Here is a 280,142-nt window from a genome sequence, read left to right on the forward strand (position 1 = left end):
ACATTTCCTCTAAAACAATCCACCTTAAAGGATTTGCATAGCCTGCAGTCTGAAGTGCCATTCCACCAACATCTCTTTGTTTCATCCTCTTTTTCCTTAAAATAAAAAAGATTTCATCAAATGGAGGCCGGCTTTGTGCTCCAATTTAGCAGGAGAGATGAGAGAGGGAGAAAAAAAAAAAAAAAAGGAATTATCATATTGTTTTTGGTAATGCTTGCTCTCATTCGAGGGGTCAGATTTGATTTGAGTCCCAGTCCATTAGCACAAGTAAAACGCCAGTGTTTTGGATAAACAGTAGCAGCGGGGGACTGCTTTATGCAGACAGGAACTGTCTCTCTTCTGCAGGTCTTTTTGGCTTTAATAGGATAAAATGTGACAGGTACACACAAACCAGCGGCAATCAGGGAGGCTGGGATGTAAAGCTAATTCACAGTGTAAACCCTGCACTTCTGCTCAGGCTGGAAGTGATGATTATTCTGGACTGAAGGCAGATCTGGGACCGATCCGATCCAGTATTGATAACGGGGGTGCCGGTACTGACGCAGCTGACTGATTGATCGTCAGTGAAATTCTGTTATTTATTTTAAACTATAAGCACTAATCGAGTGTTGTGCTCTGACGTGATTTGGTCGATTGTGGAGTTCGCGCAGCGGTTTGCACCCCTACACCTTAATATACGTGACACCTACTTAGTTCAAATAAATGACTTCAGAACAGTAAATAATTATCAGATATATCACAAAATGTCATGTTTTTTAATATATATTTGTGTCTTGTAACAAATAAGAATTGTGGTGTGGTTTACTCCAGCCTCGTGTTACCTTAATAAACAATAATAAAGATGATTACAACGTTAAGAATATCATTAAAGAAAACCACACATTAGTATTATTGCAATATACAGACACACTTTGTGACCAGTCTGGTTTGACAGTGTGTGTGGCTGCTTTTATGCAACATAAAGTTTTAAATGAATTTATTTGGCATTAATAGATCAAAATAATGATGTGTTTTATATAAATGATATAGAAAACCACTGCTTTAATAGAGCTGATCTATATACAATGTTATATAAGGTGTTTGGATTTAGAAAAATGCTAATGTTGGTTGTTATACTCACATTAAAATGAATTATATCAATTGTGTTTTATTTTATCTTAAGGATTTTAGATTTTTGAAAAATATGGACTCCAGTTTTGTTTACTTTGAGGTGAAAGATCTCTCGTAGCCTCGAGTTCAACATATTAATGCTAATTTAAGGTAAAATATTTATACAGAGATGGTAAGACTATTACTAAAACTAAATTTTAGGAGCAAAATATTGTACTTTTTTACTTAATCTCCTATATTTTCCATATGTTTTTATAAATTATATGCATCATGTATAGGTTCTTCAATATGATGCACGTTAGGAGGCATTTCCTTTTGTCATTCAGTCATGCAGATCCTACTTTTTTGTACTTCATTGTGTATTTTTTAGTTTAGCTTGTCTGAATGTGAAGGAATCAATTACAATATAAACACACTGTCAAGCCTCGTTTACATACCGCTAAGTAAGCTATGTAATGCTTACCATTGTTGTACTCATACTCTTGCTCTGAGCACTTGTATGTATTAAAGACTTAACCAGAAGTGTTACAAAGTCTCGAATATAACAGGAAATTATACAAAACCTCTTAAATAACTTCCCAAATAGCTACATTACTGAGAATAAAATCATCTGTACCTGAAAAACACATTTTCTTGCAGAGTTATTCGTATATCATTGACTGGATTCTGCCGGCCCCTCAGTAACATAACAAACGTTAACTTTTAAAATAGTCGATATGACGGCTCAAACCATCAACCCGTTTGGAGCCATCAGCCCCATTAATCCTCAGCATTAGATGAATCGCGATCCAAAAAAAAATAATAAAATAAGGACATCCGTCAGCAGAGAGGGGCTTCCCCCTCAAGGGTCTTATCCTAAGTCAGCCCAACACGAGAGGCGTGGAATTAAAGAGCACTGATTACCATTGTGAATTATCTTTGTCATAGCAGGGATGCACGAGCTGCTTTTGAATCGACACAGTGAGGAAAAAAAATCCCCAGTAAAAGAAACGGGCTCCAAACATGGATAATACCATTTAAGGAATCGTCTCATTGGTGTTGGAGAAGTCCGAGCTTTATCTTAGCACATAACAAGCCCAGCGTTCGTAAATTGCAGCTTCAATTGGATAATTGGATCACTTGCTGGAAGATTAATTGCGGCTGCGTGTTATTACACTTTACACTTCATGTGCACCGGACTGCAGCACAAAGCGTCAGTGGAAGAGCGTCCGGCAACTCTTATTTTTCTCAACGACTTCTGTAAAAATTACTACGGTAATTCTACAGTAAATTACTGGCTAATAACTGCAGCATTCGCAGTAGTATGCGGTAATTATTTCACAGGAATATGGGTAAAAAAAACCACAGAAATATATTGTGTTTCTACAATAACCTGACAATTTTACTGCGAAAATACATATTTTTTACGTAAAACGACGGTATGATGCTGTAAAAAGCAACTGTAGTTATTGTAAAAACACAAATTTACGGTAATGTACTGTGTTTTTATCTTAACCCTACTATGTTGCATTGCGTTGTTAGCATGTTAGCCTGCCAACTTTTTAGCCTGTGTATCTTGTTGGACCACTTGTAGGCCTGTTAGCCTGTTTTAGCATGTTAGCCTCTTAGCATAGTGCATTCATGTGGTGTCAGATCAAATCGGAAAAACGTATTTCCAACTGGGAAAATTCTCGTGAACAACTCGGAAAGTCGGAGAACATTTTGGTGAGCATCTTAGCCTGTTAGCATGTGTACCTTGTAGCACTACTGTTAGCATGTTGTTGGCCTTTAGGCATGTTAGCATGTAATATTTTATTGCTCAGTTACTGTACAGTGCTGTACTCTAATTACAGTATTTCTTTGTAATGTACCATTTTTACTTTTTTTACAGTAATAATTACCCATCATGCATCACAAAAGCATAATAGCAGTGGTTTCCTGTCAGTGTGTTTAAGACAGATGTATAAAGTTGCATGTTTTTGCAACAACTTCTTGTCAAAAGATATAAATGTTTGTTTTAGTGTTCAGTTTTGTGCTTTTACAGGAATCCACGTCTGAGAGGTTAAATTGGCCACAGCATAACAAACTCCATTATGTCAATGTCCTTGAGAAGATGAAGACACGTTACTGCAAGGGAAAGAGAGAGAAAATAGGATTTAGGATGTCTGGGCCAGAATTTATACTTCCTTGTTCTGCGATAAAGTGCTCTATAATCTGGAAATAGAGTTTTCTTTAAAATATTACGTTTGAAGGCAGCGGATAGAGGAGGAGGAGGGGGGGAGAAAAAGCAGAGCTCAAAGCAGGCCTCATAATCTAATAAATTGATTTGCAATATCCTCTGAAACTGATAAATGTAGCTTCTCATGTCGCCCCGCCTCGTCTCCAGCTCTCTGCTTAATGTGCTCCAGCGCATTGAAAAGACAAAAGGACGGCCCCGGTAGTTTAGAAAACTATTCCAGTCGCCTTAATGTAAGCGCTCATCTGGGCCTCGCCAGTGGTCACCCAAGGATTAGGGGGCTGCTCGCTTTCTCTCTCTGTAACCCTCCCTCTTTTTCCACCACTTTCTATTCTTTGACCAAAAAGCTAGCATACACCCGAGACGAGGCATTAAACATGGGAGGAAAAAAAAAAACAGATTATCCTTGGATATGAACTCCCATGTTCTTGGGATTGCTGGACAGCTGTAGCCAAAATGAACAATAAGCGGCTGACTCGGGGTCTGTAGCCAGTATCATCTGCACTGGCAGATTGCGGCAGAACAGAAAAATAAGATCCGGTGACTTCACAGGGGCCCGTCACAACACCACCCGGCCCCTGACGTGTTAGAAAATAGAACTAATCTGACGCCTCGGAGGAGACCGCGACTTCGTTTTAAAAACAAGCCGGGGGAAGATTTACCACCCATGATTCCACTGGGCGGGTATGAAAGATGCCACCCTACTCTACCCCCTCGCCAGAAACATTACAGCACACAAAAGAGGAGTGGAAAAATAACAAAAATGTGATTTGCACCCAAATCCTCTCAAGTCCCTCAGAGTGTGGCATGAAACGTCTCTTTGGAAGAGGCGGACGGATCTCCCTGGAGGTATCGCGTCTTCTAATGGCTTATTTATCATCTCCGTCAGCCACGTTTGTCTTATCAGACGTTTCGAGGTGTACCTGAGACTCACGCACGCCAGCGAGGGGATTACCCGAGGAATCTGGACCGGCGTCAGAAGAAGCGACTAAGACGGAGGAGAAAGACAGCAGCTCGGGGTTTGGCACTCGCTGCTTGGACCACACAGATCACCGGGGACACTCGCATGAAAACATTCTCCTCTCCGTGTATTTAATAAATGCCACTTGACATTGGGAGAGGCTTTAGCGGTGTCCCCCCCGCTTTGGAGGAATGAGGACTTGCTCTGGATTTGGGCAGTTGGCGGGGCCTATCTCCACACTGGCAGGAAGCATCAGGGATTTCATGGCTGTTTGCCCGCCCTGGTGCTTTTCCTCTGCCTCACGCCCCACTTGGGCAGACAGTATTTTTTTTTTTTTTCTTCTCTAGTCTGAGTTGCCGTCGCTCACAAAGACATTTACATATTTCCCTGCCTGCATACATGTGACCTCTGCAGAATATAACAGATGATTTTTTAATTTCATTAACTTTAGAGCTGCAGTTCGAAAGCTTTATTATCATAAAATATCAGAGAATAAACAGAAGTTAGCCTCGGTGACATTCAGTGCGTTCTCGGGTCTTAGCTGATTATTTTATGCTGTTCTGTTGCTTTTCTTTATCGTGTATGATAGTGAGCTGAAATATGTTTCAGTTTTTGTCTGCTTGTCTGAGAAAACAAGCAATTTTTATGACCTCTGAGAAGCTCTGATGGGCATTTTTCAAAGGATATTTGATATTTCACAACTCATTTTTGCCAGATGCAGAAGCCAACACCACTACAGAGCTGGGCAATATATCGATTATCAGGATATCTCCTGGTTTTAAAGGCTGCATTACAGTAAAGTGCTGTCATTTTCTGAACTTATCAGACTGTACTACTTCTTCCAATACTTGTCTTTACTCACTTAGTCATTATATCCACATTACTGATGAAAAAAATCCCACTGTGTTGATACTGTTGCTAATAGTCAACCCTACAATATTGTCTTTATATCGATAGAGGAGATTCTGAGTTATTGCCGATGTTGTGTATCCTCTAACAGGCATATTTCTCGCAGTGTGCATTGTCCTGTCGAACTACACAATGACTTCATGGTGGCAGAAATGCACTTCATAAATGACAAATGGAATAATAAAAGACTTCCTCAACAACTTCCTTCAATTTGAGGAAAATGGGCCCCTCCCGTAACTGCTGCTATACTTCTGAGATTTATTCATTTGTTGTATTGTTAAGTTACAAATTACATCTGTAATCCCTCACAGCTGCAAGAGGTCTCCTATAATGTGAGCTTACAAACCCAGATATTGGTCAGCAAACTGCAAACAGCAGGGTCATTTTTAATCAGTGCAACCTAGAGGACATAAGTGCCCTCTACGGTGGCCTTTCAGTGGAGAAAACGTGATCAAACCTGATAAAGTGCCCTCTGCGGTGCCCTTGCAGTGGGGAAAACCTGAGAAAGTGCCCTTCCATTGGAGAAAATATGATAAAGTACCTCTACGGTGCCCTTCCAGTGGAGAAAATGTGATAAAGTACCCTCTACGGTGCCCTTCCAGAGGAGAAAACATGATTAAATATCCTCTACAGTGCCCTTCTAGTGGAGAAAACATGATAAAGTACCTCTACGGTGCCCTTCTAGCGGAGAAAACATGATAAAGTACCTCTACGGTGCCCTTCTAGCGGAGAAAACATGATAAAGTACCTCTACGGTGCCCTTCCAGTGGAGAAAACATGACAAAGTACCTCTACAGTGCCCTTCTAGTGGAGAAAACATGATTAAATATCCTCTACAGTGCCCTTCTAGTGGAGAAAACATGATTAAATATCCTCTACAGTGCCCTTCTAGTGGAGAAAACATGATAAAGTACCTCTACGATGCCCTTCCAGTGGAGAAAACATGATAAAGCACCTCTACGGTGCCCTTCCAGTGGAGAAAATGTGATAAAGTACCTCTACAGTGCCCTTCCAGTGGAGAAAACATGATAAATGACTATAAATATCTGGGGTAATTTGCCCCTGCCCCTCAAACATCCCGAGTCCACCCCTGCATCCACAAGCTGTTGTGGGAATGGGATGCTCTGGAGCTGCAGCATCACGGAGGACAAAGACGAAAGCAAAATACATTTCATATCAGACATTTTAGCAAACAAACGCCCAGGCAGGCATTTATCTGCATTTTTTCCACTGTTGTGGTCTGTTTAAGCTACTCTGGGATCGGCGCTGTAACCTTTTTTAGCCATTCAGCCCTTCCCTCCCTCTCTCCTGCCTCCTGATTTCCCCAAAGTGCCGTGTTTTATGTGTGCTTTTCTTTGGAATCGGGGAGCTGGCAGGGTCGAGAGGAGCAGAGACGAGCGTCCGAGACGTGGGAGAATGAAATGAGGTGGCTGTTTATTCTCCCCGCCAAAGCCACATACCTTTTTAGAGTGGCTTTGGAGCGCGGCCTAAAACAACACCAGAGGCCATGTACACAAATTACATGTCTCGCAACTGAACCGAGCGCTTGGATGGAAGGATGGGAGGATGGAAGAGTGGAGTTCCCAGTATAAAAAATAATAGCAGTCAGATCCAAAACTACTTCGAAAGATTATGAGACGAATGTGCCAAATTAGCTTTTTTTTTTTTTTTTCTTCTTCCCTTTCTCACATCCATTTTTTACTATCTCGGGGCAGGGTTCATCCGGAGGCCGCACAAGATTATACAACACAGAGTCAAGAGCTCGTGTTTCATCTTCCAGAGGAAACGGACGGTGACTATGATAGATTACAGCGAGGAGGAATTGTCCTAATTGAAATGAATATCATAATTTTTCTCTGTGCCGGTATTTTTCTTGTCTGCCCCTCAAAAACCAGACAAATAAGAGGAGACCCGCATAGTTGTTCGCGCTGCAGTAATAACAGGGGTATAAGTAATAAATGCCACACCGGTGTTGTGGTTTTGAGCTCTCGGGGGGGAAATAACAGCTAGTATGAAATAAAAGGGATAACCGATCCAAGAGAAATATTTAAAAACCCTTCAAATTACATTTAAATCTTCTAACACGTGCGTTTCTATAATGTGATCAAGGTGTTATCTGCAGTAACACCGCGCTGGTTTCTGGCTGTACCTTTTCCTGAGTTCATTTCATGAATATTCAGCTCCAGTCGCAGACACCTTGTGGGCTTTTTGCTCCTTCATAAATGTTTTAAACGCTGGCTTTGTGTTAAGGAAATGCAAAGACATCCTGTAGTGTTTACCTACCCTGAGCCGCGTCCTTTTTCTCTCCTGTTATTAATTTGCGTCGGGCTTATTTATTATTAGGCTTGTCTAAGCACTTTATCTGTGCTGTGAAAAATGCTGCACCAATAAAAACCTGTTATTATTGCGACTGTTCTTATTTACTTTACAGGAAAAGTGACAATTCCTGGAGTGTTTACCCACATTAATCTGCTCCGACCTCCCCCCCCGCCTTCCCTCCATGTGACTGAAGGCCTGGACCCGTCCCGGGGCTGATGGGGGCAGGAAGGGGTCAGTGTGAAGCAGGAAATGGGGGTTCCTCAGCGCCAAGCTGATGATGACCAGCGGCCTGGAAAAGCGCACGCCCATCCATCATGACAGTCCCTATCTTCCACGCCGTGGCGACCCAGGCTTCGGGAGCGTGAATCGATGTCCGCGGTGTGTGTGAGCAGTTTGTGTCGGGGTGTTGTGAAGTCAACGCTGCTGATTGCTGTAATTATAGACTTTACTATGAAAGAGGAAGAGAGTGTAGTCTGTGTGTGTGTGAAAAGGTGGAAAAGCAGAGTGGGTGATATCATTCTTCCTCGGAGAGATGAGACTCAATATTCCCTGTGTGTGTGAGAGTGTGTGAGTGTGTGTGTGTGTGTGTGTAGGCTCGGTATTGTTTGGCAGTCAAACATCACATTAGTGGTGCTGTGGGCTTTGACACACCCCAGCTGCACTTCGTGTGAGAACGCAGGTTTGTGACTATTTTGGATTTTCCATCCAGTCTGCGGTGCGCTGAGACGTAATCACACAGCCATAAGCAGCAGCAGCAGCAGCAGCAGAGTCCTGGTTATTTATTTTCACCGACACAAACACGCACACACACAGGAATCACATCCAAAAGTTAAAAGAAACATGGAGGAACAACAAGGATAAAAAAAAAATTTAAAAAACAGCCATGCACAAGTGCCCAAAGGCCGTGCAGAGGCGGCCACAGCTGCTGGCTGGTCGAGCAGGCTGGACGCTCCGAGGCGATGCAGATGTTGGGACCCTGCAGCAACGTACCTCTTAACCCCGCCCCCAGCCTGCTCAGCCACACACACACATACATGCACACACACACACACACACACACAGGAAAACATCGCTGCTGTTGGATAAGAGTCTCTGGAAAACACACTGTTTTGGATTTGAGCTCGATTATGCAACTCTGTGAGACAGGAAGTGAACTGTTGGACCCGCCCAGCACGTGTGAGTCATCTCGATGAGCCGTCAGCAGCTCCTCTGTGTGTCCCTGTGAGAAAACCTGACACTGATGTATGTTTATGTTCGTCAACAGTAAGCTTCTGTGCTTCCTGCTTGTTGCCGGGACCAATCGCTGGCGTCCATTTTGCAGTAATTATTTTCTTAATTGATAGTTTAATCGTGGTACGCACTACGGATGTCACGACATACAGACACTGACAATAGATGTGATATCGTTATGCACCTTAAGGCTGGCTGCCACCACAATAAAACAGAAAAATGATCTTTTTATTATTATTTACACATTAGTTACCATGAATGCATGATGCACGGTAATATTGGCCCGTTATCAGAACGTCCGATAAAGACTTTAATATAAAATATGTATAATTACACTCTAGGAGATTAAAGTTACAGCTGTTGTGTAGATATATGGCCATTAAGAGACTACAGATGTAAAATTAGCTTATAGCTAACTGTGATACAGCTAAGAGGCTGTGCACTGTCCCTGTCAAATCAATAAAACAAACAAACAAAAAGAAATCCTGATCTGGCATCATGTTGGCTCAAATGTGACATTATCATGTACAAAATACACAACGAAAATATGACAGAGGTCATGTCCGTACATCGAAGAGTCAGTAAGATACACGTGTGATAAGTTGATAATTATCTGTGGCAAAAAAGGACTGAGAGGAAAACTAAACTACCCCCCTGAAAGAGACGGCATCTCCAGAGCCGTCACGTCTACGGCTGCAACTAAAGATTATTTGTAAGGATGCACAATATCAGAATATTACCCTCAGCTGTGCATTAACAACAGGTAGGAACTGCTTTTAAAAATACAAAAATGTGTAATTAACGGTCATGAGAAGCATGTAAATATCGATTATTGGCATCGGTTGGGAAAAAGCCATATCATGCATCCCTAATTAATTTTGTCATTGATTGATCTGCTGATTATTATTAATCATTCAGCCTATAAAATGTCAGGCAGAGCACAAAGTCAAGACTCATTTACTGTCATAAATGACAAAACAAAGCAGCAAATCCTCAGATTTAAGAAGCTGGAACGAGACAGTGTTTGACTTCTGCTTGAAAATGAGTGACGACCATCAAAACACTTTAATTTTCCTTCAATCGACAAAACAATGCAGCTCTACACTTCAACACCGGTGCAGCTAAAATGAGCCCACTTCCTGTATCGCTCCTCCTTTGCTGCATCCCGTCTGAAGGTGATCCACCTAGACAGCGTAAATTAACTCTTGAACAGACCGTCTCTTGTTTGGACAGCACCGAGGAGACAAATGGCCGTCTGACTAAGTGCAGACTGCAACGAAAACTGCAGCTATACCTCTGTTGGCGCCTGAGAGGCGATGAGTGAAGGCCCGACAAATCAGCGCTGACAGGTCCACCTCTACCTGGCCCCTTCCCGCTCCCATCAACGTCCGCCGCGTCTCAGACCTGACGGGTAGCGGCCCGCGGCGCTGCGGCAAGGTCCGAGATTTCACAGCGAAAATGCCAAACACGATCGAAACGCACAACACACAAAGCCCTTCCGCTGTCATGAAGAGGATGTGGAGGTCGCGAGGGGAGGTCGTCCGTGTCTCACCTGGTTAAGAGACGCTTAAGACGGTTGGCAGGCTCGTTGGAGAGACGTTTGTAGGCACGATGGCGAGCGGAGGGGGTGATACGGCCTCGAGGCGAGAGGCGAGGATGGGCCTTTTTTACTTCAAATCGAGCAAACTGGGGCCAAACACTGACGGATTATAGCTCTTAAATTTAAAATCAGACATCTCAGACGAATCAGGAAAGAAATGTCATGATATTTATTTGATTTCTTCCCTTAAAGAAGCGATTCTTCATTTTAAAAGCCTTTAAGAGCAGCTGAATCTAAAAAAAAACTTATTTTGTTGCCACATAACATTAAACCACACCTATAAATTTCTCACACAGGCTTATAAAAGCCAACTGCTCCTCTTAGTCGACAGCCATTTTTCCCTGTTTTTCTCTCTCCGCTCCCTGATGTATCGTTGACTATACATCATGTGACAGTGAGTCTATTTGTGTCACAGCAGGTTGGGGAAAATGTCAGAAGCGAACACGTCTTCAGCTCCTCCACACATCTGCTCAACAAGAGGCAGGAAGCTCCCGGTGCAAAAGAAGAAGTCGTGTTTTCTCATCAAAGACTGTGAGCTTAAAGTTGGGGTTTGTCGTCAAGCGGTGGAAAGGCTTTTCTCACCGAGAAGAAGCTGTGAAACGTAGATGCAAAAAGGGCCCAGGTGTATGTTCCTGAAGCACGGGAAGCATTAGCACCTATTTGTAACTCTAAGTATAATAAATACTGAGGAATTTGTCTTGATAGTAGATGTGAGAAGCACTTAATTCCCGTCTCGTGAGTCGCGCGTCCTCTCTCGAAGCTGCCAGCCACACCGTAAATCAAGCACGCCTCGCGCCGTTCAAACATCACAAACCGCACTCCAACGCGTGCTCCCCGACGTTCGTTATCCAGCCGCGGCAGGAGGAGAAGCAAGGTGTGCAGCCTAATATGAAGATGCAAAGCAATCACGCAACGGCATATGGAAGGAGACGGAGAACACTAAAAGCCTTTTATAAAGCCCTAACAGATCCAACTCATTGTTCTCCAGATGCCAGTTAACGGAGCCAATTGAGATTTTAAGCATTTCTGAACAACACGAGGTATTTAACACCAGCTTTCCACACACACACACACACACACCGCTTCACTTATTGTTTTCCCTTTGATGGAATTTTCTTCAAAGCACGCCTCTTAACGTTGCCGGATCATCCGGCTCGGCCCCCTCGTTTGCAAGATCCCTCGTTTTTTTTTTTTCTTCTTCCCAAGCTTCAACTCCTCATTTGCGTGCCGAGGTGCTTTACCTTTAGGAAAAGAAATATCAGGGTTTATTAACGGCAGAGAGAAAAAAACCTCGCACTCCTCTCCCCGGGAGACTAAACAGAACAAGAAATAACATGAGCGGTATGTATTAATGTATGCCCTTTGATGTCTGGCTTGCACAGTCCTGTAGCACCATTAACAATTTAAACTGAAACATCACATTTGTCAAAACTAAATTGTGCATCGAGGACTCGGAGGTTTTGGAGAGGAGACGTACGTGTCTTTCTCAGAGTTGGTGGAGAGCAAAAAAGGCCCAATTAGGATTGTTTTTTTGAACTGGAGCAGAAAAACCAAAAGTGTGTGTGTGTTGACGTATGTGTGAAAGAGAGAGAGGAGAGGGGAAGAGGAAGAAGGCCTGCTGCAAACGGCCACATCACACATTAGCTTAGCTCCCTCTAGTGTTTATTTAGAGCACTGATGCATCTACAGGATCCGACCCTACAACCAGAGAAGCTACATGGAAATATGTGTGTTAATGCACAATTTCTCTGCAGCACATCCTGTTTTATTTTCATTACTGAGTAAAACAAATGTGGACACGTCGTACGGAGGATTCAGGACGACTTTAAACCATTTATTGTTTGTCATTTGCTGCTTATTCAATTATTAGATCTCATGTATTTAAGTGAAAGCCTGAAAAAACAGTGATTTTTGACCAGATTTGTCCATTTTCATGTCTTTTCTTTCACAGTTCAGCCCCACAGCCGCAACAATTAATCGTTAACGAAGTGGTTGGCAACTTCTGAATGAATCGGCAACTATTCTGATAATCGATTAATCAATCAGAGTCATTTTTAAAGAAACTCTGAATATTTTCTGGCTTTTTTAAAGAAAGTTGAGAGGATCAGAACATGTTTATGTGCTATACATGTCTTAAATGTACTCCCATGGTCGATTAATAGATTAGTTCTCAGGTCTTAAATTAATTACCACCTATTTTGTCAATCGTTTGGCGTCATTTTTTGAGTAAAAACGTCCAAAATGTTCTGATTTCAGCTCCTCGGATGTGAATATTTTCTGGTTTCTTTCCTCCTCTGTGACAATAAACTGAATATGTTTGTGTTGAGGACAAAAACAAGACATTTGAGGACGTCATCTTGGACATTTATCACCATTTTATTGACCAAACTAATCGATTAATCAAGGAGATAATCAACTGATGAATCAACAATGGAAAAACACCATTATAGTGTCTTAAAATAAGCAAAGCAACAGGGCATTTTTGACTCAATTTTTCTATTTTTCATGTCTTTTTTATAGCTTAGCACGACAGCTGCAACAACTAATCAATTAGTCATCAACTGTTACTATTTTGGTAATCAATTGATCAGTTTGAGTCATTTTTAAAGTATCAAAAGTCTAAATTTTCTGATTCCAGCTCCTCAAATGTGAATATTTTCTGGTTTCTTTCCTCCTCTGTGACAATAAAGTGAACATCTTTGTGTTGATGACGTCATGTTGGGCATTTATCACCGTTTTCTGACATTGTATAGAGCGCACACCTAATCGATTATTAAAGAAAGTAATCAACATTAATTGAATATGAAAATAATGATTAGTTGCAGAAGGAGCTTGATTTACTGTGACAATAAGGTTTTTATAGCACACTATTAAAGAAATGGGAGATTTGTTGACTTGATTTGTTCATATTTCATGTCTTATTTTTATAATTTAGCATTAAAGCTGCTATGATTCATTGATTAGTTGTCAACTATTACTATCCTGGTAATTGATTGATCAGTCCAACTTCTCTGGTTCCAGCTTCTTAAACGTGAATATTTTCTGCTTTCTTTCAGTAAACTGAACATCAAAACAAGACATCTGAGGACCAAACAACTAATCGATTAATCGAGACAACAGTCAAGTTAATCAACGACAGAACTGATAGTTAGCTGCAGCGCTTCAATTAACAGGACTAAAGCGTCACATTGTCTGAATTTTGACTTGATGTGTCCATTTTTTATTATTTTTAAATAATTCATCACCGGGCATATTTGACACGACTCCACCGACATGTTCTGTGATTTATTTCCTTTAAATGTAAAGTTTAGCTACTTTTGCATCGGTGTGCAACTTCACTAAATAGCTGGTGTTTGAAAAAAATCTGGTTTTGTGATTCAATTTTGAACATGAAATGAACAATGCCTGTGTTACTTAGCTATTTTTAAAGATGATGCCCTGAAGGAGTGTTTTCACTGTTACATGAGATCAAATATCATCAAACTAAGAGGAGAAACTGTGACTGACAATCAGAAAACTATCTTCTACTCAACTCAGACAACTAGAACAGAAATTAAAGCAACAATATCTGAATCTTTGCTCTTATCTCAGGATGTGGATCTACCTAAATGAAGACAGAAATCCTGTCAGTGCTCGACGCCGCTCACAGTTTTTCAGTCCAGGAAATGAAAATATCCTCCGGTCTTCATCTTTAATATCAAAACGTGTCAAAAAACGTACGTGGAGCTGCCTTCAGACACGCCGGCAAACATTAAACAAATCTATTCAGCCCTCCGCAAACAAAAACCCAAAACGCAATCATTAACCAATCACGCTCAAAGGCAAAGTAGCACTTGAATGGGAACACAGGCCGTGTTCAGCGGGTAATATCTGGCAATTAATCACTTGATTAATATGCCCTTAAACACACAAAGTGACAGTGACAAATTCTGTTCGCACGTTTGCGATCCCGAAAACGATAATTGTCCAATGAAAGTCTCATTTGTCAAACGGAGGGAGAGGCAAGCGCTTCCAGTTCAGTCCATAATGTAACACAGTTGTTTTTATTTGTCCGACTGTTTCTCTTAGAGCTGACGAGCAGGTTTGTACCGACAGAATCAAGGCGAGACGCCGAAAACTCCCTGATTTTGCTTTAAAACGTTGTCATGCTTTCTATCAGCGACAACAAAGATGAGCTGCATCCCAAAATCCACTTCCATAACTGAAAACCTACGTTGCAGAGCTTCCAGTTCAGTCCATAACAAACACAGTTGTCCTTTTATAGCAGCTTAACTTCCAGAGACTGAACGATGCATCAGTCGGCCGATATGATCACAGATATATCGGTGTCGGCGTCAACAAGAGGGGGTGAAAAAAAACAATGTGTCGTGTATTTTTACACTTGTAGCTGTAAACGTGTTGCCGTCCGATACGCACCAAATCTTTTCTTTTTAATGACAATGATAATTCAGAAAAAGATGCAGTGAAGTTCACCGTCTAATCATTTTAGTCCGTAAAGTTTGTCGTTAAACTGTAAAATATCCTTTCCTCTTTACATTTCTGTGTCTCGATAACCGATGCCGATCTTTGAGAGACTTTAGTTCTGTAGAATCGAGTCTGGGCCGAGATGTTTTTAAGTAATAACGGGGTCATTGTTTCATCGAGTAATTGGAAACCTTGCATCAGACAAACAGCTCTTGAGTTTGAGTCTGATGATCTACAGCTGTTATTTAAGTAGATTTATATTAAATACAACCGGTGAGGATGGTTTTAACCCCACATGTCTACTGAGAGCTCAGAACTGGGTGACACAGAAATGTAAAACGGGAAAAAAACAACTACATTTGTCTTTGCTGAGCTCATTAATATCCAAATATGACACAGTTTCATCACGCCTGTCACAGCCAATGGCATCGCATGACGTCACAGAACAAACATGACGATCTGTATCAGGCACTGGCTGATATCCAGGGATAATATACTGATTTCATTCTGCGCTGCAATGCTCCTTTAAAGTATTTTCACGATGGCACTTTGCAGCCCACCCCCCCACAACGCTTGTGGTGGTGACCCGATTCTCTCACATCCCTCTGTCGTCAAAACATTTAAAATTAAACGATAAAGAGAAACACTTGTGTCTCCATCAACAAACATCAGCTGCGTCCATGAATCAAGAGTCCATTTTCCATAATGAAAGACTGACGCAGCTGCGACCGAACACCTGCTTCTGACCTGAGCAGCGATGGTGACGCAACGATAACATTAAATTCTTCAACAGCCTGTTTTCATTTTAATTTCCTGGAAGGATATTTTGGTTCAGGTCAGAAAACTCAGCTTCTCTTGAAATGAACTGCAAACTACTTCCTGTTTTAGTTGTGCAATGACCCAATAAATGGATTTCTGATGATTATTGATCACTTATTTCTTTCTTATTTACCGACAGGAATTAAAGCCGTTTCTTTCACTCTCTCCAAAGTCACCAGACTCCATTAACAAAACGAGACATTTTACCTCACAGATAACAGGAGCCTCGATCACTTATACACTAGTGAGACTGTACGCTATATTTATAATATGTTCACCACTTCACCAACGAGGAATTTAAGCCATTATATCACTCTATCAAAGCCACCAGACTCCATTCACAAAAACACACGTTTAACCTCGCAGACCACAAGACTTTCTGGTCCAACGCTGCCTCGATCAGTTCGTTTGTGTTAACAAACACTTTAAAACACCAGCGTCACATAATAACACAAGCACTGGAGGACCCCCTCTTATAAAATCTGAACTATCCCTTTAATATGGGATGATATGAGCCAATGAAGGTAGATGTTTATTACCCAAATGCTTCTAGTTTTATGGAGAAAAGTTAAGCTTTCTTGTCATCAGGGTATCATGAGACACTTGCAGTAAAAATGTGAGGATGTTCTGCTCATTATCATTGTAAATGTACCATTTTTGGATTGTTTGAAGAGGTCACTTTGAAACTGAAAGACATTTCTCAGTTTTCTTTCATTTCTTTTCACAAAACAAACAAACGGTTACTTCAAAATAATTGCCAGATTGATAGAAAAATACAAATATTTAATTGCTTGTTGCTAAAAAGAAGAAAAAAAAACACCCTTCTCTAAGATTAGATTTTTTCGTTGCAGCCAGAATCTGCACTACAAAACAAGCCTGACGCTGGTGTGAAGTGCACCCGTCACCCAGCATATGACAGCATATTGCCACTGCGCTGTGCACAAGCCTTCAGTGTGATGTGTGCAGATGAAGGGCTGCGGCTGAGGGCTCGGCCAGGCGGCGCAGCGGCCCGGAGAGGAGCGCTGGGAGCTGGGGGTTGCGGCAGCCGAAGCTCCCCTGGTACTCCCCTAATGAGCTCCACTACTGCTTCCAACATGAGCCCTCGCTCCTCCACAACATCACACACACTCGCAGACAGAGCGAGGCGCACACACACACACACACACACACATGGCACAGCTGCAGCACCGAGCTACAACGTTACACACTCAGAGAATGGCAATATGCATGTTCAAACATACAGACACAGTCCGAGACTAACAAGGATGCACACAGTCGAATGTACCGGGATGCAAAAATAGTCCACACACACTCACACACACACACACACACACACCTCACAGCTGTTGCATAGCCCACTCTACTAAGGAGAGAGAGAGTATTTATTAGAGCAAGAGAGAGAGCATGCATAAATACACTTAAAAGTGCCACACACACACACACACACACACACACACACCATCTTGCTACAGCTGTGGCATCGACTGTAACTTAAAGAACATTACACACTGCTGGATGTGTAGATACCACCACGTTGTGATTATTTTGACAGATAACGGTGGTGATGCGAGTCAGGATTAGTGGAAATTGTCATTTTTGCATCAAGATTTTGATTTTCACTTAAAAAAAAAACTATTACAATCGTGATGATGTGACATTTGTTGGGGTTTTCTTACATCTGGAGAACAAGATTTGTAGGCCAGGACATCTCTGCAGCACTACAGAGCTTCATTATAATGCTGTTTTGTCACATTTTACCTTTATTTAATAAATTGTAGCTTTGGAAATTGTGATTTCGATAATATTTGGATTCCTGCAGCAGGCAACACTAAGCATACAGTGTTATTAGGGTTAGGTATTCAGGACCAACTCTGAATTAATAATATATATAAATGACCTGAGAATTTCTTACCAGATTTTTTTAGGAATTCATCTCATCGATTATTTATATTAACGACTTTTAAGTGGCCAGTTTTGGAGTCTTAATGGGGTCGGATCCAAAAACCTGCCCCAAACCTCATGTGCATGAATTTATCTTCAAATTAAGAGAGACGTCACCCAAAAGGGGACCTGAGGACGGTCAAATCAGGTCCACACAGACCCAAGGACGATCAGAAGCGGTCCAAAATGGAGTCGAAGCAAACAGAACATGAACTCAACCTGGACTAACATGGATACGACCAAACATGAGACCCAGTTGTGACCTCTGGTACTAGGAACAAAGAGGACTTTTGAAAAACTCCAAGGTAGGGAGGTAGAGCAGGTCATCCACTGGTCGGAAAGTTGGTAGTTTGATCCCGGCTCTTGACGAACTGGACTCGGCCAAGACGCTAAACCTCAAAATGAAATGTCACTTATAAGAACTGAAACAATTACCTAACCCAAAGCCCGGCTTCAGAGTGCAGCACTGCTGATGCCCTCAGTTATAATCACCCAGAATCGATGAGCTAACACGACCAGAAAAACATCTTGGCAACCAAAATCTGCTGAAAATAAAAGGCGTTTTTTTTATTTATAGCATCGTCCCATACTTGGATTATACGACATCAATGAGCGGATGTGATGATAAGAGCTGGAATCAATTATAAGAACGGGATAAAGAAAACATCTGAATCACACCCACAACTATCTCGTGTTTGCGGCTCACCCCGCACAGGCCATCTTCTCTAACCATCTCGACTGGCGGTGAATAAGACTTCCAACAATTACTAACACTTACAACAGAGATGCCCGATAATGTCTTTTCCCCGAGAAGCCAACAAATTGAATTCGTTTTTATTCCAGTCAAAGAAATCAACTTCCAGTAATTACCCCACATGGCAACAACAACAACAACAAAAAAAAAACAGAAAGAAAGAAAGAAGAGAAAGAAATTTGCAAACTATATCATTTTTTTTTTGCCGACCATTTCAACTAATGATATTGTAATAAGATGCCTCGCAATGGAGAGGGAATGGAAAACGTAATTACATGCATTAGTTTATCTAAGCGCTTGTACCGTCGCAGATCCATCAGTTTTTCAGAGCTCATCTGGAAGCCCATGCATCACTGTCAGGGGCCGTTTGATGGGGGGAAAACGTGTTCATTTGTTAGCCTCGTTTAAAAGATGGCGCCTCAGATTCACTTAGGCCCAGACGGAGCAGAGCGGTTATGACAGCGCCATTACAAAAAAAACACACACACACACACACAAAAAAAAAGAGAAAAGGTCTGAGACGGAGCACTCCAGCGCCGTGGCAACTTCATCAGCCTTTTGCATTAAGGTGATTACAGTCGATGAGAAGAGCCTGAGCGGTGTTGTGTATGTTAATGACGAGATGATGATGCGGTAACAGCTGCTCTACCTGGACTGGTTGTTCGCTGCCGAGGTTGTGGTGCAGATTAGCGGCGAGAGCGAGAGCTTGAAATGTATTTTATCGGCTTCTTCCACTTATTTTAAACAGAGTAGAGGAGTTGGCTTGAGCTGCTGCTGGTTTTTTTATTCTTAAAAAAGGTTATTTATCATTTTATATAATTATTTATTTCTTATAAATACACTCCATAGTGCTTTTATGTTGACTTTAGGTTGTTGGCGCTCATTATCATTTGTTTATTCCTGTGTTTAACGTTCGCCCTTAAACCAATTTTCTTTCTCCAAACGCACCAGACTCCATTGACAAAAACAAGAATTTTACCTTGTAGACACTGGGAGTTTCTGTTCTGCCCCTGCCTCAATCACTTATACGCTAGTGGGATTATAAACTATACTTATAATATTTTCATCACTTTCCCAACTAGGAATTATTCAGCAGTTTTAAGCAGTTATATCGCTGTCTCCAAACGCACCAAACTCCATTGACAAAAACGCAAATTTTACCTTATAGACCATCTGAATTTCTCTTCTACCCCTGCCTTGATCAGTTATACACTTGTAGGATTATAAACTATATTTATAATACTTTCCCTGCTTTACAAAGCGGGAATTGAAGCCGTTGTATTGCCCTCTGCAAAGCAACCAGACTCCATTGACAAAAACATTAATTTTACCTTGTAGACAACAGGAGTTTCTGTTCTACCGCTGCCTCAATCAATTATACGCTAGTGGGATGATATTCTATATTTATAATACTTTCCCTGCTTTACAAAGAGGGAATTGAAGCCATTGTATTGCCTTCTGCAAAGCAGCCAAACTCCATTTACAAAAACACTAATTTTACCTCCCAGGACACAAGAGTTTCGTATCTTACTGCTGCCTCGATCGGTGAGTTTTGTTCATGTTATTGTGTCACTTTGGTCTCACAATAACGCAAAGAAACTAACCGATCAAGGAACCCCACTTCCGAAAAACAGACGTACGCCTTTAATTTGGGATGGTTTAATAGCCATTTACTACCCAAACTCTTCTAGTTTTATGTAGAAAAATCCCTCTTTTCTTGTCAGAGTGGTCGTGAATCACCACTGAAACCAGGATGAATGAAAAAAAATTTAAAAAATCAATCCCAAAATCCCCATAACACAGTTTAAACGAGCCACCTGAGAAGTTTTTTATGTAAGGTGATGCACCAAAGCTGAAGACTAGAACAAATTCTTTGATACATTTTTGCCTTTTAAGATCCATAAAATGTGATTTTTTTTACAATTACATTAATAATTCAGTCGAACGTCCCGTCAGGATTTCTTTATAAATGCATTCTGGGATGATCTAGGATCAGATCAGAGGGCAGGGGAAATTATTTGGTTGTATAAGATATTCAATAAAAGGTTGATATCAGCTTCACTTTATTAGTCTAAGTACAGTGGTTGAATTCTCTGTGGAGCGCTCTGAACAGAGAGAAGGACTAACACTGTCAGGGTTATGGGCTGGATTCCCAAAGGGGACTCTAATACCATTAAAAAAAGTACTCTTTGTACTGTATTCATCATACGCTGAAAGCCTTGTACTGTATGTATTAAAGCCACAGCCTGCAGTTGGTTTTGAGAGGTCTTTATCATCCAAAGATAGATCCTCTTTAACAACCTATGACTTTCCATTTAACCCTCAAATTGGCTGCAAGATTTTTCACCCAACAATGACAATAAATCTGTATTGTATCTGCGCTGTTTGAGAAGTTTAGCAAGACGACAACAGCATTTACAACAACAGGCTCCCTCTTCTCCAGGTCTCCAGAGTTTGGAGACTTGGAGAGCTTCAGCCTTGGTTTGATTGATTTCCAGCAGTTTTTGTGGCGACCACCGGAAGTCAAACCATCTCCATCCGTGATCGTGGCGACCAGAGGAGGTCTTTTGAGCCAAACCACCACAAATTTGACCTAAACGTTGAAGTTGCAACACAAAGAAACGTTCAGTCTTAACTTATCTGTTGTTTTGCAGAGCTGACATTTATTCTGGCGCATGATTGGACCGTTACTTCGCAAGTAAGACGAGCCCCCTTGAGACGACTGAGCAGAACAAGGGGGCCAATATTGATCAAGCGCTGCAGAGTTTTTTTAATAGTTTGGGAACACCGGAGTTTGATATCTGATCTGAAGTCAGCCTACCCCTCCAGTGTTCGATGCAGATCACTTCCAAACATTCAGTTTCAAGTTATCAATCCCACCTACACAATCAGCTCAGTCTTTGTGAGCAAAAAAAAAACACGCCTTAATTATTAAATGAATAACCCTGACAGAAGCAAAGCGGATGTTGTGTAACTGATGATACAATTAACAAGTCAAGGTTTTTTTTTTCAGTAACTTTCAGTAACTCGTGCCACAACAGGACACCATTACATTCCTCAGTCACCGTCTCTCAACTCTTAATGGACATTAAACACCGAGCTGAAGAAATACACGAGCGCAATCGAGTTAGCGGGCACTTACGGGGGAGAAGCCTTGCCCCATACATTTGCGTAAGAACACATAACTGTCACAAAATTACATGTCATTATTGAGCCGATCGTATGGATTCCTCTCATTGTAGCTTAATGGGCTCTTTTTAAAAGAGTGCGGTTAGCCCGGTGTTTAAAGATAATGCCAAGGAGGATGCCCGGGTGTCGTCTCGCCCTCCCCTCCCGTCCCTCCCTCCGCTCCCTCCTTTCACTGGAAGCGAAGAATCTGCTTATTCAGTTACATTTCAAACCTCAATTTCCGTTTGCAATCAGCTCGTTAGGCCTGACAGCTTGAAAGGCGGCCATTAATGACACACACACATACACTCACACTCACTGCGGCTCCATGTCCAAGAAAAAAGGCCCGTTTCTACTGCAGCCAGGACAGGATGTGAGTGGAGAGACGGCTCAGAAGTGGAGGGAAGACGCCCCCTGCTGGCCTCCAGGAGGGAAGCACCAAAAACAGGAGTGGAGCTCGATCACCAGAAGCTTCTTCTCTTCACTGTAACTGAGTATTTGTCTCAGTAATTTAGACATCGGTGATGCATTTTTATAAAAGTCATGTCCTTTAGATGGAAGTGAATTTGTATCAGAGGAAGTGGAGCCATTAGCGGTGAGCAGTCAGTCACTGGAGAAGAAAACATGTCAGTTTCCAGGATTTCTCATGAATAACATCTACTGTTTTGTGCTGTTATTCTCTTAATAATCAGATAAATTTACTTTTTAAAAGCAGAAACAGCCAGGTGCATTGGAGACGGACAACAAGACTAAAAGTTTCAAGTAAACTCCCGAACACTGTCTAACTTGCAAACACACATTTGCTACTAGAAGGACTGAGTCAGTGCAAATAAATGTATTTTTTGTGAGCACAGTCTAACGTTTCAGTCGAGATGCAATCCTTGCAATCAAGTAAAATGTATCATCACTTCTTCTGCTACAGATAATGCACACATTTAGCACATTTACACACATTACTCCGTTTTTATTAAAGTGGCTACGAGGAACTTTCAGTGTTTGTTGATTCTAGCGGCACCTTTGGACAAAAGCGGTACGACGCCTTACTCTCGGATTTGTCAACACGTTCAATACCACAGGGGAAATATGAGACAACACTGAAGGCAAAAAAAGTTATAAATATTCAGAATCAATATGTCTCGATATCTGGAAAAAGCTGCAAATTTATGGTGGGAAAATGAACATTTTGGCAACCTTTTTTCTGCATGATTTGCAGAGAATTTTTACAAAAGTGTCCTAAAATAATACATTCTTACATTAAACATTTTGTGTAAGGTGATCAGTAAACTGTAGAGGAAATTATTTACTAAAATCTTACCGAACATTGGTGTTTACTCTCAATAAAAGTCATGTTCTGGTCGTGTTCAGTTTATTTTGTATGATCCAAGTTGTGCTAATTCATAGTCACAATGTAAAGCTTTTGTTCAACCCCAGGAAGAATATCTGCTGTGATCCTGATAAACTAAACTTTATTAACCTTTGATTTAAGGTGATAAAAGCTGATATTTGAGTGTCTTTATACAAAAACAACTATAACACTCAAAAATCTGCTTTCTGTCTTTGGTGAAAAATCCCCTAAAGCAGCATTAAGACCACTGTGGGAAAGTAAAACACAGACTAATGAAGATCCTTTAAGGTTACAGCTATTTTAATTAGTGTAATGGAAACTCTGGGATACATCGTTCCCCGCTTCTAATTATTTTTTATGGTATTTATCTGCTTCGGTATGTGTGAAGCACCTGGTAGTAAACCCGACCACAGAAAGTCAAAGTCAGCGTATCACACAGGTGATTTTAAAAAGCACATCAATCTCAGTGTGTATTAACTCAAGTTCATCATTTCATTTAAATTCACTGGAGTCACCAGGTGTAACATTTTATTTTATTCCTTCATTTTAAAACGTGAGCTATCTAATCCTGAAATGGAAAATCTCTGAGTGTTAATTTTTTGGCAGCTCCTCTCGCGTGATTCATGAAAGGCCGGTAGAGGGCTAATTGTTCAAATTAATTTGCGTAAACGACTAAGCAAGAGATAACAGAATTACATCTGCACTTCTCTGGCACGGGTTCAACAGTGACGGGCCTCGACAGGCAGCTGCATCAAGACGGCATCCTTTGCCAGAAATTAAAAGCCACAAAACATTAATTAATAGACTTTTTGTTACGTTAATCTGCACCAAAAGGTTTAAGGAGAGCGGGGAGAAGCGGGGGGAGGGGAGGGGACGCAGCACAGAAGTAGGCGGTGTGCATAATTAGAATAAATTAGTTCGATGAAACATTTTGGGAGGTTTTTTTTAAAAAAAAGTGGCTGAGGGTTAAATAAAAATAAAAACCAGGCAGAGAGAGGTGTCGGAGTTAAGTTTTGACAACTTCATTAATCAGCGCGCTAATGAAGCCGTTACAGTCGGAGCACACTTTGGACCTTCTGTCTGAGCCGGACTGTGGCGGTCCGAGTGAACGTAGGACCATCAATCTCCCGTGGCCTCAGCTCCTCCTCCTCCTGTTCTCCCCCTAAATTGAAGGAGCAGCCCATACTTTGCACTTGTCAATTTGGAGCTTTATCTACATGCTAGAGGCTAATGAGCCATCTCAAAGTCTTGATGGCCGGGATGTAAATGATCTTAACTAGCTCTCTGTCTGCCGTCACGACTTATAGGGCCACGATGAGGAGGAGAAGGGAGGAGCTCGATGGATCCTCCAACGCTCTCATGAGTCATTTCTTCTGCTGTAACGGGTTTTTTTTTTTTTGGGTCACAGGAGGAGCTGGTTCTGTAATGGTTAGAGCAAGACCACTATCCTTCCCCGGTCACAGGTTTTTATTGCTTTGTTTATATTAAGTCTTATTATTTTACTTCCATTCGTGATATCTAGAATCTTCTATATCTTTTTATTCAACAATATTGTAAGTGAGGTCTCTACCTTGATGTATTTCGGAGTTAAAATAAACAATGAATAAATGGATATGAAATAATCAGTTCAATGAGCCGTTTTTCCACAGTAATGCATTAAAATCAAACTAAACTCTTGTTTAAATACATGTTTTTTTAAAAACATTAACATTTTCTGGGAATCATGAATTTGGAAAATGCAACAAAGAATATTTAAAAGAGCAATTAACTTTTAAATCTTGAGAATTTTCAGACAAAAATATTAAAATATCCTAAATCCACTATTCTTAAACCGTGGTAAGAGTACCACTGGTGATATATGATCTTCCTAATTAAATGTTAATTTAAAAACCTATAACACTTTTAAAATACCCAGTCTGTGGCCGGCACGGTTGTGTAGGCTTTGGTTTGCTTCCCATTTGTGACTGTCAAGAGTGACTTGTTTTGAATTCATGTAACATAAGTAAGTTAACATGTACATTATTACATAACCTAAGTTACGACACTGAATGTAGTTATTTTAACCTAATGTGTGATCTTCTCCTAAACCTAACCAGGTACTTTAACCAAACCAAACCGTGACAGTTTGACAACGTATAACAATCCAAAAAGTCAGCAAAAATACCTTATGAGATGGGAGTGAGAACATGAAATACTAAAGAACTTCATATGGCAGTTTCCAGTCGTCATTTTGTGTCAGCCTGCTACGTAGTCACGTTCAAGCAGATCGCGTGTTCATACGTCATCCATGATTAGTCCGACTGTGGTGTCAAGATAGTAAACAGAAGTACAACACTAAAAACGTGGCTCCACACGAAGAGAAGTGCCAGTGGCTACTTGAGCGGCGCCGCTGAGGCATTTACAGCACCTTCAGTACCTAAAGTAAGAAGATATGACCTCGACTTCAATCAAAATGGTGCAGAGTAATATTTTCTGAAGCGGTACACTGTAAATAAAGTTTATGAAACACTGTCCTAATTAAAACGTAAATAAAACGGACTCCAGGGCTCTGTTAGTAAAAACTTTAGACATACGCTGACAACACGTCACTTTATATATGAGACTTTGGTGTAAAGTGCAATAGGCTAATTAAGGAGAGAATAAAATAAATCCTCAGGAAACGACAGGCAGCGTTAAGAGCAGGATCTATTGTTACAGAACATTTATTTATAGTTAAAGACGGGAGAGGTGTGTGCGTTCAGGTGACTGTGTGGGCCGATGAACCCACATGTTGTATCACCTCACGGCTTCTACGAGAGTTTGGATCAACTGGAAAACAGATGAAGATGTGAGTCATCATCTGCTGCACTTTTAACACCTTTTTCTTTAGAAAAAAACGCCTGCAGTCACCAGCAGGAGAGGAGGTAATGTGCTATTTTAAAACGCACAAAACAGGGAAAGAGAAAGTGACCACTTTACAGCATACGAGTCAGGAGCCAGACAGCAGCAACGCGGTGTACAAGAGTTTGAATTTATCTGCCTGTAATGACGGCTGAAGCTCACTGAAACTGAACAACCATCGGATGAATCACCTTTTCCAATCAGCCCGAGGAGACGCTTTCTCCCCTGCAGCGCTTTAAAAACCCCTGTTTTCCCCCGCCATCATATAGGCAATGTAAACATGCTGCGAGCAGGCCCATTTCTCATCTGCTTCTTTTCCCCCCCTCCATTTCAAGGGATATTATTACCATAAATTATGGCTGTAACGCGAGGTGGGAGGCAGATAAAAAGTGCAGTCTGGGCATCCATTTAGCTCTGGTAAACTTCCCCCCGTTGCTGCCAGTTCATGATCACCCATCCAAACGGACTATTTTATGCCCGACTTGGCTGATGCATGAGAAGGAGAGCGCGGCGCCATTTTTTATCCCTTTTTCTTCCCTCCTCTCCCGTGAAAGAGAAAATCGATGGCGGGACACGAAGAGGCCATCGGTTATGTTTGCTTTAGCTGGGAAACAAGCTTGCGTCTGCACGCAGCACAACTCACCTGGGCCCCGTTCATCCCCGCTCTGCGGAGCCCCCCCCCCGAGGGCCCCTGAACGCACCGCCCACACTGGTAGTATCGACTCCACTCCTACACATCGCTTCAGACAGAGCTGGGATCTCACTGTCGCAGCAGGTGTGTGTTGTGTAGTATTCTTGCATGAAATCTTTGCTGCTGAAATGAGTCACATATCTTACAGGCTCATCAGCCGACCATGCCAGAACATTTCACTGCCAAAACTTTCAGAAGACCTGTTTCTATGTTCAAAAATGATCGAAAGGGCACACTGCTGATCAAGATTAACCTGTTACTTTTCCTTCAAATGACATATTTCCCCTCTTCCACTGGTCAAAAATCCCACTTAAACCTGCCAAGATCTGGGTTTTGTCTGCAATGGGAATGTGTAAACTCAGCCCGGCTAACTTGAATGGGGATACAATCGTCGAATCATGCAGCTCTTGTAGACTTTCCAGATGTTATTGGACCGATGGCTCAAATTATGATTGTGAAACGGTGGATCAATTCTTTTGAGCGTCACAACCCTGTGAAATGACTCGTTTCACTGACATTTCTTTCACAATGGGTCTATTGTCGTCTTCTCTTCTGTTACAGCTGTTTCTGGCGCATTTGTGACGTGAAAGGGGATGTCAGTGATGTGCAACATAACAGACAGGCTGCCTTGCCTGCGGGAAGTGGGAAAGGGGTTGACCCGCGTTTAAAAAACAGTGTAGACGAGCTAATTTTGGTGGAAAAGCGGCAACATAAATCTTTTTGGCCCCGAGTTTAAAACATCTGAAACAGCAGTTTGCAGACACAAACATTTGAAGTTGCACAAACATTTTTTTCTCTTTAAACGTCTCAGAACATTAAGAAAAAAGATATAAATCATTTTACCACCTATTTATAGGTGAAGGGCGACAAAATCTGGGACTGAATTTCATGAACCGTTCACAAAACACTGACACCCGACAACTTTTAGTGTTTTTCCAGCCGTTATGGTTAAAAAGTGTCGTCGTCGAGTGAGAAAGTAAGTAGAAGATCACAAAATCACTGAAATTAATGACGCTTTACGACTTTGAACGCAGCCTCGGCAGTTTGTTTATGAATGTAGAAAACACAAAATGTATATGATACTCCGAACTCTGATCAACTCCTCAGAAACGATTAGCTTTGCTCTCTTTGATTTCTTAATCATTTCTTCCTCCGCCCGCCCCCATCACCATTTCTCCACCAGTGACATGGAGACAGTTGGCGCTGCCATGTTGCTCGCAGCCTCATTTTTCTTCTTCTTCTCTTATTCTGCTAATATATTCAGGCTTCTTCTTCTTCTCCTGATACATATTCGCTCTTGATTGTGGCTGCCAATTAGCCGGCGAGGCTGTGGCAGTTCATCCATCTGACTTAAAGGTTCCTTGCCACTAATTCTGACGGTCGGGTCAAGTAGCGGAGGGGGCCCATTAATTGGAATAATGAAGTCTTCAGTGAGTGATCATCAGTGACTTCAGAGTGCTATTAATCCTTTAAAAGAAATCATCTCTTTATTTTTAATGTTTAGCTTTATCGTGCAGCCAGCTGCTGCAACATCTCATTTATCCAACAAGTAATAAACATCATGCATGTATGATTTCTCTTTCTCTCGCTGCTTTTTTACTCCCATGTCATTTACTTTAATTTCTCTCCATACCATTTAATTTGTTCTTACCGCTCTCCCTCCTCTTCATGCCTCTTTGCTCTTCTGCATTTGGTTTCATGATTTCTTCTTCTTCTTCTCTTTCCACCTCAAACATCTTTTCCTCCTCATCTCTTCTACCTCCTACTTCAACCTTAAACTTTCTTCATCACCCTCCTTTTTCCTTCATCTTTCAATCCCTACTCTCAACTTTATCCCGCTCATCTCCAGCCTGATCACAGCACTATCAGGGTCTCTGCACCGAATTAAAGTTCTGCTGCTTGTCTTAATATCGCTTCATATCTTTCAGTCACCAGGACAAAAACACCGGCAGTTAACATTTCTGCAAACCACAGATACATTCACACTTGCACGTGTCAAAGGCGACATAACATACTGACATTTCTTCGTATCATGTTCGTGTTAATAACCTGACTTTCATATCGGGACGTGGAGGGGAAGATGGTGGTGAGGCTGCCGTTTGAGTCTGCGTTTCAACATTTTTAACGAGATCTCAGGGCGATTTCCGTGGACAAATAACGGATATTTGTGACATAAGTCGGGACATTTTCGTCCATGATTGCGGCAACAAGAATCCGATATTTATAACTGGAAGTTGGGAAATCTCTGGTTGTGTTTGTGGCGACCAAAACAGTTATTTTAAGCCGAAACATGTTGTTTTCGTAACCCTGGCGAAGTGTTTTTTGTTCCTAAACCTAACCAGAGAATAAGCACAGTATTGTGTATTTGTACATGTTGTGTTTTAGGTTTTATATTCTGTGTTTTAACACTTTATATAAAACCCACTGACGTGCCGTTGTGTATGAAATGTGCTTCCCCGAATCCCATTTTTCTCATTTTCTTCTTCCTCTCTGTCTCCAAAAACTCTCTGTTCACCTTCTTCCTTCATCCCTCTCTCTCCCTCTTTTCCTCCCTCATCCTCTTCTTCTTTTCATTCTCCCGTTCTCGTCCTTTTCCTTCTCTTCTCATCTCCCGTTCCCTGCCATCCTCCCACCTTCCCTCCATATCTCACTCCACTCATGCTGTGCCACTTCAGGTCTATATTTGCTGCTTCACTGGACAAATAGAGGATCTATCTGTGCACAATTTTCCTCCCATTCATTCCGTTGCCAGGCGGCAGACAGCTTTAATAACCGATGTAACAAATAAACTGTGGGGGGAATGTGAGCAGGTCTTTCACATAGCTGGCAACCAAAGCCACGGACGCAACCATAGACAGCGAGGCGAGGAGGACAGGAACATGTGAGGAGTTGTGTGTGATGTACTACCTGCTGTAACATTTATGACACCAATTTCTCTTTTTAGAGCGACTGGCCAGTGATAAAAGTGATGGGGGAAAAAAATCTGAAGGATCTGAAAGAGACACGGGATAAAAGCAGACTTAAAATATTAAAGCGTCAATGTCACCAAGACAAATTCCTTCATTCAACTGATTTCACTATTTACACTGAATTTACAACATTTTAGACCATAAACATGCCAGATTTTACAAATATGGTAAACAGTAACCAATATATGCCGCTTCTTTGAAGGAAGTACCCAGACTCCCTTTGAAAATCGCTCAATTTTGTGAGCTGTCGAGTCAGGAGAAACTTTATAAACTTGTTGAAACACCATCTGTGATAATTCTAAATCATTCGTGCTTTCTTGTAAATTCGGCATTAAATTCAATATGATAAGTTGTTTCTTTCTTCGTAAAAACTGTCAGTTTGTCACAGGATCTCTGCTCCAGTCTGTATACTTCTGTGTGTAGTGAGTCTTACCTGCCAACACTTAGCAGCTGTTTGAACACAATGTTTCAACTGAATTCACCTTGAAGAAAGACATTTTAAACCGCAAACCTGTCAAGTTTTATAAATACAGTATACGGTAACCAATATAGGCCGCTTCTTTGAAGGAAGTACCCAGACTCCCTTATAAAATCGCTCAATTTTGTGAGTTGTGGAGCCAGGAGAAACTTTATAAACCTTGTAAAAAGCTGTCTTTGACAAACTCTTAATTATTTGAGCCGTCCTATGAATTCGGCCAATGTTTCAATATTTATTTCTTTATATAAAAAACATCGTGTCCATTTGTTCCAAGCGTTCATTTGCACATAGAACGGTGGAAGTGAGATCGTATTAAGTGCTCAGTTGAAACGGCACGTGTGGACTGACCAGACTGATCAGATCACTCAGGGCGGATGTGAATACCAGGTCTGAATTCTCTCTGTGTAATTATTAATCAATGAGGCATGAAGAGCCAGGTTTGACCCTTGACCCCCTGTTTTTCACAGCTGTGGCCTCGAAGCAGTAGCTTTTCTTAATCCTTCCTCAGCGTAGGTATATTAAAAATATTTTACATGCACCATATTTTTATACCACACTCCGTCTAATGAACGTCATGAGTAATTTTAACACATTCATCTGAAAGACTGACATTTTTAAACTTCAACCGAGGGTTGCTTTCTGTCTTCTGTCAGGATGACGCACGGTCTGAAACACTAATCAGTGGGTTTGTTTGACTGTGCAGCTCCCGAAGCATTCATCTATTTCAAACATGATATTACTTAATGTGTTTGAAATATCTATTCATTCACCTACAGTATCTGTGTATGTACCCATCAGTCTTTCCATCTATTCATACATCAAATCTATGCATGCAGTTATAAGCTGCAGTACAGTACGCAGCCATTACTCACCGTGACAGTGAAGGAGTGACTGCCAATAACGCCAACAGTGAATACATGTCAAAGACAACTTGCACAGAGCTCACTCTGACACTGCTGGATTTCAGACATGAAAGATGGACTTGATTCTCCCCTCTGACAGCCAGTGTAAAGCCTGTGTGCTTTCGTGGCGTGGCCCGAGTCAAATTGTTCATTTTACCTCTAATCGCGCCATTCATCAAAATGCTGCTCAGCCGCGTCAGTAAGTGCAGTTATGCTAACTAGATGTGAGCGAGGCCACGGAGAGGACGAGCCATCATTCAGCTACGGGGGGCTCCAAAACAGATGTTAGCTACAGTAGGTACCAATCACATGTTTACAGTGCCAGTGCCACTTTTTAATATGTCACTTTATGCATTTATAGGAGTAAATTGTGTGTTTTAAGGTTCAAGCAAGGTGGCAAGTACCAATTACAATTGTCTGCCTGACCTCTGGCCTTTGTAAGATCGCTGGAAGACGGTAGTGAAAAGAGAAACATCAGAAAACATATGGATATGTACTATATTAGTATTTTTTGCACATTTAATACGTTTACAGGCCTCAAAAAGATGTATTTTCTGTCTGAAGTATCTTTTAAACAGTTAATTATTATCTGAAATAATATTTGTTTTATAAAAAAGACTTAATATCTAAAAATGTATTATTTATGTGTTTCTGAAGCACAGATTATTAGGTACTGGTTTTATTACGCAATGTTTAACATCTGAAATAAAAATACATTTCAAGCATGGCTACATTTTGTTTTTATAAGTCTATGCTGACAAAATAGGGAACTGGATATTTTGAGCTGACTAGAGACAGCTCAAAATATCTACGGTGCAGCATATCGACAACTGCTGCTCTTTGTAAGCTGCCATTAGCTAATTAGCTCAGTTAGCTAGTGGAGCTAGTGGTCCTACTCACTGCCTGGACCACGACCTCGAAACACGGCCTCCCAGTAAACACAGCTGGAAACCAAACTTGGTCTCTGAGACCGACAGATGTCAGTTTGAAGACAGGCGTTCAGGTATGGAGGCGATTTACAGCGTGAAATGGTAGAGGAGCGTGAGAGAGCCCGGCATCACCAGCGAGTGAAAACACTCAAGGATTTATTTGGTGATTGTGGGAACAAGTCAAGACTGTGTTGATGAGTTTTATTTAGTTTATGTCGAGTTCGAATGATGAGCTAACGAGTCTTGGAGAGAAACTTGAATTCGGACAGTGTGCGGTTGTATTTTTCTTTTAAGTTAAGGAAAACTTCTTGACATTTTGTTAGTTTATCTAGACCATCACCTCTTGAGATATAAAGTGTTTTTAGGAGAAAGGACGGGCCAAGGCTAGTTGGTTAGCATGCTAACTTCAGTAGACATCTCTGCAACACAGTACATAGGCGTCTTTGACATAACGTCCGTCATAACACTGTTGTTTATCACACTTTGATGATGTCAGTTCATGTTTTGAATGTTTGAAACTAAATTCTGGTCATGTTGGGCTTGCATGCTCTTTGAGGGACCTACTTAACCCAATCCTAATTGCAGTCGGGGGTTGAAGTGAACGAATCTATCAAAATGATGGACGATATGTGTTCATGTGTTTATAGAAATGTATGTTATCACTGTCTTTAACTTTTCTGACACACGGAGCTAAAGAAAACCAGAGCTGGAATTACAACAAAACATCTGCAGACCTACAAAAGCTTCTGCTCCAAGGAGTCATTCACTACAATTAAAAAGATATGAAGCTTTTTTTTTTAAAAGCACTCACGCAGCTGGATCATGAGACTGTATCCTCCAATTTAGCTTTCGTGAGACAGTATCGAGCCACAGCAGAGCGCCACAACACAAACACCAGTCAATTCACCCAATTTTGCATCCAATTCTGTCGGATGATTATGAGCCGCGTTGCCTCCTTTTGATGGAGAGATTAATCTTGCTTTGATAGAAATATGTCAGATTCGTCAGGCGGTGATGGATGCGATTTATCATTCTGGACAAATCTGTGCCTGAACGTCCCTCCTCCTGACAGCTCTATCGTGGCAAGAATGTCCCAAAATGTCACCTGTTGTACGCCGAGTGACCTTCTAATTTTCTAATTCAATTTCGAGAACTCCCCTTCCCCGCGACTCGGCCCCATATCATGAACCAGTAATAACAATTACACACCGTGACTGGCTCCAAAACCTGCAATTCCCCCACTTTAAATCAAACCCCAAGTAGTCTTTTATTAGGCTGCCTGGTTAAATCAATCTAAATCTAAGCATAATAACTCTCTAATCAGGTGCTGGGGAGAATAATAGGTTGTCACGCTCGAGGAAAAATAGGCAATCATGGAATGTTTTCTTTAATTAGGCCGGCTAAAGTAGAAGGGCACGGCGTGAGCGCGGGACACATTCATCATAGCCAAGGTGGGAAATTACTTCAATTACTCAGGAAGGGGAGAGTGAACAGAATTACAGAAGTCAGAGAAGCAGAAGAGAGGAGACCGTGATCTGCAAGGAAGTCCAAATGACACCGGGGGGCAGAGGAGGCAAGGACACAGGAGGGACGGAGGGAGGAAAGGTGGGAAGGAGGCAAAGAAATCTGTCCCTTAAGCATTCAGGAAGGAAAAGTCATGACTTTATGGCTCAAAATTTATGATTATAATGTCTTTTTGTGTGCTTAATCCTGGAGGGAGGTCCGACGATGAGAGTACTGCTGCTCCTTAACGATTATTTTCATCGTCGATTAATCCGTCAGTTATATTCTTGATCATTCGATTGGTCGTTTGGTCTATAAAATGTCAAACATGTCAATCACTGTCATCTTCAAATGTCTTGTCCACAACACAAAGATATTCAGTTTGCTGTCATAGAGGAGGAAAGAAACCAGAAAATAGTCAAGTTTAAAGAAAGGAAGGAAAATATAACGACGTTAAAAAGACAGAAGGAGGACAGACGAAAGGTCAAAAGGTCAGGGAGAGGGTGAAATAAGGCAGAAAGAAAGGCTGGTTTGACTTCATCCTGGAGAGAAAGAAAGCTAACAAAAGACAGAAGGAAAGGAAATTGAGAAGATGAATCAATGAAGAAGAGGAGTAGATGTAGAAAAGGTGAAGATGAAGATTCAAAGTACAGGGAGGATGAAGCACAGCGCTGTGAAGTGGATGAACGAGGTGAAACGGGGGCAAAAAGAAAATCAAGTGCAGCCTCTCAGATTTCACGATTTGTCCAGCGCCTGTAAAACAATCCTCCACCACTCATCCTCAGAACTGGCCCCCTACCGACACGACCAAACAACCGTCCAACAGAGAGCTCCCGGCGTCTGTCAGCTTTCCCAGAATGCAACGAGAGAGAGCGACAGAGCGAGGCCCTGGCTGTAATTCCTCCCCGAGATGACGAGATAAACGGCCTCTTACTGTAACTGGATCTATTGATTTTTCGGACGATGCTTTGGCAGGTCGTGGATCCAGTTTGTTCGCCGACTGAAGACGTGCCAGCTCGGCCGGCCGCCAGATAAACACAGAGATTATGACTTCTGATAACTGGCCGGCTGAGCGCTCGGCTCGGATGAAGTGGCTGCCGTGACGGTGACGAGAAAAAGCTCTGAGATGGACTTTCAGTCTGCTGCCGTCCGTTTATTAAGTGCTTTGACAAATTAACAGCCAAAAGAAACGTCTCCTGACTTTAGACGGAGGGAAGCAGCTCCTGTAACATTCAGGAACAGAGAGGAAGGAGGGTTTTTTACTTTTTACAAATAAAAGCACCCGACAGGGAAAAAGACTATGGAGGACTGAAACTGCCAAAATCCAAAAAAGACAAACTACTCAATAAATAATAAATAAATAAATAAATAAATAAATAAATGCCATTTAAGGCACCAAAAGTAATATTTAAAATCATTTTAGGCATTTATTAATATCCAAAAATGTGACATAAATTGATTTAGGTCACATTTCTTTAATTTAGTTTGACTATGTGGAAAAATATCTACAGTTTTTTTTTCATTTAACTTTATTTTTCAATTGATAAAAAAGGAGAGTTGAACGGGAAAATGTTTTGAAACATCTCTCGCAAACTATTCACCAAGAATTTCTTTTCCAGGACTTTTCCAGGACTTTCTCAGTGACCATCAAACTGGTACGACAGACAGGCAGCGCGCCGATACACCAATATGTTCCTTAATTAATTAATTTATAACCCTGATGCCTTTTTCTCTTGTGAATTGTGAAATTACAGTGCATTATCCATGGCTGTCCAATAACTGAAAACCAATAACTGAATAGCATGAACACCAGTAACCAAGTAATTTAGTCCTTTTCCATCCTGAACCAGCCACAGTAACACATTCAGGCTGCTGTTAGTGAAGACGGGACTGTTATGTGACTTACATATAACTCATAAGATCGATCCTCATGCCAGGAAGACTCCACTCATCACCTCCGTACATTAACAGCCACGCAGCCCAAATCCTGAGGATGAAAACATCAATTTAAATAACAATAAAAGTTAGTTTGTCTGAAACCGAACACACGTCTCAGTGATCATCTGTCAAACTATCTAAAATAAAGTAAAATAAAATAAATACTGTCAACTGTTGGGATGTTTCCCTGCTGTTTTACCACCTTTCAGAAAGTCTTTTCCACCGTGAGTCCCCATCATTTCTTCCCGTGGACACTCTGACAGGACTAACATGGGTGAAATTAAGCCACCGACTGTCGACGCCCTCACATATTCAGTTTATCGCCCGGCTTTAACCCTAAACCTCCACCGGAACGGTGCCGGAGGACGAGCTGCGATAGCGGGAGATGGAGAGGCCCTCTGTCGGGATCACAGCGAGGTGGTAATCAGGCGGGGATCTGTGTTTCACTGAAGCGATCAATACGAGGATTGCGGCGCGTTCACATCTTGCAACTGTGCAGGATTATCAGGTCGGGGCGATCCATCACCACTTGAAAGTTGGTCAATGGCGGAGCAGCCGGAACTAAAGAAGTGGAAGAGGCGTGATGTAGCTCGTGGCCGGCCGCCTTTCGAAGGATCTGGCTGTCCGACAAGTTTGTGTGATGCGTGTCTCCGACTGGAAAAACACGTCCGCAGCAGAGCCGTCCTCAAAATCAATTTTAATCGTCCACATTGTAAATGTTTCTTTACTTTGGTATGTTGTTAGCTGAAAGTCCACCACCTCCAAAATGTACATGAATTTACTGTAAACTGCAGTCCACTTCATTACGCTTCATGCTCCCCTGAACAGACGCTCTCAGTCCTGCTGTGTGTTTAGCTTCATTAGCTGTTAGCTCCCGGAGCAAAACACAACTTTTAACACAGGTTTGTTGTTCTCAAAGTGGCATCATCAGGGAAAAACACACACAGCATCCTTCAGATTTCAACATCTATTTTTCACAGGTCTCGCGCCGAGTAGTTAGCCAGTGGTAGCAGCTCGGTTCGGTTATCATCATGCCACGCTTTGCAGATTTGTTCTTCTACTGTGTTTATAATATAATGTCAAACCAAGTCAAAGAAAATAAAACCGTCGACTTAAAAGTGAAATGCAAAAAGTCCTAATCAAGTCATTCTGTTGAATTTCTAACAAATTCCTGGAACATGAGTGTTTCTTTGTGGAAAAATGCTCAGTTTTAAGAAAACAAAGACTCTAGACGGACGCGACATGTTAATATTTGGGATTATTTGGGAGAATGAAGGTTGATTCAAATTGAAAAGGTTATTTTTCTTTGAGTCATCTTCTCTTTTCTGCCTCCTCCCCTTCTCCTTCCTTTTCTTTTTCCATCCTTTCTCTCTTTCCTCATCTTCCCTCTTGCTCCACCTTTCCTCCCTCCTTCTCCTTCCTTCCTTCCTCTTTCCCGCCTCTCTTTTTTTTTTTTATCTACCTCCCTCCTCTCCTCTCCTCTCCTCTCTGCCTCACTGACCACAGAGCTCCATCATCATTGCAGGGCCGGCCCAATTTTTGTTGTAAAGGCAATAAATCATTTCAGCTTTCATCTATTGCTATTGATGAATGACCAATTATTTGTCATCTAATGCGCTGAAAAACGATGACCCGGGGAGACGGATCAACTTCTTTCTTTTTCCTTTTTTTCCCCCTTCCTCCGCCGGCTGATGTGACACAGGACAGCAGTGATGGATTGTATCCTTAAACTGTTATTACATGTATAATGTGGCGCTCAAATCCAACGTCTCACTTAGTCTGAGTCCCCCCTGAAACAAATACATATTGTAGCAGTTACATTATAGAAGAACGAGGAGGAGATGATGATAATTTACAGCCTTGAGATCAAGAAATCATTGTAAATAATAAATACATAATGTATTTGTTAATTATAATAATTGATTAATTGATTTGAGTGATTTTTTTAATAAAAAAAAGTCAAAATTCTCTGATTCCAGCTTCTTAAATGTGAATATTTTCTAGTTTATTTCCTCCTCTGTGACAGTAAACTGAATATCTTTGGGTTGAGGACAAAACAAGATGAAAATGATGGCTTCAGGAAACACTGATTGACATTTTATAGGCCGAACAACTAATCGTTTAATCTAGAAAACATCTACAGTCTGGGACAGTCTTACAGTACGTGACCAACATGGCGGCTCGTCTGGAAACTTTCTCTTATAATGCAAAAGAAAATGTGTTTCTGAAGGTCTCTCAGGAGAGACTTCAGCCATGCAGCTGCCGAATCCGTCCTCTTAACTGCATAAAGAAGCCTTGACCTCAACTTCATGCAGATGAGGACTACGTAACATTACAGTGTTTAGATGTACAGTGTATACAGTGTACGTATTCTGTGGCGAGGTTGGGGGACTTTCCCCAAGGAAAATGTATATATTTTTCAATAAAAAATACCAATAAGACCAATATTTGAGTTATTTGGCGGGTTTTGATGCTCTCCGTGGTGATTTTACATTCATTTTGCTCGGTTGTTGCACTTAAACTCACACAATCCCATAAAATACTGCAGTTAATGTGAGCATAAAGGACTTTTTCTCTTGATTTGACGTGTTAAGTTCATCTTGGTCATTTCCCGTTATTGACTGCAGGGATTTTCTTGTAGAAAACACCACACATCAGTCAAATAATAGCTCACGTTGCCAAACCTTTAAAGATTTTAAGTAGCATCTATGATCACAGTCTGACTTGCCTGAACATCTGCTGGCCCAGATGTTTTAAAGCGGGTCTAGTTGTGAGGTTGTCTAAGCAGTTAAATTAATGTAGATATGCGCTAAGATATAAAACACTGCATCGTCGATATATAATCTAATACGATTAATATTCAAGAAATGACATTTAATTTGTGATTTTTCTTCATCCTTCTTTGCAGCAGCTTTACTTTCACTTCAACACAACACACTTGTGTATTTGTATTGCACGTATAAATGTCAGCAGGTGTGTGTGGGTTCACCTGTTCTGTCTTCTGCTGCTGAGTCAGCTTGAGCTCGGCTGCAACACATCAGCAGAGAGAGAGAGAGAGAGAGAGAGGGAGAGAGGGAGAGAGGCGGAGACGGATCAACTTCCATTCGAGACGCTCAATCAATTTCCTCCACATCTCCATCAATCACCGGCCTCGTCATGAGTTTATAGATACGAGACATTTCTACTCAGTCTGCAGTTACCAAGGAGCTCAAATATCCACCCACTGAAAATCGCTGCGGAGACGGCTGTGCTGGAGAACAAAGCTTTATTCCCACGTGGATGACATTGTTGGCGACAACATTGTGTTTGTATTATAACTTTTATCAAGTTTGTTGGTAAGAATTCGATGTAAAAAGGCACAAATCTGTTTTATATGATACATTTTCACATTTCTTCGGTTAAAACTCCAACGTATTTAACAGATTTACACATCTGTAGTACACATCGTCCTTCTTAAGGTAATCCATCAGCTGATATGTAAACACATTAGGATAAATTAAGCCTTTCCCTAAAAACATTCATTTTCCCATGTCACAATTAGGAAAATAAATGAATTAAAGTATTTGTTTCTTTTAAAATGCAACAATAACTCAGGTTTTAGACAACATTTTATATTTATCTTGGCTGCAGTTAAGAGTACTTTACTTGCATTTCAGAGAAAAATATTGTATTCATCACTCCACTGGACTCACTGACAATAATATTTAATTTGCAAATGCAGATTTTACTCACAAAACATAACTATCTCATAAAATAAGGATGTTTTATCCATTAAACCAGCAGAAGTAGCTAGAAAAGGTCCAACTAATGCTGAAACTTTGATAAACTTCTTAAAGCAGCACAAAACAAGAGCAACATGTATAAACCTATATTTAAACATGACCAGGAGCCATTTTACTGCATGAGGAGTACTTTTACTTCTGATATTTGACTTTAATTGTTGTATTTTGCTCATTAAACTGATATTAACTCGCTGTTTTATTCACTAAACTGGCTAGAGTTATAATAAGTGCTGAATCATGTGTGGGGGAACATTTTGTTAACTTTAATTTTAAAGTTAAATCAGCTAATAATCAACATTTTTAACAGGAAACAGTCATATAACATCAAAAATCAACTCACCTCACTCCAGGTCGGTAAAGAGGCTCCTGAATGACGACTGAACTTATTAAATCTCAGCATGTTACTGAAGATAATCAATAGTTCCTGTTGTGTTAGTTGACAGGAGGTGTGTTCACTGTCAGTCTGCACACCTGTGTTTCAATTAGCATGAGTGGGGCATGTGACCAGGAAGAAGAAGAAGAAGAAGAAGAAGAAGAAGAAGAAGAAGAAGAAGAATATGAGAACCACTCAACTGCTGGTAATATATAATTTGGCCACTAGGTGTCAGTATTTCATTATACACAATCTTTCCTCCACTTGAGAGCGACGCATTGTTTTGAAATATAGTGTATTTACTTACTGCTGCACATTAGAAAACATGTTCTCCAGCTGTTATGTTATCACTTTTGAGTTTATTATTTATGATATATGTTGATGTTAAACTCTCTGAACTGAAGTTTTATTCATGTTTTCAGCATGTGTTGCTGTTTTTGCTGTAGTTGACGTATTCAGCCACCAGAGGTCAGTGTTTAACAAAATATGGTGCCTCAAACGCAGCACTTCCACTCAGATGCTGATGATCACTGAGTTATATTAGCTTGGACTTTTTATTAGCAAAACGGTGTTTGGTGCAAATTAAAAGCTGAAAAAGCAGCGCTGTGTTAATTAGATTCCTTTGTGTAATTTGAATAAACGATTTAAGAGAAAAACATTGATAAATTCAACGTTCAGTTCCCTGTGAAATGTCAAGGTCAACAGGCTGTTAGAGAGTTTATAAATGAGCAAAAATAATATCCGAACAGTTTCCAGTTCATTCAGCTTTCTAGTTTTATTTTGCATGAACGAAAGAGCTGTCAAAACACAGATAAGTCCTCGTATTCACGTTGATTCAGGGTGATTCAAGCAATGAATGTCATTTTCATAAAACCTGACAAACTACGGTGACAAAGTGGGACTATGTGCCACTATTTCCTATCTGTATAAGGTAAATTAGGTATTTTATTAGTTAGGGATTGAGTAATTGACTGAAATAATGTGTGACGAATTTAAATATAAGATATCCTAAGTCATGTAGGTATTGCCGAAGGATCGCTGACTCAAATGTGAGATCTGATGATGAGTATAACAGGTTGTTTTTTGCTTCATGCTGCAGGAATCGCAGCTTCGTTCCCGCTGCTGCACTTGATAAGAGCCTCACTAAACACGGAGATGTAAATGCAGCCTTACAGAGCTCTGCTCTTATTCTCCGAAGTGTTATGAAAAAAAAAAAGTGGCTCAGTCCCATTTCATTTGTCAAGAGGCTACTTAAGAATGAAAGATGCCCCCACCTCCCCGCCCTTTTTTTTCCCAAGGACGTATGAGCTCATGCTGCCTGGCCGGCTGCCTGGACGAGGAGGAGGAAGAGGAGGAGGAGGAGGAGGAGGAGGAGGAGGAGCCGGATGCATTCATCAGGTACATTACATCACCGCGGGCCAATCCCCTTCTCCGTGACACGAGCTTTCACAGCAGCGTCTGTCGCAGGGTTTAACGTGTGGGAATTGGCTCAGAGTGACACGGGCTGAATCTCACAGGGGTCAGGAGGTCGAATCGTGTTTGGTTCAAACGTCCAAACCCTCCGCTGTGATGCGTGTAACAAGGAGAGAGGCTTTCCATGACTAAACCTGACCTCGGCCCTGGTGACTCAGGGAAGATTCGAACACTGTGAGTCAGAAAAGTGGTCAGATATGGTTCCTATACGCTGAACACCGTCAGCACAATCAGCAGTAATCCAGAGAGGATATTCAGACCGTCTCTCCACTTGTTGACATTTGGAGCCTCGGTGCAGAAAAACTTACTCTGCTTTTATTCTGCATTGAATCAGAAAAATACTTTTCTCAGCTGAGATCCTTGAAAAAGAAAAAGTGCATCTGTAAACGAATGACTGATGGTTTTTATGAGTCCAAGGTTTTTTTATTTCATTGGTATGTTGTTTCTGAGAAGTCACTCTTGTTCTCTTTGCAGTTAAACTTTCAGATCAGTCCACAAAGAGCTTCAAGAGGTTTTCAACAAATGGGCAAACAAACTACTCCAGGAGCAGAAATGAAGTTTGATATTCGTTATTATATTTTTATTAGTGTTTAATCGCCTGAAACTGAGAATCGCTTTGTTTCTTTGTTGCGTTTCACCAGCCACCGAGGGCGAGAGCGAGACGAGGGGTATTTCATTTGTTTCAATCTGCAACCTCACCTCTAGATGTCACTGAATCCAACTCACTGGACTTTAAAAGCACATTTGTCAGATTATGTCAGATTAGATTATATTTAAACTACCCTGAGAAAAGTTCTCGTACCAAATAAATCTAACGTCCACATCCTGACTCGTCTCGTCTATCTCTAGTCCGACTGTCAAACAAATAAAGTTGAGTTTATTTAGAGATCTAGCTTCCAAAACCAAAAGTGAATCAAACCATCAGTTTAATTACTTTAATCAAAATTATTAAATATATTCCAACAAAGATGGTTCCTCATGCTCAGATCTTTCACTTAAGAAGCACAAGCATCAAAATATACTTGAAATACCGAAGTTACCAACATACGAACTACCTGTTGTGCAGAAATATAACTTGTTTTTTTTTAATTTGGCCAATCAATAAAGTCTTATTTATTACTGAAAACATCTAACGCATTTTCAAATATGCAGGTTCACATGTACGTGCAGCTGTGTCCATGTATAGATAAATATGTAGATACAATTTGTGATTTTGCTTTCATTGAAAATGAATGTAAACGCAAAAGATACCGTATGGATGTACTGAAATAAAAAGTTAATGCAATACAAGTATTTGAAAATTATGTATTTTTTTCATTAATCTGAATCTGCACAGTAACCAAACGCTCAAGTAAAGTACAAGTACCTCAAAACTGCATGTAAGTACATATACTCTGTTACTGTGTACATATCATAGAAGCAGAGCAGACAAAAAGTGTTAAGAGTAAGTACTGTGAGACAGAAAACATCTTCCTCGCTAACATTTAAATGACTTGTGAAAGTTTTTAATGCACCCCCACATTGCGACTGTTGGAAAGCTGATCCAAAAATTATAGAAAATATCACTTTTAAATGTGTTTTTGTCCTTCGGGGCGGCAGAGAAAAGAATGAACGGCGTCTTTATTTGACGAAACGCTAACAATGATGACAATATTAAAGCATTTATTAAAAAAAATGCACCGGTGACCAAATCTTCGAGGCCATCGGAGCTCGGGGACGTTGTGTCTGTTTGTACACAAGCTGTCAGCCTCGTTCTGCTTCAACCACACACAGTTTGTGTATCAGAGTGTGTGTGAGTGTGTGTGTGTGTGTGAACTCAATATGAACCCAGTGTTCAGTCCCTGAAAGATAAGCTGATGGGAATCGACAGAACAGAGAGATTTTTAAGAGCACGAACGATAGATAGATAGATAGATAGATAGATAGATAGATAGATAGATAGATAGATAGATAGATAGATAGATAGGTGACCTTTGACCTTCCATGTTGTGTCCTCGTTTCACTTTGAGTAGGTGAGTCGGTCATCGCACACACACACACACACACTGATATGATTAGCATCACTCGCCCTTTAAGAGAGTACATTGTGTTCACGAGAGAGAGCGAGAGAGTCGGAGGCTGGAATTAGCCTCAACCAAATTACCGTCCGTGTGCGTGCAGTCAAACTGAACATGTGGCAGCGAAACATCTGCATCTACTCCCCCTCCACGTTCAAACGTTCGGTAGTGTGCACACATCGACGACATGAAACTTTAATGACGCCGGGGGGAAGTTGCAGCGGGAGAATCGAAGGAGGAGGAGCAGCAGAAAGTACCCAGGTTACATGCAGATCATAAATCTGATGAATTAGAGGAAAGACGATGAGAGTTTTGCAGTCCGGTCGAGACATCGGGAGCTTCGGTTGATGTGTTTTCTTGGTGAGACGTGTTGATTGATTTGAGCGATTTATTTTAAATCCTGTCAGGCTGCATTTTAAAGACTCACACCAGGGATGAGCTGTCATTCAGACACTGGGACTGGGACATTTTTTGGGAGTTTGACAGCTATCATTGCCCAAGTTCTTCTTCTTTTAATGTAAAAAAAAAAACTTGGGAACATAAAGCTTACATAAAGCTGAACAACAAGGGCTATTTTAAGGTCTCACAACTACACAATATAATCCTTTTCTTAAAGTTGAAATGAAGATAAATCGAGAACACACAGCAGTTTATCAATAAACGTCACAAGAATGTATTTTTATGTTGATGGTGTCGAAGCAACTTTTACTTTCCGCACTAAAAAACTTCAAAAATAAGTGAAATATTTATCATATTTATTCAAAATATATCAGATATCTGGCATTTTTATACCAGAACTAAAAGCTTGCAACATCAGTAAGGGCTATAAAATGTATTGATGGTGAAAATATGATTATACTGAATGAATTAAATTATGCACAAAGAAAAGTCACAAACTTTTGGGTGTTTTAATCAACATAGTAGAGATAGATATTCAGATATTCTGTGTTTTTACATCTGAACTACACACTTGTGGTGAAGATAAGGCTTTAAAATGTATTAAAGGTGACAAAACACAAAGAAAATATGATTATAGTGAATAAATTAAAGAAAAATCACAAACTTCTGGGTGTTTTAATCAATGTATATCAGATATTCTGTGTTTTTACACCAGAATTACACTCTCACAGTGTGAATAAGGCTTTAAATATGCGTTAAGGGTGGAAAAACATTAATAAAATATATTCATACTGAATTCATTAAAAGAAAACAATCTTTTGGGTTTTCTTTATGAAAATATATCAGATAAATGGTATTTTTACAACAGATCGACTTGTTAGCAATGTAGATAAGGTATTAAATATGTATTGAGGGTGATAAACATACAGAAAATGTATTTATACTGAAGCCTACAGAGAACTTATTCAGGACTTTGTGGACCGGTGCCAGCAGAACCACCTCCAGCAATTGTAAATATTCTGTCCTTTGGCTGCTGTGGCAAACAAATTTCCCCCGTTGTGGGACAATAAAGAAACTCTGATTCTGATAATTAAACTACACACAAAGAAAAAATAGTAATCTTTTGTGGGTTTTAATTAAAATATATCAGATATTTGGTATTTCTACACCAGAGCTACACACTTGCAACGTACATAAGGCTTCAAAATGTACTAAGGCTGATAAAACATAAAGAAAAAATACAATACTGGATTAATTAAAGTATATACAAAGACTTAAGACTAAAATCATGTCCAAGCACAGATTGTTTTAACACCAGCCATCAAATCAAACTGCTTTTTTCTTTCTAACATGCAAAAGTTGTATGTGTTTTCATGTTTCCCTCCTTATGAGTCTCTGAAAGGCTCGTTTGGTTGAACTTTGTCATTAAACGCTTCCTTAATTAAACAAATTAAGCATTAAAGGTCATCTCATATGTTCCTTAGCAGCAAATCCCTACATTTTCTTGCGTCAAGGTGTCACAGATTGTCAGGTGAAATAATAAAAATCACTGCTGAGCCTTCTGGAGGTGGTGCGGGACTAAATCAATGAAGCATCTGTGGTGGGCGGGGCCTGATGGAATAACCCAATGACTTACACGCCCTCCCCCACCTCTCCTCTGACAGCCGTGCCAGGTCCCTGCATAAGACGATCACTGTGGTTTAATAGCATGAAGCGATACTTAGATCAGATACCGCGTTGGCAGCCGCTCTCCGTGTCTCTCTCTGGCGTTATCAAGCAGCGTGTTTGGAGCGGCGATGACAGCGCTGGCACGAACAGGGAGTGCTGGAAACTGGCCTCGGACCAGCGGTGCTCAGTGAGAGTGTGTGCGTGTTGGTGTGTGGCGCCTGTCTGGCTTTTGGCTGGAGCTGGAGCTGGAGGTTGAAGTCAGGGAAATACAAATGCAGATGCCAAACGTGGACATCTATATGTCCATTTGTGGAGGAACAAAACATGACTGTGCCTAAAGGCTGCAATGTGTATATTTAATGACAACCAGGCGCGCTGCAGTTTGCATTTGCAGCCCCTGCGTCCTCTCACTCCGGCCCTGCAGTCGTACTCTGATGTTTAGGGGCATATTTCACCTCCTGTGGGCGTTTAATGAAAGCCTGCCAATAACAACCTGCAGGGAGAGGAAGGACAAAGGAGCTGAATGTTCAGGAACACACTGATCAACGGTCTTGGATTAAATTCAGGGGCTTTAAGGACATCGGTTACCTCAGAGGCACGATAGATGACAGCTCGTCAATGTGACTGACAGCCGGGGGGCGGGACCTGAGGAGGAAGAGGGCGGAGCAAACACTTCCCGTCTCAAAAGGACATTTAACAGAGAGCAACCCATAAACAACAAGTATTTATTGACATATTCTGAAAAATATAATGTAACATATGAAAAATACATTTCAATATATGGAAGGAGTCCACATATATTTGACAAAACATGCCAGTATATTGTCATTTTGCCTCAAGAATATATTGCAAAATGTATAGAATAGTACATTGGTTTTATATAGTGATATGTATGTAAAAATCTATTACTAAAATCCAGAAAACCATTAATTTATTATTGTCACAACACTGTTCAAATGACACAACTAATGAACAGAAACCCTAGAATATGAATAGATTTAATATATAATAACATTTTAATATATGACCAAACATGGCAATGTTATGTCATTTTGCTTCAATTATATATATTACAAAATATAATTAATTACATTTTGATGATACATTGGTCATATATGATGATATATATTTAAAAATAAAAAACATGAATTATGTATACTTAAATATATATAATGCAAAACATACAAATATATATATATTGTATAAAACATTATAATATATTATACAATATATTTGGCATATATATCTTTATATATAAATGTGTTTGTTTTTACAATATATGAAAAAGGGCAATAATTGATATATTTGTTAATATAGATAAGAATACATCAATAATGTACTGTAAGTATACTATAAAATATATATATCCAATAAATTAGATGACACTAATTTCAAACAGGCCTTCATCAACACTTCATACCAGTGTGCTAAAACATATAATGTAATACTGTATATTAAATATATTTTCATATATTTGACAATACATGTCTGTATATTGTCATTTTACCTCAATAATGTATCACAGGATATATCACACATCCCAAACTTCACCCGAATTTGATTATAAATCCCAAAAACGAAGGCCTTTGGTGCAACGTCCTCACTTTCCAAAATGTCCTCACTTTACGGGTCCAAAAACTCGGGACCTCACAAAGATAGGAGTAAAACATCACACACACACACACACACACACACACACACACACACACACCCTTATACCTTTCCCCTGCTGAAATGTTTTGATCTCAGTAATCAGGTTGGCCGGAGGGAAGGAATCCCACAGCTATATTTATGACCGACAAACACACACACACACACACTGGGAGAGAGCAGCCAACAGTGTGTGTCTGTGTGTGTGTGTGTGTGTGTGTGTGTGTGTGTGTGTGTGTGTGTTTCTAAGCAGTTTTCCTCTCACCTTATTTCAACCGGACACGCCGTATCACCGCACTGCTGCGGCGACCTCTGACCTTTCTGATGAGATTCTCCGTGACAGTGTTGTGTGACGCTAGAAGAAACACTTGAAGGCAAAATAAAGAAGGCAAAATAATGTGTGGAGAGGACAGAAAGACAGCAAAGGACCTCTCTGTGGAAGAATTATATTAAAATTATAAATTCACCCCGGAGGAGACACGTCCATCCTGCGGTCTGACACGAGTGTGTGTTTGTCTGCAGCTGCTGACTGACATGCAGAGATTATCTGCTGGTGTTGTTGTCTTGTGGTCTGCGGGGTGTAATCAGCCCGACCCACCGGCTCGCTGTGAATGCCCCGTGCTTATCGCCATATTTTGCAGTGTATTAAGTCGACCACAGGCCTTTTCACACTGCGGCTTTCTCACGTTTACATGCCCTCACCTGCAGCGTCGGTCTGTCAGCGTCTCCTCTGACAGCTGACACACTCGTTTCGCTCTCAGCTGCTGGTGGAAATTGAGTTTGACTTCTTCCGTCGACGAGGACAACAGGACTGAAGAAGAAAAAGAGCGTTTGGTTTATTTTAGTCCCAAGGACCAACTCCGGTCTGAAGTCCTTACTTGGTCTCAGCTACCTTGGGACTGTTTTTATCTTGGTTCCTGATGTTCAACATGCCCTGATGTACAAGGTGACACAACTATTCTGTATTATCTGTACTATATCATGCAACACGTCCACCTTAACGACTGAATTGGTACATTTTCAATCACTGAGTTTGGTTTCAACACTCAAACTTCTTGATCAGGTTGAGGAAACTCTTACGGTTCGGTATAAATTGCGGAAGTTATGTAATTTTTTGTTAAATTAGTCAACATTGACTTCTGCTTTCACACGGGACATCAACAGCAGTCTTCTGGTTCTGGCTCCTCCTACGTTTGCTGTCTTTATACTTCGTCCCCTGACTTCCTCCTTTGCTCCCGATTTTTCTCAAGCCCTCATTCAAGGCTAAACAAACCTGGCAGGGTTTAAAGCAAAGATGGTGGACGTTTGAACTTAAATATTCTGAATTCCTGCTCAGAAAGTCTTTAGATCTCACATTATAGTTTGAATGTGAGGAATTAGTTCAACTTCCTGTCGCTTACCAACTCTTTGATCGCTCATTTTATTCATCAGTGCATCCGCTCGCACAACACAGGTGACCGTGAACGTCCTCAGGGCAACGCAGAGCTAGTTAACAATGTCTCGTCTTCTTTTAAACATCCTGAAGACTCGTAATAATTGCTTCAATTACACCTGCCCGTGAACCTTTATATCTATTATACTGGTTAAGTGGCAGAACAGTGTTTCTTTGTTAACCCTGGAGCTTGATAAGTGCAAACATGCAAGTTTACTCCTCACAATCTTTATAGGAGTTTTAAACTTTGTCAAACAGTCTTAAGTAAATATTGAACGACAGACGGATGTGATCATGTGCATTAGAGTTTATTGTACTGTTCCTAACAGCTCTTAAAGTAAATGCGAGCAACTGTATAAAAGCAGCAGATGGTTTAAAAGAGTACACATTATTAAGGCAACCCTCCCCGGAGAGATCCAGTTTTTTTAAGAAGTATTTAATATTCAAATCTATTTCTTCTTGAAGACAGATTGAGGCCAGCCTGGAGTCTCTGTCATCCTCCGCTCCAAACAAATCATCAGCAGGGGAATAACGACGAGCGCTGTTTCATCTTTGTTATTCTGTTGCCTCTTGCATAATTGACGGATATTAACTTCCCATCAAGCAAGTCTAATTATAATCAATCCTCCAATAAGGCTCACAATTAAGGTAGCAGTTTGATTGGATAAAGTTTAACCCCAGAGCCTAATGAAGATGTGCACGCAAACAAATTCATCAAGATGACAGCATGCCAGAGTAAACATCTGGAGACGGAGGCTCTGATTCGCTGACGGAGCAACATGTTTGTTCATAATGACCTTCATGCACTCTCCATATTCTACACATTACGTTGAGGCTCTCAGCTGGAGTTTATCGTATGTTTTAACAATGAACCTCGTCTTTCGCTGCTCTCAGTTTTAATGGGAAGATTGATGAAGTGGCCTTTCATGACGGTGCATTAAGAGAGATAAAAGAGTTGCGATATATTCAGTTAGCTGCATTGAAACTTACGTCTTTGAGACATTTATTCTCAGTCGCATCAAGAAATGAACTGTGGCGGCTGGTTTGTTCAGCTGGCAGGCCTCTGGTTGGGATGAATATCGAGGCGGCTACATCTGTAACCTCCCTACCACATACAGATATTGGATCTATTTCCAACTTGTCCCCCCTTAACATTTTCTTTTCGTTTTATTTGTTGTCAAATATTGATGCTGTGGGATTGTAGGTCGGGTCGGTGGCCGTCCCAAACTGTCGGTATTTGACAAGTCTCAGAAAAATCAACTCTCCGACAAAAAGTGGACCGTTAAGCAACTACACATCTAATAGATGACATTTTGTATGTGACAAAATGCCAAGTCCGTGGCATTGACTTTCCATTTCAACCCCAACCTGACAGTATAAACATCTACGTCAGTGGTCTTTACAGGTCTTTACTCACGGTGGCTCTATATGAAAAGTTAGTATGTTAGTAAGCAAAGTTCACTGCAGTCTTTCCTACATGTAAGAAAAAAACATGATATCCAAAAGATGGACATTGTCATCCCTAAATCGATAATTATGACACAAACATAAATAATATGTGAAATTTCTGCATTTAAATGTCGAGAAACCACTAAACCTTCATTTTATACTAAACATCGCTTTACTTTAGATCATCTATGAGAATTTACTGTACATACTGTGCGTTCAATCCTCCTTTACTTATGCAGGAAAAGACTTCATAAGTATGTCTCTCCTCTAACACCTGGGTACACCCACAGTGTGTTACTGCTTGATACCAAAGGGTTAGATGCCTTGCTCAAAAGTACCATGAAGGTGCTGCGTTAATAGTTTCCCCAGTAAGATCTCTTCTCCTCTGACAGGACCATTTGCTTGCTGAATTTTCATTCTTAAAGATTGCCCTTTGATGTTTGTATCTGCAAATCCTCCCTTCACGTTTGCTGAAGGACATTTTCTCTCTGACATATATGATAAATAATCCCGCCTTTTGAAGTAAATCCTGCATTGTAGCTTGGCAACCCAACGACTGGAGTACCTGTAAATCCTCGCCTCATTGAAACCAGAGGGGAATAAAAGACAGTGGCTAGGTTTGATGTCAATGGCTCCCCGCTCACTCAATCAATGCCCCGAGCCCAAATGAAAGATGAAAGGCAGGGAGAGAGCGAGGAGCTTTTTTAGCCAACAAAAGGATCCCTGTGCTCTCAGACACTCGAGCAAACATCGATCTGTACCACTGAGCTAAAAACCCCCCGACCTCCACAAATGGATCTGATCGAACACACAAACTCAGCTTCAAGTCACATGTTTTATTCATCGTTTCGTGCTGATACTCCTGTTTGTCAAGTCTTGGTTAATGCTTTTATCAGCGGTGATAAGAAGTTGACTCATATTTATGTTGATCGAGGTATGTAAAGAAAAAAAAATCCTTCAGTACTTAAACAGGGTGTTCAGTGGGGCATTTTTCATTTTTGGGTTCATTAATGCAACGAAATTGACAATAATGACACAAAAGCCAAATTCTACACATAGAGAAACATGTTTACACACTTGATTTGAAATGCCACATGATATGCTGCATTCAGGATGAATAAAGTTACATCTTATCTTATCTTAAACTGCCAGTACGCCTGATCAGAAGTGCTTATCAGATGGTTCCCACACACATTTCTGATGCCAGAATTAGAGGACGGCTGCTCGAGTACTTCAGCAACTTTCCAAAACCGACAATTCGGCATCTATATCCATTTCAGGCCAGTCAAATTGTAAAAACATAGCTACAGACTGGTTCTTTTCAAGTTTAACACGCTAATGTCAGTGTTACCTTTTCCAACAAGCAAACATTGGTGTTTCCAACAGGCCAGTGTCGATGTTAGTGGCAGGTAACAGACTAACATTATTCTCAGTGTTAGCTTCTCCAAAGGGCTAATGTCAGTGTTAGCTTCTCCAAAAGGCTAACACAGATGTTAGCTTTGCCAGCAGACCAATATCAATGTTAGTTTATCCAAAAGACTAACATCAGTTTTAGCTTCTCCAACAACATCAGTGTTAGCTTCTCCAACAACATCAGTGTTAGCTTCTCCAACAACATAAGTGTTAGCTTCTCCAACATCATCAGTGTTAGCTTCTCCAACAACATCAGTGTTAGCTTCTCCAACATAATCAGTGTTAGCTTCTCCAACATCAGTGTTAGCTTCTCCAACATAATCAGTGTTAGCTTCTCCAACATCAGTGTTAGCTTCTCCAACAACATCAGTGTTAGCTTCTCCAACAACATCAGTGTTAGCTTCTCCAACAACATCTGTGTTAACTTCTCCAACTGTTTGAGTAGCCTTTCAATCGTAATAGGCCTATTTCCCCATCTTTATTTGTTATTGCCATGCAGACCTGCCATTTGTTTAGTGTTTTCACCTGAGTGCGGCTCAGAAACATGGTCTCTGTAATACCAAAAACCCCAAATGTCATCCTAAACTTAAATGAGACAGGAATTCAGACTTTAGGAAGAGGAATTTCGGATGTTTCTGTAATGAGGCCCCTGATCCACATACTATTTGTATCATGCGTTACACCATCACACGCACGATTACAGACACGACATAGAGACGAGCACGGGAGTGGTGAGATTGTGTGCATGGCAGATACAGACAGCAGCAACAGTTGTTGGTGGAGCCATAAAAGAGAAATAAAATAGATTTCCCAAATGTGTAATGAGGCAGAAAATGCATAATAAAGAAACACAAGATGCATTCTGGTGCAAACGGCCAAATGTCAACAAAATGTGGTTGACAAGCCTGAAAAGCCGGTAATTGGACCAACATTTCTCAAGAAAATAGTTTCTCAGTAGATACAGAATAGTTTCTCAGGCTGACATACTTTGAAGGATGGATTCTTCCTTTAACCTTTTTCCGCTGCTGCACGGCATTGTTATCCTCGTACTGTGTGACACTTCTTTTTTATTAATATATAATGAACCACGGATCTTAGAGCAACATTGATTCCATAGCAGATACAGTCATTTTGAATAAAACCTTTAATTTGTTGCACCGTTAAAGACAGGCATGAGGTACTAACAACACTTAACTTGTGTTTGACAGGGAAAAAATGACATTTAAACACTATCATACTTATTTTCTAACAGTTTTTACATTTTGAAAATGCATATACTCCAACTTGGACCTAAAAAAAAACTACTTTAATTCCTTAAGAGATTCATTAACTCACCAGTAACTAACACAATCACACCGTAACCTTATCTGACCCGTATAAATGTTTAAAAATTGCCATAGATTTGAATTAGGTCACAAGTTCAAGAGTTTAGCTCTATTCTGAGAATCTAAATGCAAATGTGTGACCAGTCTGAAAAATTAAAGGATGAAATGGAAATCAAGAGGGGAAACAGAACTGTAATAAAACTGGTGAAAGCGGTGAGAGAGCCTCGCGGGCCCTCCTGTGTCTTCACCGTCGACTACATGGCTGTCGTCCTCCACGCCGGCTCGTCAGATAACAAGGTCCCTCCCAGAGGGCAGCGGGACGCGTGGAAATGGAAATGAAAAGTCTGAGGCCGCGAGCTGCGAGGACACGAGATACGTTTCTCAGCAATGATGCATAACATCCACAGCAGGAGCTACCGAGGAGGGGGGGGGGATTTAATATGGTGCGCAAAGAAGACCTGGACTTATTTATACCCTCTGCAAAGTGAGTGATGTCTGTTCAATATGTGGCTTCTTGTTACAGCTGTTACCACTCGTGAATATCACCGCATCAGAGGGGAGTAACATGAAAAGTAAAGCGGCTCCTGCAGAAAGAGAAAAAGGACAAAGAAGTTGTGGAGAAATCAGGCTGCTCACCAGGTGTATCGAAGCTCTTGCCCCAATTACCAAAACTGGATTTCTTGTCTCGGTGACATTTAAGAAATCAGGTTACAGCAGAAAAAATGACAGCAGGGCCGTTAATTAAGGGCATGTGAGGAATGAATGACGGTAGTAAATTAATCAGCCGTCCTCCCCAGATAAACAGCCGTTAATGTCGCCTGCGCAGGCGGCTTATTACCACCCGTATTTACGTTATTGTGAGGTGGCGACCTCTAGTGGCCGAAGTAATTACGACATGAGCGAAGGAGGAGGTCAGGTGGTCAGGTTTAGGCCACAAGCGTAACGTAAATTAGTCGAGATAACGATTCCAAGACCTGAACTTTGCATTTTAAACAATATTTATATATAATTATTATTATTTTAACAGCTTTATACTTCTAGTTTGATTATAGATCTGCCTGAAGTCACACAAGTCGCTCTCTCGTGATGGGTATTGGCTTTTTTTCAGGCAATATCGGCAGCATTTACAACGCTGGTATCGTATCGGAACAACACTCACCTGCCTTTTTTATCCCACACCATGATCTTCTCCCAAACCTGACTACAACTACAACAATTGCACAACAATAACCACGTTTAAACCTGCAACAGCTTCCTAACGTTAAAGAGATGTTACTAGATATAACTCCAGTTCTATGAGTCATTTAGAGATCATGTTGAAGTTAATACCGATCACGCTGTCACCCTGAGATATGTTTCATATAGACACTCTCTGTGATATGATAAGATGATATATACATTGTGAGCATTACAACACCGGACTCGATGCTCCTCCTGTACGGCTGCCAGTCCTCCTTCTTCTTCTTCTGTCTCTGCTGCTTTTTCCAGACATGACGCACGGCATTTTTCGGAGTGAAATACATTTATTTTTCATTGCACCATGTGTTGATTGTAAAATCCGTTCACATGGAGGTCATCAGATTTTCACAGCAGCTGTTCGCCCATGAAACCGAATCCAGGCAGTCTGCGTGGAAATGTGTAAAAATCCTTTTTCTGGTATTTATTTCTGCTCTGCCTTTCTCTTGTTTTTCTTTTATAGTGTGATTTATTGTTCTTGAATTACTGAATTTTCACACAGTCCTCCTCTTCAGATACATTTTGCCCAGTTCTCACAAGTTGTAGACTCGAGAATTTGTGTATTTTCGGAGCATTTTAAGAACATCTTGTGCACGTTGGCCTTCGTTGAGGGAGATCTGCTGTTATTGAAGGCTGTTTTAGATTTAGATGAAAATCCTTCATAGTTTAAGTCAACGAAAAGTCATACATTATCAACTTTTAATCAAAATACTCCTTCAGGTAGACTAACAAGCCTCTGCATAATCAACTGCTTCATGTTTTTGGCGTTGATGTTTTGGTTTCCAACATCAAAAACAAGTTTTCAATCACAGGAAGTGATTCATGTTTGTTGAAGGTTTGTTTTTAAGGATTTGCAAGAAAAGTAATTTTCTTACTGGAGAATGAACCTTTCAACTTTTTACTCTTTAGTTACCTGAAGGTCGACAATTTGCCGTATCTTCTGTGACCGTCATGAAGTGTACTCTCAGACAGAGGACTGTGGACCCATTGATTTCACAACAAATGCTCTTGATTCTCTAAATCCCTCATCTTTGTGCCACGAGGCCACTAGTTTGAATCATGGCACTGTCTGAGGAAACCAAAATCTATAAAAACTGATGAGTTATTTTACAATCAAACCTGAATTGTGGACGTCGCAAGGACATTTTTTCCAGTTCATGTCAAGAAATTTGTAAGTGGGATGGATGTTTTCATCTTTTTCTTAGCATTTTAAGGAAATCTTGTCCATGTTGGCTCAAAATATTTATGTAGGGAGATCTTGTCTGAACTTTTGGTGAGATTATTATCCAAACTGCTGTTTCTAACATCAAGAATGAATTTTCAGTCATAAGAAGACATTCATTTTCTTAAGGACTTCTTTACATTGCAAGAAAGGCTATTTATGATTGGTGTTGCTCTCTTTTGAGAACCTGAGAATGAAACTGTGCAGACGTGTTGAGTTCACGCTGCATCCTCTTGATTCTCTGTGAAAACCAGAAGCTATAAACACTTTTTTTTTTATTATCCAACCTGATTTGCCTGGAAATGCATAAAACCAGGATGCTGTAGAAATGCAAATTTGGCGAGTTTTCCCAGCGACGGATTAACTGGAGGACGTCGTGAGGACGGTCGTTTCCCAACTCGGGACACAAACAAATGTCCCAGCGGGATGGATGTTCGATCGATTGCAAAGGAGCAAATTGGCATCGAAATGCAGTTTGTGAAGAAATGTCATTCCCACATTATTCATGTCCACCAACACATTTCTTAAATCCAACAAGTTAGTGCTGGTTGCACTTTTTATGAGCCCTTGTTGCTTCACTTACTCCAACAAACGGCTCTCGAGCACTTCCAGTAAAAACCAGTTGCGTCATCGCTTCAGGCGGACTGAATCTGGATCTGAGACCATGTAACTACCATGAAGGAGCTTGTTTTCTCTTTGTTTGGCCTCACTGAAGTCTTACATGCCCTTTAAAACCTCCCAGTGTGATGTCAAACACTCCATAGATGTCAGCGAGTAAAAAAAGGACGCCTTCGAACATCTGCATATGAGGTGTTTTGGCCTCGACAATGCCGCATTTCATGTGTTAATCCTATTCTCTGCAGCTCTTTCTCCACAGGCAGCTTATGTACGTTTCCTCGATTAACACCTCCTTCCTATTTTGGGAGCTCGGGGAGTCATTTCATGGTAACCACATTTGCTTAATTACATAAGAGAGACAAGAAGAAACAGAAAGAGAGAGAGCGAGAGGAGTCTGGGCGCAGCGAGGCAGACTGCTGCGCTGCTCTTTAGCTCGGAGACGATGCTCAGACTCGAATCCAAACGCAATTAAAGCTGGCCGAGCGCCGAGGGCACTCCAGGCTGATGAGGAGGATTGTTGTGGAGGAGAAGCCGGTATTCTGGCGCCTGATGGTACAACCTGGAAACCTCCGCTATCAAGACTTTAACGTGAAAAATAGGCTCTGACACTGCTGCATCTCATCAGCATATTCAACCCTCAACTACTTCTGTCAGGTAGTGATTTCCTGCATCTCCTGGGATGACCTGATCCCCTTTCTCTGAACCAAACATGCATTGGTTTTTAGTCTATGTCCTGCTCCTGTGCATAAAGAAATTTATCACATTACTGCCTCTTTGATGGATTGCCCTCTGTTGGATTGCTGATCTTAGGTTGTGTATCGAGCATCGCTCCTAAAACCTTTTACAGGTGTTGGTCAAAAAATCTCAAAGTGAAGGCGGAAATTGGGGGAAAGATCCGTAAATGTACTGATAACTTTTAATAAAACTTTATGGGGAGACACGGCAGGTGAATAGGGTAAATGTTACACTAATACATGTCACCATGAACGACGATTATTTTCTGTATTCAACGTTTTCTGATATGTTATGTTTAAATATGGAAATGCAGCATTATCTCAGTAGAAATGCACTAATTTGCATGCATTTCAAGCTACAAATGATATATCAACAAATCCCTCCTACAGAATATAGGTACTGGATTAGGTACACTGGAAAGTCCGATGTATGTAAGTGGCTCAGAGTCAGTGGATGATGAAAACATGGTGAGTGATTAAGCTGATAAATGCAGTAGCTCTCCAGGTAAAGTTCACGCCTCATGCAGGCTGCTGAGGTTGAGGCTCGGGGTTCAAATCCCCCCTGTAGCTTCTGCAGCATGAATTAAAGCTTGGCCGTCATTAAAACTTTAATTTTGAACCACAAGGCGGTCTTTAGTTGAACAATGTCTAAAATCACATGGTAAACACTCACCAGTAAGGACGTCACGGGCTCTCCACTGGACGTCTTTAATGTTTTTGCCGGGTTTTTGACAAACACAGAGTTTGACCCAGGTTAACTTGTTCTAGATGGACTCGTCTCCAACATTAAAAATGATCCTGACTCTGCTCTTTAAACAAATTAAAATTTGAAGACTCAATAACAGACTGAATGTTGCTCATGATTGCTTTTTTTTTTCTTTTTTTTTTACAGTAGGATGGAGGTAGAAGACCAAAATCTAATCTTTTTATAACAGGATCAATAGAGAAGTAATCAAACCATCGTCTGTTGAAGCATCACTCAGATTAAAATACAGAAAGGGACAAGACGTTCAATTAAAATATCGCAGATGTTTAAAAAGTACAAGATGCCGTCTAAGAGGAGTGAAAGCACAGAGTGACTTGTACTTCTTCCTCCATCAGTCGGCTCCTCGCTGAGAGCTGCAGCCAGTCAGAAAGACGACTGGACTTCTGAAATACATTATCCTGTCTGCAGGAACACACACACACACACACTCACACACACACACACACTCACACACACACACAAAATACATTCTGCATTCAATCTGTCCTTTCCTGGAAGGATTTGCACACACATTACACTTAAGAATAATGCATTCAGCCTCCCCTTTGATTTGACTGCTCTGTCTCTCAAACACACACTTTCTTTTAGAAATAGTAGATTCGTTCATTTCCATCTTTGTTTTCTTATATTTTTATTGTATCCCCTTTTTCGTGACATGGGTTTTCAGGGGTTTTAAACCTGCGTCACGGATGGATCAGCAGACAGGGAGGTTTCGGAGACTTTGACATGTCAACCTCAAAATTTAAGAACGAACATAATACCGTTGATTCAAAGCTGCGAGCCGAACATTCACTCACATTTGCTGAAGTACTTTCACATTTCGTGAACTTTTGCAAAACATCTTGACAGTTCGTGACCTCATTAGAGTTGAGTTGCACCATCACAACACAAATGAAAAAACACCACCTTACATACCGCTGCCGTACAACTCATAGCAACAGCAGGTGCGTTTTGCAGGGACGATAACGTCCGTCAGATTACATTTTGCATTAGCGAACAATAAATGTGGAAATGTTGATTAAAGTATCTGGAAAGTCACAAAAATTGATACTGAACATGTTAATAAGATGTTCGCCGACATCGTATTTAATTTGTTTTTCTGCCAAAATATCCAATCACGCAACACAATATCTGCTAGAAGTTACTGCTGCCTTTAAAACGTCCTGATGGTTGTGGTTAGGGACTAGAAGTGCTTGGTTAAAGGGTCTCTATGTTGCAATTTTGAGTAATTTACATGTATTAATCACTTTTTTTATCGGCCATATGTGAGTGGATTGTAACACCGAGTCTCTCTCGGTTGCCTGTACGAGCCTGTGGACGATTTCTTTAAGTTGTTTATTGCTGCTGACCTGGGACCTGTACAGATTCAGATCAAGGTTTTTTAGAGTCAGTTGGTTCTGGGTTGGGTGCTGTTCTGTTGCCGCAAGTCCCAGGTCAGTGACTGGCGTGATCGGACAGCACCGACCTTTACAGTTCAAAAGGACAAACAGTGGAAGTTATCTCTCTTCAACAAAGCTGATTCTAAACGAGTCTTGTTTGTCTTCCAGTACCGTGATGGCAAATGGACCTTTAAACCGAAACAACGAGCAGATAAACCACGCTGTTTCAGTCCACAACAGAGGAGTACCAGAAAGACTGGATGTATTTTAACAACTTTCTTGGCAAGGTGGATGGACTGGATGGTTCACGACCAGGTACAGGGAGAAGGCTAGGCCAGCTTTAAAGAAATTAAGAGGTACAGTTCAGTTCTGGGAAGTAAATTTCTCGTTCCCTCTGAGTTTAAGGACCCATGAAGACCTTTACTTGGTCACTCAGTAACTTCTAGCCCACAGAAAAACTCCAAAATATGTTGCATTTGAGCATAACACTCACAGAAATTAAAGTGTCACCACGGTGTAATTGGAAAACAATTTAGTAATATATAAACGTAATTATTTAGAGGCAGTCCCCGAGGCTTCAGTAAAGAAGCGTACCCAAACCTTTGTGTTCTTGAGGTTCTGTTGTGGCGAGTCGAGCTCTGCATTTCGCCTCGAGGCGCCTGATAGAAAGTGACAGGAAGAAAATGAAATTAGCTGCTCATGCACCAAAAAATTGAATATATTTAACCTGGACTCCTGTTTCCTGTTTGCTTATTTTAAATCGAATTTCCCCCCTCGCTTTTAATATTCATGATGAATACACAGACACATTCCTGAATTATTTAGAGTAAAAAAAATAAACTGTGTGCACACGTTATAGACTTTCCTCCCTCTCCTTTAAACACACTCACACTTCCCCCAGATGGCTTCCTCTTGTCTCAGCGGCCATGTTCATCACTCCTCTCCGCTTGGCTCCGACACTCTCTCCACTTCATCACTGTCAGAGCACCAGGCTTCGGTGTGTGTGTGTGCATGATTTCATTTCTTCAAATGAGCGTGTACACTTCTGTATGTTATTCGACCCGAACCGCCACAACACACCCTCCCAGACACGCCGACACACCCCTGCCCGTTTGATGCAAACACTGACATTAATTTCAATTACCGCTGCCTTCTTCTCGAGGTGCCAAGCGAGGAACAAATGAAAACAACAACAAAAACCGAAACACAGCCGGCGCTTCACCTCCAAAGGCCGCTGAGGAAAGCAAATCCCTCTGTGCTCGTCCGACGCCCGACTCTTTCTATTTTAGGTCGACTTTAAGTTTTTAATTTGGATTGATTACGGCGGCGTAGGTGTTGCAGCCGCCGAGATAATGAACGCTCTGGGAGAGGGAGAGCTGAAACATTATTAATGAGACACTTAAAGGTGAAAGAAGGAGAGGATGATGAGAGAGTGAGCGGAAAAAGAGGCAGATAAACGATGAGAGAGGAGGACGAGGGAGAGGAGGTTTCATATTTGGGGAAGGAAGAGGGGAAAGCTGTTGAAAGAAAAAAGAGAAAGATTGAGGAAATTAAGCGGCAAAAGAACGGAAGTTGAAGAGTTGAGGGAGGAAATTAAGAAGGTAAGATATCTTGAGTAAGGAAATATAACAGAAAAGATGAGTGAAGATGTAAATAATCAGTTGTACCCAAAAACCAAAGGACAGAAAAAGTCTAACGCAACATCCTGAGGAAGACGGTGGTCTGAACGCATCTCTCCAAAACCAGTTTCTTTTTGGACAGAAAAACCCAGTAACACCCACTAACATCTGGCTTTTGTCTTTAATGGAGAAGGGTAGAGTGACTCTGCAGTAGTCACAGGTATTTAATCAGCTCCGGCTCCGATTGGCAGTAATGGAAACATGACAACGCAAATTTTTCGGACCCTTTTCCGGCGCCATGCGTACTGACATTCAAGACATTGCCTACTCATCTACAGGCAATGGGATGGCAGTCATCTTAAGCAGGATTTACCTACGTTAACAAAAAACCCTGCACATTTGTATGGATGCTTGCTCACATGATTCACATGATTATCACACTCTCGCCTCTATAAGCTCCACAAGGGTTTTCTAGAAATCAGCTCGCAGGCTGCAGGGTCTGATGAAGAAAGTCTGATGAAGAGCAGGTTCGTTTGAAGCATCACTACAGCGCCTGCCCTCAGATTTTCCACTTTTCCGCACAGTCTCGAATGTTGTATCACACAGACTAATCCATACCCTGCCATCTATTTTAAAATCGAACAATGAATCACCTTTAATGAGCTCGATGTATGATTTTTGACTAGACAGACCTGAGAGGGAGTCATAGTTAATGCGTCCTTATATGCACTAATGTCCTCTTTGCATCTACTGCTTTCCATAAAGAAAAGAGACCAAAATAGTACATGGCTCAAAGGGTTTATGGCAGCGTGATGAAGAAAGATGCAAAAAGTAAGTACGGGTGAGTAATGAGAGAGGGGGGAAATTAGACACAGAAGATGCAACTACTTATCTTTTTGCTTATTTAATACTTTTGCAAAGATTTAATTAATGTTTTTGCAACCGAAAGCTGAAATTCTTCTTCTTCTTTTTGTCTTTTCTTGCCTTTTTTGTCATAAAAACACAAAATCAGTGCATTAATACCAATCTAAAAACAAGGCTTACCTCCTCCAAAAAGTCAATATTTTTTAGATTAAGGTTCTCACCTGACAGCAGCACTGCAGCTCTATGAAACAGAGAGCTAGAAAACAAAAGGAAAGACAGGGAGTCGAATGATTTCTGTTGCTGTTTCGAAACAACCTCACCTGAGTAAGCGCTGATGCACGGCCAAGCTGTGTGTTGTGGAGAGGCTGCAGACGCGATAGTATTAATAAAAGCGATCCCCACGGTGCTGCAGATGTGTTCCTCATTAGTCTCTGCTCCACTATAGCAAAACCCAAATTGATTATCACTGCAACACCTCCCAAACTCTTGTAGCGTTTTTTTTGTTTTTGCTGCAGCACAAAAAAAGAAAAAGCCTCCAGACGAATGAGGATCGATTTTCCCTTCGAGGAGGTCGCACTCGTGGAATCGTTCCCCTTCTCGAGCCAAAAGTCTTTCCTCGAGGATGTGAATGAAGATAGCTGCTTAAGACTTCAGGGTTTTGTTCAAAGGTTCTGTGTCGAGCCCGGAGGTTCGTGGAAGAGCGTGAGGGAGTTCCCCACGGAGCCGTCTCGGGATCCCCGACAAGTTCTGAAGGTTCTTTGAAGAACAGCTTCGAGTTTTGAGATGAAGTTCCTGGTAGGGAAAATTTATGATTCTGAGAAAAATCCTTGCTTAGATTGGTTCCCTGTAAACCTATAAACCTCTCTTTCACTGTGATTACTCGGCCTGCCACCCGGCTCGATTTGTCCTGCGAAAAACAAATTACAGCACAAATGAAGAGGCACCGTTTTCCCCGGTAACAACTGGAATAACTGTGGAAAAGAAAAAGAGCCCAGCTGAAGAAACCGGGGTGAAACAAGAGTGAACGGAGGGCATTCACTCAATGGAGAGCACCAACCTTCATATGTTTCCTCTGACCACTGAGACTGCTTATTAAAACAACCAGCTGTTTGAGGGGTTCTGGTCAAATTGGGATTCTTGTGGTTGTTTCTTTGCTTCGGACCATGTTGCTGACGCTGTCTTTGCAACAGTGGCGACAACAGTAATACCAGAGGGAAACACTACGAGGGGAGGAAAGTTGAAAAGTTACGTAATAAGTCTACGGCATATTAAGCTAGCTATTGGTACCATGGTAGCTGTGTAACATACAACAGATCAGGGTTTCAAGGTTGAACTGGGTTGTTTTTCTGCTTCGGACAGTATCCAGGCTGCTAACACTGTGTTTGTTTGTTCAAAAGTGGTGTACTTCTGCTTTAAACTTTACTTTAAGTACAAAAAAAAAATGGAAAAACCTCCATTGGCTGACATTTTAACACCAAACAACACTTTCTAAAAATGTAAGCGAGCCTTTCTTTGAGCCTGTCGCATCAGAGTTTCGAAGTTAAACAAGTTTACGGTTATAATTAACACTACTTGTCAATTATCATCCTTCGGTATCTCTACCTAAATAGTATTCGGACACAACTAAACAATGTGTTTAAATGTACTTTTTGACAAAATGAGCACCACATATGTACTAAAATATGTGATATTTTATGATAAAAATATTACTTGGGTGAAGTGATCCTTTAAAAACTTATATTTAGTTTGCTCAACTAAAACAAGGACCTAAACTTAAAAATGTAGAAGTTGTAAATTCTATATTTAAAGTTTGTCAGTGATATTTTCAGGGTAACCCAGTTGTATTAAAGTAGATTTATTGCAGTCCGCTGTGAAGCTACAGTTAACATACAAGACGACAGCTGGAATTACCATCGCCAGAGACAGCGACTGGGTGGCTGTTTCAGTGTGTGTTAGTGTGTGAGTCCCAAAAAAAAAAACATACACACCTGTCAGTGCTTCACCTGATCCTGCAAGGAAAACAGCATCTCGAGGGAGCGGCAGCCGCATCCTGAACACCAGCAGCTATATATAAGACACTTCATTTGCATCAAGTGCACAACAACTTCATTGTGGTTGTTTCAGTGCTGCGGACGACATCGAGGGATGTACTCTCGTTAATATTTTACTTACTTTCACCTGTTTCATCACGCCGCTGGTCCTTGAAGCCTTCTTTCGTTCCTTTACGTCACGTTTCACGCTGCTCCGCCACATGCACTAACTCTCTCCTGACACCTGAAAATGAAAAGATTTTTTTTAAAAGCAGCCTCTCTTTACATCCCTCTGAGTTTTTCCAGCACCATCCATGACTAGCATTTCATTCTAACCTGACACCCCAAAGGTCTGCGGTCCCTTCGGTTTGCTCAGCAGGGGTCCCTGACACCTCACCGAGTGATTGCTGGTGGTCTGTAGTCAGCCGAGGGAGGGTGTCTTATTTCAAAGGCAGAGAAGAGACAGATTTGTGGAAGCCTTAAAGCCCTGAAGGCAGGCTGGCGCCTCTTATCCTCTATCCCAGTCAGAGGAAGCAAAAGCCTCCTGCCGAACCACCCTGTGCAGCAATTACTGCAGGGAAGCAGCCGAGGATGGATGGATGGATGGATGGATGGATGACATGACAGTGGAGATTTAGTTTCCACCAATGCAAAATATCTCTGAAAGTTTGTTACTTAGCTGAAATCTGGAACACTGCTTCATGTTTTGTTCATAATTCTGCTGTCTACTACCCACAATTACTATTCTGTGTTGCAAGTGGTATTTCTGTCTAACTATCAGGCGAATGGGGGCAAACTTTGCCTAAAAAGAAGACTAGAACGGCACTCAGTAGAGAGCATACCTCTGCCAAGGCCCAACAGTTCCCCTTTTGCACTCATTCATAGACACCAGTCACCTAAATCTGCATGATTCTTCATCAAGATCCATCATTAATTCCCTGTGAAATTGAAAAAAATGTTGAAAAACAAAAAAAAATCCTGGATCCGTTCATTTATCCAGATCCACACCAAAAGTTAAGGGGGTCTATTCTGGGTGTAAACCCGTCCTCCATCTAAGTTGTGTGGAAATCTGTCCAGTAGTTTTCAACAAATAGACCAAAAAAACAAATAAACAAACCAAAAAAACTTACCTGTCAACCAACAAACCAACCAACTTACCTGTCAACCAAAAAACCAACCCAAAAAAAAACAAATTAACCAACCAACCAACCAAAAACCCAAACTAATCACCAAAGTAACCAAAGAAAACTAACCGACCAACCAAAAAAACAACAAACTATGAAAACAAACCAACCAACCAGCCAACTAATAAACAAGGTTCCACATCCTGCAGCATAGAAGAAGAAGAAGAAGAAGAAGAAGAAGAAGAAGAGGTTGCAAACCAGAAAACCTCAGAAAAGGAAGAATGTGGGAAAATATCTGGGAAGATGCTGAGAGATAGTTAAAGTTTTGCAACATCAAAATTAAAGCCTCTGACAGAAACCTCCTCAAGCATGCGTACAATCTTTTATGTGTAATTCATGAGGTTTCTATTAAATGTGCCATCTTCATCAACTTCATCACGAGCTTCAACAAAAAGTTGAGTACAGTTGAGTAATAGGGAACAGGTAATCAGAAGTGTTTCTTCATCACAAGATTAAATGTACAGATGTAGAGTTCGGTCGGACTGCCTCTACACTAGTGTGGATCATCACGCCCAGAGCTACGGTTGAGACGGTTGAACTCGTGACGATGTTATGTTGCAGATGGTTGAGTTCCTGTCGTGTGAAAGCCTAACAGGCAAACAAATCCTGAGACAGGCAGCAGGTCAAAAAACACAAGTAACGAGCAACAGTCAGGCAGGAAGGAACAAGTTCAGGAAACAACAGCGCAGTGAAAGGCAGGAATGGCAGGCAAGCTGTGGCAACAAAGGCAATCTGGTGAGTGACTGGGTGAATCAGGCTGGTATAAGTGCTGTTAGGCTAATGGAGTGATGAAGGACATGTGAGCATGGAGGAGCAGAGTCAGGCAGCTCGTAAAGTAGGAAGAATTATGGGGTTTTTTAATAGTTTTTGCATAAAATGGTAAACCTTTGTTGCGTCTTGGACGTTCATTCACATGGATTTTATTCCTTACCCTCATCTCGTAAACTGGCAACATGCAATTCCTGTGAAAACTTGACAAAGACGTCAGCGTATTGCGTTGTGAAGACATCTCCTTAAGTTGGCACGCTAAACAGCTAGCCACGGCCCGTCCTTGTCTTGTAATACCACCCTGTACCTCAAGAGGTGATGGTGAGTCACTGTGGCGTCCAGTGTACCCTCAGTCCAGCAAAGAAAAGACGTGAAGTAGAAGAAAAACAAGAGTTATCGTAACAGAGTAACATGTCTTCCCGACTGGTAAGTAAACAGCTTTTGATGCTAACATTAGCTTTTTAGCAATACCTTACAAAAGTCGCTAATTGTTTACCGTTACCAGCGCTAATATGTTTGCTAAGTTAGCTGTTTGTTGAAAGAAAGAAAGACCTACGGTAGCGACGGTACATTTCCTTGTTTCTTACGAGATTAGTGGACTTTTTGGCGATGACCCCATTTTGTTTGTTGCATGAATTCAACCGCCATTTTATACATAAATGCAACTTTAAATGCTCTTTTCTCTGCAAAGTCCAGCCTCGACTAAACCTTTTTTTTTTATATGCCTTACATTTAAAAGCTTTACACAATTATCCTCTAATTATTGTTCATTTCAGTTCATTATGGCTCTATTGTGATTTAATTCCAGCACCCTCAGCTCTCTCTCTCCATCACTTTTAAGCTGCTGGCCACATTGTGGTGGTTTTTTTTAATGAATACATCATCTCAATGTTGGAGTATTATAAAACACAAACTGTCACGGTAACTGAGATTGGACGCGCTTGCTGGGAAATGTCGATCAGCATGTGTGCTGGCACCTGTCCCGGTAAAATCTGCTCAGAACCGAGAGCCAGCGCTCCAAGTTTAGTCACTGTTCGTAGCATAAGTCCTGTAGTATCACACTTGTGCAGGTTTTAGCGAGTCGAAGAGACGGGAAGCCTTCCTCTTGGTTATGTCAGCTGGACTGTAAGTGTAAGCAGAGTTAAGTAGGTCTAATTAGCAAAAAAATGTATGTGCACCACAAAGAAAGTTTTGAATTACACAAGCTGAATTTCTTTGGCAGTCTCTGCTTCCTAAGAGAGTCACACATTCTGGGCTCGCCGAGAGCTCGGAGAGACGTTAAGAAGTTTATTGTTTGGTGATCATTTCTCAGATTATATAACTCCTGAGTTGTTAAAGGCACAATTGTTGGATTTCTCTCTGCACCCAGACTTTTTTTTTATCACCAACTCGACAGCATCTTCTAGAGTCTGTGGGGCAACTGTGGGAGGAGAAACCGATGCAAACACTTACACAACACAAGCTCACACACACACATGCTTTTAACGCTAACGGGGGTGATGGCGAATGTGCTGTTCGGTGGTGGGTCAGGCCGGGACAGAGTGTTCGAACTGAGGCGAGATATTATACAAGTGATTCAGGCACACAACGTCAGCCTCAGCAGTCCTGAAAGAAAGACGGGAAAGGACAGGGTTAGCTGTATTCTGCATTTTTCTCATGAAAAGACCAAAGCCAAACAATGCATGTCCTACTAAAAAGTATTGTCCGTGTGTTTTTTCCTCCGTGCTGCAGCGCTCTATTGTTGTCCAAAATCCATTAAAAACACATCAGTGAGCCACAGATTTGCACTGGCTGACATGTTCCCTTCATTACCAACACACACTGCAGATTATTTGACACATACACCATCCTGCTGCCTTAAATCCTGGATGTGTGTTCATCCACCACAGAAAATAGTCCCCTGAAAATGTACCATTTACTTCTGTTTGAGTTACAGTTGTTAAAAACGATGGTGACCAGATGTTTTAGGTAATTATTGAGCATTTCTTGAGAAAAGAAAGTGTAATTTATGACATATATACATTTTTTTTATGTATCCGAGCCGCCTCTGATTGTCCATTTATATATTTTTATTATGATGATTAATCATTAACATCCCTAAATAATGAACCTTCACGCTTTGCAATAAATGGACTTGAGATCCCAAGATTTGAGTCCCTACAATTTAATGTTTGCTAATAGATAGGATAGTTTGCAAAACAATTTTGGAAGTTGCACCAACTCCCATAGTCTGTTATAAGATAAGATAAGATGTTCCTTTATTGATCCCCTTTGGGAGAAATTCACAGGTAACACAGCAGTACAGAGGGAAATAGTAGCAGTACAAGAGTAAGTCTCAAAAAATAGAGACAATAATAAAGAGATATTGGAAGAATAAAATAACTATTAGAATAAAGATAAACATACTATATACAGTAACTGTCCTCGTATGTACATGACGTGTGCAATATATGTGGTAAGTGGTAGTTGGAGTGGTAAAAAGATAGACCCAGATCTATATCTTGAAAGAAAAAGAAGAAGATGGGGGGAAAAAAGACCAAATTAAAGGTGAAACAACATCCAGAAGCAAACAGAAGTCAATAGGATTTCAAAAGAGAAAAATAAACAATATATTTCCGTACATTTAAAGAGATAGAGTGAAGATGAGGGATAGAAGTGCACGTCAGTGAGGACAGAGAGAAAATGAGCCTGAAAGAGGGAAAAATGAGGCAGGTTTTGCTCGGAAAAAAAGAAATGAGACGGACGCCTGCATCCGTCGACAAAGGAGAAAAATGAGGCAGACAAAAAGCAGCAGAAACGTGAGCGAGAGGCACGTCGGTGAAGAAAGGGCGATAATTAACTCGGAAGAAGAAGAGAGCGGGAAAAGGGCAGAAAGGTCTGCATTTATTAAAAGAAGAAAAGACGAACATAAGATCGAAAGAGGACGAGAGAGACAGAGAGGTCCGCGTTTATAAATTATTCACGGAGATGGATCAGTGCGGCTGATAGATGGCTTTAAGACACAGGTAAATACTTAAAGAGAGGAGGGGAGAGGAGAAGTTTGCATCCAAAGAAAATGAAAATGGAAGAGAGAAAAATAGATTGAAAAGGGTGCTGATGGAGAAACAAACAACTGTGTGAAGAAAAATGAGGTTAGAAAAGAGACGCGCAGAATACAGAAGAAACAAAGTCGTCAGCGTACAGGATGAAAAAACTGTAAAAGTGAGATTTCTGTTCTGTAAATCCATGTTTGCATGAGAGCTGTATTATGTTGGGATTTCACATGAATCATGATTTATCCCCTAATCTCTGAGGAAGGTCAGGACTCCTGACTCCTGTGAATCATCTTGATGAAAAACAGTCTTAAAACCTTGATGCTAAATGTCAGATTTGGTCCCTCTGAATCACAGAGCGAAGCTGCCTTTGTGTTTTTAAATTAGCATTCATGAAATTAAACATATCAGCAACACTTTCCAGCTCCGGAGAAAGTGTTTGGAAGTTGGCAGGAGCGCAGTGCTGGAAAATAACAGAAGACTGTAGAGACAACAAGTGCTTCCAAAGATCTTTGTAAATGCCGAAACATTTTCAGCATTTAAAAAGCATCTCGCTTTACTCTAACGTCACCGAGAGATGTTCTGTCGAGTCTTTTTAATGACTGCTGTGAAGTACATTTAGTCTGCATTGTTGATTATGTACCAGCAGCAAATAAAGAAAAAGCGAAGTTGCAGACTTCAACCATTCATCATCGGTTCATCAGTCGCACAAAGCTCAAGACTTTTTAAATTAAAAACATGACTGACTGAGCTGCAGCGTCTGCTTTGTGGTACAATTTAACAGTGAAAAAGACGTTTTAACAGGTAAATGCGTTGATAATTTAAGCTGTCATCGGCAAACATCGACCGTTTGACACGCCTCTGAATGCAAAACAGTTCAGTGTGACTTCCTGCGTCCACCACGAGGCGCTGGAGAACAGTCGCGAACGAAACATTTGCTCTGATCTATCAAGGGCTGCAACCCTGGACCCTAAAAAAGAAGAGTCATTACTGGTGCCAGCTGTATTGAAGTCTATGGGAGATGTATAGAGAAAACCCAACATTCTCCTGAATCTCCTGAAATTCTGCACACTGGACCTTGTAACGTGGGAACAACATGGACCCTGAGGAAGCGGGCAAAAGTCAAGTCCGACTGAAACGCTGGTGATATTATCTCGATGTTGGATGTTTTGTGGCTCGCAGACAACTTGTAAACAAGTAAAGCAAAGCTGATTTATTGCAAGACAATGAAAAAAATCCCTCCAGGCTGCCCGTTCTGGTCCTCACCAGCTGGGACAAGGACCGAGAGTCCAGGTCAGAGCCAGGACCTGTTGGAGGGATTACAACTCCCAGCTGGCCGGGGAGCGACTGGTCATCCCCGAGCAGGAGGTGGAGGAAGTCGTTGGGGAGGAAAAGGACATTTGGACAGGAAAACTGACCGATGGCCTAAATGTTAAAACGGGTTCAAATCTTGCAGAGGTTTGGTGCGAGGCAGTTAAATAAATCAGTGCAGGCGTTCGTTTTTAAAGTCTCACACTGATGATGCATAACAAAAGAGATTGTCCTTGACATTTGTGTTGAATGTGCTTCAAAACAGCTTCATTTTTCAGTGCAGGAAGACAGAAATCAAGCATTTAAAAAAGAGTAGACGAAGAATGAAAACAAATGAGTTGTCTCGCTGCTGACAGGTGAGTTTTTATTGTCACTTTTCCACAACAAAACATGACGTTTCATTTAAGAAAAATAAAGAAAGACACCTTCAAAACTGGAAAACAATTACCTCTGCGAATGACTGAAGCGATCGAGCAGCGCCAATGCTTCCCTACGTCAGCGAAGCCGTGTGAGAATGAGAAAAGGGGAACTGCTAGAGTACATTGTGTAATATCACCACATATGATTCATGTCGTCTTTCTGTCAGCTCTTGGCGTGATGCATCACGTCCTCTGCTTTATATTCCTCACAAGGCGTCCATCTCATTTCTCAAATCCTCAACCTTGAAGGCAGCAGAGGGGATGGATGCCGGCCGAGGCCTTTCCGCCGCCTGCGTGTAGCTGCTGCATCCGAACAGCAAATAAATAATAAATACGTCTGTTTATTTAGATTCACAGGACAGCGTGTGCATCATCTGCGTATGCATCGTTCTTTCAATCTTTAAATGCCGCTTTTGTTAAGAGGCGACAGGTGAGTATCGACAGTGTGGAGGCTATTCTTAACATTCCTGCAAGAGGAATAACACTGATAAAGTCATCATTTCCTGGAAATTAATGGCAAATGTTATCGACATTAATGCGCTATTACCTGCACATATCTATTATGTTAATGGTGCTTTGTTTCTAGTGTCTTGTCTTTATTGTTTTATTGATCATGCGAGTCGTCTGCTTGTCGTTTAAATGGCATGACATTAAGAGCTACGACTGAATACGTGCAGCGAGATTGAAAAAGACTTTTTCCAAATCAAAAAATGGATCTTAAACTCAAAAGTTTAATCATGCAAACACACTGTAATCACTAATATTTCCAGGGGTATCGTGTCCCAGAGCTTTCACACCTCCACACAAGATGGCCAGCCTCACAGGGAGGAGGAGGAAGAGGAAGCTGCACTCTTCCTCCTTTCGGTAGCGCCGAGGCGAGGAGCAGATGGTGCGAGAGATTGGAAACATCGTCTGGAGTCGGACAACCCTGGGCTAATGGCAAGCTGTGCTGGCAGCGCCGCGTGAGTGTGTGAGGGGTTGGAATTGTCTTACTGTGCAGAGCTGGCTGGCTAAAGTTCATTACTCGCTGTGTGTGCGTGCACATGTGTGAGGCTGTGTGTGACTCAGATTTCGCCATGATGTGTGTAAAGCTTTTAGAAGTTCACTAATGAAGAGATAAACGGAGATGCGAGGCGGAGAGTTCGAAAGCATTAATCCGTGATTTGTTGGATTCAAAATAAGCATTTAAAGTGTCAGCGTGCACGACGGTAAACAAGCCAAAGGAAGTAAACAAGAGTAAACGAGAGACGAACAGAGGTAGTTTATGCGTCACTATTAAATTCTCCTCCTGTGATGAATCCTCTCAACGAAGCAAGCGACTTCAATAGAGCCAATTTGTTGCACGCATTCATCCCTCCTCCTCCTCCTCCTCCTCGCCTGCGCCGCCTCAGGAATATGGATCCCAGCGCTGCACCATGAAACACACGAGTTCAGCCGAGGTTGCGCTAACATCCAAACAGAGCCGGTAAACCTCTGAAGGGTCCTGACCTGGAAGAGTAAACCTTCACTTTCCCCTACCAGCTGTTGACTATTTGATCCAGACGATCAGAGGATTTTCCTTATTATTGTCAGAAGCTGTTTCATCAGCGTCAGACCACACGATATCAGCTCGATGAACAGAAATTCAGTCATCATCTCCTCCCCTCATGCTGATGGAAAGTCAGGTGAAGTTTCGAAGTCCACAAAACATTTCTGAAGCTTCACAGCAAAACAGCGGTGCAGAAGTCTCCTGAATAAATGAAGAAGCTGGAGATTTGTCTTAAAAAACAACCAAAAAAATATGAAATGTTATTAACACCCTTTTTTAAGCCGAAATCTTCACTGTAGCTGCTCAGCTAAAAGCGTTAGCGCACCGAGATCGCAAGATTGTTCCACTTTGTTCATTCCCTCTTCACCGACACTCAGTTCAGTTGATTTCCTGTTTTATGTTTAAAGTTCCTCATGTGTTCACTTCCTGTCTTTGTCTGTTTCCCCGCCCTTTTTCTGTGTACAACTTTCCTTCATATGTTCATTAGCCCTGAGGTTTTAGCTCAGCTGAATGACCTGGACCACGACCTTGGAGTCACGGCGCTTCACGAGGGCTCAGGTCAGAAGTTCAGCTTTATTATTCACTCATGAAAGCAGTGGAAAAAAACAAGTAAGTTGACCTCGAGTTCAGATTGTTTCGTCAAACTAGTTTGATAACATCAACAAAGCGTTTCTTCACGCAACTGGTGTTGACATTCCTGATCAAGGGATATCTGTTTTTGGCCACTAGGTCCAAAAAAAACTTGCGCAATAAGCACGTTGTGATAAGAAAGCTTTGATAGGCCAAGGGTCAAATCACTGGAAAGTCATGAAATTCGAGTTTGTTTACATTCAAGTGACAAAGACATATTGTTTGTGATTGTATACACAATGACAAAGGCTGAAAACACTTTCATGTGCTGTTCTTGCAGGCATGTACAAAACTGTATTTTTCTTTTATTTTGAAGGACTTGTGGGGAATGTAAAGCACCATGACGACCTGATCTCGCATTGTGAACATCTCAAAGAAATATGAGTGTCATGTTTTCTGATCCCAGCGTTAAGATTACATTTTCCTCCTTTGACGCTCCTCAGAAAAGACACATTTTCAATATTTCTGAAAGACGTTTGGTTGCATTTTTCACGATTAATGACCTGTTGACATCACACTGCTGCAAAGCATCTTCGATGAGATGTCAAGGTTTGTGTTTGTGCTTTCATTTCTTCTCATTTCCATGACGATCTTTTACCGTGAACAAAGAAGTAACAGGTGCCAAACTTTACAGACAGACCGGGCACGATAACAAACAGCACATATAAATCATTGTTGATAAAATTGTAGAGATGAGCTGATGAGAACGAGTTGTTCCTTCTCCGATTGAAGCCCTCAGAGGCAGCAACTGTTCTGCTAATGCGGACGCAAAGTGAATCGTCAACAGCTGCTAACGTAATACATTATTCCTTTTGAAAGCAATAACATCTGAACATGAAAATACATTTCAGAGACAAACAGATGTGACAGACAGGTCCAGCATCACCATCCAACATTTACCAAGCTGTATTTCAGCTTAATTCTCCCCATTAAACCTTTTCTCCTTCGTCTGACATACCTGGGAACAAACACATTAAAGCACATAAACTACATCATCGTGTTCTGTCTCAGGATTGTCACCTAGAAAATACGATGAAGGATCATGAACAGGTGCGCTTTTCTTTTAAAGGGAAGCACATCTCTGTCATTGCTGCATCTTTCATAGACAGAAACATGAAGACAGTGATAGAAATGGCAATCAGAGATGAGCTTTGGAGATATCATCCCTGTTTTATGTGCAAGTTCGAGTTCATTCGTCAAATTGTCCAGTATATTTGCCAAAGAACGAAACCCTGGCACTTTCGAAGAAGGAAAAAATCTACGTTTATGTGGACTTACCTTCTCATCGGAGGGGGAAGAGGAGATGGTGGTGGCGCTTCTGTTTCAACCGGTAACTTTAGAGACCATGTGATTACTTTTGCAGCCGTGTTTGTGGCACCGAAACTGGATATTTCCAACAAGATTTTGGGGAATTTTTAAGTTTGTTTTGTGGCAACAACAAAAGGCATTTTAAGCCAAACAGAGATCTTTTCCTAACCCTAACCCAGTGGATTTGTGCCTTAACCTAACCGAAAGAAACTTAAAAGTGCCAACAGACAACCTTTCCACTCCAGCGTTAACTTATGTTACGTTATAGTTATAGTCCTGCCAGTAATCCCTTTTTTACTGAATGTATCTGTAATCTAATCACATTTTCTGTAACTTAAACAGAATACAGTTACGTTCTCTGTCCGTGGTTTACAGAAACGTACAGCGCCAACATTTATTCTGGTGTGTGGGTTGAACTGTCAGACAAATATACAGTAAACATACACTTGTATTGTTTAAACGTTAGTACAAAGACTTGTTTTTCTTGCAGTTGTTGATGAATTTCATTTGCTCTTTGGGTTTATTGAACCTTTTATTGAACCTTTTTTTTTTTCAAAAACCTGCAAAACTGGCTGAACACAAAAATCCAAAGTGGCTCCAACAAACAGAAAGAACAGTTGGTGTTTGAGATAACACGTTTTCACCCGACCACAACAACACGCAGCACATGTACGAGTGGAAATGTGGGAATAAATGAATCAATGCGGGCAACACTCAGAAAATTCTGGATCTATTTTTAATCCGAAACAAGCTGACGTACCCACCGTATGGTCCTCTGCTAAAAACAGAAACATTCCTGGGCAGAAAACATGCGTGCCTGAATCATTTATGATCATTATTATCAGATTTTTTATATCTTGACACCCAGAAACGAGTTTTGTAAGGTAGGAAAGCACAAAAATCTCCTCAAAGGTTCCCTGAATCTTTTTAGCTTGATAGTGTGTGGCCCGTTTCAGGAAATGCCAGGGCAGCTGCGAGATCCTGTGGAGATAAGTGGCGCCAAAGGCACCGCTGATGTCACCGTCTCTAGACCGAGAACGCTCCCTCTCTCCCTTCACCTCTGCTCGGACACAAAAAAATGCCAAGTGAGGAGTTCGGTTCCCAAAAACAAGGTGAAGCTGCTCCTTCGAACACAACGCAATCCTTATGGAGGTGCAGTCGAGTGTGAAGCTGCACACTTAAAATGTTGCCCAGTGAGGATTATGATGCCTCACAAGACACAGGGAAGTGGCTGAACACACCGAAATGATCGTTGTCAGTTAATCCTGTGATTGTTTTTCACATAAATCAATAATCCTGTAGTCGTTAAACCATAAAAAAATGTGACACAAGCTCCTGAATCCAGAGAATATTTGTCATTTTTGCTTGATTAACCACCTAAAAGATCGTTCCTTAATTTATTTTCTGTCATGAGGCATCAGAAGAAAAAATATCAGGGGTCACAAGATATTTCTCCAATGCAGAATTATCTTTTTAAAGCCTTTTTTCGACAACATTACTGAATACGTAACCTTGCAATAAATACAATTAATAAAAATATTCAAATCAAACTATTTGGGAAGGACAGATTTGATAAATTAAAGCCCCTCTTTCACTCTAAAAAGCTATTTTGCCTTTCATTACTTCACTGTTGTGTTTGACCTTTGCTGTGCAGACTGATGTACTGTGGGAGCTCAACGGACTGCCTTCACATCCATCAGCTGAAGGAGGGAAGTTTACATCTGTGGTCTCTAACTAACTAGCTTGTGACTAGTTCTGATAGGGAATCTTGCAGCATTCGGAGTAGATACGTAACGCGGCAGAGCCAGTGGAAGTAAACACATCAACGAGAGTGAAACCTATGAGCTCTGCTGCCGTGGGGGATCGGATACGGGCCGAACACGGATCTGCTGGAATATAGGGGGTTACTGCCCGCTTTCTCAAGACCGGGTACGTCAGTCACTTACATTTTTGGCTGCTCCTCCGAGCCCGGAGCATAACAGAGCCATGGCGACCTTACGTTAGCTAAGCTGAGTGACTAGCTAACATTGCTAATGGTTATCTTCGGCACTAAGGCACAAAAAAAATGGTAAACACTATTAACAAAATGTACAACGCTAAAAGTGAAGTAACTAACTACTACTACTTCATTCTATAGCAATGTTACCCTCAGCCTATGTTAGCATGCTAACAAGCTAAGCAAAGATCATAGCGTCATAATTTTTGAGTTATTCTATTGCTCAGTTTGTCAATTAACTGAATTTGCGAGTTAAAAAAGTTTTAAAAAGTATATTTATGACTTAAAAGACTGCTGAGAATCCAGCAGGCTTTAAGATGCAACAAGATGACATGACATTTAAAGTTCAAGAGTTCAAAACAAGTTGTCACTAACATACTCGTCCTGAAAACTTCTTATATATCTGGACGCTGATGACAGAAAGACTGAACTTTTCCTCTTGGACTCAAAAGCAAACGTAGTTCAGTGTGGAGTCGATGTGTTTCTTCTGATAAAAAAAAAACCTGCCGCACCGAGGATGGTTATGTAAATGTCACCGTATATAGTAGTACATGTGAGGTGTATGTGTATGCAGAGGCCATGTTGTTGCTTGTGTTTAACTCCTACGTGGGGGCCCAGTGCATTGTGGGAGTGGGGGTGGCAGAGCGCAGCCATCTGCTGCAGGGTAACAGCTATGTTTTATCTCGGGAGAGAAAGAGTGAGGGAGACGGAAGATGGAGGAGAAAGTGAGCAAAAAAAACAAAAAAAAAGTGCATTATTCATTTGGAGGAGTATTTGTTGATGAGAAAATTATGCAGTAAATAGACCTGAAACTTTGAAAACAAACATTGAAATTTCAGGAACAATATAATAATTCAGCTCATCGTCATCAGGGTTAAAAAACAACTTTGGAGGACTGGAATTATTGTCTGTAAATCTATGTTTAGCCTTTGCTTTGCACTGTGTGAAAGACCTCAGCTCCATTGTTCATTTGTATAATGAGGAACAAAGTATCTACCGCTATGAAATGTGCAAAGGTACATGTTTGAATTGCTGGAAATGTATGTGAAATTATCCTGAAACGCCTCCCAGTCTAGCCCAAAGCAAATTCAAAGCTGTTGTTGAATATTTTTGGAGTATATCTGTGTTTTTAGACTCTTCTTAAGGTTGTGAGTTGATTGAAGCTCTGTTAAGTGCTTCTGGCTTTAACCTACAGGAGTTTGAGTGGTTCACTTGTCTACACGATCAGTCATTGGCTGTTGTAGGCTATAGGGCGGGCATATAAGCTCATATCTACTCAAATGAGCTGTCGATCAAATGGCTGCCATCTTAGGATCTCTGGTGTCAGGTTATAAATGCCCCTAGTAGCTGGAAAACACAATAGATCCACATCATAGAGTCTTACATGGTCCAAGTTCAAAGTAGACAACAATATCAGTGAAAACGAACATTTAACACGTGTTTTTCTGAGGACGTAGGACCTCAAAATACCCCTGCCTGAGAGTTACAGTGGCTAAAAGTCATCATAGTTAATTATTTCCTTATTTAAACTAACTTTGTGCACATGAAATAGTCAAAAACAAGTGCTTAGATAGATTCAAAGACAAGAAAACTACACAAAGTTGCATAATTTTCAAGTTTATGGCCTTTTCAAGATGTATATAAACTATATATAACTGGATTTGAAATTTCATTGGCTACATGATGTATCAGTCATATAGAAACTGGCATGTAAGTGGCTCAGGAGAGAGGGGGAAGAAGAGAGAGAGGGTCACTTGTCTACACGATCAGTCATTGGCCGTTGCAGGCTCTAGGGCGGGCATAGACGACAGACGTTTCGCATTGATATCGGACTTGTACAACACTGGATGGTACAAGATTCACCCCTTTTCTTTTTTAAAATGCTTAGATTTCATGATCATAAAAGAAAGATGGAGGAAAAAAATAAAAATAAAAACAAAGAGTAGGACCTGGAGACGGACAGGCAGAAACAGAGCGAGAGGCATAAGAACAAAACAGTGAGCGAGAGAGACAGAGGAGGTCCTTGGCAGAGCCTCGTACAGCTGTTGAGTGCTGTCACACTGTTGAGAAAGGCCAGGACTATTATCTATGACTGCACACACACACACACACACACACACACACACTGTAAGGATTAAGCCAGCGACGACACTTTGAATAGGCCTCCGTGCCGTCTGATTGGACACAAACAGGAGGCTGTAATTCATCCCCTTTTAGTCGTGTAAACATGTGTTCTCATGACAAGAGGCTGTGAAGTCCAGGCTGACGACCAACTCCCTGCAACACAACAACCACACACACACACTGAGCGTCTGTACACAAATATACGCTACATGGCCAAAAGTATGTGGACACCATACGCGTTCAGACACCATCGGCGCTAATCTGTATTTATATTGCTCAGTATAAAGCTCCTTGTACAAAGTGTTAGTTGATAGGTAAGAAGATTAGATTTTATAAGATGATTATTAACATTTTAATGTGTTAATTATAGCATTATCGACAAGATATTAACACTACATGAGGTCATCAGCGAATGTAAATTATTAGATCAGACTTTAATTATTAGAGAACTGGAATAAAAAGTTCCTTCATATTTTTTTTTATCTGTGAAAATGTGGAAAAGAAGGAGAAAAAACTTTTTTATCATGTGTGAAACCAAGTGAAAAATTATCATCTTTCTAAGTGTCTTTAACAAAATGTACGTCTGTGGAAAAAAAGATTTTCAGAAAAAAAATATGATTTCTTGTGTGCGTGGAGCTGGGTGAAAAAAAATATTTTTTTCCAGAAGAAATGTTTTTTCTTCCATGTCCTCAATTATTTCAAAAAGTAAAAGTTTTTAGGTCAGACTTAAAATATGGATCACGAGAAGAAAACAAAAATCTCACTTTCCCCTCAGGGTTTCTGTAAATGACACAGAAGTTAATATCACATTATTAATTATGCTGAAATATTGTGATTATTTAATGATAATCTGGGTAAAATTCAAATAAAGTTGCAAAATTATAGTCTGCAGCTCTCTGGACCCCTCTTCTCTGTTTTGCCTGCCCACTTGCCTTCCTGAACGTTGGCAACAACTCGTCTATAAAGGTGTCGGTGTATTGAGTTACATTCCTGAAATATCGCGCTCTCATTGTGCGATTGCATAAGAGTCACGTCATGCTCGGAGCATTGGCCGCCTCAGCTTTACCGCGGTGTTATTTTCAAACTAGCCTGGTCATGCCGACGCGTATTTCGGGGCCACTGCGTATTAAATTTAGAGCTGTCAGCGCCTCCGGAGAGGAAAATAAAGAGGAGGACGAGCCGTATGTTTGACTGCTTGGTGACCGATGCTAATCTCATCCTTGTAGCTACAAACTGCTTGTCGGTGTCTTAATCCAGAAGGAAATTCTGCAAATCTGACTCCAAACAAGTGTTTAGCTCATAAAAATTGCAGGAAAAACAAGGAGATGTACAGTATTCATCTAACAGCTTGGCAAAGGTCAAGATTTGCATATAAATGCAGCGACGGCAGGCCTTGATATGAGTGCATTCGGCATTGAGCTCTGAACAGAATTAATGAAAAGCGCTGGATGCCGGCGCTTTAAGACTCACAATATGGCTGTGCTTTCTTTAGTCGGAGCTATACAATGTGTATCTCTGCAGCGTGCGTCATCGTCAGGTTCAATGCGTCCATCAAGGACAGAAATATTTGCTCCGACATAGGATATATTGTTTATTTGACCTTTATTCAAGCAGCGAAGGTTGCCTGCTCATTTTTCAACTCCCACGTGCCTCACATATACTGGTAACCAGTTGAACCGCTTCCCTCTCCCTCTCCCGTGTGCGCTGATTTTCTGTTTTGAGCTTGAACCCGTCAACCTCCGCTCGGCCTTTGCTGGCTCTGACAGCTCTCGCATGTCTGTGTGTAAAAACAGTAGCCGGGGATCAAGAAGACAGTGATACCTGCCTCTATGACATAAGCGTGAGCTGTCGTCGACGACTGCCGCTGTAACCAAAGATTTAGTGTGCTCTTTCCTTCTCCGGCTCGTCCCATGCATCTTCCTGACCTTGAAAAGCCTTTTCTCCTCCGCTTCTTCTTCTTAGAGATACGTGGTTTTCCCACAGCAGCGGCGGCGATGAAGGCTCATTTTTAACTCGCTAATGCCTCCTCTTCTGTGGCTTGCTGTACGGGTTCGTGCGAGGACAAGGAAGGCAGCTGGGTGCCAGATGAGAACGGTAATTAGGCCGGTATCCACCGGGCTTTGGTTACAGGTGCAGATCTGCCTGCAGGGATGAACAAAGCTGTCAATGGAAAAGATCATTCATGCTGAAACAACAGAAAGGAGGGAGGGGGAGGTTGGCTGGCTCGGGCAACAGAGAACCAGAGCCAAGACAAGATAAATCGCTCTGAGTGGCATCGCGACAAGCCGAAAGCAGGCGTATAAATCATTTTCCTGGGCGCTTTAAGAGCAAGAGGAGAGGCTTTGATTTGAGCTCCTCTGTATAGATAGAGGCGACACCTGCCACGCCGCCCGGCCACTGAACTACCTGCTGATACTATTGTTTTTAATCACACGGGTTAAATGAGACAAGAAATGATGTAGAACTGCTCCCGTGCTGGGTTTTAAAGTGATGCTGAAGAATCTCAAAAAAGGGTTTTTGGCTGTGAAGGAGGCTGCTGGTTCGGTGTTGGACCGCTGCCTGGTGGAGTGCACGCTGTAGGAAACGTTACCTCACTGTCTCTTTAATGTGACTTCGATTCTATTTTTGCTCGTGTGCTCGGCTGCATATTTTCTCCGCTTGCAAAACGCCGTCTTATTAGTATCAGAACAAAAAACCGGAGGAACACGACGCAGTGCAAAGTGACATCTTAAAAATATACAGACGCTGTAAGCTCAGAAGTATGTGCAGACTTGTGTCTACATACTTTTCCTGATCTGTTTTTCTATTCTGCGTTTAGACAACAGTTTCCTTCCAACTGTGTGTCAGCAGTTTGTAAGAGGATCTTCCTGTTTCAACACGTCAATCACCAGGTCCATAAAGAAAAGGTTTCCCCAGCTTGATGTGGAAGAACTCGACTGACCTGCGCTGACTTCGATCCAACACCTAACGCCGACTGTGACCCAGACCTGAACGAGCGCCAGTGTTGGCTGCAGATCTCTACAGACGGGCTCCAAATAACTGGTGGAAAGCCTTAAACCAAGAGTGAAAGCTGTTGTAGCTGCAGATTGATGCTCATTGTTGTGGAATGAAATGTTAAAGAGTAACTCGGCTGAAAGGCAGTGATGTCACAGTGTGTTTTAAAAGAGTGTTTCAACAAATCACATGTAGTTAAGTGGAAATTAAATGTTACCTTTACGTTAAAGGTCCCATATAATGCTAATTTTAAGGCTCTCTCTTTATTTTGAACATCAACTAGAAAATGTTTACATGCTTTAATGATCAAAAAACACATTTTCTTACCTGAATTCAGCTTCTGTCTTAACTGTGTTTTAGCTCCTGTCTATTTAAGGCGCCCCTCCAAAAAAAAACCCCCAAGTCTGCTCTGATTGGTCAGCTCTCACAGGCCTGAGAAGGCCCCGCCCACCATGTTTCCACATCAGCTTGATTCTCCATGGATGTACTGTTTTGATACTTTCACATTATTTATATCACACTTACACCTGCGTTATTATGAAAAGTCTAAATCTAACTTTCTACATATACTATCTTAGATCCTTTGCTCAAGTTAGAGTCCCAATACCACATTGTCAAAAATATGATTAATAATAATAAACTTTCTTATTATAGCATCTTTCAAAACACAGTTACAAAGTACTTTACAAAACTGAATAACACAAAAAGCGAATAAAACAACACAAAGCAATAAAAACAAGTGTCCCCTGTTACTGATATATGATTCTGTGTGATTATTAATATTATAAATCATATTTTTAAATACTTTTATATCGTAGGGTCACAAGATCAGTCTGAGGAGTCCTGAGATATTTGTATGTCCCTCAAAATTATACTTAAACTTCCTGCAAGGAGATTTTAATTTGTTATGAAACAGTCTCAGTTTAATAACGTGGCCTTTATATAACCTTCATAAGAACACAAGCCACACACAGATGCATTACCTCATCACTATGAATCCTGCAAACGGCTATTTTTATAAATGATAAACAGTATTAAAAATACTCGTCCAAAACACACACACGCTCCAGCCAGACTGTCTTTGTGAGACGAGGCGGTGGTGCTGTTACCGCTTTTAACCACAGGGGGCGGCAGAATCATCAAAACAAGACATTCCTTGTAGCCGCTTTAAGCGCAGTACTCGACAGTACAGTACTTTAAATCCAGACTGGAAATGTTATTTTTCACAAGAACAAACTAATGAAATGACAACACAGTTTCATATTGTTTGACTTTGTTTATATGTGGCGGACCCTGCCACCTTTTATAGCTTCAAACAGTGTTCTGGGACCTTATTTGTTTATTCACTTATAGAAAAGATAAATAATTTTAATTTATAGTTTGTGTTATTACCTCATTAATGTTGTAAATATTACAATTCTGAGTCTGAATTTCTTCTCCAAAACTACATAATGCCCCTTTAACTATATGGTTTTTACTTATTTATTTCTATGCTTTCATCATATTTTTTTAAATATTATTTCCATATGATTCATTTCTTTTATTCTGCTCTTTTTGTGCTACTTTTTTACTTTTAATTGACTCGTTGAACTTTGTTTTTGTGTTGTTTTAACCTTGAATCGACCCTTTTTTTATGGAATTTGCTTTACAAATGAAAAAACCTGCAGAAATATTCTTACTTTCCACATCTGTTTGCACTCTACTTGAGTATTTCTTCATGCTGATGCACCTGCAGAATCAAAGACAACACCACCTGCAAATATATGTAAATTTCTTACGACTAAAGTGGACGTATCACCTTTACAAACTGACCTCTGCGCTCACAGAGAGGACGCGGCGGCATCGGCCTGATTTGAGGTTTGTATGAGAAACTCCATCCTTCCATTCATCACTCATGCTCGCGTCTTAAAGCGCCCGCTCGCCCTTCATCGTGTCCTCTTTGTCGCACGCACGCACACATCACAAACACACACATTTCCACGCTCGCAGGTTTTTAGATGTATTTGCATCCTTTGTTGCCCGGCGATGCACTTTGCGAGGCAACCTGCTTTTTGTTAAAAGCACTTTGTCGATAAATTTGACTTCCCTCGACACTCAATACTGAGTCCATTAAGCCGCAGAGCCATGGGGCTACTCTGAGCGTGAGGGCCACTGGTTCCAGTAAGGTATATCTGCTGAGCTCTCATTAGCAAGCATCATCATACGTAATTCTGGCACGTGTAATGCCATTAGAGGGGATTTGGCATCTGATAGTTGAGTAATGGGATTAGCTGGGCGGTAAATCTCCAGGACCAGAACTGAAGGTCTTCCCCACTCAAAGGAAGACAGATAGACGCACAAACCCGACCCGCCTTTTTTTCCACATGAGCGTAATGCAAGTCATCCCTTTGTCATGGCTGAATGCTTACTCATGTCTTCCTTTGGATTTACACAGCTGGCTTTGTGAGGGAAAAACGTGATATCATGTGAACACGAGGATAGAAAAGACATTCATCATGCTGTGCTCGGTCGTTCGCATGAAAAATGCCAAGAGAGCCGGAGAGAACTGGCCGATCACGCCGTGAAGTGGGTGTAGATGTTGGATCGTCAGTTTCTGACGGTTGCAGAAATGGTTGGACACAGATCCCTCTAATCTGACGGAGGAAGGCATGGGGGGGGGCTCTCGTGCTGTTTGTCCATCCAATAAGTACTTCTGACGGAGCACGCTGACCCCTTTAAAGCACAATGTTTGTATCACTTAAAAGACATTTTGGACCAATAATGCTGCAGCTCTTAGAAGTATTAATCTTCCTTTTATGTTTCTAAGCCCCCTTTTGTTGTCTCTCTTTCTCCTACATTGTTGCAAACATCATCAAAACAACTAAATTTGTCTTTAATGTTCCCTGATTTCTTCTAGTAACTCGTGTTTTTCTGCTGACATTTGCTTTACGTATGCATATAATAACCCACTGTGTCTTTCAAAAAATAACTATTTGGTATTTTAAGGGGGCAGTACTGTGTGTAAAGTCCTGATGTTGCCAATCACAGATGAAAATCTATGGTGTTTAAAGGGACATTTCAACCCCAAAATGCATATTTTTTGTTTTATTTTGGTGAGTTGCAGAGTTTTGGAGATATCAGCTGATGACACTCAACAGTAATGTCATGACCCTGTTACTGAAGATAATCCGCAGAGTTTGATGTGAGCAGGTTAATGTGGGAACTATTTTCTTTCCATATCGCCGTGCAGAAGGAAGCCTAGCTTATTAAGCTAACTTAGCGAGCTAACGACACCAGGATTATCTTGGGTAACCGGGTCATGATTTCTGGAAAGAGACACTGCTGTTGAGTTATCGGCAAAACTCTCCAACTCACACCAAAACAATCTAGATGGATGATTAACTTGAGGTTAGAGGAAAAATATGTATTTTTGATTGTGGGGTGAACTGTAACTTTAACCAGGTTTTATAGTTTGAGTGTCTGAGACTTCAAACTGAATTAAATGTCAGTTTGTCTGTTAATTATGTCGGGTTTGTTGATTTTAAGTCGTTTTTTTTCAGCATAAAAACCCATGAAAAAGTCGAATTTCCTAACAGAAGTTGCTGAAAGTGGAGAAAGCTCAACTTTTCTCTCTAATTGCAATATGTCAGTGTTTCTTTCCATGTTACAAAGAGAAGAACCGTCTGCTCCCACTCACATCCTGCCATACAAAGACATGATGAATAAGAGCACTGTACAGACTTTACAGAAAGTCTAAGCGACTATATTTACCTGCATGACTGCTGGTTTTAGTGACCTTGGAACGAATGTACAGAGATACGAACATAAGAAAACGACGGCGTGAAAACTCATCAGAGAGGTTCAACGAGTCCGTGAGAGGAGAGGAGCGAGTGCTTACTGTTCGAAGGTATTCATCTCCTTTGAATTAGGTCGGATGATAAAGACAGCATCATCTTCACTTGCTGACGGACGCTGCGTGCTGCAGACCAGATTCCAGAGAGAAGACAAAAACTGCTATTGTTCACCTAAGCCCCTTTTCCACTGAATTAGCTCTGGTTCTTGGTTCTGTTCAAGATTCTTGGAGCCTTGGCAACCAGCCCACGTTTCTTTCGATTTTTGAGTGAAGCCATTGTAAATCGAGGATGCGCCATCAATGGAGGACGTTGCACGAATGCTCAACGACCTGTAGATTACGATACGCCCACTTTGGTTCCCACTGATATTTTTTGGGAACCGACTATTTTTGGTTCTGAACCAGTTCGTTTTTGGGTGGAAATGCTTCAGAAGGTTCAAAATTACGTGCGCGAAACAGAAGAGAACCGGTTCCACGTTGGTGGAAAAGGGGCTTAAAGTGGAAACTACTGAGAAATGAATTCAATATAAACGTTTTCTGACTTTCAGTTGACTCTTGCTGTGATATAATCGAACACAGGGGTGTTAAAGTTTTACAAATTTCTGTCAAAATTAATTTTTCTAAGCAAGCTGTAATAAAAAAATTAACAAACTCCTATGTGGGTTGTTTTTCTTTTGAGTTATGAACATCATTTTTTATGTTACACGATATGAAGATGTGTTTTTGCGTACATTTAAGGGCATCACCTTGTGTAAAAAAAAATGGTGAGAACAGATGGACTCATTTCTATGGTTTATACAGTATAATGGAGGTCCTCTTGGATCGTAAAGCGGCAGTGATTTTGGGGAATCTATTGGCATAAATTAAATATAATATTCACAATTATGTTTTCATTCATGCTTAATCGACTGAAACTAAGAATTGTGTTGCTGTTACCTTAAAATTTGCCTTTTTTTATCCGCTGAGGGATCTGGATACGACAGAGCTGCTCAGCCTTCCCTCCACTGTTGTCCAGTGGCCACTCGCAGTATTGCAGCAAAGTTTCCCGTTGACCTCCATTATAACGGATAATAATTTGTTGTTTCATAATAATTTGTTTTTTGGGGACTGTATCGTTCAATTCTATCAAGTAGCTCCGATATAATCTCGTACTGATCATTACATGTTGGCTGGCAACCAGGTTTTCTCATTTATTCCATATAAATCAAAGAAGTCTATTATATAACTTCAGGGAACAACATATGCTGATAGCTGGTGACTCATTAAGGTCTCCTTGTATTAGGACATCTGACAGGGAAGGTCTTTGAAAACAAATGTGTCATTAACAGCTGGTAATGCTGCCGTGCTGCCGTTGTTACCCTCATTTATATTTCTGATTGATTGTTTCAGCTTCAGCACAGATTATATTCAAAAAAATCCAAAGTCACGAAACCGTGTGGCCATTTTATGGGACAGATCGTGCAAGGTGAAGGATAATGAGCGTGCAACTGAGGCAGGAGTTCATGCATGGTTCACCCTAAATTCCTGTAATTAAATTAGTTAATTATTTGTGACGCAAAGCAAAGGAAACGAACAATGAAGTGTAATCTAATTACACAGAGATTTGGTGACCGTAAAGGTCCTGATATGTAATCCAGTTGTTTGATGCGCGTTCCAAATATTTCTCGGTGAGTAATCGGTGAAACCATAAAAACATCCCCCACATTTCCAGGACGGAGCCGAGCTCTTTGCGCAGAGAGAGAGAGTTCATTTGTGAGGAAAGTTCAAAATGGTTGCCAGGGGAATAACATGTACAGGAACTGAACTCCTCACCCGGCCCCTGCGTTAGTGCCTCCAGCTCTAACCATTAAGCTACGTACAGGACCGTGTGTTTTGCTGAAGATGAAAGCCAACGCTCCAATATAGAACAGGTGACTCAGCTTCCAGCTTGGCAGAGAAATCCCCTGAGACCTTTGACCTCCTAATCGTTTAGCAGCGCTTATGGTTGGAGATCTGCTCCAGGCTATTAGAGAGATTAGTGTCACGCAGATTTGGGAGTAGGCCAAGCCTATATCTGTACTTCATGTTATTCTCAGCATTTATTACTGAGCACCCAACCCATGTTGAAATCTGATACTTGACCATATAGTAGCTCAAACTGCAGCGTGAGGCTATATGTAGGTGGGATATGTGTTGACCTACATAGAGGTGACAAGATGTATGTTTGGAGCATGCTGTTGATTTAAAATAGGACATATTTTATGCATGAAACCTCATGAAACATCACTTTAATTGGCTTTGGGAGCTGTTGAAGAGCTCCTTTACAGCTTGTTTTGTATATTTTGGACAGAAAAATACACATTTGCGTAATAAACAAAATATATTGTACCAACAAAAACGCACAGTTTAGCCTCCAAACTCATTTTTATCTGCAAATACATGATTTAACAGCAAGGTAAAGATTGTTTTGGGTTATTTCTTATTCTGACAAGGTGTTTGTTCGACTGTCCCCGCCCCTCTTTCCTTGCACCGGCTCACCCCAGAGTGTAAAACGAGCAGCCCTCCCGAATTAAAAACAATCCCCAGCTCGTAAAGCACTTTGATCAAGCTGGCTGCAGCGAGCCAGGCTGCACCGGAAATGGACGACTCTGCTTTCAAAATTAAAGTAAAACAAAATTATTGGAAATACAAGATTAAAAAATACAAACTCCAGCATATTCGATTAGGTTTGTTTTATCCCTGATGGTATGCAAATGCAAAGTAAGATGCCAGATGAGCATGTTAGTGCTCATTTCGTCAAGTCAGGAGCCCTCAAAGTTTGCTTTTTGAGCCCCTATAACAACTAAATCATATTTTAAATCATATTTTAATGCAAATTAAAACAATGAAGGTCATAAATCTACATTTTGACATAGTACCCTACCATTAAGTTACAATACTGGGCCCACCTTAGTTGATATGGTGCAGATTCCTAAAGAAATACATGTATTTTATCAAACAACAGACTACCAACTAAATATCCAACCTTACCTAGTATTATATATTCATTTACTTGTCTAAATATTGGACTGTAAACGCTAGAAAAACCGTGGAAATACACAACTAAAAATACAAACTGCAGCATATTTGATTAGCCAATATTTAATTTTGATGTTTGATTTATTCCTGATAAAAAAAGAGACTATCACGGACCATAAAACTAGATTTTGACACAAGGCCCATACCATTAGGTAGCAATACAGGACACCCACCCTAGTTAATATGGTGCAAATTCCTAAAGAAATATATGTATTTAATCAAACAACAAAACACCAATTAAATGTCCAAAGTACAGCATATTTGATAGGGGATTATTAAAACCTATAATGCAAAGCAAAATAAGATGCCAGATGAACATGTTAGTGCTCATTTAGTCAAGTCAAGAGCAACAATAAACATCTTGGATCTTGATTTTAAATATATTTTACTGCAAACAACATAACACCAACCTTGTTTATCTCAAACTCTACCACTGTAGCATTTTATACATTTCTAGTATCAAGATGGAGTCATTACATAACACAGGAAACAATGACATAATGTATTTTGAGTTTATAAAAAAAAAAACAACAAAAACATTCCCATCACGTTGAGCATTTTATTTTGAAACGCTCCACCGGAAGCCTCGTATATAACCGCGGTGCACTTGCCGCGGGACGGTGACGCCATCTTGAAATCGTCCCGACCAGAGGAGGCGAGGAGGAGACGGACTTGGGAAAAGCAGCTCGTCCTGAACTCGATAGCCGCGTTAGCTACACGGATTAACGGCGGCTTTAGAGGTTATTGCTCTCATAGGAGAGTGTTTCCGCTTGTTCGTGCGGGTCTCTTGGACGGAGGGACCGCTGTTTGGCGCACTTTGGAGCGGACTAGGGAGCCGCGTAAATCGGTCGTTTCCCTCTTGGAGCGGACGGGAGCTGGTGGTTGTGGCCGGGCAGCGCCGCCGGACCGTCGGGGACGAAAACTCAGCCTTCCGCACGGAGTACAACAACAGCGATACGCGCTTTAAACCCGCCGTGTCTGCGAGAGGAACCTGGAAATGTTGTATTCAACGACATTTGTGACATTTTAAAGCTACGCGACGGAGCCCGTCGAGGAGAAGTTTGATTGGGGAGCGGAGTGCGCTCGATTTCCAGTCCGATGGATGTTCGCCCTGCCCGGCTGTGGCTCGGCTGTCTGCTCCGCTGCTCCGAAGATATAAACAGCAGGAGGCACAGGTGAACACACGGGGTCTGTTCGTGACAATGCTGCAGACCTGGCAAATACATGACACCTCTGGCTTGCATGCCAACAAGTCGTCCTCCTCTGCTTGCCTGTAAAAACCTGGAAAATACCACCAACCATCCCCTCCTCCTCTTCTTCTTCTTCACCCCCTCCTCTTCCTCCCCTCTTTTTTTTGGGGATATTTTGGATTTAAGCTCGATCTTGACATTTAAACACACACACACAAAAAAGAAAAATGTCCTTTTTGCAGAGACAGTGCTCTCTGGAGCAGCAAGACTTTTAATTTGACTCCTTGATTTCCAGATCTTTTTGGGTGTTTTTTTTTTTTTTTGGTTTTTGTTTTTGTTTTTTTATTCTCTTTCTAGTCAGAGGATCAGATTCGGATGGAAAATGGGAGACGCCACCAAACTGGCCTTCGCCGTTTTCCTCATCTCCTGCTCTTCAGGTGGGTGTGGAGAGGTTGGGGGGGTTATGCATTATCAGCTGTGGAGGATCCAGTGCAAATGCTTATTGTTGCCTCTGCAGAGCTTGTTGTTAAATGTGGAGGATGCAGTGCAATGCAACCCAGTTGGGGGTGAGATTGGTGGGGTAAATCCCTCTCTGCCATCCCCCCTTACTGTTGGTGCCCTCCATGTGTGTGGATGTGCATTGAACATGTTGCAGATGGGGACCATAAGGGGTCCTTGAAGGGCTCCTTGCGGGACGTACCAATGCAAATCGGCTACTCGCGGACTTATTGCAACTTGCAGTACAGATATTTATGCAATTAATGGAGGAAAATCCAACATTAGATGGGGCTGATGTGGAAATAAAAATAAGTAAAGGTCCAAAACTCAAGCTGACAAATAACCCATCATTTAATTTAGAATAAACCAAAAAAAAAATCTGCTTTAAAAGTCCCTCAAAGAGCCTTTAAATCCAAACATGTAGATCAATGACGCAAGTATATTCCCCCAAAAGGTCATGGAAGGTGATGACTCATATATAAGAATGTGGGTAAACTCTGTGTAGGTGGGCTTAACCTTTTTATACAGCGCACTCAGTCAGAATTATTACAATAAAAATGGCCACAACAAGGCGATATTCAGCCTCCGAGCCTGGGAATGCGTCCTCATGTCCCAGGGGTGGACGCTCGCTGAATGCCAGCGGGGTCGCTGAGGTGACAATAAGGAGAAAGGGGTCAACTGGAGAGTGGTGCTTTTCTTCCAGAGCGTAGTGGTTATGTGGATGTGGGTGGGCTTAGAAGTAATTTCTTGTGTTGATCTGCTCGCAGTGGGTTTAAAAGGGCATTTTCAGCTTGCTTTCATCATGCCAGCAGATATTTACCAGACTAAATATTTTGTGTGAAACAAGAGTTAGTCAATTTATTTCATTTTTCTAGCAAAGATGTCAAACAGTTGCTGGTTCCAGCTTCTTAAATGTGAGGGTTTGTTGCTTTTCTCTGTCTTTTCTGACAGTAAATGAAGAGTCTTTGGGTTTTGGACTGTTGGCTGGACCAAAGAAGCAATTTGAAGATGTCAGTTTGGGTTGTGGGGAAAATGCGATGCGTACTTCCATAATTTTATGTCATTAAAATGTCCCATAAACCAAGATGACATCCTCAAATGTCCTGTTTTGTCCACAACCCAAAGATATTCAGTTTATTTTCACAGAGAAGTAAAGAAACAAGAAACAACTGGAGAATTTTGGCATTTTCCCCCCTTGAGAAATTACACTTTTATTGTTGCAGCTCTAATCACCAGTATTTGAGGAGTTAGGAATAAGACTCAACAATCTACTTTCTTACAAATTGCACCTTTAAACATCTGTGTAAAAAGAAGGCGTCAGTATTGTTAAAATCACTGTTTATATTTCGTGTAGTTGTACAAGTTCGATGGCTTGATGCTCCATTGGATGCAGCCTCTGACGATGATTGCTTGAGATGACCTTAAGCCTTCAGTGAACCTGCTCCACCTCCCTAAATTAGACAGTTTAGCCTCACAGGATGCTCAAATGGTACCAAGTGATGTGTATAACCAGGAAACAAACTTTAATGGACCAACAAGGTCATTGGGAACATGATGGTTGTTGTCTTCACGCGGAAGAAAGTTGATATACGGTAAAACAGTTATTAACTTCCATTTTTTTTAAAAATATGCGTCCAACAAGAACGATGTTACACGCAGCAATAGTTAAACTTTGTGTTATCTGTTGGTTTTGGATTGTGATCGACAGGCAGAGATTAAAGTAACCACAGATGATAGATGGGTTGAGAAAGGGTTGGGTAAAGGAAACAGAAATCTGATGTGGAAGCAGGGTTTTTTATTGTCGTTGTAGAACTGCAACTGTTCATCAACTATTATAATTAATTTTTTTTAAGATAGAAAAAAGGTCAAAATTCTCTGATTCCAGCTTCTTGAATGTGAATATTTTCTGGCTTCCTTCCGCCGCTGTTTCAATAAACTGAATATCTTTGTGTTGTGGACAAAACAGGACATTTGATAATAACCATTAGTTGCAGCTCAATATTTTAGTTATTATCTAATGTTTTCACACTTGTGCAGCAGCTTTTCTGTGCTGTGTGGAGGTAAATGGCAGTGAATAACCCGGTTTCCACAGTGTACCTACTGGATATAAAAGCTTTTTCAGTTGAGAGTAAAGAAATGGAAAAAGGTAAGATGAAATCTCAAGTCGCAGAGAAATTGTCCTTTCCCAGCGAGCCCTGGGGTGTCTTTGAGGACTTGAGTAGAAATTAAAAGGCTTCTCAAATACGGTAATAGTTGGGGTTGGTTAGAGTGTAAGCCAGGTGCCGTCTGTACTGCACAGTGCAGCAGATGATTATTCCAGTCGCTCATTACTGTCTGAAGTGGGGAAATGAATGGTTCCTCCTTGAGGTGGAATAATAATCCTTTATGAAATCCAAGTTGAATTGGCACAGCTCAAGACGACACCAAGAAGAAGCCTCAGATAAGGGCAGGGCACTCAGCCCAGAGTGGTTTTATTTGATGAGGCCTATTGCAACATGCCAAAAAATCTCAAGATAACATTGACGTTTTTATTTAGAGACTACGACATGCAGAGGAGCCTGTCTGTAAAACTGCAGTTGTTTCGCCAAATAACAACTTGAACAACACACTTTTTACATTTTTCGGATTTCGGATCAGGGTTACAGATACAGTGATAAGCAAGCAAGCTTAAACGATTGATACAAAATTAATTTGCAACCATTGTGATTAATTTATTTGTTTTTTTCCCCTTTCTGATACCCAATTTAACACCTGAACTTTGGCTACGAGCCGATACCGCGAATCGAATTCCAGTATGTTCAAAGAAATCTATATATATAATATTACATCTTTTTACCTACACTATGCTACTAACTCATTATGGATGTTATGTTATGGGATTGCTTGAAGTAACACAAGTTGCTTGCCTTTTTCTGGATATTGGATCAGTGCATAAACTTCTGTACGCTTTGGTACCGATTCCAACATTTTCCAACACTCGGAGGCATTTTTCCAGCACTGCTGCACATTGGACTTGGAACAACTTTAGTCAAAATGCCAAAGAGAAATAACTGATTTCAAGCTTTGAAATGTGAATATTTACTCATTCAGTTTGTCTTATATTATTGTTAATTAAGTATCTTTGCGCTGTGAAAACAATTGGTATTATTATCATTATTAAATGTCAGAAAATAGTGATCTTGATCTCTTCAATTTAAGTGTTTTTGTTTGACACTTAAAAACAGTGTTTTAGTTTCTTTACAACGAACACATAAATACCAAAACAGTCATTTAATTGACAAAGTATTTGCCTGACTCATCAGTAATTAATGAGTTGTTAACCCTTGATAACCCTAACCCGGCATATGTTCAGTGTCGTGTTTAGAGCATGATCGCTGAATTTTCAAACATTGTAATCACCAATTATTTTTAATTATCAATCATTCGTTGATTATCAAAATAATGGTCAATCAAAAGTCACAATTCTCTGATTCCTGCTTCTTAATGTGAATATTTTCTGGTTTCTTTCCTTTTCTGTGACAGTAAACTGAATGTCTTTGGGTTGTGGACAAAACAAGACATTTGACGAAGATCTATTAGGGTTTTAATGTGACTGCTGGATATTTCTGAACATTGAAAGTTGCCTAATTAAGCCTTCATATCAGATGTAGCTTGCTGCTGTAATATGCGATCAGTTTGGAAGAGAAGTATGTTCCCACAAAAAAGAAGAAATGTGACATTTGACCTGGTTTAATGTTGCATGCAGCAGCTGCCCAGTGTTTTGATCCATGTTGGCATGTTTGAATGCTGCCGTAACACATGGCGGGTCAAGGTTGTCTGCCAAAGTGTTGATGTGACGAGATTGTAGACGGGCTTCTTGTGTAAGTTTTGAGTTTTGAGTTTGAAACGCTGCTCTGCTGAACTGGAAAGTGACATTTCACTTCCAAGGAACTGATAATGTGAGTCTGCAGCGGGCGGATGTTCAACTTGGGTCATCAGTTTGAAAGATCTCCTGCGAACTTGAACTGCAAATTGGTAAATATTTACCGTGCTGCCTCCTAACTTATGGCACGTTCAGATCCAGATGTCAGATTTAATATGAGCATGAGCTGCAGGCTGAGAGGAACTTGGTGGTGATTACAAATTAGACATGTGGTGGAGGTTTTTTTTTAGCCCTGATGTTTCCAGTGAGGTGTCAGAAATTGAAGAAGTGTGCCAACACGTGCCAACCACCCAAATGTTAAGTAAACAGCCAATCATGCAAACTAAAAGGGAGCAACATGTGCAGGATTTCTTGCAAATATTTGCCCGTTGTTTGACCATTTGACCCGACGGCCGCCACATTTTTCTAACGAGTAAATGAGTTAATAGTTGTTCCTCATCTTCTTCTAACCTGATGTGAATGCAGCTCATGCAATCAACCTCCGGCTGTAGAGGTCATTCCCCGATGTAAAAGTCATGTTTTGCTGGTAATTTGGGGGGAAAACGTCTCTTTAGATTTGTGCATGTTTCCACCACAGAGGCTGATAGATGTATAAAGTCGAGACTCCTGCTCTACCTTCACATTTGGCCTCCTTTTTTGTACACTGCAGCAGTTTCACACAGACATTGATCCTCTTGCACACCAGTGTAAGGTTACATCAATATGGCGAGGATGAAGCAGCTCTGAGGGTTTTTTTTTTTTTTTTTTTTTTTTCCAAATCCCCAGCAGCACAACAGATCTGATGATTCAGTTTCAGCTCTGCTACACATCAAACTCAACTTGAAACGGTAATGTGAACTCAGTCGATCATCAGGCCGGTGTCTGTGTTCTGTCCCGTTGAACTGGGGAAAACCAACATTTACCAGCTGCATTAACTGGACGAAATGGTTGACTTCCCCGCCACCAGATGAAGCCTCTCTGTCATCAAGCGCTCCCCGACGCTTAAGAGTTTTTGAGTAGCTCCAAGCTCGGTGCTTTACAGTCGTACAGATCCTGACCTCTGACCTCCCGACAGAGGACTGAAGTAGATAAAGACACCTTTCCCTCAAACATCCGTGTTTTATCGTTTTCGCACAACATTGAACTGTGAGTGTGAAATATAAACAAATCCAAGACCTAGAACGTAGATGTTTTTATTAAAGGAACGGCTCATCCTCGTCATAAATGTGTTTTATTATGCTACTAATAACACTTAATAACATGGTCTTAATAAACATCTTATAAGGGCCTTATACAGAAGGTTAATATAATAATAAAGCGTTACCGATAAAGACGAGACCTTTTAAAATTAGAGCTGCAACTGAGTCTCACCATTATCGATTGTTTCTTATAGTCAATTGATCATTTGAGTACAATTTACTGAAAACCCCCCAAAAACACAAGTTGTTGATTAATGGTGAAAATGTTTCTTCTGGCTTCGCTTCAAAAAAACACTTCTACTGCCACCCCGTCCCAGAAACAGTTAATCACTAGAAGTGTTTTTTAGTGTTAAACTACAAACTTTGAAAAACACTCCGAACAGATGAAGAATTTAAATTTCTGAAACTTAAATGAAGACAAACTGTGCTGTTACAAAGTGTCCTAGTGGCTGACTAAAACTAATGTTTACTCTGGCTGGCTGAGTTGATTATTTACTTTATTATTTATTTACTGAAAAACCATGACACTGAACTGAGAGTGGAAATCGAGAAACTATCCACTTGCGAAGCTTTTGCCAGCAATATTTTTAAAACTTCTTCTTTTTTTGTGGTTTGGCTCGAAAAGCTGTGCTTCTCTCTGTATCTCTTGTGAAACATATAAATACATACAACTACTTTCAGAAGTGTAAAACCAGAAGGAAATGTGGCCCGAATTAAATAAAACTGATTTATTTAGTCGTCACTACATTTATAACCATTTCCACTGTGACTCAACCATCCTGTACCCTCTTGCTGCAGTGTTTTCGGCGTTTCCTCGAGTGGCCAGAGGCCGGCTACTAGCTCTGTCCCATTTTTCCCCCACCTATCTATTTCTAATATGTTCTCTTGCATTATGCATTAGGCTCCAAAAGCACAGGTGTATTTGTTAAGGCCAGATGTAGCCTCGATTTCCCATCGGGCCCAACTAGTCGGACTGCTTCCTTCCAGGGCTGTGTATCATTCTGCACCTTTAACATCAGAAAAACAAGGACCGGTTCATGTTCGTGGAGGTAAAATGGTGACCAGAAACGGCATGTTGCCGGACTCGGCTGGGGAAATTATGACTGGATAAATTTAGATTATGGCCAGGTGTTTTCTGCTTTCACTCTGCAAGCAAGCACGGGTGGTTTTTGTGTACATTTGAGTTTTACTTTGAGAACATTGCACTTTTAATTTGTTATAGTCTTAAGTGAGAAATGATTTACAAAAAAGTACTTTGGAGCTAAACATCAACACCAGAAACGGGCCAAAACTTGAAGAATTTGTGGTGATCTGGTACATTTTTATCCAGTGCCATTCACGTCCTCACCTTTAACACTGTAAAAACAAGCATCAGTTGACGTTCGTGGAGGTAAAATGGTGACCAGGGACAGCATGTTGTTGGATTCGGCCGGGGAAATTATGACCCTCGAACAGTCAGAGAACTCAATAAATTTAGATTGTAGCCAGGTGTTTTCTGCTCTCCGAACTCTGCAAGCAACACAGATGGTTTTTGTGTACATTTCGGTGACGTCAGAGTCTCTTACTTACTTCTTACTTTGAGAAAATGGCACTTCTGATGTGTTAAAGCTGCGTTTTTGAGGTTAAAGTGTGTAATAATCTACGAAAAAGGACTTTGGAGCTAAACATTGACGCCAGAAACGGGCCAAAACAGTCTCTTTATTTCTGGCAAACAGAACAACATTTTAACTGCACTCAACTAAATCTCCTTTTACTTTTGCACGAGAAACAAATTAACATTCAAAAGGGGAAAACAAAAGTGTAGATGACCTTTGGAAAGTTCAATACGATCCCTACGTCGCTGCTTGTTTACATGTTGGCCGAGTTTCTCTGGTCACTGAACTACACTGAAAACAAATCAACTTCTAGCCACTTGTGTGTATCATTGGTAGAAGGCACTGCACGTAACCTGTTTTTAAAATTACACAATAATGTTTGATCAGGTTTCGAAAGCCCAAGGCCTCTTAAAACACACTCACCACATAAGTGACTATCTAAACTTTCACTACAATTAAGAATCATCAAAACAGCATAATTGCTATTTAGGGGATTTTCTTTCTTTCTCGGCAGGGATTCGTTTCAACCTGCTCCTGAGTGTCTCCACACGGGACAATATACTGGAAAAAGCACCACTTTTTCAGCTTAAATAATTGTAGGAAATCATTTAAAAGTCTTCTTTTCACCATCTGATGTAGTAAACCTTAGATACTCCTGACGGGTCAAACCAAACACTGAGTTTTATTTTAAATTCTTGTAAGTCTCTGTGTCTTTTTATAACAGCAGTGTAGAGGCAGTGAAGGGACTAAAATAACATACATATTTAATTCAGCTTTCAGCTCCTTTGAGGAAGCAGAGGTGTAAGCTTGGAAGAAGACACAGGAAGACAGTTTGAGCTGATTACGCTGCTAAATATTATAATCAAAGCTATTAATCACATGATAATCAGACTCCATTATTATGAGAGCTTAATTCTTTTGGCCTTTCTGCTTCTAAATAGTCCGGCGGGTAATAATTCAAAGAAATGATACTCGAAGAATACTCAGCTTCTGTGATGAGTAATTATATACTTGTGATGTGTGACTAAGCCTGATTAATTGTGCAGCCGTAGGAGGCAGGTGGGGTCATCGAGGCCGCCGTGAGGCCACCCTGTAAGCAAAAGGTCAAATGTTCGACATCCGCTACAGGCATTCATCCTGTCAGCGCGCCCTTGAGCAGAACCCTACCTGCTCAGCTTATTGTAAGTCATGCTGGATAAGAGCATCAGCTAAAAGCCTAAAATGTAAATGCAGGCCGAGCGCACCTCTATAATGGGAAGTCGATGAATTGCCCCTGTAACCATTACTGACTGAAATTAGGACAAATGATAGGGAAGAGGGTGAGTTCAGGGTTGGAAAACGCCATCGCCTTTTAGGAAGGAGTCTGTATTTTTGGAGATATTTAAAGTCTCATAATATAAATCATCACTTTTTTGGATATATACAAGAGTATTTTATCTTATTCTCGACCTCTTGATGTGTCGGTACCCCAGAGAACAGTCCAGAACAGTTCTTTACTGTAATTAATGCATCCTGCAGATGTTGCTTTATGTGCTTGGGAGAGTTTCAGTCTAGACAGGCTGGCTGCTCAGACGGAGAGGCCCTGCTTTGATCCTTGATTAAAAACTGCGAGCTGTACATTCATCATGCTCTTGTTTCAGGCTCTCTCAAGGGTCCTCGCCTGCTTTACGCTCCCTCCTTCCTCCTCCTCCTCCTCCTCCTCTTCGTCTTTGTCCATCTCTTGCCAAGATTCCTCACTGTCGTGAAGGTCGCTCTAACCTCTTATCACCAAAACCACTAAAGGGTAATGGTGTCTCGGGGACTCGGCGGGGCCCGGGTGAACACTGTTCCCTCGTGATATTGCGGGTTCATCATCCTGCCATTATTGTTGCTGTCACTGTGTGCGACTATCTAATAAACCTCAAATGTCATTTAGGATGCATCGAGCGGCAGCCATGTGAGCTACAAACACATCAACAGGTCTTCGGCCGACATTTATTCTCTCCTGTAATCAACACGGATAGAAAAAGTCAGTCAGACCAGGAACAAACAAATAATTATAAAAAAAAATAGTCTTAACTCAAGTTGATGGCGGAGTAAACACCACAACTGTAACGATATAACAGTGTCGAATCATATCTTTGGTATCACTTTCAGAGTGATTTGATGAACAGCAGTCAATGGAAAATCCAAACGTTTGTTTTTGGTTTCATTTTTCTAGGAAATAATGTTGCTGGAGTGCTCATAATATTTGCAGCTGACCTCTTTAATGTAAGCTGATTTATGGAAATTTAAAGACTTTAGAGGGTCTGCTCTAATCACTCAGTCAAGGTTATTTATACAACTTCCTAAATACTTGCATAACATAATATTGTTCATTGGATCTGACATGTACTGCCCACTGGTCTTGTCTTTACTGATGTTCTTTGACGCTCGCCAGGATAATTGCTGTTGGTCATACGAAAATATGAATATAAAGGCAAAAGACAACAACTCTTGTAATAGAGTGTTGGATTCTCCTCACCACCCTCATCTTTGGAGGATTTCTTGAAATCATCTCCTTCAGGGTTTTTTGTTGTTTGTGCCAACACAGCTGAAACGTGTAGCACTTGCTCGGCGCCACTGTTTACAAAACTTTATCATTCATCAGTGTGGATGCTCACATCATCGTTTTAGTTGTCATTCTTGGTGTAGGTGTTGGTCGTAAATCAGTGCCAGGTGTGCTGATAACTGGAATAATACTTGTTTTGTACCTTGGCACTGAAAAGCTTTGTAGCTCTTTTAGCTGACTTGTTGCTCAAGCCAGCATCTGAATTGCCAGCAAGGTGAAACGGGGATCTGTTCGGTCTTGAAACTCTTAATGTTTTTCCTCCCAAGCAGTATTGACGGGAAAGAGAGAGTTTTGAAACCCTCAGCAGTGCCTGGCAATAACTGAGTCATCATCGGTATTGATAAACAAATCTATAAAGCCTGCAGATATATTTCTTCTCTGCATTGGGGGGAGTCAAATTCTTAGCTTACTGCACCTGTAATACAATCCCAATTAAAAATACACAAGTGTTTTTATTTTGGCTTGTGAGGGGCCCCGTGACCAGAATGCGTCATTAGTTTACACTAAATATAAAGACGAGCCAGGAGTCAGCGAGGTCGTCTGATGGATGAAAGAGGGGGATTTATTGACTCCACGGCGTTTATTGGTTTGTCTTGTCCAAATGCGAGCCAGGCGAGTGCAAACAGTGGACGTAATTGAATGGCGGACGACATGTCTTGGAGGGGGCCACGTGAGATGACTCAGAATGGGTCGGCGCATTAGTTCCACACATCAGCAACAGCAGCCTGTGATCCAGTGTGGGTTAACCTTGACCACAGAGAGCATTTCTGTACACTTTTAGACTTTCTCCTCTTTTGGTTTCCAGTGAAAGCGAAGCTGCAGAAGGTGAACACGACATATCATATTTTGATTGCATTGACAGTGTGCAATATGAACTGTTTCTAAAGGTTTTATTGTAAGCCTGCATTACCTTGTGATGGGTGCTAGAGGCACATTCAATAGCTTTACAGCAGTGGATTATGGGAAATATCTCTCACTGAACTGGACTGGACTCACAAAGGACCAATCTCCTCATATATATATAATAGCTTGTCTGCCAGTCTCCTTCTCTCTGTGCCTCCCACCCCCTCCATTCTCCACTCATTGATTGCTTGTTTTATAAAAATGAATTGAAATGCCCATGCTGCAGGCTTTGGTGATATTGCAATATCGCTGCAAACTCAATCCACGGTTCAGCTTTAAGCCCAAGTGGCACTTAACACACCCTTCAAATAAATCCAAACAATCCAAGCACAGAGAGGACGGGGGGAGCCGAGGGAAGGGGTTTTTTTTTGCAGATCCTTCTACAGTACCCTGCGAGAGATAACGAGGAGTTTTAAATTGCTCGTCCTGTAAAGAATGTACGGTATGCAGTGGCCGACTGGAGCTGGGACACGGGGGCTTCGCTGGTATTTGCTCCTTGTGCAAACGGTGCAGGCTGCGTCAATTCGTGGCGAGAGATCCAGACGCTCTCCTGACCCGTCCGGCAACCGGCTCCATCAGCGCTAATTGAGGCGGAGACCAATGGGCGTTTGTCGCTCAGGCATACCAGCGGGGATTAAAGGGATTGGATTCAGTTGCTGAGTGCTGTGGTTTTTAATGCCCCCAACCCCCCTTCACCACCTCCATGTGCCCTCCTCCTGCCCATGGAAAGAGTGCAGTCTTTGTGACCAGCTCACCCGAGCCAACCCGACCACCCCTGCCATGTCACTACACTATCTGATTGAGTGTTAACGTAGGGCTCCAGTAAGAGCCAGGCCACTCTGCTCTGTAAAATTACTGTCTACTGTAAAATAGTGTCTCTGTGCACAGTTACCTCTATTCATTCAGCCGCAGCAACAAGATTACACTCCTGCAGGAGAATATATTAAATGAATATAATCACACAACTTGGCCACTAAAATACATAATTTCATCCAGAGAACAATACTCATCAGTACTCCTATCTTTCCCCCCTTATCTCCTCTATAATCACTTTTATGATAATCACCATCACACAGTACCAAGGCCTAACACCTCACCACACTTTGTGCAGTGGGACCTGAGAATCTGCCGCCAGGTGGTTATCTTGCCGTAGGCCAATGGTCTCCCATGCTGGCCCCGGAGTCTAATACCTGTGATAGTCAAACGGCTATAAATGGTGTAAAAAAATCTTTAACCAAGCCTGCCAGGAGCTGCCCTCAAGGCAAGTGGTGGGATGCATTTCTAACCGGCAAGTCGGGGAGGAAGGGATTGATGACGGTGGTGCAGAAAGAGAGGTCCGATGTGGTGAACTGTGCCTTTTTAAAATGATTTTTGACCAGTATTTCTTGAAGGTTTTTGATCAATCTAGTCCCCAACATCAACATGACCCATCCAGAAATGTTCAGTGTAGCTGCTAAGCTAAACGCGTTAGCTTGACCGGTCATTGAGGGCCGTTAAAAAGTGTGTAAATAACGTCTTTTCAAATCATTTTGGCTTCCAGAGACTTGGATTATGCCCAATGAGCTGTACAGAGACATTTTACATTACTTTTTGGTGTTTTAAAACAGGTCCCCAGCTACTTCAGCTGTGAATACTGCAACAAAACTTCCCCCAATGCTCCGTCGGCATTGGTCATGAGTAGAGAATGACTGAATTTTCATTTCTGGGTGACTGTATCCCCATCCAGCCCTCGCAGCGTACAAAATCTCATCGCCTGAACCCAACCTGACCTCAGAGCCAAGTTAGATCTTTCAATTCCCCTCCCTCCATATCTCTCTGACACACACACACACACATTCAGACACACACAGTCTAAACTTGACTGCTTCTTCTTCCGCACAACATGACAGAACTAGTACAGAATATTTTCAGGATATGTGGAAGACTTTCTTCAGACGTCACTGCTGCTTTTATTCAAAGCATGCAGCAAGGTGTTATCACTACTATGATTAGACGTTTTCTACTAAATGCATGCTGTTATTCACGCTGTATTTAGTTGTGTCCTGACTCAGTTATGTGGGGGAGGAGTGTCAAATTGCATCAGTAGCAACAACAAGCATTGCTGGCAAGCCAAGAGGCCAGCTCTGCAGACAGCATTTTGACCTATGGCCTCAGCCTAACTTCTTTATTCAACACTATTCAAAAATCATTGCTCACATTTGTTTTTTAGTGCTGGCCGCACATATTCCCACACAAGCCAGCGCCCCGAACAGCCATACATCACCTCAAATCTATTTCATCTCTGCCCGGACGCAGATGATAAGTTGATCCTTAGAACAAATTCCATCATAACGAACAATCCCCGCTCCTGGCAGGCACACAAAAAAACCCTTGATGAATGAGTTGTTTACCTACTTCGGTGCACGCAGCGCCGAGTGCAGGCCTGGCCCGCCAAAATGCCACTTCATTATGAGGCTACAGAGCAGAGTGCAGCACAGCCTGCCCCTGTGACCAGCAGCAGAGAGGAAATTGGATATTAGTTCCTATATTCCTGAGCAGTTGTTAGGCAAAAAGGAGGCCTGATGGACAGATCTTGAGCCTGAAATGTCACATTTTAATGCAATTAGTGGGCAATAATGGACTCACCTGTGCTGTTTAATTCTTCGGAGAGAAGCACTTATTGCTGTGGTGTTTCTATGCTTCACAACCCGGAGATCAGCTGTCAGTGAAACCAGAAACGTGAAGGCATTGCTTCCTAAGGAAAACAGGATCGGTGTGTTGGAACAGCCTTCTTGAACACAATATAGGTTGAATCATGGTGGTGTTAATACAAATGCCAGTGGAGACGAGCCAAGTATACGTTTATTTATGTAAAGATATGATTTGTGTTCACCTGTGAGGCAGGTGTTGTTGTTTCTCTCGTTGCAGTCTGTAAGGAAAACAGTTTTTTTTCCCTTCCTGACACACAAGCTCAGAGATTCCCAAATAAATCAGACACTTTATCTGTGCCACCAGCTTTAGTTTTGGAGTAGAGAGAACAAAACCCTCGGGCGTCAGCTGGCCACCTGCCAAAGTGTCTTCGTCGAAGTTTCTGTAACATTTGGCAGGTGGTTGGTGGTCATTTCCCACCCAGCATGCCACCTCGCCGGCCTGGCCACAGATCAGACCAGAAGCGTCTCTGCTGCGTGGCTTCCTACCTTGTAGCCCTCTCACTTTGCTAATCAAGAGACGCGTGCCAATTCACAGGATCTGATGTAGCTCTCCCTTGTGATTTTTGTTTCCTCCTTTGGAAGGCTGGCTCATATTTGAGGTAGAAGTGGTGCTTGAGAGAGAGGGAGGGAGTGCATGTCATTTGAGTAAGAAGTAAATTTGTGCTATTACTCAGCTCTTCTCAGGAAAGGAAATACTTAGAGGAGAAATTGCTTTCGGTCATGTTTCACAATTGAAGGGAGAATTGGAAAGATATAATGGAAACAACCAATAATATAGTAGACTTCCAAGACCCCAACTTTGTATCTTGGGATTCGAAAAACAATCTTTTAAAAGTAAAGTTTCCAGTTTTTTGGGGGGCACCAGAGGACAAAAAGTTCTTTGAAACTGTCTCTTGGTGTGTTAAACAATTTTCATCTGTCAGGACTCGGGCTGCATTTAACGATTATTGTCATTATCAGCTATTCTGCCAATTATTTTATGGTTGATCTGTTCAATTCGATCGAAATGCTCTCGTGGCGTCTTTAAAATTGCTTCTTTTGTGCATCCAAACAGTCCAAAACCAAAAGACTCCTCATTTGCTTTCATAAATGACAAAGAAAAGCAAATATTTGACATCTTTGCTTGAAAAATGAACTTATTCTCTTTTGATCAATTAATCAAGTAATGGTTGGAGCTCTAGTCGGGACTATGATCGTATTCAGACCAACAATGGCACTAATTCTGCAGCTGAAGTTGCACAATGAAACAATGATTTAGTTAAATTTTGCTGCAGATTTGCTTCCATGGTGTAACTTTTAAGCTCTCTGTGCTTGGATCAATTTGGTCGACGTGTCCTTAAGAAGCTTCAGGTGAACTGAGACCAGTAGTGAGCTTTGTCATCTTGCGATCAGAGAAGAAAGAATGAACCTCTGCGTGTTGATCTCGGTGTCATGGCCTCTACAGCAACTCTTCCGCCACACAAAAGACTGACTTCTCTATGATGGCTGCAGATAATCGTTCAGTCATTTCCTTCCGAGTTATCAATCTTTTTCATCTCCATATTACACTATCTCCTGTGAATCACATCCCCTGTTTGCAGTCTCATTGTTCTTGAGAAAATCCCGTCTAATTGCTCTATCTGATCACTCTGTGGTCGCAGGAATACGTTGCACCCTTCAGGATTTCTTTCTTGCGGGTTTGCTCGAAATTGGAAGCTTAACCCACTGCGGGAAAAAGAGCATCGGCTTAAACGCCCGAAATGTAAAAATTTAAAATGTCAGAGTGAATTTTCAGAGCCACCAGGCAGCTAGCAAGGGGTGAGGAACAGTTTTTCAAAAAGCCCCAGTGGATCGAGAAGTGGGTCGGGTGTTTAGACGCTGTGCAGGGGAGGCATTGCTGAAATGTCCGCAGCTAAAGTAGGTCGCGGTTAACCTTGATAAATCTCTTGTACGACTGGAAAGGAAAGAATAGAGAGGAGGCTCTGTGAAATGTTTTGTGGAAAAGAAAATGAAGGGGGGGGGGACATACATGCTGTTGCTGTGTTTTGACTGATTGGGAGACTCCTGGTGAGCAAATATTCTTCTTGATGATGTAAAGGACAGACAAAGCTCTTATATTGAGGGATCAGAGCAATTAAAAGTTACAAAAACCCTTTGGTTTAATGTCTTCAGACGTGGCCTCACGGTGACGCAGGTCTGCACATACTCTACATAAATAGATGTTTGCTCGTTTACCCCCTCCTGAGCTGACGTTGACCACAATCACACATTATTATCAATTAACTCGACGTCTTGATTAGGTCTGAAGCCTTTGATTTCCCTCCTTCTTTTGATTCTTTGCTTTCCTCCTTTGTTTCAGTGTGCCACGAATGAAATAAATGTTCCCCGCATCATTACCAAGAAAACAACCTTGCATTAACAGAACGCAGCTATAGCCATCCATCGCTGCATTTCTTTCTCCCCAGCAAACCTTATTACGGCAAACAAAAGTGAGCCCGTGCTGCTCGTGTTTGACATTTCTATGCGTGAAATATCTCCTGGAGACAAAGAGGCTTCTCTCTTTATTGCTTGGACGTATGCTTGTGGGTGGAAGTCCTATTGTATGTCCTTGCACAATCGCTCGTGTAGGCTCCTGCACTCGGTGACATTATCCGCTTTAGTGAACTCTGAGCTGCGACTTAGTCGGAAGATTGATTTCTCTGCTTTATATCCGCCATACTGACGGGCAGCCACCTTTGGCACACGGCGCTATAGGCAGCCGTCCTGTACTGCCACCTCATTTCAGAGACGTGATTGATTTGAGCTCTCAATGGCTGTATTTGCGACGGAGCTCAGTATTTGCAGTTCACATGGCTCTTGCTCTTGCTCACACAGTGTAATACCTGAATAGAGCCATTATCAATGGAGCTGTTGAGGTGTTGCTGCTCGCCTCGGCTGAAGAACAAACAGGGGCCGGCTTTTTAAAAGTTGAGGACTCACTTTCTAGAAAATACATCAATTTACTGTCAGTTTATACAAGGTGAAGATTGTATTGTCTATGTATACAGTAAGCCTTTGACATGGAGGGAGGAGTCCAGATTTGTCCACTGCAGAGCATAAAACAGCAGGTTGATTCAGTGCTACAGACAAACCAATATATGTCTGCAACAACTGGTCAATTAATCAATTTGTTAAGTGACAGAAATGGCATATTTCTCAAGCCAAAAAGCCAAATATTTGCAGTTTCCAGCTTGTCAAATGAGAAGATTTGATGCTTTCACTTGCCAGATATGATTTTATACCTTTTGGGAAATTATACTATACTGCTATTTTCTCTCAAGGGCTCCAACTATCGATTATTTTCATTATCGATTAATTTGCTGATGATTTTTACGTATTAAATTGTCAGAAAATGGTAAAAAAAAAAATGCTCATCACAATTTCCCAGAGCCCAATGTGACATCTTCAAATTGCTTCTTTTGTCCTGCCAACAGCCAAACCCCCAAAAACTCATCATGTACTTCATTAAATGAAAAAAGATTTGCTGGTTCCTGCTTCTAAAATGTGAGAATTTGCTGCTTTAATGTGACATGTTTGCTTGAAAAACGACTTAAATGATTCAAATTCTCAAAAATCTAGATTATCTTGCATCTATGGCTCATTTTGAGTTAATTTATCTTGGTTTAATCCATCCCTCATTAGTTCTCTAGCAACACAAACACACAGTGTTTATTTCACCTGCATTCTGTGTCCTGCACGCTCATTATTATGACTCGCTTGTAATGAAGTTGATACAGGAACTCGGGCTTATCCTCCTCCCGCATTCATTGTAAATCACTCCGAGTAAAATGGAAATGCGTATGCCAAGCACCTCGACGCAAACGTCCGTGGGGATCAGCGCTAGCATGGCTAATGCCGTTACACCAGAAGTGGCTAATGAGCTAACCTTCCGCTTTACCTCCGCATACCTCTCCATAATTATCGCCTTCTGCTCCCGCGAGGGCCGGCGAAGGGAACGTCGCATCCATCCCCATCCAGGAAGAATAGAAACCAGACGCCATACAATGGACACACTAACTGCTGAAGGGCCTGATGGAGGGGATAGACTTAACAAACACAGGCAGGGATTTTGCACCTTGGTTTTAGCATAAATCATGGTGTAGCAGTGTTACGCCAGGGGAGGTTATTTGAGGACGGGGCCTCCTAAGGAAAAAACCTGCTTCTTTATCTTTTTTTCCATTAAGTTGATCTGCGGTTGGAAAATATTGTCATTCGTCTCTTCGCTCGTGTGGCATCTAGATGTGGTGGAAACTCTGATGGAGGCACACAGCACCCTAAAGGCACCATGTAAACCACAACTGCTGTTTTTCACACCTGATCCCCGCTGCAGCAGGGTGTCTGCTTTTCTAAATATTAGGCCTTGGAGGTCATTAAATAGAAAAGTTTAGCGCCTAACCAAACACTGTCTTATCTTATTGTCTCCAATACTTAACTGCAGTTACAATCAGCAGAAGTTGGTCGAGAGGTGGTCGATTCCTACATGATGCACCTTTTAACTTTAAGTGTCTGATACCTGGAGACTCTTGCTGCAGATAAATTGGGTCTATGCTGTAGTTTGTGGTTGAAAAAAAGAGTTAATCTTCCTTTTTCTTTGGCTCGGCAGCAATTTGAACTCAAACACTTTACTTTCACACCCTTCTTTGCCTTAATTTGTTAGTCTTATATGTGTTAAATTTGAAGAAAAACAACAACCCAGAAATGCGCAGTTAAAAAAACAAGCCGAGAAAGTGATTTGTTTGCATTAAAGACCTTTTCAAAGAGTCTGTAGGAGGGAGGGAAACGAAGACCACATGAACCACTTGTGAGATGATGTCATCTCCCCTGCGGTGTTATTTATGCTTATTTGCACGTTTGGGCAAATTCATTTTTTCCACTCGCAGATATAATACTCCCCTGTGGGTCTATTTACTCGTATCCTAGCTTCCATGTGTACACGCGGCTCGGTCCATACATTTTTCTTCCGTGTTCACATGCGTTTCTATGTTAATGCACGTGCAACAATTATTCCTGCATTTCCAGCCCACTCGCTCAGGCTGCACTCATTCATCATCCCAGACTATTTTTCTCGTCTCTCTTTTCACCTCGGCCATTTGCTCCCGATCATAAAGGCTGCAGCGCACAGTTGCACCTGTTGCTGTGAAATAGTCAAGGGGCTTCATGGGAAATGGATTTGACGAGAGAAAATGCCGTCAGCTCGGCTGCGAGGCAGAGTGACCTCGCCTGCCAGCCGGTGAAGTCCCCTCTCGCCTCTCTTCTTCCATCTGCAGCTGTTAATGTTGAAGAGAGATGTGCGGTGCGTCCGGCTCCTGGGTTGAACTTTACTTAAGCAGCCATTTTATTGAAAAATACATGATCTTTTCCTAAAGGTAACCTCCATTACGCAAGCTAAGCCCTTAATTTCTGGAAGCTGCTGTGACCAGAGACACGGTCAGAGGGGGCAGGACACTTCTCCTCTGCGACAGCGTTTTACTGGCAGAGCCGAGTGGATAATGATCACGTAGATTGGAGCATTATTCTTTATTTGTTGTGCGCTGCTCGGTTAAATTACAGAGAGCTTTTGAGACATTAAGAGGAAGAATAAATAAAAGCAGATAAGGTCAAGACTGCAAGTCTTTGTTGGCTGGAAGAATTTAAAAAACTAAAACCGGTATAAACACATGAGTAACGAGGACTATATGTAAGAGATGTTCTGCTAACATCCCTGATGCCTCTGCACAAGAGAGTATCTTCAAATGTTTTCATCTGAAGGACCCTAATGTAGAGTCAATCCCGCAGCATTTAACAAAACATATTTTAACAAGAAGAATACAAAGGACAGACGTTACAGATGATGAACCTCAGTCCCTCTTCCGACCAAAGCAAACCAATGCTCCAGCAAATGAACAGCCGTTTAATCTGTCAATTATTTTCTCGCTAAATCAATCAGCTGTTTGGTCTGTAAAATGTTAGAAAATGGTGGACAAGATGACGACAAGATGTCATCATCAAATGTCCAAACGATGTTCAGTTTACTGTCACACAGGAGGAAAGAAACCAGAAAATATTCACATTTAAGAAGCTGGAATCAGAGACTTTTCTTTCCTTATAAACGTACTCAAATCTAATAGTCAATTATTAAAATAGTTGGTGATTAATTTAACGTGACGGTGTCATTTGCAAACTGTTTTTTCGCTTAAAATCAGCAGCCTGCGGAAGCTGATTGAACCATCTGACACACACTCACACGCACTTTCCTTTTTCCAGATGATGATGATGATGATCTGTTTTTCACACAAACAAGTGAAGTCACATTTTCACAACAGAGAGGAGAAAGCTGGCTGTTAAGTGAAGAATTATCACTTCTTGAAAGCCCTGGACGGCATTTCCGGATGGCTGAGACTCAATATCAGAAACCTACTTATTACACCTTGAGGAGCAGGAACAGAATGATTCACAGGAAGCAATCCTGCCGGTTTCCTGTGTGTCTGAAGCGGCTGACTATCTTCAGTCTTGTCAGCAGTCTAAACTGGACTAACTCCCTGACAGGTGATGAGAGGCGGCAGCAGCAACGCTAAACTGACAAGCTGTCATGCAGTATTTTCCCCTGGATATCGGTTTGCGGAAAGCTGCTGCCTGCATTCATCCGCAGGAAATCAGAGTCTCCTTTATTTTGGCGGGGGAGGGAAGTCGATTGGCTCGCCTGAGTTGTGTCTGTGAGCAGTGAGAGTTTGGTTTCTCTGCTTCACTCTGTAACCTTATTTTCTCTGTCACGCCTGGCTGGCTTTTATTGTTCATCTTAGAAAAGCTTTCATTTTTCATTGGTGTATTGACTCCAAAGCTCTTGGGACCTCTGACAACAAAAAAAAACAGGACCACAGAAGTGAATTTTATCATTACTAAATGTTTTATGGCTTCTCTCCATCTCATACTTTGAGGCTGTAAAGACATGTCCTTCCAACAGTTATTGATACAAAACTAAATCACATTCTTTGTCAATGACAGTGGAGGAAAAATAACTTTTTCATCTCCGAGCCACAGTGGCTCATAAATCCCAGAATCCAAAAGCTGCTTTCACACACCTTTGAGAGTTAACCTGGCAACATTTTCTAATAAAATAATTGTTATTTTTACACTTCATCTCCCCTGGGACACTGTCTGAGCGATGATCATCCGTCAAATTCTCACTAAAACTAAAGAATGTCTTCCTTGTCTTCTCCAGGTGCCATCCTGGGACGCTCGGAGACGCAGGAGTGCGCCTATTACAACTCCAGCTGGGAGAAAGAGCGCACCAACCGCAGCGGCATCGAGCCCTGCTATGGCGAGAAAGACAAGCGGCGGCACTGCTTCGCCACGTGGAAGAACGTCTCCGGGACCGTAGAGGTCGTCAAGCAAGGCTGCTGGCTGGACGACGTCAACTGCTACGACAGGTACGTTATTTTGACTTTATATTTTTACTTGACGTTTTTTTGATAGATCTTTATGTATATTTTTGAGTTGCTGATCCTTCAGCATCAAATCCCGTTTGTGGTGTCTCGCTGTAGGTGGAAAAATCGGGCCAGTTGAATAAACTGAACCCTGTCAGAAAACATACCAGCGTATTCATCCTCTCCTCGAGCACCAGCAAATGAACATTTTTTAGGCACTTTAGTTTAAACTCTGGTTCAACTCCACATTCATATCTGACGAAAAGCAGCAGCCCTGAGACAGGACAAAGGTGGGACATTAAAAAAACCTTGAGAAGAGCTTTTTGTCCCTATGAATGACCCGCACAAGGCTACATTTTTAATTGCCACAGAGCAGGGAAATATAAATTACTTTGTGCATCTCCGCTGCAAAAGGATTCAGCCTTATGTACCCGACCAAGGCCGGAACAGTAAACAGATATTAATAGACGGCATTATTATAGTTTCTTCCTCGCTCCAGAACATCAACCTGGCATGAGATGCTGGTTTGAGCCGGTTCTGCTTGTGTTTTCCTTTTGATTCCTGAGCGATAAAGTTGCTGTAGATTCTGCAGCCCGCACAGTTTGGGTACCTCTGCTCAGACGGCGCCGCCTCGCCTCCCTGGAGAGGGCAGAGCAAGTCGAGGGCGGCTGCCACTTCCTTTGGCTTTTATCTGATGACTGTGTGAGTGTGAAAGAGGGAGAGAGTGAGTGTGTGTGATTGTTAGTGCTCATGTGTGTTTGTTTGCATGCGAGTGTATTGGCGTGTGTGGGAGTTATTTTATAAATGTTTTTCTTTCACATCTCGTGGTGGAGAAGGAGGGAGATGTGTGTTTGTGTGTGTGTGTATGCTCTTTAGAAAGCATCATGCCTTCTGCAGTGAGTGCATGCAGATGATGTGCACTCACTCGCACTTAAAAACTGAAATTGCCTCCATGTCCTTTTGCGGTGTGCAGGGAGGAAAGAGGGGAGAGATGTGTGTGTTTTCTAATTCCCTCCTCCCCCGTGTGTCCTCTGCAGTAATGAGTGTGTGGAGAGGAAGGAGAGTCCCGACGTCTTCTTCTGCTGCTGCGAAGGCAACATGTGCAACGAGAGGTTCCTGTACGCCCCTGAGGCGCCCCTGCAGGGCGACCTGCAACATTCAACCGCCTACAGTATGTACAGTCCGACGTGCACACACACACACACACACACACGCACAGATCAAATCCACTGAAAAATGACAGGCAGTGTTTACTTTGTTTGTGTTGCAGCCACACCTACAGTTTATTTCCTGTTGTCTTCAGGTTTACACCTCAAATACAGATGAACCAGAACAAAGACTATGAACTGAAGGGTATCGACCAGTCCTTTAAAAGTCTTAAAATGTCTTAAATGTTATAATCTTAAGCCTTAAAAGTCATTAAATGCTTAAATTATGTTTTTCTGAATATTTTCTTGTTTAGTCGATTTTTTTTTTTGGTTCTATAAAATGTCAGAAAATGGTGAAAAAAGTCTCAAATGTCGTGTTTTGTCCACAATCCAAAGATATTTATAGTTTACTGTCAAAGAGGAAGAAAGAAACCAACAATATTTCAACTTGTTTTTCTTAAAAAGATCAGAATAGTTAGCGATTCACAGAATAAGTTAATCAATTGCAGCTCTAAAACAGCTTGAAATTCGAACTTGTGAGGTCTTAATTGCTACAAATATTTATATCTGTGTGAGGAAGTCCACATTTCTGATGTTACAAATCTTTAAACCTACCACTGAACCTCTTTTTACTCTCTTATTTCCACTCACCTCTTGCCAAAATGTAGATTAACCAACTATATTTTATGTTATTTATAAATATGATACACATTTATACTCACCTGCAGTACTGCAGTAGAAGAAATTGTTCAGAAATCAGTTTTTGGTTAAAAATGATCTTGGATATTTCTCAAATTAAACGTTTATGTTTTCGCTTTTCTACTATCTGTAAACCTTGACACGACATCCAGGCTTTTACTTTGAAGAGCTCTTCCACCACCAAGTGTGTGATGTAAGGCACTTGTGCTCTGGACGTCGGCCAGCTGCTGAGCTTCCAGGTGTTACTGTCTTCAGAAATATTTAAGGATTCGAGGAAAGGATAATAAAAGTAACGTAAAGACATGAAACGACATGTGCTCCATTCATTGCAGCCAGAGATGAAGTGATCTCGCCTGGAACTTAAAACAAGAAACCCTCTCACGAATGATAAAAAATGACTATTAATATATGTGAACAGGCTACGATGTGATTATAAGACAATTATTGATGCGTTAAAATGTTATATTTCATATTTTTCTCACTGTATAACTACTTGCTACCTCAAACACAGCATATTTGTAATGATCCATAACCAAAACAAACAGATGAATTTACTTTCAAACCGTGACATACGCTCAGCCGTCCTCGCCAAAACTGTGAGAGGGAGCCGTAACACATCTGCTGTGACATCTCCAGGAAGGATTTAATGTTGCTACAATCTCAGTTTATGCATTTTTAAGTGTTGTGAATCTGTGTGCAGGACAAACAGACAGAAGTTTGTCCGACTGGACTAAGTTTTAAAGAAACAGTCTTACCTCAAGGCTTATACTCTGTGATATCATGCCACCAGCTGCCACTTTATTTAGGTTTAGGTTTCAACCAAAGAAATCGGCCGTTCCTTGTTCATCTCATTACTTTTACCGTCTCCAATCTCCAACCTCAAAGTGTTGACTCCAAAAGTGTCCATGACAAAGTTATGCCTGTTTGACAAGTATACACACAACTGACCCCTCAGCAGTGCAGCTACGTTGCATTGTAAGCGAAATAGAGGACCAAAAACGACACGAGACGGCATTATACCTTTATTTTATCGCCCTTTAATACCACTACAGATATAGCCTACCCCCTTCCCAGGGGTGCTGCCATAGTTGTGTGTGAAATGTTCAAGTTTGGAGTTGACAGGAAGGCGGCATAAAAATAGAAACGCACAGCGCCGTGTCGCTCACAGTTAGGACACCCAATAGGAAACATTGAAATCAAGTTGACGATGTGGCTGATCATCAGCCACGTTGCACGTAGTTAAAACACGGTGTTAGAACGTAAACCTGACGCATATTTTTAGGTCTGTTACGTTTCACCAACCAACTGGTTCAACCCTAACGAACATAAAGCCCGGTCTTCAAGAATAATTGCCGGAAAATCCACGTGAATGCCCTCTGAAGTCGTAACAACAACTTGGAGCGAGTCGCCGGGTTGACGTCCCAAGTAAACATTGGGTTGATGGAAAGAAACTTATAAAGTCATGTACTGTATCGTGTCCTTTGCTCTTCCTTGTCACTCAAATACTAGAAACGGCTGTTAACATGTTGAGCAATAAAATGCACCAAAAAGTCGGAAGAACGACTTCTAAACTCAAGAAATGGGACCGTCACAGTAATCTTTTAAGAGAGAGTCGCAATGTGTTTAATAATCTTTCCCTGCAACCCTATTGCTAACGTGTTAGCATTATATGATGAGCACAAAGCCCTGAAAAATACTATCAATCCAATTAATCTATAAGAGTTATAATGGTGCCCGTTATCATTCAAAACAGTGAGTGTCTGATAAGAGAAGCTGCAGACAAAACGGCACAATATGTAGCAACGAATGAAAACTATCTTGAAAAGAAAAAAAAAAGGCTGAGGAGAGCAGAGGAGGTATTTACCAAAGAATTCACAGTGATTGATGTTTTTCAGAGGGAATAACAAAGCTGATCTGCAGAGATGCAGGTACGACTGTTTTCAAATACAAATTAAGTCACTGCCTTGACCCGCACGTAATAACTAATGTCTGTGTTCATTCACCAACCAGTGGCACTTCTGTTGTCCTTGCACTCATCACTTCACAGCTCGAGTGTCTCTTTGTATTCCTCTTAAATATGACTGTGTGAAACCTGCAGACACCCTGTAGAGAAAAACTTTTCACCATCACTCTGACAAACGCCCCGAGAGTCCCATCGCGCAGCTGGTGCAACCCCCATCGGCCCCTTGCCCGTTCTCTCAACCCCCTCCCTCCAACCCCTCCACCCCGAGGATGGCAGTGTTGGTGGGCGTCGGAGTGTCGGTGCTTTGACAGCGCTGCCGAATCAGACTGTCACACCTTGTGATGGGAGGACAGGCTGAGCCAGCAGGCGTCACCCAGAGACTCCTGCAGGGGTCGAGCACAGTTCAGAGCTCTGTTATTTTTGGCAGGCGGATTACGTTATGTCACGAGATGGATTCGCTAATCCTGCTGCGTGCGTGTGTGTGTGCGTGCATTGATATGATCCCTAAGCACAGTGGCAGTAAGCTGTAAGCAGGGTTAGTGCTGCACTTAGAGATGATGTAGCACAATGTCAGGCCAATCAGACACCCTGTTTTCTTTCTTCCATTGCTTTATGTTTGTTCCTACAAAGATAAAACGCCTCCTAACTTCTTCTTCACTATCTCTTCTCCTCCCACAGCCACCTCCAACCCATTTCCCCAGAAGCCCCAGCTCTTCAGCACCCTGCTTTACTCCCTGGTTCCCATCATAGGCCTGGCCGCCGTCGTCCTCTTCTCCTTCTGGATGTGGAGGCATCACAAACTGGCCTACCCGGCTGCCCTCGTCCCCACACATGTAAGTCTTCTCGCGGTGAGAAAATGAAAAGTTTTTTTTCACCGCGGTGCATTTCCAGAGGTCAGCTGTCAATCAGACGGCGCGGCTGTGCGACCGTGGTGTCCTCTTTCTTCGAAGTTGCTGTGGATGCAGTTAGAGTTTCTCTTTTTGTCCGTTCAGCCGCGGCGTCCCGCTTCATCTGTTAATTGCAAACAAAGGGGAAATGTAAAACGCACCAGTTCCTGTGGGGCGAATTATTTCTTTCCTTACTCGCAGTGCAAACACAAAAAAACTTGGAAATAAACAAATAATAGTTCAAGTTTAGCCGCTGTAAAAAGTCAGCGTGCACCGACAGAAGACATGAGTGGAAGCTCATTAGCTGCTCTTGTATTGTTTGCAGCATGAAACAGTATAAACTCAGCGCTCTACCTTCTCTATTTAACCAACCTTCAATTTCACCGCTGCTCCAGTTTCTCAGTGGGCCGACTGAAACAGCCTTGACCTTTCCTGCCCCGCGCAGCAGAGGGACATAACTACGGTCAGCCAGGACAGACACACTGTGCGGAGAGTTTACGTTGGGGATAATTGCTTTTTTCAGTTTCTTCTTTCAGACTTGTTCAGCAGCATGAGAGGAGCCCTAAATCTGTCTGTTTCTGAAAGAAAAAAAACACTTCTCAGACTCGCCTTGAATGCAGCACGCTGGAGTGTGTCTGGAGATGACTGTAATTGGGTTGCTTCTTATTGTGTCAGATTGGTTTTTAATCACAGACAAGTGCTCCAATTAATCTTTAAAATCTTAAAATTTTAAGTGCATAGTGTGCTGCGCAGGTTAGAATAATTGTTGAAAAAATAAGAGTTTTGACCCACATTTGATCAGTTGTTTCTTCTCTTTTCACTCTGCCATGTTTTCTCTGTAGAGTGCTGCAGGAATGAGTCCTAAAACCCAGAAACAAGTTTGCATTTTGCACTTTGCAACTGTTGGGAAAGTAAAAAATTGTAGCAGAGGCTTATGAATGCTGCATTCACTTTGAGGATAAGGATCCCTTCTCTGAACCATTTCAGTGTCCACACAGTGTTTTTGTCCCGCAGTTTTCCTTTTAAAAGGTTTGTGTGTGCTGTTAATTATAGTTCTTAGAGAGAAAGAAAGAAAGAAAATTGCCATCGGTGCATCTCTAGTACAGTGTGTATAGTATATTAAACTGGTGGTGACGATGAAGTCATGTGACCGCAGTGTTATTAGTTTTCCACTTCTTGTGGTTCGATTTATGCTTCAAAAAGCATAAAAGTGGTGTTGATTTGTGAACGTTATCTTGCTGAACAAAACCTGTGCCATAAACTTGTCAGCCTCAGAGCTTATTTTCCGCATTAATTAGAAAACAGGCTTTTTTGTTGAGGGAGCGAGTGATGCTAACTCACAAAAATCATCCCTCCAGCGCTCTATCGCTGCTCGAACACCTCCCATATACCTTTTCTGATCATATTCATGTCTCTACCAGTTTAATCACCTTTCTAAACCTTTTCAACATCCCAAATATCCTTTCTTGGATACAGCTCTTCATCCAAATTCCTGATTCGCTTATTTTTTTTATGGCTCCACAGCGGTTTTAACCCGACAGCAGCAGCAGAGCTGTATTCTCTGCTGCTCGGCGGCAGCAGGGGAAAAAGAAAACCCATGCAGAGCTTCCACGGTATGGAAGAGGAGTCAGGGGCCTCTGCATTATTGATGAGGCTTTATATAGGCAAACAAAACTAAACACAGAGACGCTCGCAGCTCTGCCTCAGAGGATGGTGGTGGTGGGTGGGTGGGGAGTGCGGGGGAGGGAGCGAACAGAGACATGCTATTCTCTCAACTTAGTTATTGTATTTGCACAGTGCTAAAGCAAAGCAGGGAAGAGATAAAAAAGACGGTGACACAATGCAATCAGGACACAAATGCTAATGTGCCGGGGAGGAAAAAAACAGCTTATGAAACATACCTGGGAAACGGATAAATGAATAAATAAACAACATAAAACAAATGAAGATCATGAGCAGAGAGGAGTGGATCAGATAACTGATGATGACACAGTGGAAAAAAACAAACAGATAAAATATTCATAAAATCACGAGGGGGGAGAGAGAAAATGAAATAGCCAGGTTGGAACAAATGAAGTCATGCCGGATGTGTATAATCATGTGTGTGCAGAAGTGTACTAGCGCGTGAATGAGTAGGTGTACAAGGACAAGAGAGGGAAAGGAGGTCACTCGTACAGGAATGTATTTAAAAGTCGGCTCGTATGCTTTTCTGGAAGGAGGTGATGCAAGCAAACCCCACTCGACTGCTGCTGGAGGGAGGCTAAAACAAACACAATCTGATACACATCAAATTGCTCTGGCGTCCATCGCTTGTTTTGTAATTGATTAGACCGAGTTTTTCAATATAGAAGATGGAGAAAGCCAATCGAGAGGAGAGAGATGGATACAGCGAGAGGGGATTTATTTCTATCTTCTCTTCTTTCTCTTTTTTTTGTTTTGGGTTGTTGTTGAAGAATGTGTTTTTGTGTTGCACCACAGGCTGTATTAAAAAAAAAGCAGAGGTGACTTCGACAATCACTCAAACGGCTCACTCTCGCAAAGTCACCAAGGACAGCTCTCGGCAATTCTTGCACTGTTGAGAGTGAAAACACACCTCAGTCACTTCAACCACAGGGTACTGAGTAAAACCTGATGAAATCACACCTTTTATTAGAAGAGATTTCAGGACCTTTTCTCTACAATAAAAACCCACTTACATCTGGCTTTCTTCTTCAGTGGCAAAGGGTACAATCTGCATTTATTCTCAGGTCAAATGGCTCTGCAGTAGGCAGGCGTTCTTATTGGCTGCGATGGAAACATACCACCCTAAAGGACACGGTAGTTTTCACCTCTTTCCTGGCACGATGTTCAGTCGGCACTGAGTTTAAGATATAAAAATATAACCGCTGTCACATTATCACTGGCCTCCACAAGTCTTTCTGCTGGTCCTGGTGTTCCTGCACATTCATGACATCGAATGTTGCAGAGCAGAAGAAAACACAGAAAGGCCAACTCATCAAATGACAATTGGAAAGGAGTCAGTTGCCTTAACCCTGTTTATATGCTCTAATCCCGCTAACATGGGGTTTTTCCTTCAGTGGCACGAGTCACGAGTATTTATCGACTCTGTTCGGCCGCGATGGAAACGTAATAACCTGATGGACGCGGGAATTTTGGCCACTTTTCCAGCCTCGTGCTGTGACACAAGTTAAAGTCTCAGACACTGGCATTTGGAGAGTTTTCTATCCGTCTCCATTCAACACTCAAACATGGTTCACTCAGCGTAAAGTTTGAAAGAGACGGTAGTCAAAGATAATAGTAATAATAATAATCAGTATTTGATGACATAAACACGCTAATTTTAATCCCACACATAACGCACCGACAAGAGACTTGTATCGACCTTCTTTATCAACCTCTGGCAAGAAAACAAACGAGCGTGTTTCACAAAATGCTGAACTTCTCCTTTTTAAAGAGACATCAGTTGCATTAAACAACTGACTTTAATTCATATCAGCTTTCAGTGAAACGTCAAAAACTAAAGATATTTTATAGATTTAGTCCAAAGATCTGCTTTATGACGCTTGTTCCCGTGCTGTCCTGAGCATAATACACTGTACTTACTCATGTATTTTTAATGTGAGGGTAACAAATTACCCACACCTGCTGCTAGTTAGATTTCAAAGCACCCTTTGTGTTCGGGGGCGCCATTATAGTTGTTCATACACCAGTTTTTCACCTTTGTTCTCAAACATCCATGTTTCATCTACATCGCTGCATCTGATTTAAGATGGGCAGATCTCTGCATCACACTGAGCGCATTTAATCTAAATCTCTAATGAAAAGGAATGTGATTATATCATAAACAAGCAGCTGCGGTCTGGAGAGAGCCGGAGACAAAGACCTAACATACATAATGCTGATTTCCATCGCTGCTTTTTTAGTTTTTCTTATCTTTTATGAACATTTAACTTGGTAGTACTTGTTATTCGTGATGTTTATAATCCAGCATCTGACGCTACATCGTGGAAATAAGCAGTAATATCACACCACAAAGATCCAGATATACATAAATAGAAACTTGGTTTGATTTTCTGCATTTTTGCACATTTCCTCCACTGAGTTCAGTCACATCTTTCTCTGCCGATGAGTCATTAAATGAGAAACACATCAAGTTGCTTCGATTATTTTCTTTGCAAGGTAATGACACATGCAGTCTTCATGATGCAAAAGTAATTGTTCCCACTTAATGATCATTAATGGATTCATTATCACCGCGCTGTTCTATAATTATACGAAAAGAGCTCCTGCTGTACTTTCACATATCGGCTCTACGTTGGGGCGAGGCCGGAGGTGGAGCTTATAAAGACGATGGAGGGTTTATCGCACCCAAAAATGCACGTCGTGATGATTTTTCTTGCACACTTTATGGACTCTCCAGCCCTCTCTGAAAAGATTAAATCCAGTGTGAAAAAGCAGGAAATTACATGCGGCAAAGTAACTTTATTGCACACTGTCATTATGTTATAATTGTGGTCCATCATGGGCTGCATATTTGCCACCAAGCCTCCATTATTCACAGCGCAGTGTGAAGTGGAGGCAAACTGGAATTGATTCTGTCTGAGTACACAGACCCACAGCTTTCACACGGAGAGGCCAGGAGCACTTAAACATAAGTCTGGCCATTTTTTTTTTTTTTTTTTTTTAGACCTGGACCTTATTTTCTTATCTCTATCCATCTACCAGATTGATTCTGACCAAAATCTCATCAATTGCTTTATTATGGAGCTACTTACATCTTGTTTGTCTGGGTGCAGCCCTCCAAAGAACTCCTAAAGTGCTGGCCGACTCCAAATATCCTGAAAAAGCGCCCTAAAGCCAACCCTGTGATTACTCCGAAATGATTCGGGCACATGTTGTGGAAGAATTTAAAGTTATTCTCTTCGCTGGGTAACTGCAGCTGTTACGCACACGCGTTGCCATGTTGAAATACCACTGAAATCTATACTTTATCGAGCAGGTTGAAAAAGACCTTTTTTGTGTGTTTGCGGCTGATCCAAACGTTTTAAACTTCAATCGCTGCCATTCAAGGTCCAAATCAGTTTTCGATGCGTCGGCTGCAACAAAAAGAAGCAAAAGACTTTAAAAGAGAGCTAGAAATGGAGCTACTTACTTACGATGCTTAAGTAGTGTCATAACCCGTGTACATAAAAATGACGACTGTCCACGCTCTCTCACAACTGATGTAGAAATTAAAGAGTTTTCAAATTTTTTACATTTTAGTACGTTTTTAGGGTTGTAAATTTGCAACGTTGGGCATAGTTGGGAGCAGAATTTCTGTGTTTGTACTCACTTTGTCTGAACAGATATACAGAACATTTAAGTAATCATTTGCAGGGTTGATTGCTTACTTAGCCCCATAACGGTATATATCATGAGTAATAATCACACAACAATCATAGTTTTATGAATAAGCATTTATTAACAAAAATATTGGAAAATCACAGTCAAGTTGTTTATAAAGTGTAATGAAGTCAACAGAGATTGGAAATCTGTTGCGAGACATCACATCAGAAACGGGTGTACCGTGTGTCTGTCTCCCGATACATACGGACTCCAGACATTTGCATTATCTTCAGGTGCATGCCAAGCATCTTCTCAATTTCCTTATTATTGGTGTTAACACATGTTCCATTTTTTTTTTGCAAGCTGTACTCATTTGTGTTTCTTTTCAGAGCCTCAATCATGTCTTCTGTCACAAACTTTTGCAATAGACAGGGTGGTAGACCATGTGTCGAGGGTAGAGATCTAAGTATTTCCACTAGTATGTCCATAAGTATTATCATTTCAATACAAATGCTAATCAAAATTCCACTACATTCAAACAACACTGTCTGGCTGGCCTATTATGCGCTCTACTCATCATACTAAAAGGAACACATGCATCCCCCCAGAGCACTTACAGGTTCACATTCAAGACCATTCACACCTGTCCCTGAACAATGCAACAGGCATCCCCCCCAACACATCCAGAACATTCAGAACCTGTTTTTCTGTCTCCTAATGCTGCAAACTGCTACTTGGGCAACACTGAGAAAAATAGCTCGGGATCATTTGGAAGTTAAAAAACAAACAAAAAACTACAAAGATACAGGGAGTTTCAAATACTGCTATAGATGATGGAGTTTCATGGAGTTTGAGGAGTTTTACTTACTTGAATCCTGACAAATCCAATCGTGCAAAAAAAGGAGATGAGCTCAACAGGAAGTTTGCAGGTAGAGTGAGTTCATGGCCAGATGACCGGACCTATAAACACTTATTCTATCCAAGAGCATTGTGAGGACAAACAATAGGACCCATTAATTATGTAAATGTGGTCTTGAGAAAAAAACAAACATTTGCAGGCCTTTTTTAAGAATTGTTAAAAGTGATGTTGTAAATTTGCAACAGTGGGTCTTACAGGGTTAAACTCATAATAACAATCATGGCAAAGTATAAAGGTAAATAATAACGGCAAAATTCATACCTCCAACGTCAAAGCTTCAAATATTCATGGTTCAATGCTCACTGAAGCTTAAAAAGCCTCAACATTGCTGCTGTGAATCTCCTGGTCTTTTATTTTGCTTTCTTCACCTACCATACATTTGTTTATGTGTATCAAACTTTAAAACACTGACCAAAATGTGCCGAAACCACTTGGTCTTTGATCAGTATCTTTGATATTGGTACCGAAAAGGCACAACATTCCCGAGCCCTTGTTGAGAAAGAGGTGGTACAGTGTGAGCTCTCGGACGAGGGGCTTTCATTCGCTTTCTAAACCCAACATCTCTTTGTCTTTGTGGGTACGTCTGAACAGTTCATGCATCCGTCATCGGGGTGCTGCTGCTCTGAACTTTGCATTCGTGTTTGTTTGTTGATTGAGGAGCAATTTTTGTTCCTTTTTCTACATATTGTTCCATTTTCAGTTGCTCTGCTCAAGAGCGTCATTTAAGTTCTTCAAATGTACCATCATCCTTTTTGTGCCATGCTTATTAACACCTTCTCTGATCCATGTGGGATTACAAACCCCCCATCATGTGTCCCAAACCATAGCCTTCCCTGGTCTGGAGTACTGGAGGGGGGGAACAAAAGGTTTCTCAAGGACATGCCATCATCTTCCTACCTTTTACCTGCCTCTATTTCATCCACTAACTGACAGAAAATAATTTCTCTGTTTGCTTCTTATGTTCCTTTTCAACAAGCACGCCTTTCACATTATGGTGGAGGTAAGAGCAGTTCAATTGAAGTTGAAACACTATTAGTTTCTCCCCCTTTTTTGGGTTCAGAGCTTGGTATGAATTCTCCACCTCAATCCCAGACCACCATTTTGTTCCTCTCTTTGCTTTTTTCGACAGCGTCTTGTTTACTCGGTTCATAGCACATTTCTGTCTGTTGTTTTTTTTTTATTTTTTCTGCCTGGGTTTATTGCATGGATGGATTTCTTTTGTGCTCCCTGCTCAAAATGTATTGTGCATGGTGGAGAGTAGCCAAAATGGCTCTGAATGCAGCCCCCTTTTTTTGTATCAGTGTCCACCTGTAATGTTTATGTAACGTATTGTGTGTGATGTGACCCAGTTTCCAGAACAGTATCTGCTAGACCTATGGCTCACCGTGTTTCAGAGAGACAGAGCCGGAGTGTTTATAACTGAAACTGCAGCATGCTTTTTCATCTTAAAAGCAGACTGAGGAGGAGTGTGGATACATTTTGCATAAGTATGAGAACTGCCACTTACCTGGAACATTTTTCAAGTCAGAGAGTGTAAATTACTTAAGTACAAGAGGAGCATAAGCCTTTTGCAAATGTGCTTTGGCTCAAAATTTATCACAGTGGTGTATAAGTGTGGCTGCAGACATCACTGAAAATCCTCATGTTAAAAAGAGTCGGTAGCTCACTGAGGCTTCTGGGTTAGCTCTTTCTAAAGGATAAGTTCAACCAAAAGTGGAGATTCAGTCCTCAACATATCTGGAGCTTTGCAGCAAAACAGTGTTGCATTATTCTCCTAAACAACTAAAGTAGATGGGGACTGCAACAAAAAATGGCTGCATATAGCTTGTGTGGCGTAAAGTCTCCAGAAACCCAGAGATCCCAAGTTGATTTGAAAAGACGCTTTGTGAAGCTGAAACCTTCTGTCTGACGTGTTGGCAAACATCTGCCTACCTTTACATCCAGCAAACAGACGCACAGCAACAACATGACCCATCCCACTAATAAAGTCAATTTACGGAGTTCCTCAGGGTTTTTCTCTCGATCCTTTTAATATTGTATTCGGTTGTCTAATGCAAGTCTTCGGAAGCCCCACGATCCCAAAATGATTTGAAAATACATTATTTATACCCTGTTTTTCAGCCAGAACCTTTACTTTAGCTGCTAAACTAAAAGCATTAGCGGGCACCCCGTCTGAAGTAGTTGCATGAGCGATCCAGTTTGGGGTCTCGGGACTTCTTCAGACTTGGATAACGCCGAGTCTCCAGCTACTTAACTTGTTTAGGAGAATACTGCAACGCTCTTTTGCTATGAAGGTCCAGAAATGTTTTGTGGTCTACGAAACTTAATCTTACTTTCCATCGGCATGGAGTCGAGAAGATAACGACTGAATTTTCATTATCGGGTGAACTTTTCCTTTTAAGGTCAAGTCAACAACTTTTGTTTTTGATATGATCTCAAGTTTCAGGATCATATCGGCAACAAAATATGACCTTAAGAAAAACCTAGAATGACCTGAGAAGTCCAGACAAAATCAAACTTGGCATTTTAATTCTGTTATGTCTACTTATCTGCACCTAAACCCGGGACGAACCAGACCTAAAGGACCTGATCTGGTGTTATAGATGAAGGTGTAACCCGACTAGGCCACGGGAGATGGTTGAGGGTTGGGAAGAACGGCGTGAAGCAGCAGATTCTGTTTTCCTGTTTCCTGTGGTCTGCTGACTAAGTGTAATGCGCCCCCGTTTGAGGCCACGGCGCCCTGTGATCGGACAAGGGATCCGGTGACTCCCGAGGGAGGCCGGGGCTGAGCCGGGCCGCCTCGTCAGACCCAAAAGCCTGGAAGACAGACAAGAGTTTTCAGAAACAATGCAGACACAAAGACAGAAACAAGTCCTGCACCGACTTGTTTGCTGTGTGGATGGTTAACTAGAAAAAAAAACATAAAACCCTTCCTCCAGCCTCGTCTTCATTAAAACTTCCACAGAGGACGTTCTTATATATGCAAATGGCAAAGGAAACAGATGTAGAGATACAGTTCTGTGAAACTATACATTCATTAAGTTGGCTCGTACAATGTGTTTTTGAAGACATTTTTTCCGAGGTGCCAACTTGGGACCATTTGGGTCGCTCTGTAATCCAACCTCAGCACCATCGTGGGTAATTTTCCCCGTCATTTGGCTGGCATTCAGTGTGAAAGCAGGGTGCAGAGACAGCAGGTCTGCCTCGCAGCTCGGTGTTAGAGGGAAAAAGCTTTAAGTAAACAGACCAGTTCCCACTCAAATCCTCCATTACCCCTTGCACTAACAGGCAGAGAGCGAAAGACACCAACGCCCTGCTCCATATTTCTACTAAAAACAACAGAAAATGTTTTCCTTTAGTCTCACAAAGCTTCTTTTAAGAGGCAGACGTGTAGCTGCTACTATGGCAATGTGTACTACTGCAAGCTCCACTCAATAATGGATTAGACTGGAGGAAACTTCATCATCTCCGGGGAGCATTTTGGTCATTTCACAGCAAATAATACTACTTTGTTTTGGGTAATAACAAAGCTAAAAGTCTACAGCAGCTGGTTAGTGCATCTTACTTTTAACCATTTGGACCAGAAATAAATCAGTCCGGGCTCCGTAAAGTTTGTTCCCAGTGGGAACCAAAAAAAATGTCTTCCTTGATAGTCTTCTACACCTTCTTAACATTCATGGTTTATCTGTCATAATAGAGCAAAAGCTTGCTAATCAGTGTGATCTTCCATCTTGCTACTACCTCTGACTTCAGTCCTCCGTTGGTGACGCATCCTTAATCACAGCAGTTTTGCTCAAAACGTGGAAACGTGGGCTGGTTCGCATGATAGCCCAAACGATCCAATAACCCTGATCAAAACCGGTTCAGGAACCAGAGGTTTGGTGGGAAAGAGGTTTCTGAGGCTGTACAGCACTTGGGACAGCTAAATGCTAACTTTAGCGTGCTCACAATGACAATGCAAACGTGTTATATTGGTATAAATTTGACTGTGTTTATAAACCGTAAATGAAAAATTTTGACTTAATGGTGGCGTTAAATGAAACGTTACACAGATTCATCCCCTGGGAGCCATGAACGGCTTTACCAAAATGTCATGGCAGTCCATCCCGAAGCTGTGGAGACATTCGAATCTCAACCACAGATGTCAACATCTTGGTGGTACTAGAAGAAAAGTCAGGGGATCAGCAAAATCTGTAGGTTTCATCCTCTGGGAGCCATGAATGGCTGCACCAAATTTCATAGGAAAAGATTCAGACAGATTTAAGTGTGAAATGGCAACATCTTTCTCTCTAAGACACATTTTTCTTCAGTCGAACATCAGTGTCTTCTTGTGTGCACTAAAGGCCAAAGTTCAAGACCAGACATACCATTTCAAATCGATAAAAATCAAACCCATAAATGCTGCTAAGTGATATACAGTTTGCTTCTGCAGCCACAATAATCTTGTCAGGACAGGCGGTAAAAGCTGAAGCCACTTCTCCCTGTTTTACTACCCTTGCAGTTAAATGCTTTTTGGCACCCGCTTGAGCTCATTTTTCACAGCGGGAAGACTCGGATATCACCAATATTTGTCTTGGGTGCCAAAGCCTCGACCCGTGTGTGCTCAGATTTACCTTTTTTATTCCTCGCACAACCAAAGGGAACTGACTGTTGCGAGCGTTTTTCATTTTGCTGCAAAATGGGGGGGGCATTTTACAGGAAGTTAGGGAAAAACAAGACTGGGATTGACGAGCGCTTTTGATATATTGTCACGGTGTCTGAGTGGATCCTGTGGGCCTCAGGGTCTTGAAACTTGCTCCAGCTTATCGAGCACCTTGTAAGCCTTCAGTTCAAGTAAAAACATGAACATCGGCAGCGTTGCAGGGGGAGAGTTTTTTTCTTTTTTTTACTGACAGCAGCGATACAGAGGCATTGAAGTAACGTCGAGATTTTACAGCAGCATATCTGGTTTCATCAAAGGCCATCAGTCATGTGCTACACTTTCTCCTCTACCTTTTATCCTTTTGGAAATGTGACTCCCTCGTTGCATGCTTCTTTTTAACCTTCCTCTCTCTCTCATTGAGTTTTCTATCCTCGCTCGCCCTCTGTCCTTCCCTGTGAAGTCACATGTGAAAGTGATCAGCTTAATCCCGATCACCAGCTGTGTTTAACCTACTTTATATTTGGAGCACTTGGCTTCCACGCTTTCACTTTTTGTTTATACGGGATTAGCATGAGCACACGGGGGCACGCATGAGGTTTGACCTGCCAGGGGTTTTTTCGACACGATGTTTTCACTGAACCACGTTCATCAGCACTGCTTCCTTTTGTCATTCATGTCATTCATGGCTAATCAAGGTTTTCAGATCTTTCCCCAACCCACTTTTCCTCTGCAGCTCTTTGGATTTTAACTGGCAACCCTCCAGTTACAGTCCCGCTTCTATGTACCCAAGCAAGTGCAGCCCTGAGGGGGTTTAATTGAATTTAAAATGAATTAATCTAAACTCTGCTTGGTATGCTGCGTCCTCACTGCCAGGAAAACATATAGTATTAATAATAATACTAAACTCAAACATGCAGCACTTCCTCCTGCAGATTTTCCTCTTTAACGATCAAGTAAAGCAAACAACAGACCCGTAACATAAATAAAGCCAGAAGTCCAAAAAAAAAAAAGGCACAAAACAGCATGTTGGTGAAAAGAATTACGGCACATAAAAGCGAGTCTATAAATGTAATTTGTAAGATGTGATTTAAGATGTGAAGATGATAGTGATTCTGCTGGCCTAAGCTCCTCAGGCACGTTGTTGCTGAGCCAAAAGCCCGGTCACCTTCAGTGTAAGCCAATGCTATTTTAATGCGCTACAAAAAAAGAATAAAGAATAACACTGTCCTCTCTCCTCTTTTTCTTTTTTCTTCCCCCTCTCTACAGGATCCCGGGCCCTCACCCCCGTCCCCCCTCATGGGACACAAACCGCTGCAGCTGATCGAGGTGAAAGCCAGGGGGCGCTTCGGATGCGTGTGGAAAGCCCAGCTGCTGAACGACTATGTGGCCGTTAAAATCTTCCCGATCCAGGTAGTGTACTGGACCGATTTGTTGGCGTCTGACCCCTTTCATGTAGCATGTAGATGAATATTTTAAGAGTTGGTTTCTGACATTAAGGCATTAATCATTTTTCATGCAAGGTTATCGAACATTTTGTAGTTCAGGCGACTTTAAAGTGAAGATTTTCTGGATTTTTTTGGTGTTATGTGACAGAAAAGTGAATATTTTCAGCTTTCAAAAGAAGCTTTTTGGACAAACGAGAAAAGAGTCTGCTTAACAATAATGAAAATAATCGTTAGCTGCAGACTTTAATGGTTCTACTCCGTCGCTTGCGTCGTCTCTATCAGCCTACACAGAAGTCTACACAGGTCCACTATAAATCAGGCCTTGAATGATACATGAGGAAACCCATTTGTAAAAACCTTCAGAATATAAATAAGAATAAAACCGGAAAGTTTGGAGTATGTAAGTGCTACAAAAGTGGAGAAGTGTAACTCAAGAGTCAGAGAAAAACTCATTTTCTTATACATTTTTTGACAAAAAATGGTGAACAGAGGAAAAAGCCTGATATTTTGTGTTTAAATATGCAAATTAGGCAATCTAATTAATCATGCTGAAGATCCAGAACATAAATCTGAACTAAAGTAAATACCAAAACAAGTCTGAAAGAAGAGATGTTATGGTAGTGTGTCCCCTCTTTTAACAATCAATCACAGACAAACAGAAGCAGAAGAGGCTAAAAACGAGCAACAGACGAGGCAATTACTCACGTCGAGTAGTACTTTTTTTTTACTTATTCTACCTTTCTTTTCCTCCATAACTTTTGTTAATTGGGCGCCTATATATCATAAATAACATCTGTGTCCGTGCTCTCCTTTAGGACAAGCTGTCTTGGCAGAACGAATATGAGATCTACAGCGTGAGCGGCATGAAGCACGACAACATCCTCCACTTCATCGGCGTGGAGAAGAGGAACAACAACCTGGACCTGGAGCTGTGGCTCATCACCGCCTACCACGACAAGGTACGCTATCCTGGGTGGAGATGCAGCACCAGCAAACTGCTAGATGTACCCTTTTATTTACTGATTCATTGTTTGTTTTATAACATGAGGCTGCAGCTAATATTTTGAGGAATAGTAACACACGCAGCTCAAGAGGTTTTGGATTCCTCCTGCGTCCTCTTCATCTAAACGGTACAAGCGAGTAAGGCTTATCCTTATTTGTTCAACCTTTGTTTACACTCGAGAGAACATTGAGTGGTGACCCTCATTTATATCGACATCGAGTCCATTACAGAACACAAGAAAAGGGAAAAAACGACGACAAAGAGATGAACTGAAAGAAAAGGCAGTCGCATAGTTGGCGAGTAAAAAGGCATGAAAAGCTTTTAGATTATGGAGGTTACAGTTCTGCAAACATTCACGAGAATCAAGCAGATCGGGAGTCTTTTCAAAATGAGCATGATGTGTGTTCTCCTTCTTCGAAGACGTATTTAACATTAAAAGATATTGTTTTTTTATGTATTTTAATCTCATCTTTATCACTACCCAGGAGTTTGCAGGTCTGGGGGTATATGGGTTGATAAATGACGGTAGTTGAAATGTAAAAATACAGTTATGTGAAGTACCAATACAGCACTAAAACTCAACTATTGTATATAATATGATATGTAAAACGGTTAAACTAGTTAATACAGTAATAAACATTAACAGCTAATGAACATCTGTATGTATTATTTAAAAAATTATATCGATGCTATTAACATTGGTCAAATATTTAAGCATTAGCAGTTAATAAATATATTTTATATATAATAATTAGTGTTAAGTAAATGTTGTTAACATATATTAAAGGTTGATTAAGGGTACTAAACAAAATTTGTTGAAGCCCTTAAATTCAACTGGTTTATAATTTAAATGTAAAATGAAAATGTAAAACAGTTACAATTAAAATGGTAAAAGGTACATTAGTTATACTAATTAGTTAATTAGTTATGTTAATTAACAGCAAGTAACAATGTACTAAGGTATTCATATATATGTTATTTAATAGGTTATAAAGATGCCTCTAACATTAGTTGATTATTATTTAAGCATTAACTAAAAGTGAATTAACATAATAATTAGCATTAAGTAATTAACATTGCTAGACAATTAGTTAACTGTTAATTAACATCTTTATCAACTATGTACAAATTATGGTTAGACCCCTTAATTAACCCTTAATAAATGTGGCTAGATTTTTATAAGTGATGGTAGTTATTTACCAGCGAAGACAACAACTCCCATGATCCCATGCTACTTGCAGAAATTACATACTGTGTAAGGAGGTGCTGTGTTTTGATTCATGATAGGCTAGGCTAGGCTAGGCTAGGCTAGGCTAGGCTAAACTAAGCTAGCTGTAGCCCAGCAGTCCCTGCAGCTGATAGGAGCATAATGTCTAACTCAAACCAAGTAAATATAAGGAGTCACATGTCCAAAAATATAAAAATAGACCAAATATGCTGCTGGAGTAATCTGATTACTGACCAGCTGTGTATGAAAGTGTAAAACAAGGTGTCTTCTGCAGCGCATGTCAACACGTTCTCTGATTTCCCGCCTGATTTCTTCTCCTAACGAGGTTGTTTGTGTCCATGTAAACACTCACATGTCACGCTCATTGTACACAGATCTGAAGCCCTCCAGGACCAGGCTGCTCGACGCTGCAAAAAAGGGGGGAAAACATGCCTAAAACCTCCACATTGTATTGATTGTGTTTGGTGCCTTAAGAGCTAATCCATAATTACAATACACTCGATGCTGTTTTTTCCCCATTTTAAGCCTCGTTTATCCGGAGAACTTGAGCTTTGTTAGCCCCGTTGTGCTTCAATCACCCTCTCAACCACACAGTCTTTGGAGCTTTTGGGCCTTTAAGTGCCTCTGTGTGTTGAGGGTCATTACCGACGAAAGTGCGTACGCCTCACTTGCTTGAATTTCCCCAGCCAGGCGAGGAATTTGAATCAGTGTGCTTAAGAAACCTTCCCTGCGTGAATAAAGGTTGAAAAATTAAAGGTTGTGGGTGTGGCGGTGAGGCTCTTTGTAAGCCACTTAACTCTGCAGCGCTGCTACTAAGTGCTACTCTTGACTTGTAGCAGCTCTCCAAGTCGAAACAACATTGAAGGAATTTGTTTTAAAGGAGTTTTCTGAAAGGTCATACCATCAGTAATGTATCAGAAACACTATTTAGTGCCTCGTCAAGCATACGCTGTTATTTTCTAAGTCTTTTGAGGAGACATAACTTAATCTTTCACCTACAAAAAGCTCTTCCTTCCTGCCAGCTTTTTCAGCGCAGAGGTGTCAACGTGAGCTCGGCCTGAGCCTCAGCTTGTGTAACACAGCTGGAAGAGTGATTGCAGAGTTCAGTGTCTCCTTGACAGCTGATTTATGCCTCGACGTATCATGCATCTGAGGGAGCTTGAGATTTGCAGCATCTGTAGCATGCAATGACTTGCTTTGAAGGATACCACCACCTCCAAAAAACTCCCTGTATCTAAATCTTTTCATATCTTAGACAAAGCATGGGTATTAATAGCTGAGGACGGGTGTCTTTTAAAGAGATATTATCTGATTCGCTTCTTGCATTTCCACAATTTAATAGAAATTAACACAAAAGTGAAAACACAGACAGAACTCGGGTATAAAAACACACACTGGAAAGCATTTATCCAAAAACAGGACTAGATTAGATTAGTTTCTCCATCTGTTGGAGCCTACTGCCCTCTAGTGGCCACTCCGCCAAACTACATGCATCTTTGCCAGAAGTGACCTTGTATCATATACAGTACATTATGTAAGAGCAGAGATGTTGTATAAAGGAAGCGGGATGAAACAGACCCGTCGCTAAAGATGCTCAGCATGCACACAAAGAATTTTCTCAGTGTCTGGAGATTTGAGCTGATAAAGAGACGGCCTGCTCAGCAAACCTCCCCTTGATAAACGGGGATTAAAGAGCAATGATCACAGCGATGAGTGAATAAATAAGAGGCTCGTCCTCAAATGTCTCCTTATGTCCACAACCCGAAGATATTCAGTTTACTGTCACAGAGGAGGAAAGAAACCAGAAAAGATTCACATGATTTAAGATGGTTGAAGAGAAGAGCAGAATGACGATAGTCCAGATAAAAGATCACCTTCTTGGAAACTTGTTTATTTTTTCTCTTTAGACCAAATAATCCATGTTAGTCAAGAAGAGAGAGCGGAGAGTGTAGCCGATACTGGTGTATTGATGCGGCAGAAAATGAGAATTGAAAACGTTTCAAATATGATTCAAAAAATCAATATTTTTGACAGCACTAATCTCTATCTATTCCTCGCCTGCAGGCTGAGTTTAAAGCCGACTATGGTTGGAAAATATCTCTGAGGGAAAAATGCACCTGAAGCTCAGATGTCTCTTTTCTCTCCTTATCTTCGCCCAGGGCTCGCTGACAGACTACCTGAAGGCCAACGTGGTGTCGTGGAACGAGCTGTGCCACATCGCTCAGACGGCAGCCCGCGGCCTGGCCTACCTCCATGAAGACATCCCGGGACACAAGGACGGACACAAGCCCTCCATCGCTCACAGGTACACCGTCGACATATGAGCCAGTTTATCAAGACAACAGCATCAGTCAGACACTGATGTTATTTTTCTTCTTTCTTTGTGTGTTTTAGGGACATTAAGAGCAAGAATGTGCTGTTGAAGACTAACCTGACAGCCTGCGTAGCTGACTTTGGCCTTGCCCTGCAGTTTGAAGCAGGAAAATCAGCAGGAGACACACATGGACAGGTACAGTTTATGATTAAAGGTCAAAATATTACAGCTACTCACACACACAGGTGTCTAAAACCAACAAAGACATGAAAGTGGTTGTCGTGGTGGCACTTTTAATGTTTTAGTTGGTTCGAATGGAAGGAGGGAAAACCTGTGCATTGTCAGGAATGGGTGGCCATACGGGCCAAAAATGTAGTAAAGGGAATTGTTCTGTATTGATGAATAATGTGAATCATCTGTAAGTGAAGTGGTAACAGATTTCGGTCATTCCTCAGAAATCTTCTCCCCACAGTTTAATCTCACCCGTTTTGAAGCGGTCAAATGGTAGAAACCTGCTGAAATCACGTCATTTGAACTGGTTCACAGTTTTGGTTTTGATGCATCTGCCAGCTAAGCGACACCAATCCTCCACGACGAGCGTCACTTTTCGTCGTCTCAGCCCATCTGTGAGCTGTGTCATGACTTTCCTCTTCGTCGCTGCTGGTGCCTGATTTTGTCTTTCTGTCCTCATGCTGACCTTTGACCTCTTGTGCTGCCCCCCCTTTTGACGCTGTAGGTGGGAACACGGCGCTACATGGCTCCAGAAGTCCTGGAGGGCGCCATCAACTTCCAGCGCGACTCCTTCCTGCGTATCGACATGTACGCATTCGGCCTCGTGCTCTGGGAGCTCGCGGCGAGGTGCACCGCCGCTGACGGTAAGTCTAATGCACTGCAATCAATTTGTTGCGTTACAATTCTCCAGATGAATTTTTTTAAATTTCGGACTGTGTTCGTCAGGCCCAGTGGATGAGTACATGCTCCCGTTTGAGGAGGAGGTGGGTCAGCATCCGTCACTGGAGGACATGCAGGACGTCGTCGTTCATAAGAAACTGAGGCCCTGCCTGCGAGACTGCTGGCAGAAACACACGGTGAGCCATCAGAAGATCTTTCGGTTGTCACCTTTGAGTTATTAAAACTGTTCAACATTGCCAGTTTAACAGAATAATGACAGACACAATAATCTATCAGCGGTCATGGGAACACCAAAATAATTAATGTAAGAGATAACACCGATCAGTGAAGCTCTGACAGTCGCGTTGATCTCCTCCCTCAGGGTCTGGCCATGCTGTGTGAAACCATCGAGGACTGCTGGGACCACGAGGCCGAGGCTCGCCTGTCCGCCGGCTGCGTCGAGGAGCGCATCGGCCAAATGCAGCGCCAAGCCCCCGTCATCGGCCCCGAGGAGATCGTCACGGTCGTCACCATGGTGACCAACGTGGACCTCCCGCCCAAGGAGTCCAGCTTATGATCGGGCCGGATGAACCGACACCGGATGAGTTCGCATTAACACGGATCAACACGAGAGGGATGAGCAGCCGACCCTGGTTGGTTGGCGGAGAGTTTTTTTTTTCTGTCTTTCTTTCTTTTTTTGGTTTTTATCTTTTTGTTTTTTCTTTAAGTGCGGGCCGCTACTCGCGTTCAGGAAAAACACCCTGCGCCCAACCTCACGACCACATCAGTTGATAATATCCACCTCATTTTGATATGTGTGCCTGAGGATTTTAACATTTTACTGGTCGGGGAAAAAAAAACAACTCTCTCATCCCGAGCAAAAACAAAAAAACGATTCAGGATATTAACGAGGACTAAAGTGATTAGCGCTGACATGCTGGGACAAAACACTTTTATCATGTATTGTTTTTATACACATACACTCACATAGGAGGGCGATCTGCTCTGCTCGGTTTTCTACGGCGAAAGAGAGAGAGCGAGAGACACGATCCGGCAGAGAAATTTCACAGAAACTCTCAGTGCATTTTAGTGTACAAAAAAAAAAAGAAAGAAAAAGAAAAAAAGACGAGCACCTGGCTCTGGATACATTTGCTGTTTTCTCGTGTGCGTTTTTTTGAAGAAACGACTATCGTTCTGCCAATAAGCAACGGCTTCTGAATGTTTATAGTGTAATGCTGCTGTACATAGTGTATTATGGACCCAGACAACTTGGTAATCAAGCTTATTTTAAAGGGGGTGAGGGGGAAGGGGGGAGGGGGGAGGGGTCCATTTTCAAGCATTACGACGATAAAAAAAAAACCATAAACCTCCTTCAACCAGGTATACCTCACTTCAGATGGACACAGTTTAAATTTAGTCCCTCTCCCTGTTTCACAGTCATAGCTCACACTTTTTTCCACAACCTTGGCTCTCGACATCCAAACAATCTGCTGTCAGCCGTGACGCTCATGGGTAATGTAGTCAAGCGAAGCCTCGACATACATGGCCACACACACACACACACACAGACGCCGTAAACACAAGTGTTTCTCCCCTTTTTTCCTCCCCTTTCTCAATCTCACGTTTAGTTGGTTTTTGACTGAATAACAACTTTTCTCCTTTTTTGTTAGTTTTGTTTATTGTTCTTCTGATAGCGGGGTGAAAAGAAAAAAAAAAAGGTGATACCCTCATGATGAAGTTGTCGTTTTTTTTTGGTTTGCCGTGTCAATTGTCAACGGTGTAATAATCTCTATCGCTGACAAGCCTAATTTTGGCCGTGATATCTGGATTTAAAGTATTTATATCTCTCTGGATTAGCGCTGGGTACCAATCATACAAAAATTTAGTATTATAACGCTTCAACATTGTCAAACTCTTGAAGCATCTTCTTATCACTTTGTGCGATCAGTTAGAAAAAAGCCAATGAGGTGTCAGATTTTGAAGATCAGTTCCCACCGGTACCCAGCCCTACTTTGGAATCAAAAACCTGTATTTAGCTGAGCCAGCTTGCTTTTTGATTTGATTGCACACATCTCTTTTTTGGATTACTATCAAGAGTTTTCTGCTCTCTTTTGATACACCTCAGGAATCTTTGCTACTCTCACTACCGCCTCACGTCCTCCACCTCCACCTCTTCCTCCTCATCCTCACCTGTCTCGGACTGGAATTACCTCCTCCTCTCTCGCTGATTCTTACGCTTCCTCTCCTTCTCTTTCTCGCCTCGTCTCGACTTGAAACGGGGTTTAGCCGTGCTGTCGTGGCTGGAAAACATCTCTAGGACTTGGTCGAACCTCGCCAATCCTAGAGAACCAGTCTCAACCAAAACATCTGGTCCGGCCTTAACCCTGAGATCCAGTTAGTTGGCCAGTGTTTCCCCTTTTGGGCAACTATTTTGTTGCCCCAGTTGTCTGTTTTGATTGATTTGTGGTGGACGACAAGGGATGTTCCTGATCAGACCTTTCTAGCTCTGGACAACTAGTTTGGTAGATGGCATCTTCTCCAGAGACTAAACCTTGTCCGCAAGTTCCCTCTAGAACCAAACCATCTGGTCCGGCCTTAACCCTCAGAGATGGTTACTCGGTTTCCACTTTTGTGCAACTTATCTGTTGCCTGTGTTGATGGTTGTTTGCCTCCTGATCAGACCTTTCTAGCTCTGAACAACTGGTTGAATAGACGGCTTGTCTTATGTCTTCTCCAGAGTTTTGACACAAGCTGCTCACAAAACAAGACGAACTGCTCATTAAGGTGCAGTTTACGTTCCTCACACAGGGCTGGAAACGATCGCACGGCTAACTCGAGCGAGACGAGTCGAGACGAGGAATCTCTCCTCTTTCATCCTGGTGCCATCTCTACGTATCCATATTAGTTACTCTTGTAGATGTCAGGCAAAACGGATGTATCTGTCATTTGTTGCGAAGGCGACAGTGGCATTTTTGAGTCTTTATTTCCTCTGAGGGACATTGAACACTGGTGCCGGCAGACCTGCAGTCTCTCCTCAAGCTTCGGGAAGGTTTCACAGGACGCAGTTTAAAACCAAGCGCTTCAAAATCAAGCGCTAAAAAAAATCAAGTTTTGCGGTTGGGAATACTTCAAACATGAAGAAACTTCTTTCTACCAAACCATTTCACATTCAGGGCAATACATAATTATGCTTTCTTTATAACATGCTTAGCATTTTAAGCAAATCCTGTACTGTAGTGATCGAGGAGATACGAGCCAAGTGAATCGTTTATTGAGTGGGGAGTCGAGCAAATAAAGCAAACAGTCGATCCTAAAATTGAGCGAAATATATGTCATGTACCCCGACTATTCTGTGTGTTAACTAGTTTTTTTCTTCATTTTTCCAAATTACCGTCTTTACACAGCCAACGTAGCTTAACATTAGCTGACAAAAGGCCAATTTCCAACACATAACCCTGAAACTAAAATGTGAAGGATCCTCAGAAATCAAGAAAGTTCCCTGAACGTATTTGTATTTTCTTTCTCTAAAACAGTAAAAAGGGAAGGCAGTGACAGTAGAAGGGCGAGTTTCAGATATTATTTCAGCGCATCATTCAAGTACTGCAACAACAACACAAACCTGCAGGAAGTAGAAGCCATCATCTTATTTACTTACTGTAGCACTAGTACGATATTTGCCTCGATATCGCTTCCTTTTGCTGCTGCTGTTTTTCCAACTAACTGCGACTCAAAAAAAAAAAACAGCCATCCTGGAAGGTCCTCACGAAGCTTCACCAGTCAGGGACGATCAGTACTGCAAACCCCAGCAGCCCTTCTATAAGTACTACCTCACTCGCAGGGATTTCTTTGGGGTAGAGAGCATGGCAAATAAACCAAAACTAGTCGAGAAAAATTCTTCTAAAAGTTCTTGAACTTTGGGGGGAAAGGTTCGAGTTTTGGGGGGAATGTTTCTTGCAGTAAACTCCCAATTTCTCCCCATGAGTTCGAGAAGGCAAAACAAGGCTATAAAGAAGTTTCCTCATTCTTACCGTGATGCAGTATCTCGCTGCACAAACGTAACGGAAAAAAACACCAGTATTACCTTTTCTTGTCCCCGAGTTTGTGCCCTCCGATGCAAAACTTTCTCACCAGTATTTCAGCAGCCAAGTGGATTTCTAAACAAAACTGCCTCCAAATGTTGGTTGGTTACCTGCCAAAGTGGCTGACGAATCAGCTACAGCAAAAAAAAAAAAAAGCGTGCCAACGTGTGGTTGGCGATCACATCCCAGTACTGTAGGTAGACGATGGAAAAGTTTGAGTTTAAACTGCGCCTGAGAAACCGACCCAAGCCGACAAATACCATTCAGGGATTCAGTACTATGCTTTTCTAAGTTCTCGCGAGTTATATGCAACCAGTGCCGCAAACTACCCTACACTTCTGTAGGATCAGCTGCAGGAGTGACTTTCAATATACACACACACACAAATAACTTGTAGCATTTTAATTTTTTTTTTTAAATCCGTGACCTTGCATATTGATATGTTGTATTTATTTTTTAATTTACAGGCCTGAGGTTTTTTGGGGATCAGAGCTCAGGTGACAACTCGGACTAACGTTGTAAGAGTTGGCACGGTTTTACGGTTGTTGTCGGGGGTGGGAGGGGTTTGGGGGGGCGGGTGTTTGGTTGTAATTCAGGAAAAACTTTCATTAGTTCAAAAAGAAAAAGATATAAACTGTAACGTGCTTCTTTCTATTCAGTCTATGGACAAAAACGACCGAGAATGAATGTTCTTCAGATTCCTGGATTCCAGTATTGTGTGTTCTTCGATGGATTGAGCCCGGCCCTGTGTAACTTTAGAGGGCTTTGCGTTTGGCTGGTTTCGTGTGATTGTGCCCCGTCGCAGTAGAAACTCGCAAAGCCGACGCACTCGGAGATCCATTCATACACCTCTCGGTATTATGGTTACCTGCTGAAGATGTGAACCTGCTCTGAGGACAGTGAATTAGCAGGGTGACGACTCAGATTGATCGTTAATTATAAAGCTCCCAAAGAGGATTTGGATCTTAACAGTCCTGTTGGCTTTCCTGTTGCTTTGGCCCGTCTCCAAATCTCGATGCAGAGCCCAAATTTCCAGTCCAATCTCTACATAGTTTTCTCGACCTTTAAACTTACATAAAGGGCCACTTTGTAAGGTTTATTTTTGAGTCTCGTTCCCAACTTGTCAAATACTGATGCTTTGGGATTGTAGGTGGACTTGGCTGACATCCGAAAGCATCCGTATTTGACGAGTTGGGGATTCTTAGAAATTGGACCTTCAAAATACAAGTTTAGGACTGTTTGCTTAAGCCAATGAGAGACGATCTTTGTCCATATTGTCAAGCCAAACTTCTGCAAATTTTAAAGCTCCCAAAGAGGATTTTCATCTTTACAGTCCTGCTGTACCTGTTGGTCTTCCCGTTGCTCTACCCCCTCGACTAAAGTGAACCAAGTGCTGGTTCTGGGCTGGTGCTAGTGCTGTTTTGCTTTTAAGAACAGGTTTGAGAGCCACCGTAGATTCAGTCACTGTATACGTCTTAAATTTCCCAGCATTGCTAGGAACAACTGTGGCGGACTACATCGACTCTTCACAGGTGTTGCTCCTGGCTTTGGCATCCAAACATGACTGGTCCTCGGACTACTGTTGTTTCGATTTGGCATCAATAATGAGAATGTTTTGTTTATTCTCCTGTGGATAAGTCAGGACACGCTACACTAGCTCTGGTTTTGAAAAATGGTGGTTCTAGATTAGGCACTGGCTCTGAACCAGCACCTGAACCGCCTTGTTTCGAAGGCTCCTTGATCTTTAAAGCAACACTAGGTAGTTTGGACTCATTACTACCCCCGTCTGGTTGAGAAGCGCAATTATCTGTTACCAGTGTCGTAAATACTGTCGCTGTATGAGCATCCCTGGGGAAAATGAATACACGTGAATTTGTTGACGGAGCCGGCGAATCACAAAATCGTCTGAAAAAACCTCAACCAAGTGCCAACAACAAGCTAGATTCGGAGATAGCAGTTGGTAGTTTGTTAGCATATAGGCTGCACAGCACATTAGCATACTAGAATTATTCTCATACCGAGTTGGTTATAGTGATTGCACCGACTAAGTTACTTCCAAAACACGACGCTTGGGCGTGAATGTGTTTAGTAACGTCTGAAAATATAACTATGTTTTCGGGAGTTACTAAATACAATCGCAAGTTGACGTTGTGTTCGGTGTAATAACTACAACCAACTCGGTACGACAACAGTAAGTAGCATGCTAACGTTACCGCTAACAACAACAGCCTAACGTTACTTCCCGACCACACTGTTCAACAATTACGTTGATTATCTGCATGAACTAAGGAATCTGCAACTTTTCGAGACAAGACGTTCATAGTGTTTTAGTAAGTTAGTCATCGTTTACGTGCAAGCTATCGAAATGGACAGCATCAGATTATCTCCCGGCTTTATTACGGTTATAAACTGTGGACAAATAGTGCCCCAATGAACACCACATAACAACAAATCAACTCAAAGTAAAAGTCGGTAAGATAATAAATATGTATATATGTAATATATGACTTACAAATCCAGTAGCATCAAGGCTAGGATGCCATCAGGCTTGAAACCCATTTCTTACTCAGCTCGCGCCACTGAGTGTAAGCTGGTCCAATATTTATCCGTGTCCGGGCTCATGTTATATCACTTTCTCTTTTCTTTTCGCCTCCTCAGACAATACCTTCTTGGCCTTTTTAGCTGGCTCGGCCATGGCATTGGTTTACGAAAAATCCAAGTAGCTGCTGGCTAAATCCACCGATGACTAAGCGTGTGACGTATGCCGTAAAGCAGGTCGCACTAGACGCCTTTACGTCAGATAGGTTCCTACCAGCTCTGAGAAGTTACAGTGCGGTTTCTGCCGGCACAACCCCCCTCAGGCTGCAGAGATGTCACCATTCATCCTATTAACCGTTTTTCTACCACTTAACTGAGTTTAGAAACATTATTTTAAGGTCGAAAAACTACCTAGTGTTGCTTTAAGAAAATCCCAAAATAATTGGTCCGTTTGTCTCCATCAAAAGCTCGGTTGAGGCGAGTGGAGACCATCAATTTAGTCTCTTCACTTCCCCTCGGGTCTGAACTATCGTCACAAACCTTTTCTGAGTCAGTTAGGATCCAAAGGTCGTGATGTAAAGGTGTATGAATGGGTTTTCTCAGCTCGGCTCTACAGTTTTCTATCTCGACCTCCTCCAGCCCAGCACCTCACATTGCTGTGCATATAAACTACCAGTGAAACATTTGTGTCTTGTTGCCCCCCCACTATTTTAAGCAGTCTAGGCTCTGTACAGACATGAGAACATAAATACCTGTATCAACTATATACTCTGAGCTGAATCTTTATAAGTGCGTGTTGAACTTCAGTGTTTCCTCTACATTCATTTATACTTTTTTTCTTGTGTTTTGACGCAGCCCCCCGCTGCATAAAAAATTGTCCTTCACTATGCGGAAAAACAACTTTAAGTTGAGCTCTGCGTAAGCTAAAAGCTGCACGCTCATTGGAGTACTTTGTACGGCATCCAAGAAAGCACTTAAGGGTTCTTTGGCAGAGAATAAATACGAATGTTCAGCCTTTGGCGTTCCTCATGGCGCCGACTCGGGTCCCCTGACATTTGCATTCTGAAGAACCCCTCGAAGCTCTTTAAGAGCAGTTGCAATACTCCATATGTGATAATGCAATCTCCCACTACAGGTATTTCATTCCAGCATCTTGATCTCCTGCTTTTTCCCCCACTGTTGGTAAGAATTTTAGAGGAAACATTGAACTCCAATGACCTCGCTGTCGAGGATAAGTCTGGATGCCAGGCCTGAAATTTCTACGAGAAAAAAAAAACAACAAAAAAAAACACTACAAGCATTTTTTTGACCCCACATTTCTCGAAAAAAGCTCTGGAGTCGCAGCGCTGATCCAGGATCTGCCAACGCAGCCTCCAAACGTGAACGATTGCTCGCAGGGTTTCTGGAAGATGATGTCGGATCAGTTCTGGTCGTGAAAGCCGATGATGAAAATGTGTTGTTTCTTTACTCCTGATACATGTGACTGTACATTTTATGTTACTGACGACAAAATGTGAAAATAGGACAAGAAACGAACTTCAAAGTGGAAATTACAACTAAAGGTGTTTGAGTGAGTTTTTAACCAGCTGCTGAGTCCTTTCCAGAAGTATTACAGCAGGAAAACCTTGAGAAACCCTGAAACATCATCACGGAGGAGACATATTGATCCCTGATCAGCGCTGCGACTCTCGGCTAATGGTTTTTATCAGCTGAAGTGATCCACGTGATGTAAATAAATGTGTTTTTAGATTGTGAATGCTGATGTTTTCCTTTGTTTTCACTGTCTGAGATTACTTATTTTTCATTTATCTCACTGTGTACCAACTTAGAGACCCTCGAGGAGACATTAGCAATTACAAAATCATATTTTCTTCCCAGGAAACTTCCGAAATTATCTGGTAATTAGTTGGAAATGAAGGAAGCACAGGACAAAATAAGGTTTTACGTTCAAAATATGAAACAAAAATTGGGTTTAAATCAGCTGTTAAGAGTTCAGGACAGCTTCAATATTAGTTACGTTTTATGATCTAACAAATTAATACTCTAAAACGGGGGAACATTTGTTAAGTTGAGTTGTTTAACTCTTGATACATTTACAGTTTAAGAGCAAAGATTGGGAGGTTCAGATTGACGGACACCAGCGTTGAAGAGCGAGATCTCCTCATCCGTCAACTCGACGTGCCCTTGAGCAAGACCATAAAAGTCCACCAGAAGGACATGTCTCCTCCAGTGAAGTCAGAGAGAATTAAATTATTCTGACACAAAGTAAATGGAATTTAAAAGCAGTTTATTTATCGTCGCATGCTTCTGAATGAAAGCGTCTTCTCTGCAGGACTGATGAAGGACAAACCAGAGCCTGTTTCTCTTCAGTCCTTAAAATGTTCAACTAACAGCTGTTTTCATTCTCGATTGATCCGTCCATTATTTTCTTGATCAGTTGATTAGTTATTTGGTCTATAAAATATCAGAAAAATGCCCAAGATGACGTCCGTAAATGTCTTGTTCTGTCCACAACCCAAAGATATTCAGTTGATTGTCTCAGAGGAGGAAAGAAACCTGAAAATATTCACATTTAATCAGCTGGAATCAGAGAATTTTGACTCTTTTTCTGGAAAAAATACTCAAACAAGTTGGTAATTCATTTAATAACAACTAATCAATTAATCATTCCAGCTCTAAGCCAGAAATCAAAATTGCATCCTCTCGTCTTAATGAGGGGTTTTGCACACTGTCCAGGTTAATGCCGACTGCAGACTTTCACCACTAGATGGCAGCATTCAGCAGATGAAGAGTTAACTCCAGTTTGATACCTTGTCTCCAACCTCCAACACTCTTCAGTGTTTTTAAAAAATAAATGTGGGCTAAGAGTGACCTTCATTCAAGTCCAGTCCAACAGAACATCGTTTTAAATTCTAGATAACATTTATCAGTCTCCAAAGATTCCCAAATACGAGGAAATGTGTATAAATCTCGGCACAAGACATCTAGAATATTTGCATTTTTTAGTGTTTGATTATTTGACTCATTGAAGGCGTCACACAGCTTCAGAATCTCTAAAGAATCAAATCTTTCCATCGAAGTAGAATTTGGTCATTTTTATATAAAAATATTGACTTTCTGTAAAAACCTTCTTGGTGACGTGACTGCAGAACCACAGGAACAGTATAAAAGGATCATTTCTGCAGGCCTTCATGATCTTTAATGAATCAAATCAAGGCTCTAAGGAAATATGACAGAAAATGTACTTGTGTGACTTCATAGTTTATTTCTACTGAATCTAGTCAACAGGTTTGAAGACTTTACGTCCAAAAAGTCTCTTTTAATTCTGTTTAATTCAGCCGAATGTGCGTTTGAAACTGAGGACTTCATTTCATCCTCAACATGAGCCACCTCACTTGTTTATTGGACACCTCGTGAATAAACTTGATACTCCAAATGCATGAAACATACTGCAGACTGGCGGCCATGTTTCCTCCCTGGTTCTGGTCACAGTTTAAATATTGGTCCTTGGTTTCCATTTCAAACCGTCTTTGTTCTTCAGAACTTTCTTCTGTGCTGTGAATAAAATGTCTACATGAAGTCCAGATGTACGAGGAGTCCTATCCGAACGCCGACATGGCCCACTGCTTGACGTCAGTGGGGCATTGTGGGTATTTCTGCAAGGCCTCCATGATCTGACTGTGGTCCAGCATCAGTCTCATCAGCTGGTACTCTCTCTGAGTTTTTGCCGCGGAGCTGTCGACCGGCCGGATCAGCTCCAGCTGCTGCAGGTGCTCGAAGGCCTGAGGACGGGAGAGAAGTCGAGTTTGGTCATTTATACAGAAAGATACTGACTCTTCTCTCAAATATATCTTCTTATCAGGACTGGAAGACCTCACGGGGCTCATTAAAAGCTTTCTACAGACCTTCATGATGACCGGCTGCTCAAAGTTGTACATGGAGTTCGACTTCCTCTGCAGAAACTTCTTAAACTCTAAGAAAAAACAGGAAAAATCAGCCACTTACATACAAATAAAGTTAAATCCTGTCTGATATTTGATTAAAAAGCAGGTGTCGAACCGTTGTGAACCATCTGCAGGTTGAACGGCTCTCCCTCGTAGACGTCGTTGAGGTGTTTCATGGCGATGATCAGGCACAGCTCCAAGATGGACAACCCTGCAGGCACAAAGGAAAAAACACAAATATTAACAGATGTGAAATTATTAGCGAGATTTAAATGTGGAGGTTTTGGGGGGGTTTTGTGTGTTCACCGTGCAGCATGTTGGCCTTTGAGTCGGTGAAACAGAGTCGGCTGGCCTCCAGCAGGTCTGCAGGTCTGACGGCAGGTTTGGAGACGGACACTCGACTCAGACACAACATCTGGAGATAAAACGAGAGAAGAAGAGGAGTTAACATGGAGAGAGGAAGATGGAGAGAAGAAAGGATAAGGTGGAAAGAAGTAGTGGAGGGAAGACGAGGTGGTAAGAGAAGGAAAAAGGGAAAGATGAGAGGAGGGAAGGAGAGTTTGTGTCGTACCAGCAGCATGTGCAGCGACCGGAAGTCTTTACTGGAGTTGAAGTGTTTCTGTAAAACGTCCTGCACAGATTTATCTTCACACAGAGTCTGACGACACAAACACAAAGACAGAAGAAGCGTTAAATAACACAGAGACACTGAAAACCACCAGGTTCAGGCTTCACTCAGCTTCACCTCCACGCTGTCGTTCCAGTCCTGACAGAACTTCTGGTCGGGGAAGTGGTCCGGCAGGCTGAGCTGGGTCTGGACCCGCTCCAGGTACTGAGGGAACGTCGGGCTGCTCAGCAGGTGGATCTGACGGTGAGAGAACCGCGACTTCACCCGCTTCTCCAGCAGCTCCAGAACATCCTGGACGGGGAAACGACAAACCAAAGCTCATTCATTAAAAACTAAATAATGTGAAAACCAGCAGTGTTACTGGGAGGGTTAGAGGCTCACCAGTCTGCAGGTGACGCCGACCACAGCGACGGGAGCCTGGGCCGACTGGGAGACGTCGAACAGGTTGTAGAGCAGCGTCTGGTTCTTGTGGTGGGCGAACAGGTCGAACTCATCCAGGACGAACAACACGGGTCGGCTGCTGCTGCGATCGCCTGCAGAGGAACCCAGAAACCAAATATTCAACATTTTCTGTCCTTCATTTTGAAAGTACATAGTAAAATTAGATTATGCCTCTAAATGTTCTGACCTTTCTTCAACGCCTCCAGCAAGAACGCCAGATTCTCCGCAAAACTTCCCTAAAAATTCAACACAAACAGGTTTTTTGGAGCAATTTTGTTGCGTTATTAATGAGAAAAACGTTAATAAAACCTGAAAGAAAACACTTACGAACACTTTGTCACCGACAACGTTTTCCAGGTGGAGCTGCCGCGTTATTTCTTTTAGCGCAACTCTGTCGTCGGTCTGCAGGAGACCTACGACAAAAACAAACGCACAAGACATTATTAATAAATAATAATAAAAACAACAAGAATAAGAAGAGATTTACATGTTTTGCTGATTTATTTCTTTTTAAACTTGATAGGAAAAAACAAATTCCAAAAAAATGAAAGAGGAAGTCCTTAAATTGTGCATAAATCAAATGAGGTCTGGTGAGGAATCCGTACCGTTGAGATGAACCTGCAGCAGGTTCTTCTGTGCTTCCTTCTCTTCTAACAGGTCTCTCAACACACACTTCAGCAGCTGCACACACACAAACACAAACACACAACCCTCTGAGGATTTAAAACACACCTCAACACAATTCATCATCTCTTTTTCAGCCATTTTTTACCCATAAGCCCATTTTTAGCGCGTGTGCTCACCATTGTTTTCCCTGCTCCCCTGGGACCGACGATTAGCACCGAGTTACTCTCCCCGTGGACGGCCGTCCGCTTCAGGAGCTCCAGAAGGTGTCTGAAAAAATACAGTTTTTTTAAAAAAAGACTACAATACCCATAATGCTCCTCCAAAGAGAGTTCTATAGTAGCACAGTGTCATCTAACGAGCGCCGCAATGGTTAAACCGTCAGTGTTGCGGGTGGATTTCAACACCTGGGATGCTCGTGAGCCGGGAACTGGAGCGTTTCCAGCCCACAAACTGGGACAGCGCTGTCAGCCAGGTGAGACTGAACTGGGTCAGTGAAGCTTACAGAGTCCCACATAGTCTCCTCACATCAGATGACAGTCCTACTACAGTGCTCATCTGCTCTCTGTTTTAATAAATGATAATAAAAATAACAATAGACTCACATTTTGCTGATTTATTTCTGGTTAAACTAAACAGGAAGGAATGAATCCAGATATTAAAGATCCTCCAAACATTAAAGTCCTTAAATCCTGAATAAATCAAATGAGGTTTGGTGTGGCATCTGCAGCAGGTTTTTTATCCTTATTATTACAACTTCTGTTTAAAAATTAAAGTTTTATGTGAATCTTTAATCCTTCTACAATATTTCTCTCTCTGAAGATTTTTCTTCACAGTGTCATCATTCAAGACGTGTAAATGACCAAAATCTTCATCCAAACTACAACTGAAACAATTAATCAATCGATATATGACAATATTTCTTAGCTGCAGCACTCATCCTGACATTAACATGTTATAATTATAATAATTTGGGCCAGAATAACATTAAAAATCACCTCAACATATCAAAATAATAAAAGATTTCAGACGTTCTCACCAGCGTAGATGAAATAAACCTACTTGTGTTGAGCTTCCACTCCCTCCAGCCTGTCAGGGAGCTGCTGACGACAAAACCGCTCCCTTAAAATGTCCTGAACCTGAACACCATAAAGCCAATAATGCAAATGATCACGTGTTTACCAACCAGTGGCTCGTATCGATCAATAAAAACTAATTGGGAGAGAAAAACTGGCAGATACAAACCTGTGTGATGCATTCTCCTGTTGGCAGATGAGCATCGTTCACCTTCCTCTTATTCATGGTGAGGAAACTGCGAAACATGAGGTTTTAATGTGAAGACACATGAAATCTGTGGTGTGAAAACTACTTCAGTGTGTTTTTTGTCCATTTTGCAGCATCACAATATGAGAGTCATTACATCACAACTACTTTCTATGCCCAGTTAACTGTCTCCTCATCAGCAATACTCATCTACAATTCTGTATTTAATCTCATGTAACTATAAAACCTAAAGAAATGGTAGTTATGTTTCGATTTGATGCACTAACACAGTGGATTCTACAGCCTCAACCCCCAAAAACTGCCGAACTCCAATGCAGTATTCGTCAAAACATAATGATCTCGCTTTGTGAGATGTATACATAATGTTTTGACATTAGATAAGCTTTATAATAAATGAAGACAAACCGACATTCAATTCGGCTTATAGCTAAACCAACAATAAACCTCTATTTAAGTACAATTTCAACTTTAATGCCTGCCTCGGAGGTTTGTTTACATTATAATAATGTCCTTGAAGCCTCAGTGGATTGATATGTATGCCGAATTATAAAGTGACTCACAATATCTCAAAAGCAGTTAAATGTTGTATTCAAAACGACATTCATATTTGCCGACGAGCAAAAATGTGCTAATTTTCCACTATTTAAAAATGGAGTTTGGTGTCGCTTTCTCCGCACGCTGATCTAAACGCCATCAGAGCTCGTTAGCAGCAAAACTAGCAGCTCGCTTCGTCTCAGCGACGTTAAAACACCTCTAATACAAACTTAAAGTAAAGTTAGCGTGTGTAGAAATGTCTCCAGATGCCAAAATAACCAGACTTACCGACAGAAACCGGCGATTCAAGGCGTTGAGAGGTCTCAATCTTCGCGGGAACGCTGCCCTGCCAGCGGTGACGACTTCCGGCTTCGGCTGATTCTCGGGCTCTGATTGGCTGAGGCTCAGAATAGAACAGATTGTAGTAGAAGTGCACTGTCACATAGAGAGAGGCAGCTGATCACAACATTACATCATCATAATAACAATAATAACAATAATAATTTTAATAAACACCAGCACACACTATAACACAAAACACATTTTACATGATTATTGAATTTTAGCCCATATTACCGACCTCCCATCCCTCTTAGCTTCCTCGACAGACAGAAACGAGCTCTTCCATGCATGAATTATTAACTTTATTTTATTTATTAAGTTCCTTTCACGCAAAATTACAATGAAAATGAAAGAAGAGTGATACTGAAACAACTGTAAAGTCTTTTTATACTCACAAAATCAGACAGATAAAGTATCCTCGTGGTTCACTGTAGACAAGATCTGAAGGTTTGATAACATCACAGTATTTCATGACACTGAGTTCCCTTACAGAGGCAATTATATGTAATTATTTATACGTATATATATTTTAATTTGTGCCCCCATCTGGAGATACTTTAAATGCTTCCTGTGGCTTCTGGTTGCCGGGTGAAAAAAGCACCAATAAAGCGTCAGATATCTCTCAGATCGTCTCTCGGCCTCGTCTCACATTTAGCCTGTCACATTATTCTAAAATACAACTCTCCGCTCCCACATTCAGCTCCGTGTTTGCCCTTAAAAATACATGAAGCGGCCCTTTTACAGCAGCCGTACACCGAATTAATTTAACGTCTCCTCAGGTTTGACCTTCAGACTAAACTCGAGCGTTTTGCAACCTGAGCCGCGTCTTCGTTTCCCTTCAGATGACTGAACTCTGCTGGGTTTTCTGAGCTTTTATAACCTTTATTCATCCAGAGACATGACCTGTCTTTACTTCTGTTTCATTTTTTGTCAATTTCATTCACTTAATTACCGTCTCAGCTGGGAAATTACCACAATATAACAGCGCCCTCCAATTCTTGGCTATTAAATTGTATTTCTTTGTCTTTTTAAATAAAAATATAGAAGAATTGTCTGAATATTTAAGCTTTGATTCCTAACGGTTGATGAAACACTAAAAAGTCTTGACTTTCGATCTGAAACCTTCCAATTAACGTAATTAATTAATGACATTACAACGATTTGCAGCCTAATAGTGCAATAATCTCGTTAACACAACATGCCTGATTAAAATGACACAATACCTCCGAGCCATTAGCAACACAACTCTTTTACTGTTAATTAGATCATTATTAGCGAGTTTTATTACATTAACGAGGAGGTTTTTTTAACCCTGACGATGAATATTTAACACAATATTAAGTAATGAGGTGAAAATCAGTTCTTGATGATATTTAAAATGGAGGTTTGTGTGTTGTATTGTGTGGTTTTGCATGTTTTTGCAGAAGAGATACGCTTTATATTTAAGATGTTTTATCCTTCATCCTGATACAATATATTCAACGTGTATGCACTTGAAAATAGCGAGGCTGTTTAACGCTGATGTTGTTAAACTACTTTATGTTGTTTATCTGCTGAGCAGCTTGTGAATTCATCATCTATAACATCACATCTTTATTTATTCGTTGATTACATCCTGTGTTATTAAACTTAACCTTCAAAGTAACTAAAGTTGTGACATAAGAGTCCAAAAAAAGTGCAATATTTGCAGCAGGAGATGATAAAGCAGCACCTTAAAGTCATATTTCAGTGGGTTTGATCATCGGCAGGAGGCCTCTGGTCTCGGCCGTGGAGGCTGTGAGAGCACAGGCTGGTTTCTCCTGATAAAAACAATAAAAAGACTGAACCTGAGAGTCAGAGAGGACATTATCCTCCACCTGCTGCAGGCCTGGAGTCAGGTCTTCTCCCCTTCAGACCCTCAGACATCACTGAGAGCATCATCCTCTCAATCCCAACTTCTGTGTGTGTGTGAGTGCGTGTGTGCGTGTGCGTGCGTGCTCTGGAGGTAACGTGCATCACCTCTCCCATCTGCTGGCTCTGCTCCCCTCGCTGCCGCGCATGCGCAGTGCGGCTCTCCATCATTTCCAATATCCCAGTGTAGGAGAACCAGCAGAGGCAGAGAACTAATGGGTAGGCTCCTTATTCTTATTTTTCCAGAGGTCGGAACCGCACTGTTGCTCGCCCGCGTCACGGTCTCGGCACCCGGTGTGCATCCGCGGGGACGCCCGGGTAAGAAGCGCCTGTCTGCGGGCTGGTTTGACGCAGACAGAAGCGTTAGTGCCTGAAAAGCGTCTCTCTCTCTCTCTCTTCTTCTTCTTCTTCTTCTTCTTCGCTCTCGCTCGCTCTGCGAACGCAACGGGCTTGTTAGCTAGCATGCTAGGCTAACCCGTGCTAACTCCGGGCCTGGCCCCGGCCTTGCCTTGGCCCCCCCCCTTTGGCTCGAAACCTAACGGCGGGCCTAGCTGGGTTTTTTTTTTTAACCTCGACACATTTGAAGTCGGAACCCGGGTCCGCGGGCTCGTCGACGTCCGCGAACCCGGTCACGGCCCGCTAATTAAATGCTAAACCGTTATTAGCGTAGCCGAGCCGAGCCCGCTAATTCATTTTCGTTACAACAAGCTAGCTAGCTAGCTAGCTAACTAGCTAGCCAGCTGACGCTCGGCATGCTAACCCCCCACAGCTAGTTCAGATGCTGGGTCCGATGCATCAAAAAGCCCAGTCAGACAGGACTTGATTTCGCTTGTTGACACGGTCACTTTTGAACGCGGAGGCCCCGCAGACGATGGAGTTCAAGCGGCCAGGCTCACCCCGACACAAGCCCGACAACCTCCACCGCCTCACGGTTGTCGCTGAAACCTTATTAAAGCAAAAACACTTGGCACAGTTGACACAGGCTAAAGCTAATCGTGCTATTATTTAACGTGTGGTTGCTCGGGTTAGTGTACACAAGCGGTTGTCATGTTTCTCCAGATATTTAGGGGGAAAAAAGTCTTGTCATGGAGCTAGCGACGTAGCCAACTTGTGTAGCTGTCAACTTTGAAGGCTGCTGCAGGACAATATGGCTAATTTACCCCCACAGCTAGCCTTAGCCATGGGGTTACAGCCAGATTTAAAATGCTAGGCTGAGATTTAATGTACTTAAATGTAGCCAGTCGTGGATACCTTGTGGTGTACTTGTCATGCAAGCTGGAGCATTTTTGTTGTTGCACAATTTGTGTCCTGCACCTCCTTTCATAATATAAATCATACCCCAGGATCACACTCTATAAACAGTACATGTTGTGTGCATGTGACAACATATGACAGACCCTGTTCACTTGGCTTTAAATGCATTTTTTTTAGAGATGTGATCACTAAATGCAGATATAAATGCACCAAATTGTCTGAGGTGACCATAAACGTGCAGTCAGCCTCATATTGAGCATGCTTAAACACAATTAGGGCTGTATCGAACAATTATTTTCATTGTCGGTCGATCGTTCGGTCTATAAAATGTCAGATAATGTTTAGAAATGTCCATTAGTGTTTCCCAAAGCTTGACGTGACGTCCTCAGATGTCTTGTTTTGTCCACAAACCTACAGATATTCAGTCTACTGTCGTGTTTTGTGCATGTGACGACATATGACAGACCCTGTTCACTTGGCACCTAATGCCTTTTCAGAGATCTGATCAGTAAACGCAGATATAAATGCGCCAAATGCTCTGAAGTGGCGTTTGTGACCATGGACTCTGTTGTCAGCCTTATATTTTGCATGCATAATCATAATAAGGGCTTCAGCTAATGATTATTTTCATTGTTGATTACCTTCTTGATTAATCTATCAGTTGTTTGGTCTATAAAATGTTGAAAAATGTCCAAGATAACTCAAAGATATTCAGTTTACTGTCGTAGAGGAGGAAAGAAACCAGACAATATTCACATGTAAGAAGCTGGAATCAGATATTTTTTTATCTGTTTTCCTTTTTAAAAATAATAGCCCATAATTAAATCATACCCAGGATAATACTCCATAAACAGTTCACTTGGCTTTGAATGCATTTCTAGAGATCTGATCGGTAAATGCAGATACAAATGCACCAAATGCTCTGAAGTGGCATTTGTGACCTTAAACGTGCCCTAGACTTCGATTCAGCCTTATGTTTTTGCATGCATACACATAATTAAGGCTGCAACAAACAATTATTTTCATTGTTGATTGTTTCAAATGTCCTGTTTTGTCCACAACCCAAAGATATTCAGTTTACTGTCATAGAGGAGCAAAGAAACCAGAAAATATTCACATTTAAGAAGCTTGAATCTGCACATTTTGATTTATTTTCCTTAAAAAAACAATAACACGAACCAGTTGACAGCTCATCAAATAATCAGCTTTTTATTACATTTCCAGTTGCAAGATGTGTCATTGGAGGTATATTTCAGATTTTCCCACAATATTCATGTTTAAGAAGCAGAAATTTTGACTGTTTTTCTTAAAATTATGCAAAAGAATTACTCAGTTATCTAAATAGTTGGAGATTAACCTCATTGTTGACAACTAATCTATTAATCGTTGCCGCTCTAAACATAATAGCACAATAATCCTCGAAGTAACTTGTGTGGCTGAGCTCAAACTCTGATCGTAGATGATCTCTTGAATGCATCTTAGATAATTTCTGGTTCTTGGTTCAACCTGCTCGTCTGTCAGATGAACGTAGGGCTGCACGATATGGTTAAAGAATCATATGCGATTATTTTGACAGATACTACGATTGCGATGTGAGTCTTGATTAGTGGGAATGATCTTTGTTGGGTCACAGTTGTTGGAGTCCGAACTAGATACTAGATACCGATATCAGTTAGTAAAACAATTTTGATATTGATATATCAACAAATTTTTTTAATAACTGGGAATTTATAAATTGTTATTATGTTTAAATGGGCACATATCGGACAACCTATACACGCCAATACCGATGTATATCTGTGATAAGCCATTATGGGCCGATAATATCGACTAGCCGGTATATGGTACCAAACAAACAAAGATTTGTAGGCTGCTGCATCTCTGCAGCAATAAAGTACTTTATTATAATGCCGACTTTTCAAATGCTACCATTGCAGCTCCTGCGATTCTGGATATTGCACTTTTCCATATTGCAGATTTGATAATATTTCGATTAATTGTGCAGCCTCAGATGAATCCAAACCCAGGATTTATCTACGTATAACATGCTCATAACAGACCTTAAATCACGTTGAGACTGGACTTCTGTTAGTTACATCCAGGGTCAACAAATTTAAAGTGATCTCTCGACTCCTATACTTCTGATTAGCTTCGTTAATTTGGCTTTTAGCGAAGATTTAAGACTTGTGGTCGGTGTAGGTGTACGTACACTTTTTACGGCAATTGGAAATTAGGGCTGCACGATACTCTGACATTGCAATGTTTTGGTTTTCTACAATTATATATTGCGATATGAAAAAAATACAATAATTTTCAACATGGTTACGACCATGACTGGCAGAAGAACTACTAAATGGCCAATTTGTCAATACTCACCAAGGTCTGTTGTCGCAAAAAAAGCATCTAAAACATGAACTTTGCATGCACACATTGCGATGTCGATGCTGAGAAGATTTATTGTGCAGCCCTAAACAAAATGCTGGGAAACCTCAAGGTTCTGATCTGATCTGAGTCATGAGTCGGCGGCTAAAGATTACCAGCTGCTGCACCAGCTAGTAGATAAAAAGTTTGTTTACGTGTTCTGGTCAGGATGAGTCAGGACATTTAGAAGTGACTGTGGGCCGGAGGGACCATCGTGACAGGAAAATCCCAGACAGAAACATCTCCCATGATCACCAAAAGAGCCGTTATGATGCATTTATTTCGCTGTGGACTAACAGAAATATCACGACCGTGGACCGCTGCTTCTTGACCATGTAATGAAATGCACACAAGCTGCGTCGTCTGATCATATTCTTTAAAAATGTTGGCACTGAGATAAGAACATTGTCATTTGCATAAGCTGCTATCCTTAATGGATCGCAAATTCAGTTACTCAACCTTTGGCTGTGCTTCCACTTGTCATTTAGATGTGATTTCTTATATAAAACATTTTTTTCCTTCTTTCTCGGACTGCATTGACGCGAGTCTCCTGTATTTACGTCTCGTTCGCAATGAAGTTTGCAGCTGGATTGAGTCCAAACTGTGTTGAATTCCCATCACATGCAAGGCAGTCTGTGCCAAAACTTGTTCTTTAAACCCCCTAAAATATGTTTTCAGAGCTATGTTTGGGGGGAGGAAATGGGAAATAATTAAGATTTTGTTTTAGTTATCAACTTTCACCTTTTGAAATAGGTCAGATTCACTTTCCAAGGTGGCACAAAATGTACAACACACCATTTTTTCAGTCAAATCGCCGACGTCAGTGTCTCTGCAGTGACTCTATGTTCCTCTCCTTGTCATTTATTAAGGGCATTGCTCTCCAAAATCATTTGTGATGGCACAACAGTAATGACAACAACAGCACAAGCTGAGGACATTGGGGAACATTTAATTATAGGATTAAATTCAGAGTTCATTTCCATGTTTATTTCTGAGCCCAAATCTGGGGCAAGTCTTTTTCTTTCCTCTTGTTGCAGCTTGATCAATCGCTGATCAGTGAAATCACTCAATTGACAAGTGTAACCGTCACGGGTATCGTCAGGCTCATACATGATCCACGGTTGCTTTTTGTGAAAGCTTTTTGTAAAGTCTGAGCACGATGCGTCTTCAGATTTGCCGTGAGAAGTAATCTGTTGCGTTCACGTCAAGAGAAACCTCCAGTAAATATTATAAAAGCTCTTGACCAAACGATCACCACGCACAGTTCTGCATATCACACGGACTTAACAGCAGAGTACCACTTCGTCTTGAAGCCTTGAAATGTAATGTTTATTCTTGGTGTTTCTTTAAAAGCTTCAGTCAGACACTTCATCTGAGTCGAGTTCAAGTATAGTCACTGTGCACGAAAGTAATAACTTGTATCCCGATCAGCTTTCGCTCGTCTAAAGCTGCCAAAAAAAATCCATCAACTGTAGATAGAGTTCACCCGTAACCAATGTCTTTGTTTTATTTCTAAGTCCAAGACTTACGAATTAGGTTTTGAGACCTAACTCGTTAATGCCCCCTTCAGATTTTTGTCACGAGTGATCAAAGCGTGTTGTGTTTTTGATGAACTCCCCACAGTAAAAGTTTTTAGAGCCCGACTGATACTCGATTTTTGGTGCCGATGTCACTACAGATATTAAGGGGTAAAATATTTGATCAATATATCGCTCGATATACACAATTTTTTTTTGCAATGATCCCCAAATGTGGTTATCAAACAGTTGTCCCAAAGATATGTAATCTAAACATATCGGACTATATATCTGCTGATACTGATCTGATCTGATCTGTGATGGGCCAATATCGATTTATGTTTTTGTAAAGAGCTTCGTTCATGTGAGGGCTTGCAGTGGAGATGGCTTTTCTCGATGCGTGTTCCTGCAAAGATGAATACTACTGACTCTGTCTTCAACTTTCTTAAATGTTGTTTTTATGATCAGAAATCTCCACCGGCATAACCAACGAATCACAGTTCATGTCCCCCCCACGAGGTGCCCGCCATTGCCCCGACATGTAGTTATATTTTTGAGGAGTCATACTTCAGCCATAGCGTAGCCACAGAAGCTACGTGTGTTGGCTCCAAAGCTGTCGTAAGCCATTAATGCTCAGCCAAAAATACAGTTTTAACTGGTCCATCTTCATCTGAAGATACAAATCCATCTTAAGATGTTCCCAGCGCAGTAATAACCGAATTCACGCTGTGTTTCGGGAACATTTTGATCTCGCAGTGTCCTGAGCTGGACCACCTCTCTGCTCCTCTCCGTCCTCTCTCCCCGTCCGTCTGTCTCGTTCTTGTTGCGACGAACAATAAAAAGGGAAAAGGCCAAAAACGTAATCTTCAAAATGATCAGCCTGCAGGGAAAGGTTACACATTAGCAGGTACCGTATGTAATTTGGATACGGCAGCTCCTGAGAGGAAATGGTGGGGGAGAGAGTTGAGATCTAAATTTGTGCTTTCACGTTAGCGAGGTGGCTGATTTAGGGGGTGTTGCTTTGCCAAAGGTTAAGATAAAACATTCAGCCCAGGCACCTATGTAATATTTAATCAGAATGTCTTTCTCTTTCTGATTCGAGCAAAGAAAAAAAGACGAAATACCAGATCGAAACCTTTAAGAATGGAGGTTAAACACTCCTCTAGCAGCACCCCTGCACTAAGCTTCTGTTGGAAAAATAATTAATTTCTTTCCTCACATGTGAAGACAACAATCGCAATTATGTTTTCTCTGTTACCTCTGCATTTTCCAAACACGGAGTTCAGGGAAATGAGATTTTAACGACGTGGCGGTTTGTCTGATAGGACGCGACGCACCTCTCCTGAGGATGATGAGGTGCGACTGTCGCTGCTGCGCATTTCCAGATAAACAGCATACGTTTATGTGCCGCCTTGTTTTTACTGTGCCACGGGTTGCACTACCCTCTGTACCTCCCCTTCCTTCTGTGCTGGTGTCACTGGGTTTGGTCTCAGCAGCTCACAGGGCAGTTATGAGTCAGCAGCACCGGCGGCTGAGAGGAGGCTTTGCATGGAGCTCTATCACTCACATACTGAAATTCAGCTCCGTTTACCAGCTTTGATGGGCTTCAACTAGTGTTTGGATTCACTCTCTGAGACAGGAGGGGAGAACTGGCAATATAGCAGCGTGAAAATTAAATGTTTTCTATGTCGTTACGTCATATTTTGATGATGGACGTTTGATTTTAAACCTGCAATATTAGTAGCATGAGATGAGAAGCATCCTCGATGTCGTATGCAGTGACATCCTTTTATTTTGGCTGTGTCGGCCACATAAAGCCCGGTCCGGTCCTGAGGTTTTAGTGTATTGTAAAAACATTGCACTCTAGATCAGGCCTGCCACTAATGATTATTTTAGTCTCTCGTTAAGCTGCCAATTATTTTTAACAATTAACTGATTAATCTCTGAACCTATAAAAAAAGTGAGAACATTTTAAAATCGAGTCTTTAAATCGCTGCCCAAAGACTTTTCATTTGCTCTCATGAATGACGAAGAAAAGCAGAACATCTTCTCATTTAAGACGCTTGAACGGGACAATGTTTGACATTTCTGCTTGAAAAAATGACACAAAGGTCCAGTGTGTTGAATTTTGGTAGAATTATAATGTTTTCCTTAGTGTATGATCACCTGAATATAAGAAGCTTTATGTTTATGTTAGCTCTGAATGAGCCTTTTATATCTACAGAGGAAGCAGGTCCTCTTCCACGGAGCACAACATGTTTCTACAGTAGCCCAGAAAGGACAAACCAAACACTGGCGCTCTGACGATGTTTTTCTGATTTTTAGGATCCTTTTACAACAATAATTTAGCATTTTTCCTGTTAATAGGATAATGGAAATAATCTGTTGCAAATTAAAAATTTCATATTAACAATTGGTCAATGCTTTCATACTGTAAACGCCCAGAACAGATTTAATTTACGATGAAAAACTAAAGTTAATTCCCCCTCTGTTCTCCCCTGACAGGAACCATGGGAATACCACTACCCAACTGCGTTTGGGATCCAATATGTTGAACTCACTCAACTCGTCCGACTGAGGGACTGTATCCTGGGCAGCAGAAGACAAATGGTCACGTATTAATAATAAAAGACTTTCCTGTGAAAGCGCGGCGCGCTCCGACTCCTGACTCGACTTCTTCAGCCGGCATCTTCCCGAGTCAGATGGCTCTGAATGACAAGATGCAGTAATGGAAGTCCATGCACCGTTCAGCATCGTCGTCATGAAGCAGCTCAAAGGGTAGGGTCTGCCGTGAGCTCGCCTCACCCTACCCGACCACCCACCCACCCCATCAGCTCCACCTGAGAGCAGATTCCCACGTTCAAGCAGCTCTACCCTTCTCCACAACCCTCCCTCCTCCTCCACCACCACCACCACGGCTTTGGAAGACGAACATGACGTGCATTGCGAAGACGCTGGTTGATGTCTGATATATATACCTCTGAGGTGTCGAGCGTAAAACCAGTGGAGCAATGAATGGCGGAAAGGACTGTGAGGCGGGAGATGAGAGGCAGGCCGTCCCTGTCCAGGTCCCCATTGGCTGGCAGCGCAAGGCGGAGCACAGCGGTGTGGTCATATACGTAAGGTAAGACAAATTCAGCAACGAGTCCATCAAACTTGTCTAGAAATATGCTAGTTATTTTCTTGATTGATTCATTATTTAGTCCGCAGATGTCAGAAGACTGTAATCGTCAGATTTTTCCAGGGCCTAAGGAAATATCCAAGAATATTAAGGGCTTCGACTAAAGATTCATTTCATTGATGTTTAATCTGTAAGTTATTTTATTGTCTAATTGATTAGTTCTGGTCTATAAAATGTCAGAAAATGGGGGAAAAAATGTGTTTTTTGGCAGATAAACATGGAAATACTGTCTGAAATGTCCAAAACGGCTTGTTAAAATGAACTGTCTTTGTATCCCCTTACTTACTTTTCACTTTTCATCATTTTGATGTCCCAACAACAGTCTGAAATTCAAAAGATATTGGATAAGATATTCAGCTCTCAACAGTTTAACTCAGAGCGATTCTTCGAGAGGTGCATAACGATTCTCCAAATCCATGTTTCTGTTTAGACCTCAACTTTTGAGCCACAGTTTGGTTGATTTGATTTCAGGGGGAGGATTTCTGGGTTTTATTACATCAACTACAATTTATTTGGAATATCAAGAATATCATAAATGTAACTCGAGTAAAACAAAAATCTACTCGGGAGGCTGCTGTTTACAATAAGGGATCCCTTGGCACAGGTTAACTGCAGCCCACATGTTTGCTTGGACGTGAAAATGAAACCAAAGTCTGGTCGATTTTGAATGTGATCACCGGATTTCACAAGCCCGTCGCCTCCTTCCAGTAACCATCTCTTCAAGTCATTCGTCACTCTTGAAGTCATTCGTTTACAGAATCCACTCAGCTGGTGCAACAGGGACTTCGTCTAATGAGTTGGATCCTTCAGCACTCATCGTGCCATGAGGACTGGAAGTTGGTGTCCTCCCCAGAATATGAACACCAGCACGTGTGTTTACCAGCCACAATGAACTAAAGCAGTTGGCTGGTGTCAGGTTTATTTTGGGTGTTGGAAAGAATCCTGTCTACTTCTGTGACCGTGGCCTGATACTGTCACCGCTCACTTGTATTTGCTCACGTTCTCCAACATTGGAAGTGTGCTTTTGCTTCAGGGATGTGCGACTGTAGATCCTCACAGTAGATATTTTTCACAGCAGCTTTCAACTAGGGCTGCTTGATTATGGTTAAAATCAAAACTGTTTTGGTCACTAAGATCATGATTATTTAGCAGATGATTCGTGTTTATAATGTTGTCTTGTTTTGGTGTATAAAATGTGAGAGAGGTTTGCTTAAGTGCGACTCCCTTGTCCTTTTTTGACCGCTCTAAGCACCGGTATGGTACATGCTCTTCTTCTTACATTCGTGGCAAGTTTGAAATGTTTCACTTGATATTTTTCAGCTTTTAAGGCACGAACTCCCCTCTCCTTTCTCATGTTATGTGTCCACAGGATGCGTCATTTCCACGCTTTCCAATTATTGTTTATGTAATCACAAGCCACAATGTTGGTCTGCTTTGAAGTCCCAGAGTAGACAGCCCACAAGTGGCATTCATCTAATCAGGTGCAGCCATGAAATGTTTGCGCAGTAGCCTGTGCTGATCCAAGCGTCCAAAACCAAAGGGAAGTATCGTGAGCCCTTGTGTCCAAAAACGTCCCTGTGGACACGTGTCATCATGCGTTTAAACAGCATCTCTGCAGCCATGAGCTGCTAAAGACATTGTCGATACTCCTGATTTATAGAGTTTTAGGGAGAGGGATGCCAAGGTAAGGAAATCTTCCCACCATTAGATAAACTAATATTTAACAAGAACGATATTGGTTGATGGTGCTTGATATCCGTAGAGGGCTTACTTTGATCTTTAACGTCAGATTCAAGTTGCCGGGTCTATCAGACATCCCCCACGCTGACCCTGACCGTTTTAACTGATGTACACAGCCCTTAATGTTAGCGTTACTTTACAACTTGTCTAACTGGTGGTAATGTTAGCTCCTTGTCAAGGCTCAAGGCTCCTTGTCAAATTTGTTTTTCCTCTGATGATTGCTGTAGCTGAAAATGAACTAAATTGGTTTTATTTTTGGCCTAATGTCCGAGCTGACAGTTAGATTTACCAGCTACGGTCTGCATATTGAAATAATAAAATATTGCCAAACTGGACGAGACAGTATGATACAGGCTCCTCCTCCTTCATTGGCCCTTTTTAAATCTTTGTTTTTAATTCACATAGATGGAAGAATCCCACTTTGGTGTATCACTATGGAGTGGGAGGATTTTTCTGTTTGATTTCATGGTTGCAAACCTGCAGCGAAACCTGCCTGAAGGAGCTGCTAACCCACCTAAAAAAATCATTTGTGTGTCTGTCAGCGGAGCATTTCAGTGTGCAACGGCTCCTTTTCTTCTTCTGAGTCAGGAATAAATTTGCGGTGGTAGAGCTGCACCTTTGTGATATTTCCGCATAAAAATGTTCAGTTAAATGCAAAAGCTTCAGTCCTAAAATATGGAAGGATGTGCATAAACTCATTTCAGACAATGCAAATGAGTGCTGCAACATAAAATACCACAGAAGGAGTTTTTGTGCAGCCTCCCCTCTAATGTGGTTGTTTTCTGTGTGCAGTCCCAGTGGCTCGTTGCTGTCCAGCTTGGAGCAGGTGAAGACCTACCTGCTGACAGATGGAACCTGCAAATGCGGCCTGGAGTGCCCACTCATCCTCCACAAGGTAATTTTTTGTCTTGATTCATTTAAAACGCGGCAGCAGGGGAAAAGATTTTTACAGCTGCCTCCAGAAGATGGAAGTCCCAATCTGCTGATGAAATAAAAAAGCTGTTGTCCAAACAGACGGACTAAAAACTCTCAGTTCTTATTAGTTCTTACATGATGTGGTGAGGTCTTGATCATCATTTTATATTAAACTGTATTCATCAGCTGTTCACTATAAGGTAAAAAGTGAAGACAAAAAGGAAAAGGAGGTGAACCACATATCGTTTCAAGCGTGCAGTAGGAGATGACGTCAAACAGGATTTTGTTTCCGTTTGGGGAGTCTTGTGTCTGATCCTGTCGCTGCTGTTTGGAGACGCAGGTGTAACTTCAAGATTTATTGTTTCTTTAGTACATTTCCTCACAATTATTCTTGCAGGAGAAGTAAAAGACATTGAATGCTTGGTTGTGCAGGGTTTTTTACTTACTTGAATTTCAATCAATGCCACATGTTTGATTGATCTATTGAAGTCATTATTGACTAGCAACAAGAGTCATGATCTTTTAATACAGAATTCAGTTCAACTTTTTGTTTTTCAGGTCAAAATCAGACTAGATTCTTGTTTTAAACAAGTTGATGGCAATGCCATCGTCGTTCTATCGCATCTGCCTTTAAATATAACGTTTGTTTGTTGTTAGGAAGTCACACTGAGATTAAAATGTCTTGCCAGTGAGACAGGGTCAAAATAGCAGCTTGAAGGACATGACAAGTCAACAGCAACATCAAATCATAATAGCAGCAGCAAGTATAAAAATACAGATGAATTATCATTTACATTTTCAAATTAGATTTTACAACAACTGCTTGATTTTGTCCTATTGGCTTTTTGCAGGTTAGTTCAAATAAAATTAATCAAAAACAAAGATCCCAGAGTTCAACAAAAAGTACCACCCCTCTTGGATTAATCAAAACATTTATTCGATATGCTAAATACAAGATTTTGTTTGATATAACCCCTTGTAGTCTCTTACGGCCATCTCTGTATCTTATACTTAGTCATTAGTCACATGGGGTTACTCATTTTATAATTTTCCCCAAAACACCAGTGAAAATACAGGTTCCCATGACTCCTTGTGACCTCACATGGGAAAACGTTTAATTTGACATTCCCGAAGTCTCATACAATTTCAAGGTTTATTAATTTTAACATTTAATTTATTTTACCAGAATTAAATGCCATTTAACTGTTTGCTCCTTCTGGTAATGGCTTGTAAAAACTGACAGCCGTCTTGAGCAGATGTTGTGGTTGTTGATCTGGAACTTCTCCATTTATCACAGATTTGCACTTGCAGTGAGAATGAGTGTTAGCTAAATGGCCTCTTCAGACTACATGATATTTTAATTCAGAGCTTGGCGTGTCCTGGCCTCAAGATAGGACACATTACTTGTTTGACATTCGTTACCGCAGCTCGGACAGAGGGAAAGTGGATAGAAGGAGGAATGAGGAGGAAGTAAACATGTCTGTGAGGAGGAAATGGTGTCACACTAGTCAAACCAAGGTGAAAACAACTTCTGACAGGCAATTGTTATCGTGATGCCTTTGTTTTTGTTGAGATGGTCTTTTGAGTATCAAAAAGTCACCTCTTTCAGCTTGAAAGGTTGCTGTAAAAGTTTGTAGTTTCGTCCTTCACGGAGCACGGTAGCAGCTTGAATTTATGTCAATGAACTCCAATTGTGGCCAGTTTTCACAGTGGGGAATGGTATAAAAATGTCCAGAGGAGGCTCTCAAACCAGAGTAACTCACTTCCCATTCCATATGCTCAGCATGTATGAAATGAATTCAAGCTCACCACTTCCGCCAAGCTACAAATGTCGGGGTGTTGTGAGGCGTCTGCTGTATCACATTACATGGGGTAATCCAACCGATTATCCTTCTTGAAGCTAAATTTGTCCCCAACATACCATGTCGGTCGGGTCAGACCATTATCAAGATGAAAATGTTGAATACTCTGCTCGATTATTTATGTTTTGACCCAAAACATTCTCCTTCTGTTTTTCACTTTCCCCTTAAATTGTCTTCTCTCGACAGAAAATGATGTTAGAAATGTGAATGAAGGAGTCTTGTGTATTGACACATAGTCACGGATTCAAAAACAAAATTGCACTGAAGTCGCATTTAAAAATCACCTCTTTGACCAAAACTAAAACATGACTATCTGTCTTTCCCCTCAGGTGTTCAACTTCGACCCAGGGGCAGCCGTCAAGCAGAGGACGGCGGAGGACGTGAAAGCAGATGAAGATGTTACCAAGCTCTGCATTCACAAGAGGAAGCTTCTGGCTGTGGCCACGCTGCACAAGAGCATGGAGACGCACCCACCTCTGACACTCACCAGTCCAGGGGGAGGTACGCGAACATGTAAATCCAGTTTTATCTTTCAAAAATCAAAAATGTTTAGTTTGACGGTGTCCCTCATCTTAACTATGTAGTCGTTTTAAAGGTTCATCTGCCACTCTGGCCAGGATGACAATGACTTTCCTTCCCTGTCTAAAATTTTGTCCAAGGTTTTGCTATCGATTTAACTTAATTGTACTCTGTTTTGCCTCAAGGTACATCATCTGTGGTCACTACGCATTCCACGACTCAACGAGCAATAAGGACTAAACCCCACGATGGCCTGCCCAATGCTGTCGGCCCGGACTGCAAGAATCCGTTCAAGATGATGATGGCAGCTGGGCAGCAGCAGAGGCTGTATCCACCCCAGGAGATGGGTGGAGCCCAGCAGCCAGAGCTCTACTCTGGGTACCCCAGGCCGCAGAGGCTGGGCAGTGGGGAGCCAGGCCCCAAATCCCCTTACCGGGTTGGGTATGGAGGCATGCTGAGCCCACCTCCCTCCAGTGCTAAGCTGTATGGAGATGGCTCACAGTCTCCCAGTGCAGACACTCTAGGCAGCCCTGAGGGCTTTCCAAGGACCAATCCTTGTGGGTTTCCAGGAGCTGGCAGTCCTGGCTCAGCCTCCATCCATGGGAACACTAGGACGCCTCTTTCCCCACCCAGCGTAATGCTTCATGGCTCCCCTGTGGGCCAGCCATCCTGCGCCATGACAGGGAGGACTAGCACGCCCCTCTCCCCGACGGCCACTGCCAAAAGCCCTGTCATGAACATGAACATGCCACGGGGCAACTTCCCCCCTGGTATGGATATGCCCCGTGCAGCGTTTCACCATAAAACACAACCCCCTGTGCATCCCGTACCACCTTCATCCATACCACCATCCTGTGCCCTTCAGAAAAGGCAGTTGACCTCTGAAAAAGACCCCTTAGGCATCCTGGACCCCATCCCCCACAAGCCAGTCAGCCAGCCCCCCAACAACACCCCAAACCCCTCTAACTTCCAGCCTAACATCCACTCTCAGGTACAAATGATGAATGTAAACATACCCCCTCCCGCCATTGTTCCTTTGCCAAGCAACTTACCTTTACCCACAGTGAAGCCTGGGCCTGTGGGGCATGGCGGCCATATTCAAAGGACTCAACAGGGTGGTCCAGCTTCGTCTATGTCCCCCTCCCCTGTCACCTCCCCTGTCCACATGGCCGGGCCTGCCATTGGGAGAATGGAGGCCTCCCCTCATCGCTCACGCTCGTCCTCCACCTCCTCTGACCACGGGAACTTTGCAATGCCCTCGGGGCACCAGGCCCCATGTGGCACCATGAAGGTCCCTCCTCGCTCCCCCAGGTCGGCTATGGGATCTCCCAAGCCAGCCATGCCCTCCAGCCCCTCCACCATCAAAACTGACCCACACCACCAGTACAAAGACTCCCAGCTGTTGCCAGGGATGGGAAACTCGATTGGCACCCAGCAGCACAGCAACCCCATGTACTCACCCACTTCTTCCTCCTCGTCATCCTCTTCTCTGGCAACCCCCAGCGCTTCCCAGAAGGGCCACCCAGGACTCCTGGGGATGCCCCTCAATCAGATCCTCAACCAACAGAATGCCGCTTCCTTCCCCGCCAGCAGTCTCTTGTCAGCCGCAGCCAAAGCACAGCTAGCAAATCAAAACAAACTTGTCGCTGCTGGCAACAGCACTGCTGGCATTGCTGGTGGTGGTGTTGGGATGGCAGGCATGGGGGCAGGTGGAGGAGGTAATGGAGGAGGTGGCGGGCACCCTGGATCTATGAGCGGCCCTCGAGGCATGGAAGGACACAGCACTTTAAATCCAATGCTCCCGCCAAACTCCACCATGCTGCTCAACACTCCTGAGGGCCAGAGCGGTCGGGCGGCTCTGAGAGACAAGCTCATGGCCCAGCAGAGGGACCCCATGCGCAAACGGAGGCAGTCGTCAGGCAGTGCTGCTGTAAACCACGACACCAGTAACAACATGGTCTACAACATGCTTAACAAACGAGGCATGGGAGGACCCCACATGCAGGGGCCCAGTGCAACTGAGCAGCTGCGGAAAGTGGGTCGACTCGGAAACCTTCCCCCAAACACCTCCATGGCCCAGCTCCTCCAGTCCATGAGCTGCCAAAGCTCCCACAACATGGCTGGGAACAGCCATCGTCCAGGTCTCAGTCCCGGTCCAGGGCCTGGTCCTCAAGGAGCCACACAGCTGCACTACAACGACAGCACAGGTATGGTCCCCGGTGGCCCTCAGCAGAACCTTCTTGCTCAGCAGAGGCTGCGGGGTCCAGGAGATGCCATGCAGCACTGCCAGAACATGGACAACTCTGGGGGCCATCTGGGCTCTCGTCCAAGCCAGTTCCCTGACATGATGGCCCAGATGCAGGCCTCCTCCATGAGTAACTGTGGGCCTATGGGGCCAGGAGGTGGACCAGTGGGTCCTGATGGCATGCCGCTGGGACGCCCCAACACTAACCCCCCACCGCTGTCCCACCCCGGCCCTCACCCCTCACAGCAGACCCTCCTTCATGGTATGGGGCGGACTAACATGGTGGTGATGCCACATGGAGGTGGTGATGGAAACTGTACACAGACCATCTCTGATACAGGTGAGACACCAGCTCTGCTCTGTAACTGCATGATATGTAGAGAGAAGTATGAAAAACTGAAAAATGCTGTTACTCAGTTGAGTACAGAGGCTGTAGTAAACTTCATATTAAAAAGGCAAAAAATGTGTATGTATTCCAGAGCAATTTATTTGAATTGTAGGTTATTAAGAAGGCCTCACATAAAACAATTGTACTGAAATTTAAAAAAACAAATCAATTAAAAAACTCAAGTGCGCAGTAGATCCTGATTGATATTATCAGCTAATATCGTCCTATCACAGATAGCAATATTGGTGTAAATGTTGCCCTATATGTGCCAATATGATTTTTATTTTATTTTTTAACAGAACACAATGCTGAAAAAGATGCAAAAAAGATTAATTTCTTAATATTACAATCCTCAATTACTGCCTCCAGTGTTCGATAACCTCATATCAGAGAACATGGCAAAAAAAATTATGTTTGTGTATATATTTTGTTGATGTAAGTTTGAATCTGTAATATCTGTATTGGTATCAGCCTCAAAAATCCAGTATTAGTCGGGCTGTAGTGTACAGCATTACATTTTTGGCAAATTGGCAATTAATCAATCAGACTATTGATTCTGGATTTGTATGTGGATCGGTGACATCAGTCCGATATCCGATAAGTAAATTAAGTCAGTATTGGCAACCAATACCAGTTCCTGTGAACATGACATTGCTTACATTCATCATGGTGACTAGTAACTGTACTATTTTTCCAACATATTATCTTAAAGCTACTCAGATCATTAGTAATAATAATAATCCTGCACTGTGTTTCTACTCAGCTGGTAGATTTAAATGCTCAGCAGATACTGTAATAACCCCAGTGGTTCCAGTTATTAAATCCTAAAAGATAATAATTATTTGGTGACATTTCACAACGACTGACAGCACACAAACTCCAGTCCAAAGCGACCTCCCTCTGGCTGTGTGATGGTGCTGATATCCTGTTCAGTTAACGAGTGTGCATCCCCCTCCCTTTCTCGTGATAAGCTAATGGCTGGGTGAAGATGTGGTTTCTATGGCTGTGAGTGAACTAAAACCAAAGGATTTAGGTGATAGGCCCCGAGCCGAGACAGTCGGGCTCCTCCAGTATCTCCGAGCTAATGAGCAGGCCCCCTCATCTTTGGAAGCCCGGCTAATTGTCAGTCAGCCAGTGTTTCTCTTTGTTTTATTTGTATGCTAGCATCAGTCAATGGTGTAAGAAGATGGAAATGGGATCTGGATCACGCTTTAAGGGAAGCAGCCCAGATAGGGTGCTCTAAAGAGCTTCTCCCAGCTAGCTGGTCGCTATAGTAACGATAGACCCTGAATAGAGACCAGAGTGAAGCCTTTGATGAGGGTTTAGGCCTGTGTGTGTGTTTGAATGACTGTGTGTGCATGTCTATGACTACTTGCGCATTACAGTGTGTGTGCCTCTGTTTATTTGTGTGCATGTGAATGACTTGGTGTGTGACTGTATGTTTTTTTGTGTGTGTTTGTGTTTTGAAAGCACTGAAAAGGCCCAGATCTTGTTTTTTTCCCCCTTCTTGCCTGCTGCGAGGCCTGGTCTATGAGTTTATGTATTCATTGTGCATCTGTGTGTCTTCATATGGTTTATAATGGGAGATATCACCAAGGTCTGCTGCAGGCCACCTGTTCTTATCACCAGGTGCCCAGTTCTTCTGTATTCCTCCTTCGTCGAGTCATTGAAATTCAGGTGGTCCTGTGCAGGTCAGGAGGTAGCCTATGAGGTTTGTCGCCAGTCCTGTAGGGATGGCAGGAAAACAGTTGTTACGAAATGTTGTTTTGACATTTACAATTTTAATATTCTCAAAATGTCTCGAGGAATGGTCATTTTAATCAGCATATTTGAAATATGTTGTTTTATTTTTTACTAGGGATGAGCGAGTACACCATTATCGATATCTGTTCAACCAACTGAATTATCTGTGTCCGTACTGGGTGGGGCTAAAACCAGAATTGGGCAGGACTAACTGGAAGTTGTTCATTAGTTGATGCTTGAAAGGATGGGCTGTTTCATCCTCACTTGGTTAGGTTTAGGAATGAATGGGCTTCTGTGTTAAGAGATTTACTCAGGCACAAAAGGTGTAGTATGTGTAGTTTATGTGTTGGTTTTCTTACGGTTGGTACTTTAGTTTCCCCTGTAAACATACTGACTACTTCAGCTGAGGCACTTGCTATTAACCGGCTTGCTGCTGCTCTTCATGGGTTATATCCGAAGCCGCTCTTTGCTGCCGGAGTGTCTCTGGGCTAGAGAAAGTGGACAGGTCGGGTGTCAGAAGGGCAGGCTGCCCTTTCGATTGCCCAATGGCAAACCCTGCCTTGGAGGGGAAGTCTGCCTAGCCTAGAGACACAGCTGCTAGCTGAAGAGGTTGGTGTGTTTACTGGGGAAACTACAGCTGATAATCTGCTGTATCAAGACCGCCGCTGGCTTATGAAGATAAACAAGCTGGCAGCTGTTACCTTTTCTTCTTCTGGGGTTTAGCCAATTAAATGTCAGGACTGTCTCTTAACGTGGAAAACAAGTCTGCCAATACGATCCATTAAAATAGGCCCAGATTTGCCACTATCCTACTTGTAATTTGATATTAAACTAAAAACACAGAAAAAATAACGACTCATTGGTTACCTGCTTGTTTTTCCAAGCTGTGGCCTTCATCTGGAGTTCATTGTGAATGAAAGAAAGCCTGATACGGCTGAAGTTATAGATCTCATTACAATTGTACCAACATGCAGGCACGTCTGACTAAACACCATATGGAGTTTAACACTCCAACCTGTTGCCTCCTCCTGTTGCTTATGTCTGTTGTTAATGCCCGTGGTCAATTAGCCATTTTTAGTGTCTCTTATTCGGTGTGTTTCTACCATTTTTTTTTTTTTTCTAATCCTTTCTCACTGATAAATTCCCAATATTTGCCTGGTTGGGGTATTGTGTGTTTGTAATCAGATAATTGTTTTAATCACCTTAAAATTAAACGCCAGCCATCTGCTTCTTGTGATGAAGTTTGCTCACTTAGCTCCATTTCATGAATATATTTGTTACTTCATTTTTTTGGCTTTAAGTCTTCTGCTCTCACCCCGTCATCAAAACATTGCATTGCAGTGACTCTGGTGGTCTAAAACTCATCAGTGTTTTTTGACATAAAAACGAAACCAGTGCAATGAAATAATAAAAAGGTCCTTTCAGTGTTTTGGGGCCCTGGTGGCAAAAGCACATAAGTACTCACGGTCTCCTGGGATAAAAGAATATTCTGTCACCAAATGGCAGATGTTTTGCCTCTGAGTGGCTCTTCATACTTGAAGCTAATTTGGATGACATGTTAGGGATCTTAAGAGCACTGGAAGCTCTTTGAAAGTGGCTTTTTAGCATTAGCCTCTAACCATCTGTTTCTAGACAGCTAGCGTGCTCCCCCTCACAAATACCCCAAAGTTCATTGTAAACCACCCCCCAGACCTCCTGCCACCCAGCTGACCGCCCCCCCATCCCCCAGCAGGCTAAAATCACACCACCCGACCCTCGTAACCCCCCTCATCCACCCACCCGGCTCCCCCAACAAGCTTCCTGGCAGTGGACAGCACCACCAATCATCACTCGGTTCCCATGGCAACCTCCCCCGGCAACAGCCGTCACTATATCATAGCAGCAGCGGAGGATGTGGGGAGGGATATGGGGGGTTGGCCGAGTCGTGGCTCTCAGCGTTAAGAGAGGAGAGAGAGAGGGAGAGAGGGGGGAAAGAAAGAAAAGAGGAGAAAAAAATGGAGAGCACACACAGCTGCCCTTCAGCTACGTAGCATCGCACCAGCTGCTCCAGTCGCCACTCGTCCACACACACACACACACACACACACACACAGAGCGAGCGTCAGGCCTCGGAGATTTTGTATTTGCTTCGGCTTTGTCTGCATAACATTGCTGCTGGGCGCTCTCTTCAGTCATTGATACATCTGTGGCCTTGATGTGTGTTGTACATGCTCATGTCCTTGTGCGCTCTGCTAACAAGTCCGTCTCCAGCGCGCATCTGGCAGCGTGTCCGTCTGTTAGTTTGAAGAGCAACAGATTGTTTTTATTGTGCAACTTTTTCTGTCTCCACTTTGTATCATAAATTAGAAAAGCTCTAAATTCCAGTGAAGTGCTCCACAGAAATATTGGTACCAGAGTTGTAGTTATGTTGTTCCTCTGGAAGTTTGCATAATATTGCTGATTGCATAATAGTCACACTTGGGTTGTAAATCCTGTCAGAAGTGTCCAGTGTTTTCAGGCAGCTGCAGGGATTTATCGATGAGTTGTTTACTATTAATTTAATAGTTGATGAATCTGTCTGAGCATATTTTTAAGGAAAATTCTCTGGTTTCTTTCCTCTGTGACAGTAAAACTGAATATCTTCAGGTTGTGAACAAAACAAGACATTTTATAGACCAAATTCGTCATTGATTAATTGAGAAAATGAAAGTAATCGTTAGTTGCACCCCTATTATTTTGATATTCAATCAATCATCTTGAATTTTTCCAAGCAAAAACAGCGAAGAAAATGTGAAACATTCTGTGGTTCCAGATTTGCAGCATTTCTCTATTTTATGCATTTATTAATTTAATGTCATCAGATTTGGGGTAAAAAAACTGGTGACCCTACTAATTAGAGCTACTCGTTGATTAAATCATTATTAAAGTATTAATCGTTGTTCGGTCTATAAAATGTCTGAAAAAGCTGAAAAATGTCGAACAAGATGACGTCCTCAAATGTCTTGTTTTGTCCTCAACCCAAACATACTCAGTTTACTGTCACAGAGGAGGAAAAAAAACAGAAGAATTTTGACCTTTTTTCCTTCTCAAAGGGATTAATTGATTTTCAAAATAGTTTGTGGTCCATTTAATAGCTCACAAGTACGTATTAATCGTTGCAGATCTCCAACTAATGTAAAATATGAGAGATGTAGTTCGATTTTCTCACAATAACTGTTAAAGGTCTTGGAAAAGTCAAATTGCTCAGGTACCTAATCAATAGTAATAGAATTCTCCTTGAATTTAAGCTTATTGGAAAACCACAGAGAAAGAAATACCTCATATTCTGATCATTAACACATCAGAGCTTGTGCCCTTCCAGGCAAAAGGATCACTGACAGCTTTAAAGTCCTTGTATGTGGCCCGATGAGAACAGTTCAAACTGTGCTCCCATCATTTAGTGGTGCAGAGCTGCTGCACTGACATCTGTCTGACTTGTACGTCCTGATGGTTTTGCAGGAAACCCCTCCTCCCTCGGCTGTGGTATGAGCCTGCAGCCACACGTCAACGCCGGCGGGGGTCAGATGTACCAGCAGCAGGTCCACCAGGGCATGCAGCAGGGCGTGGCCTCCCATCCAGCCTACCAGGGACAGCAGCACTTCTCTGACAACCAACCCTACACAGACGGCAACAACGCTAACGCTGGCTCCATGGCCTGCCTCTACCAGAACTACCAGGTACGAGCTGCGTTTTATTATTTCAGAAACTTTCATATAAATAGTGTTCGTCATGTCGTGACCTTGCTGTTGTGTCCACAGCAGGGGATGTTGTCGCACCCACAGTTCGGGGAGGGACAACAGCCACAGGGCGAGGGGCTTCCAGCGGGCTCTGACAGGGGCCCTGGCGGAGGCCCAGAGTCGGTGGACGCCATCTACAGAGCTGTGGTGGACGCCGCCAGCAAGGGCATGCACGTCACCATAACGACAACAGTGAGCGGGACCACACAGGCGAGTCCGGTGCCCGCCCTCAGCGCCATGAGTGCCTTCACTGCCTCTATAGGGGAGCCCGTCAACCTCCCCAAAGCAGTCAGCACAGTCCTGCACGGGCACCAGGAGGTGGAGGCGTTACCGCAGCAGGTCAGACCGAGGCAGGTGAGGCTGGGTCGGGGTCAGAAGAACATGGACCCAGGGAAGAGCACGCCAGACAGCCACGAGGCCAACGACTACTTCCGCTCTCCTGGTCGTGGGACTCCGCGGGGGCAGTGGGACGGGGAGACGCAGCACGGAGGAGGCTTCGACGGCCACAGCAACAACAGCGCCTGGGGTGGTGAGGAGTTCCTGGAGTGCTCCACACAAGTGAGGAGTAGTCCCTGCATGGAGCGACCCGCCAGCCTGGCCCCGGCTCCACCCTGCCCCACTGAGGGGTCCAACGACCACGTCCTGGTCATGTCCCACGACAAGGCCTTCCTCGACGACGGCTATCGCTTCAACAACTGCAGCCGGACTCCCGTGAACTACAAGGAGCGTCTGGAGCAGACGGTGGAGCGCTGCGCCCACATCAACGGCGCCACCCCTCACTTTACCACCCGGGGTTACGGAGAAGTCCTGGGCCCCCCTCGGCAGGAGCTGACGGGGGACGACCAGTCGCCCAGCTCCTCCACGAGCCTGGAGGGACCTCTGGCCACAGCCAAAGACTACAGCCACTACAACGGCCACTTCAATGGCATGGCGCCCAGCCCGTCGGACACTAAGAGCCTGAGCAGCGAGGAGGACCTGCGGCAGCCGGACTCGCCCTCCTCAGAGCTGCTTCATTACCGCTCCAGGACCTTCAATATGGGGGAGCTGGTGTGGGGCCAGTTGAAGGGCTTCCCGTCCTGGCCTGCCAAGCTGGCTGGGGACGAACAAGTGCACAGCGCTGCTATGCAGCTGCGGGAGCAGGCCAAGGTGAGCGACTGTCTGTGACCACCTGTCGTCGTTTTACCAGCCAAGTTTAAATTTTCAGACTAGACGAGACTGCAGACTGACAGCTGCTTTCAATAACCTTACTTAATCTTCCCACGTTAAAAGTTTTGGAGAGTCTTGGGTTACAGCAATGTTTTCCTCCAGTGTAAGATGACAGAATAAGTTGTATTTGACTGTAACCAATCTGTGGCAACACTGAAGAAAGTCAGAAGGAAACAAACATTTCTGTCCTCTGGCCATAGTGGCAGATGGGTTCCAAAATCACCATTTTACCTGCCAGAACCGCCTTTCTGAATAGAAGAGGTTCTGCTGCTGACGACTGCCAAACACTCTGGTCGACAGAACAACAAATTCACTATAATTTTGAGTCCTGAATGTACTCAGATGTGTTCTCCTGTTTCCGTCCAGGTGGAGCCAGAGAAGCTAAAAACACTAACTCACGACTTGGAGGCACTTGACCGAGCCGCCAAGAGAGGCCTGAAGTAAGTAAACCTGCCCGCCACCATTACAGTCTTGCTCATATTATTGCCTTTATTGACCCTATTCAGCACCCTTAGTTACTGCTGCTATATCTGCTATACAAGGGCAGCTTACAGTGAGCTCCATTCCACATCGCTTGCTACAAAAGCTTGATTTATTATATCTTTGAATAATCTTTCATGCTGTTTGGTCGTATAAAGTCCTCTTTACAAAAGAAACTGGAAGGTTGGCATCAAAATCGTGCAAATTAAACTTGGAACAGTTTCAGCGCCGAGTGCACAATAATGTCTGTAACAAGCTGAAATGAAACAGCCATATTGCTTTAGCAAAGCTACTCTTTAAATAATTCAAAAATACAAATAGAGGGTCGGTCTGGGGTTAGCACTTTTAAAATTAGATCTCAGAATATGAGATGAACATTTTAAATCTGTTCAGTCTAACCGCTGAGTCGACTGTAGAGGCGCCGGTCTGGTTCGGTCTTTATCTCAGGTCACTCAGGGTTTTCTGGGCCAGAAAATAAATTAAAAATCAAACCGAACAAAATAGTTACGACGAAATTCTACCCTGTCACACAACACTGTGGGGACATCGAGTATGGAGTAGATATACATATTTATTTTCTACTTTAAACCACATTAAATAGTAGATCAGTAACCTAGTTAGGCAAGCTTGCCAACTTCTGGAGCTTACGTTAGAGCAGATAAACACTCTGGACTTTAAGCCAGTCTTTATACTGTTGCTCTTCAGTTATTTGCTTTTGGAAAGGCCAAAAAAAGGACACATGACTCGTCAGCATGTGGAGAAATCCCAACCTTGACGCACCTGGGACGCTAAACTGCTGCGTGAGGAGTTTAATGAATGATCAGTTTCATGATCATCGTTGGTGTTTGTCCTGGGTAGCATTGACACCTAGTGGTTAAGATGATGTCCTGAAGTTTCTCTCCCTGCAGCAACCAAATGTCTTAAAGCTATAAAACTGTCGAGTCCCTGTGTGACTGTAGGTAATGTAAAATGTAAATGTCGTCCAACAGACCGGGGAAACTGAATAATCACTTGGAAGCTGCTATCCACGAGGCCATGAGTGAGCTGGATAAGATGTCGGGCACAGTGAGTATTTCCACCTTTTTCCTTCTCATTAAGTTTCACTTTTAATCCGTCGTTAACGTTTTTTTCTCTCCGTCTGTCATCAGATCCCGTCGAGGGATCGTCAGGTGAAGCTCCCGAAGCCTAAGAGGAGGAAGATATCCAGATAACATTGAATGTGTCGGCCCAAGAACGTCCTCAAAGCCTTTCGGAGACTTCGTCCGTTCAGCCTTGATGCGATCTGAGCTCTCTAACAGGTGCTACACATGGACTCTTCAGTGGTACATCCTCGTTCCATGATATCAACTTGACTTAATGACTGACCACAGAAGGTGCTGGAAAATCCAATCACCGATACAGTTTTAACTGTAGAAGAGAAAAAAAACGAGAAAAAATAGAGGAAAAACGTCAAAAACGGTTGCAATTTGTCTACAGCTCACTGAATTAACTATTTTTTTCTAGTATAAAATAGTAAAAACCAACAAAAAAAAGCTACAAGCATTACCTTACATATTTAAGAAAATAGACAGTCCAAATATTTCTGATACATTTTCAATATGTATATAGATAATCCTGAAATTTCATGCTATTAAGAATTGTATGTAAATATTGTACAATGTCATGTACAAGCATACCTAATGCACATTTTATCTTTTATTGTACAAAACAAAGCAGAAGTGTACCAATGTCTTGGTTTCTATTCAGAAATGCGGTTGCATACGGCCGCATGCATAGGATAAATAAGAATACAGCCTAAAGCTTTTATATGATGAACTGTAAGACGTGCTGTTTTTTATTTTATTTTGTTTTATTTCGGTTTTGTTTCTTTGTAAGGGAACAGCAGTGGAACAGGCATGAGTATATGAGTTCTCCATTACGAACGTCGCTTCAGTGTTCATTTGTATTTGGGGAGAAAATGATGAAAAAAAAAAACCAGAATGAACTTTACCAGCAGAAAGTGTTCAATGTTTCCCCCGCCCGAAGCAGGAGAAGAGTGTCGGTACATCTTCATCTGCTCCAGCCGTCACTCTGACAGGAAAATCATGATGTTTGGATGTTTGGATGTGAGGCTGGCAGGTGAATGTCTTGGATTTACCAATCGTCATAACTGGCAGACGGGAGGAAGTTGGTTACCTGCCGATAGAAGAAGGAAAAATCCACCTGCAGCCACTTTTACTCTGTTAGATGTCACATTGGGTTCCTTAAGTTTCAGGAGTTTTGCATAAAAGCGACAGATATGGAGGCTCGAGGGTGCTCGATGGAGACGATGGAAACAATTACTTACTTTACTTGAATTTTTTTAGGAAAAGAAAGTCAAAATTTTCTGATTCCAGCTTCTGAAATAGGAATATTTTCTGGTTTCTTTCCTCCTCGATGACAGTAAACTGAATATCTTTGGGTTGATGACAAAACAAGACATTTTCCACCATTTTCAGATCAAACTTTGATAGTCGATGGTCAGAAATGTGTCATTTTCAAGCAAAAGACACTGAAAAAGTGTTGAACATCCTCTGGATCCAGCTTCTACATTAGCTGCAGCTTAATACATTTCTGTTTTGATCCTTTGGGTGAAGGAATATCAAGAAATGTATTCACCTTTTTTTGGCATTTCATAGACTAAACAGTTCATCAACTCATCCAAAAAAGAGCTGGTTAACTGACTATGAAAATAATCACCAGTTGCAGCCCCCTTAATTTGATAATCGACCAATAATTTGTCATTTTTTAAGCAAAAACTGAGAAAAAATGCTGAAAAACATTCTGTGGATCCAATTTCTAAATTGTGAAGGTTGGCAGCATTTATCTCATCTGTCTTTTGGACTATTTGGTTAAAAAAAGAAAGAAAAAAATGAAATTTCATGATATTTAATCACTGTTTTTGGGCTTTTAATAGATATAATGGAAGCTTGATTGATAAAATAGCTGTACGTTTAGATACACGGTACTAACCTGGTTAATTTAAACCGAGTGCACATTATCAACAGATCGATAATCAGATTTCAGCTCGATGAGCCAACTTTGGCCAATAAAATGTCCAAAAATTGTGAAAATGTTCTTGTTTTGTCCTCAACCCAAAGATATTCAGTTTACTGTGACAGACGAGGAAAGAAACCAGAAAATATTCACATTTAAGAAGCTGAAATCAGAATGTAGACTTTTCCTTCCTTTTAAAAAACTGCTCAGATCGATTATCAGATCAGCAGGTGATTAATTTAACGGCTGACGACGCTCGTGACCGCTCCTTTGTGTCGGCGTCTCATCCAATTGGCGAGTTATAAAACACCGAGCGAACAAAGCGGACCCTGAACGCAACACAAAATCACTACTGAGTGTTTTCAGGTGGATTTTTCCTTCAGCTCCAGCCACGAACCAACCGGCTGCATCGATGAGTCACGTCATTGGGTTGTTGTGATCATGTTCTCGTGCTCGTTTGTACAGTGATGTTTAATTTTCCATGACTGTAGTCGTTTTTTGTTTTTTTGCCACAACTATAGCTTTAGGTAGAGTAACCAACCTCAGAGGAGAGTCTAGATTATCATGAGGAACACTAACTCCAGAGCGATGAAAGCATTTCTCACATTTAGGGGCCTTGTGTTTATTTTCTGTTTGTTTTTGTTTTGCTTATTGATGTAAATTATTTATGTACAGTACTCCATATTTATTTTAAGCTTTACAAATATGCTAGATGGCAATAATACTACCAAGAGTTGAGAACTCAAGCCTTATATGTGTATATGTATGTTTTTTTGTTTGTTTTTTTTAACAGTGAATAGATCATGTATCCAGAGTCCATTACAGGTCATGTTCCCTTTTATTTAAGAAGTGAGCATTACAGATAACACTTTCTTTTACAGTGAGGATTGTTTTTGTTACACGTTGTGTCATGGATTTCTTAGTTAAAGGAAAGAAAATGTCAAAGTCTAGCCTACGAGACCGTACTATTTATGAATATGCACACATGAGAAGGCAGACGGGCGTTTATGTTGCTAATAAATGCAGTTTTTAACACTACTTATCTATCAAAATCATCACTTGATCGGTCTTAAAGTCGACAGTATTGGAAACTGAAACACTCACACTCACTCGCTCGCAGCTGCTCCTCCGGATCAGAACAACCTGAAATCACTACAGAATTATCAAGTGCAATATACCAATCGATGGCGAAGATCAACACTGCATCTCTTGATTGTTTGACACCTTTTCTTCAGCAGCTCGGACTGTAACTTGTTCCCAAAATGTCTCCTCGTCTTCACCTTCTTCTCCAGATTACCTAAGAGCCACGAAGTAGTAATTTATTTGTAGCTTTACCTCTTTACATCTGTTACACCCAGGCTCACATTTCATTTTATTAGTATTTCAACCCGTATAAAAGTATCTGATGAACAATAAAACACTAAAACGCCACAAAATACTTGAACGTTTCAGAATTACTCGCATTCATTACAAGGAAAAGTCAATAAAACACGACTCTGTGAAGAGATTCTTTACTTTCTCGCTCAGTAAAATACAAAAACACTATTTAAAGTGCAATATGTAAGAATTTTGGTTGAAAACATCTTAAAAAATGACTTAAACTATCAACACATTGGGAAGAAATAACAAGTTTGACATTATGGACATGTGTTGCAGAGATATCTACTGAAGTTAGCATGCTAACCCCGACCCATCCTGTCTGTTGATACCAATCCCAACTCCCAGTCTGGACTGGTAACTGCACGACTCATTTAGCTAACTGGCTAATGGTAGCTAGAGTTGACAAAATGTCTCTAAAATGCCACAAATTCCTTGAACTTTTCAAAGTTTTCTGCTTTTATAGCGAGGAAAATCCCAATAATACACAACTTTCAGAAGAGATTCTGTACTTTTTCGCTCAATAAATCATTAAAACACTACATTTAAAGATGCAATATGTACAAATTTTGGTTTAAAACATTAAAAAAATAACAAATTATCAACACACTGGGAAGAAATGTCATGTTTAATGTTCTGGCAAAGATATCTACTGAAGTTAGCGTGCAAACCAGCTAGCCCGGACCCACTCTGTCTTGTAATACCAATCCAATCTCCCAGTCTAGACCTCTAACTAGCTAATGGCAGCCAGAGTTAGCAGCAATTATACATTTTTACATATTGCACCTTTTAAATCCGCAGCTTTAGATCCACAAAGACGAAGAAGGAGCCTCAAACTCAAAAGCTGAATCACAGCCAAGTAAACAATTTCACCAGATCTTACTTTGTTCACGTGTGCACACTTTTAGGAACCTTAAACTTGAGTTGTACTGTATTTTCTAACGACATCTCACTTCTTACAGAACGTTATTTTTCCCTTTGTTGCCGTGTTCACAGAAAAACTCAAGGACGTTTTGGAAAACGTTGAATTTGTAGCAAAAATATCAGTATTTGAAGGTAAATATCTGTTTAACAACCTGGAAAAGTTAAAAACTCTTCAAAAACATTTTTTAAACAAATCAAAATGTCCTTATGTTTTCAGTGTGCACGCTATGAGAACCTCAACGTTGAGTTTTTACTGTAATCTGTGGCGAGGAAATCCTCCGGCCGTTTTCAAAAAATGTGACGTTGGGTGTCGAACACATGAGCTCTTTCGGTAAAGTTCATTCTGCCTCTCCTTCCCCCCCCACCCCTGTTTTTTGTGCAATGACATGCAGGAACCCGTCTCATGTTGGGAACCCATGTGTTATGGATCTGTTATATCAGTTTCATGTTATTTGTGGTCAAGAGTTCAAAGCATTTTTGTGTTTGAGATGTGCAGTCTATTTTTTTTTTTCTTCCCTCCTCCCGCCTGTGATTGTGTGTGTGTTGAGGTGTGAGTGTGAGTTTTATTTTCTGCTCTTTGAATCTTCCTCTTCCACCCCTTTCGTTGTCAGTATTTTATTTTTTCAACTTGTAATTAAGTATATATTTACTCACTAATATATACTTTACAAAAAATAGACTTGCGTGAAGTATGATGTGCACTTGATTGCTCTTGTTTATTTTTTTCTTTTTGCATTAATGTGGGCTAGGGATAGTTTGTCAGAGTCCATTATTTTGAGATTGTTTGGACTTTTTTTAATGGTTTGATGTAAGCAGCATTTTTTTGTAAATATTGTGAAACATTACAGGTCATGCAGTGATGTAACATTTTGAACAATGTTGCACAGATGTTTAAGATATTAAAAACATGGTCACTCTTACTTGAATAACCTGGCGTGTAACGTGTTTTTCTGCTCCCTGTTTCCTGATCACGTTTCTTATTTCACACACACTCGCATCTACTCAGCCGGGTCACTGAGTTTGTTTAAATCAAGTCTCAAGCAAGTGTTTGTTGATCCACACTGACCTCTAGTGAGCAAATATGAGATCACACTTTTAAGATCAAGCACTGAAAGTTAAATTCTGCATATTTCACCTGGCAATAAAAGAATAAAGATTAAATAATGGCTGAAAATGTGACTCAAAAACACACTAATAGGTATTTTTAATGGACAGATTATTAGATATATATAATGAACTACATACTGAGGCAAATTATTCTTTATTAATCACCAAATCTTTAATATTCTGTTTATAAAAAATATGATTTGTTTGGCAAGAATTTACATGTAATGTAATTTACATGTTTATTTTGCACATTTTTCCTTCCAACATTTACTCAGTTACAATCACATTACTGCATCCATTTAGCAGCTGTTATGTAGCTCTCATTACTTTATAGTGCCTGTAATGTCAACTAATGACTAGTGTTAGCATAGCTACATAACAGCATGATATTTATTTATTAATGTCAAATAAGTAAAACAGTTTATCTTTTCATGTCTGAATTGCTACAAAACAACTGGAATATTTACAAAAAGCTTGTTGCAAGATTACTAATGTTAGCACATTTAGCTAGCCTTGTAACATATATATATATAACTATAAAATGTAGTATTCAGTCTATAAAAGATGTATTATTTCCTCCATATGACAGAACATTTACTTAGTTACAACCCCATGACTATGTATATTTAGTAGCTGTTATTTAGCTCTCATACTTTAAATTCCCTGTAATGTAATTTTAAAAAATCCTTTAAAAATGCAATATTTATAATAGATGAAAGGTTTGTCAGCATTTTAATCTGGTCAGTATCTAGTTGCAAGATTACTAACATTAGCTTATTTAGCTAACCTTGCAAAATTATTATTAAATATACAAAATATAGAATATTCAGTCTATAAAAATGTTGTTTTGCCACACAATTTACATATAACTCTTCTATATTTTTAATATTTTCTTTATTTTTTCTTCCATACATACACTTCATCCTTTCAGTAGCTGTTCTGGAGCTCTCGTTTTTATCACATGAGCTTCACGAGGTATCAAAGTTGTCGAGTACAGACATTCAGATTTTTAATTTTCAAAGTGTTTTGAAGTTTGTAGACCATTTTCACCTCAGTGATGTGATGGAAAGCTCCAGAAAAGATGCTAAATGGATTTTTGTGGTGAGATTGTTTGTTTCCGAGGTCAGAATGAACCTTGACCCTCAAAATGAAACATGACACGACACTTTATATAGCTTACAATGTTAGCTAATGACTAGCCTAGCTTAGCTTAGCTTAGCTTACATAAGCAAGACAATAATCTTTTAAAAAATTGTAGGTTTCTTTCACAGAAATGACTTCATGCCAAGAGTTTAATCTAATGAATAATTAAATAGTTGGTTACTATCATTTCTTATCTGAATTTTCTCACAAAAAACAAAAGTTTACTTGTTGCTAACATTAGCTCGCACATTAAATGTAGGAGGACGCCATTTTGACAAAATGGCCGCCGCCGTAATCCAACTAATGGGTAATGTGGGCAAATTTTCATTAATTACTCGTTCTTTTTGTGTTTTAAGTCTCATTTTCTTTCATTTATGTAAGTAGAATTGTTATAAAAGGAAAATATATCATCCAAATAAACTTATTCAGCCATTTTAGCAATTTTTTTAAGCTTTAAAAGATTATTTTTATTCTTTGTCAGCTATAAATATAGCGTTAGCATATATCACAATATAGGAGAACGTAGATCAAATAAATAAGGCTTATTAGCTATAAACTCGCTAGTATTACTGTTAAATCAGCTAATTATGTTACACTTGATGAAGTAAAAGTCATGCTAGCTTCAAAATACAGCTAAAAAACCAGAGTAGGAGTAACGTTAGCTTACTTGTTATGCTAAAATGGTCCATTTCAGCTAATATACAACGTTAGCCTAGCTATAATATTATCTGGTGAAGTATAGGGTCATTTTAGGACAGACAAGAGTAACTTGATCCATAATAATACATCATAATGTTTATTTATTTTAGGCTATTGAACATCTGAATGCGCAAAAAATCAGAAAAATGGAGTGACGTCAGAGCGAGAAGCCGATAAAGTGTCGTGCATCGATACGTGATCAATAAGCTGATTGGAAAAAAAGCATCTCTGAGGGATTCATAAGAAATTAATGCAGGTGTTTTGCGCGCGTGCACGCGAGCGACACAGTGATGGTGGTGGTGGTACTGATGCAGGGCACGGGAGCGCGCCGCGGCATCGTGCACGGGAGCGCGCCGCCTGTATTCGCCAGTGAGGACGATGCGGTTGTCTCTGCGGCTCATCTCCGGGCTCTCCCTCCGCACACCGGGCAGCCCGCGCTGGTAGCACGCACCGACACCCAACCCGCACCTCCGCACCTTCTCCCCGCAGAGACCGCAGGTGTCGCCGCCGCAGAGGAGGGGAGGCCCGTGCGCACCGACTCCGGGACGCAGCGCTGCGGGTTGATCCGGTTTGGCCATGGCGCAGCGCAGGAAGCCCGGAGACGCTCGGCTCGGGTGAAGGACGCGGTGCGCTGCGGTGAAAACTTCGCAGGACGCGTGATTTTTTCTCCTTCAGGTCTCCGGTGATGATCTGAGGGTGCGTTTTTTTTGGTGACAACCATCAAGGCCCTGCCAAACCCTCCCTCCGGGCACCACCCTGCCTCAAAGAGACTCCCTCCACGTCCGCATCCTGTCGTTTGTTTATTTGTTTATTTGTGTATTTGCGTGAACTGCAGCCCGCAGACATGATGGATGCGTCGGAGTGCGGGGTGAGGGTGATGTGTCGCTTCAGGCCGCTGAACGAGGCCGAGATCACCCGAGGAGACAAATACATCCCCAAATTCAAAGAGGACGACACGGTGGTGATCGCGGTGGGTCTGTCACTGTTGTTGTTGTTGTTGTTGTGGTGGTGGTGATATTCATGTTGTTTACGTGTCTGTGTGCAGCTGACAACACAAACACTGCGGTGAATCTGGAGGAAGAAAGTCACCTGGAGCTCTGCAGGCAGGCTGGAGATGCCAAGTGCGCAGTGAGCCTGTAGTCCTGCAGACTGTGGATGGATATTATATACATACATCCCATAATCACTGTGCTCAGGCTCCACCAGGCGTCTCTCTGCAGGAGAGATTCAAACAAATAAATAGAAAAATGTAGGACAGAGAGTCAGAAGAGACGATGTGACATCATTACGTTACCTACGGATCATCTGTGAGTCTGCAGGAAGTTTGAGTCTGCAGCTAAATGTGTCTGAAATCCTAAAAAGACGCTCTGATCAGAAGTAAAACTCCAGGCAGTCGGTGTAAATGAAGTTTAAGACGTGTACATTTGTAAACAGAACGCAAATCTCTGCTTAGATATCTTCATGAGCGTGTTAGGCCATTTAAAATAGCTTAGAAATATAAATAAAAAGAAGAAATGGCCGCTATGATACAGCTAAAAGGTAAAATGAGCGGATTTGTATCAATTATCTCTGACTTTTTATTGTTTTTAATATTTTTCTGTGTACTTTCTAAAAGTGCAGTTGATCTAAAAGGTAAATAAATCCTCCAAATCTACTAATTCAGCCATTAACGACATTTTAAATGCGATACTTTGCCTTAAAACATGGAGGAAATGTTGGAGATGATGAGCAGAAACGAGGCCGAGGCTGCTGTGAACCTGCTGTTAGGACTGTTGAGTCACACCAACACGACTCAACCAGCGTTTAAACATCCTGAAGATCCAATCAGATACTTTATTTCTTATGTTTATTAACTACAAACAAACGCCATGGTGGTAAAAAACCACTGATAGAATGTAACTAAAGTACATTTACTCAAGTACAAGGGTGAGGTACTTGTACTTATCTCGAGTATTTCCATTTTTTCTTCCACTCTGCTACATGTTGGAGGCAAATATTGTACTTTTTACTCATCTACACTTTAGTTACTAGTTACTTTGCAGATTACATGCTGCATACATGTTATATGTGTTTTTACTTGTACGTGTACTTTTGATACTAAAGTACCTTTAATATCAGATACTTTCAGACTTTTACTCGAGCACTATTCATACGGGTGACTTTCACTTTTACCAAAATACTGTTGTAACACGATGTCTTTACTTCTACTGAAGTAAAACTCTTGGATACTTTTTACAACACTGGTGGAAACAACAGACCTAAAATGGACGACAGATTTTAGGGACTCTTTATGGACCAATCAGAACCAGGCTGAGCTGTGATGCATGTAAACATTTTGTGAAAAAAAGATACAAACACAATGTTAAAATCCAACTTTAGTAAGTAATAATAATTTAGATATCAGAGGTCGAAGGGTGAACTCGCTCTGACTCACCGTTATAAAAGTGCTGATTCAGGGAGATCAATACTGCGTTTATCCACAGTGTGAGTCACTGAGATACAAGAGACTTTGTGCCAGAAAGTTGAGATAATTTATTGAAAATAGTGATTTTATGACACGCAGCTCCAAAAAAGTCTCATTGCATTCAGTTTCTCCAGGAGGAGCCAGTCTGAAAAACAATTTATTAACCTCCGCTTAAATAGAAATCTTTGTTTTCTTACAAAAACTGCTCCTGAGAAGCCCTAGATGTTGTATTTTCCCACCTGTCCTTGAACACAGCATTATAGTTACATCTAAAAAAAAAACAAGAAAAGGAAAATCACGGCATAGAAATAAAAAAAATCCACCTAAATCTGTCGGCCTGATTTATCTGATCAGTCAAATTTAAAACAGTTCGGAGTCGTCGCGTCCTCCAGCTGCATTATCGCCCAGGACCAGAAACCGCTCGTCACGGCCTCTCGCCATCAATCACGCTGCAGAAACACATTACCGAGGTCGAACGCGGTGATACTGTTCGTGTCAGTGGTTTCTCTGCTTCATCTCGGGGTTCAGAGGGAGCGAGAGTGCTGCTGTTGCTGCCTCCAAGTGCTGAGCGCTGCTTTTCAGAGCGACGAGGCTTTTACCCCCCCGAGAGACCGAGTCAGGATTTGGACGAGGGCGGCAGGAGTGATGGATGATCGGACCGAAAGATCCTGGAAGCTACTGGAGCATCCAGAGCTCAGGACGTCTAATTTTAAAACACCAAAGTGATAGAAACAAGCATCACGTGCCTGACGTGATCAATTTCTTCGACAGGCTCAGTTCTGTGGAAATGCTGCTTGTACAGTTTCAGCTGCTGCCGAACATACATACAGCGTTTTGAAGTAACATGAGGATTTAATAATAGATCTGCTGTCTTTTAACTGTTTCCAGGTGTCTTTCTTTCTTTTCTAGACTATTTAGGATATTTTTAGATCATTCTGGCAGATAATCCTGCTCGTTTTATTGTGTTTCTCCTGATAAACATTCATAGAACTGTTTTTAATAAGAAGGACGAGAAACTCTTTCCAAAAATGTTTACTTTTGCCGGATAAATGTCTTGAAATAACCAAACAACAGTGCTGAGATATTTCCAGCGTACACTTAAAAGATTGTGCATTTTAATCAGTCCTCAAATCTTATTTTGTCTTCTGTCAAATGTTTTTCACGACTCAAAACTTCAGAAAAAAACATAATGAGAGGACTGAAGACTTGACTCAGACTTGATTCGAGGTCTTGAAACTTGATTCAATGACTTGAGACGTGTCTTGGACTTGATTCAAAGACTCGAGACTTGACCAGGACTTGCTCTGATGATTGATACTTGACTTGGACTTTATTAGAGGACTTGAAACTTGACTTTGACTTGATTCAAGGACTTGAGATTCCATGATTTGAGACTTGACTTGTACTTCATTCGTCTTAGCACGACTTTGACTTCACTAGAGGTCTTGAAACTTGATTCAGTGACTTGAGACATGATTCGATGAGTTGAGATGTGACTTGGACTTGATTCAAAGACTTGAGACTGTACTAGGACTTGATCCAAGGTCTTGACTTGTCTTGGACTTTATTAGAGTACTTGAGACTTGACTTTGACTTAATTCAAGGACTTCAGACCCTGATTTGAGACTTGACTTGGATTTCCTTCAAGGACTTGAGACTCGATGCACAAGTCAAAACTTTGACAAAATATAATAATTTCATTCAGCTGTAGTTTTGCCCCGTTTGCCCCCCGTCTGCTTTGGGAAGATGTGGAGTTGTGTTATTATGTTGTCGTGCTGTTTTCTTGTGTTTCCTGAAAACAAATCCAGTTTTTTGCCAAATAAAATCAGTTGAAGAAAAGTGAAGATGAAATGTCCTGCCGAGCTTTCATTGTCCTGCTGTTACTAATGTCTCTGTGTTGGTCTGTAACAGAGTAAACCCTACGTGTTCGACCGTGTGCTGCCTCCCAACACGTCGCAGGACCAAGTGTACGACCAGTGTGCCAAACAGATCGTTAAAGGTACGAAGGTTTAAATCTGCTGGAGGGAACGTTATGAAACTCTGTCTTTATGTAACTGTAATCTATTGTATATCAGATTTAAGACTTAATCCTCCTTCTATCTTTTAATCCTCAACTATCTTCTTTGCATCAGTATTTTGTACAGCTAATGAATGACCTAAATATTTGATAATCAGGTGTCTGCATTGAAACTTGAGACTTGACTTTGACCTAATTCAAGGACTTCAGATTTGACTATGATTTGATTCAATGACTTGGCACTTGACTTGGACCTGAGTCATGGATTTGAGGATATGAAAATTGACTTGATTTAAGGTCTTCAGACATGACCTAGACTTGACATTCAGACTTGAGACTTGAATTGGACTTGACTTGAGGACTTGAGACTTGCCTTGGACTTAATCTGATGACATTAAACTTGTCTTTGACTCAATTCAAGGACTTGAGAATCGACTTGGGATGTGATTTAAGGACTTTATACCTGATTTGAGAGCTTGAGACTTGACAAGGACCTGATTTGATGACTTCAGATCCAACTTGGACTTCATTCCATGAATTTAGACTTGACTTGGACTTGCTTCAAGGACTTAAAACTTGATTTGAAGACTCAAAACTTGACTTTGACTTGATTAGATGTCTCATGAATCGACCTGGACTTGATTCTCTTGCATCAAACGTGTTTCCGTGTCGTTCCAGATGTGCTGGGCGGTTACAACGGGACCATCTTCGCCTACGGACAGACGTCCTCCGGGAAGACACACACCATGGAGGTGAGTGAACCTCTGATAGATAACAGTTACAGTACAGAGTCAATCGATAAACGCTGGAGTCAAAGCCATTGTGTAAAGCCAGTGACCTTTATTCTGAGCTCTCGTCTCCATCAGAGGATTACAGCACAGCAGGCATTGTGTAACAGACTTACTGCCAACAGTAAATCCAGTCCAGAATATACGATGGCTGAGCTTTGAGGAATCAAACGCCTGATAGCAGAGAGCTTCTTGTACCAGGAAGGTTCACTTCCTGCAAACACTCACGTACGAATTCACTGTTTTTCCAGTCGATTTTAAGTAAAATAAGTAGAGTTCCTGGCAGAGACAGTCCTCAAATGAGATCAGCATCAGGCATCTTTACTTCAGTGGCAGATTAATCCACCAAGACAGCAGCTTAAACCTCTTTTTAATTCTCTGATCTGATCTGTGATGAGAAAAACCTCTGAGTCACTGTCTTTACATTAAGTTTTAATTCCACCTCTGAACCCCGATGTTCCTCTTAAAACTCTTCAAGTTTCCTCAAAGTTTCCTAAAAACGTGAACAAGCATTAAAACGTCGGTATGTTGGTGTGTTCAGGGGAAACTGCACGACCACCAGCTGATGGGGATCATCCCTCGCATCGCCCACGACATCTTTGACCACATCTACTCCATGGACGAGAACCTCGAGTTTCACATCAAGGTCAGAACGATTAATCCTGCGTGTCTTAACATAATTATGTTTGATAAAGAAGTAGACAAAGAAAAAGTGAGTAGACGTTAAAAGTTTGGAGTTTCTCTGCAGGTTTCCTATTTTGAAATCTACCTGGACAAGATCAGAGACCTGCTGGACGGTAAGAAAGACTATTTATCTCAAGTTTATAACAAATTAAGTTAAATTGATGTGAATAAAGTCAGTTTTTAAGAATCTGTGTTTGACTTTGTTGATCTTCGTTCTGTTTAAAGTGTCGAAGACGAACCTGGCCGTGCATGAAGACAAAAACAGAGTGCCATATGTGAAGGTTGGTATTTAAGCCGTGTGCGATTATTTTGTTATTTCTGTATGTTCAGTTTGTGCTCCGTACCACGTGATCATGGTCCTGAGTCCCATGAATGATTGATGGAGTGACTCTTTGTCTCTCTGTCAGGGTTGTACTGAACGTTTTGTGTCCAGTCCAGAGGAGGTGATGGACGTCATCGATGAGGGCAAATCCAATCGACATGTAGCAGTGACCAGTATGTACCTGTATTTATTTCTTTCTCCCACTTTTAACTTATCTTTTATATCTAATTGCTGAAATTTGTTTTTTTTTTATCATCTTCCAGACATGAACGAGCACAGCTCTCGCAGCCACAGCATCTTCCTCATCAACATCAAGCAGGAAAACATCGAGACGGAGAAGAAACTGTCGGGGAAGCTCTACCTGGTCGACCTGGCTGGCAGCGAGAAGGTCGGTTAATAATCAGTGAAAGGTTTTAGCTGTTAATGAATCATAATGTTGATGTGAAATCTGCACGCTGTCTGGTTGAACAGGTCAGTAAGACGGGAGCAGAGGGCGCCGTGTTGGACGAGGCGAAGAACATCAACAAATCTCTGTCGGCGCTGGGAAACGTCATCTCGGCTCTCGCTGAGGGAACAGTAAGTCACTCCTCGTCTCGTCTGTCTCCATGTATCTGAAGGATGTAAATGAAAGGTGTGACAGCGACATGTTTACTCGTCAGAAAACCCACGTGCCGTACAGAGACAGTAAGATGACCCGGATCCTGCAGGACTCTCTGGGTGGAAACTGCCGCACCACCATCATCATCTGCTGCTCGCCGTCCGTCTACAATGAGGCCGAGACCAAGTCCACGCTCATGTTCGGACAGAGGTACCAGAACTTGTTCGGTAGAAAATAAAAGCCAATATTTTGGGCTGCAAGAAACTATATTTTCAAAAAAAGCAGTTACTCAAATACCAGAATAATAAAGCAGAAATCTTTCTGCAGCTTGTTGTGCCGATCAGGTTTTGAAGAACATTGGAGTTGTATTTGTTTTATATGTATTTCCTGTATAAGCTATATAATGACGCTTGATTGGACACTTGACTGAACACCAGGCGGAGGTGTTTCACTGTCCTCTCTGGTCTGATGATGATGATTTCTTGTAAGCACACCCGAGAATGATGTCACGTAACACCCTGGAGTAAACGTCTACGTCACTGCAGCAAGATGAACAGTTAAAACTACTCGAGGTGCAAAAAACAAGATTGTCAGATGCTGTGTTGTTAGTTTTTATATATATGGGACATTTGTTACTCTATAGAGTTGTGAAATGCTCAGATAATTAATGTAACAGACGATACGACTGTCAGAGTTGAAGGTTTAACTCATCGTCACTAACCAATCCTTACATTTTGTACTGTACAATAATGAGTCATTCATTTAGACTTTGGCTGACGTCAGTGCTGTAAACTAGCAACCAGATGGCTTTGAGTTTCCTGCGGTGTGTCTGTGTTTGTGTCTATTTATAGATCCTTCTGATGAAACCCCTCCACACCTTGGTTTGATTTTGCTCTGGCACAGCAGTCCAAGCACAAGCTGCTATCATGTTTTTTGTCTTCTAAAACTCAGAATAATCCACAATATTCTCGTTTCCTGTTTGTTGTTATTAACGACATTTTGTGCGACCAGTGTTTTGTGTTTGTAGCGCGTCCAAACAAAGAACAGCTGTAAAAAGTCTCCACCAAGTCTCGGGGAAAACAGTGTCCGAGTTCAAAGTGCTTATGTAACAAACCACAAAGTAGCATCAGTGATCCGGGGGATGACTGATGACAATTACTGTGCAGCCATCTGCCCTCTGCTGAGGAGAAACTGAGAGGAAATGAAGAGTTTCAATCCAAAATGGGATTACGACAGCCGAGCGAACACGACAGAATGACGTGGGAGTTTACCAGAAAGGACTTGTGAAAAGCTAGAGGGTGTTTTAATGCATCCTACTAATACGTTTCATGAAATATAAAAGTAAAATGTGTAAAATATCTTTTTAACGTCTGTTTTAGAGCCAAGACCATCAAGAACACGGTGTCGGTGAACCTGGAGCTGACGGCCGAGGAGTGGAAGAAGAAGTACGAGAAGGAGAAGGAGAAGAACAAGAGTCTGAAGAACATCATCCAGAGGCTGGAGGCTGAACTCAACCGCTGGAGGAACGGTGAGATACAAAGATACACTGACAAAGTTTTTATACAATTCTTTGTTTGTATGATGTATTTTTTTCTTTTAAGCTTCTTTTTTGACAATTTCTGTATTTTTCTGACGCTTGGCGACTGTTTTTTTAGCTCTTTGGTTGTTTAAACTGCGTACTTTTCTCACGCAGGACGAGACTCTTCAACAGCAATGTAGACTTGTCCTGTGAGATTATTTTTAAATTTATGTTTTTAATCTATATCTTGATAATCTAACCTTTAAAAATAATATAATATGGGAATAAATGAAATTCTTGAGTGTAAGCCGACAGTTTAGCTTTTTTAAAGTTTTTTTTAAACACCTTAAAATCAAGAAGGACAGGCGACCCCCTGTGAAGCTTTTGGGGTCACTCAGTGGCTGAGATGCATTGTGGGTAATGTAGGCCCCAGGTTTTAAAAGCAGTCCACTGGTCCAGCGTGGTACTCCTATAACACTTTTGGACAGTGATAATCATACGATCTTTTTATTCCACACATTCGTCTTCCTTTTCAAAACCTGCTGCCTACATTACCCACAATGCAACTCAGCCACAACCTCCGTAACATGTTTATTAAAATGGCACAAAATCCATGACTACTGTATATTGTGCTATCTTGACTGGGGCACGATTAAAAAGGAACTTTCTACGTCTCAAACCAGCTGAACATCATGACGGATCGTTTAAACTCCAAGATTAAATAAACGAGTCGTGATCCTGCAGCTGTTCGTCCGAGAAGTCCTCATTATCATCCTTCGGATACGCGGTTAATTACAACCTAATTATACATTTAACATCATGTAATGTAGATGAATCACACAACAATATTTACATATGCTTAGATTGTATTCAAACACACTATCGAGGTCGTTACAATGTGTGTTGTTGTGTCTCTACTCCACACTATCTTCCTCTCTTAGGAGACTGCGGTCTCTCCTCCTCAGCATCCTCGCCCTTTTTTCCATCTCTGTTGCATGGTAACCACTTAAACCCCACCTCTCTCTCTCTCTCTCTCTCTCTCCTCTTTCTTTTAATGTCTCTCTCCCTCGATCCCTCTCCCTCTCTGGTCTTTGTTTTTTTAATCTTTTAATTCCCTTGCGGATGTCGATAACACTCCCCCTCCTTAGCAACAAATCAGCTCAGCTGCAGCCTGTGAAGCCTACACACACACACACACACACACACGCACGCACACACACACACACACACACACACACACACACACACACACACACACTATGCTGATGCAGTGTTTCTGACATGAGTCAGCCGCTGGCTCCGTGCCGAGCCATTTAAATGGAGCAGCTCTTCACCTCTTCAGTCTCTCCACGTCTCCTCGTTCCCTGCTGGCTTTCGTCTCACCTCAATTAAAAAGTCAATAAATATTACAGGATCAATTCTTTTTATCTACTGAAGTCACACGGCTGCTGACAGGCTGTGCACACACGCAACAACACACAGCTAAAGATGATATCACACTGCTGTAACGGGATGTTTGGTGCAGTAAACTACAGAGGACCGAAACTGGCAAAATCAAAAATAAACAAATGTCTCAATGAAGACATTAATAAATCATTAGATTCACCAAAAATATAATAAAAACATAAAAAACAATATATATATATATACATAGATATATATATATATATATATATATATATATATATATATATATATATATATATATATATATATATATGTATATGTATAACAAACAATAAAATAAAGTACAACAGACCGCTGTGTGTTTATTAAATGTTTGGATGAGTAACAGGTGAGTTGTTGTTGTTACAGGTGAAGATGTTCCTGAGGAGGAGCAGCTGAGCGCCAAAGATCAGAAGAGCATCGAGCCGTGCGACAACACTCCCGTCATCGACAACCTGCTGCCGGCCGGAGGAGGCGTCTCCGTCACCGGCGACGAGCGGAGCAGATACGAGGAGGACATCACCAACCTGTACAAACAGCTGGACGAGAAGGTGAGACTGAGTCCACGCCTCCTTCATTGTAAGGCCAATCTAAACTGCACTTTATTTTTGTAGTATCGCTCTATTTTGAATTTATTTAAAATTATTTAAGTCCAGATATTTAGGCATTCATTCATTTTAAAATGTTTATAAAAATGTATATTTCAGTTTTCAATTGTTTATCAATTTATGACACATTTTGATGAATGTATTAATTTTTGGGAAAGAATAAGAAGATTAATTTTAAAATATATAGGCATGAATTGAATTATAACCCATGAAATAAATGGATATTTCTGTTTTAATTTGCTTATTAATTTATTACAGTTAAATAAATGCCGACATTTTGGGGATTTTGGCAACGTCGCTCCTCCGATAGCTTCTGAAAAACCTGTGTAAAGATACTAAAAAGAAGTTAAAGTGATACAGAGATCCCGAAAAAAGCCAAATTAATTTAAATTAGAAAAAAAAAAGATTAATTAATGTGATTTCACTACAAATAATCTTGATATATCTGCTTAAAAAATCTAAAATAATAATATTTTTTTTGCATTTTCTTATCGTTACTTGACATTACTTATAATAACCAATACTATTACTAATATTTCTGCAGGATGATGAGATCAACCTACACAGTCAGATGTCTGAGAAGCTCAAGGAGCAGATGCTGGACCAGGAAGAGGTTCGTCTCCCACACCATGAAATTATTTGATATTAAAATGTGTCTCTGAGAGTATTTACATTTTTACCTACACCGTAGCTGCTGGCGTCGACGCGGCGCGACTACGAGAAGATCCAGGAGGAGCTGTGCCGGCTGCAGATTGAGAACGAGCTGGCCAAGGAGGAGGTGAAGGAGGTGCTGCAGGCGCTGGAGGAGCTGGCCGTCAACTACGACCAGAAGAGCCAGGAGGTGGAGGAGAGAGACCACACCAACATGCAGCTGACCGAGGAGCTGCAGCACAAGGCGGTGAGTCGACTGCACAAAATCAAATGTTTCAAATTTACCTAATGGAACAAGGACTACATTTCCCATCACCCAACATGTTACATTATGGTGGTTGTACTTGTAGGCGTTGCTGTCGGCGGTGCAGAGGGAGCTGGGTCAGCTGCAGGAGCTGAACGGCCTGCAGAGGAAGAGAGCCGCCGAGGTCCTCAACCTGCTGCTGCGTGACCTCAGCGACATCGGCGCCATCATCGGCACGAGCGATGTCAAGAGCGCCGCAGTGAGTACGAACACACACGAGCTTTCACATCATCTTTCACGCTCATACCCTAAACCTCCTCCTCTTCCTTCAGTCCTCAGAGACGAAGGGGAACGGCTCGGCGGTGGAGGAGGAGTTCACTCTGGCTCGTCTCTACATCAGTAAGATGAAGTCGGAGGTGAAGTCTCTGGTGAACCGCAGCAAGCAGCTGGAGAGCGCTCAGGCCGACGCCCACCGCAAGATCCAGGCCAATGAGAAGGAGCTGGCGTCCTGTCAGCTGCTCATCTCACAGGTAAACAGGGACATCTGCGAGTCTTAAATCTGTCGTGTTTGAGCAGCGTTGACATTTTTACTCACAAAGTTTGAACATGATGAAGTTTAATCTTCGTTGTTCCCCTTAAATGTCATAATTCCCCTTAAGGTGGCATCAAAAAACATACTTTGTGTTTACATTTTGAGGTACTCCACTTATGTTTGTCATTTTATTCTCAAACAATCAAATCCAAGAAGCCATTTTTGGCATTGTTGCTCTTTTACATCAAAATTAAAGATGTGTTTATACACATATTCCCATAATTAATTACTCTGGGGTCATGACTGGAATTTTAAATACATTTTAACAACATTTGACCCCACAAAGGAGCTCGTTAAAGTCCGATGGAAGCATCAGAGAAGTTAAATTTTACATATAACTTCTTAATATTCTTGATATTCTGACCGTTTTCTCATACAGTATTTAGACAGTACACACTTCCAATCACTGTTACTCAATTGCAAAGTGTCTTGCATCAAAATTAGGTCGCCTTTGTAGCAGAAATGTTCAATTATTTATGAAATAGTTTGCCATTGACTGGAGCAAACTAAGAAAGAGGCTACAGACTTCCCTATTACTTCTTTTCCTTCTGATGCACTAACTCAAAGTTACTCTGGATGAATAACCTCATGAAATTTTCTCTTGCTATATTTGGGGTAACCATCAATGGTGTTTGTGTTTTCTCCTCTGTGTGCAGCACCAGGCCAAGATCAAGTCTCTGACTGACTACATGCAGAACATGGAGCAGAAGAAGAGGCAGCTGGAGGAGAGTCAGGACGCTCTGACCGAGGAGCTCGCCAAACTGCAGGCTCAGGGTCGGTACACGGCAAGACGAACTCTAATCTCCGCAAACTCTTTAAAAACAAATAACCTTCCTGTTAGTTGAAAGATGTCGCGGTAAAGTCAGTGAAACACCTGATATGTCAAATGTCTTCTTTGTTGGTTTTCAGAGAAGAGACACGAGGTGTCTGGAGAGGAGAAAGAGAAGGAGGACATCAGCAGACTGGATGGAGATGATGACATCAAGGTGAGGAGACGTGGACCTGAACATCACCGCCGTCTGTTCGCTGCTGGAAACTGCAACAGGGAAATGATGTTGAACAATCATGCGTTTCTAATGTGCTTCTTCGCCTCTGTTTCCTCCAGAAAACACTGGAGGAGCAGCTGGAGAACCACAGGGAGGCTCATCAGAAGCAGCTCAGCCGCCTCCGAGATGAGATCGAGGACAAACAGAGGATGCAGGACGAGCTCACAGAGTGAGGACACACACAGACACACACACACAGACACACTGTGTGACGTACAAGCACAGCAGGTCATGGTTTAACCAACAGCTCGAGAAAAACACTTAAAATTTAACTCAATAATATTTGAAAATGTTAAATCCAGTGTCATCCATCTTCAGTTTCACAAGTCCTCCATTCATTACAGAGGATTTCATTTAACACACAGTTCAAGGTTTAACTTGAGCCTGATTTCCACTCAAGTACATTTTCAAAGAGACTGTTGAGGGACATGAGTGTGTGAAGTGAAGCTCAGTGGCTCGATGAATAAAGCTGCTGCATGAAAGTCATTAACTTGTGGGCTCAAAGTCAGTTTCCAATCCCAGGTTTTCAAAGCTTCAAGATGAGCTGGGGACGGACTTTTAGCACCGATGAGAATTAGTTCAGTAGGTTAAGAAGCTCCATTTAAATGTGAGACGAGTGTTCAAGCATTGCTTTGACTTTAAAGGCCAATTCACTTTTAAACGAACTAATAGAAGGAGAAGGACGAACAGAGCTCTGTCTGTCTGGACCAAAGGTTTGTTTTTTTCTGGTGATCCATTTTCTAAATCTGATCTAAATTGTGGAACCGAGTCAAATTGAAAATGTGTGTGAAATCGGGTGAAAAAAAAGTTTTGTCAAGAGATTTTTCATTTATTTTTTTTTTAATTCAGGAGGAATGTTTTTTTTCATTTGTAAAAACCAAGTCAAAAATAAAATTTTGTGAGAAAAAAATTCGGGTAGATATGTGTGAAATCGAGTGGAAAAAAATATTTGTCAAGAGATTTTTGTTCATTTATTTTTTTCGCAAAACAAAAATGGGGGAATGTGATTTTTTTGGGGCAGATTTTTTTTTAAATTGAGGGGAAATGTTTTTTTTCATTTGTAGAATCAGAATCAAAAAGAAAATTTAGAAAGATTTTTTTTTTAATTCAGACAAATGTTTTTGTTTTTTGTGAATAGAAACCAAAGGAAAAATAATAATTTCTGAAAATTTCCCAAAGATTGCCGAAGATTGCCGAATATTCCCGAAGTTTTCCGAAAATTCCCGAAATTTTCCGAAAATTCCCGAATTTTCCCGAAAATTCCCGAAGTTTTCCGAAGATTGTCGAAAATTTCCAACGAATTTCCGAAGAATCTCTAAAATTAAAAGAACTTTTTGTTTTAACTAATGTGTGAAATTGAGTGAAAAAACACTCTTGACTTATATTTTGAAGTCTTGAAGTGAAGTGAAACCAAATTTCAGGAGGAAGGTTTTTTTCATTCACAAATCTGGGGACGAAAAGACATTTTGGGGGGCAGATTTTTTTTTAAAAAAAAATGAGGGAAAATGTTTTTTCATGTGGAAAGAACGATCAAAAAAGATTTCCAAAAATTCCAAAGAATTTTTGAAGAATTTCCGAAAATTCTGAAGAACTTCCGAGGGGGGAAAATATGAAGATTTTTTTATTCAGATGATTTTTTTTTTTTGTGAAGTGAAACCAAAGGAAAAAGAAATATTTCCGAGAATTCTGAAGATTTCCGAAAATGTTCTAATTTTTCTGAAGATGTCCGAAGATTGCTGAAAATTCCCGAAGATTTTCAAAGAATTTCCGAAGAATCTCTGAAAATTCTGAACAATTTCTAAGGGGGGAAAAATGAGATGAACTTTTAGTATGTGAAATTGAGTGAAAAAAAAACACTCTTGGCTCATATATTGAAGTCTTGAAGTGAAGTGAAACCAAATTTCAGGAAGAAGGGTTTTTTTTATTTGTAAAAAATTGAGGGGAAATGTTTCCTTAATGTGCAAAATCCAATTTAAAAAGAAAATTTCCAAAAATTGTAAAGAATTTTCTAAAAATTTCCAAAAATTGTAAAGAATTTTCTAAAAATTTCCAAAAATTCTGAAAGAATTTCCAAGGGGGAAAATATGTAAGAAATTTTTTTTAATTCAGATAAGTTTTTTTTGTTTTTTTGTGAAGTGAAACAAAGAAAAAAAAAAAATTTCCGAGAATTCCGAAGATTTTCGAAAATGTCCGAAGATTGCCGAAAATGTCCGAAAATGTCCGAAGATTGCCGAAGATTTCCAACGAATTTCCAAGGTGGAAAAAATGAGAAGAACTTTTTTTTAACTAATGTGTGAAATTGAGTGAAAAAACACTCTTGACATATTTTAAAGTCTTAAAGTGAAGTGAAACCAAATTTCAGGAGGAAGGTTTTTTTTATTCACAAATCTGGGGACGAAAAGAAATTTTTGGGGGCAGATCTATTTTTTTAAATTGAGGGAAAATGTTTTTTCATGTGGAAAAAACAATCAAAAAAGGAAAAGAAAAAGAAGAATTTCTGAGAATTCCGAAGATTTCTGAAAATGTCCGAAGTTTTCCAAAGATTTCCGAAAATTGCCAAAAATTCCCGAAAATTGCCAAAAATTCCCGAAGATTTTCAAAGAATTTCCAAAGAATCTCTGAAAATTCTGAACAATTTCCGAGGTGGAAAAAATTAGAAGAACTTTGTCTTTTACTATGTGTGAAATTGAGTGAAAAAAGACTCTTGGCTTATTATTCCTTCTTCTCGTCCTCTCCCAGTCTGAACCAGGGTCTCTTGTTGGAGCAGGAGAGACTGATGTCGGACTACGACAAACTGAAGGCTGAAGAGCAGGAGAAGGATGCCAAGCTGCAGAAACTCATGTAGGTTTTAAACAACTACTGTATGTGTTCTCTAAATGTTTGAGTTAAATCTCTGGTTCACTGTTTTCTGCCCAGAGAGCTGAATGAACAGAGGGAGCAGGCCAGAGAGGACCTGAAGGGCCTGGAAGAGACTGTGGTGAGTGTCTCTGACTCATGTAGGTAGCTGAAACTGTTTGAAGCTGAATCTGAGAGAAAATGGACTTCTACCCCCTGAAAAATGAAAAAATGCTGTTTTAGGATACCACATACCCCCCTCTGTACTCTACCCTACTTGGTACAGTCTGGGTTCCCCTGAGTATAAATTAAATTGGAGTCTTCCACTTCCTGTTTGACAGACGGCCATTATGCCTGGAGGTAACCCAAAATAGAGCACATGCTACAAACATTTTCATACATTTGAATGTCGTAATGCAGCTTCATTTTTGTTTTTGTTTTTAAAAACCTTTAAATATTTTCATTTATTTTCAGGCATACACTGTCTTTCAATGAAAAAGACAAAAAGGAGTTGTATTTTGGTTGAATTACTTCCATTTTTGTGCTGTGTTTGTGCATCTAAATAGTGAATAAATAGTATAATAATGAAATATTAAACTAGCAATGCTCACTACTTTGTCTTCATTCTTCAAATGACTGAGATATAAACACTATGACCTACAAAAGTTCAGTGGTTCTCAAGGGGAGCCTCAATATAACTCAGTGAGATGAACTCATATTAGTGAAGTCTAGCGTTTTTAAAAAAGTTTTAAAAACTAACACTGAGATTCAATTTTCACATCTACTCCTCTGTAGCGTGAAATACAACAGCATGGTCCAGAACTACTTCAGGAGTAGCTCGGCAAAATAAGCTGCTGGCAGGAAATCTGAAGACGTGGGTTCAAGTCCCTGTTCGGGAACATACTTCTGCATTGTTGTCAGTGCCTCAAATCACGACTAATGTGATTAACCTCACTCCTATGAGACAGGAATTAAAGAAACACAAGGAACCTGAATTCTTAGATGCCTTCAGATACAAGCTCCAACAATGATAACTGTATTAATACAACTACTTCTCTCTTGCCTTAGTATTATAGCTGTGAAATCCTTAAAAGATTATATCTGATGCTTCAGGTACTGACAACAGGCAGGATTTGAAACCAGGGTACTACATCACTGGTGTCTTATAGTCGTGTAACAAACCCACCACACCACCGAGTGCCCTTCGTTGTACAACTTCCTCTCTGAGTGCTTTTTAAGTCTTCAATTTGGGTGTTGCACTTCAAAAACCACTGAACCTCATAGGAACCAAACTCACAACATCTGAAACTTGAACCAAGTCTCTTACCACCTGAGCTACCAGATCAGCCTGGCAGCACTTGGTTCTCAGAGGTTTTCACTTCTTCTTTTGGTACCCCAGCCTTCAAAATTCACTGAGCCCCCTTAACACATGAGCTACTGCATCAGAAGTTTGATCAGCAACACTTCCTTCCTATCCTTCCTTCTTGTGTTGGATTTCTTAAACTAAGTTGAGGATTGAACTCACAATTGTCAGAACTTCTGAGAAGTCTTCTAACAGACTGAGCTATTTCACCTGAGGTACTTCACTTCTGTTTCTTAGAGTTTTTCACTTTTTCTTTTGAGCAAACAACTTTAAAATTCAAAGACATGAGCAAGGATCAAACAGACGTCCTTATGATCTCCAGGGTAGACTTCTAACATCCTGAGCTATTTGATCAAGAAAACTTCTTTAATGTTTCTTGAAACTTTTTTTGGCCTCTTGTTGGACTTAAATTCTTAAAGTCACCTGAGGATGGAACCAACTTCCATCCTCAGAATTTGTGATGAGCCCAGCAACTACAAGAGCTTGTGGGTGTGAGAGATTTTCATTTGCAAAATTCAAGGAAACATCCCGGGATCGAACTCACAAACTCAAAACCTCAATGAAGCACCTTATCAACTTGCACTATTTTGTCAGGGATATTGGCAAAGGATTTCTCGCAACTTGTTGTTCAATAGAAGCCTGAGTATTGAACCTAGGACCTCAAAAGTAAATCTGGGGCCAAAAATACATTTTTGGGGGTAGATTTTCTTTTTTTTTTTGAGTGGAAATGTTTTTTCATGTGCAAAAAACGATTAAAAAAGAAAATTTTCCTAAGAATCTCTGAGGGGGAAAAATATTTTTTTTTTAAGTCAGACAATTTTTTTTTTTTGTGAAGTGAAACCAAAGGAAAAAGAAGAATTTCCAAAATTTCTGAAAACTTCCGAAGATTTCCGAAAATTTCCGAAAATTTCCGAAAATCTTTCAAACTCAAAACTTCAAAGAAGCACCTTATCTACTTGTGCTATTTTGTCAGGGATATTGGTAAAGGATTTCTCACAACTTGTTCAAAAGCAGCCTGAGTATTGAACCTAGAACCTCAAAAGTTTGAAAAACTTCTCATGATAATCACTTTCTCTCTGTTCTCTCAGGCCAAAGAGCTGCAGACGCTTCACAACCTGCGCAAACTCTTTGTTCAGGACCTCACCACGCGGGTCAAGAAGGTACATCACCTTCCCCTGGTTGTGTTCATGTGAATCAGTTTTCTGACAACACTGGTGTGACGTTGAACCTGTGGTCTGGGTTTTTCAGAGTGCTGAGCTGGACTGTGAGGAGGGACTTGGCAACGTGGCCCAGAAACAGAAGATCTCCTTCCTGGAGAACAACTTGGAGCAGCTCACCAAGGTCCACAAGCAGGTAAAGTCATAAAAATGCTGTGGTATAGAAGTATGAAGTGGTAAAAAATGGAAGTACAATCACCTTAAAAGTATAAATAAATATTCTCTGTCACTTTCCCCCTGTGCTCTCAGCTGGTTCGGGACAATGCAGATCTTCGCTGTGAGCTGCCAAAGCTGGAGAAGCGCCTGCGTGCCACGGCCGAGCGAGTTAAAGCGCTTGAGAACGCCCTGAAGGAGGCGAAGGAGAACGCCATGAGGGACCGCAAGCGCTACCAGCAGGAGGTGGACCGCATCAAGGAGGCAGTCCGGGCCAAGAACATGGCCAGGAGGGGGTTCTCCGCACAGATCGGTGAGCTGACGGACAGATTGTTGGACAGAGGTCAAATGAAATCTATGTTACTGAATTTGCTTCTTTGTGCCACAGCGAAGCCCATCCGGCCAGGCCATCATCCACTGTCCTCCCCCATCACCAGCTCCATCAGGCTCGGAGGAGTCTACGCCCACAACTGAAACCACAACTGCAAGTTTAACCCTGTGAGTACAGTCGGTAGATCGTGAAGAAAAGCCTCACTATTCTTTTAAATATAGTATTTTAAAAAGGCTTGCATCCGTCTGTCGCTCATGAAAAGTTACGTGATAAAGTTATGAATTGCGGGGATCTCTGTGGATCACTGCTGCTGTCGGGTTGATAAACAGGAGTGAAGATGAATCCCAGAAGTTAAAGCAGTAATCTCTGAGCTCTCCTCCCGTCAGTAAACGTCTCCAGATTAGAGCAGAATCTGATGTGACTTCAGGTGTTTATTCCTCCAGAAGGTCTGGATCTTTGATTTAATAGAGAGCCCCCTAGTGGCAGAAATGACATATTGTGCATTTAACTGATGAATGAAAATATGAATCTAAAACCATAAATTTGAGGGAAAAATGTGTGTCACAATCTCATTAAACCTTTGTTTCTTCCATCAGACAGACCATAAACAACCCGACGCATGCCCACCGCCTCACCTGGAACCACAAGCCCCACCCCTCCCGTTGGAGCACCAATGGGAGGCCATCATAACAGACTGTCACCGCTCAGAGAAGCAACATCCAAACATCCATCGTGTATATAACTGATATGAGATGTAAACATATTTAGTTTGCTGAATGTCAGAGGCCTCACTTACAAAATGTTTTGCTTTATGTCCGAAATTATTCTTTTAGGCGAAAACTGACTAATCAAAAAAACAATTTTATGATTCTTCTGATTATAAATGTTCTTATTTATATTCGTAATTATGCAACAGAATAAATAAAGCGTAACATTTATAAATGAGGCCCTAAGTTTCTTTCTGAATGATGACAAAAAAATCTGAGAAATCGTCGTCACCTGAGCTGAAGTTCTGCAGGTGACTCGGTGTGTTAGTGTTTCTGATTTATGATCGCGACTTTAAGATTGTACAGCTTCCCAAAGCTTGACGAGCCGGAGAGAAAAGGCAGTTTTATAATTTAATCTCAAACCAGCATTAATTTATTTAATGAACGTTTATTCACCTTCTTGCCAAGAGCTTAACGAGAACACTTCTCTCATGTCTGTCGGATAAAATGAAGGTACGGCAAGAAGCCAATTAGCTTAGCTTAGCATAAAGACTGAAAACAGAGGGAAAGTGCTAGCCTGGCTTTGTGATAAAATCAGACTACCAGCATCTCTAAAGCTCATTAATTTACATGTTATATCTCTGGAGGTTGGCAGAAAAATAGTCAAGACTCAAAGTCGCCATTTCCAGTCCTAATGCTGAGCTAAGCTAACTAGCTCTGGTTGTAACTTCATATTTAATGTACAGATATGAGAGTGGTGTCAATCTTTTCATCTAACTTTGGCAAAAAAGGAAATAAGAGTATTCCCAAAATGTCAAATGTTTCCTGTAAGAGTGTCATATGTTTTGCAGGATGTGGGGATTTATAGTCAACGCCATTTCAGCTAAAGTCTTCGAGTTTCTCACCTCGATAAAGTTCAGTTACAGTTGAGGTTGAGTCACTTTACGTGGACAGAAAAACACTTTTCCCTCGTTGAACACCCTGGTTGTATCTACGTATGTACTAAAACCTTGTATTGTCTTTGAAGTTGTCGTCGCTTTTTTGACATTTTCCCAGTTATTGTCGGCTCTGTCGTCTACCTAAAGGTGACAATCATCTAAAAACAAACACTACCAAGCTTCAGAAGGAGATTTTTCAGTAGGAAGCAGAATGTGAATGTCATTCAAAAAGCCAAAAAAGTCCTAATTTAATTGTTCTTCATTAATGAAATCATGTTTAAAGAAAATGAACAGAGATATTCTCACAGTTTTAGGACGCTGCTGTAAAGTCGAAAGGATTTGTGTATTGTACTGTCGTCCTGCAGGGACACTGACCAGCCAATCAGACGTCCCAGGACTCAGAAAACATTACTACAGTGTGGTTTGGAGACTACAGCAGGAAAAGGAAGAGAGACATATTTCTAAAATATCTGTAAAAGCTCCTGATCAGCCAATCAGAGATCTTAGGACAGACTCGAGAATTCCCCTCAAAAAACACAAAAATAAGAAAAGTTTGAAATCGATTTAATCCTGGAAAAGTCTGTTTTTCACTCTTGTGCCTTTAGAATCACCAGAATAAGACTGAATTTAGTTCAGCATCTTTAGAGTTTAAAAAATTAAAGGATAAGTTCACCCAAAAATTAAAATTCAGTCATTATCTAGTCACCCAATGCTTCCCTCTGATGGAACATTTCTGGAGCTTCACAGCAAAACAGCGTTGCAGCATTTTCGTAAACAACTGAAGTAGCTGGAGACTTGTTTTAAAACGTAAAAAAATTACCAAATGACAGAACTACGGAAGCTCTGAGATCCCAAATTGGTTTGAAACAACATTATTTACACCCTTTTTAAAAGCTGAATTCTGCACTGAAGCTGTCAGCAACAGTCAGGTTGATAAACAGGAGTGAAGATCTCTTAGCTCTCCTCCCGTCGGTAAACGACTCCAGATCAGACAATCGATGGGAGTAGAAAATGACTGAATTTCACTTTTGGGTGAACGTTTCCTTTAACTGACACTATTTTCAGATATCAAAACACCTTGCAGGGTTTCCCAGAATAACTTATTTCTTTGAAAAATAAAAGATTGTAATCAATCCCCCTTTACTAATCAAAGATCGACATCTGTGCTGCCAGTTTAGCATGTTTTCGAATCGAAAGAGCGATGATGCGAAGGGCAACTTTTCAGGCAACGGAGTGTCGGGATTGTTGCCAAAGAACATCACAACTCAGCCCGATCATCAGCTTCTTTATTTGACATTTAACCGTTTGATTGTGGCTGTTTTGAGCGAGCAGGGCGGCTGTACACGACCAATAAATAGATGAATGTAACTGCATGGAGCTTGTGTTAGAGGCATGCTCAGGGAGGATAAACTGAGAGATATTTGTACACACCGCGCATTTACCTCATCATGATGTACATTTTGAGTTCGCAATGGTTTTTTTTTAGTCTGTTTCTTTCGGCTGTGGCATCTCTGAATATACCTACGACTGATGCAATTAAAGCTAATAAAGATATATATCTATTTAACTTTCATTTTTTTGTCTGTTTCTTGTCAAAAAACAAGACGAAACTCACTCTTTTCTTGTCGTGATATAATCTTTAATCCCTATACATATATTTCCCTCTGTAACATTGCACATTATCATCATCATCAGTGTTGGACAGAACAGACAGATGGGGGGTATTTTGGTCAGGTCACGATTAATTAAATTAATAAAAATAATCAATAAATAATAGAAAAATCTTCTCCACACAATCACATATAAAGTTCTACATATTGAATACAACAATGTAACAGGACAGTTAAACCATTGCGTCTGTACAAATAGATTTTCACATGTTTTTGTCACATATTTCACATACTTTATGATATACTGCACTTTCAGCCAACATACAGGAGAGGTTACTGATGTAACCCGGGTTCTCTGAGTCTTTAAAGGTTGCTCCTCTTCAAACCTGCGTCAAATAATATTCAACAACACCTTTTTAGAGCTCGACGTTTAAAGAGGGAATAGTATTTGTCCCAGGTGAGGTCTCGTCTTCACGGAGTCCCTTTTTCGCTCACGTTCATGAAGATGCTGGCGAACAATATTTATGTCATTAAGCCAACACACTGCACACTTTTACTGCAGAGAAAAATGAAATCTGTTGACCGTTAACAAACACTCTGGTGAACAACAAGGTCAGGGCTGGGTTTCTTTCATAAAGCAACTTTTGACTAAGACATCTTTGACAGAAAAGAGTCAAAATAATGCAGATAAAGTTGAGAAAAATGTCCAATCTGGCATTTTTCCTTTTTTCTTTCCATTTTTTAAAATCTTTTAAAGACTGAAATGTAATGATATTAAAAAGTTTGAGCCTCTTTCTTACCTAGAACTGCTACATCAGACACAACTGGAAGATGTTTTACTTCTGACTGACTCTGAAGAGACATTCACACCGTTAAGAGTCGTTAAGGTCACATGGGGGTCGTTAGTCCACCTGGTTGTCTTGTGAGAGTCACATGAGTGACTCTCTAACTTCCTAACTAAATGAAAATGACCCGGAAGCTGGTTGAATTCTCTAAACACTAAGGAAACATGCTACAATGCTTCCTTTCTTATCTCCTTTAGTGAAGGAAACACTGGACTGGGACGATTATTGTTATTATCGATTAATCATTTAGTCGATAAAATGTAAAAAAAATGTGAAAAATGCTTTCCCATTAAACTGGAAACTGTGATAAGAAACTGGGACTTATGTTTGTTTCATGTATTAATTCAAGGACAGTTACAGTCTCCTCATCACGTATCTGATGTTTCCGTTCAGGAGAAGCTTCCAAGAGTTTTTATAAGGTGGAAAACACAGTTAAAACAAATTTAAGTGGCAGTGAAGTATCTACAAAACCAATTAAAAACCTGTTAAGCAATTTATATACAAGTATGCCACAAGTCTTACTTCCCCCTAGTGGTCATAAACTGCAGCTGCAACTATTCGGTTGTGATATTTTTCAACCGCGTGTGTTGTGAACGATTTCCTGCTTCCTTTTCAAGAATTGTTTGCTATTTACAGAGCTATTGCACAAAAAGGAGAGCACCAATAATTTCAAAAATTAGTACCATTATCGTTAATTTCCTCAATTAACCGATTTGATGTTTGGTCAGTTAAATATCAGTAAACTTGATCGATTAATTGACGAATCATTTTAGCTTTAAATGCACAATTTCTGCTGTTTCTTACAACAATGAGAGATGTTTCTTATTGTGGAATAAAGTTAAAAAATAAAGGATTAGTTCATATTTATCTGCATTATTCTGGACGTGTTCTAACTTAGTCAAAAGCTGCAGGTATCAAACCGAGCCCCGGTCATTCAGTACAGTTTCAACACAGATGCACACACATCCACATGCATCCTCACCCATTTGCACAACCACACAGCGCACACACCCACAGAAACAGACTCAACGTACACGGTGTCCGTCATGTTTTTTTACACCCAGGAGTCGGGGGAGCCGGTGAACTTGTTCGCCCTGTTTGAAGGCCTCCGCGTGGTGGAGTAGAAGTCCACGTAGTTGGTGTTGGCTTTGAACCGGAGCGACTGGCTGGCGTAGCCGTCGGGGGAGGACGGGGTGAGGTGGACCGGCTCGTCCTCGTAGCTCTCCTCTCCGTAGCCTTGTGGGGACGACAGGTACATTCTGTAGCTGTTGTAGTTCTTCCTGTCAGGCTCGTCGTAAAATGGCTCTGTGTGCTGAGAGAGGGACGATGATGTCATTATTAAACACAAGCCTTGTGGCAACAGCATTTAAAGGTGTAGTTTGAAGAATATGGCAAGAAGGAGGCGATTTACAGAGACTCCAATCAAGGGATGAGAAGACACGGGGCTTTCTTTGTTTCATTCAGGTTTACTTGTTTGAAAAGACTTAGCCATGGATGATTGTTACAGACTTCTACATGATCACAGTGACTTTTTAGCAACTCAACTCAAAGAAACATCATGTAGAAATTGACATTTTGTGCGTTTGGGCGCATTTATGTCAAATTATCCCTCAAGGCGTTCAAATTAGATAACTTTAAAGCATTATTTGGCATCACATGACGATCGAGGTGAATACTTTAGCTGTATAAGAAATAGAGAGTTGTTTTTATTTTAAAATCCTACTTATTTTCTTCTTTCTGATCAGTTGGTCTATAATATGTCAAAAAATGGTAAATAATTCAAAATATTCAGTTTGTTATCATCGAAAAACAAAGAAAACCAGCAAATATTGACATTAAAGAAGCTTCTTTTGATCAATTAAAGAATCTCTGCTACTTACAATTTACTTTTAAGTAATCTTATCTTCACGACACGTTCATCACTTTAATGCAACAATATAGCTGAATTTTAAAACATTTCTTACCTGGGACCTTCTCAGATCCTCTCCTGACTGGGAGGAATACGTCCCAATGAAATACGGAGTTTTCTTCTCGGACCCTGAAATGCAAAATTAAACAAAATCATAAGATTCATGGGTGGAAAGACGTCTTTTCAACAATCATAAGTTGGTTAGTTTGTGTATTAAAAACCATTTTTATTAAGTGTTTAAACAGAAACATCAGTGGTCCGACGTTAGATCCCTGAGGGACGCCACAGTACGAACCTGTGTACTGCCGTTTGTGTAAACTGTTGTCTCCATAATACGTGTCGAGTTGCATAGATGACTGCGCCCTCTGATAGTTCGTACTGTGTCTTCTTATCCCGAGCATCGCCGGCGAGGATGTTGCACTACCACCTGAGAGAAAAGAAGACAGAAAGTCGTAAAAACCTACTTTCTTTATCTGATTTTTGTTTATTTTTCAATACAGGGAATCCGTCTGTCCTTCACTTCGACCTCACTCACCGGATCTCTCACCTGATTGGATGACGGGGGACATCTGCAGCGGGCTGGTGGGCAGGGTCGGCTGTGAAAGGTAGCGGTCTCGCTCCAGAGTGGAGACGGGGGTGACGAAGTGGGTGTAGTTCCAGCCGTCCTGTTTGTAGAGACTCCTCAGCTCTCTGTACTGCCACAGCGTGTTCAACACCTGAGCCGCCGCCTTCACCACCTTCATCGAGTACCTGCGACATCGAGACACACGGCATCTTAAAATGATTTCCACTTAAAATACTTAAAAATAGGGATTGTTTTTGCACTTTTCTGGACAAAGGCATGGTGGCCCTGAGGGTCAAAACACAATGACATATTACCAAACTCAACATTTCAGATTACATCGCTTGAAATGTTGTGATTTGACCTTCAGAAAAATGATTCTTTTTTTAATAAAAGGCAATAAAAGTTAAAGAATTCAGCAGCAAAGAAATAAGACAATTTCAAAACACAAAATTAAATGTTTGAGGTTCAATAAACATAAAGTCATCACAGGTAAAAAGCTGCTGCTGTCTCTTAAAAATAAAAAACGTTTTGCAGAGACTTTCGCACCCTTTCCCTCGTCCTTTGCTGATGTTCACCAGCTTCTCGATGCCTCCGCTGTCGGCTAAAGCTTTGGCATTCTCCATGTTGCGGCTGGTGACCTCGTGCAGCGTGCAGCAGACCGACGCCACCGTGTCGTCCGACAGCACTGGCGGACTGCCGCCGGGGAGCCGGTTCACCAGGTCCCGCATGGCGTACTTTCCTGGAGGAGGAGATGCAGAAAACATGGACGACATTTAGAGTGAAAGACAAAATTTAACCTCGTGAAAAGATATTTAAACACTGATGAGCTCCGTTCACCAACATCCATCATGCTTTTATATTAATTTAAGTATTTTATTGAGCCACAGCTGTAGTGCTACATCTGTCTCTGAATTCAAAGCCTGGAGTTTCTATAATTGTCCATAAAATATCTGCAGACATGATAAAACACCTTCAACACCCACGTTGTCCATCAGGGGGCGATGTGTTCTCACTCTTTCGATGACTGGACTCATGCCATCCTGTGATGTGAACAAGCTGTTGATGTTTCTGACTGACGTGTTATGATGATCTTTTCACAGTGGATCGGTTTGTTGACTGTGTGTGTGTGTGTGTGTGTGTGTGTCAGTGTGTTCTGACCTATCAGCTCCTTGTTGCGGCCGTCCAGCGCCATGTTGCGGAGAGCGGTGGCGACGGAGCAGACGACCCGGTCGTTGTCCATCCTCAGCAGCTCCACCAGGATGGGCAGACCTTTCTCCTTACGCACCGCCGCTCGGATGTAGGCCGAGAACTGGACACACACACACACACACACAGTTTTATATTATCACATCTTCTCATGTGTTTCTTCTACAGTAAGAGGTTTACTCGAGGTCGTACCTTCCAGTTTCCAGCAGAGAGGTTCTGCAGCGACCCGGCGGCGCCCTCCAGCGTGGCTGGGTTGGAGCTCTCGGCCAGCAGGTTGAGGTACGGCTTCACCACCATCGGGTGCCACAGCAGCTCCGCCCCCCTCAGAGGCTGCGAGAAACCCGGGATCGGCCCGACACCGTCCCACTGCACCAAACACAACTTATTAAAATCTTAAATAATAATCTAAATTAATTTACTTTTCAGGGGATCCAGTGTCTTAGGGAACCTCCGTGTTCGTACCTTGTCGTCGGGCCAGCCGCCCCTCTTCCTGCCGCGCCTCCTCTTCCCCCAGCAGAGGTAGTCCAGCTCCTTGGCCGGGGACGAGAAGCCCAGCAGGGTGTCCAGCTCCTGGTTGCCGAGCAGACGAGAGGAGGGCATCTCCACCTCCAGCCGGTACGAGAGGTTCCTCAGGGTGCAGACGCTGTTCTCCACGATCTGAGGTCAGAGAGAAAGGGGAAACTTTAGTCTCCTTTTTTTGAAGACACATGTTTTTTTGTTGATCTTTTTTTGTAAATAAATCCTACATCCTGTTTCTTCTCCTTCTTTACTCCGGTTTTAATTTTACTATATTACTCCCCTCATCCCCTGGCTTTACGGGGACGTAACACTGCTGGAAAAAATGCTTTAATCAAACGAATTGTGACATTAAAATCCGAATCGGACTGAAAAATTCGGTCTTTGTGACTGAAAGTTTAGATTATACATTTGGTGTACAGGAGATCAGTGTGCAGATATTAATTCATAAATAGTTTTGTCAAAAAAAAGACCTTCAAATTCAAAAACATCCATTCATTTAATATGGAAAAGGTGACATATAACCAAGGTGTAATATAATCCTGGAGACATGAAGATAAGCCACACGATCTCTACGTTGTGCTGATGATAATCAAATTAAACCTCCCTGTTTCTACAGATAATATAATTGTATCTGGGTTTAACTGTGTTGTAAAGATCTCTGACACCTCACCTGTAGCAATACTAGTTATTATTAGCAAGGTTAATAATTATATTTAATGATTAAGAATCGGTTATATCGGTGTCGGTGTTAGGTGGAGGCAAAGGCAGGTATCTGAGGAATACAACAAGTGTGTGTGTGTGTGTGTGTGTGTGTGAGTGTGTGTGTGAGTGTGTGTGTGTGTGTGAGTGTGTGTGTGAGTGTGTGTGTGAGTGTGTGTGTGTGTGTGAGTGTGTGTGTGAGTGTGTGTGAGTGTGTGTGTTGCACCTTGCTGTCGTAGTCGGAGGTGTTGACGCAGGCTTTGAGGACGTGAAGCAGCGAGTCGACCAGACCTTCACAGCAACGCAGCTGACTCCTCGCCTCCTCCCCTGCTGAGCTCAGGTTCCTCACACACACACACACACACATGGAGACACACATTAACTCAGACCGAGGTGCAGTGTGTGGATTCCCCCACAGGGTGGCTCAAAAACCTGCCCGGATACAGTAAAGGAGGGAGCTGCTCCTCCAATAGGAACCTCCAGCTGCTGCTAATGGAGAGCTGACATGAGACGACTGCACAACGGCACATAACTCCCACAATGCATTTCTATACTATCAGTCTACAGCCTGCGAGCTGTAGATTGCGAGCTGAGAAACGCTGGAGGCGTCTGAGCTCAGAGAGACAGTTTCCCTGCAGCAACGAGTCGTGTTAGAGGAGAAAAATCACCAGCAGTTTACCTGCACGACACTCCTGATCAAACACGCTTAACGACGCCGTTCAATTCATTTTCTTTAACTTTGCAAAGATCCGTTTTTCTGCAAGCTCATACTTCACTAAACACCCTGGACTTGTTCCTGATTGGCTCCTGACACTGAAGAACGAGTGGCGTCCGTCCAGTCAGGCTAGTTTGTAACATTTGGGCTGGGAAGTCTCCACTCAGCAGGTTTAATTCGTTTGATTTGGAGGAGATGGAGGAGATGGAGGCCAATCAGAGTCCAATACAGCATCAATTTCATTCAATAGATTCTCCTCTCGAGGGTTCGTTCAGTAAATCAGGTTACAGGTGTGGTTACTGCTCCGCCAACGATGATTCCTGTGTTTCACCTGACAGCTTGAGATGCTTCAATGGACGCAGAGTCGGTCGTTTGAGGGTTGAAATACTGGAAATGTTGGCCATCGTGTTCGTTATTATTTAAATCATTATTAGTTTTTGTTGTGCTCGTTTCTATCTCGCTGTATGTCAGTTCTGTTGAGAGCAATGCAAAACCAAAAGCAATAGTTAATAAATAATAAATAATTTCAAAAATGTACATAAAAAAACAGTATTTTTTAAAATATACAAATAAATGTACATAGAAAGAAATACAAACAATAAATATGCTTAAAATCCACATTTCTTCTATATATTCACACATTCACTTTCTTGTTCTCTCACAGACGTATTATTTTTTATGGCACTCCTTTGACTCCGTACAGTTTGGCCCTCTTGTCTCAAATTAGTTTAAAGATCTGCAGGTTCACACCGGTTCTTGAAGCCTCATCGCCTCCTGCCATGAAAGGTTGGACAGCTTCCTCTTTAATTAGATATATTTTAAAGAAGAGGAGAGGCCGAGTGCTCGCTCGGTTTCATGAAAAACACTGAAAATATTCTTCAGCACTCAGAGAGAGAGAAAGAAGAGAAGTTATATTAAAAGTCTTCATTTAGTCGGTTTTCCTGGGTGTAAAATATCGCTCACACCAGGAAATATTAGTGTGTTGTTTGGAGGTTTACAGGATTTTTTAAAACATGAAGATTCATCTTTCGAATGAGCCAAAGCTAAGACGAGCCGCATTTATTAGTGTAAAATTTGCATGTAACGAAGCCGAAGCTTCATCCTGGGCTTTGACTTTTAAGACACACTCGCATCTCTTTGCTGTTATTTGTCTCTGTGAGCTAATGTGGTCAAATGCATACTTGGGACATCACGGCTGCATAAAATCTCCATTACGGAGCCTCTCATTGACGATTATGTGGCTGTGATTATGCGCCGTGGTTTTTACAGAATCATTAAAATGAAAAGCAGACAGAGAAAAGCAGCGCAGACGAGCAATAAATCCAAAAATCATCCTTGCGATTTAATGAGCTGACGGCACGACTGGAAACTCAACACGCTCTTTGTTCTATCCTTTTTTTTTTTTAGAAAAGTGAGAATAGATTTGTCCAGTTTTGAGACATTTTAAAGTGTAAAAGTGTGAGATGAATATGCAGAAGCATCATCAGCAAAGATGATGACAAACACTGATATTTGTGTCCATTTTTCAATAAAAAGGAGGATCTTTTATCATCATCAAGAGCAGAGGGGTGCGTTTGTTTCGTTCCTCACCTCAGACAGCCGGTGGTGTTGCGCAGCAGCACCGACGACTGGAACTTGACTTTGTGTTCGTCGCGGTGCGAGACGCTGCTCCAGCCCGAGTGAGGGATGACGACCGTGTTGGTCAGCGTGGACAGAGCGTCGCGGATGATGGTCATCTTCACCGCGTCGCATGAGGAGAGGTTCCACAGGACGCCTGGAAGGAAAAGTTCAAACTTCAGAAAATTTGCCAAAATGTCACTTTCGTAACTGCACTGCAAGTTTTTGTCTTTTTTGGAATTGCTTGGGAAATATCAAAAAAACAGTTTGATACCTCACAATTTTGGGTTTAATAAGGAGAGAAGAGACGGAAAAAACATATAACGCGGAATCAATGAAACAATGTTTTTACAGCCCAAGCAACGAGGAAGTAATGCCAATTTTAACCAAACAAAAGGGTTAATAATGATTAATAAGAACGGAAAAACAGGATAATAAAATCCTAATTCTCACTTTTTAAGAGGAAAAAGTAAAAAAAAGTGTGTATAGTTCAGTAAAGCATTAATTGTGACTATCATTATAGTTAAGACACAAGACAAACAGTATTTAAAGGATTAGATTGACATTTTGGGAAGTTATTCTCTTGTGAGTTAGCCACTTAGCTTAGCATGAGCAACATGTTTAAGGTTGCACCTGGGCTATAGGCAGAGCCGATGCCGTAACCTACGCAAGTGGCCTATTTAAAAAAACATTTTGTTAATGAATGTTTTTGGCTTTTTGAAATAAAACAAAGAAATGAAAATGCAAAAAAAATGCGAAAAAGATTTTTTTTTGAAAAATGCAAAAAATTGCAAAAACTGAAAAAAGCAATTCAAAGAGAAAAATTATGAAAAATGCAAAAAAAAAATGCAAAAAATGTTCAAATGTAAAAATATCGAAAACATTTGAAAAAAGCAAATAAATACAAAAATGCAGAAAATTTTAAAAATTCAAACGAAATTAAATTTTTTTTTTAAAAATTGCAAAAAAGTGAAGAAAAATGAAAAATATCAAAATGTGAAAATGTAAAAAAAAATGCAAAAATATCGCATAAATGTGAAAAATGTGAAAAAAGCACAAAAAAAGCAAAAAAATGCAAAAAAGTGAAACAATGAAGGAAAAAAACAACAGAAAAATGGCTAAATAATAATAATAATAATAATAATAAACATTCAGAATGTGAAAGGCACTTAGCTTAGCATGGGCAACATGTTTAAGGTTGCATGTAGGCTCCAGGCAGAGCCAAAGCTGTAACCTACGCAAGTGGCCTACGCCGTAATGAGCATTTATACATGTGAGCTGGTGTGTCTGCGTTGCTGACGGTGGTGATTTCCAGCTAACTTTCCCCTTTAAACACACCGACTCCTTCGGCTCACAGCTGCTGTGTCTCTGGGCTAGAGATAGCGGACGGGCCTCCGTAGCCAGAAAATGGCATCCTTTGGTCGAGAGGCGTCACAGCAGCTACTGTAGGATACCGCTTGGTGCTGACGTGTCTCAGAGGAGTCAAATCAGGACACAAAACCTCTTTTATTTAGCTTCCTTCACGGTGTTTCATACGTTGTGTTCTGTCTCTTTAATCCCTCTCTCTCTACTATCTTGTCTTCATATCTTCTGGTTTGAGAATAAAATTTGCTTCAGGCACAATAAGAAGAAACCCCCCCAAACATTTGACAACAGGGGGCCAAATAAAACTCTGTGGAAGATAACACAGAAAACTTCCTCGTAGCTTCCAAAGCTCCAAACTGGCACATATTTTTAGCGTGGGCGTGATTCAAACTACAACAGTGTTTGTTCGCTTCAGTCTGCGAGCTGCAGGGAACAAAATCTTTGTACTTCGGTTTTTCATTTTAAAATGAGTAAAATCAAAGAGTTGTATTTTTAAATTTGCAGGTATGTTTCTAAATATTAGATTATTACAGAAAATATGAGGTGATAAAGGACAGAAAACTGGACGTCCTGCAGCCATTTACGTCCACCAGAGTGTGACTCACAGCTTTAATAATCAGAATCCAGCCCTGAGCTGTGAAACTTTTTAAAAGCTTTATAACAAACTGAAGACTTCTCCCTGTTTTCCTGAAGAATCCGAGAATCCGTCTTGCAGCTTCATATCTGCTGGCATTAGACAGTCTGTGTGGTGTGGCTGCAGAACTGTCAGCAGCATCCTGTTTCCAAAGCACATTATCTGAGCATCTGTCCCGCGGACTGTGCCGAGATCTGCTCTGTCAACACGACGCGCTGAGTGTTTAAGCCGCCGCCGCTCTCACCTCCCACAGAACAGCCGATACACAGATTAATGCGCTGCCAGCCAGCCAGCCGGTCAGACGGGCGACACAGACCGACGCTCGGCCAGCACGCCGGCCAGCCGGGCGGCCAGCGAACCTCGCGAGCAGGCAGACGCCCACACGCATCACAGCGGGATTTCTATGTGTCATGTTTTGGAGAGTGTCTTTGTCAATGTGGACGCTGTTTTCACCTGAATTCACCTCTTCAGGGATAAAACGAGTTGACAACTGACCAACACGGAGGACTTTAGCAGCTCCCAGTTGTTCTCCGACCTGCTGGAGTTGTTGTTTCATGTTACTTCTGCCAGAGAGGTTCGGCCAAAGTGACAATACTGGTGTGACCGAGGACGTCTGAAGGGCTTTTAAAAGCATTTCTGCTGTTTTCTCAACAACTACTGCACCGACCTGCAAGAAAACTCTCCAACACATCTTATGATCGGCTATAATTATGTGTAGTTTGATGTAAATGTACAGACGCAAACGTTAAAATAACAAAATGAGACAGTCAGCAGCAAGAATTACTCTCTGAGTGCGTTCAAGCTTTTCATTTTTATTTCTGGGATTTAAAAAACATTTTCTTAATGAATGTTTTTGGCTTTTTGGAATAAAAAAAAAAGCCCAATGCAAATGTGAAAAAAAACTGAAAACTGTGAAAAAAGCAAACAAATTTGAACAATGCAAAAATGCAAAAATGCAGAAAACTGTGAATTTTTTTTAAAAAATGTAAAAAAAAATGTAAAAATATCACAAAAAATGTGAAAAAAGCAAAACAATGCAAAAATGCAGAAAACTGAAAAATAAAAAAAAAATGTGAAAATGTAAAAAAAAATTAACATTTGAAAAATTGCAAAAAGTGAAGTGAAATTTTTTTTAAAAATTGTAAAAAAAAAAAAAAAAAAAATGCAAAATATGAAAAATGCAAAAAGTTGCAAAAAATGTGAAAAAAAATGAAAAATTGTGAAAAATTGTGAAAAATTGCGAAAAATTCAAAAAAGTTCAAAATTGTGAAAATGTAAAAAAAAAGAAATTAGACATTTGAAAGATGCAAAACAATTGCAAACGTGAAAAAATTGGAAAAAAACAGAAAAATGCCAAAATAATAATAATAATAAAAACATTCAGAATGTGAAAGGCCGTCTCTGAAGCGTGTTTGGTTTGTCTGTTCTGGGCGACTGTAGAAACATGTTGGTGCAACATGGCGGACTGTGTGGAGGACCAGCTGCTGCCTTAACAAAAGTGTGACTCTTGGGTTCAGGTGTTTATTCACTGATGAAAACAACGACCGGACCTACCGGTGACGAGCTCTCGGACTTCGTTGTCGGTTGTTTTCCTGAGGAGGCGCAGCAGGGCCGGCACGCCGCCGCAGTTCCTCAGCGCCACCTTGTTGTTGTCGGTGGCCTTGCCGTACACCAGGTTCCTCAGGGCCCCGCAGGCGCTCTTCTGGACCTCGGCCACCTTGTGATCCAGCTGGTCCACCAGGTGCTGGATCCCTCCCAGGTGACACACCTGCAGGTTGTGACCAATCACACAGATGGAAACTGACTAAAACCCTCTAATGGAGACAAACACTGGTGTCCAGGCTGATGTAACGCTCCGCTTTGAAGCCTCCTCTCACCTCTCATCATCATTAGCACAGAAATGATATATTCTTTCATTTTTTATGTAAAAGCGAGGAGATCAAAGCACATCACTGAAACATTTATTGTTTAAGATGCTTTGAAAGGAGCCTTGAATCATCTTGTCTCCTCAGAAGAGCTGCTATTAGCTGAAGACAAAGAGTTACATAATCATCAGCAGGTCGACACGCGAACCAAAGCGCTTCTCCTCCTCCAGCGTCAGATCACAGAAGAGAAACTTAATCACGAGAGACAAACGAACCAAGACGCATTTATCGTTGAATAAAGTGAGTTTTAGATTTACGTCTTTAAAATTCAAAGGAATAATCGTCACTGTCTCGAATCGTCGTTTAACTCTGAAGCTTTACCTTCACATGAGATCAGCGTCGGCTCAGCGTGAGAAGCTGGAGGTGTTTTTATTTCACTGTGAAGAAGTTTAACTCAACTTTCTTCTCAGATTAAATATAGGATACATTATTTATTCATCTGTTTTTGAACACTGACATAAAAACTTCAAAGTAGGAACTGTTTGCGAATCCGTTCAGATTTATGGGATTCGTCCACGAGGCGTCTTTGAAGCCTGCAGGAAATGTTTCAAGTAGTTTTTAATCATCTGATGTGATTTATTAGTTTATTTAATTACGTCCTTTAATTATCTGCTTATTTAATTGAAGTGTTAATTAGTTTTCAACCTTTCTCCCCAGTTTTATTAGTTTAGTTTGAGCTCGTTTGTTCATTAAATGTAAAGATAAATGTGTTTATAGACAAATATACATTCAAAGTGGGAACTATTTACCAAAATATTACTGTGATGTTGTACTTTCTGATAAATCCTGTCAGACTGACGTGGGAACAATCAATTTTTTTGACATTTTCAAGGTTTTAAAGTTACTTTTTTATCAATTTATAAATGTTTTACAATTCTTTGTCGATCTTTCTCCACAGTTTTGTTCGTTTTTTAGTTTAAAGTTTGTTTGTTTTTTGTTTAGTTTGTTTGAAAAATGTGAAGATAAACATTTTGTACGGGTTATATAATGTAGTATTTTTCAATAAATCCTTTAATTATGACACAGGAATGATCCATTTTTACATTTTCTTCAAAGTTTTAAAGTATTTTTTAATCATTTTTATGGGATTTATTATTTCATTTATGTCCTTTGATCATCTGTGCATTATATTTATTTGTATTTGTATTTTTTTCAACCATTCTTCAGTTTTATTTTATTTTTTGCTTGTTTTTTAGTTCATTTTTAGAAAAAAATGAACATTTTTATTGAGCGTTTTTTAGATATTTTTTCACGAGTCAATATAGATTTTATATTATATTACATTTTTAGGTCGTTGGTATCAGTTAAAAGGCTAAAATTACAGTTTAAATATCACTTTCTCTTCAAAAGACTGATGGATGAACTATTACAGCATGTTTCTGAAGTTTTTACCTAGTTTTGATGTTGCTTTTTGCAATAAAAGGAAAATAAATCATCACTAAAAGCACCAATAATAAGAATGATTCTCTAAATATTGCAGAATAAAACCTGAGCTGAAACACTCAGTCGCCTCACTGGAGGCACAAACCAAACTTTCTTGTGTCGTCTCTAAATAAACTCGTCTCAGGAGAGCAGCAGACGCTCCGACTCTCTGTTCAAACCGTCACTGACAAACATTTGTTTTCTGGCTAAATGAGCAGGCGTGTGTCCAGGCTGCTTCCAAAAGGCTAATTAAAAGCTCATCACCAAACGAACCACACGGCACTTTAACGGCTCTCGCGTGAAGCTCCGCCATTGTGCCGGAGTTATTTATTGCGACGGGAAGCAGAGCAAAGAGGCAGCGTGCGGCGCTTCAGCGTGTCGGAGAGCGGCGGCGGCGGCACGGCGGCACATTTTGGCACCGACGTCACTTAAAGTTTTGTTTTTAGCAGATGGCGCTTTGGCTCCCAGTTTGGCAGCGAGGATCTGAAAACAGAGTCAGAGAATAAAGTCTGAGAGACGGTGGAGGGAGACGACAGGAGATATCTGAGGAAATGTAAAGCTGAAGGGATTTTCCCCCGAGACCAGGAACCTTTGGAGGAACGAGCGTGTTTCCTCCGCAGGGACCAGAGTCTATTCAAGTTTCGGGGACATTATTGTATCGCAGCTGTAATTTAATGTACATTACACATTAAATCCATCCTGAATATCTGTCTTTTCCACCTTCTGACTCGTCCTTTACTTCATCTATAGAGGTCACAGTGAAACCACCAGAGCTGCAGCCATTTTAAAAGAGACTGAACCTTCAAACGTGGCAGGGAGGAGTGACTCACGACTGTGACGTCCGTCTCGTTATTTTTACTCTGACAGCCCAGCGTGTCCCCGTCACCTTACCTCCACCTTGACCCGGTTGTCTCCGTAACACAGGTGCTGCAGGTAGGCGGCGGCGTTGGCCTGGACGGAGGGGAAGTGGTGCTGCAGCATGTGGATGACCTCCGGCAGCTCGGGGTCGCGCCAAGCAAACTCCCTGAGGGGGAGAGAGAGGAGGAAACTTTCAGAAGGGTTCACTCGCTCCACACTTCACACAAAACTGAAGCCTGGAGACATTTTTCATTCTCTTTGAGTCATTTTTCAGGAGAACAGCTTCATTTTCTAGCTGCTAAAAGAGAGATTTTGTGGATAGTTTGTGATCTAATATCTAATATCTCAACAACTGTCTCATGGAGTAGCATGAAATTCGGTGCAGACATTCACGGTTCCCAGAGGATGAATCCTCCTGACTGTGATGATCCCCTGAATTTTCCTCTAGCACCACCAGCAGGTTGATAGTTTTGGATTTGAGCAAAAAAACCCAAGAAGTATTGAATGCATTTTCTTAAAGCTTAATAAAGACGTTCATGTTCCCCTCAGGATGAACTACACAGTCCTCAGGTCTGAATTTTACTTTATCTAACACTTTTGTTTAACGACCAAATGCAACAAATGATATTTTAATTATTGACTGTAATTTTCACGATTAGTCTTTTAGTCTTTTCAGTCCATAAAATGTCAAATTAATTGTGAAAAATGCTTCTTTTGTTCAACCAACAGTCCAAAAACACAAAGTCTCCTCACTTACTGTCAGAAATCACAAAGAAAAGCAACAAATCGTCACATTTCAGAAGCTGGAACCAGACGATGTTTGATGTCTTTGCGTGAACAATCACTCGTTGTCAGTCGACTAATCATTGCAGCTCTACAAACGTTAGCATGCTAAACATGGTCAACATTATACCTGCTTGTCATTGTGATCACGCTAGCTTGCTGATGTTAGCATCGAAGACAGTCTGGATGAAAGCTAAAGACAGATATCAGACGGTGAAACGATTATCTACCCTGCACGGATTCATAGATCAGCAGATCCTTGAAAAATGACTGAAACGATTAATCGATTACCAAAAAGTAAGCGATTAATCTGTAATCATGACATAAATAATAAAATAGTAACTCATTTCTTAATGAAACGTCCACACATGCATCCTGTTTATCTGCACATGTGGGCACCTGGGGTCCTTGTGGATGCTCTCGATGGACGGGGTGCGCGTGGCCACCCGGTCCACGATCCCAGAGTGGCGGTGGGAGAAGACGGGCTCGCCGGAGACCCGGTAGGAGTCGACGTACAGCGCCGCGGTGCTCAGCCCGTAGCTGCTTCTTTGGTACGGCAGCGTGCCGCAGTGGCTCGTGGTCCGAGGGAGCGTGCCCATACCTGAGGAGAGGAGCGAGGAGGTCAAGAAAGAGGCGGTTGGAGGCAGTTTGAAGCTTTTCTACACATCCAAGGTCGCGTAAAAGAGAAAGAAGTATCAGTTACATGAGTGCTTGAATACGCAGAAGGCCATTTAAAAGCCACAAACCTGTTTAAATCTCGACTAAATGAAAACTAAAATGGCTCCTCAGATCCTCCGCTATCAAACTCCGCCGAGCTTTTCAAGCTTTAAATCATCCTTCAATTAAGAAGCAGCCGAGTACATGAAAGGTTTCAGCCTAATTAAGTTCTGACCCCGGGGAGCGATAATAACAACAGTTCCTGCGCCTGTAAACTCAGATTTCCGCCACAGATTTTGTGAGAAATAATCTTCTGAGCAGATGTGAAACCGAGCCAGCGGGATGCTGATGTGAAAAACTGAGAGCTGTTTGAGTTTTTCTCTGTGAAGGTGATGAAGCAGCTGAAAGTCATGAGAGGATATCTGAGTTATTTGAAATGTTTGGGAAGATTACTGTTTTCCCCACACGGTCATTACTTTATTACTCGTCTGTCAGTGTTTATGATGGTTTTACTGCTAAAAGTGCTGCTGTCACTTCTGATAATCCAGAATATTGACTTCTGCTTTGTTTAATGTATTTTGTGTTACTCCAACGTGGCTTTTTCTGCAAGTTTATGCATCTTGTTATGAGGAAATTAATGTATTTTGTAATTATCTTTTGGAAATTAATGAAAAATGTTGCCTGTAGCCTATTGTTGTTGACGTTTTTTAAGTAAATACTGTATATATTAATGATATCTATATAATTTATGTATTTTTTTTGTGATATAAGATGGTTATTCCCCATTTCCATTATCATTTCTTGAACTGAATCTCGTAAATCTAAACAATCAGATCTTCCAACAAACTAATACACAGAGATTTTACATGCAGAATAAAGTGTTTGTTTAATTATTTATCAAACTCTATGAGTCAGTTTACATCCAACAGTCGTTAACAATATAAATTAATCTGTGTACCTTTTGTTGGATCAAGCATTTAGCCTATAACATGTCAGAAAATAGTGGAAAACTATGGAAACGTTGAGGTAAAGTAGGAAACTATGGATAGATACGGACAATTTCCATAAACTCACTTAAATAAACGTGGATTTATCTGCGTTTGTGTTGGAAACATTTGGGATAATATGAGTAAACAACAAATATTACATCTTTAGGTCTGCAGCAGTTGACAGGATGAGAAAAATAATGTGGTTTTTTGAGCATTAAAGCACGTAAACACTTTCCAAAATAAAAATATGAACCTGAACATGAACATGTGGTACCTGTGTTGCTCCTGTAGAGGGAGCCCTGGGCGTCGTGGGTGGGGCTGTGGTACATGGGGCTCTGGAAGGAGCGCTCATCGAAGACGGGCGTCATGTGGCAGTCTGGAGACAACGCCGCCCTCAGCTCTGGATCGATCTGCCCCGCGTGGCCGGCGTACGAGCTGTGAAGCCCTGTGAACCAGATCGATAACTTTATTTACACAAACACAAACAAAAAAAGGCTTTAAAGACACTTGAAGTGGTCGTTTTTGGTGATAAATTTTGATTTCACTCGTGCATGAATCATCAAATCACAGCTGAGTAGCTGCAGAATGAACGAAAAGCTGTGTCATAACAGAATAAAGGCCCGGTTCTGCCCGTCACGGTGTTACATAAATCATATGTACATCTCATCTGTAGGTGCGGCCGTGCAAATCATATCATCCCAAACAACACTGTATCTCACAACGCCGACTCGTGCAAACTCTTGTTGTGTTTTATAAAATGCATGAAGACTTTGGTCAATTCAGAAAATGTGCTGCAGGCGCCGTCATCAGCAAGTCAAACAAGCAGAGCAGAGGGTTTCTCCAGCCTCCAATCTGAGAGCAGATCAGTTCAAAGAGCGCTCCAATTATAAAGAGGCTTTAGGGCACCGAGGGGGGGGCAGCCTCAGTGGATCGGTCCAGCAGCTGAAGCACACAGTTTGCTCTCCGAGCTGGTGATGAAGGAGCTATTTGCTTCTGCAGTTTTTCTCTTTCCTTTACATAAATTTCTCAGTGAATGAGGCAGAAACGCTCAGTTTTCTTATCGCAGAAAAACATGCGCGCCTGCTGCGACACAATCTGGTTGAATCTGGACCTCGGTGTCGGTTCTCCAGGGCTCGTCAGCAGCGAAGGACGCCAACCTGAACTGTGACCTTCGGGTTGGAGGATGCTGGTGTCAAGTGGTACAGATTCAAATCAAGCTCACCTTTACAGTGAACCCCACCATTGATAGCTGGTTTCAAAATGGACGTTATTCAACACTGGTAGATGTGAGAGTGAATATTGTTAAAGATAAAATTAAATTTCATTCGACCGAACTGTCAGTGAGGTTTTGTATCGGTCAACCTGCGTTCTTACTTCCACTTTGAGTGGTAAAATCGATGTTTCAATCATTAATCCATTATTTTGAGCTAGCTATTTAACCATTCCTCCATTAGCAGACTTTAAGCTAACTATTTTAACCATTTATGGCTAGCTACTTAGCCTATTACTCATTTGTCATAGCTAACTATTGCTTTTGCGTTGTTGCTATAGCTATTTCAATCATGTATCCACTACTTTAAGCTAACTTTTTCAACTATTTATCAGTTTTTGCTGTTTCACCATTTAGGTAACTTTAAGCGAGATGACTATTTCAGCAACTATCCACTACTTTTAGCTAACTGTAGGCTACTTTGCTAAACTTTGACTAAACGGTTGCAATCGTATATTTCAATTGTTCAGTCAACATTTAGCTAACCTTTTCAACCATGCTACGTTAGCTATTTCAACCTCATAGTTTTTTTGCTTTTTCACCATTTTGCCATCTATTAAACCATAATTTTGAGGCACTACTTTTAGACAACTATTTAAACTATTTAGTCAATACTTTTAGCTCAATTAGCTTTTTCAACCTCGTACTTTTTGCGTTGTCACCATGTACCTTATCCTATTTTAACTGTTCAACAATCACATCTACTGTATATCTCAACTATTTGAACTTATACATTTACTTGCAGCTATTTCAAAGCATTCATCCAATACTTTTCGGTGGTGTCCAGGTGTTACAGCTGACTCAGTATGTAAATAAGTATTTCCAAAGCAAGTCATTATCCTCATTTTGCTAAATTAGTTCAGCTCCTCCGTCTCTCCGGGTCCCCTTGGCAACTGCACGATGAGGTAGTCTTCAAGCACCCTCGGTTGGAAATAACACTATTAGTAATTTTCTATCTCCTGCCTCATTGTTGAAACCTCATCCTCGCTGGTGACACTGCAATTTCCCCCCCCCCACAATAAAAAGAGATCACCTCGCAGCTTACGTGTTTTTGGCCGCTCACCAGGTTTCACTACCTAAACTACGAGCGCGGCTGATCAGTAATAGCCTAATCTTGTATATCCATCTATTGCTTATCTCCCTCATGTAATCTGGGATTATGCTGGATCTGCAGGATAACTGAGAATAAGGACTTAGGCGATGTATTAGGCCACTTAGCAGCAACTGCGGGATGAAAAATCACTCAGCTGGAGAATAGGAGGCATTTTATTTAGTTCACTGACTCTGCCTCCCACACACGACCGATTCTTCCACCATCCTCTTTTCACACAAGGCACAAACACAACAAAAGCACAACACACAAAAGGTCCACAAATGCATCTGCACATCACCGACATCCTCACACTGATGCAGCAACACACACACACACACACACACATGGCCACGTGGCACATGAAAAATTAAACCATCGCAGCATAATAAAGCCTTCCAGCGCCGTCAGCTGATAATCACATGCTGATGCTTCACGGGGGCTTTGTGATAGAAACACCCCCTATATGGGTCAGTGGGAGCGGCTTAATGAAGTGACATAGGGGCTGGACGGAGGAATAAATCTGTGTCGCTGCAGCATCAGCAGTGCTTCCACGACTGTAAATCTTCCAGCACGGCAATGTGGAGGGAGATATCTGTCGATGTGCAAGTTAATAAGGGAGGACGGGCTGCGATAGATTGATATGATGACAATTTTCATATTGTTCTGCGTGAAAGCAAAAGTGTATTCGATTGTTTTGGTTTGAGATTTGGTCCAAAGAGTCCTCGAAGGCTTCTTCTGTGAGCCCGACTCAATAAACAGCCTGGTAGCAGAGTACAGAAATAATCCCCATCTCAGGTTTCTCAGCCAGCGTCAGTCGAAGAAACACAACAAGGTCGTAGGTTGGATTTCCGGGGACGTCAATCAACTTCTCATCATCGTCGTTCCTGCCTGAACATTATGAGTAAATGTCAAGAAGCAGATTGTTTTCAATGCAATAAAAAGGTCGAGTAAAGAGCGACATCTCAGTGGAGGAGACGGTTACACCTTGTTCACAAGTTCTGACTGCGACATGTTGTGTTTTTCATGAAAAGATGCTCAGTTTGATGAATATTTGGGTGGTGAGTCATGGTGATATTTTAACGGTTTATATTTTTATTTGGACCCGAGGAAGAGTGATAAAGGCCAAACATGCGCAGATGTGAGAATTTCTCTACTTATATTTAGATTTTAGACGACTGGTGAGGTCATGTTGGGGTCAGATCGATCAATATTTAAAATGATCCTAATAATCCTGCAGCCTAAAGTCTTGAAAACTCTCATATCTAATATAAGATAGCAGCTGTTGTCCTGCAGCTCTGCTGGTTCTCTGTCCTTCTGGTTCATTAGGCCAGTTGGACTCACCTGATGTCCCAGGTGTCAGCCAGTCCCTCGTTAGACGGTAAGAAACAAACCGAGCAGAGCTGCAGTAATTAAGAACCAGAGCTCTGCCCCAATTACACACTGTATATACCCTTTATGCTGTACTTATTATTTGTTTAGTGAATAAAATCATACAAAATGCTTCTTTACAATTTCCCAGGATCCTAAGTTTACATTTCCAAAGTGCTTATTTTGTTCAGCCAACAGTCTGCGCAAAGATATTTAATTTACTGTATAGAAAAAGGGCAAATATTTACATTTAAGGGAGCTGGAATTAGTGACTTTGGGGGATTTAGCTAGGATAGGGAAGGAAGCCGAATAGGTTGGTGTGTTTACCGGGACAACTACCGCTCATAAACCACCTCAAAGGAAACACAAGAAAAGCAGACGTAACCGCGGTTAACTACGAGCTTAGAACAATCAGAGGAGGGCAGGTCTTGCAAGAAAAGCAGTAGGATCCACTTAAAGATCAACATTTCAGCAAAAAGAGGAGATAATGATAATAAATATGGAAGTCATGTCACCACTGAGTAGGATCAGACAGTGATCAGAGGATAAACCGTAAAAGGACAGCGTAAAGCACCACTTAGCATCTCATTAACGTGACATTAGCGTATGTTTTCTGGACTGTATGTAATCAACTGCCTGTTTGCTAAATATAGAGCTTTGTGTTCGGAGCCATGATTCAGCTGCATGAAAAAACCTTTCAGGAGGAAACACTCGAGCTGGATTATGACCACCCGCTGCTTCCTTTTGCTCCCTATCGACTGCTTCACATCCAATAGATACTAACACGGTTGGTCCTCCCAGCCATCAATTTGCTAATCAGTGCATGAGAGAGAATTTTCTACAGGAAGCGCTTCACATCAAGACGCTGTGATCTGCTGTGTTGTGCTCGTTCAAACCCCGCGTTGTGATCTTTTTCTTGCTTGTTTTCCTGCAGATCAAATCCGTCGACGAGATTATGAATTAAGTTTCAAAAACATCTACCTGTTCTGAGTGAAATCCTCCCTCCTTCAAAGATTACGCTCCTTATTTTTTCAAACTGGCACGCATCAAATACACTTTTATCAAACCCAGCAGCATTATCTGCCAGTGCTTTAAGATAATTTGACTGACAAACTCCATGAAATGAGCTCCCTAAGCCGGCACGCGAGATAAAAATCACCTGCCGAGTTTGCAGTTTGCCCTGAAAGTTATTTTGTTCAACATGCAGGTTTATTTAATAATTCTCAGAGATACAGGAAGCCCGGCCGGGTGAAAGTGTTGTGTGTGCGCTACAATATTAAATCAGCGCTGCTCAGTCAACTTTCTCCGGACAAAGGCAAGGTTATTAAATCAACAGAGGAAATGTTGTCGAGGCTGCGGAGCGTGGCTTTGTTTATTTACAAGGAGGAAGGTTGGCTGGAAATATTTAACACACCCGCTCGGCTACAAACGTCCAAACCATCTTCTGCTGCAGCACAAACTCTGCAGTGAAATGCTCAAAGGAAGCTTAATGTGAGTTTTTACTGGCCCAGATTCTGACCTGATTGGACAAACTGACCTCTCTAACTTGACTGATTCAAGAGAAGGAGCAGTGAGTCTGTCCGACTGTAATATAATATCACACCGCCATTACGAAGCTGCAGAGGACTCCGGATGTAAAGATCCCACATGTGTGCAGATATTTATGCACATACAGTTTATCCTCTCATGGATGTTTAATGTGGCTGTGGAGGTTTTCTCACGTGGATTTAATGTCTTATATGAGTTCCCCTCAGGGACAATAACATGAGCTATAATAAAGAAGGCTGCAGGATCTCAGGCTTTAAGAAGATGTGGTCTAAACTCTGATAGACAGTCTGTTATATCTCAACCTAAGCATGAACCACTGCAGCTCGAAGTGTCGGCTATAAATCGAATATAACCTGACTTTTTCTTTATAAACTGTAGAGCAGCACTGTTGAGGTGTCTATAATCTTTACTTTTTGGGAACAACTGAAGAGTTTAAGTCCTCAAGGCCTCAGAAATGTGGTTAAAAGAGACATTTTAGAGGTGAAAATTTAGTTTTCATCATGAAGTAAATGTTGATTGCACAATTTTACTTTCACTTTCGCTTTGCAATTCTGTGTCTGCCACTCGGCATGAGATCTCCCGGGAAGACGACTGAAGATCTGGCAGGCTGGCACCGTTTCTGTCTCCGTTATAGACTGAATAAATGAATTAACTCGTGTTGCGTCCTGTGTTGTCGGTAGCTGCTACTATGAGGGGAAACAGAAAGCGACCCAGGTGTCTTCATGACGGCGGCACAAACAGCACTGACATCATATACGACATACGTCTGCTTCCACTTTGAAGTTTGACCCAGTTCCACCCACATTTAATTAACAACAGCAAAGGATGATATAATGGACACATTTCAGTTATGAAGACAAAAAGCAGCAACTGTGAACATCCAGTCTGCTCTTAATCTACATCAACAGAAGCCTGTCTGACTGAAAAAGTCAGATTGTTTTGCGTCTTTGGGTTCAATCGATGGCCGGCACCGCCAGACTACAGCTGCAGCGGTTTAACAGTTTCACGGGATACTGTTTTATGAAAATTTATGGTTTTCATCATGAACATTTGCTTCTACTGTGTTGCTGTTATTAAAAAGTGTCCGTCATTTTGTTTGCTCAACCAACAAACAGCTACCTCAGAGCCGAGCCGAGAAAATCTCACACCGTGACGACCTTACGCCCGACATGGATCATATTTTAATCATTCAAGTGCATCAACAAGTACAAAGTGGTCTTGGGTTCAAAGATGTGAGATTAATAAATACACTTTCAATCCGTCACATCACTTGTCTCACAGCTGACACACGACAACAACAGCTCCACAAATAAACACACAACTTCTTCATATTGTTGGTTGCTGGTGCAGAGCAGCGTGGTGTGAACACACAGCTCCACAAATCTGCAGCCAAAAGACAGATGGTGTGTTTTTTTTAAAAAAACATTTAATCAGTGCAAAGACGAACAAGAGGAGCAAACAATTAAAAATAGTTTAAAAAGAAAAGGTAGTCTGGTGAAGCATTTCTCTGCGACACCACAAAGCCCAGAACCGTGACCTCAGACTCTGACCTGGTGTTGTATCAGTGAACTGAGGGCTGATGTGGTCAGGTGTGGGTGTCAGACTGACCTATGAGGCTGTCGGGTCGGGGCAGCGCGCTCCTCTGGTACAGCCCGTATGGGTCGGCTCCGTAGGCCAGCGGCTGGCTCTGCCTGGGCAGCGTGGAGCCGTAGTGCTGCGGCACCGCCGTCATCCCCGAACGCAGCGGCGACCCCGTCAAAGCCCTCCCCTCCACCAGCGACAGGGTGGATCCCAGGCGACCACCTCCTCCCACTCCTGTCACCCCTCCTCCCCCGCCACCACCCAAGGCCTGCGTGCCATCAGTCGGGGAGGTCGGCGAAGGGCAGGAGGGCGGCATGCTGGTGCCGGGGAACACGGCGGCCAGAGGTTTGGGCTCGGAGAGGATGGGCGAGTCGTAGGTGCTGCCTTGGGAGGTTCGCAGGGAGATCCGGGAGGGCGAGACGGTGCCGGCGGTGCCACAACCGGGAGACTGGCTCCTGGAGGGGAGGGAGGCCATCCGGCGTAACATCCGGCCGGACACCTGCGAGGAAGACGGGGGAGAAATGTGTGACGATGAGGCTCCTGGTTGAGTTACGCTTCATTAAATCACATTTAATTTGGCAGAGATGAACTGTAACTAAGTACGTTTACTCAAGCGCCATAGTTAAGTACAGTTTTGAGGTACTTATAGTCGGTATTTTACTTGAGTATTCCCATTTTTTGTTACTTTACACTTCAAGCCTCTTTAAATCTACATATTTGGATTATTCACAATATTATCCAACTATCATTATTTACAAAAACTAAGTAGGATGTCATTAAAGGAGCAATATGCAAGAACTGAGCATCTTTTTAATTCTGCTTCATCATAGTAAAACCTAACGCTGTTAGCTCAGTTAGCTCAGTTAGCTCAGTTAGCCGTGCAGCTACAAGTCCAGACTGGGAGCTCAGAGAGGTATTATGAGAGAGCATCAGCCAAGGCTAGCTGGTTAGCATGCTAACTTCTGTAGACACCTCTGCTCAAAGTCTCGCCTCTTCATGTTTTGTTGAGGAGTCATGTAAAAACATCAAACATCTTGTGAGCTAAGATGTTTAATAATTTGAGTTTAAAAATGTTTTTAACTTTATAATTTGCTCTTTTTTTGCGTCCTTTGTGTAGTTTTGGTAAGTTTTACTCGAGGACTCACTTCTTCTTCTTCTTCTTCTTCTTCATTTCACTTTTGCTTCAGGAAAAAAAACATCTCCACACATTCAGGAGACTCATTATTCAATGACATTTAATGACATTTCACTCATTTTTTAATTAAAATTCACTTGACTCTTGGCATCCGCGTGCTCTCCGGGCCCAAGTCGACAGAAAAATGTCAAGTAATATCCATAACAGGCAGCTGACGATTAATCAGGTCACATTTCAGTTTTTCCCTGAATAAATACCTGAAAACGAAACGCTCAGTCGCTCCAATTTGCAAATACACTCGCTAATTACCAGTAATGTGACACTCGTCTGATGAGGGCCGTCATTTTCTTTCTTTATTTGTCCATGAAACTGAACGTGCCTTTGAATAAGTGTCTGAAATTCATTACACTGCAGGCTGAGCTCTTCGTAGTAAATATGACGTTTCAGGGAAGATTTCATATTTATGCTGACAAACATTTACTTCTTCCCTCCTTATTACCCGACGTAAAATGTCCCTCAATTAAAGACTCAGCCAACTGGATGCCGATCTGTGCCGCCTTAATCCATCAAAGCCTCGAACGCCTCGAAGGGAAATTAAGAGCCGAGGCATGTAAGCCCATCCAGTGAAGGCTGCTCGGCCTGGAATAAATCATTTCCTGATTTATTCCAGGATTCAAATGTGCTCGCCATTATCTGTCATTCCTGCTCCCACTGTCACGCAATTATTAGCCACAATGAAAAGGAGCTGATGGTGTTTGAGCCCGGACAATTTTTAAGGTACGATTTTGATTTGAAGAGGTTTAAAGCTGATGTTCTTCATCATTCATGACAGTAAATACTGAGCCCAATACGAGCCGTCATTACTCCAGGGATTATTAGTCACAGCGGGGGAAAAAAAGCACCCAGGTGACACAATGCTGGAGGAAATAGTCGAAGTAGGAAGTAGAATATGATTTCTCTGCAAGATTCAGCTGAATAAATGGTGTTCAAATTGTCAGGAGTCGTATTCAGAAGCTACTAAACTAACCTGGTGGTGAAATAACGTCCTCAGCTGCTTTCTAAGGCTGAGAATAATGTTTGAATCTCAGTTTTTAATCCATTTAACGAGGAATCCTGAGTTAAAAAACACCACATATACAGTTACAGCTGTTGCTCGCAGCCGTAGCGAGCTAATTAGGCTAATGCTAGCTTACGTGTTGGTTGAAAACAAAGTCTTTGACTGGAATTTCAACGCTTCCAGTTGACTTATTTATCATATATAATATAATCTTAAGTGTTATAGTTTGTGTTTTGTTATTTCCTGTTTTATTTCAAAGTTATATCCTCCCGTGTCACGTCTCACGTCCCACTTTTCCCACCCTTTTTGCTCCTCAACCCCCTCAAATGTTGTTTCTGATGTTTGATTTCTCATTTCTCGTACTTTATGGATCAATATTTCTATATTTCATATATTTTTATGCAACTTTTTCAGACTTGAGTCGAGGCGACACGAACACAACTTGCTTTTCTTTGCTGCCAGGAATCAAATCCCCCAAAAAAAGGCGTCTGAGAAAGATCAAAATGTCGACCTTTTTTTAAATAAATCAGTGCAGGAACTTTCAGACTTGTACAAACAAAATAAAGATTTTAAAAACTGGCTGATATTATAACTCAGTGGAGCTTCAGGCCTACCTGCCCAGACGCTTGACCCTCGGCTCTCGGGCTCCTCGATAACGAGGCTCGGGGCTCCGAACGCACCACGTTCTGGTTGCTGTAATAACTAACGCTGCTGTCCTGGTAGCCGCTGTCTGAATACGAGGTCATCTGCGCCGAGTGACCTCCCGAGCCTGCGAGGAAAGAAAGATAAGAGGGTGAGGAAACACCTGGAAATGCTTCATTATTACCCGCTCGGCGCTTCTGGCGATCAAGGGTTTGATCAGCTCAGCCGCCGTCGCATCAGTCACTGCGGTTTCGATGATTTGCATATTATCTCACTTGACTTTCAACTTGTTCGAAGACATTATGCATGTAAATACATGCGTGTGGATATTTGCATTAAGCCTTTTTACGCTGGTCCTGGAACAGTCAATACGGTACAGCTTCAATAAAGCTGGCCTACTTTCCTCTGTAGGATGAAGAGGAGGAGGAGGAGGAAGCAAGCCGGGGATATTTTTACCACTCCGTCTGTACAGTGGAGTATAAACAAGACCGAAATTTCAAACAGCTGCTCAGAAGTTTACCAGTGAAATTGTAATTTATTGTAATCTTGTGTTTGGACGCACGACATGTGGTCTGATGCAAAGGTTCGACAAAGTCTTTTCAATCGCAGTTGCATCATTTTTCTGTAATCCGTTCACAAAAAAACAGATAAAAACTCCACACATAAGAATTCACAGCTGCAGCGGCTGCAGCGGCTGCAGCGGCGCCTCGCTCTATCAGCCACCCTCTGTTTCCTGGTTTTAACACAAGCTTGGAGGACGCTTGATGGACCGAAGTGTCAAACGCTCCAGCGGAGATGCCTAATGTCCAACGGCGACGGGCTGCGGTTGTACTGCAGAGCTCCTCCCAGGTGTGAGGACGTGTGAAACTTCTCTGACAAGACGGTTGAAAATAAAGAATAAAAGTCCCGACAGCAGAGCGCTGACAGGCTGCGTGTTTGCTGGGTGATCGGAACAGATGGTCGATAGATGGTTTTTATACTTTTCTTTCATTTCTACTTCAAATCTCAGCGAAAACCTGCACATCAGCCTCCTACTGGCGTGTTAATTGTGAGTGGGATCTGTGGGATTCGTTATCAAGGTTCAGATTTCAACCCGCTTGGCGAGCGTGTTGATGTGGGAGGCTAACTATCATTTCTTCTCATCCTCTTACTTTTACTCTATATCTTTCTAATAGTCAGCAGATCCCATGAACTGCCCTGCTGCTCCAAATCCTCACTAACACCCCTTTTCCACTGGTCAAAAATCCCACTTGATCTGGGTTTTGTGTGCAAAACTCTGCATTTACACCCGGGTCAGCTGACTCTGCAGCAGAGCCGGGTTTTTATCACCTCGGCTCGGCTTTGATCGAAACGTAAGACCCGGGTGAACGAGCTAAAATTGTGATGAGGACGTCTTGTTACTGGACTCGGTGTTGGAGGTGGAGCCTCCTATGAAAGCTGCTCAGTCGTGTTTTGAAGTTAAATAAGCTCGACTTCCCGGGTATGAAAATTCCTGGATCGCCGACCGAGCCGGCTAACTTCTGGTTTAGCGCCCGGCTAACTTGAAGGGGGATAAAATAATGTAATCATCTTAATCTTCAAGACTTTCCAAATGTTATTGGACCGTGTTCAAAAGAATTTATCCACCGTTTTACAGACGCTTCACTCACAATGGGTCGATTGTTGTTTTCTCTTCTGTTACAACTGTTTCTGGCGCATTCGTGGCGTGAAATGTGACGTCAGTGACGAACAACGTAGCGCTTCAGATAAAAATCCCAGACGGGCTGGGAATGGGGTCAATAGGGGCTGACCCGTATCTGAAAAACCTGTGTAGATCCGCTAATTTTGGTGGAAAAGCAATATGAAGCACCAAATTACAGATTAGTCTGCTTATTATTTTCTCAATGATTAAACTGATTAACAGTTTGGTCTGTAAAATGTTAGAAAACAGTGAAAAATCATCCAAGAGTCCAAGGTGACCTCATCAAACGTCTCAGTTTGTCCTATAAAAAGTCCAAAAAGTCCAAAATATAAAATGTATTCTAATGCAAACCAAGAAAAGCAACAAGTTTGTTTACTAACCGATTCATTAATAAAGTATAAAGTCATCAGATTCGTGACTCACAGCCGACCAGACACCATGAACTTCAGTACTTCCTCTAAAAAACTCTGCTCAGACCGTGTGGTGTGTACATTTAACAGACCCTCACTGTCATGCAGGGAGGCCCGGTCCGGTTCAGGCAGGTAGAGTCCGTCCTCCACCTCCATGGGACGACCCGGACATCCGGACGCCTCCATGGCTCCGCCCTGCGAGTCTCCTGCCAAAACATCTCTGTGTTGATTCAGATATTTAAACATTTCACGACAAAAATCAAAGCGTGGAGGAGTCCGGCAGCAGACGGACTCTTAATCTCAGGAACTAAATATATTGATTCCTTGACACAGAAGAATAAAGCATTTTATAGCAGTGACTTTTGTTTTATTGGAAAGCCGACAGTGAGGAACGAGCGAGGAAACCGAGTCGAGGGATCTGTGACAGAATAGTAAATGGGTCCATTTCAAAGCTCAGATATACCGGAGGACACATTGTTTTGTTTTGCTTCGGCGGCCGTTGCTGCATACCGGCAATTTTCTGCCCCTTTGGAGGCTAAATTGACTTCGTACATCTGGAAAAAAAAAAGCTTTTTATAATCAATCATCAGGTTAACAAGTCAGAAATCGTACCTGCAGATCTCCATGCGAACGACTTCTCAGAGGAGCTTCGGCAGAAGAGACGAGGAGGAAATGGGGGAGAGGAGAAACCAGAGAGAAGAGAGAGAGACGTAAATCAAATCAGAGTCATGGCCGAATACTTTATATTCAATCAGTCCAGGAAGAGGAAGGAAGGAAGGAAGTGTTTCTAATGTAAAGGAGAGAAATATATATATATGAGCCTGAAAAACATTTCTTCACATTCAATCTACGAGAGAACGAAGCTTTATTGTGTGAATTTACTTTCTCAAATTGATAAAAAATGGAAGTGAGTTGACCTCAGCTGGGGATCAGATGTTATATAACCTGACGCATAGCACATGAAACGAGTTATGTAGGCTAAGAAAGCACCTGCAGCTCGACACAAGAACAAAGACACCGGCTGATAAACGGCATTATCTGCAAAATCAAAACCCTGTTCGGGTTATTAAACACCCTGACACTGATTATTAAACATTTCTGATGATTTGAGACACAATCTTGACTTATTTTCCTGCATTAAAGGTCAAAATTGAATAAAAAATTGAGATATAAATGAAAGAATCAGTGGTTTTGTGGGTCTGAAGGTGTTTGTGTTCAGACGTGTGCAGGTTGTGACTGAACATCGTCCCTCATGAAGACAAATATCACCATTATGTGGTTTGACAGAGCCGAATGCAGCCGTGCATGAGTAACAGCCGGCTGTAAGCCCATATAACAACAATGATTATGTTTTGGGGGCATTTAAAGGCTAAAAAATGTCATTTAATTCCCATAAAAGAAACGTTAAATGAAGGTAAATTGCATCTAAAGTGAAAAAGAACCAGTCAATGACATCATTTTATCATCCTCATTATAGAAAACTTCCCTTTTTATCACAACCTCGTGAATAAAGAGCTCAAAGGATAAAACCGATCTGATTTTTATGAACATTAAACACATTCAAACGGCTGAAAGCTCTCCTGCGGCTGCATGAAAAACTGTTTCTGGAAGTGAATCTGTCGTTTCGCCTGTCAAGCTTTCAACAGAGGCAGATTTTATCTTTTGTTTTAAACAATACGTCCTTGATTTCAGACACGAGAAGACAAAAGATGGCTTTTTTTATATCTTACCCACCAACCGCCAATTATGCCGGCTGAAACGACAACTGTTGCTAGCGGTTTTTTAATAAGCTGTCATAAGCTAATAAAGCTAACAGAAGAACTGCGTTTGTGAAAACACTGTTTTACCAGCCGACTTGTTTTACTCTGTCAAAGGATCTTAAATGTGCTCTTGATGGCTACATAAATAATATTATGCTTGAAGACTGACGTTGTGTTTCTACGGAAAGCAAAGCAATTTTTATGCGCGTCTAGATTGTTTACAAATACGAAGCGAAGGCACAAAACAAACACTGAAATTTTGAAGAATAAACACTCAAAGTCACGTCAGATTCTGCTCCCATCCGGAGCTCAGAGATCACTCTTTCACTTCCTCACTCCTGTTTATCAACCTGACTGCAGCAGGAGGTGACCGCCATTGTTTGTGTTGTGTAATGTCGACTGCTGACTGGAGCTGGAGGGGAAATGTACTAAAGGAAGAGAGAGAACCGAAATCTCAGGTGAGTGCTGAGTTCATTGAGAGGTTCAACTAAATTCAAACACACACAAACCCTCGAGGCGAGAAGAAGCTTTGCTCGTTTGGCTAATGTGCGATACACTCGCGCGAGTGACGCGAATCAACACAAATAATCCTGCAATCAAACGCGGGAATTTGCTCTGTTCTTTCTATCAAGGACTAACTTATTGATTTGTTGAATTAAAGTCTAAAATTAGCTAACTGCTAACGTTAGCTTGACTCTGATATAGTAGCTTCCAGGACCAGCTTCAACAGAGCGACGAAACAGTGGAAGTACTTTCATTTTTTAACATAACCTCTAACGAAATAATGTAGTATGAAAAAGCTCCTTAGCCTTGGAAGCTACACTGGGTTAGCCTACAAATACAGGTACTAGCAGGACAAGCTAACATTTGCAGCTCATGTTATCGGTTCGTTGCAATCTTGCGTTTGTTTTTTTTTTGTTCTGGAAAGTCCAGAAAAAGAATCAAAACCTTTAAACGCAGACTCATTGTGGGGCCACAAACGCACCACGTTAGCTAGTGTTGCTACAGTTGCTAAGCTATGATTGGGCGTGTTGAGGAGCGGTTAGCTAACGGTCCAGGTGTTAACGAAAACATAAACAATCTTTTCTTTTGTTTCTGGAGAGGAAGATACAAAATCAGTGATTGAATGCAGCTTCACATTGTCAGACCTACCTGCTACTGTCTCCTCCTGGGGACTCGGCTCCCAGCATGCACCTCTCCAGCTGGCTCGCCACGATCTGCCGCTCCTCCTCCAGCTCCCGAGTCAGTCGCTCGAACTGAAGCTCCTGCGGGGAAAAAAAGACATTCACGGCAGCGATTACAACCACACATCCACCATGACGCTGCGATTTTAAGCCTCCTTTTTAAGACCCATTCGATGCCAGTTAGAATTAAATGTAAAAACCCACTTTGTGTTCGGTCTGACTGATTTCTCACCGGCTGTGAGCTTCGCCGAAGAGACTGAAGCGCCGTTTTAAAACCTGTTAAAGTGGATTTGAGATTTTAAAAACACTAAAAAACTGTGTCCAGGACCTTTCAACGGCCTTCAGCTCCGATAATATAATTACACATGATTTCAGTACAGAGAGAGAGAGAGTCGAGCAGAGGGTGATGAAATACAGAGTTCAAGGCTACGACTGACATTAGAGGGTATAAACAGATAATGAGCCGCCTCTCGTGCAGAGTTTTGATGATTCTGGGTACGTTTGACTCACAACTATTATTAAAAAACATGATAACAGATCGTATACAGATGTGAGCATTTTTTCCTTTAAAGTACAGAGCATGTACTCTATTACTTTTACTGGAGTAAAGAAGTTGAATCAGTACTTTAAGTATCTGTATCCTCTGGCTCTCTGCGACTGACCGCTGTTTTCATCGTCAAACTTCTTACGCACTTATTTCCTTTATTAATGGAAAAAAATAGTTACGTCCATAAAATGTTAAGAAAAATGAAAATATGTTGATCCAGCGATCCAGTTTGCAATGACAGAAACATGGAAAAATGACAAATAATTCATCCCAGATCGAAAGTTTGAAGACTGATTTGGAGGCAACTGTCACAAGTCACGTGATTTTTGAATACATTCTCAGATTCACAGCTCTTTTCTTCCTCACTTTGCCTCATTCGGACCCTAATCTCCATCATTTATTCCAATAACTTTATATTTTGTGCAATCAGATATCGATATAGTGACGCTAGGGTTAGAGAAACATGTTCACTCTTACGTATTACGGAAAAAACATCTGCTTTGTGACACAGCTAACATGCTCTTCTTTCTGTAATGATGTGAAATAAAATAACTGAAATGCTGTTTTTCATGTCCGTCTTTAGTGGAAACGTAAACGCTGTGAGACACGTCTTTATTTTTAGACAAAGTGTTTCTCATCAGCTGTCTTCTGGACGTTGAAGCGTTTGAATATGTTTGTGTTTGTCTCGATGCTGAATGAATTCTGCCCACCAGGACGTTCTGGTTCCCAGAAACGAGCCCGTTTGCTCCTCGATGACGCACCAAAAAACACAAACAGAGGCAAATATTGTTTTTAAAGTCAGACTGAGACATACGCCGTGACTAACCTGACTCTTCTCTGGGAATTTCAGACCGTGCATAACTATATTCAAAACCTTTTAGAGCCTTCAGTGAAGATAATTTGATTCCTCGGACTATCAGGCCGGCTTGTTCCTCTGTTTCTGGCCCCACTCTTCAGGCGGTACCACCTACTAAACAAGAGATGAATGTGTGCTGCAGGTTAACGCGACATTTTGGAAAATATATGACAACACACACAATATGTCTTGAGCTTGCGTCCAATGCCTTGCTCAAGGGCATGAAAGCGAAAACAGATGTTTGCCGACTGTCGGCGGGTGGCTGGTTTGTTCTGGCAACTCTCTCATTTGAATTCTGTTACATAACACGGAGGAGCTTCCCAGCTGCTTCATAAATCTTCTAGGAACCACAGCTGGTGTCATCACGGAGCGCCACCGGAGAATTAGCTGTCTGCGACTAATGTCTAAATGTGAAACAACCCGGCTGGAACACACACAGCATCCCAGGAAAACCTTTACGCTGGGAGTCACTCAGGGAAAACCTGTTTTAAAGTCAATTTCACACCTGTAGTCCGGGTCAATCGATTGTTTGAAGGAAAACAGACGCCAAGACGTATTTCAGATGCTTCAGTTAATACCTCAACGTAAAAACACTTTGTATGATGGTATGAAAAGGCCTGAACGAGGAAGCCTGTTGGCAGTGAAGCTACTGAACACCCCCTTTCTTAGATATCTTGACGAGGAAGATATTTCTGGCTCGGACTACACATCCTACCAAGGAAGGAAATGAAATCTTGTGACCAGCATCCAACGTGCCCTGAAGAAAACCACAACAAATATGCTTTTTTTCTGACTGCATATCTCTTAAAACACACGTGTCACCTCAAAGATTTAGATACTGCGGTCCACTTTGGATAATCCAAGGGGATTACTTTGAGTTTTACTTCGAGTGTAAACACAGATAACAAAGAAAACATCAGATGAATACGACGAGAGTCCGAAGCTAAGATGGTGGCCGCTGCTATCTGTCTATCTATATATCTATCTGGTACAGCCTCCAATCATAATCCTTTAAAACTACAAGAGACACTTTCTGTAAATCCACACTTGCAGCTCTCCATCTGTTTACATCTCCTGATAAAAAGCTCTTTTGTATTTGGGTCAGCTCCGGGCCGTGAGACGCACCGAGCCGCCCTGACGGTCTCTTTAGTCAGATGGCGTACAGCAGATTTTAGTCAACGGTCTCCACATGTTGGTTATTTGTGTGCGTGGATGGAAAAACAGAAACAAACAGACCAGCGATGATTCAGCTTCTGGATTTAAGATTAAAATCCTGAGATAATCTGACACTTGACGTAACGTGCCACACATACATACAGACAGGCCTATACATTATCACTTCGGCTGCAGACGGCATGAAACTTTAATGATCCCCATGAGGAGATTGGGTACACACTGCTAATTTTGCAGTGCTAATAAGTGTTGATTTTTTTCCGCAGCAATTATTCCGAGTTAATTGGAGAGCTGTTTGTCCGCTTACAGGGGCTGCCATGGCTCCGAGGCGGCTGCTCCAAACCATCGCAGAAATGTTAATTTATTGTGCAAATGCAGAAAATAGACTCGTGTTTTGAGTCCAGACTTACATAAGACAAGTTAAGGAGTTTATTCTCTAAAGTTTTTAAGTGGTTTGACATTTTTCGAGGGAAAAAAGTAGAGAAACTTGAGGTTTATTATGTCGGTGTGTCTTGGAGTTACTAGTTTCATGTTGATTCACACAGAAAATGTATTTAGAAACCAAAGTTTTACCTTCAACTGGATATTTTTGACGAGACTTGGGGACATTTTCCAGCCTTCTTAACGGCAACAACTGCATATTTTTAAGGAGATGTCCGGACAATCTGCAGCCATGTCAGTGGCAACAGAACCAGAAATTTTTAATGAGTTGTCAGGACACTTTTAAACCATCTGAGTGGAAACAAAACCAGATATTTCTACAGAAATTACTGGGACATTTCAAGCTGTGTTAGTGGCAACACAAACAGATTGTTTGTCGAGACGTCAGGACATTTTCCAGAACATGAAACAGAAAGTTGAACCTAAAGAAATGTAAAGTTGCAACATAAAGACATGAAAAGCTTCAGCGTGTCTGTGGTTTGCAGAAACGTACATTGCCAACATTCATTCTGGTGATTGGGTCGGATTTGCACGAGTGAGATAAAACCCTCGATGGGTTTATAAAGAAAAAAACAAAAGCTGAGATTATGTGAATGAGAGAAAAATACTGCATGGGGCTGAATGTAAAAGGGCCAGGATGCTTCTCATAGAGAAAGAGACGACGAGACGTCACCTAAAATGTGAAGCGACAGTATCAGATGCACTGTTGACACGTTCACTCCTTCAGAGGACACAACAGTGTGTCATTCAAACAGCATGCTGCTGAAACGTGCTGCATCCTGCCACAGCATCACTGCTGACTCTGCCTCTCTCTGCTCCTTACATCACTCCAGAGCAGCACAGAGCCAGGACAGGAACACACAGCCCTCCTTGTTTCAGCCTCGCAACGTTACGGCACGCCTCGAGGGACAAACAGAGCCACGTCTCGCCCCTGCGCCCGCCGCCTCGTGATGTCTGCAAACACGCCTAGCCCTGCCAGGCCGAGGCGAAGCCGTGGCAGGCGACGTCTCGTACCAGCTGGAGGCTACCGGACGACTCGCCACGGTTTATTGTGTGCTGTCACAAAGTCTTTTCTCCCTCTTATCCAGTGACTTCAACCACAGACCTCTGCATGCGTCTTCCTCCTTCTCGCCGTGTCTAATCAGAGCCCAGCAGTTTGGTTTATCCAGACTGCATCTGTGATATCCGTGAAATGTTCGGCCTAGTTCTGCCGCTGCGACGCATCCCTGCTCTTAACATCTTAAAGGAGGAATTCATCCCTAAACGCTGTCTTACTCTGACGGATATCTGTCCGGTGACATGCCAGAAACCTTTCACACAGCATTAATTGCGTTTGTCTTTTATTTCTTCCCAAAGGTGGCCTCTTACTCTGACATCCAACAATCACACAGGGAGAAATCATCAGAGGAGAAGCAGAGATACCGTCTCCTACTCCCACAATAGCCTCGATAGACCACGATGCCGTGCATCCGGCTTTTGTTTTGCCATCTCGCTTGCTCTCGCCGCCTACACGTGTAACCCATAGATGGATTAAAACACTTCAGTCTCTTTATACGCCCAAACGCCCACCTTTGATGGGAAGCAACAAGTTGTGCTTGTTTTCTGAGGGATGTCAGGAGGCATTCTGGGAGACGGTGGACGTCACTGAGTATATGAGGCAGATGGAGGGCAAACCGGGTTCACGAAGAGAGAAAATAACCCCTGACGAGATCTAAAACAGAATCCGAGGGTGGGTTTTCTGTAGAATCAGGAGACATCAGCGTTTTGCTACAGACCGCCCGTGATCTGGAGTCAAAAAGGCAGGCTGCAACAAGAGGCCATCATAAGCTCTCTCTTTCCAAAAATATGACATGCATTCAAATCCAGGCAGATGTCAAACAGCAACAGTTTTATGTCTCGGATACCATCAGGGGTAGGGCAGCTCGGGGTGGTGACATAACTGGATTGACAGAGCCGGTTTAACCCTCCGATTCAGACTGTGACCCTGCAGCTCGTACGAGGTTGAGCCTCTTGCAGGAAAAAAAGCAGCTCCCTCGATCATATCGAGCTCGGCCGTTTGGTAAATTTGCTTTGACGTCGCGCGTGTCGTTTCTGGACCTTATCGTCAGAATCAATCCGAGCACGGAGAGCGCTGACGTGGCCCAGTTGTTGTTGTTTCATTGAGCCCTCCCTCCCTCGTTTTTCTCTCCCTCTCGCTTCTGCTGAGCGTGCATGTTCTTTTCCAGCAGCTCCATGCGTCACATTCATACAGCGGGATCCTGCGTTCACACCTGGGAGCTGCCCTGCACAACAACAGCCTGCAACAGGGGACCAAACGCGTCTCTGGATGAATATCTGGTTGAATTTTGGCAGAAAAGGAGCTTCTGTATTTAAGAAATAATGAAAGAGGACAGGATAAAAAGACCTCCGGGACAATTTTTTGGGATGTTATTGTTGTTTATTGACCTGGCTGCCCACGCCGAACCCATCGCTGGGCCACCACTACAAGCTCATGCTGTGCAGCCAAGCATTGTTCAACCCCCAGAGCTTTATTTTAAATTCCAGGGAAGTAACCAAACATATTAAGTATGTCTGAACTGAACTACAGAGAAAAAGTGTATAAAACGAGAAACAGGACAAGCAGAATATTTACAACCAACTGTGATTCGGTAGCCGTTGGTTTGAATGTTTCACTTGACATAAGAAATCTGTAGCTTTCATGAATTGCTGGAGCGAGCAGATGAAAAATATGTGTGAAAGAAGTCTCCACTTTTATATTGATTTTGGTGCTTTATGGTGCATTTCACTCCCTCAAACATATTGAAAGGAATATGTGGACATTTTGAAGTATACGCTGGATGTCTGTCCGTTAAATAGAAGCTATCAAGCAGCCGATTAGCTTAGCGTAGCATGAAGACTGGGAACGGGGAACAAAATCTGCATCCTAGCTGATCTAATTTAACCACAAATGAACATATTTTACTTTATTTAATAGTTACAAAAGCCAAAATGAAAATATTTACCAGTTCGCATCCCCGACTAATTCTTGCATAAGAGCAGTAACTTATTGGAGTCTCCACTAGTTTCCTACTGTCGCATCTGTTAAATACTCACAACCAACGGACAAAACCAGAGCGACTCTATGAGACACTGTCGCCTGCCTTTGCACACAGAGAGGACAGTAAAACAGGCTGATTATATTTTCTGGTCAGCCTGTTCAACAGTCTCACACAAGCTACATGATCTAATGTTTGCTTCCGAGTTTAAAAGCAGAAGAGGTCAGTGTGTTTACCGGGGAAACTACAGCACATGAACCGCTGTATCAGAAACACAACAAAAAACAGACATAACCAGAAATACAAGTGGAGCGAAGAGAAAGCAACCAATCAGAGGTGGAGTAATATTACTAAAATGACAAAATGCTGTCTTGGTAACAGCCTTGATATGAGATCAGATGAGTGACGGACAGAAATAATACAGCCATCAACGAACGGACGAGTATGACAGTCGTATCCATCTTGTCATTTAACTACAAGCATATTCTATAAATGTCTAACTATTTCTTCAGTGCCAAATGTTTACTTCCCAAATGGGGAAAAACTGACAGGATTTCTGGTTTATTGCTTCTTCAAAGCGGCTGCGAACTTCAGAGGAAAGTAGTTGAGAAGCTTTAGCTCACAGCTAGTTGGAGGTCAGTTTCAATGTCAACCCGAACAAGCACAAAATCTTCTGACACAGGACTTTGGCTCGGTGAAAATTCATATTGTGACAGCTCCCTAAACTGTTTAGCTCTGATATCAGACACATATTTCATTCTTGATTTCAGAGAACGATGCAAAAAGCAGCTACGGGCGTCTCATCTTTCATTTTCGGAGCATCTTTGCTGCAAGCTGTTGTCTCAACATCTAATCAATCTCACAATGTTTGCTCCAGAAGTGACAAACTGTGGACTAACACCACGTATAGGTTTTCCAAGTCCCCCCCCGTCTCCAGCTCTGGTATTTCCCTGCTCACGTCTATCACACTCCTAATTTTAATGGGCTAAATGAGAGCAAAGTGGAAAAGCATCAGGCCCTGAACACAATGGCAGGCAATAACTGATGTGCTCCATTTAGCACGTCTAATTTGACATTTTTGTGGAGGAACTGCAGGCGGTAGATTTGACGCTTCAGCAGCGCTGCCGCCTGCATTTCAACACAGAGAGGAAGGTAAAGCTAGTTGATTATATTTTCTGGTCAGAGGCTGTTCAACAGTCTGAGACAAGCGACATGATCTAATGTTTGCTTCCAAGTTAGACTTGCAGTCGTGCTTCTTTGTTGTCAGGTGTTTTTTTTCTGCTTTGTTCGCTGTTAATCATCCATTTCTCGCCATCTTGTTATCAACATGCAGCCGCTGATAAAAAAGAAATCAGCTCTCTTCTCCGGAGCGGGGACACATTATGGCTTTCAGCGAGTATTCAGAACTGAAGTACGGACCAGATGATTTGTCATCAGATCCCAAAACAACCCATATGAGAGGTTTCTGAGTCAGTCAGCCCTCACACCGCGATGACAAAACACATAACGTCACTGTCAGTGCCTTCCAAAAAACCCAAAATAACAAACAAACATATGCACATTCAAAAAATGCTTCATATAAGCATTTTCTTTTACATTTTGTTTTTATTTCGGTGCCTACATCCACCGAGTTAAAGGAGCTCGTGGTACTTGTGTGTTGTGCTGGAAGCCGGTCGTTAGTTTATGTTACGACTCTTAAGGTGAACCGGCCCTCAGAGGTTAAATGCCGGGGATATAATGTTTGTAAGATTTATACCAAACGTGTCACATCGCGCTCACATTATTTGCTTACTAACCATCTTTCATATCAGTGGAGGTGGTGACGTTATTACAGGAGACAAGGCTGACAAACGACCAACCGCAGTTTGACTCTGCGGGGAGATTTCCAGCCAAAGGGCTTTTTTCTTTGGTGACCAAAGCCGGCTATGTTTCACGGGAAGCTGGATCATCTCCAGCTGTTTTTGTGGCCGGGGCACCAGATGTTTTTTAAGGAGACCTGGTGGTTTTTGTGCCTGAACCCAAACAGAGCATGAGCACGGCGCTGTGACGAGAGAGAGAAACAGAAAGTTGAACCGAAACAATCGCAACAAAAAAGAAACCTCCAGTTTCTACTAACATTATCTGTCTTTTTGCAGAAACGTACTTGGCTTATATTTATTCTGGCGGTCGGCTTTGACTGAAGAAGCCTTTTGGTTGATAAATAAAATGTCTTCAAAAGCATTATTGGGTCATATTTAGACGTATCACAGATGTCTGAGGTGATTATGTCTTTATGCAATGTTTCGATCTGTAAAGCAATAATGAAATAGACTTGGCATCAACTTCTGCAGCACAATATCCACCTTTGTTTCTGAGGTCAAGAAGTTTCTCGGAAGGAAAATGTGACCATAAGTCATCTCGGGCGCCTGGAAAAACCAAGTCTGACATTTTTCTGGGGCATTTTCTGGACAATAAAAGAAACATTGTGAAAAAAACAGTTGCCCTTTCAGCTGCCTTTTATAGGAAAAGTGCAGATCAATACCACAATCTTAGTCTGTGGAGTTGTTTTGTTACCTCGAACTACATTGTTGAGATTGCTGGTTCAAACTTATTGACCCTTAAACTGATCCTGCATTCATTCCCGTTAATTACAGAGGTGTGACGATCCTGAATCGAGCTGCCTACAAGAAATAAAACATCCAGCACATCCATCACATGCATCCTCGTCACTGCAGCAGGAAAATGATGCAGCAGTCACGGATTCTCATGTGTGAAATGAATGAGTTCCCAGCAGCGAGCGGAGCCTTTGAGGCATTAACTGTGATCGAGGGGTGACAAAGCAGCTCCTGCTGCGTTCCAACGGAAAAAACCAAAGCGACATCAAGGGAGCCCAGCAGCCTTTTCCTTAACTTCACATCAATCGAGACTTAAGAGGAATCCGAGGCCCCAATTTTTGTCTGCTAGCTCGGAGGAAAATCGCAGATTAAAAGTAAAGCAGATTCCCTTTTCTTGGACATCATAAGCCTTTAAATAGCAGTGTGCCCGATTCGGTGTCACAAACCCAGGGACTAAGTTGAGAGCGTGGCTACTGTCCAGGCATAATTAAGAGCAGGAGGACAGACAGACTCCCGAGCTGACGGGAGGGAAAGAAAGCATTAAAATAACAGCGGGGAGAGGAGACAGACGGAGGCAGCCGCCGGTCTCTGTTGTGTTTTCCCTCCATTAATATGTAACGCAGATCTGAGGGTTTTCAATAGCAGAAAAAAACAGATGTCAACATCTCTGACTGTCAGTTCAAATCAACATACAGAGCTCAGAATCTGTCAGCAACACGTTAATTAAATTCTACATCATTTAACCGGAGACGACTGTCACAACTTTTGTCACATCGGCTTTGAGCCGCGGCGGCGAGGACGACGTCGACGACGAGATGAAAATGGGGGGAAATAAGTGAGATGCTGAAGTCGATGATTCGGGGGAGAAGCTTCACTTCAGAAGACGAGACTGTAACTGAAATGTGTGGAAAAAAACAAGACGAGGAAACATGTTCAAAAACACTTTCACAGCGTCGCTGTCAGTTCTCGTAAACGTTTGTTCTCAAAGTCGTCTTTGTTCTGCATCTCGTGAAAATCTGCCACGTCGGAAATCTTTCAAATGAAACTTCTGCTGCAAATCACAAACAGTTTAGTCCTGTGTCGGAAACACGGTTGTTGTTACTATCTCACACTTCTCCAGCAGAGAGTTACAGAGGTCCGGGTCGAGAGGAAATTATTAATGAGAGTTTTAATAGAATTTTGGGTGCAAATTCGTTAAGGCTCAGCATGGAGACCCATTACATTTCAGTCTCATCTGGAGATAATCCTCAGGATTTGCTCACTAAATTTGGGTGAATCACAGGCTGCATTTATCCTGCGAGGAGGGGCGGAGCCACGCGGGCGGTGCTGGTGCTGGTGCTGCCCACCGGCAGAGTCCAGAAGGTGTCGGCTAGTTGGCTTGTTAGCGTCATACGTGGTTTACCAAACGGGCCGACTGGCTGCAGACTCAGGGACAGTGGACTGACAACAAAGAGACACAAAACAACCACAGGGAGACACAAAATAATCAGGAGGTGCTGCGAAACCAACACAAAACGATGGAGGGACCACAAAGAGACACACATGACAACAAAGACATGCAAAACGTCCACAGAGACACATAAGAACCACAAAGAGATGCACAATGACCACAAGGGTTTGCAAAACGACTTCAGAAGAGACACAGAGACACAAAACAACAACAGAGACACAAAACAGAGATGCAAAACTACCACAAAAAAAGGTAAAGGTGCAAAAGAAGCACAGCGAGACAACGACCCATGTTTTGTGTCTCTTTCAGTCGGGGGTGTTGTGTCATGCAGGACAGGTGGGGACACTCTTACACGTTTGTGTGTCTCACAATCCGTCCGTGCCTGTAGATACAAACAACTATTCATTGATATAAGTGTTGATGTGCAGCAGCGAGGTCCCTGGACAGCTGGATCACACAGTGGAGTAGATAAGATGACTCAACCAGAGAGGATCAGAGAAAAGTCTGAAGGTTGTCAGAACTACAAAAGGATAGTAGCTGATGAATCGGAGCGTAGATGAGTGGAAGCACACAGAACCAGAACCAGAAGAAGCAGAAGAAGAAGAAGAAGAAGAAGAAGAAGAAGAAGGGTGTGTCTGCAGCATCTCCTGCCTCCTACCTGCTCTTTGACGGACGCCAGGAGGTTGTTGGTGGTGGTGGTGTTGCTGTTGGCGTTGGGCGTGAGGCCCTGACCGCTCGGCCCCTCTCTGACCGCCATGGGCCCTTCCCCCTCTGCGTCCCCCTCCTCCATCTCTCCCTCCGCCTCCCCCTCGATATAGTCCAGAGCCGGCTGGCTGCTGAGGCGCCCTCTCTGACCCTGCAGGAGCAGGACCAGAGAATCACTCACTGAGATCATGTTGACCTTAACCTCTGAGTCTTTAACCCTCCGCTGAGGAGAAATCTCACTGCAGACTCGTGTTTAATCTGCTGTGAGGACCAGAGGAGGCTTTAACCCTTCATCTGGTCGCATCTCCCTCCACTTGCAATAGTTGTACCGTAAAAGGTGATGCATTGCTTTCTGCAGGTGTGTGCACGAGCCATTTAACAGCATGTCACGTTTGCAAACACCTCACAGAGCCGGAGCCTGAGCCCCCTTCATCATATGCTACACAGCAGCCTGTCCGTCAAAACGTGCACATCAATCACTCAGCCACCATCTGGCAGCCAAGGACGAGGTCACAGCGACTCGCCGGACCGGAGACGGAGCGGGGGAGCGCGGCTGCACCGGGAGCCGAGCCTCGCTCTCCCTCTCCCCTCTCCCCTCTCCTCTCCCCCACCGGCTCTCGGCGCGACTCACCGGCCAGATGTTGCTGTTAGACGCAGGCCACAGCTGGCTCGATCCGTCCTGTTACGCATCCATCCTCCTCCGTGACAGCTACTCCACTCGGCGCGCGCCGACGCACAAACAAACAAGCAGCAAAAAAAACAGTCCCCTCCGCGCGCGTCCACGCACTCCTCTCCTCCTCGTGCGGGGTTTTTTTTTTTATTATTATCTTCCGCTTATTTCAGTTTCAACGCGCACCATCGATCGTCCGCGCGGCACCCAGCCTCCCACCCACCTGCCCGCCCAGCCACTATTACCGATCAGCGGCGTGACGTCACCATGCGGCTGTATGGATTATTATTATTATTTTTTTTTTTCTGGTTACCGATACATGAATCGATCAGCTGCCGATGCGCCCGCTGTGCATGCGTGATCCGCTGCGGCTGCGGGAGGAGAGAGACGCGTGCAGCGCGGGCAGATGCAGCTCCGTGCACGCAGCAGCGCTGCTGGAGAGGAAGGATGCAGCCTGCAGCCCGAGCGTGCGTGAGCGTGCGTGTAAGAGTGTGTGTGAGCGTGTGTGTGTGTGTGAATGTGTGTGTGTTTTCTCCTCCCTCGCCGGAGGCCCGGTGGGACTCCCAAAGGATGATTTAATAGTAAAACTTTATGAAGTAGTTCAGCAGAGACGACGGTGCTCCATTTGTATGGAAGGTCATTAGTGCCAAAAATGCTTAATGTTAAAAAATAAAAATAAAAACATATAAAGTCATAATAATGAGATAATAAGTGTGTCGTGTTTATTTCTTTAACTTTTCCCCATTTTTTAAAAACTATTTTTAATGACACATCTTGAAAAAAAAAACAAAATCCACTCACGTGCACATAAATTAAACTTTTTTAACCTTTATTATTATTAATGTTTATCAAACTGCATGTTTTTTGTTAATAATCCTCGTTATAGGCGACTGTACGGTGGCCCTGAGGATCAAAACACAACATTTCACAAAACTGATGTGAAGTATTATGAGTCATAATTTTTATTCCAAGTCAAGTTATTGATTTTAAACCACATATTTATTTACTTTTTTCAATGTTTGTTTGTTTAATGTGCTTCCAATGGCTGCTTAGTTTGCGGCGTTCAGTTTATCTGCACTTTTAGCTTCCTAATACACCGACAAAATATTATGTTGCCGATCTCAAGCAGCTCGTACGCACACTCATTATTTATTACCACGCTGAGGAGCTACGAAGCTGTCCGACGCTGTTTACTTCCTCCTTCGTCTTCCATACTTCCTGTTTACTTTCTTCTTATGCCCTTATTTAATCCTTTACTTCTTTCATTTTTATTTTCAACCCTGCATTCAAGTGCTCCGTCAAACGATCCCATTACGTGAGTTGAGAGGTCGTTCTCCTTCTTCGTCGGCGTGCGGAAACAACATGGACGGTACACAGATGTATTGTATTTTAATGCTCAGAGCGTTTAAAAAAAAATGCCGATAGCCGTTTGAAACTTTGGTGATTTTGTCCCAGACTCACGTAACTTTTCCAGTCAGGAAGTCATTTTTCGGATTATTCCAACACCACATGAATGCACCATAATACCTTTATTACATATACACTTCCTGTTTTTCCTTTTTTATTTCCTTCTGTCCTTCTTTAATTGTCCTTACCTCAACTTTTTTATATATAAATGCTTTGAAATCACAAACTAACTCCCATCCACCTCTATTATAAACCTGTGACACTTATAATACACTTTTTTCTTGTTATAAGAAGAAAAACACCAGCACACGAGTACATGCACATGCCCATTTATTGAAATGATAACTGAGAGTCTGTGTGCAGTCATAAACATGAGCGAGGGTCTTACATCGAGTGGTGTCAGCTGGATTCCTCCACACTAACAAACACTTCAGGGATCTTCTGTTTAAATGCTGCCTTCTTCAGTCTCCTCTGGTACATTTGCATTTTTCAACAAAAAAAAATAAAATGAAATTATACCACTTGCAGATAATAAACGCAAAAAAGGGAGCGAGGACATACGAGTAACAAGACTTCGGGGAGGACTACGCAGAGTTAAGCCACTAAAGGTTCCCGCTATTGGTTTGTAAACTGATATGCCACCAACTCACTGGGAGAAGAGGAAGAAACTCAACGAGCTAAACTAAAAATACTGTACCTGAATATTTATCAGTTCATAAAAATAAACCCGTTCTTCAAAGCAAACTATATCCAAAGACGATACATTCGCCATTCTTCGTACCGCGAAATAAAAATCCAGTGTCACCAAACACAGCAAAGCGCCTACACTTGACACTTTTTTAATACCACACATAGATAAATTATACATCGTTACTTAAATATATTGTGTTGAAAATACTGACAACCCCAAACCAGACGGTTGTGTTGAACATGACACATTTCCTGTAAAGAGTTTTTAAAGTCGATTCTTTTCAAATGGGAGTCTGGTACTGCGGCAGGTGATGAATGTGTTGGATTTACTGGGACAAACTCGGAGCTGTAATCTGGCTGTTATACCCAAATAAATCATCCTGATCCTTTTTCATTTTAAGAGCATTTTCTTCACCTGACAAATGTCCCTGTAGGATTAGGATTTCACTGTCGGCGGCAGCTTCACAGTCACGGCTAAAAAAAAAAAAAAAAATTACAACCGGTAAATGAGAGTCGAGCCTCCGACTGTCCGTCAAATGTCACAGGAATCCATTACTTTTACGCTGAGAGATCCGGACGGCCGAGCTAATTCTGCAAGCCGAGGACGAAGAGGAGGAGACGGACTACTTCCTTTGTCTCTGCGAGCCAAACTCCAAACAAACATTAAGTAAGTGAAGGAAATAATTGAAAGACTTGGCTTCTAAACTGACCAGATTGACGAACTGTTTCTTGTCTCAGTAAAGATCTAAAGACATAAAAGGATTTGGCACTGAATTTAAGGATTTAAGGGGGAAAAAGCAACATTTTCATCTTGAAATACTTCAGTGTTAAAGTATTTAAAAGCCACATTTTGTTGAAGGCGCTTCTGCGAGATAAAGTCTGAAGACCAGTGGGGACGATTCGGCCTCGAAATCTTTACATCGCATATTTTAAATCCTAATTAACATCGTCATGATACCATAACTTTAAATATAGATACGGTACTAGTGATAAAAAACGATACTTAATGGCTCTTTTGATATCACGGCAAAAGACAAAACAGTCAGCTCACACATATGAACACATTTGTAATATTGTTATAATATTATATTGCGTCTAAAGCAAGCGACAGAAAACATTTAAGACTTGTGTGAATTAAATTTAAGACTTTTTATTACTTTTTAAGACTGAATTCAACACATGCAGAAGCCCGGCGTAGATTATTTTTAAAGGTATATCATTATCTGAAGAATTATCCAGAATTTGGGAGTTTTAGCCTTTTATTTGATTTTTATTTGAGCATTTTTAAAGATTTGACTTCACTTTTTCTTTTTCTTTTTATCGTAGATGAACACAACATTAATCTTATTTGCTTTTCATGCATCTTCATCGTCTACACTTCACAACATGGTGCTAAAATCTTCCTTAGGATCTCTTTTTGTTTCTACTGTAGTCGATTTCTTACTATTTCATCTCTATTTTGTTATTTTTAATCACAAAAACATTAAATTGTTGTTAATTTCAATTCTGTTAATTGCTACTGCGAAAGTTGAGGATTTCACAATGATGAAAATAACTTTTTCAGATTATGTTGATATATATTTTATAGATATTGTACGTGTTGATGAATGAATATGGCATCTGTATCTCTGATTAACAGACTTTTTAATAAAGACAGGCCTTTATTAGAGTATCTTATTTTGATAATTAGCTGAGAACTTACTGAAAACATTAAACTCACTGCTTTTTGACAACTATGTAATGATGTGAAGCCTTTTCTGTCACTTCTTTGGGTTATATGATCTCCACCTCGTTGACTTTGATCACCAGAAAAGGCTTTTTTTGCCCCCAAATTGAAGTTTTGCAAAAGAAAAATGCTGCCGCAGTAACCATTTCTCTCCTCTGAAGAGAACGGACTCTGATGGATAAACACACGTCATGAGATGGAGGGTTTGGTGTGACCAGGCAGTGCACTAACACTAAGTTCTCCTACTGATGTCTACAAAGTCAAAAACACTGCATGAAGCAGGGAAAAACTGCTTGGTTGGCACGTTCAGAACTCACTTTTTAAAACTCGTCTGCCTTAATCTTCACAGGGAATTACGCCGGACACGACTTTCAGCTCGTCGCTCTGCTGAAGGTGGCGGTTTTCCCTTCGATTTCCCGGCTTTATCTGTTGTTGCAATAACATAACCGTGAAGGATTTAAAGATGCAGGAACGGACCCAATTTAGTTCTATCATTAGAAAGCTTCTGACACATTTGGACCGGCTTCAAACACACTGATGAGCGCCCTAATTTAATAAAGTCAGAATTCAAAACCTTCTGGAAAATAGTAAACATCGGCTAATTCAATATGAGGCATTTTCTCCTGATTTTCGTCATAAAAATGCAGATTTAACATTAAACTGATGCATTCTTCTGGATTCTAGCAACTCAAAAACAACAGATTTGTGGGAGGAAATAGAAGATCAGAGCAACCTTTTGCAGAGCAGCAACCTAAAAACCATTTTTAACCAAACAAACCATCAGTATGCACTTTGGCATGTGATCACAGCTGCAGGGTCGCTGTCCCTACGAATGATCGTATCCGCCCCCACAGCTGAAAACACACAACCCTCTAACATCCCTTCAGACAGCAGGAGCCCTTGATCAAAACAAATAATATTTCACGTCACTGGAACCACGTTTCATTAGCACAAACACCTTTAACGTTCACTAACTCGATCTTCATACAACCAGGGAGGGAAACTAACACCAGACACCAGTCAAAAAAAGGTCGAATTTAAGCTTTGGCTGGTGAAACGGGAAGTTAGCTTCCGACCCTGCGCACAACTCGTCTTTCAAATCGAGGGATACAGAAATCAAAGTACAGCGAGCACATCTACTCGACGAAATCCGTGTGAACTCTTTTTACAAATTAAAGCAAATAAATAGAGAGGACGGTACCTTTGCATAAACATGAGTACAAAACCTAACAGTCAGTGGATGTACAATAAATGCGAGTGAATCCGACAGGGGCGGAGTGGCGTGAACCGGTGTGAGGACGACCCCCTTTCGTTTGACGAGAACCTGAGTGCGCTACTCCAGGTCGTCCACGTCCTCCGTCTCGATGGTGCTCGTCTGTTCCGAGGTCATGCCTGGAAAAAAAACAAAGCAAACGTCAACGTCGAGGCAAACATCTACTGCTTCGTAAAGACGGCCTATTCTCAGGTCCTAACTCAGAAAATTTTCCACATTCTGAAGCTCATAACTAATTCACCAGTCGAGCCTGTGTGGGTTAATAAGTGTCAATCTACTAGTGAATTAGTAATGAGCAAGACCTCAGTTTGGAAAGTGGAACAAAGATTTAATGGTGTCTAAATAACTCTAATAACTCCGTGTGATTTAGTTTAAAGATGCTCAAAATCAGCAAACATCTTTGTTTTTTCAAGGTTTAAAATGCCTAAAAACTATCACATTCACACAAAGATAATCATTAAGTGTCCCTCATCGATTAACTTCATGAATCTGAGACGAGCTCCGTATCGTACTTGAGGTGTCGTCGTCATTAGGAGACTTCTTCTTTTCCTCCACGTAGCCATGACTCAGCAGCTTGGTCATGCTGACTGGAGGAGCCTTCTTGTCATAAGACCTGAGGAGGCGACAGAAGACATCGTCGTTACGACAAACTTGAGGTTTACACGCGTCGCTCGACCTTCACAGAATTAATCTTAGACTGATTTATGGTGAATCAATAATTGATTCATCATTGAGGACAATTTCAAAGAGAAAATGTTAAATATTTAATGGTTTCAGCTTCTCAAATGTGAAAATTTGCAGTTTTATCTCATCTAATATTATTGTAAATACACCAAACGATGAATCAACAGTTATCGTTAGACCATTAAGTTTGTATGCTGCTATTAAGTTGCATTTATTAGGTGGATAATCTAGAATTTAATATGACAAATATCAATAAAGTGGTTTTATTTTAACGAGATGGACTTTACTCACGTTCTCTTGTATTTGCTGGTCACAGTGAGACCTTCAATCTGACTGGCAACGCCATCAGGAGACATCTGTGGGATGGAAACGTGGTCAGTTGTGTGCTGACAAATACACTAATAAAGACAAATAAATGTGGGTAGTTTGGACTTTTGTTGACAAATATGCAGGCAAATCACCGAGCAAAAACAAATGCAATGATGGAGGAAAAATTAATATGAAGTCAGTCATGCAATGGAAAATGATTGAAGAAAGTGGCATGAACAAAAACCGGCTTGAAGCAAACTTTGTCGACGATCTCCTGCAAAATGAAACTGATTTTAACTTTATATAATTCTACCCAAACAAATTATTTTATCAATATGTACACTTCCCGATAAATACGACTTAATTTGAGGAATATATATCCAAAAAAACAGGATTCATGTTTTTTCAGCTGAGGGGTTTTTCGTCTTCAATGACATGTTCAAAAAGCAAAAATGTATTTTTTCGTTACAACTTCTTGTTCCAAATGTTCCCTTTTGTTTGAAGATATTGTATAAGTTATGTTTAATGCTGTGATTTCTTATCCGTTTTGAAAATATCATACCAATTTTCCTCCCCACAAAGGACAGTGTGGGGCAGCAGAGTAAAACCACTGGAAGAAACTGAGATTTTGTGAAATAAGTTGCTGTTTAGAAAACAGCAGATGTGCCGAATTTACCCAAAGATGCAAAGAATCAACAACAAACTTCATCGAGTACTGTACCGTAAGGTAAAGCAAAACCGTCTTAAATAGACATTTTTTCTAATGGGGTTTGGCATTGTGTTTCTCAATAAGGGACAAGTGTGTTCCCTGTCAACACATTTTGCAATTAAATTAGTTTAAAAAACAGAATCTTGTGCACCTACTTATGAAGAACAATACACTACTTTAGCCAACAGGAATTAGCTTGCCAATCTTTTTCCTTCCCCCCGATGGACAGTGAGGGGCAGTAGAGTTCAACCTTTAGAAGAAATTGAGATTTTGTGAAATAATCTGCTGCAGAGGAGACAGCAGATGTGCCGAACTTACCAAAAGATGAAAAGCATTAACAGGAGTGTACAGTTAGCTTTAAAAAAGACACGGTATCTTAAATTGACAGTTTTTCCAATGGAGTTTGGTATTGCGTTTTGTCTTCTTTCCCCTCCCCACATAGTTTCAGCTACTTTGATATGAAAGACAAACAAGACGATTGAATGAAATGTACTTTACATGAATATTTGTTTTTATCAAGTTTTCTCTCAGTACTTTACTGAAACGTTCATTAAAGCTCAGAAAAATCACGACGGTAAATTAAATCAAAATGCGACGATGGAGCAAAATTAAGCGAAAAAAAAAGGAAAGGTGATGGTAAAAAATAAATAAAAAGGATGGAAGACGGTATCAATGTTGGTGGTGACGCATTTGGGTCCATTCACCTTCTCTTTATTAGGGGAAATTAAATCGGTCTCCCAGGTGGAACCATTATCAGTGCCAAACGGTGCAGTCAGAGGCTGCATGTGCGCCTTCATCTCGCTGTCAGGAGACGTCACTTTGCTTCCGCTGTAAGCACAAAACCACGGTGATATACGATGTGTCATCACTGCTCGCCATTTATCACATTCTGGGAAATTTGGGCTGTGGACGATATGCTTGGCTACTGTTTCACCTGGCCCTTCATGGATATAGTATTTAAAGAATTTAAAGGTTTTGTACTTTATCAGTGATTCTGTTCGAAGTTAAACCCAGAGACAGATTGTTCCTTTCATTAGCCTCACAATTTAACAATCATTCTTCAACAACAAGACTTGTTTAGGGTTTTGAATCACACACAAACTCATCATCCGAACATGCAACGATGCATCTTCCCCGTTCTTCTTTGCGTGTCTCACCAAGTGATCTTACCTCTTTGACTCATCACCTCCAAACCAATTAGCAGATGGATTGTACTGCCTCCTCGGTTTGTCATCACCATCAACATCATCGTGACTCAACAGCCCTGCAGGTGTGGGGACACAATGTTCAAAACACTGCCAGCAGTTATGACGCATTATACTGAGTCTCACCTTTGAAAGCACAATTTGATGTTTAACTCACCGTCTATTCGGCTCAGGGGCTTAACAATTATTCTGCATAAAAATAATGTCACAATCTGTCTTTTAGTCGGCATATGTGAGAAGAACAGCAGGCTTCCTTTACGCAGCCCAAAATTACTCCACAGCAGATTTTTTTTTTTTTTTTTTTTAATTAAGCATATATCTGAAATTCAAGCAATTCCCAAAACATTAGAAGAAACTGATATTTTTGTGGAATAACTTTCTGCTAACAAGGCAGCATGTGCGCTGAATTTACCAAAAGATGAAAGGCATCAACAACAAACTTAAATGACTAGTGTAATGTTAGCTAAAAGCAACCCCGCCTTAAATTGACAATTTTCCTAAGGGAGTTTGGCATTGCCTTAATATGCAATAAGAGTGTGCCCTGTCAATTCTTCAAAGAAATTTTCCAATTGTTGAAATTGTTTTAAAAATAATAAAATGAGTCTTGAGCACATATGTGGGAAGACAAATACACTATTTCAGCTAAAATTTAGCTTTTAGCCAGCAGAGCAAAACTGCTAGGAGAAATTGAGATGATGTGAAATAAAATGTCTTAAATTGATAATTTTTCTAATGAAGTTTGGCATTGTATTTTTTAACTATAAAACAAGATCATCCCCTGTCAACACCTGCAAGAAGTTTTACTATCATTAAAATATTTAGGGGAAAAAAAGAGTCTTATTTACCCATGTAGGAAGAAAAATATTATATTTTGGCAAACAATTGAAGCTATAACCCATAAAATAAAGCATCAAAGCTAACATCTGCAGACATTTCATGCCAGTTGAGCCCAACTTGCAGAGGATTCATCCATCCTGAAGCATAAAACATTCATGTGGAACTCAACACTGAACTTTGAATTGTTTCCCCCTGGTAGCTGAAGTCAGCAGTGTTACAGTCTCAAAAAACAAAAGTGGCTGTTTTGTTTTCCCAAAATGCATAAAAATCATTTTTCTAACAGGATCCCCCCACTTTCATGTTGTGGACCGGTAAGCCACTTGTTCAGGATTTGCATTTCAAAGAGTCGAGACACAAGTGCCAACATCAAACAAGTCACCTGGGACGCTCTTTTATTTTTAAAATGTGATGACTTCCACTGTTTTAGTTTATTGTACAGTTAAGATAAACTTTTGACTCTGAGGGCAGGAGGAGGTTAGTCAGACACAGACAAATATATCTAATACTTCCACAATAACAAACTTCTTATGAAACACATTTCATGTTCTGAGAAACCTTTACCTTTGTGTCCTCCTCCCTTCGCGAGCTTGACGTAGTCCGAGTCCGACTCAAATATCCCAACTCGCCGTCCGCTGACCCTCTCGGCCGGGGTGTTTTCATCAGCAGTCTGGGACAGACCGGGGATCTGGGAGCTCGGTCCAGTCACGTTGGCGTTCACAACCCCGGGCTTTATGCCTGCAGTGATTTATGCGCCGACAATTACATCCACTTGTTTTGCTCTGTGGCATTCTTGCATCCAAAATGTATTTCAGCTAAAAAATGTCAACATTTTGTTTCAGAAATGTCGAAATTTTTTAGTTTGGCGTATTCAAATGTATTACAGGTGATGGGTGCCATAAAATCCCTTGTACTGCATCTTAGAAATACTTGAAATTGAATTGAATCTTACCACCAGGCTTTGTCCTTCGATGGTTGGGCACTGCAGCACTCATCTCAGCTGAGGAAGTAACACAATCTGAATACCAAAGGAAATAAGTTATGATCCATTAAGTGGTCAATGAAACATAACACAAATTTAAAGCTACCTCGCTTGTTAGCAAACATTAAATATGACTTAGTAGATAGTACGTATCCAGCAAAAAAGCAGAAACATTCATAAAATATACCAAATTATGTTGAACGAGCAGCGATGCGTTTAATAATGGCCAATCAGTCTTAAATTATCGATTTCTCTTATGGAGTTCGGCCTTGTGTTTCTCATAGAGGCCTGTGTGCGCTCACTCATTGACGTAGCGAAAATTAGGACGTTACTAAACTAATGAACGAAATAAAAACAAGTCCCCTGTACGAGTACGTGTTCAACAGCGTATACATGCAAATAAATGCTGATACAACTCATAAAACGAGTTAATTACGATATAAAAAGACATTTAAACAGACATAAAAGTGAGCCCAGTTTTGCAGAGAATGCACGCATGATAACCGGCGTAATATTGAATTATAACAATACAAATAACGTATTTTCTACATATAAAAGCACACAATATAGAAATATATAAGACAAATAGCCTTTTCTAGCGGCATAGTATTATTTCGCCATGTAGCTAACAAAGCCTTGCTAATGTAGCTAGCCGTCTAGCTAGCTGCGGCGTTGGCTTCCCGCCGCTAACCTCACTTTGCGCCGCGACATCGCCAGTTTTTAGGTGAGCAGCTGACGATACAACTCGCACAAAATCAAACACTCATCTTACATTATATGTTATTTTTCTTTTGTTGTAATTACGGATCGGCTTTTCGCAATGAAAGTCCGTTAGCTTCCTCGGCGAGGCTGGACCGAACACACTTCCGGTGGCACCTGCTGCCGACTTCCGGTACGCTAAACAAAGATCGTATAAACGCGACAAAGCCCGACGCTAGTGGCTGTCCTGTGAGCTGCATGATGAGTCACAGCAAAGGGCGAAGAGGCGATCTGGAAATGGGACAGAGTGAGCGCTCTTTCCAATATTCTTGCTGTTACTACGTTAGGAGAAGATCTTTGATTTCATTCAGAGGACGACGTCACTGCTCCCAGCAGCACAATAAATAATAAAGTAAGAGGTTTTTCTTTATAATAGAATAGAAAAATAAATAAATAGTTCAATAATGCTTTATAGCTCAATCATAACAAATAAGTAAGGACAACTTTGGGGTCACCAGATGATGAAAACTCGCCTTGATTGGCTGTATTTATTTCTAGAAAGGGTTATTATAGATCAATTCATTAGCATCTTATTAAGAGCAAACTTACTGATTAAATTACTTTATTAATCACTTATTCGCATTTGAAACCGCAGACTTGATGGCTTGTTAGTAACTGACCCCATAATGGATTACTTACATTTATGATCACGTTATATCAAATAGAAAGGACGCACCAGCTGCATTTTTCTTTTACTTGAATAATTTGCTGCTTAGAAGGCATCATGTGTGCCGAAGTTACCAAAAGATGAAAAGCAACAACAACAAACAACAAACAAGTAGTGTACTGTCAGCCAAAAGCAATGCCGTCTTGAATCGATAGTTTTTCTAATGGAGTTTGGTCTTGCATTTCTTAGGAGACAAGAGTGTCCCCTGTGAACACTGCAAGTGTTTTGCCATCATTAAAATTGCTTTTTAACAAAGTCTTGTGCACCTATGTGGTGAGAAAAATACACAATATTAGCTAACAAGAATTAGCTTGCCCATCTTTTTCCTCACCACATAGAAAAAACTTGCCTTAATTGATTGAACTTATTTCTAAGGCAGAATTATCTGGACCAAAATCAATTTCTTAACATCTTTTGACCTGCAAACTTCATGATTAAAATCCTTCATGAACAACTTAAAAACATTTATAACTATAGACCTGATAGCTTATTAGTAAGTGAGAAACTCATTAGCATATATCAATGGATTACCAACATTTATAACTGCATTATTAATATATAGGAAAGGATACACACCAGCTAATGTTTTTTTCTTTTTCCTTTGGCAAACCAAAACTGATTAATGATTTATTAACCATTGATAAAGCTATTAAGTTCAACTTAAAGGTACTTGTTAGAAAATGGCACAGTTGACTTTCACAAACTAAACATTTTAATAGCAGGACCCCAAACAAAATTGCATACTTATTTATAATTAATTTATACTAACCAACAGACTTGAATAGTTTTCGGTTTAATACACATTTTCCTTTGCAATATAAGAACTGACGAGTTGCATCAATGTTGGCCAATAAGCACTCATCTGAGTTGAAAAAATCTTTATTAGGCTCAACAGAAGTAGATTTCATTAAACAGAATGTATGTAATTAGAATAAACAATATTAGTAGTATTATATTAACTCTATTAAGAACAAAACATCACAGTTCAAGCCATTAAATCAACTAAATATGCTGTAAAATATCTATCAAAAAGTGGTTATTTTGATTCCACACACGGCTTCATTCCAAAATGAGATAAACATTTTCTTGAGACGAAAGCGGGAAAGACTAACTGACAAAAGTTTTGCTATCCAAAGAGGAATGTTTCTCAGAAAACAAAACATTAAGGGATTATGGTTTCAGCTGGTTAATATAAATCAAAGTATCATCAGCGTATATGCAGGAAAAAAACCTTAGCAGTCGGAGTAAGTTAATGTGTGAAAACCCAATAACTGATCATTCACCAATCTTTGGAGAAAATCGTTGGTGCTCTCTGATTGACTCCATCTCAGATATCTTTGCCGCAGTCGGGGCAGAGGATGTCGTCTTTGCTCGTCAGGAAACCTCGGCCCACCAGAGACACGCAGCACCGTTTGCAGTTGAAGCAGTCGTTGTGCCACTGACGCTGCTCGAACGAGATGTACTTACTGCCTCCGAGACCTGGGAGACAGAGGCAACAAAGAGGAGCCATGAGTACCTACAAGGAGACTGTCTCATGATCTCAGTAATCTAATAAGCCTGTAATTGGTGTTGATTGGATACACAGGATGCAGAGGGAGGCATATGATCTAGGAGAGGTTCAGTTCATGTTAACGGTGTCATTTACAGTACCTGTAGTTGGGACTTTTGACCTTGTTTTATTCATTATTTTAGGACAAATTAAGAACCTCATACCAGTTTTGTTAGCATTTGTTTCTGATGACGAAAAATATGCAGGATTAGACAGTTATCGCCCTTGTTCCTCGTATCTAAAACTCAAACACTACAGTCAGATCTAACCTGAAGTTACAGTAAGTTGGAGGAGCTTTGGAAAGTTTAAGAAAATAACCCTGATGATTTCAGTTGTCTTGGTTTGGAGACTATAAATCCAGAATAACAGTAAGACTTTGTTATACTGGAAATGTGGTTTGATAATTGATTATAATTTGATTTTTTTCTTCTTCCCTTTACTTTAAGTACAACTCTAATTTGCGGAAGAATCTGTTTAATGCAATCGTTTCATTTTCGAGCCAGGTTCACACGAGACTAGTATTTCCTGGGGACCTCTAGAAGACATCTGTAATCTTAATCACATGTGCACCTCATAGTACTCACCATATTTCTCCTCATGTGATAATATTAGTCCCATGTGAATCAATATGTTGTTGATTTGGGGTTGTTTTTCTGTTTTCTGCTATCATATATCAGCTACATTGACATTTAAAAGTGATGACAGAGAAGGCTAGGAGCAACTGAAGGTTTGCTATATTCAAGTACAGTGATAAAGCATCTTTAACTTGAGCTGCAAATGTGTTTTTATGCTTCTAACACATGCAGAAAGTGGGCACACCAACTCTTAACTAGATCAATAATGTGGCTGCTGAAGAACAAACACTTCACTTCTGAAAGCTGATGAGTTTTGACAACATATCCGGCACATAATGTCAGTGAAAACAAGTGAAATACAGACTTTGCTTATCCTGTGTGAATGAGCCCCATGAGACACAAAACAAGGAGTGGTAATTTCTAAATTACATAAGGTCCCCTGGTAATACTAGTCACATGGGACTAGGGCTTTGGACAATGTACAATTCATGAGGGAACAACTCAAAAATTGTTATAATGATGAGAGTTTTTTGCTCCTTGATTTTTATGTAAACTTGTATCCATTTCTTTGGAGCTGCAACCTCACCTGTTTATTGGGGTTATGTAGCAGTTAATGGAGAATGACTAAATTGTAATTAAACCACTGAATGACTGGGCCGGACATTCCTGTCTAATATAGAAATCTGGACGAGATGACGTCAAAAAACCTGACATCAATTTCTGGTAATAAAATGGCAGAACAAGTGGAGTGTGAAACGCTTTCATAGTCATAGCTTTGTCTGCATACCATGACAAAATATGATACCTAAACAAGAACAAGCAAAATGCTGAAAATGCCAAATGTTGTTTTCCAAAATACAAAACATACAGACCTCTAATCAATTTGACTGAGATGGAAAATTAAAGGCATAAAAGTGGGATAAAGCAAGAGAACTATTCCACTTTACCGCTGATGGGGGTGGTGCAGTAAGCACATTTCTTGGCAAACAGGTTGCAGAAGCAGTTGAGGCAGTAGGCGAAGTCGTCTCGGGAGGTGAAGCGCTGACCGGCCAGCTGCTGCTTGCAGCCGATGCAAACGAAGCACTCCTTGTGCCAGGGCTGGTCACGGTAGTTCACTCCTCCAGTGGTGATGGGCTGAAACATACCATCAAAAAAATGCTTTGTCAATAAAGTTTTATACATTCATTCATTCACATTAAGATTATGTGTTTTCTTGTGGTTTTCTGTTCATCATGATTGGATTTGCACATGATTTACATGTAAAATACAAAAGCAAACACAATAAATGTAATTCATTTTTATTTGTTTGTATCGATGTTTAAAGATGCAGAGCTCCTCCTCACGTATGTGGGTTCGTGCGGGTTTAATTTGTGCCGTTTGTTGCCGGCTTAGTCACAGACGAGCTTGATGACTGCTGTCTCACCTACCAGCTTCTACAACAAAAAGACGCCTCAGATTCCCGCCTGCCTGACCATCTGTTTCCTGCCCCTGACTGTTACATAACACACATATAAGTCTTCTTCCCTCCTTCACTGTATGTCTACTCATAACTGCACTGTTAGCAGTGATTTGGATGCCAAGGCTGCATGTATTGCTTTTCCAGCCTACTTTAAAAGAAACCATGTCCACCACAGTGTGACGAAAGCTTTGAAAGCTGCCTTCTCATGGAAACAGCATGAAATATTGCAGCTGCAGAAGCGATATGAGGCACTGAATTTGATCAATTTATTGTTTTTCAGACCACAATGTGACAATAATTACATGACAGCCCATTACGGCAGATTAAGTCCCTGCAGTTGCATGAAAAAGGATTGACGCTTCCAGGAAACACAGAATTTATTTTGGGTTACAACTAGCATAGGTTTTCCTGCGTTAGTGCAAGTCAAAACCCCGACAGGCAAATGTCTTTAAATGATGCGCAAATCACATCTAAAATACTTATGTTGAGCTTTAAAATGTTTTGCATTAAAATGTCTAAAAACAACGAGACCTTTGTCTTATATTTTGATGAGTTGGGGACTTACATTATCCCAAATGTTTCCAATAATGTTAAAACCAGAGAAATTGTAATTTTACACAAAGTAACAGCGCGTTTCATCTGGTCGTCTGTTGCTATGACTTCTGGGAAAACATTAGATGATACGTCAGAGAGTGAGGAAGGAAGTCGTGGACATTTCTGCATGACATCAGCAATGGTGGTTGTTTAACAATAAAGACTCCAATGATCCCCGACTACTTCACGACATCATCAAACTACGTTTTCTTATTGTCTTGATTTAAAGACCCCTTTAAAGCTGCCCCAGAGACGCCTCAGGGAAAAACCATGGTTCATAAAAATGATGGGTCACGTTTAACTTAAATGCCTCTCAAACAGAATATCGATGAGGATGAAAGCATTGCTCATTAGTGACCTCTCCGCAACCTTAAGAGCATTACACAAGAACAGAATCAGTTGCATCCAAATTTAAAGGCAAAAAGTACAAATCAATAGGAGCTGCAGATGCATTAAGAGCCTCTCGTGAGCGTTGACATGAGTGAATGTAAATCACCTTCTTGCAGTGGATGCACTGCTGGGCAAACTGCTTCTCGTAGCAGGGCAGGCAGTAGTTGTTGACGTCCTTCTGCACAAAGCACCTGGTGCCGATGGGCTGCTGGCAACGGTTGCAGGTGAAACAATTCTCGTGCCAACTGTTGCCCTTATGCTCCATCTTTTTAGAGCCTGGTGGGAGGAGAGGGAGACAGAGAAGAGTGTGAGAGTGGGAAAAGGGAGACACCGTCCATCCTCTCAACTCACTTAAACTGTTGTTGTTCTGGTAACATACTGTCATCAACGCTCTCATGAGATTACTCTTCATTACATCATCAATTTAAGGAGTTTTAACTGAAGAGAGAGAAGACACTCTGTGCCTGAAATTCATGCCTACGCCAATAATTACACGTACAGTTGGCCCCGCTGTCCTTCAGGCATGCAGATCAACTTCATCCAATTACAGCCAAATGATATTTGCTGACGTTACGTGAGCTCTGAATGATTGAGAACTCGAACTTTACCAAGAAAAACACATGACAGGTCCAAGATTCAAAGGCTACCGAACCGCCTCAGATAAATATGCTTGCATACCTTTGATTTTTGATGGATTTTGGTGATTTTTTGTTTTCTTTTCACCTGAATTAATGCACGACAATAATGATAATAGGGACATAAAAATCAAGATAAAAGGGAAAAATTAGATGAAATATAATATAACCGCCATCGCCATCTTGATCTTTGAGTGACAATATTTGGACGGTGACGGTGTAGCTGAGGTGGATATACTGATTGTACCTGACTGGATCTGAGGACACGCCATGGTAGAGGCTTGTCAATCACAAGCTTTATTGTCTATTTTACTCGAAATGGGACCTTAATTTACAAACTGAGCATCATCTTTGATGGAAGAAGGCTTGAAACTACAGATTGAGACCATAAACTCATCAGCAAAGTGGTTACTGAGGAAATAAATCCAGTGAGAAGTAGTGTCACAATTTCTCTGTCCTCACCTGGCATGATGGTCTTCAGGCATGCATGGCACTTGGCAGAGTACTCGTTGCTGTAGCAGTCAATGCACATCAGCATGTCATCCTTGCTGCAGAAGGGCCAATCCACCAGAGATCGGCTGCACTTAATGCAGAGGAAGCATTCACTGTGCCAGTGGCGGTCCTTGTACGACAGATCCTGCAGAGTCAGTGAAAGGAGGGAGTGTTTGGTTGCGTGCTGGTTGCTAGCTCGGGGGTTGTTATTGTTGTTATTGAAAATGGAATAGTAACTGGTGTCGCTAATGGCTAACAATTATGGTTGAACCCAAAACACAATATTAGACATTATTGTCCCAAATTTTTAAACAGAATGGTTTTCAAATTTTGGAAAATTTGCAGATTTGGTCCCACCAGTGTTGATGCCATATAGACTTGCGTGAAAGCTTCAAAATTCACAAATGGGGTGTTTACAGACATATTTTAAGCTTTAGATCAAAACTCAAATGTCTAACCAGAGACATTATTACCATCAGGCATCTCCAAAAGATGAAAATGCTAACTTATGACTCATTACTGCAGCAGTTTGGACCAAAGTGGTGGACCGACCAACGAATAGACCAATACTGCCATCCCTAACCCGTGCTGCTGACATGGTTGAAATGATGACTTGAAAAAAAGTCCAAAAAGTTCTTTAAACAGTGTCGAAGAAAATGTACATTAAGCTTGATGATTACATTTTAAACACATGCTGGTTGATATGTGATGTATGTTTGGTGCTGCGGTAGAAAACTAGCTTTGTGACTCCAGGTCATCTGCAAACATGATTGAGAAAATATGAGGAGGTTGACTTTAAATGTCTGAATATAAGTTAAATCTTACCTTGCTGGTGCAGCCAATGAGCACATGGCACACCTCACACTTATTAGAGAAAAGTGCCTCGTAGCACATGATGCAGTACGGGTTTTCTTCCTTGAGGATGTACTTCTGACCAAACAAGGACTCCTTACACTCCATACAGTCATAGCGGTTGGCCATTTTGACTGAAATCTCCTCTCTGAGTCGTCTGTGCAGGAAGATAAAATAAAAAGATATTAAAAAACAGCCAGAAAGATGAAGCAATTACAGCCAGAACATTCCTGAGATCTCTCTTAATCTGTCTTCATCCAAGCTCTGAAACTTGGGTTGGATTTCTTTAATTGGAGAGCCGCCTTTCTCTACAAAAGCACTACAGCACCGCCCCAACATCACATGGTCCAATTAGTTATATAATGCCTCCACGACTACATAGGTACAGAAAGAAGCCCTTCTGGACGTCTTAAAAACTAAATTAAGTGCTCCATACAACAAATTAGGCTGAGGAATGTCACAAACAGCCTCCAAGTGGGCTCAGGCTGTGGAGTAAATTCCTTGTACTTCATAATGGAGATGATGTGACTCTTAAATCTTGTTTTATTGCTCCAAAAGATCCTCAAACTAAAACTAAGGAAATTTAAATTAGCTGGGCTTCCCCCCTCAGAAAAGAATGGGCACCATGCATTAGGATAATAAGTGGCTGATTGAAAGATCACAAAACAAGGAGGGTTAGATGAGGGGAGAAGTAACGAGGAGAAAACAAGACATGGGGGACTTTTTAAACTTTAATTCTGTTAACGGGATTTTGAGGGCTATATAGCAAACAGCATAATTAAAGGTTAAAATATTAGACCAAGATGTTGGACCTCTGCTGCAAAACGTTAAGTAACCTCTGGAAATGTGTGGAAGAAAACCAACTGGAAGGTCTTTAAAGGGCAAAATCATGCTCTCCTGGGACAGGTCACTGTACATTTGATTTCACTTACAGATTCAATTAAAGACAGATGATACTCTTATTGAGTAAAACTGACCAAATGACAGTAAAGAGGAAGCTGACTTTAGGATAATATCTAGTGAAGGCTGTGTGTTGGCACAAGACGAGGACAAATGAGGGCGTCGTCTTGAGAGTAATTGAATAAGGCCTATTTATCTTAAACACAAGGACTGCTGTTGACTGGACACTTTGATCAAATGCAGAGCAATCAGCATCTTCACATTTTCAACTTGTCAGTCCTTGTTAGATGTTTTGTAGCCAATAGCCAGTGATTAAATTCATTTGCAGATAGTTTGCGAATGACTCTCATCAAAACGTTTTGGTCCAACATCTGACGTCTGCAGGTTTTTTGATCTAAATATTAAGACCTCTGCACCACTTCAGCCCTGTTCAATCAACCTTAAACCCCGTCTATGCCATATGTACCCCCCTGTACCCCTCTGTGAACCCTCTATACTCCTCTAAAATATTTCTTCCTTCCTCTATATCCCTCTATAAACCCTCTGTACCCATCTTTAAACCCCTTCTACCCTCTATAAACCTTCTATACTCACTATAAACCCCCTGTACCCTCTATAAACCCTTTACTCCACTATAAACCCTCTGTACAGTTAATAAACCTTCTGTACCCTCTATAAACCTTTTATACCCTCTAGAAACCATCTGTTCTCCACTACAAACCCTCTGTACCCCCTGTAAACCCTTTACTCCACTACAAACCCTCTATACTCCATTAAAAACACCTGAACCTTCTATAAACCCTCTATACTGCACTATAACCCTTCTGTACCTTCTATAAACCTCTGTACCCATCTTTAAACCATGTATCTTCAGTAATAAACCCATTATACACCTCTATGAACCCTCTATTCTCCACTATAAACCCCCTGCACTACACTACAAACCACCTGTACCCCACTATAAACCCTCTCTACTCCACTATAAACCATCTGTACCCTCTATAAACTCTCTATACTTCACTAGATACCCTTGGTGCCCCCTGTAACACCTTTACTCTACTATAGACCCCCTGTGCCCCTCTATAAACCCTCTTTACCACTCTAAAAACCTCTGTAAACCATCTGTACTCCTCTGTAAATACCTTGCACACCTTCGGATCCCAATCTAAACCAACTAGTCTCTTCTACAAACCCTCTTCACTCCCCTTTAAACCCCTTTTAAATCCATTGTGCTTTCTATAAACGCCCTTAAAACCCCTCTATACAACTAGACTAGACTACTCTAACTACTCTATGAACCCCTGTACCCTTTCATGCCGAAACCCAACCCAACATCCTCCTCTATACACCCTTCATAGTATCTTAAATACCCAATAATACCTCCTTAATACCTCACTATAAACCCTCTGTACCCATCTTCTACCCGTCACACCTCTTTAAGCCTCATACCTGTATTCTCAATGTATACCGCTCTATCTCTCGAAGCGACAGCATTTTAAGAATCAATTGAGCATCAACCAGATTATGAGGCAAGATTACTACTCAAAGAATAAAAACAGGAAAAAGACAAAAAAAACTTGCTCAAGCAACTCGAATAATCCTGTAAATCTCCTCAGAAACCCGGACAAAACTGTCACAAACTATCATACGTGCAGTTATATCACATCACGGACCAAGAAGTTTCGAATCTATGCAACTATTACGAATACAAGACGGAAAACCAGGAAAGTCTTACCTGTCAGTGCAGCTTGAGTGTCAGATGAGGAGCTAGTTTGCAGACTGGGAGCAGAGGTGACGACTGAGCACTGTGGTCCATCTGCCTTTTAAAATTGAAGCAAAGTGTGACCCACAGTGGGGCAGGAAGGTGGAGGCAGTGGTGTGATCAGAGTGGGCAGGTCGCATTATAATTAGACCGCTTTAAAACCGAGCCAAAATTCTTGCAAATGTAAAATCCCAACGGATGAAATATAAAAGTCTCACTTTTGAACAGATTATAATGACTACATGGAAAACACACAAAAACATACATGAGATGTGTCATCGTGAGTTAATAATCAGAATCTTGTTTTTCTTTTTAATCTCACGAGGAAAGCCTGTCGTAGGATTTTGAGATGTTGACATAACAAATAATTAATCCACTGGATCGACATAACGAGCTGTCAGAACTGATATCACTTGATCAGAGGGGTAATTTTGTCAAACTGAGAACTGAGAAACGTGCTGATGAAAACCATGTGATGTGGTTCAAAGCCTCAGAACAAGCTAGCGCCGCTCCTCAGCCTGGCAATGTCAGTATTCTTCAGTTATTTTAAAGGGACAGTTCACTCCAAAATCAAAAACAAGTCATTCAAATCTTAAAATGTGTCGAACCCAACAGTCATTGGCTTCCCATTAAAGAAGTCCATGTTCATCCACTTTGCTCAGACTAATTATAAACAAATGGGATCTTATAATGTATATTGCCTTATGTATAATGGAATCATATCATCGTATCCTCCGACCAAAAGGTGCATGTGAAACTGTAACTGTTTTTTGTGTGACATTGGGTTAGTAGAGCAAGTCACGAGGACAAAAAAGCTCTACGTGTAATGGTTTAACAAGCGTGTGTTCGACTTTTCTTTACGAAGTTAGCGAGCGCTGCCTGACTGATGGTACAATGTCAAACATAACATGTAATTGAATATAAAGCTGCAGTGTTTTTGCTTCTGTACACTGTCTTAAAGGAGTGTAATTATCCAGAGCTGCCATAAATAAACAGGAAAAGTTGAGGTCAACAGAGTCAAGAATTTCAGGGGGGTTAAAGTTACTCTCGAGGTAAAAGTATTTAAACAAAATGCACTTAAAGTATCAAAAGTAATGATACAGCTGGGCAGAACAGCTGCCAGGTGAGAGACCGCTGTTCAAGAAAGTGTCAACAAGTGTGAAACCACTGGATATTTTTGATGACATTTTCAGATGGTTGGTGGCAACAAAACTGGATATTTTGGTGAGACGTCGGGACATTTTCCAGCAGTGTTTGTGGAGACAGAACCGGGTAAGCCAAAACATGACCTTTCCCAAACTCTAACAAGTGGTTCTGTGCATACACCTAACCAGGCCAAAAGCACAGTGACTGGATTGTTTCCAAAACCATTGGCGTCACACCCAGTCTGAAGCTGGACCACGCATCAAGTGTGTACAATAGCTCAGTTTGGCATCTCAGAGCCTCTGGAGACTTGGATCACGCCGTACAAGCTGTACGGAGCCATTTTATGTATGTTCTGGTTCTTTTTTGACATTTTATAAACGAGTCCCGAGCTTCTTCGGTTGTTTATGACTGTGAGGCTCCAGAAATGTTTTGTAGGCAACATAACTGCATCCGACTTTCCATCAGCATGGGTGAAGAAGATAATGACTGCATTTTCTTTTTAGGGTTTTCTGATAGGATTATGCTGTAGAATTTCATAAATTAAACTGTCATGATTTGATTAGATTACATTTTAATTTGATGATCATTCATAGGGGAGTCAGTTGACCCGGTTTGTCTAGCTTATGGACAGAACGTTCTTTATTTCACCAATCGGTCACTGCAGTATTAATACGGTCAACTACGGTCATTAGCTATTAAAAAAAACGCGCTGTTTTAAATTTAAAACTAGGTCATCTGATAACCACAAAAAAGGTGGGATAACAGATTTCCTGAAAGTATAAACCAAATTTTTAACCTATTGGCAGAGAGCGCCTGAGTTTATTCCCAGCTGTGTCAAGAGTGTTTCTTCTAATGGTTCGGAGAAATGGCGTGTCATGTAAGAGCTAAACAGCAGCCACTTGTTTGTCCTTAGTTTAATTCATGCAGCTGAGATGTTCGACTTCAATAATCTGTCCATGTGTGACCCCAATGAGAGTCACTGTACATTTAAAGGGCTGGTGGGAACATATGTAAAGTTATGTAATTTTCAGAAATAGATTTTCCGCTGCATTATGTTGGTAATTCTTGCTTCTTCTTTTTTTAAGCATAGTGTAAGGATCCTACCTCGTACACCAACACACAGCGTTTAAACATATACAGATAATCTAATAGTGCGCCAGCAGTAACAGGAAAGGGGATCATGCGGTGGTAGAGCACCTTAATTAAGCCCTTAAGGTTTTGAGAGGAGTAACAGAACAGGAAGGCAGAAGAGCACTTTTGCTAACGTCAGCCTATGTACTGTTCCTGATGGATCATTTGTTCACCTTCAGGCCTTAAAATGATGTAAATAAAGTGAACATTACCTCGTTTCAAGGGGGTCACAAGGCAAAAAGGTTGAGAGCTAGTGCTAGTATGCTGCTAGCGCTACTATGCCTCGTATTGTTAAAGAAATAGTTCAACATTTTAGGAAGTAATGAGACGAGAGGTAGTTAGCTTAGCTAATTAGCACAAAGACTGGAAACAGGGGGAAACAGCTAGCCTGGCTTTGTCCAAAGATAACAAAAACCAACTACGAGCACCTCTAAAGCTAACTAAGCTAGTTAAAGCTTTATACGTCACTATATGTTATGTTCTGGATAGAAGAGATGTTTTATAAGTGTCAAATTTTGGCCTGAATGGATTGTGGATCAAATGTTAGTATGCTAACGCGATAAACTAAGACGGTGGACATCATCACTGTTAGCATGTTAGCTAGCATGGCCCCAGAGTTATGTTGTATTTCATATTGTATATTGATTTATATTCGATTTAAAGCTGCTTCAGAGAGCAGGACACGTATATTGTTCTTATAAAAATCAATTAAACGGATCAGTAATTATGAAATGACCATTAAGAACATCTAACTACTGTATATGGGTCAGTACATGCTCACAACAGTGTGTCACGTACAAACTTGTGTAGCTTCTAAAACAACTTGGCATTAACCTTTTCACATAATTCTCGAGTTTAAACTTTTACCAGTGTCATGAATATCCAGCACTGTTGAAAGAAAAGGTCAGGAGACAATCAGGACCAGTTAACGAGATAAATAGTTTATCAAGGAATGCACTTCCATGAAAGCGCCTATGTGCTTGAAGTCTTTGTGACTATTTGTTCATGCTTGATTTTCACAGTAAACTGACTCAGAGAAACCTAAATAAGTAATCTAGATATATCAATTAAGTATTTTAAGCTATAACTGCATAAAATGTCAAGTGTCAGTTTCTATTTTAGTGACAAATTGCTGATATAACTGGAGGAGGAGTGCTGCTTTTGGTTTGACTTTAGCTGAGCTACATTTGAACCATTAAAACAAGTCAAACGAGTCAAATGAAAAATATAAGATAATATAAAATAATATTTTTTAAACTGATGTTGTTACGACAGTAGCCTAGTAAAAATATTAGCAATGAGGCTTCAGTGTTGTTACCACTGTTTCACTTGATGTTGATTGAAATAGTTTTAACAAACTTCATTAACAAATTAATGAAGTTTAAAAAAAAAACCCTGGGTGAGGAGATGAAAGGAAGGGGGTCGGGGTTCCTTCCCCCTTTCATTTAATTCTGTATTTTCTTATTTCTTATTGATTAATTTTTAATTGTTTACTTCAAATTTAGCCCATTATTTCGTCTCATCCTCTCCCTTTGATTTTACCTTTCTCCTGTTCTAGTTATTTCCGATCCATTTCCAAAACATTCCCCCTTTTTATGCTCCCCAACACACACACACACACTCACACACACATACACACACAACACACCCAACATACAAAATCCCAACATGTCTTTGTGTGTTTGTTTATACATTTGTCATGTCTTCTTTTGCTTCTCCCATTATTTTGGCTGTTTACTGTTGTTTTGTTGCTGTAACACTCAATAAAGAAATGCAGAAAGAGTGACATTTGTGATATTTATTTTGTCTGTGTCCTCATTCAGCACATTCCTTTATTAATATTGTATTGTAACCTGATCATACGTCGAGCGTTACCCCTAAAAAACAACTATAAAATAAAGATTAACCTTTTGGGGGCTCGTTTTGTGGTTTTCCATGGAAAACTAACCTTGAATCACCCAGTTTAATTTAAGTTTAGCCAGATATAATACTCACTTACAGAATAGTCTGTTAAATAAATCAATAAATTAAATTAAATTAAAATTAAAAGTCCAATTCACACCAGTACAGTGTGGGCTGTGCTTTTGTTTTGACATAAAGACATACTTCCGGCGCGCTTGTATTTTGAAGGTCGTCACCGGAACTGCTAGCTAAAAACATCGCTAGCTTCTGTTAGACGCTATAAACCCGGAAGTCGTTGTAAACAAACGGTGTCTGACTACAAAACAAGCAGCTGGAGCATGTTAAATCGTCGTGATGAGAACAATAAAGCTGTAATTAAATCAGCTAAATATTTAATGTGAAGAACATGGAGGACGGAGGGCGGCTACAGCTCGGAGGAAACCCGGACTGGATGTCCCGTCTGCCCGAGGAGCTGCTGGACGTCCCGCTGTGGGACCTGGCGATACCCGGTAACACAGAAACACCGGAGAGAAGTCCGGTGAAACGGGATATTATGGGAAAATAGTTCAGCCTACAGCTAAAATAGACAACTATACATAACTACAGATTAGTATTTTTTAGTTATTATCATTTATCTTCCATTTCCGGTTACATTTCCAACCAAAACAGTCGTGGGATGTCTGTTTTCTGTTTGTGGCCAAAAGTATGTGGACACCCCCCTGTCATGTGTCTCACTCCAGGGAGTCATGACAGCATGTCCTTCTGTCTGGATGTGTCCTCTCCTGTCCTGAGGTCACAGCCCTGCTTCCTCAGGCTGACTGACAGGCTGTTTCCCTGCTGGACTCGACCCTGTGTCTCCCGCTGGGCCACCACACAGGTACAAACCACACTTATGGCTTTTACTTTTCAATAGCTGCCATGTCTTGTGACCCAGTGACTCAGAACCAGTGCCGAATTGTATAACTGAATGGGACAGATAAGACACACCTGCTTTTATTACATTTTACAGCTTCTTCTATATTATATCAATAGTTTTATATTGAACGCAAGGCAATGGGAGCTGAGCTAACCGTCCTCCCTTCACCGTAAAGTACAGCAGTATTATCAACAAAATGTACTTATTATTAGAAAGTATCAAAGGTAAAAGTACAAATTTTTAGTGCGTGGATCGAACCAGAAATTCTGTACTAATGTTTCTGTTGTAGGATTGATTTTCATATCAAAAGACTGACATTTAAGCTCAGTAATTTGAAGCAAATGTGTGTTTTATCATCAACAGAGACACGGCAGAAAGTACCTCCACTACCACCAGGATCTAGGTCATATAATATGTGGTTGTTTGTAACTACTTCTCCTTCCACCTTCCAGGAAGTCGATATCGATGATGGCTCACGTGTGGAGCAATTTTAGTTCCCTATTTCCGTCATGCTCTTTAACGAAGACACTGGCCTCAGAACTTGCACTTGCTTGAAAACCTTTTATATTCATTTTCTTTCTCTTCTTTCTGTGTGTGTGTGCAGCAGTCCGTCCTCAGCGATCAGTGTGATCTTGGTATTCGTTTCTTGGACCTGCGGATCGCCAGGAAGCCAAAAGGAGGCAGCAAATTGTTCTTCGCCCACGGGATCTACACACTGATGACTGTGAAGGTACACACACTCGCACTGGCCTCACATCATATATGGTTTGAACAGGATTGTGCTGAACCTCCTGAGTTATAGAAAGTTTGTGTGTGTGTGCAGGAGGCTCTGGATGAACTGGCTACCTGGTTGGACGCTCATCCGAAAGAGATCGTGATCATTTCCTGCACACATTTTGAATCGCTGACAGACGAAGATCACGTCCAGCTCGTGGAGTTCATCATCACGCTGTTCGGAAACAAACTCTGCTCTTCACAGGTACCCGGGCTGGTAGAGAGACAGAGACGGGAATAGTTTCATTAACTAATCTATTAGCCCAGTGACAAGATTATAAATCCAAGACAGTTTTGATAAATGATGAGTAATATACTCAAACAGTATTATGTTCATTTTGAATATATGGTCTACTCAATCTGTCCGTGTGTTTATATCCAGGATACTCCCACGCTGCGCTCCTGTTGGTCCAGAGGTCAGCAGGTTGTCGTTTCCTATGATGACCAGCAGATGGTGATGCAGCACCCCGAGCTGTGGACTGGAGTACCTTACTGGTAAATAAATACACAACAGGGACACTTAAAGCTTGTATCTGTAATAATTTCAGTTAGAAATCTGTTTCTCACCATTTTTATATAGTTATGCGTCATAAATCAAGCATAAGCCAGCAATTATCACACAGAATTGACTCGTTTTGCTAATTTAGGTTTCCATAAGACCTTACGCAGCCATGAAACCATCGATCATATTACTTTATATTGTGTTATTTAAATATTATTACTGCAGCTGCATTGACATGTAAACAGCATTTTACGGATGCACCTGGTGGCGGTTTAGCTAATTTGATCAAAAGATGAGTAATGTGCCACAATAAAGCCCAAAATCCAGAGATCTTCAGTCATATTACAAGTAGTCAAACGTTAAACTAACTGGCCTCGTGGGGGCGCTTTGTTTCCAGGTATGCCGACAGCCCAGACCCTAAGAAGGTGATCGCCTACCTGGAGGACCAGCAGAGTGGAGGAAGACCAGGTAAACAGTGGTAGAAGAAGAAATTAAATAACTTACCAAATAAAATGTACTACTATTACACTATAAAAATACTTAATTACATGTAAGTCCTGCATTCATAATGTTGAAAATGGCTCCTGTGAATGATGATGTGGTCAAGATGAAGCTAATTTAAACTACTTAATATACCATTAGGTAGTTTAATCTAAAACAATGCATCATGCATCATGATTTCTTTAATCCCTTTGTGTATTTTTGTTTTCCAGCTGGTTTCTACGTCACCGGTCTGAACCTGACTGAAGACGCTCCCTACGTCCTCCTCCATCCCCTCCAGAACATGAAGAAGATGACGATGAAGGCTCTCTCTCTGCTGCTCAGCTGGGCGAGCGAGCAGCAGCCGGGCGGCGAGGTGGCCGGAGTCAACGTCCTCTGCTGCGACTTTGTGGACGTGAGTCAGTTCTGCTCACTTGTGATTGGCTTGAACTCCAAACTACTCGCTGCTCGTCCTGTCTGCACAGAGAATCCAACATGATCCAACATGGAGAAACAAATTTAAGAAGTCGGTTTGTTTTTATTTTTCTTTATTACCTTTCAAATGTGTCTGATCATGTAAATGTTGATTTTTGACCATCACATCTTGTTTCACTCTTTTGTCTTTTGTACATTATACACAGTATTATTGTTATTTTCAAATTGCACATATTCACTTTCTATTTTTGTAATCTGTTGCTTTGTTTACCAATTTTGGAATATACTTTAATACATTATATAAATAAATACTTTGGGATATTTTGATACTCTCTTCATTGTTGTAGCTCTTCATGTTTAATGATATTAGTAATCACATAATACTTAGTAGAGAATAAAGCTTTGATTTCACTTACAGACAACAGTCAATGTTAATAAAAACAAAGAATACAACAATGAATAAATACAGCAAACCTCACTGCTTCCAATGTGAAAGTACAAGAATAAAGGCTAGGCGACATGGCCAAAATAACTGCAATATTTTTAGTCCTGCTGTTGGTTCAAAAACAAAAACACGATTATCATGGCCTAAGAATTCATGATGTTATCGTGATATCTATAGAACATTTTAAATAAATAAATAATACAAGCAGTCAAATTCATCTTTAACTTTTGTTATTGTGGGTTTTGTCAGTTTTTTTCCAAATGAATAACAAGTGCAGGGCGATGTAGAGAGAGTCTGTAGCCATAACTGTACAAAAGCATATAAAAAATATCAATTACACTTCCTGAATTTCTCTGTACAATGGCTGGTGGCAACGTAACGAAGCAGAAGTTACAGTATTATTTACAAGATGTTGTCACGTGTATTATTAACACTATATCAATATTTAATTTTTAAATATGTTATCAAAACTGGTACATTGAGACACACGCCCCCAAACGCTGCATAAATATTATAGGAAACCATTGAGGAAATGAAATGCAGGTTCTAGTTTCTTAAAGCAGAGCTTTCCTTCTCAAAATCATTTGGATGAAGTCCAAAAAGCGCCGTCATCAAGTTAATACAAGGCTATTTGAGAAGGCAGAAATTCATCCCGTCTTCAACACAAGGACACAGACGACTCCAGCGACAAGAACCCAAAACCAGGGAGGAGAGGTTCAATGAATGCACAGCTGAAGGTGTAAAGGTGGATCCGAGTGTCGGATGAAACTGCGTAGAAGGACAGAGTGCCTGCAGGCCAGTCCAGATACACCCCGACTCTGTTGGAAGCCGAGGACGGAGGAGTGAGGAGAGCTGTTCTTATATTATTGTGCCAGGCGTAGTAACCCTTATCGGTGAACTCCAGACTCCAGGACTTCTCGTTCCAGCCAAGCCTGCTGCCATCAAGGGCTCCTCTCCGCCTGAGTCCATGGTAAGTCACTCCTATATCAACCCCTGCTTCCCTGTCCACCTCCCAGTAACAGCGACCAGTCAGACCAGTTGTACACAGCACCTGGTAGCACCAGTCGAATCTGTCCGGGTGATCGGGATACGGCTGCTTCTCCATCGACAGCATCACTTTTCGCTTGTTCTCAGACAGGAGGACATTTTTGTGTGCTGTGTTTGGATCCAGTGTGAGCTCACAGACATCTGACGGAGAGAAAAACAAAACAGATTTAATGAATGCTTGTCACATGAATGGACTTGAACTAAATTACATTTTTAATTTTACACACTTACACTTCTCTAGACCAGGTTTCAACCACTGAGCACATCCACGATCCACACTGGAAGAAGAAGACCAAGTCAGACCAAAAAGAAATTGTGAAAAATGCTCATTTACATCATTAAATTGCATCTTTTGTCTACTTTGCATTTGTAATTGTGCTTACACGATTAATATTATCTTACTCCCCCACTTGCCAATACCTGAGAGTATCTAGTCTCCAGCTTGTGTCCTCCAGTCCAGCTGAAAGCGGCTTCACTCCTGCGTCTCCGGGATGATTGTAGCTCAGGTCCAGCTCTCTCAGATGAGAGGGGTTGGACCTCAGAGCTGAGACCAGATAAGTACAGCCTTCCTCTGAGATCAAACAGCCCGACAACCTACACACATACACAAAACCTTTCTCACAGTGCACAAAAAGGTAGCTCAGATTTGTATTTACTATTAAGGTACAGTTATAGTTGCTGACCTGAGAGTGTCCATTCTACAGTGGGGGCTCCTCAGTCCATTAGCCAGCAGCTTCACTCCTGAATCATTCAGGTCATTGTTACTCAGGTCCAGTTGTCTCAGATTGGACGGCTCTGTGCTTAGAACTGACGAGAACTCCTGACAACATTTCTCTATGAGCCCAGTTTGTCTCAAACTGGAAAAATACAAATATATTCATTGATATTTTGTGTTTCAGCTTTTTAGGGTTTCACGGTCAGGGAAGAGAAATAAACACATGGGTATTGCCGGCATCTCCAAGTATTAACTATTGACTAGATTGTAACAACATGACAACAAGCTTTTGGGACAGCTATTAAAATATCAACTTACCTGAGAGTCTTCAGTGAACAGTGTGGACTTCTCATTGCAACAGACAGCAGTTTCACTCCAGAGTTTTGCAGGTCGTTGTTACTCATTGCCAGCTCTCTCAGACTACTAGACTGAGAGCTGAGAACTGAAGCCAGAGATTCACAGCTTTTTTCCGATAACTTGCAGCCATTCAGCCTGAAGGAATTCAATCAATAAACTTTTACTGAATAAAAACATTTAACTGAGAATAAATCTGATGAAATGTCAGGAAGAAAATGAATACCCTTGCATTTTCTTTTATTCATTAGAAACAGGTGATTTTGAAAGTTAGCAGCAGTTCAAATCGCAGAATACTGACCTGAGAGTTTCCAGTGTACAGTGTGGACTTCCTAATCCAGCTGACAGTGGCTTCACTCCTGAATCATGCAGATCATTGTAACTGAGGTCCAGCTCTCTTAGACTGGAGGACTGGGAGCTGAGAACTGATGAGATCTCCTGGCAGCATTTCTCTGTGAGGTTGGTTTGATTCAACCTGTCAAAGGAGAACAAAACAGCAACATTTACCATTATACTATATTTAAAGGTGTTTACAAAGTGGCTCACTAGGAAGTCACTGCTTACAGCCAAGAAATAGCTTATAGCTACTAGCATGTGAATACAAATAATACCCAAGCAAGAAAACACAACATACAGTGTTACTGTTACTGTTACAAAACTTGTTACCCCAACACCTCATGACATTCATCTGACCTGATAGTTTGGAGCTGACAGTGCGGACTTGCCAGTCCGATAGAGAGCAGCTTAACTCCTGAATCCTGCAGGTCATTGTTACTCAGGTCCAGGACTCGCAGACTAGTGGACTTTGAGCTGAGAACTGATGAAAACTCTTCGCAGCACTTCTCTGTGAGCCTTGTTTGACTCAACCTAGTAAAATCGGGGGAAATAATATCTCAACAACAAATATATAAAACCAGAACAATCAGCATGCAATATTTTAGTTTTAACTTTGTGATATACGAGAATGTAATCGAACCTGAGGGTTTCCAAACGACAATGCTGACTCTCCTGTCCAGCATTGAAAAGGCTCACTCCTGAATCCTGCAGATCATTGTTACTCAGATCCAGGTCTTTCAGAGTACAGGATGGGTGGCTGAGAACTGAAGCCAGAGCGTCACGGCTTTTGTCTGATAATTTACAGCCAATCAGCCTGAGGGAGTCAGTTTGGAGATAGATTAAAACATACTCTCTACGACGAATCATACATTTACTGAGTTACGCCTCTGAGTCATTAACAATGTGAAATATAACTGATATATTATTAAAATTATTATCCCTGACCTGAGTTTCTCCAGTGCACAGTGTGGACTTTCCAGTCCAGCAAAAAGCAGCTTCACTCCTGAGTCCTGTAGGTCATTGTAACTCAAGTCCAGGTCCTTTAGACTGGAAAACTTGTTGCTGAGAACAGATGATAACTCCTGGCAGCATGTCTCTGTGAGATTGTTGTGATTCAACCTGATAAAATCAATACGAACATTTTGAGAATGAGGAAATGATTGTGAGTGTCTTATTGAACAATGTTTGCTCAGGGATCTGACCTAAGAATTTCCAGTCTACATTGTTGATTCTCGAGTCCAAGAGACAGCAGCTTCACTCCTGAATCCTGCAGGTTGTTGTTGCTCAGTTCCAGCTCTCTCAGGCTTGAAGACTGGGAGCTGAGAACTGACGCCAGGCCTTCACAGCTCTTCTCTGACAGGTTACAGCCACTTAGCCTAAAGAAGACCATGCAACATGAAAATGTATTTTCAAAATAATGATTATTTTTCACCTTAGAATAAAAAGAATATTGATACTACCATGCACAACTAAATATATTTTGCTCACAGACGTTTTTGTACCGATAAAGCCTATGGATTTTTTCCTAAATATCAAACACTTGTAGCTTCTACAATGATTATTTGCTGTTTTTTTGAGGTTTTCTACAATAGTAAATTGTGTTTTTGAACTGCGTGTTGGACAAAACTACATTTCGTACATCATCTTCGACTTAGGGAAATTGGACATATTTCGGTATCTTCCGACATTATACACAAAACCACCAATTGATTAATCAAGAAAATACTTGGCAGATTAATCGATGAGACAAGATACACAGAAAACTATCCATCCGCCCATACTATTGATGAGGAAGGACCACTACGATGCTAACCTGAAGCTGCTAATGGCAGTTCATAGGCCACTTTTATTAGCGCTTCCCAATAAAGACTGATTGATTTCTGAAAAACAACCTTTTCTCAATATTTTACACTTTTCTTACAAAACAATAAATCGATTTCTTGGGCAAAAAAGTTATTAGTTGCCACTCTAATTTTTTGAAGATAAAGGTCTTAAACTTACAGAGACTTGTTGGAAGCTTTGACCACTGGCAGCAGCCTCAGAAGACCCTCCTCTGAAGCAGAGTATTTCTTCAGGTCAAACACATCCAGATCTTTCTCTGATGACAGCAAGATGAAGGCCAGAGCTGACCACTGAGCAGGACTGAGTTTGTCTGCGGACAGGCTTCCTGAACTTAGGTACTGTTGGATCTCCTCTTCCAGTGAACGATCATTCAGCTCATTCAGACAGTGGAACAGATTGATGCTTTTCTCTGGAGACTGATTCTTCCTGATCACACTCTTGATGTACTGGACTGTTTCGTGACTGGTGTGCAAGCCATTTCCTGTGTGTGTCATCAGGCCTCGTAGTAGAGTCTGATTGGACTTCAGAGAAAGACCCAGGAGGAAGCGGAGGAAGAGATCCAGGTGCCCGTTTGGACTCTGCAAAGCCTTGTCCACAGCACTTTGGAAGAGGTATGGTAGTTTAGATTTGTCCCTTAGTAGATTAGACCACCAGGTTTTTGACTGAGACAGCAGATTGATGCCAGAGCTGGTAAAAGTCAGAAAGACATAAAGTGCAGCCAGAAACTCCTGAATGCTCAGATGGATGAAGCAGAACACCTTCTTGTCACTCAGCCCTGTCTCCTCTTTAAAGATCTGTGTGAACACTCCTGAGTACACTGAGGCTGCTGTGATATCGATGCCACAATCGATCAGGTCTGATTCATAGAAGATCAGGTTTCCTTTCTGCAGCTGCTCAAAAGCCAGTTTTCCCAGAGACAAAACCATCTCCCTGCTCCCTGGGTTCCAGTGTGGCTGTGTCTCAGCTTCTGCTTGATACTTGATGGTCCACAGTTTGGCTTGAACCACCAGGAAGTGGATGTACATCTCAGTCAGGGTCTTGGGCAGCTCTCCACCCTCTCTGGTCTTCAACACATCCTCCAGAACTGTAGCAGTGATCCAGCAGAAGACTGGGATGTGGCACATGATGTGGAGGCTTCGGGATGTCTTGATGTGGGAGATGATTCTGCTGGCCTGCTCCTCATCTCTGAATCTCTTCCTGAAGTACTCATCCTTTTGTTCATCGGTGAACCCTCTGACCTCTGTCACCATGTCAACACACTCAGGAGGGATCTGATTGGCTGCTGCAGGTCGTGTGGTTATCCAGAGGCGAGCAGAGGGAAGCAATTCCCCCCTGATGAGGTTTGTCAGCAGCACATCCACTGAGGTGGACTCTGTAACATCAGTCAGGGTCTCAGTGTTGTGGAAGTCCAGAGGAAGTCGACACTCGTCCAGACCGTCAAAGATGAACACGACGTGAAATTTATCAAACCTGCAGATTCCTGCGTCTTTGGTTTCAGTGAAGAAGTGATGAACAAGTTTGACCAAGCTGAACTTTTTCTCTTTCAGCAGATTCAGCTCTCTGAAGGTGAAAGGAAATGTGAACTGTATGTCCCGGTTGGCTTTGTCTTCAGCCCAGTCCAGAGTGAACTTCTGTGTTAAGACCGTTTTCCCGATGCCAGCCACTCCCTTTGTCATCACTGTTCTGATTGGTTCATCTCTTCCAGGCGAGGGTCTAAAAATGTCTTCACATCTGATTGTTGTTTCTGGTCTGCTTGGTTTCCTAGCTGCTGTTTCGATTTGTCTGACCTCATGTTCATCGTTGACCTCTCCAGTCCCTCCCTCTGTGATGTAGAGCTCTGTGTAGATCTCATTCAGAAGGGCTGGACTTGCTGTTTTAGCAGTTCCCTCAAACAAACACTGGAACTTCTGCTTCAAACTAGATTTGAGTTTTCGTTGGCACACTGATGGAGATTCTGCACAAACAAAAAACAATAGTAAGCGGTAAGATATCTTAAAAAGTGAATTCTCACTCTGTCAAGCAGCTTTTTTACTTATTACAAACACAAAACACCTCATATTCTTATTTTTAAGTGGGAAAAATCGACTTACTCTTCTGCAAAGCGTCAGCCAGATCCCCCTGCTGTATTTTCTTGAGGAAGTGCAGCACAATTTTCAGAAATGCCTCTCTGCTGCTCCTCAGATCTTCCTCCTCCTTGCTGTCCATCACCTCGTCATCCGAACACTCTGAACTCAGAGCCCTCTCCATCCTCTTCAGCTCGTTCTTCACAAAATCACTAATGTTCTCCTCAAGCAGCTGGGAAATGATATAAAAATTTGACTTTTATTGTGAAAATGCTCTATCTATTATACAGTGAAATAAAGACATGAACATTTGTGAATGTTGCAGATGCTTGTGAGAGTGATTGTACATTTACTGACCCTAAATATGGAGTCCTTGTCTTCCTGAGGAGACTGACCAGCGTGAACCTCTGACATCTCCTGTGGTAGTCTGTGGAGGGAAACACACCTCAGTATCTTCAAGTAATCAGAAATACCTCTGCTACGGAGGTAATGTTCTCACCTGTGTCCACTTGTTTGTCTGTTTGTTGGTTTTTTAGAAGGATTACACAGAAACTACTGAACGGATTTGCAAAAACTTGGCTGGAGGATGGGTCTCAGCCCAGAACTGACCCCATTAACTTTTGGTGTGGGTTCAAATCAAGAATTTCTTTTTAGATGGCGTATATCTTTGAGTGAACACAAAAGTGTTCTTGGTCTGTTGGTCTGTTAATAACAAACGTTGTAAAGCAGTAAACTGACGTACTCTGTTTCAGAAGAATGTTGTTTGTGAAAAGCGAGAGGTGGCTCCCGTGAATTCATGGACATACAACTCGGCACAGGAGAGTCTGGTCTCTCCTCCTGAATCCTTTAAGAGACAAAGAAATGCCAAACAAGATGGTTTGACTCTAAAAATCACTGTTACATGCTTAAATAGTACAAAAACAAATGTTGACTTACTCCGTTTCAGGAAAATATTTTTGAAAAGCGAGAGGTGGCTCCCGTGACATCATGGAGACACAGCTGGGTACAGGCGAGGCTGGTCCCTCCTCCTGGATCCTTCGAGAGACAGTTGACAAAACAAAGATGGTTTCTCCTTTAAAAAATCACAGTTAAATGTTTTCATAGTACAAAGTCAAATGTTGACTTACTCCGTTTCAGAAGAAAGTTGTTTTTGAAAAGCGAGAGGTGGCTCCCGTGACCTTATGGAGACACAGCTGGGCACAGGGGAGGCTGGTGTCTCCTGCTGCTGCTCTGAGCTGAACCGCAACACAGAGTTTTTATAATTAATAATAAGTAAAATGTAGTTCTGATTGTCTGATTGAAAAGTTAAGACCCTTGCCTCACCTCTGAGCTTTGGTCGAGCTGTCATGTTGTCCAAATGGAGTCACTTTTAAGGGGAGGATTCCCTCATCTATCCCCTCAGTCAGATCCATCGTAGAGCTTTCACCTTCACATAAACATAATCAAACTGCAGTCTTACTCAGACGGACATTTAAAGTGGCGATGCTCCATCAATTCTGCTGTTCTGCTTATGAGTC

General features: G+C 41.5%; 9 protein-coding genes and 1 long non-coding RNA gene across 14 annotated transcripts; 4 read left to right on the forward strand and 6 right to left on the reverse strand.

Moving 5' to 3' along the window:
* Positions 1–35,097: 35,097 nt before the first annotated feature.
* Positions 35,098–39,322, reverse strand: LOC141020428 (uncharacterized). The gene is made up of 3 exons (XR_012180842.1): positions 39,248–39,322; positions 38,115–38,152; positions 35,098–35,174 (listed from the first exon to the last, which is right to left on the reverse strand). It is a non-coding gene; the product is annotated as an uncharacterized lncRNA (long non-coding RNA).
* Positions 39,323–87,430: 48,108 nt separating this feature from the next.
* On the forward strand, positions 87,431–132,396 carry LOC140992292 (activin receptor type-2A-like). The gene is made up of 11 exons (XM_073462595.1): positions 87,431–88,424; positions 108,580–108,787; positions 109,822–109,955; positions 113,273–113,427; positions 125,634–125,777; positions 126,628–126,771; positions 130,203–130,348; positions 130,438–130,552; positions 131,094–131,232; positions 131,315–131,445; positions 131,631–132,396. Exons 1-11 carry the CDS (start codon positions 88,370–88,372, stop codon positions 131,823–131,825), a joined length of 1,566 nt encoding a protein of 521 aa, XP_073318696.1. The 5' UTR covers positions 87,431–88,369; the 3' UTR covers positions 131,826–132,396.
* An 8,711-nt stretch (positions 132,397–141,107) lies between these two features.
* Positions 141,108–147,571, reverse strand: orc4 (origin recognition complex, subunit 4). The gene is made up of 14 exons (XM_073462766.1): positions 145,609–147,571; positions 144,748–144,814; positions 144,565–144,641; positions 143,682–143,772; positions 143,484–143,559; positions 143,206–143,291; positions 143,066–143,114; positions 142,819–142,970; positions 142,555–142,728; positions 142,381–142,467; positions 142,116–142,224; positions 141,925–142,020; positions 141,771–141,838; positions 141,108–141,647 (listed from the first exon to the last, which is right to left on the reverse strand). Exons 2-14 carry the CDS (start codon positions 144,802–144,804, stop codon positions 141,465–141,467), a joined length of 1,305 nt encoding a protein of 434 aa, XP_073318867.1. The 5' UTR covers positions 144,805–144,814; positions 145,609–147,571; the 3' UTR covers positions 141,108–141,464.
* Positions 147,572–155,120: 7,549 nt separating this feature from the next.
* Positions 155,121–177,023, forward strand: mbd5 (methyl-CpG binding domain protein 5). 3 transcript variants are annotated; one of them, XM_073462194.1, is made up of 9 exons: positions 155,121–155,868; positions 158,458–158,560; positions 160,772–160,955; positions 161,147–163,546; positions 168,815–169,032; positions 169,114–170,238; positions 170,665–170,738; positions 171,768–171,843; positions 171,927–177,023. In XM_073462194.1, the coding sequence occupies exons 1-9, from the start codon at positions 155,756–155,758 to the stop codon at positions 171,987–171,989; spliced, it is 4,356 nt and encodes a 1,451-aa protein (XP_073318295.1). In that variant the 5' UTR covers positions 155,121–155,755; the 3' UTR covers positions 171,990–177,023. The 3 variants fall into 3 exon arrangements, with proteins under 3 accessions (XP_073318295.1, XP_073318296.1, XP_073318297.1); XM_073462195.1 differs by having other exon boundaries at positions 169,117–170,238; XM_073462196.1 differs by having other exon boundaries at positions 160,772–160,943.
* Positions 177,024–179,887: 2,864 nt separating this feature from the next.
* LOC140992156 (kinesin heavy chain-like) lies at positions 179,888–198,064 on the forward strand. The gene is made up of 25 exons (XM_073462425.1): positions 179,888–180,013; positions 183,419–183,506; positions 184,203–184,276; positions 184,854–184,958; positions 185,061–185,109; positions 185,222–185,277; positions 185,404–185,491; positions 185,582–185,706; positions 185,790–185,894; positions 185,978–186,126; positions 187,296–187,444; positions 189,251–189,432; positions 190,034–190,102; positions 190,181–190,387; positions 190,491–190,643; positions 190,717–190,914; positions 191,633–191,750; positions 191,886–191,962; positions 192,076–192,191; positions 194,762–194,863; positions 194,939–194,999; positions 197,309–197,380; positions 197,469–197,573; positions 197,687–197,903; positions 197,979–198,064. Exons 1-25 carry the CDS (start codon positions 179,888–179,890, stop codon positions 198,062–198,064), a joined length of 2,877 nt encoding a protein of 958 aa, XP_073318526.1.
* A 5,011-nt stretch (positions 198,065–203,075) lies between these two features.
* Positions 203,076–243,499, reverse strand: LOC140992076 (plakophilin-4-like). Its single transcript, XM_073462314.1, has 20 exons — positions 243,368–243,499; positions 232,582–232,694; positions 230,282–230,316; positions 229,762–229,875; positions 227,551–227,705; positions 224,772–225,243; positions 218,159–218,329; positions 216,638–216,839; positions 215,489–215,621; positions 212,805–213,018; positions 209,225–209,408; positions 207,146–207,263; positions 206,164–206,358; positions 205,894–206,067; positions 205,654–205,804; positions 205,042–205,234; positions 204,478–204,680; positions 204,226–204,357; positions 203,986–204,059; positions 203,076–203,333 (listed from the first exon to the last, which is right to left on the reverse strand). Exons 1-20 carry the CDS (start codon positions 243,497–243,499, stop codon positions 203,076–203,078), a joined length of 3,423 nt encoding a protein of 1,140 aa, XP_073318415.1.
* A 2,305-nt stretch (positions 243,500–245,804) lies between these two features.
* c24h7orf57 (chromosome 24 C7orf57 homolog) lies at positions 245,805–254,763 on the reverse strand. Its single transcript, XM_073462388.1, has 8 exons — positions 254,676–254,763; positions 253,874–253,939; positions 253,486–253,659; positions 252,053–252,146; positions 251,587–251,710; positions 250,156–250,220; positions 249,693–249,793; positions 245,805–249,299 (listed from the first exon to the last, which is right to left on the reverse strand). Exons 2-8 carry the CDS (start codon positions 253,914–253,916, stop codon positions 249,241–249,243), a joined length of 660 nt encoding a protein of 219 aa, XP_073318489.1. The 5' UTR covers positions 253,917–253,939; positions 254,676–254,763; the 3' UTR covers positions 245,805–249,240.
* A 1,893-nt stretch (positions 254,764–256,656) lies between these two features.
* On the reverse strand, positions 256,657–262,004 carry LOC140992157 (four and a half LIM domains protein 2-like). Of its 2 annotated transcripts, none has more exons than XM_073462427.1 (5): positions 261,849–262,004; positions 260,994–261,168; positions 260,003–260,172; positions 258,401–258,587; positions 256,657–256,808 (listed from the first exon to the last, which is right to left on the reverse strand). In XM_073462427.1, the coding sequence occupies exons 1-5, from the start codon at positions 262,002–262,004 to the stop codon at positions 256,657–256,659; spliced, it is 840 nt and encodes a 279-aa protein (XP_073318528.1). The 2 variants fall into 2 exon arrangements, with proteins under 2 accessions (XP_073318528.1, XP_073318527.1); XM_073462426.1 differs by having other exon boundaries at positions 260,003–260,174; positions 260,990–261,168.
* A 7,015-nt stretch (positions 262,005–269,019) lies between these two features.
* LOC140991993 (PI-PLC X domain-containing protein 1) lies at positions 269,020–271,990 on the forward strand. Of its 2 annotated transcripts, none has more exons than XM_073462179.1 (7): positions 269,020–269,225; positions 269,457–269,593; positions 270,237–270,362; positions 270,456–270,611; positions 270,789–270,901; positions 271,306–271,376; positions 271,622–271,990. In XM_073462179.1, exons 1-7 carry the CDS (start codon positions 269,123–269,125, stop codon positions 271,885–271,887), a joined length of 972 nt encoding a protein of 323 aa, XP_073318280.1. In that variant the 5' UTR covers positions 269,020–269,122; the 3' UTR covers positions 271,888–271,990. The 2 variants fall into 2 exon arrangements, with proteins under 2 accessions (XP_073318280.1, XP_073318281.1); XM_073462180.1 differs by having other exon boundaries at positions 270,240–270,362.
* Positions 271,991–272,088: 98 nt separating this feature from the next.
* Positions 272,089–279,441, reverse strand: LOC140991994 (uncharacterized). The gene is made up of 14 exons (XM_073462181.1): positions 279,368–279,441; positions 278,983–279,052; positions 278,653–278,857; positions 276,722–278,516; positions 275,923–276,096; positions 275,666–275,839; positions 275,361–275,534; positions 275,078–275,251; positions 274,686–274,859; positions 274,349–274,522; positions 273,999–274,172; positions 273,736–273,909; positions 273,547–273,593; positions 272,089–273,456 (listed from the first exon to the last, which is right to left on the reverse strand). The coding sequence occupies exons 1-14, from the start codon at positions 279,427–279,429 to the stop codon at positions 272,927–272,929; spliced, it is 4,101 nt and encodes a 1,366-aa protein (XP_073318282.1). The 5' UTR covers positions 279,430–279,441; the 3' UTR covers positions 272,089–272,926.
* Between the last annotated feature and the right edge of the window lie 701 nt (positions 279,442–280,142).

The sequence above is a fragment of the Pagrus major genome, chromosome 24 (assembly GCF_040436345.1).
Source record: "Pagrus major chromosome 24, Pma_NU_1.0".
Classification (NCBI taxonomy): Eukaryota; Metazoa; Chordata; class Actinopteri; order Spariformes; family Sparidae; genus Pagrus; species Pagrus major.

What these genes read in the sequence shown, in the direction of transcription:
- LOC140992292 (XM_073462595.1), top strand. Translation starts at nt 88,370, where the DNA reads ATGGGAGACGCCACCAAACTGGCCTTCGCCGTTTTCCTCATCTCCTGC. An exon ending in CAGGAGACACACATGGACAG is followed by an intron (nt 130,553 to 131,093) that starts GTACAGTTTATG and finishes TTGACGCTGTAG; the next exon opens with GTGGGAACACGGCGCTACAT. An exon ending in ACTGCTGGCAGAAACACACG is followed by an intron (nt 131,446 to 131,630) that starts GTGAGCCATCAG and finishes CTCCTCCCTCAG; the next exon opens with GGTCTGGCCATGCTGTGTGA.
- orc4 (XM_073462766.1), bottom strand. Translation starts at nt 144,804, where the DNA reads ATGAATAAGAGGAAGGTGAACGATGCTCATCTGCCAACAGGAGAATGC. An exon ending in GGAGTGGAAGCTCAACACAA is followed by an intron (nt 143,773 to 144,564) that starts GTAGGTTTATTT and finishes GTATTTTTTCAG; the next exon opens with ACACCTTCTGGAGCTCCTGA. An exon ending in TCGGCGTCACCTGCAGACTG is followed by an intron (nt 142,729 to 142,818) that starts GTGAGCCTCTAA and finishes TTCCCCGTCCAG; the next exon opens with GATGTTCTGGAGCTGCTGGA.
- mbd5 (XM_073462194.1), top strand. Translation starts at nt 155,756, where the DNA reads ATGAATGGCGGAAAGGACTGTGAGGCGGGAGATGAGAGGCAGGCCGTC. An exon ending in GGTGTGGTCATATACGTAAG is followed by an intron (nt 155,869 to 158,457) that starts GTAAGACAAATT and finishes TTCTGTGTGCAG; the next exon opens with TCCCAGTGGCTCGTTGCTGT. An exon ending in GCCTCTACCAGAACTACCAG is followed by an intron (nt 169,033 to 169,113) that starts GTACGAGCTGCG and finishes TTGTGTCCACAG; the next exon opens with CAGGGGATGTTGTCGCACCC.
- LOC140992156 (XM_073462425.1), top strand. Translation starts at nt 179,888, where the DNA reads ATGATGGATGCGTCGGAGTGCGGGGTGAGGGTGATGTGTCGCTTCAGG. An exon ending in ACCTCGAGTTTCACATCAAG is followed by an intron (nt 184,959 to 185,060) that starts GTCAGAACGATT and finishes GTTTCTCTGCAG; the next exon opens with GTTTCCTATTTTGAAATCTA. An exon ending in AGGAGCTGCAGCACAAGGCG is followed by an intron (nt 190,388 to 190,490) that starts GTGAGTCGACTG and finishes TTGTACTTGTAG; the next exon opens with GCGTTGCTGTCGGCGGTGCA.
- LOC140992076 (XM_073462314.1), bottom strand. Translation starts at nt 243,499, where the DNA reads ATGGAGGAGGGGGACGCAGAGGGGGAAGGGCCCATGGCGGTCAGAGAG. An exon ending in ACAACCGGGTCAAGGTGGAG is followed by an intron (nt 213,019 to 215,488) that starts GTAAGGTGACGG and finishes CACAACCTGCAG; the next exon opens with GTGTGTCACCTGGGAGGGAT. An exon ending in AGCAAAGGACGAGGGAAAGG is followed by an intron (nt 204,681 to 205,041) that starts GTGCGAAAGTCT and finishes TCGATGTCGCAG; the next exon opens with GTACTCGATGAAGGTGGTGA.
- c24h7orf57 (XM_073462388.1), bottom strand. Translation starts at nt 253,916, where the DNA reads ATGAGTGCTGCAGTGCCCAACCATCGAAGGACAAAGCCTGGTG. An exon ending in TCGAAGGACAAAGCCTGGTG is followed by an intron (nt 253,660 to 253,873) that starts GTAAGATTCAAT and finishes AAATCACTGCAG; the next exon opens with GCATAAAGCCCGGGGTTGTG. An exon ending in GGAGGTGATGAGTCAAAGAG is followed by an intron (nt 251,711 to 252,052) that starts GTAAGATCACTT and finishes TTGTGCTTACAG; the next exon opens with CGGAAGCAAAGTGACGTCTC.
- LOC140992157 (XM_073462426.1), bottom strand. Translation starts at nt 262,004, where the DNA reads ATGGCCAACCGCTATGACTGTATGGAGTGTAAGGAGTCCTTGTTTGGT. An exon ending in AAGACCATCATGCCAGGTGA is followed by an intron (nt 260,175 to 260,989) that starts GGACAGAGAAAT and finishes TCTCCTCCCACC; the next exon opens with AGGCTCTAAAAAGATGGAGC. An exon ending in CTGCACCACCCCCATCAGCG is followed by an intron (nt 256,809 to 258,400) that starts GTAAAGTGGAAT and finishes TCTGTCTCCCAG; the next exon opens with GTCTCGGAGGCAGTAAGTAC.
- LOC140991993 (XM_073462179.1), top strand. Translation starts at nt 269,123, where the DNA reads ATGGAGGACGGAGGGCGGCTACAGCTCGGAGGAAACCCGGACTGGATG. An exon ending in CCCGCTGGGCCACCACACAG is followed by an intron (nt 269,594 to 270,236) that starts GTACAAACCACA and finishes GTGTGTGTGCAG; the next exon opens with CAGTCCGTCCTCAGCGATCA. An exon ending in ACAAACTCTGCTCTTCACAG is followed by an intron (nt 270,612 to 270,788) that starts GTACCCGGGCTG and finishes GTTTATATCCAG; the next exon opens with GATACTCCCACGCTGCGCTC.
- LOC140991994 (XM_073462181.1), bottom strand. Translation starts at nt 279,429, where the DNA reads ATGTCCATGAATTCACGGGAGCCACCTCTCGCTTTTCACAAACAACAT. An exon ending in ACAAGGACTCCATATTTAGG is followed by an intron (nt 278,858 to 278,982) that starts GTCAGTAAATGT and finishes ATCATTTCCCAG; the next exon opens with CTGCTTGAGGAGAACATTAG. An exon ending in TGGAGACTAGATACTCTCAG is followed by an intron (nt 273,594 to 273,735) that starts GTATTGGCAAGT and finishes TTCTTCTTCCAG; the next exon opens with TGTGGATCGTGGATGTGCTC.